The following is a 288,358-nucleotide window of genomic DNA, read 5'->3' as shown; positions in this document are numbered from 1 at the left end:
GAGTGAGCAAAGGTGGGTCTATTTATGTAATCTCAGACCAAGGCTTCAAAATGAATCCTGATCAGGTTGCTGCAGTCCTTAATTGGTTAGTATCTTCAGGCCTTAAGATTCTCCAGTACTTCATGGATTTTACCAACTACTATTGGGACTTTATTCATGATTTATCAAGAGTGATTCCACTTATGGCTTTGACCTGTAAGAGTCCTAAGGAATGCCTGAAACTCCAAAGCCCAGCAAGCCTTCGAGACTTTGAAACAGCTCTGTGCAATAGCTCTGATTTTATATCACCTGATCCAACTTTGCATTTAATTCTGGAGGTTGACACCTTTTGAAAATGGAGCAGGAGCAATATTGTCTCAAAGAACAGATCCAGATTCCCAACTCTATCTTGTGGTTACTTCTCTATGAAATTTTCTCCAGCAGAATGTAATTATGATATTGGAAAGTGAGAACTCCTTGCTTTGGAAGAGTGGAAATATCTATTAGAAGGAGTTACCTTACGGGTCATAAGAACCTACTTTACATTGAGGCTATTAGATGAGTGAAGCCTTGGCAGGCTTCATGGGCTATATAAGTTGCCTGATTCAGGTTTATTATTTATTTTTGTCCTGGTTCAAATAATGTCAAGACTGATGCCTTTTTTTAACAGTTCTTCTCAGAGGAAGCCCCCACATTTCAGGATAAGGGCCTTATAATAGTTTCACAAATTGTTGTAAATACTATAAAGAATGAGCTCTTTGAAATGAATATTAGAGATCGATTTCGGCTGGGAGGGGGAGGGAATCGTATTGTTGCCGTTTGGGTGTGTAAACTATCGTGAAAAATCGTTAAAATCGTGAGCCGGCACACTAAACCCCCCTAAAACCCACCCCGACCCTTTAAATTAAATCCCCCACCCTCCCGAACCCCCCCCCCAAATGCTTTAAATTACCTGGGGATCCGGCGGTGGTCCAGAACGGCGGCGGTCCGGAACGGCCCCCTCAATAGAATCGTGTTGTCTTCAGCCGGCGCCATTTTTCAAAATGGCCGCCGCAAAATGGCGGCGGCCATAGACAAAAACGATTCGCCGGAGGAGGTCGTTCCGGACCCCCGCTGGACTTTTGGCAAGTCTTGTGGGGGTCAGGAGGCCCCCCCAAGCTGGCCAAAAGTTTCCTGGGAGTCCAGCGGGGTTCCGGGAGCGATTTCTCGCTGCGAATCGTTTTCGTACGGAAAATGGCGCCGGCAGGAGATCGAGTGCAGGAGGTCGTTCAGCGGCGGTCCGGAACCCCCGCTGAATGACCTCCTGCAGTCGATCTCCTGCCGGCGCCATTTTCCGTACGAAAACGATTCGCGGCGAGAAATCGCTCCCGGAACCCCGCTGGACTCCCAGGAAACTTTTGGCCAGCTTGGGGGGGCCTCCTGACCCCCACAAGACTTGCCAAAAGTCCAGCGGGGGTCCGGAACGACCTCCTCCATCGAATCGTTTTTGTCTATGGCCGCCGCCATTTTGCGGCGGCCATTTTGAAAAATGGCGCCGGCTGAAGACAACACGATTCTATTGAGGGGGCCGTTCCGGACCGCCGCCGTTCTGGACCACCGCCGGATCCCCAGGTAATTTAAAGCATTGGGGGGGGGGGTTCTGGAGGGTGGGGGATTTAATTTAAAGGGTCGGGGGTGGGTTTTAGGGGGTTTTAGTGTGCCGGTTTTCCTGCCCTCCCCCTTCCCCCGATTTACGATTTTTTAACGATAAATCGGGGGAATTGGTATTGTATCGTGGCCCTAACGATTTTTTGACGATTTAAAATATATCGGACGATATTTTAAATCGTCAAAAAACGATTCACATCCCTAATGATTATTAAAGATTCTGCAGTTCAGGAACCTCCATTATCAAGTCTCTCTAGCTGTAACTTCATGCTGGATAACTGTCGCCTGGATATTTCAAATAGGGACATAACTCTAAGATCTTGGGACATTCATGGCTTAAGAAAACCACTGAATTTTTTACAACCTTTTGGTGGCCATCACTACATAAGGATTGTAAGACTTACATCTTGGCCTGCCCAGGGTGTGCCAGAACCAACATTCCCCAGAAAGCCTTTCTGATGAATTATGACCATTCCCAGTTCCTTCAATACTTTGAATTAATCTTTCCATGGATTTTGTTACTGATCTTCTGATCACATCAAATGTATGATGATCCCAATGGCAGTGGATAATTTTTCAAGGATGGCACATTTCATTTCCATGCCCAAGATCCCACTAGTATCTCAACTTGCTAAGTATCTCAACAGGCTAAGAGAGAATTTGAAAAGAAGTTGGCTGTAGAGGCAAAAACTCACAGTAAAAACTTTTTAAAATATATCCAAAGCAGAAAGCCTGTGAGGGAGTCAGTTGGACTGTTAGATGATTGAGGGGTTAAAGGGGCAATTAGAGAAGATAAGGCCATCACGGAAAGATTAAATTATTTTTTTGCTTCAGTGTTTACTGAAGAGGATGTTGGGGATACCCATATCAGAGAAGGTTTTCATGGGTAATGATTCAGATGGACTGAACCAAATCACGATGAACCTAGAAGATGTGGTAGGCCTGATTGACAAACTGAAGAGTAGTAAGTCACCTGGACTGGATGGTATACACTCCAGAGTTCTGAAGGAACTAAAAAATGAAATTTCAGACCTATTAGTAAAAATTTGTAACCTATCATTAAAATCATCCATTGTACCTGAAGACTGGAGGATAGCAAATGTAACCACAATATTTAAAAAGGGCTCCAGGGGCGATCCGGGAAATTCAGACCGGTTAGCCTGACTTCAGTGCCAGGAAAAATAGTGGAAAGTGTTCTAAACATCAAAATCACAGAACATATAGAAAGCCATGGTTTAATGGAACAAAGTCAGCATGGCTTTACCCAGGGCAAGTCTTGCCTCACAAATCTGCTTCACTTTTTTGAAGGAGTTAATAAACACATGGATAAAGGTGAACCGGTAGATGTAGTATACTTGGATTTTCAGAAGGTGTTTGACAAAGTTCCTCATGAGAGGCTTCTAGGAAAAGTAAAAAGTCATGGGATAGGTGGCGATGTCCTTTCGTGGATTGCAAACTGGCTAAAAGACAGGAAACAGAGAGTAGGATTAAATGGACAATTTTCTCAGTGGAAGGGAGTGGACAGTGGAGTGCCTCAGGGATCTGTATTGAGACCCTTACTTTTCTATATATTTATAAATGATCTGGAAAGAAATACGACGAGTAAGATAATCAAATTTGCAGATGACACAAAATTGTTCAGAGTAGTTAAATCACAAGCAGATTGTGATAAATTGCAGGAAGACCTTGTGAGACTGGAAAATTGGGCATCCAAATGGCAGATGAAATTTAATGTGGATAAGTGTAAGGTGATGCATATAGGGAAAAATAACTCATGCTATAATTACACAATGCTGGGTTCCATATTAGGTGCTACAACCCAAGAAAGAGATCTAGGTGTCATAGTGGATAACACATTGAAATCAATGGTTCAGTGTGCTGCGGCAGTCAAAAAAGCAAACAGAATGTTGGGAGTTATTAGAAAGGGAATGGTGAATAAAACAGAAAATGTCATAATGCCTCTGTATCGCTCCATGGTGAGACCGCACCTTGAATACTGTGTACAATTCTGGTCGCCGCATCTCAAAAAAGATATAATTGCGATGGAGAAGGTACAGAGAAGGGCTACCAAAATGATAAGGGGAATGGAACAGCTCCCCTATGAGGAAAGACTAAAGAGGTTAGGACTTTTCAGCTTGGAGAAGAGGCAGCTGAAGGGGGATATGATAGAGATGTTTAAAATCATGAGAGCCCTAGAACGGGTAGATGTGAATCAGTTATTTACTCTTTTGGATAGTAGAAAGACTAGGGGGCACTCCATGAAGTTAGCATGGGGCACATTAAAAACTAATCGGAGAAAGTTCTTTTTTACTCAATGCACAATTAAACTCTGGAATTTGTTGCCAGAGGATGTGGTTAGTGCATTTAGTATAGCTGTGTTTAAAAAAGTATTGGATAAGTTCTTGGAGGAGAAGTCCATTACCTGCTATAAAGTTCACTTAGGGGCAGATTTTCAGAGCCCTGCTCGCCTAAATCCGCCCAAATCCGGGCGGATTTAGGCGAGCAGGGCCCTGCGCGCGGGTGAGCCTATTTTACATAGGCCTACCGGCGCGCGCAGAGCCCCGGGACTCGCGTAAGTCCCGGGGTTTTCGGAGGGGGGCGTGTCGGGGGCGTGTCGGGCGGGACCAAGCGCAGCGGCGTTTTCGGGGCGTGTCGGCAGCGTTTTGGGGGCGGGTACGGGGGCGTGGCTACGGCCCGGGCGGTCCGAGGGCGTGGACGCACCCTCCGTACCCGCCCCCAGGTCGCGTCCCGGCGCGCAAGAGGCCCGCTGGCGCGCGGGTATTTACGCCTCCCTCTGGGAGGCGTAAATCCCCCGACAAAGGTAAGGGGGAGGCTTAGACAGGGCTGGGTGGGTGGGTTAGGTAGGGGAAGGGAGGGGAAGGTGAGGGGAGGGCAAAAGGAAGTTCCCTCCGAGGCCGCTCCGATTTCGGAGCGGCCTCGGAGGGAACGGGGGTAGGCTGCGCGGCTCGGCGCGCGCCGGCTATACAAAATCAATAGCCTAGCGCGCGCCGATCCAGGTTTTTAGCAGATACGCGCGGCTCCGCGCGTATCTACCAAAATCCAGCTTACTTTTGCTTGCGCCTGATGCGCCAGCAAAAGTAGGCCAATTCGCGCTATTTGAAAATCTACCCCTTAGAGAATAGCCACTATTAGCAATGGTAACATGGAATAGACTTAGTTTTTGGGTACTTGCCAGGTTCTTATGGCCTGGATTGGCCACTGTTGGAAACAGGATGCTGGGCTTGATGGTCTGGGCTTGATAGTCTGACCCAGTATGGCATGTTCTTATGATGCTGCCAAGGGGAGCCAACTGCAGATGGATTCCAATGGACATATAGGATCTCTCGAGTTTAGTTTTCTTGTTGACAGTTTAAAATAAAATATAAATATTTCGTTGGTGTATTGCTTGCTCTGTTTTCATTCTATTGCCTTTTGATACTTGATAATGTAGTCACCAAGAATTTCAATAGTTCCTCATCCTCAGAATGAATAATCTTAAGCAAGTTGCCCTGAACTTGCAGAGAACCATTGTTGATAATGTGATATTTAGTTGGAGAAGAGAATCCATTTTTTCTTATGCAAACAATTTTTGTTTGTTCATAGACCATGTGAATTAACTGAAATCCTATTATGCAGATATTCAATAGATTTCTTTTTCTTAGATTATGTGATCCCAGAAATTATCAGGTAGAATTTTCATTCTAAAAACCCCCCCACTAGAATAATTGTTGTAATTCAGCCCTTAATTGGTGACTGACCAATGAAATTGGATGTTTTGAGTGGTTAATATTACCTCCACTTAAAACTGATATGTATAATGCTTTAAAGTGAGTAGCTGGGGCATGAGTTCATTTACGGAGAACTATGTCTATATGGTAGGTTTCTGAGATGTTTCTGTCCATTTTTATCCTAATTTCTGAAAGGAAACTTATGTGATCACTATATTTGTGTATCTATGTGTGTGCATGTCTCCCTACTACATTTTGTTTTTGGAGTCTTAGCCACATCAAAATTTCAGGAAGTGTGTGAAGGACTTGTGTGGGATATGTGTGTGTGGGAGGGGGAAGGTGCAGGTAGAATTAGATGGTAGAGAGAGGTGTGTGACTGGCAATATGGGAATGTGTTGAGGGGTGTGCGGGTGTGTTTTTGGGTATGGGGGTATGTGTGGGGGGGTATAGGGCTGTGAAAGTGTGTATAGGTGTGGGGCTTATGTATAGGAACATTTATGTAGGGGGATGGACATGTATAGGGGTGAGTGTGTGTTTGGATGGGTAGAGAGTTGTGTGTGTGGATGGTTTGTGTGTATAGGGAGGATGAGGGTTGATTTTGGGGGTTATAGCTTGGTGTGTTTAGATAGGTGGAATTGTTTTGGTCTGTGGGGGTGGATGGGGGTTGTACATGTATGGGGGAAGAGTGTGCATGTGGGGTGTGTGTGGTAGGGTTTTGTGTGCAAAGGGTGTGTGGGCAGTTTGGCAGGTCGAGCAGCCTTTTGGTTAGGCACCATTTCAGGTTTGTCTTGTTCACTGCATGGTAGGCCATAGCATCATTTTCGCGCATTTCCTGCACTTAAAACTGCCCTCTTCAGTTGCATCTGTTGATGCGTGTGTGTCCAGGTTGGGTCTCTAGCTGGGCGCATAGAAGTGCCTACCAGGCTGCTCAGTTGTGTGCGCACAAATGCACACACTTATTTACATACACAATCTGAAGCATCCTGATGGGAGCTCAGTTTGTGTGCTTATCAAGGCACAGTGTTGAGTGCCTAATTTTTGGTTTCCTAAATTTTGGGCATCTAGCTTTTGCAGCGTAAACACAGCTGGGCACATTCTTGTCAGACGCCTGTTAGGGCATATTGATGGCGCTCATAGCAAAGAAGCCTAAGTACCTTGCCCTTTGTGTTGCTTGTCATATTTGAGCATCCCAGCCTGGGGTTCCCTCTAATTTGTGTCAGTGCTGTTTGGAGGCTCAGGGAGAATTGCTTCAGTCTGATTTTACTAAGCCCAGGTCTTCCTAACCTGGTGCGGAAGTGGAAAAAGAGCTGCCCGAGGTATTGCCTGATTTAGGGGCTCCCTTAACTGGGAGAAAGTAGTTCAGTGGGCACTGGTCTGATGCCCTATGGTTTTGGCATGGATCCCTCTGCCTTTTCTTGGGTAGAATTTTTTCAAGGACTGCAGTCTTTTCTTCAGGCACAGTCCTCGGCCCCAGTCAAATTTCACAGTTTAGGATCGAGGGCTATGGATTCCCGCATGCCTGGTGCTACGGGTAAGTGTCAGAGTACACTGAGATCTGCTGCAGGTCTTCCCGATAGGGACCCAGGTGGCATGGATGATGAAGCTGATCCTTACTCCATGGAGAATGGGGAAATTCCTCTGGATTAGAGCCATATAGAACTATTTTACGTTTCATTCATAGAGATGAATTACCGGCTCTGATTTCCCAGACATTGAAGATGCTGGGAATACCAGGGGCTGAATCCATATCTGAGCCAAAGAATGATCCTATGTTGATTTCTTTACATAAAGCCTTTTGTTTCTTCCCTATTAGGCCATTCAAGAATTGATTGATCTTGAATAGGGTGCCCCGGAAGATAATTTTAAAGGAGGATGAGCCTTGGAAGGACTGTACCCGCTGGATGTAGCTGCAAGAGAGCAATTGCACTTTCTGAAAGTGGATGCACTTTTGTGTGCCATTACCAAGAGGGCAACTATCCCTGTAGAAGGGGGAGCGGCCTTGAAGGATGCTCAGGATAGGAGAACTGAGGCTATCCTTAAGCAGGCATTTGAAGCAATGGCAATGAATTTGCAGATAACTTCTTGATGTTCCCTGGTGGCTCACTCTTGTTTACCTTTCTCTCAGGAGGTCAATGAATCTAGTGCAAATCCCAGGGCTGTAATGGAACCAGCAGCCGCCTTTTTGGCAGATGTGGGCTGTGATTTGGTCCGCACTTCGGTCAGAGGGGTGGCTTTGGTAATAGCAGCCAGGCATCAGCTATGGCAGAGAAATTGGTCAGCTGATACAACCTCAAAGTCTAACCTTAGGAAGTTGCCCTTTAAAGGCCCTCTCTTGTTTGGGAGGAACCTGGAGAAAATGGTCAATAAGTGGGATGAGTCCCAGGTTCTTCTGTTACCAGAGGATAAGGAACAGATGCCACGCTCCTCCAGCATGAAAAGTTGTACTAGGGGGTTCAGACATTTTTGACCTTACAGAGGAGCAGCCTTTCAGAGGGCTCAATCTTTGGGTAAGTCTCAGTCCTTTCATCCCAGGCAGCCCAGACGGGGTACAGGCTTAGGTAGTGGAGCCCTCCGAGCCTCCCAATGAAGGTGTGCCGATCCACCTCCAAGATCAGGAGATAGGAGGTCGCCTCTCTCTTTTATATCGGAGGTGGGTCGAGATTACGTCAGATAAGTGGGTTCTGGAGATAAGAGATAGCTATGTGCTAGAGTTTTGCAGTGTTCCTCAGGATGTTTTCATGGTGTCTTCCTGCAACTCTCTGCAGAAGAGACAGGCAGGGGAGTGTAGTTTGTCGAGACTCCTCAGCTTGCGGGCTGTGGCTCCAGTGCCTACATCTCAAGAAGATGTGGGTTGATATTCCATTTATTTCATTGTGCCCAAGTAGAAGGGCTCTTTTCGCCCCATCCTGGATCTCAAGGGGGGAGGGGGGGTCAACTGTCATTTACGGGTAACTCGTTTTCTGCATGGAAACCTTACATTCAGTGATAATGGCAGTACAGTTGGGAGTTTCTGACATCTCTGGACTTGTCCAAGGTGTAACTTCTCATTCCCATCTGGCTAGAACACCAACATTTTCTGTGTTTTGTGGTTTTGGGGCATCAGTTTTGAGCACTACCTTTTGGTTTGGCCACCGTGCCCAGAACGTTTTCCAAGGTTATGGTTGTGGAGGCAGCAGAGCTGAGAGAGGATTGGATTCTGGTACACCCATATTTAAAATGACTGGCTGACTGAGGCCAAGAATCTGGAAGAGAGTCTTCAGGTCTTGCGCAAGGTGATCTTGTTGTGGCTAGCATCAGTCTTAAGCAAGCACTCGAGGCTTAGCATATCAAGGCTCTCTAGGTGGAAGAGAAGTGAGGAGTGCCCTTGCAGTGGTGAAGACGGTCCAAGTCCCGGCCACTCCGCCGACCTACACGCCCCGGGAGACCACACTATTATGGTGGTCTCTGAACAGTCCTCCGACCGTTCCCAGCCCTTTCGGACCTGCCGCAGGGAGGTCAGGTTGGCATGGAGGTCAGATTGGCACAGGACTGAAGTGGAGAAAGTAAGGCCTTGGAACTTGGAGCAAAGCATTGAGGAATTCAGGACGAAGACAGGAACAAGAGGGATGAGCAGGACCCTCAGGCGCCCTACCATTCCATTTCCAACTGGCGGCCCCAATGGACGGTCGCAGACCACACTGTCTCCTATGCGCCCTACACAGCCCAGAGGCTGGTCACGGACCACGAGAAGAGCGGGAGAAGCTCGGGAAGTCACTCAGCCCAGGGTAGTGGAAACCCCTCGGGTCCTCCAGAGCTGGAACTAGGAATCAGAAGCAAGAGTCTAGGAACTCAGAACAGAAGCAGGAACTCTCGGAGGCATGGGTCCCACATCCTGGAGCATCAGGACTGGAACATCAGGAGCAAGCAGGAACATTAGGAAGTCCAAGAGAGACACAGCCTAGGTAGACTAGCGCCATTGCCGAAGCAAGGACTGAGAGCAGAGGAAGTCCTTTTATAGGACAAGAAACAAGCAATTCCCTGGGAGGAGTTCAGATAGGCCACACCTGGCTGGCCCTATAATTACAGAGAAGAGCTGCGGGCCGACCCCTAGGGAGAAGGGCGTGGCCCAAACCAGTAAGTCCAGGCGAAGACTGAAACAGGCCTCAGGCAGGCCCCGAGGACGTCGAAGGCCTCCCAGGCCATGGAGCAAAGCTGGGCAACCAGATCAGGTGAGAACCCGGCTTCAGAGCGGCCTCCAGAGAAAGGTGAAAGGCCTCCCGTAGCTCCAGCTATGGGAGGAATCGTAACAGATCTCCTTGTTGCAAGAGTTAGGTTGGGTGGTGAACCTGGCCAAGAGCAATCTTTAGCCATCACAGTTACTGGAGTATCTCTGTTCAGTTTGACATGAAGCAGGGCAGAGTGTTCCTGCCAGAGGGTAGTATTCAGAAGTTGACGGCACAGGTGCATCTATTGACAAACACGATACATCCGACAGTCGGGCTTAACTACAGGTACTCAGATTGATGGTGGAAACTCTAGAGGTGGTGCCATGGGCGAGGGTGCATATGTGTCCACTTCAGCGCACTCTGTCTCATTTGGAGCCCATAGTCTCAGGACTATTCAATTCGGCTCCACTGTTGATAGAGATCTGCATATATCTGCAGTGGTCATTGCAAGCCGATCATCTAAGAAAGGAGGTTTCCCTAAGGCCACTGGACTGGCTAGTACTCACGACAGATGTGAGCCTACAGGGTTGGGGAGCTCACTGTCAAGAGTGACAGCGCAAGGGTGCTGGAATACAAAAGAATCTCTCTGGAGCATCAATCGGCTGGAAGCCATTGCCATCCAGTTGAAATGCGTGCAATTTGGCGACTGATCATAGGGTCGAGTGGTCCAGATAATGTCAGACAATGTGACAACAGTGGCTTACATCAATTGCCATGGAGGAACCAAGAGCCAGCCAGTGTCACAGGAAATAGCCTAACTTATGGAATGCGTGGAAGTGCATCTTCAGGAGATCTTAGCCTCGCACATTGTGGGAAAAGACAATGTAAGAGATGATTTTTCTCAGCAGACAAAGCCAGGATCCAGGAGAATGGGAATGGTCAAACATGTTCCAGCTCATAGTGGATTGCTGGGGCCTCCCTTTTCTGGACCTGCTGGTGACTTCTCGCAATGCAAAGGTTCCTCACTTCTTCAGTCACAGGAAAGATCAAAGTCCTTGGGCATAGATGCCCTCGTGCAGGAGTGGCCCTTGTTGGGCAGAATGATTCGGAGGATCGAGAGTCACATGGGGATGATGCTTCTGGTGACACCAAATTGGCCCAGAAGACCATGGTGTGCAGATCTGAGAAGGCTCCTGGTAGACTGTCCTCTCTGACTTCTGGCTCACAGGTATCTGTTTGGAAGGGGCCTGCTCTTCATGAAGATCTGACTTGATTTTGTCTTATGGTATGGCCCTTGAGAGGGCTCAGTTGCTGAAACATGGATATTCTGCTGTGGTGATTGTCACTTTGCTAGAGTAAGAAAGTTCTCCACTTCCTTAGCCTATGTGTGGGTTTGGCAGTGTTTGAGGCTTAGTATGAAGATTAAAATCCACCTCATTTTGGAATTTTTACAGGATGGATTGACTAAAGGGTTGGCCCTTAATTCATTAAAGGTACAACTGCTGGCTCTTGCTTGTTTTCGAGATCAGGTGAATGGTGGACCCTTGTCGGCTCATCCAGATATGGCCCACTTCAAGAGTGAAGCAACTTCGTCCTTCCTTGCAGATGCTGGTGCCTTTGTGGAGTCTTAATCTAGTTTTGGATTTTTTGGCAACTGATGCATAGCCTTTCCTTGAGGTTATTGATCTTGAAAACTGTGTTTCTTGTGGCAATTTGTTCAGCGCATAGAATTTCCAAACTGCAGGCCTTGTCTTGTCAGGAGCTCTTTCTACAGCTGCGTAATGTTCCTTCATTTTTGCCAAAAGTGGTCTTGGATTTTCACTTGAATCAATCAATTTCCTTGCCGTTGCTGGACAGGGAAAGAGATGCAGAGGACTGTCGCCTGTTATGGCCCTTGAATGTCAAGAGGCATATCTTGAGGTATTTGGAGGTTTCTAAACCTCTCAGGAAGACGGATTGCCTGTTTGTTCTCCACGGGGGGAGTAAACAAGGCTAGCTGGCATTGTGGGCTACGATAGCCTGCTGGATTAAGGAGGTAGTCCCTGCCGTGTAAGTGGTTGCTGAGCAGCCATTGCCTGAGGGCTCATTCCATTAGGGCTCAGGCAATGTCATGGGTGAAGGTTAGATTGTTGTCTCCCATTGACATTTGCCGAGCTGCGACATGGTCCTCCTTACATACCTTTTCCAGGCATTTCTGCTTAGATGTACAGGCCTGGAGGACCCAACCTTTGCACGTGCGGTGTTGATCAGACCGCGGGCATCCTCTCGCCATGTTTTGGAATAGCTTTGGTATATCTCACTGGTTCTGGATCCACCTGTCCATATGCTAAGAAAGGAGAAATTATTACTTATCTAATAATTTCTTTTACTTTAATAAGAACAGGTGGATCCATCTTCCTGCCCTTCCCTGCCAGATGATTATACTATTGTCCTCCGTCATGGCTGCATGTTCCAGGGGTTACTGGTAAGTGTTACTCCAGTTCCTAGACTACGGTTATTATACTCTTTGTCTGAGCTCAGTGTTTTTCCTGTTGGCTGGGTGCTGGATTATCTGTTAATCTGGTTATCTGTTATCTGTTAATCAAGATTTGTTAGTTTGTCCACAGTTGGCTTTTACAGAGAATACTGGCGGGCTGATATCACTGCAGGGGTATATATACAGTGATATTAGCTCTGCTCTTTCTCCTTCTGCTAGTAGAGATGCATATCCCTACTGGTTCTAGATCCACCTGTCCTTATTAAAGAAAAGGAAATTATCAGGTAAGTAGTAATTTCTCCATCTGTGTGAAAGTGTCTGAGAAAGAGAGTGTGTGTCTTTGTGTGTGTCAGTGTGTATGTGCCAATAACATTTCTGCAATGTAAAAATCTGTGTGACAGAGTGTGTGTGTCTAACACTGGCTGACAGTGTGGTTGTCTCATTACTTGCAATTGATTCAAGAGCCAGGAATCCAGGGTATATCTCGATAAGACAGAGAAACTGATTTGTGGGGGGCCCAACTGATTTGCATGGATGGAAGGGGGAATGGGAGCTGCAGCTCTGCTCATCCCTAGTCTAGAATGTGCTCTACTTTTTAGTTATTTAGGAAAGATGAAGATATTGGAGATATTTTGGCTCAATTCTGTCTGGTTCCAGAGTCAACTTGGTGTGCTGTTGAGAGCTGTTGACACATGTACTGCAGGGAAGTGCATAAAGGAGTCAGATACCCTGGTTTTTAAAAAATTTCCTGAACTGATATTTTCCTGCAATCTGCCCCTGCTTGCATCTAAAAACAAATGGAAGTAATGAGCACTGGAGATACATGATCCCAAGGTCATAAGAGCAGCATTAGTTTTGCTGCAGAATTTTCCAGATTGAATGTGAATATTTTCACATTTATAATTATATTTGAAGATGGCGAAGATTTGCATTTTCTATAAATATTTGATGAGGCGCCTAATTTTGCCCCTTACTAGTAGTGGTTATACCTTAGTAGCATAACAGAAGTGGCTTCTACAGGTCAGTTTGCCAGCAGTGTGTGTCAGAGGTCTCCCTCCAGACCCTGCCCCTATGTGTGGGGACAGTGTAATGAGGTATGTTAGTATTCTGTGTCACTCTCCATTGGCAGTGGTTTGAGAGTTAATAAAACTTCTGTGCCCATATGACATAGGGAGAGTTAAGAATCAGCCTTAGAAAAGGGTTAAGAGGACAGCTGACATCACCTCGTTAGAGTTTGCTTGAGCGCAAAATCCAGAACTTTTCTTCTCATTGGATTTCCTCACTGTCCTGATGCCTGAGGGAGGAGCCAAGGGAGATGCCTACAAAACCGGCATCTTTGCAGCCCCTCATTGCAGCTGACATCACCTCTTTGGAGTTTGCCTGAGTGCAAAAACCGGAACTTTTCTTCTCATTGGATTTCCTCACTGTCCTGATGTCTGAGGGAGGAGCCGAGGGAGACGCCTACAAAACCGGCGTCTTTGTGGCCCCTCTTTGCAGCTGACATCACCTCGTTGGAGTTTGCCTGAGTGCAAAAACCGGAACTTTTCTTCTCATTGGATTTCCTCACTGCCCTGACGTCTGAGGGAGAAGCCGAAGGAGACGCCTACAAAACCAGCGTCTTTGTGGCGCACCACAGCCGCTGGCGTGCCACCAAATCTGCACGTGCCTAAGGGGTGCGCGGCTTTGCTCGGCTTAGGTTGGATTTGATTGGGTTTGAGAGGATATTGATTATCTTTTCAGAAGCAGCTGCCACGAGATTCTTGGAGGAAGATAAAAGGAATAACTGTGCCAAGTAAGCAAGAAGTCAGTGGTAATATCTTTCTTTTCTTTACAAAATTTTTTGCTTCTTTAAAGTGTGGCTATAATCCTTCCTCTTTGTAATGCCGCACACAAAGAGGAAGGCAAAGTTGCGTGATTTGTCTTCAACACCGAATGCGATAGATAATCAGCCAACTATTGCTGACTGTTTTGCAAAAACCCCCACAATAACTTCAGGAAGTGAGGTCGCAGAGGGAAAGGTCCGGGAGCAGGGGATCTTCCCTCAGACCATCAAAACATCCTTAACCCCTGGAGCACCAGCAACACCAGAGCCACCTACTGGAAAGAGAGACGGGAGGAGTTTCTTCCTCGGAGAGCACTTGTCAAGGCTCCAGGGATCAAAATAGTGTGTTCTCTTCTCATTTTGATGTGTCTGGTAAAGCTCCAATGGAGGGAGGAGTGGAGTTTATCAAGTGAAATCTTTAACAGATATGCCTTTAATAACACCGAAGACTTTTACTCTTGAAGAAATTGGGACAATGTTGCTCTCAATGAGAAATCCCTTAATAATTTAGCTTCTATGGGTTCATGATGTTTTAAATAAGAGTGTACTTTTACAGTCTAAAGTAGAAAAACTGGATGATTCAGTAAATTCAGTTGAGAATAAAATAAAAGAACTAGAGTTGATATAGGTAAATTTAATTAAATCAGATAAAACTCATTTGGATAAGTTAGAAGTATTGGAGAACCAAATTAGAGCAATTTAAGATTATTAAATTTCCCTAAAACTTCTTTGGCTTCTCCGTTAGACTTATTTAAAAGTTACTTGATTAATATTCTGAAGTGTACAAATGATACTATGCCAGCCATCTCTAGAATATATTATATACCTCAATCCAGGGTTCCCTATTCCCTGGGCTTGGTTCAAAATCCCAAATATTAGTCCCAGAACAGCCACTCTGCACTTCGTGGGGAGAATATAGCAGTGGAGCCCCTTTCACCTATCCTGGAGGAGTCTTGGAGACCCCAGGTAGGCCCAAAATCCAACTTAGGAAAATACAACCTCTCTCTCTGATTTTCTAATAATACTGCCACCAGATCCTATTGCAGAGCTCTACTATAAAACCTCCGGACCAAGGGTATACATTATAGCTCCACCAGTGGGCAGTGGGAGGGCTGTCTATGAATGGGTACTCCCCTAATTATTTCCCTAATTGCACTAGGCTGTTGCAAGACCTATTCGTAATCCAAAAAGTGGTCTGGTTTATACACATACAAATTTAGTTCTACATTTTTACACCTGCTAATTGACTCATGTAAGTTGTGTAATTTAAGATTTTTAAATAAATAAATTGGACTTGCCAGTTGTCTGCAATTTTTGGGTGGAAAGTCTGGATGAACTGGTGGGGGGTTCAGGGTAAAGTGCTAGAGGGTCTGAAGATGGACTAGGTGAACTGGCGGAGGTATCAGCAAACTTGTGATTTCAATTCTGCACACAAGTAGGTGTTTTCAAAATGGTATATGCACATACTTTATAAAATACCTGCCTTCACATATAAATCAGGGTTATTACACATGTTACTTTTTTTTACGCACCTTAAATATACTCACTTACTGTATGTTTATAAAATAGAGAAAGTATGTGTTTTCTTGCATTGGAAATATTCATGCGTACTGAAACATACGCACATATTTTCGAAGCAGCAATACTCAATATTTTATAAACTGGGCTGTTCCCGCCACACAGTTTATAAAATATTAGCATAAATCTCCATATATCTACTTGCACATGTAAATGCCGTATCATGGATAGGTTTGAAAGCTAAGGTGCCTCTGAGTGGGTATGAGTCAAATACTCAGAAGTCCGAATCTGGATTTGGAATGATTTTGTAAGAGGTTTGTCCACCTCTCTTGGATTCTCTTTCTATCTGACTGCGAGGCACCTGACACTGGAGGGTTCTTTTCTTATTGTATAGAGAATCTTTCAACATACCTTTTTGATCTTCTGACACAATTTCAAAATCCGTGTTTATTCTCTTTTCTGCCTTTCCTCGAAACTCTGAGTCATGGTTACAGACGTACAAGCTGGTGGTGTTGCTCACTTTATTCATGATGCTTTCCAGTGCATCAATTTCACGTTTAATTACCGTCTTGCTGTTGTAACCTCTTTCCAACTTTAGGAAAGCAATTTAGTTTGGAAGTTTTCTTTTATCAGGGTGTCACGGGTAATGGCAGAAGCCGCAGCAGAGTGATTAATGGCATGCATAAAGAAAACACACAGGTTGCTTTGAATATTCTCTTTAACTGCAATAAAGAAAAAGTCAGATTTTCTTCCTCTGATTTAAGATTCTTCAACTGTCTCAGGAGTGACCCCCCTCCTTTCACATATCTATAATGATGGGTTGGCTCTTTAAAAGATTTCCCATGTTTGTACTTTGATTAATCTTGTAAACACCCTGGGCACCAAACTATCTCGAGCACTGTCACATGTGTAGCCAGATGGTAAGGCTATTGGGGTTTCTGCTTTTAAAGATGGTATGGAGATAGTTTGCACACCCAGAGTGTCTTCACCATAAAATAAATCAAAAGAGAGAAATGATTTCAGAGGCACTTTAATTTAATTACAAAAGGATTTTATTTTACTGGCAAATGGATAATTTTCTAGTTCTTCACTTCTAGAAACAAGTGTAATTATTGAACAAACAAACCTTTCAATAATGTCAATTTTAAAGAGAAATAATTTATTTCCCATCGTCAGTCAAGAACGCGGTGGCAACATTAGAAAGAGGCATGAGGGTGCATTGCTTGCCTAAACAAGATCGACAGGAGCCGGTAACCCAACCGAGACTGGTAGGAGGTAAGGAGAGGTGGCAGGACAGACACTGGAGGAGCGCTTCCCTACCCCCCCCCCCCCCCCCACCAGAAGAAGAAAAACAATGCCGGCGCTTGTGGGACTGAACCCACTCACTGCCGGACAAGAACATGGTGGCAACACCAGAGGCGCTTGACAAAGGAGCTTGCCCCTTTGTGCGCCCCTGAAGTAACGCCTGAAGTAAATACTTAAATACTGCCCATTAGGGATGTGAATCGTTTTAGGACGATTAAAATTATCGTCCGATAATTTTAATATCGTCTTAAACCGTTATGGAACACAATACAATACAGATTCTAACGATTTATCGTTATAAATCGTTAGAATCGTGAGCCGGCACACTAAAACCCCCTAAAACCCACCCCCGACCCTTTAAATTAAATCCCCCACCCTCCCGAACCCCCCCCAAATAACTTAAATAACCTGCGGGTCCAGCGGCGGTCCGGAACGGCAGCGGTCCGGAACGGGCTCCTGCTCTGAATCTTGTCGTCTTCAGCCGGCGCCATTTTCCAAAATGGCGCCGAAAAATGGCGGCGGCCATAGACGAAAAAGATTGGACGGCAGGAGGTCCTTCCGGACCCCCGCTGGACTTTTGGCAAGTCTCGTGGGGGTCAGGAGGCCCCCCACAAGCTGGCCAAAAGTTCCTGGAGGTCCAGCGGGGGTCAGGGAGCGATTTCCCGCCGCGAATCGTTTTCGTACGGAAAATGGCGCCGGCAGGAGATCGACTGCAGGAGGTCGTTCAGCGAGGGTTCCGGCGCCTCGCTGAACGACCTCCTGCAGTCGATCTCCTGCCGGCGCCATTTTCCGTACGAAAACGATTCGCGGCGGGAAATCGCTCCCTGACCCCCGCTGGACCTCCAGGAACTTTTGGCCAGCTTGTGGGGGGCCTCCTGACCCCCACGAGACTTGCCAAAAGTCCAGCGGGGGTCCGGAAGGACCTCCTGCCGTCCAATCTTTTTCGTCTATGGCCGCCGCCATTTTTCGGCGCCATTTTGGAAAATGGCGCCGGCTGAAGACGACAAGATTCAGAGCAGGAGCCCGTTCCGGACCGCTGCCGTTCCGGACCGCCGCTGGACCCGCAGGTTATTTAAGTTATTTGGGGGGGTTCGGGAGGGTGGGGGATTTAATTTAAAGGGTCGGGGGTGGGTTTTAGGGGGTTTTAATGTGCCGGTTTTTCGATTTTTCGATTTTTCGATTTTTAACGATTTTTCACGATTTTTCACGATTTTTCACGATATTTTACCCCCCCAAACGGCAACAATACGATTCCCTCCCCCTCCCAGCCGAAATCGATCGTTAAGACGATCGAGGACACGATTCACATCCCTACTGCCCATACTAAACTACCATTATAATGGAGCCAACAAACTTTATTGAAACCATCACAGGGCAAGGAATATATTGAAATCCACATAGAACTTCAAAACACAAGGAACGAAAGAGAACAAAACTGATCTACCCCACGATAAGTAGCAACTTTACTGTAATCTCTTGCTGCCTAATGTTTACTCTCCTATTAGTAAATGTTCAATCACTGTCAAAGAAAATCCCACTAGTAAAAGATCTGCTAGAAGAACTAAAACTAGAAGCAATGGGTTGGTACAGTTCGTAACCAACCCCACTCATAAAGTAGTACACATCCTTGACTTAATATTCATCAATCACAATAACTGCAAAATCAATTCATCTCACTACATACTACCTGGTAGAGATGTGCATTCGTTTATCACGAATTAGGCAATTTCAACGAAATTTCCTTATTCTTAGTTGTTTGGGGGACCTGAACCCTGAAATAGATTTTCCCCGAGCTTCTGGGAAAATTCGTTTTTCAGGTTTGTGCGGGGGGAGGGCACATTTATTTAAAAAAAAACAAAAACACCCCAACCCTTCAATTTTACTTTCTTACAATGAAGGGTTGGGGTAGGTTTTTTTTCCACTCCCGGTTTTTTTTTTTATTCGTTTTTCTGGTTTCGGGTTCGGGTTCCAGCTTCGTTTTTGCAGAAAAATGACCCATGGGAAAACGAGTTTTCCCACGAAGCGCCCAAACTGAAACCCAACCCGAGCCAGAAAACAAAGCTCATCTCTACTACCTGGTCTGATTACCAATTAATAAAAGCAGAAACTACCCTCCTCAAAATACAGCAAACAATATCATATATTAACCAATCATTCACATACAGAAAAATAAGACATAAAAATAACTTAATGGAATTTAAACCTGATAATGCCTCCTTAGCTTTAGACTCCTGGGATAAATTCATCAATGAAATAGCCGATAACCTATGCCCAATCCAGAAAAAAATGTTCAAAAAAGAATGCAATAACACTAAACAAAAGAAACCTTGGTAATGTATAGTGAAGAGATAGGACACACTAAACAAACCCTGAGAAAATCTGAAAAGCAATGATGGAAATGCCAATCTCTGAAATCCCTAGAAAAATACAAATTCCTATTAACAAAATACCGTGAACAAATCAATAAAGCAAAAAAAAAAGACTATTACATTAAACAGATTCATGGTGTAATATTTAATTCCAAATTACTCTTCAAAGTAGTTAAAATCTTAATGAAGGATCCATCTTCCTCCACCTCGAATAACTATGACATTTCAAAGAACTCCTGCAATGAATATGCCACTTCTTTATTAGATAAAATCAATAGGTTAAAAACACAATTCTCCACCTGCTTACCAACTAAAGAACCTGAAGAAAAACATGGGCAAGCAAAATGGAACTCATTCGACACAGTATCTAAACTTGAAATTAACCAAATTATTACAAAAATTAAGCCTACCATGCACCCACTGAACCCAATCCTCGCAAGTTCCCTGAAAACAGTACATAGCATAATCACTCCAACAATTACAACCATGATCAACCACTCGCTACCTGAAGGAATGGTCCCCGATAAGGCAAAGCAAGCTGTGATTAATTCAATCCTAAAAAATAAAACTGGCAGAATTGATGTTGGGACAATTATCGACCAATATCCAACATGCCTTTCATCGCTAAAGTCCTAGAAAAAGCAGTATTATCACAATTAGAAAGCTACCTAGAAGATAATAATACTATATACTAGGGATGTGCAGAGGGACCGCATATGTTACATACGGAATTCGTATTCGTTGGGGGGGGGGGCCAGATACGTTGCATTTGGCAAGGGGGGCCCCCAATCCATTCATGCGTTTCATTCTTATTCCTTTCCCGGCTAAAATTTAATTAACTACAACCCTCCACCCTCCTGACCCCCCCAAGACTTGCCAAAACTCCCTGGTGGTCCAGCGGGGGTCCGGGAGCCATCTACTGCACTCACGCCATCGTCCCCTGTCACATGGTAGGAGCAATGGATGGCCGGCGCCATCTTGTGTTCCTACCATGTGATAGGAGCCGACCAATGGCAAGGGTAGCCCCTGTGACATAGTAAGGGCAAAGGCTATCGGCGCCATTTTGATTACTGGCAGCCTGATCCTGTTTGCCTTCGTTCCTGTTTCCTTGTTCCGGTGTTCCTGTTTCTTCATCTCTCCTTCGGATTTCTAACCTGGATTGACCCTGCATTGCCTGACGACGCTGTTGCCTCTCTCCAGCCCCGGACCTCTGCATTGCCTGACTACTCCGTTGCCTCTCTCCAGGCCCGGATCTCTGCATTGCCTGACTACTCCATTGCCTCTCTCCAGCCCTGGACCTCTGCATTGCCTGATTACTCCATTGTCTCTCTCCAGCCCCGGACCTCTGCATTGCCTGAACATGCCATTGCTTCTCTCCAGCCCTGGTCTTCCACTTCGTCTGACCATCCTTTGACTCTCTCCTCGTCTAGACCTCAGCCTTGCTTGCCACTGCTTCCAGACTGCTGCCAGCCCAGAACCCAGCTTGCTTTAAGACGCCTCTTCAGCCTTTGTCCTGGACGTGGTTCATTCAGGCTTCGGCCTGCTCTTGCTCAGGCGCCCTCTGTCAGACTGTGTTCCTATTGGTGCCCAGGTCTCCGGGACTCAGCCTCATCCAGTACAGACTGATACCTACATTAGTTGCTGCCTCTGGGCTGACCTCGATCCACCAATCGATGACCACTGACGGAGGCCACCTAAGTCCAGCCAGCCCTGGCACCCAAAGGCTCAACCCACAGGGAACGAGGGCTGTTATTGATGAAGCGTCAGCTGGCCTCCGTCTGTCAGCTCTCTCTGCCTACTGATGGTAGGGACCTGTAGGATCCGTCCTACGGGTAGCGTCAACCCCACCTTGGCCCAAGGGTCCACCTCCGGCGCAACACTTCCCTCCTTGACACGTGCCCCTGGAGACCTATCCTCAATTGGGAGGATACTACATCATCTTGAGGGTAAGTCTTAGCTACAGAGTTGCTTCCTGCCTCATCAAGCTGATGTTGTCCTTCGAGATGACCTTTCTCCTCCAAAGCAGCACAGGTGCTACCAGACTGGAGGTGGGACTTCTCTACTATATCCATGAAGGTCTCCTCTGTTATATCTCTCTGTCTCTTAGCTCTTCCAGGACTGCATTCTTGCCCCTGAGAATGCTCCCCAAAGGTCTGCATAGACCTCCAGTCCCACTCCTCTCCCCCACCATTGCACTTGAAGGCAGCCCAATATAGTAAAAATTTAAAAAATAAACTTTCTATGAATGAACAAAACCTTCCCCATCCCCTAACTCTGGTCTTCACTCAAAAATCCAGAGGCCAGGACACCCACACCACATTCTAGCCCACCCCTAGGTCCCCTCTTTATTGAAAAAATATTGACCTGGTGGTCCAGTGGACCGCTTCACCCCTATCCATGGATTCCTTACAAAAAAAAAAGATCCCTAGTGGTCTAGTGGACAAGTGACTCCCCCCCCCCCCCCCCCACTCCTTAAATCCTCTTCCTTAGCTAAAAAAGCTACTTTGGTGGTCAAATAGGGGTCCGGAGCACCCCCTAGGCTCCAAGCTCAGGTGATGGCCATTTTCCAAAATGGTGCTGCCCACCTTTTTCCCTTATATGAGTGAGACGCAGGAGTTTTCAGAACCTTTGTAACAAGAATGATTTCCTCTGTTAAAACCACAAACTAAAAATATCTATCATATATAAAATAATTTATGCTGCTACCCTGAAACTCTTATCTTATTGAGACACATGCTATCTGATTTAAATAAATCAGATAATCTATAACTGTGAGAAAGCTCTTACAAGGGGGCAGGGGTGAGATAAAAGTGTAGGGAGGGTGGATGGCAGAGAAGAAGAATCTGAGATGAGGGAAATGGAAGTGAGAGAAGGTTTCAGGTTCCAGGAGACAGCCTGATTAGGGGAAAAGAGGAATGTGTTCCTACCTTTACACTGGTCCTGTTCCATTCCTACTTCCTCTCTTTCTCTCTCAACCCCAATCCTACAAGCACTCTCTTTCTCCCATATACACACGCACACACACACACACACACAAACACACAGGGTCAAATACTCTGGAATGTACTACTGGGGTGATTAAAAAAGAACTGTCCTTACTGAAGTTTCAAAAATTAATGAAAGCACACTTATTTCAACAAACCTTTTATGCCTAATTAGATTTTTTTTAACAATAAATGATGTGCTGTAATGAAAAAACTTGAAGGTTTGATCAAGTTTCAGTCAGTGTCTAAGTGTTTTTTATTTTGTTTCTTTTACTTTTATTGTTTTTAAATTATTTTTATAACCAAATGGAGAAACAAGGTACTTTCGAGACAGTTTATTCTTTGTGAAGTTTATCTGGAGCATTTTTGGTGTGAATTGGACTTTAAGTATTTTTGGTTGCAGTAAATTTTTATTGAACATTGAGTATCCCGCATGTTCATTCCAGTTCAGCAAGGACATCGCAAGCATGAGTATTGAGACCCATGAGAGATCAAACCAAGTGAGACACTGTGTGTGAGCTTTAGGCCCTGGAGGTTTATCCTCCTTTCTGCCAGAACGAACCCTGGCAACCTGATGGCCTGCTGTGAATTGTGTTGTTAGCTGAGGAGAGACAGGGAGTTGGGAGCAAAAGTGGTCCTAGGGACTACAGTGAGACCCTGCAATCTGGGAACTCCCCCGAGAGGGGAGGGGCAGTGTTACAAAAGTATGAGACTGTTCACGTTTAAGCTTTGTTTGTAAACATTTCACTTTTAGGACTACTAAAAAGGAGATTTTCATCTAGAAAATATATACAGATATTAATGAAAAAAAGCCTCCAAGTTCAAAGGTTTAAAATGTAAATAATATATTAATTTCCAGATCTTAACAAAATGACAATCCATGGTACTGAGCAAAATACTCAATGAAGAGAATTGTGATTTCCTGTGCAGAAGCAGCAAGGCCATCAAAAGAAAAACTGATAAGGTCAATAGTTTAATACCTACTATAATACATTTGTAAACTTCAAAATCTAATAACCTTTTTCTTATACCATTCCCATTCTGCATTGGCACCCTTAATGGATTATTATTTTGAAGCAAATATCAGTTTGTGCAGAGATACCTCTGCTGCAGTCTAGGAAGGAGGGATAAAAAAATCCCTACTGTGAGACCTTATCTCTATTAATCTTTCCTGTTCTTCTTTCTCCCTTGTCATAATGCAGAACGAAGACAGAATACTGAAAAAAAAAACAACTGACAGGCATATGGTGAGAAATAAAAGGCATAAACCAAATCGTAGGCAGAATAATGGACTTGGTTGGCCAATGGCAGTCAGACATGGAGCTCTAACATAATTACAGTCTTAAGTGTAAGAATTCTGAAGTGCTGTAATACATTTCTTATTGTCACTCTCTCAGCAGTATCATTAAGTGCTCTGTCCTCCAGAGGTTGCATTATCTAGATATTGATGTCTGGCAGCCTCATCCTCATCCTCCATCTGTATTCCTTTCATCACATCTATGTTTTGCAAAATTCAACTGAATAGAAAGCTCACACACTTTAAAGAGTTTGTATTTTAATGGGCTGGCAGTACAGCAGTGATTAGAAAGTAGAGCGCTGAGCCTGAAGACCCCAGTTTAGTTACATTATGCATAACTCACTGTGGTGCTATCTTCATCCAGTCACTTAGCCCTCTAGCATTCAGCCTTACATTATAAGCTTTCTAGGGACGAGGCACTGTAACCATATGAATTATCTTGCATATTACTGAGGGCACGGGTAGCATTATATGAACAACACGTGTTATTATAGATGGGCTGAGTTCTGGATCATGATACATTGGCACAATCTAGTTATTTTACAATGGGGACAATATTCAGCAAACTGCTGAGTGAGCAAGTTATCCGGCTAAAGTTATCCAGATAACTTGTTCCGGGTATGCAACGGGATAAATGTGCCACTGAATGTACACAATTAAAGTTATCCGGCTACATGTACGGGATAATTTTAAAAAACCTAACTGGCTATGTTTGAATATAACTGGTTAGATTTTAAAGTTATCTAGCTGTGTGTGGCCAGAAACTTTGCCACTCAACCAGAAATATTCAAAAGATATCCAGTTAAGCTGTAGCAAAGGGGAGCAAAAAAAAACAAAAAACAAATAAACCCAACTCCGGGTCCTTCAGGCCTGATCCTCCAACCTTGCCAGCTCCACAAACAATAAAAGATACGTATGGGCCTAGTATCTGATTCCCCTCCTCCCACCCATGACAACCCAACAAACATAAAATGTCAGAAGCTCCTACTGCTCTGAGGCCGGCTCTCCCCTCCTTCCCTGTTTTTTAATCATATTCTGGCTCCCTCCTGCTCCCCTCCCCATCCTCCACCTACCCATAACCTCTTGGTCACGCTCCCTCCCCACCCTGGATCTGCAAAACCCCAGCCAGGAATGAGGTATTGCCTTTCCCATTCCCAGAGTATTCAGCGTTGCTCTGGGATCGAGTAAGGAAATTCCTCGCTCCCGGAAGGGTCTTTGCAGATTCAGAGGGAGGGGAGGAAGGGAGGGTGAACATGAGGTTGCAGGTGGGTAGAGAGTGGGGAGGAAGGCGAGAGGGAGTCATATTTTGATTTACAAAAATGGGGAAGGGGGAGGCAACCTCGGGGAGGTAAGAATTTCTCAAGTTTTGTATTTGCTGAGTTGCAAGGAGTTGGAAGGGGGGGGGGAATCGAGTGCTAAGCCCTCGTGTATCTTTTATTATTTGCAGAGCTGGGGGGGGGGGGAGGGGTTCTGATTGAGGCTCTCCTTCCCTTGCAGCACTTGCTGGAACTTGGTCTTGCCCTGGCAATCCAATGCTTTATACAAACCTTATCCAGCTTCTTTTAACAGTTTCATGTCCTCTTGCATTTTTTCTTCAAGCTCCCTTCTCTTTCAATTCTTACTGACTATTGGTCTCATCCAGTATTTGGCCTTCGACAGATTATACTGAAGCAGAAGTGCAGCACCCAAAACCAGGACTGCACGCCTCCATCATTACTGCTTCTCGTGTCCTGGATTCCCTGAAACACAGGATATTGAACAGCTAGTGGCCTCTAGTCAGTAGCATCTTAGTCTCCAGTGAGGAGGAAGAGGAGGCAGATGATACTGACAGGCCTGAGATTATACTGCAGCAAAGGGGAAGACCAAATCTGAACAGCCAGCTCCTTCCCCTAATGATGGTGTACAGAAATGACATCAGGCCTCCTTCAGGGATTTCCTGTGGCTGCTCCATGTCCAGGGCATTGTACCAATTTGGAGCCTTGGGGTGTTCTTGCCACCAGGAGCCTTCTGCCTTGTGTCTGCTCCCCACGTTGCACCACCCCCATCTTGCCCGGGTTCACGCATTCTCTCCCAGTCCTCCACACGGAGAAAGCAAAGCAAGATGGCGGGAGGTGCGAGCTGGGGTCCAGCCTGAGGGAGCCGCCGCAGGTGAGATGAGGGGGAAGGGGGGACCAGGTTACCGCACAGCTGGCAAGCTGTCAGTGCCTGCGAGGGAGAGAGAAGCCCTGGGTCGGGTGAGGACGGATGGGTCATTGGTCGGTCGTTGCTGCAACGTGGGGAGCAAAACAGTACCAGCAGTGCACCATGAGAGGAGCAAAGCAGCAGCAAGAGTGACCAGAATACCCCAAGGGCCAAAGGGCACCAAAAACAGTGGCATGAACCATCCAAGGCAGCATGAGAGGAGCAAAGCTGCCCCAGGTGTGGCATGAACAGCTCAAGGCACCATGAAGAGGGAATGAAGCATCAAAAGTGACAGGGAAAAACTCCAAGGCACAAACAGAGAGTCAAAGCAGCAGCAAGAGTGGCATGAAGACCCCAATGCACTAAGAGGAGCAAAGCAGGTGCAAGCAGGGCCGGAGGAAACACTAGGTGAACAAGGTGGTGCACTGCTGGTACTGTTTTGCCCCCTTGGGCTACTCATGCCAATTTTGGTGCCATATTAACATAGTCTTGATGTGTTGGAGTGCCCTTCAGCCTTCTCATAATGTCTGCCCACAAATTTCATTGGAAATGATTAGAAAGCCCCAGTTTGGGAGCCCAAAATAGGCTGCATTGCTTCCCACATCGAATTTAATGGGAAATGAACGGATAAAACAAATAAACAAACATCTGTTATGTCTGAAAAGAGCCAAACAAATGATTGCTACCTATGAAACAAATAAATGAACCGGAACAACATTTTTGCCTCTGCACATCCCTATTCCATATCATGTGGAGGGCAATTTTCAAAGCCGTTTACCCCAGATAAATAACTAATTACCTAGGTAAAATGGCCTGGCTGAAAGTTTCCTTCTTCTATTCTGCTGAAAGTGCACGTAGACATCCGCAGCATGCATATTGTTCCCTGGGTTAAAAAGAGGCGTTCCTGGGATTATGCTTAGGTGGAGGAGGAAGACAGAATGTGTACATTTATTTGGGCATTCCTGGATATATGCGTGGCCCCTGTGCCACATACTATGAGACCCTGTGGGTTGAGCCCTCCCAGTAGAGCCCAAGGACGCTTGTGAGCACGCCCCAGAGGGAGATTTTCAGTCCTGCAGTAGTGGTTTGTTTAGTATTGATTGTGTGAAGAGCAGCGGTGAGCTGTGGGCAGACAGAGGCTCCTGAACTCACTGCAGAGCGAGTAGTCACGTACTTTAGCTCCTGTGAGGACTATGAGATTATTATTGTAGAGCATCTTCATTCCCGAAGGAGACAAACTTACCTTCCTTCACAACTTCTGTAAAAGTGGAACTTATTTTCTACCAAATGCTTCCTCCCCCCTCACACACACACACACACACACACACACACACGTAAGAGTGGGGGAGGATTTGCTAGAAAATGAGTCAGAAGATCATTTCCTTGATAAAGCTTGGGAAAAGAAACTGTGCTTTAAAATCCCAGAGTTTTATGCTGAGTAGTTTATCTGAAGCTGGAGTAAGATTATCAACAATTTGGCTACTGAATTGTGAAACCAGAATCCCAAAATGCTCCAGCTTAATTATACTAGATGGAAGGCTTAAATGGAAAGGGAAAAGGCATCTGCCATCTCTGGAAGGCTGGGAGTAGCACTGCTGTTTACCCTTTACAGTAACAATTATAATTATATTATAGTAATTATATTTTATCGTAGTCCGCTCTGTGAAGCAATCAAGAAGGTGGAAAATCAAACTGAAATAAATAAGTTTGTCCACAAGCTGATTGTTGGGAGGAAAATAATCAAAAGCCTACGATCTCTATGGGACGTGTAAAACTGACAATCTGATTTGCTCTGCACATGAACTGATAATCATGCCACTCGCTGTTCCTGTGAATAACACTTGTAACTATCTTCCAGTGTTAATAAAGTAGACCTGTTTTGGAACCACAGCTTTTGAAAGTATATATAGCCTTATTCCTGGATCTTGGCATAGGAGAAACCTGCTTTTACAGAGGGAACTAGTTGCCTTTACTTTGAGCAGCAGTCCACCTACAGGTCCACTACACCATCTGTGCCATCACTTTGGAAAATGACCCTCACGCTAATAGGGAGGACCCCAGATACAAGGGTGAAATTTGTTCAAGTTGTTGGAATAAACAGCACACATATGTTTCATTTTTTAAATATATACATACTACTTGGCACCTGATTGGCCTCCCACACAAATAGAATTGCAAAGTATCTTGCATACTTTGTAATAATTAATTTTCAAATAAGACTACCTAGGTATTTTTTCTTTAAAAACTACCTGCAAAGTATGTATGTATAATAGCCCACTTATAACTTAGTGCCATTCAGAATTGCCCCCATAAGGGAGGGATAGTGAGATTCATGCATAGTGCAATGCGTTATCAGTCTCTTTTCACTATTTACAGCAGGGCTGTCCTAAAAAGCTGCAGAAAGGATGATAATGCACCTTTTCTGAGTTACAAGGGCCTCCAAGTCATTCTCAAATTTGAGCAAACGGAACCTTGAGTTTCCTAGAAAAAGTAAAAAAACAGACCAGGAACAGGAAGAATATCATGGAATACATTGTCTGTGCAGGCCAGAGAAGAGCATTAGCCCCACTTACCTGACTGAGAAGAGAGTATCATCCCCCCAAAAATCCCCCACGGTGAAGCCAAAAATAACTGCTGGCCATTCCATCTCTTAAAACACTCAGATTGAGGAAAAAAAATCTAGAGCCTTCAAAAGTGTGGTGCCTGTACTATGCAACTCACTGCCCCCATCCCTAAACCATTAATGATTACTTGGATTTCTGTAGCCAACTAAAAATATGGTTCTTCGGTCAGCAGCTTTGAACTGACTGGAAATATGATCCTGAACATAGGAGATCAAGTAATTAAGAGCTTGCTTACTCTGTGAACTAATACCCAGGGGGTAACTAAATGAGAAGTTAGATTTTTTATAGAATATGACAGTGGTGTAGCTATGGATGGACTTAGGTGGGCTATAGCCCACCCACCTTTCATTCAGGACCACCAAAGTGTTTTGCAGGGTGCTGGGACCAATAGGAAGCAGTCAGCTAGCAGTAGTTTGGCCCTCAGCAGGATTAGCAGCAGCAGCATCTGAAAGATCAGTAGCAGGGAGGGAAGAAGGCTCTTGAGGCATGGTGCTGGTGGACCACCCAAGAGGAGCCAGTGGGAGGAGCATCGGAGCATTCCAAGCAGCAGAGCCTGAGGGCATGGCCTGACCTGAGAGCCACAGAGCAGTCAGGTGAGGCATAGCATTCTGGCCTGTAAGAGCGGAGGCCCTTATTCAATACAGTAGGACTGGAACTCGAGAGGGAACTGAGGATCAGCATCGGCAGCAGTGGAGGATGGTGGACAAACAAAACCGAGATAAAGGCGAGCATATTAAAGCAGGGTAAGCAAGAGGCTGCTGCTCATTTGAGTTTTTAGCACTACTACTCTCTACTATACCAGATAAACTAGTCTATATTTGGTATTGTAGACTTTAGTTTGCCCAATTGGTGTGAGGAGACTAAACTTTTATAGGGGGGGAGGGAGATGAGGGGTTGAGGGGAAATGAATGGGGCTGGAGGAATGAGGAGCTTGGGAAGGTGATTAGTGTGAGGGGGCTGGGGTCAGGCTTGGGGGAGGGGATGAGTGTGAGGAGATTGGAGCTTGGGGAAGGGGAGGCATGTGAGAGGCCTATTGACCAAGCTTGTTGGGGGGGGGGGGGGGGAGGAAGACGAGTGAAAGGAGATTGGGGCTTGAGGGAGGGGTTGATGAGTGTGAAGAGACTGTGCTGGCTTTGGGGAGCGGGGATGATTGTGAGACTATTTGGGACAGGTAGGTGGTATAGGGTAGGGGATGAAACTCTAATCCCCATGCTCCTCCCTGTAGCAAGCAGTCTTTCAAGTCTTAACTTTTGTCCTCCTGAGTCCCCACTAAGCTCTCTCTTTCTCTCATCGTGGGATGGGGGGGGGGGGGGGGGGGAGGAGGAACACTGAGAGAAAGAGACTCCTGGGGTCAGGGGTTATGATTTGAGAGAGATTATGATTCAGGAAATTTGACTGGCATGACAATTTACATATGCATTGCCAAAGTAAAACTCAAATGTTTAAAATAAAAGGAGTCTTCATGAAAAATATATGTATATGTGATAACAGTATAATAAAATTACAAGTTAAAGAAAGGGTAGTAATGAGAACAATTTCCAAGTTCTGGTGCTGGTCCATATTGCATCTAATCAGATCACATTTACGGCCTAGCATATTTTGTTATAATTGCTGTGTTTCTTGTTTTTGTAAAACTGGATGGATGACTTTTGGAAAAGGCAGTATATAAAAGTAAATGTTCTGTTCTCCCAGGAGATTTTTCTCCTCATTCTTTGGTAGGAGGTGTTTCTGTTTCATTTTCTCTGCCAGTTTTGGAAAATGTACATCGCTGATAGCTTTGTATTTCGGACAGTACAGGAAGAAATTCATTTCTCTTTCTCTGGTGTTGCACCGCTGGCAGATTCTGGCTTTTTGGAATTTCCAGTTCAGCTTCTGTCTTCATATTTCTATTTCTAATTTGTAGTAATTCTGTATTTTGTTAGGGTCTGTCTGTGTTTTGTATGTGCAACCAACATCAGGCAATCTGCTAGCATGTTGTTTCTGTGTAGGGATCTGTAGCAGTCCAGTTTGTTCTGTTTTCCAATCTGCATCTCTACATGGTAGAGTGTACTATGTTCTAGGACAGTAGCTCTCAATGTTTCATGACTCCTTTTATAAGAACATAAGAAAATGCCATACTGGGTCAGACCAAGGGTCCATCAAGTCCAGCATCCTGTTTCCAACAGTGGCCAATCCAGGCCACAAGAACCTGGCAAGTACCCAAAACCCAAGTCTATTCTATGTTACCATTGCTAATGGCAATGGCTATTCTCTAAGTGAACTTAATAGCAGGTAATGGACTTCTCCTCCAAGAACTTATCCAATCCTTTTTTAAACACAGCTATACTAACTGCACTAACCACATCCTCTGGCAACAAATTCCAGAGTTTAATTGTGCGTTGAGTGAAAAAGAACTTTCTCTGATTAGTTTTAAATGTGCCCCCATGCTAACTTCATGGAGTGCCCCCTAGTCTTTCTACTATCCGAAAGAGTAAATAACCGATTCACATCTACCCGTTCTAGACCTCTCATGATTTTAAACATCTCTATCATATCCCCCCTCAGCCGTCTCTTCTCCAAGCTGAAAAGTCCTAACCTCTTTAGTCTTTCCTCATAGGGGAGCTGTTCCATTCCCCCTATCATTTTGGTAGTCCTTCTCTATACCTTCTCCATCGCAATTATATCTTTTTTGAGATGCAGCGACCAGAATTGTACACAGTATTCAAGGTGCGGTCTCACCATGGAGCGATACAGAGGCATTGACATTTTCCGTTTTATTCACCATTCCCTTTCTAAAATTCCCAACATTCTGTTTGCTTTTTTGACTGCCGCAGAACACTGAACCGACGATTTCAATGTGTTATCCACTATGACACCTAGATCTCTTTCTTGGGTTGTAGCACCTAATATGGAACCCAACATTGTGTAATTATAGCATGGGTTATTTTTCCCTATATGCATCACCTTGCACTTATCCACATTAAATTTCATCTGCCATTTGGATGCCCAATTTTCCAGTCTCACAAGGTCTTCCTGCAATTTATCACAATCTGCTTGTGATTTAACTACTCTGAACAATTTTGTGTCATCTGCAAATTTGATTATCTTACTCGTCGTATTTCTTTCCAGATCATTTATAAATATATTGAAAAGTAAGGGGTCCCAATACAGATCCCTGAGGCACTCCACTGTCACTCCCTTCCACTGAGAAAATTGTCCATTTAATCCTACTCTCTGTTTCCTGTCTTTTAGCCAGTTTGCAATCCACGAAAGGACATCGCCACCTATCCCATGACTTTTTACTTTTCCTAGAAGCCTCTCATGAGCAACTTTGTCAAACGCCTTCTGAAAATCCAAGTACACTACATCTACCGGTTCACCTTTATCCACATGTTTATTAACTCCTTCAAAAAAGTGAAGCAGATTTGTGAGGCAAGACTTGCCCTGGGTAAAGCCATGCTGACTTTGTTCCATTAAACCATGTCTTTCTATATGTTCTGTGATTTTGATGTTTAGAACACTTTCCACTATTTTTCCTGGCACTGCCTCCATAACATGCAAATTTTCTCTCATGCATATTCATTGTGGATATCCTGAAAACCCGATTGGCTGGTGGGCCCCCAGGACAGGGTTGGGGACCACTGATCTACACCACAATCTAAGGGCCTGATTTTCAAAAGTAAGTGGGCTTTAAAAAATTGCTATAATACATTGAATTGTCCATAGGATATACTTGCGTACGTGCACTTTACTCGAGTAAATGGCTTTTGAAAATTGCTGATAGTATTTTATATTTACATACACAAACTCCTTTGAAAATTCACTTGTTACTGAGCAAAATCCTTCATGTTGCGCATCCCAGCCGCTCTAGTGCCGCAGCCAGGCCTGCTCACCTCGCCCTGGCAGGTTCTGATCCGTCCTCCCTTGCAGCCGCAGCCAACTCCTCTTGCCCGCAGCACTCCATGGTATCTCCAGGCCCATCGGGGACTTCAGATTCGCAGTGCTCCTCACACCAGGGCTCAGCGTCCTCCTCGACGTTGGCCCTGTCCCTAGGCACTCACGCGCGGACCGCTTAGCCATTTAAAGGGCCCAGCACAGGAAACCAGTCCGCGGCACCCGATGATGACATCATTTAGACCTTGTAAATAAGGTGAGGTTCTGGGGACGACACCTTCGGTGTAGCTAGTTTGCTGTTCCACGTTCCTGTGTTCTCCTGCTTCCTTGATCCAGTCTTGTTCCAGTGTTCCTGCGTTGCTGTTTGTTTCGGTGTTCCTGTGTTCTTGTCTTGTTTTAGTGCTCCTGTGTTCCAGTGTTCCCGTGGTCCTCTCTGTGTTCCAATGTCTCTCCTGCTTCCTGCTCCTCGTTCCTCCTATTGTCGTACCTCCTCGGACTGACTCACGGTACTGATCTCTGCTTGCCTGACTTCGTTGACCGCTGCCTGGAACTGACCAATGCCTGCCTTCTGACCACGTTGACCACCACCTGGAACTGACCCCTGCTTGCCTTGACTTCATATGGACTGATCTTGGAACTGACCCTTGCTTTGGCTGACCATCTTCAGACTGATACCCTGGCTTTGACCCTTGCGCTACACTCGGATACTCTGTTTACTCCTGTGACAACCAGACCAGCCTGCTCGGACGCTGACTGCGGCCTACCTCCGACTAGACCAAAAGGCGCTGCCTATCTTGCCTGGAGGATCTTCACTTCCTGAATCCTTCCGGAGGTCTCCGGTGATCCTGGTCCCAGTCTAGCCCATCCTATCTTCACCAGCCACGCACCTTTACTCATGGTGGGCACACCTCTTCACTATCTCTCTGGGAGACCCTCGGAGGCCCACCTAAGTCCAGGCAGTCCGGTACCCAAGGGCTCAACCTGTGAAAACCCTGGATTACTATTGGCAAAGCTCCAGCTAGCCTCTGTCTCCTTGTGTGCTCCGCTTCCTGGTGGCAGGTGCTCTCTGGGTCCGACCAGAGGGCCATACCAATCTTGCACGAGGCCAAGGGTCCACCTCCAGCAAAACACTTCACATACAATATCAATTCAAAAACAACTGATGAATAAAAATTATACAAAACAAATTTTCAAATCACATTGAACCTATCAAGACTGATACTGCTCTTGTTGATAGGTTTAATGCAATTTAAATATTTTGTCATAGCATCCCACAGGGTTTTAAAACAGCTTGCAGGATATTGTAATGTGTTGAAATATTTTTCCTTACGGTAGACTAATATCTGGTTATGCTTAAGTTTTAGAATACTGCCTCTTGAGACATCATTAAAAATAACTGAAATGTTAACTATATCCATGGTTAAGCACTGGTAAGTACTAAATTCACTGAGTTACAAATATTAAAGGTATGAAAGCTGAACAGATTATTTAGAAATATATTGTCAGATACATGTTAAAGAATCAATAAAAGTATAACTACCATGATTCAGACCTGTATGCTAGTGCCCACACACATTAACCTTGGGCCCAGCCAAAAAAAATCAGTTCTTGGCTATGCCACTGGACTATGATCTTTTGAATAATGTTCCATCCTATTAACAATATTGATGTAACCTTGCCACGTTAAGTAGCAACCTGCTATGTTCTCTTTATGCTGTTGTAACCAGAGGTTAGAATACGAAAATAAGGGGTAAAGATTTTTTTTTTATTATTGACCTGAGTCCTGGGGCTATAAGAAAGCATTGCTGGGATGTGGCATGCTTTTCCATTTCTCTCACTGAGTATGCTACTGCATGGGGGAGATGTGCAGGCAACTGGGAGAACTCTTCCCCCTTCCCTGGGCTGGGAGGGAGGAACAGAGCTGCCAAGATTTTATTTTCATTTTGCAAAGGCAGCACAGCTAATGCTAGGGCTGATGGGAATTCCATGCTGAATGATATGTAAATGAGCAGCCCTGCCATTTTGAGAGAGGAGAGCATGTGAAGAGAAAGAGGTGGGGCACAGCTCAGAGAAGGAGCTCAGAGCAGCTACTTTTTCACAGAGTATCTCTGAGTGCCAATTTTACTAGAAAAAGGATACTGAGGGAAGGTATAAGCACAGTTAACACTGCATGGGATGTGTATACCTGTGTGTGTGTAACCTACAGTGGTTAAATGCAAATTTGAAGAGCTTTGTCCAGGTAAGAGACATAACAGGAGCAGATAATAAATTGTAGCCAAGAGCGTGGAATATTTTCTTGGCATTTGTTAGAAAAAGTGTGAAAGGCTAAGGAATTCTGGAAATGTGAGAGGTATCACTTTTGAAAAATATTAGTCTTTAACCTATGAGCTACGGTGGTACCCTAGCCCATAACCATTATTTAAGGTTAAAATACTTTGTAACTTCCTTGAAGGAACAGCATGATATTGTTATCACCATTTGAATCTCGGATAATATAAAGGTGCTGTATGAGAAGGCAGGGGAAGATCCCACTTCTTTAAATAAGCCTCTTAATCTTAAAACTGGCTTAGTACTAAAAATTATAAAGTTAAGTAAACCTGATATTCTAAATTCAGGAAAGGAGGATTTATGTGGAAACTATTTTTTTTTTTTTTTACCATAACAGTGAATAGAAACAGAAAACACTGAGAGGGAGAAAATACTGATCCCTGTCTTTTGTTTAGCTTCAGTATAAAAAGATCAAAGGTGTTCTAGAGTTAAACCCTTGTGTGTCTGGAGAATAAAGCAGTGCAGGATAATTTACAGAGGGAGGACATAAAAGTCACCTTGCAATCCAAAGCTGCACCTGTAATACCTGAATAGGTTACAACTTTAAAATCTTGTGACAACCTTGAACTGAGACAGCCTAAGCATACAGAGTGAGAGGAAATGTTCTGTGTGGCTGAGATAGCACTACCAATACGTGCCAAAACCTCCCTCTTTGTCCTGTTAGACATAGGCATACTTAATCATCATTTATTTTCTTGAAGCCATAGCTAGTATTAAGTGACACCAAGCCAGCAAGACAATACTTAGTATGCACGTTAGTTTCCCTGACCGGAAGACTTTATCATGTTAGCATAGTCAGGAATCCTGTTTTTCATGTATTTAAAGTACAGCATTGGAGAAGATCAGCACATTTTAATAGAGTTCCTGAGATAGAATCTACCAGTGCCTCTCAGCTAATCAAGCAGTGAATGCAAACAATGCCCCATATCACTGAACCCCAGACTTGGTGAGAGGACGAAGAACCAGCGTAACTTAACACCAGTGCGTCACACTCAAATTACTTAAATAAGGACATAGATAAGTGTACACTGACACTTCTGCCACCAGAAAGTCTAGCTAAACCAACAGCCATTTATACTTTCAGAGAGTTTTAAAGAAAAAGAAAGGACACTCAAATAGAAAAGGCAACAGTGAACATTACTAATAGAGAAAGAGAGCGAGAGAGTGTTTGGGTACTGTTGCTGCAGGAGTGTAGTGGACACCACCTCCGGAGTGGCTCAGGATGGCATGAAAAGACTAAGACTAGACTTGGGTGGTCTAGTGAAGCTGGAGCAAGGCAGACTGTGCAGATTAGGCTGAAGATCAGGTACAAGTACAGACTGGACTGGAACTCAGGAACTGATTGGAATTCAGGAAACAGACTGGAGCTGCTTGGAGGTAAAGGTGAACTGGAACACAGAAATAGACTGGAGCTGCATGGAGGTAAGGGTGAACTAGAACATAGGAACTGACTGCGGGTAAGTGTGGAACTGGAACAAAGGCAAGGGCATAAACAAAGACAAGACAAAACAGGAAAAGGACATCACATAACGTGGAAAAGGTAAGCCCTAAGGGGCAAGGCAGAAAAAGACCTAGAATCAGGAAGAGACCTAGGCAGGCCTTAGGGTTAGGCCAGAGGTCAAGAGACAGAGAGACCTAGTGTCAGGAAGAGGCTTAGGGAAGCCTAAGGGCTAGACTTGAAGGCTGAGAGGCCACAGTACAGAGACAAGAATCAGAAGGCCCAGGGGCCAAATGACAAGACAAGGCAAAGCAGGAATCAGTAGGCCCAGAGGCCACAAGGTGAGACAAGGAATGGCTTGGAAAGGCCACAAGACATAAATGGCTAGAGGAAGGAGCTGATTAGAACGCTATGCTGAAGCATTGAGGGAGAGACTAGTCAGGATTAAATAGGACTGGGGTCTAGACGTGGTGCAGGCAGTCAAGAGAGGCTTTGCCAGCCAGGGGAGTGAACTCATGGAGGTCCCTGGTAGCACAGAGGCTGTAGGACTAGCTGAGGCAAGGAATTAGGGACATGTCAGAGAGTACATTTTAGAGCTGGGCACACCAGTCTTCTGATGGAGGAGAGGCAGCACAGCGGCTAAAAAGGCAACAGTACCACCTGTCTTTAAAATCCCCTCCTCTTGAGTCCCACTTTCCTTGGGAGTTCAAGCTGTGAGGGGGAGACAAGGTTTAGTGGATACCACTTGCTCAGTGAACTGGTTGACTGATGCCCTCTTTTGGGCAGATTGACTGTGATGAAGTGCCCCTGCTGGGCGGAATGACTGTGGCCCCTCCTGGGATGGCAGGGATGGACTGGGCCTCTCTTAGGGTAGCAGGGCAGGACTGCCTACAGATAAATTAGAGCTATCCTCAGAGTCAGTTTCATAAGAACATAAGAAATTGCCATGCTGGGTCAGAGCAAGGGTCCATCAAGCCCAGCATCCTGTTTCCAACAGAGGCCAAATCCAGGCCACAAGAACCTGGCAATTATCCAAACACTAAGAAGATCCCACGCCACTGATGCAATTAATAGCAGTGGCCATTCCCTAAGTAAAATTGATCAATAGCCATTAATGGACTTCTCCTCCAAGAAGTCATCCAAACCTTTTTTGAACCCAGCCACACTAACTCCACTAACCACATCCTCTGGCAACAAATTCCAGTGCTTTATTGTGCATTGAGTGAAAAAGAATTTTCTCTGATTAGTCTTAAATGTGCCTCTTGCTAACTTCATGGAATGCCCCCTAGTCCTTCTATTATTCGAAAGTGTAAATATCCGAGTCACATCTACTCGTTCAAGACCTCTCATGATCTTAAAGACCTCTATCATATCCCCCCTCAGCCGTCTCTTCTCCAAGCTGAACAGCCCTAACCTCTTCAGCCTTTCCTCATAGGGGAGCTGTTCCATCCCCTTTATCATTTTGGTTGCCCTTCTCTGTACCTTCTCCATCACAACTATATCTTTTTTGAGATGCGGCGACCAGAATTGTGCACAGTATTCAAGGTGCGGTCTCACCATGGAGCGATACAGAGGCATTATGACATTTTCCGTTCTATTAACCATTCCCTCCCTAATAATTCTTAACATTCTATTTGCTTTTTTGACTGCTGCAGCACACTGAGCCGACGATTTTAAAGTATTATCCACTATGATGCCTAGATCTTTTTCCTGGGTGGTAGCTCCTAATATGGACCCTAACATCGTGTAACTACAGCAAGGGTTATTTTTCCCTATATGCAACACCTTGCACTTGTCCACATTAAATTTCATCTGCCATTTGGATGCCCAATCTTCCAGTCTTGCAAGGTCCTCCTGTAATGTATCACAGTCTGCTTGTGATTTAACTACTCTGAATAGTTTTGTATCATCTGCAAATTTGATAACCTCACTTGTCGTATTCCTTTCCAGATCATTTATATATATATTGAAAAGCACCGGTCCAAGTACAGATCCCTGAGGCACTCCACTATTTACCCTTTTCCACTGAGAAAATTGACCATTTAATCCTACTCTCTGTTTCCTGTCTTTTAACCAGTTTGTAATCCATGAAAGGACATCGTCTCCTATCCCATGACTTTTTAGTTTTCGTAGAAGCCTTTCATGAGGGACTTTGTCAGACGCCTTCTGAAAATCCAAATACACTACATCTACGGTTCACCTTTATCCAAATGTTTATTAACCCCTTCAAAAAAATGAAGCAGATTTGTTAAGCAAGACTTCTCTTGGGTAAATCCATGTTGACTGTGTCCCATTAAATCATGTCTTTCTATATGCTCTACGATTTTGATCTTGAAAATAGTTTCCACTATTTTTCCCAGCACTGAATTCAGGCTCACTGGTCTATAGTTACCGGATCGCCCCTGGAGCCTTTTTTAAATATTGGGGTTACATTGGCCACCCTCCAGTCTTCAGGTATAATGGATGATTTTAATGATAGGTTACAAATTTTAACTATTAGATCAGAAATTTCATTTTTGAGTTCCTTCAGAACCCTAGGATGCATACCATCTGGTCCAGGTGATTTGCTACTCTTTAGTTTGTCAATCTGGCCTACTACATCTTCCAGGTTCACAGTGATTTTGTTCAGTTCGTCTGACTCATCACCCCTGAAAACCATCTCCGGAACTGGTATCTCCCCAACATCCTCATTAGTAAACACGGAGGCAAAGAATTCATTTAGTCTTTCTGCAATGGCCTTATCTTCCCTAAGAGCCCCTTTAACCCCTCTGTCATCTAATGGTCCAACCGACTCCCTCACAGGTTTCTTGCTTTGGATATATTTAAATGAGTTTTTATTATGAGTTTTTGCCTCTATGGCCAACTTCATTTCAAATTCTCTCTTCGCCTGTCTTATCAATGTTGTACACTTATCTTGACAATGCTTATGTTTTATCCTATTTTCTTCAGATGGATCCTTCTTCCAATTTTTGAAGGATTTTTTTTGGCTAAAATAGCTTCTTTCACCTCACCTTTTAAGCATGACGGTAATCGTTTTGCCTTCCTTCCACCTTTCTTAATGCGCGGAATACATATGGACTGCGCCTGTTGAACACTTTTAACCTTTGCAGCTTCTCCATTCAGTTTTTTTCTATTTTCCTCATTTTATCAAAGTTTCTCTTTTTAAAATTTAGTGTTAGAGCTGCAGATTTACTTATTGACCCCCTTCCAGTTATTAGTTTAAATTTGATCATGTTATGATCACTGTTACCAAGCGACCCCACCACAGTTACTTTTCTCACCAAATCTTGCGTTCCACTAAGAATTAAATCTAAAATAGCTCCCGCTCTTGTTGGTTCCTGAACCAATTGCTCCATGAAGCAATCATTTATTACATCCAGGAACTTTATGTCTCTAGCAAGTCCTGATGTTACATTTACCCAGTCAATATTGGGGTAATTGAAATCTCCCATTATTATTGCACTGCCAAATTGGTTTGCTTCCCTGATTTCTCTTAGCATTTCATCATCTGTCTGACCATTTTGTCCAGGTGGACGGTAGTAAACTCCTATCATACTCTTACCCAACACACATGGGATTTCTACCCATATAGATTCTACTGAGCATTTAGTCTCTTGTATGATCTTTATCCTGTTGGACCCTATACCCTCCTGGACATAAAGTGCCACACCCCCACCAAGTTGATCCTCCCTATCATTGCAATATAATTTGTACCCTGATATAGCACTGTCCCATTGGTTATCCTCCTTCCACCAAATCTCTGTGATGCCAATTATGTCAATCTCATCATTTGCTGCTATACACTCTAACTCTCCCATCTTACTTCTTAGACTTCTGGCATTGGCATACAGACATTTCAAAGTGTGTTTCTTGCTTGTTTTAACAACCTGCTTTTCAGTTGTTTGGGATAATTCGGAAATCATTAGCTTTGGTGATTTTTTTACATATAGGCATATGAACTATGTTTGCTTTTAATGGAACCTCTCTGTTGGGATGCCCTAACTCTCCTGATTCATTAGTATCCTTCAAGGATACATTTCTCCGAACCATGCACTGCTGAGTGACTGTCGACTTTCCCCCTTGTTCTAGTTTAAAAGCTGCTCTATCTCCTTTTTGAAAGTTAGTGCCAGCAGCTTGGTTCCACTCTGGTTAAGGTGGAGCCCATCCTTTCGGAAAAGTCTCCCCTTTCCCCAAAAGTTTCCCCAGTTCCTTACAAAGCTGAATCCCTCTTCCCTGCACCATCGTCTCATCCAGGTATTGAAACTCTGGAGCTCTGCCAGCCTCTGGGGACCTGCACGTGGAACAGGAAGCATTTCAGAGAATGCCACCCTGGAGGTTCTAGATTTCAGCTTCCTACCTAAAATCCTAAATTTGGCTTCCAGAACCTCTCTCCCACATTTTCCTATGTCGTTGGTGCCCACATGTACCACGACAGCCGGCTCCTCCCCAGCACTGTCTATAATCCTATCTAGGTGACGCTTGAGGTCTGCCACCTTCGCACCAGGCAGGCAAGTTACCAGGTGGTCCTCACGTCCAGCAGCCGCCCTGCTATCTACATTTCTAATAATCGAATCACCAACTATGATGGCCGGCCTAACCCTTCTCTCCTGGGCCGTAGCCCTGGGAGATTTGTCCTCAGTGCGAGAGGACAATACATCACCTGGAGAGCAGGTCCTTGCTACGGGATCACTTCCTGCTACACCAAGGTGATGTTCTCCTACTGGGAGTCCTTTCTGATCCAAGGCAGCACTGGGCTGCCAGAATGGATTTGGGACTTGGCTACTATGTCTCTGAAGGTCTCGTCGATGTACCTCTCTGTCTCCCTCAGCTCCTCCAAGTCTGCTACTCTAGCCTCCAGAGATTGAACTTGTTCCCTGAGAGCCAGAAGCTCTTTGCACCGAGTGCACACATACAATCTCTCACCGGTGGGTAAAAAAATTATACATGTGACACTCAATGCAAAAGACTGGAAAGCCCCCCTCCTGCTGCTGGACTGCTGCCTTCATCTTAGTTTTATTGAGTTCCCAGCCAAGTCTAGGATACCAAGGGAGTTGGAATGAGAGTACTCCAAATTTACAAGTGAATTTAGTAATTAATCAGCTAGTGTCCTACAAGGGGATGATTAAACTTTCAATAAGGGCTGGCACAGTATCATGTCTTAGATAAGACCCTGATCTTCAATGAGAAAATGTCTTGTGCCTAAAAATCAGGGGCTGAGTGGGTGGGAAAGACAGACACTAGAACTAACTATCTCTGGCTTGCCCATTACCTCAGACAGACACAAACTCTAAAGAATATATCCCTTAATTTCACCTCTCACCAAACTTTTATAAGCCCAAATATTTCTGAAAACTATACTTACCAATCCTCTTAAACCACGGTTAAATTAATCTTCACTCAGTCAATGGAAGGATTTGAGATTCGCGCACCGTTAGGCGCGCGCTTCCGGTCCTCCTCTACTGCAAACCGTGCAGGCCTCTGGAAGCTAGGGCTGTGGAAGTCAATCCCTGGATCGCTTGCGGTGACCTCTGGACTCCTCTGCCGGGGGATGCTGGGAGCAGTATGCAGATGAGCCTTCCGGTCCTCCTCTACTGCAAACCGTGCGGGCCTCTGGAAGCTAGGGCTGTGGAAGTCAATCCCTGGATCGCTTGCAGTGACCTCTGGACTCCTCTGCCGGGAGCAGTATGCAGATGAGCCTTCCGGTCCTCCTCTACTGCAAACCGTGCGGGCCTCTGGAAGCTAGGGCTGTGGAAGTCAATCTCTGGATCGCTTGCGGTGACCTCTGGACTCCTCTCCCGGGGGATGCTGGGAGCAGTATGCAGATGAGCCTTCCGGTCCTCCTCTACTGCCCTTCTGGTCCTCCTCTACTTATTTGGATCCTGTTCATACCACTTTGCCTTCTGCAAACATAAACTTTATTTAAAGCTCAGATTATGGAACTAGAAGTTGCCAAAGTATTCTGTTTACAAAAAACATCTTCGCATCTTCTTTTAGCACACACAGTTTCACCATCAGGTTTTCCTGTCCCTAATAGACTGTTCAGTGTTCACTTTAATGATCAAATACAGTTTTTTTGTGTCAATATTGTGTAAGGAACCCCTGGTTTCTTTACCAAAGGAATATACTTTCTAGCTGGGAAGGTTCAGAGAGATTTAATGAAGAGAGATTTGGGTTTGACTCCCCACCAAAGGGAGATGCAGATGGTGTGCTCAGCAACTTATAAACCCCTACCACCATCTTATGGCATGGATTTTTAGTTAGATTTCCTGGATGTCTGTCTTCTGTAAGTTATTTTTCCTAACTTATTGGAGATGGTTTTGCTGTTTTGTCCCAAGAGGGTGCTATGCATCTCAGATGTCAGTTCACAGCATCAGAGTCAGCGAGCCTATTGGAAGTGGCCTAGGAGAAGTGCAATGTCATCACATTGGTTATGCTAGTGATGTGGTACCATGAACATGTGAAAAGCATGATGAGCAGTTCGTGGTACAGACACAGGAGAAGGGAGAGCATTCAAGTTGTGCTGAGTACTCTGCTACCAAAATAAATTTTCTTCAAAAACGGACTTTGCCTTTACCACTGGAGAGTCTGCAGGATCGCTCTAGATTGCTAATCACAGTTTTGCAACCCAACGAGCAGGATCACAGTGAAGCAACTACCAACCACAATCCCAGGAATGGGCCAGTGTGTACTGTGACAGCTTACTGCAGGCAGCCAAAGCTCATCGAGACCATCGGTGTATGGTGTCAGCAGATACCACATCTGGATAGCTTCATTGCCATCCTCTGAGCTGCTATGGCTGAGTCTAGACAGGAGGTGCCATTGGGTTCCATGTCAAGAAAATCTAATTTCAATGCATATTCCCTGCAAATCATGTATCTGTAGGCCTGGAATGGTGTTAAAGGATGTGAAAGGGACTGTGCCCATCGTCAATGATCCCACCAACCCAATAAAGGGTATTAGCTGAGAATTGGAGTCCTCTGAACAAATATCAGGATATTATGTGATAAAAAGATCGGAAATTGTGCTGTAGGAGTCTGTAAAACATATCGCAGGTTCAGGCCACCAATGTCTTTTCAGACAAAATATTAACAAAGTGGGTGCTGCCCAAAAGCCATTCCCGAATAATATGTAGGTTAACCGCTAAATTTAATTTGCTAGGTCGGGGACTCCCAATCCTCCCAAGCCCCATTGTGCTTTCAACCAAACTAGAGGAATGCGTGACTTTTTGCCGTGCCAGACAAAAAAGCATAGGGCCTGATCAAGATGTAAGAAGTCCTGACGTTTAACATGGAGTGGCAAATTCTAAAAAACATAAAGCCACTTAGAAAGAATAATCATTTTAAATACATTATTTCAGTCCCCAAAAGAAAACGGCAAACCCTGCCATGCTTGCATCTTATCCTGGGAAGATTTTAACAGACCAGGTATATTGAGACCATAGACTGTAGTGAAATCACTGGAAAGACAGACACCAAGGTATCAGTTAGAGTCACCAGCCCATTGTAGTGGAAAGGGTTCCCCCCATCACTCTTTGAGAACCTCCGGGAAGGCCAAAGCCTCTGATTTATCCTGATTCAGGCAAAGACCCGAGAAGACTCCAAACGTTCCGAAAATCAGCAGCAAAGAATTCAATGACCATTTGGGGACTGTAAGAAAGACTAAGATATCATCAGCAAAAGCTACATATTTAAATAGCTTGGATTGCTGCCTGGAGTGCAGCCATATTCCTTTCACTTCTGCAGTTGATTGGATAGATAAGAGCAGAGGTTTGAAATTCAAGAGGAAGAGAAGAGGGGAAAGCGGGCAACTTTGTCGGGTAGCCTTAGTGATGGAGAAAGTGTTCAACTGAGAACAATTCACCAGTATAGAGGCCATTGTAGTCTGATAAAGCAGTTGGATTGCATTGAAAAAAAACAAACCCATCCCCGTACGATGCAAAACATTGAACAAATATCCCCATTCTACTCTATCGAATGCTTTTTCAGCATCGAAACTCACTACTAAGTAGGGTTCCTCCATTTGACTACAGAGCACCATAGCAGTCATCACCATCCTAATGTTGGTAAGGGCATACCACTTCCTAACAAAGCCCACTTGACCCGGTCTGATAAGGGATGGTAAGAAGTTCACTAGACACTCCGCCAAGATTTTGTCCAATAGTTTTTTTTATCAAAGTTCAGTAGGGAGATAGGTCAATAAGAGTCAGGAAGGAGAGGTTCTTTTCCTGGTTTAGGAATGAGAGTTATGTGAGTGGTATTCACATGCTCAGGGTAGGCACCTGCTTGGACCAAAGCATTAAAAACTTGCCATAAGGGCACCCCAAGGAAGTCAATTAGGTATTTATAGAATTCTGCACTGTACCCATCCAGGCCTGGGGTCTTAAATCATTTAGCCTGACAGATAACTAATTTGACCTCATCCTCGGTGATCGGCCTGTTCAACCAGGTACACTGATCAGAGGTAAGGTGGGGGAGATTAAGTTGAGTCCTTGATTCCAACCTTCAGAAGTGTAAAGGTCTGAGTAGTATTTCTGAAAACATCTTAAAATTGAGGGATTGTCATTAATAATCCGGCTTGAGGAGGAGCACAAAGCAGGAATATAGCGGGGACCCCAGGAGGAACTTATCAGGTTAGTCAATAGTTTCCCGGACTTATTACTGAATTGATATAATTTGAACTGATAATACAAAATACTTTTTTTTGCTCTCTGGTGGAGTAACGAATTAATCACTGTTTGTAAGGAAAGGTAAGACTCCTTATTGATACGGGTATTGGAGTGTAAAAGAGTATGCTTGGCTTGTTGAAGTTGATTGCTCAGATAGAGCTAGCGTTTGTCTAGTATCTTCCTCCTGTGGCCAGATACAAAATGATATCCCCTCGAAGAACAGACTTCGCAGTATACCAGAACACTATAGGATCATTCTTATGTTGATAATTCAAATTTGAGTAATCAGACCGTTTTTCAATGAGGTATTCCTGAAAAGGTATATCATCAGCCAAAAAACAGGGAAAGCACCAGACAAAGGATGATGAAGCTAAGGAAGACCCTGATAGTTCAATCCATACCGTGGCATGGTCAGAGATGAGAATATCATCAATCCCTGCAACTTTAGAAAAAAGGCGACTGCTTACCAAAATCTAATCTAATCTAGAATACATGGCATGAGCTCTGGATAAGAACATAAGAACATGCCATACTGGGTCAGACCAAGGGTCCATCAAGCCCAGCATCCTGTTTCCAACAGTGGTCAATCCAGGCCATAAGAACCTGGCAAGTACCCAAAACCTAAGTCTATTCCATGTTACCATTGCTAGTAATAGCAGTGGCTATTTTCTAAGTCAACTTAATTAATAGCAGTTAATGGACTTCTCCAAGAACTTATCCAATCCTTTTTTAAACACAGCTATACTAACTGCACTAACCACATCCTCTGGCAACAAATTCCAGAGTTTAATTGTGTGTTAAGTAACAAAGAACTTTGTCCGATTAGTTTTAAATGTGCCACATGCTAACTGGATAAGTGGGTAAAATCCTTATCCAAGGGATGCAGTGCTCGCCAGGCATCCACCAAATGTAGAGTGTTCCAAAAATGAGATTCCTTTACTGGACCCGCCATCCCTCTGGCTGATATAAGACTTATCCAGTTGAGGGTCCCGAACAGCATTAAAGTTGCCCCCAATAACAATGGCGTACCCCATATAGGGGAGGAGAGTCTGATAAATTTTCCTGAAAAAAGCAGGACTGTAGGTGTTAGGGGAGTAAAGATTACATAAAACAAGGGGAGTGTGGTTTAGGTCTGCAACAAGAATGATATATCAGCCATGAGGATCTTTAATTTCAGCCTGATTGGTGATAGGCAAATATTTATGAATCAGGATAGCCACTCCAGCGGATTTAATGGAGGCGGATGCATAGTGTACCGAACCCATCAAATTTTGACGCAGCTTTGTATGTTCTAAATCACTCAGATGTGTTTCTTGTAAAAATACCAGGTCTGCCGATTTTCTTTTTAAGGTAACAAGAATCTTAGACCTCTTGATAGGGGAATTAATGCCACAGACATTTCAGGAGAGTATGTGGGTCCCTCGACTAGGCATCTACAATTACCTGTAAAAATGGAATGAAGGAACTCACTAAGAAGTTGTGAGAAGGGAACCCTCCCAGCATAGGCTCCCCCCTTAGCCTGAGTTCACAGGACATGCTATAACATGGCTTCAAACATATGAAATATATAGTGACACAGCACAAAAATAGCCAACATGGTGCAACCCACAGTTCCTCTTCCCAATGTTCGCCCTTCCCCCACCCTGCCCACTCTCTTACACTCCAGATCTCATAACCCCTGAATCAACATCATTAAAGTGAGATCAATATTTATTTATTTATTTTATTTATTTAAAACTTTTTTTATACCGGCATTCGTAGGACACATCATGTCGGTTTACAATTAACTGAGAAAGGAAAGGAAATTACAATGAACAGGGGAGGGGGTTAACTGGAGGATATGCAAAAGTACAGGAGAGGAGAGTCATCAGGCGGCGTTGCAGCTATTTACATTCAATTAGCATTAGATATACAAAAGGAACTAATATACAAATTAAGGGGCATGTGCACTTGAGACACTTAACATATGAAACTTATTTACAGTAAGAGAGGGGGCAGGTGCACGTAAGTACGGTTAGCATTTGGTGTAGGGGGGTAGGGAGGGAGGGAAGGGGGTAAGGAGAGGAGGGGGTGGAGGGAACCGGGTACATAGGGTGAATGTATTTTCAGTGAGAAATTGATAGAGGGGTGAGGGGGCGAGGTAGGGGGAGGCTAGGGGCACTAGGAGAGGGAGCAGGGGGGGGAGGAGGGATGGTCGGAGGGGGGTGCGGAGGAGGGGAAAGAAAGGGAGGGAGCGGGGGGTACTGGGATGGTAAAATGAGGTCGGGGAGAAAGGAAATAGGCTAGGTTGGGACTGAAGCGGTTCAAGGAGGACCTTAGTTAGGATTGGGTGGAGTTGAGGTATGCTTGTTTAAAGAGCCATATTTTGATTCCTTTTTTGAAATGGCTCAGGGACGGTTCTAAGCGGAGTTTGACGGGTAGGGAATTCCAGAGGGTAGGGCCCGCAATGGAGAAGGCTCTGTCCCTAGTAGCGGTGAGGTGCCCAATTTTAAGTGAGGGGGTTTGGAGAGTGCCAGCAAGGGAGTTTCTAGTGGGGCGATTAGCTTGACGGAATTGTGGCATGTCTTCAAGCCAGGGTGAATTGTTGTATAATGTATTGTGGAGGATGGTAAGTGTTTTATATTGGGAACGGAAGGTGATGGAGAGCCAATGGAGATCTTGGAGTATGGGAGTGATGTGGTCAGTTATCATACAAATGGGTCCCATATCCCCAATCCAACCCCAACCACTCAGAATATTGTAGAGCAAAAGAAGGGAATGAATCTCAAGTCAAACAAACATTAGAGTGCGCACCAGAGACCCACAAATATTCAAGCTAATAAAACAGATAATTATGTCAGGGCCTCAACCAGGAAGAAGGCACTATGTCAAAAAAGTACTGAACATAGTGTCCCCAGTGAAACATAGTCCACCAAATAGAGTCAATAACAGTGAAAAATGCTGTTAAATCGCAAACAGTTGCAAGACGGCAAGAGTGGTCATAGGGCACTAGTTAACCTCTGAAGAAAAAAAAAAACTAAAAGCCCATATATCCTAATGAGTCTCACTTGCCTCCATTGCCAGGGATCCCCGGGGAGGCTGCCGACGGCGCATCCAGGGTGTTGATATATTTCTGGATCTTGTCTGCCTCCGTGAACCAGCGCAGGCCCCTAGGTACTATCACACAGATCCGGGTGGGATATACCAAAACCGCCCACACTCCCAAAGCATGCTATTTGGCACAGAAGGGAGAGAGAATGCGTCGCTGCAAGGCAAGGGAAGCAGAGAAATCTTGAAAGTCGATCTTCTTATTGTTGTAAGTAAGGGACTTCCCAGAGTGAATCACCCGTAAAATTTAGTTTTTGTGCTCAAAATTGAAAATTTATGCCATCACCACTGGGGGCCTTTCTACCTGGATCCATTTAGGGCCTAACCAATGAGCATGAGACAGACCAAGCTCCTCAAAGGGCCATGAGCATGAGACAGTCCAAGTTCCTGCGAAAGCCAGGCCCACAAACCTGAGATTAGACTGCTGCAAGCGGTTTTCTAGGTCCTCCAGGCGTTTCACGTGCTTGCCAGCAAGGATTTCAACATGGAGATCTCTGACTGAGAGGAGTGGAGGTCATTTTGAACATCTGACACCCTTTGTTCCAAGTCGGTGAAGCGTCGCTCAAAGCCCACTATAGAGGCTGAAAGTTCGGTCAGTTTAGTGGAATTATTTTTTTAATTCAGGCTCTAAGGCCTTCACAACAGCCATTTTCATGTCAGCTAAGGATGCAATAGGAGTCGGCTCAGAGGTGTCGACATCTTCTTCTGGCAGTAGCTCCAGAGGCCTAGGCTTATCCTTTACCTTTTCTTTATTCTTCTTGGTTGTTTGAGATGACATATTAGCAGCCCTGTCGAAAGTTAGGTGGCTCGCACAATCAGACAGGGGTCAAGCAGGCAAGAATGATGAAATTTACAGCCATGGATGGGATTAGATGCAGGAATAGGGATCTGAGAAGGGGGATCACATCCGCTCCCTTCACTGCATCACATAATCTCCCATTCTTTATTTTTAAGAGTGCATCATCCTCCCACATGTGCATGTAAGTATTTATAAATACCCACTGACCCATAAGAGTAGGCATTGGACTAAGTGTGTTGTCCCACTTCTGCACCAGTGACCCTGGAGGTGTAAACCTCTTCCTTGCCGGATGGACCCTGGCACCTTAGCAGATGTGTACTTTTCTTGTGTATGTTAAAGATAGGATTCTGCTACATTCTGTTTTTGAGCAGTTTCTGACACAAGGGCCAGTTTTTCTTCTTGTTGGAATGGATGGAGGTTTATAGTGCTTGCCTTTCCCAAGGCCAGTCAATAGTGGGCTGAAACTGCTGGAAAATACTATTTTGGAAAAGTTTTGTACCAGCTGAGGAGCGAGGGATTTTTAAATTTATTCCTTTCTAGCACATGCTAGAGGAAGAAGAAAATGTTCCCACCTTTTTTGTGCAGAGTTTTTTTTGCCTGGACACTGGTTCAAAGGAAGATAGATGAGCTATCAAACCATGCACCATGGATAAAAAAAAACTATGGCCTTTGGAGTGATTATTATATGTGTTGCTGTTTCTGATTTTTGCTATACTAGTCTGGATTTTATTTTTCAAACTTTAGTAAATGTTTTGAATTGAACACCACAGCTGATTGCTTGCCATGTTTTGGGGTGCTTGCTACATCTACTAGTGGGTACAAACTGATCAGTGACTATGAATTGGGTGAAAGTGAATGACTGTGATACAGATCTCCACCACTGCACCAAGGACCCCTGAGGTATATACCAGGAGCTACCAAGTGAAATGGCAGAGAGATGAAGAGGTCCTGGAAGTTAGTGTGCAGCCCTAGAAACTCTGTGGCTCTATTTTCACCCACCCAGTGAAGAGAGGGTTTACACATGTAACCTGTAGCTGCAGAATGCATAGACAGCCCTCAAAGTGTTACCATGGATACTTATACAAGTATGAATGAACTCTGACCCTTCAGCTACATCAACACCTATAGGTCAAATATGTGCAGGTGAGTCTTGTAAGTAGAAATTGCATTGGGTTAAAAAATTAACATAGGCTTTGAGTAAATTGTTGCCCTATATGGAAAACCTCATTTTCAAATGGGAGTAATGTAACCATGGTTAGTTTTTCATTCACAAGGGACAAACTGTTCATGATAACTGGCTGTTCTTTGGGGATATTATATTCTAGATGCCACACCTCATGTAATTTTGAAACTTAAATGGAATGCATTTCAAACTCATCTGAGTGGAGCTGAAATGGAAAAAAAGCAATACTGCCTATACATGCTGTAATGATGCATCCTTTTACTGAACATAGATCACAATCCCGATTCCATTACATGCTGCAACATTTATAATACTGATGTCTTGACAAATAATGATTTCCAAATTCATCCTTCAATTAGACAGAACTAAATGCTACAAAAAGAAAAATCAACAGTCAATTTTTTTCCATGCCAATAAGCCTAAAGTAGGTTAAGATGTATCGATGAGTACGCCAGGGATAATAGGATATATTAGAAAAGTGCTTTCCAAGCAGGAGAAAAGTTTGTCTTCAATTATTGCTCATTCAACTACAAGTGATGCCTCTAATGCTCTTTTTTTGGAACTGATTATAACTTCTGTCTCAGATATTTCTGTCAACCAATGTAAAATTTGCTTTTACTTCACCTGTCCTTTATACCAAAACAGAGAGAGACTCCATGACCTGCAAACATAATGTAAGGAGCTGCATTATAAATTAGTCTCTGCTAGAACTCCTCAGCATTGGACAGCAGCATCTAATATTCCAGTCATGGACATCTCTTTGAGGCTTTCCAAGAGCACAAATTGTATGGTGGTTATGTCATGTGGACAGATGTTTGCTAAGGACTGGAGAGAGACCATGAAGCTCATTTCACTACTAACTAATTTGATGCCACATTTTTAAGGTGAGCAATGCATTTTTAATGTTTTTTTACTTATTTTGAAAGTTAATGTTCACAGAATGAGGTTGACTGATAATAGTGAAATCCTCTATTTATCAGTAGACCAGGAATAACACAGGCAACCACATACAATATGGAGCCATAAATGTCTAAATTGTGAATGAATAGTTACAATTCTTTGGATAACAGTAAACAAGCTGCAGAGAAAACAGATAGAGCAGTGCATGTTAGGTTACTTGGCTCTGCAGCATGGTATAAGTGGCTACGTAATAGGACAGATTAATCAACGGATGTAAAAATTGTTCCAGTTTGCTAGATTTTTGCAATTAAAAAGACTGGGATAGTTTCACTAATAAAACTGAAGGTTTTTTGTTTTTTTTACACTGGAGCAGCCTTTTAATAATTCCACACAAATGTGTTTATCAAAATCTGTATTGCAATTGACTGGGATGGAGTGCATACTGATTATATTGTTTGCTGTTACAGTGCAAAGCCAAGTGTTCTTCATATAATACACTGACCAATCTCAGTATTTTGGTTATTTTTTAAATTATATCAAGATAATGTATTTATTTAGAAACATTTGATATTCTGCCTTTTTGTAAAAATGGCCTCAAGGCAGATTGCAAATACATTTAAAACAATAAGTTATAGTAGCATTAATAATGGGATCACACAAGGGATTTCTACCCATAAAGATTCAATTATGCATTTAGCCTCATGCTGGATGTTTATCCTGTTGGACTCTATGCCAACCCGGACATAAAGCGCTACACCGCCTCCTGGGTGCTCTTCTCTGTCTTTGCGATATAATTTGTACCCCGATATAGCACTGTCCCATCGGTTGTCCTCCTTCCACCATATCTCTGAGATGCCAATTAAGACTATGTCATCATTCACTGCTATACATTCTAATTGTCCCATCTTACTTCTTAGACTTCTGGCATTAGCATAGAAACATTTCAAAGTTTGTTTTTTGTTTGTAATTTCATTCTGCTTTTTAATTGATAGGGATAAATTAGAATTTTTTAGCTCAGGTGAGCTTTTAGTTACAGGCACTTGGACTACTTTTCTTATTATTGGAACCTCACTGTCGGGATGCCCTAATTCTAATGCATCATTAGTATCCTTTGAAGATACCTCCCTCCGAAACATGTGCTGCTGAGTGACTGTCGGCTTTCCCCCTTGTTCTAGTTTAAAAGCTGCTCTATCTCCTTTTTAAAGGTTAGCGCCAGCAGTTTGGTTCCACACTGGTTAAGATGGAGCCCATCCCTTCGGAAGATACTCCCCCTTCCCCAAAAAGTTCCCCAGCTCTCCAAAACTTTTGCTTTGAAATGCTTGAGATCCTGGGGAAATCTCCAGCGCTCCAATCTTACAATCTCTCTCACTCTCTAACCCAATTGCTTGAGATCCTGGAGGAATCTGTAGCTCTTCAATCTTCCTACTCCCCAGCTCCTAACCCACTAAAGAGTGAGCATGCTCATGGGGATATTTATTAGAGATGTATTTAGTTTTTACATGTTGGCTCAGGTTTCATCTCGGGCGACCCGTGGAAAACTTCGTTTTCCAATGGGTCGGGTTTTTTTTTTCGGCGATTTGTCACTAAAAAAAAAAAAAACCAACCCACCCCAGCCCTTAAAATTTAGATTATTACAACCTCCCCACCCTCCGGACCCCTCTCCAAAACTTGCCTAAAATCCATGGTGGTCCAGCGGGGGTCCCGGGAGCAATCTTCTGCTCTCGGGCCATCAGCTGCCAGTAAACAAAATGGTGCCGGTGGCCCTTTGCCCTTACCATGTGACAGGGGCTACCGGTGCCATTGGTCGGCCCCCTGTCACATGGAAGGAGCAATGGATGGCCCACGCCATTAGAGCGGGAGATCACTCCCAGGACCCCTGCTGGACCACTATGAACTTTAGGTAAGTTTTTTGGGGGTGTTCCGGAGGGTGGGGGGGGTTGTAATAAACTAAATTTTAAGGGTTGGGGTGGGTTTGGGGGTTTTTTTTGTTTTTTTTTATAAAGGTGCCCCTCCCCCCCCCCCCACGCTAACCTGAACAACGAATTTTCCCCGAAGTTTGGGGAAAATCCGTCTCGGGATTCGGTCCTCCTATCCTTGCTGAATTGGACAATTTCTTTGAAATTTTCCAATTCCGCAAAACCTAATGCACATCTCTAATATTTATACTTTTAGCTCCGCCAGCTGCGGCAAGCCGCGACCGGGGCCAGATGTCATGGCCGCCGGCCGCAGCAGGACGCAGTCAGGGTTGGGCCGGCGGCCGCAATTAAAGTAAGTACCTGAGGCATCGGGCTCGTTGAGGGCTCCTGTGGTGACAGGCAGCCCTCTTTGAGTTCCTTCCCGCGGCCGCTGCCAGGCCCGGCCGCATGGCTCCTCTCAGCCAGGCCGACTCCTCCCCCTTTTGCCTCTACTAGAGCCGCGCGCGCGGCCGATGAGAGTTCTTAAAGGAGCCATGACAGAAAATTCTCATGGCTCCCCCTGAGACTGCTTCCTGGACTTCCTGTATTTAAGGCAAGGTCTGACTCTCAGACCTTGCCTTGGTATCAAGGTTCCTGGCTGGATTTGGTTCTGAGCTTGTGTTCCTGGTTCTTCGTCCCGCTCTGCTTCCCTGCTCCGTGGATTGACTCTTGGTTTCTGACTTCTGGACTGGCATTCGTGTCTTCCTGGCTTGACTCTGGTACGGCTTCAGACCCTTCTCCTGTTGTGATCTTGGACTGGCATTGGACCCTTCTCCTGTTGTGACCTTGGACTGGCATTGGACCCTTCTCCTGTTGTGATCTTGGACTGGACTTCGACCCTTCTTGTGTACTGAATCCTTGGACTGGCTTTGGACTACTCTGTGACTCCGTCCCCTAGACTACTACGACCTGCTGGAGGCGCCAGCCATCTGGAGACCACGACCCGCAGGAGGCGCCTGCATCCAGACTTTTCTTCAGTCTTCAAGGGAGTCTCCTAAGTCCCAGCGGCCAGATCCCTATGGGCTCCTCCTGGGGGATCTTGAGCTTCCAGGGTGAAGTCCTCATTCAACAGCTACAGTATTTGGCCTCGCCCTTTGACGGTAGAGACCTAAGGGGATCATCTCCTTTTAGGTAGCGCTGACTCTACCTCGGAACAGGGGTCCACATTCTAAACCATAACATATACCCCACACAAGACTCCCATAAAAGGTAGGGTTATAGCAATAGAAGGAATAAAAAATGTCAAAAACCCCTCCTACTGCCCCTTACTAGAAAGTACATGCTGATAACCTTAGTGACTGGCATAGCAAGACAACTCCCTAAACATGCTCAAAAAGTATGCAGGCATATAAAGACAACAGAGAGAAGAGCAGAGGGATTTTTGATAGAAGCCATAGAGGGCTGTATCAGACCACTACTTCCCGTACTCTTAGAGTGTAACCAGAGTAACAACAGGAGAGAAATTCCAATGCTAGAAGTAGAATGGTATCATCTCCACTGAGGCCTATAGCTAAACATCTCCCGTCTTTGAATCCTGATGCTCAAATCCTACTTTTCCTTGGCACAGATGTCCTGGGGCTACACCATTTTCATCAGCTGTGCAATGGTCCATACAACACTCCCTATGCTTTTTGTTTCGATCTAAAATGGGTGATAGTAAGTGACATCTGTACTGATAACATGTACAAACTGGACAGTGTTAATACCTTCACCACTAATGTACTGGAGGATGGATTCATTTAGTCATTTAAGCCAAGTCTATAAAGGGCAACGAACATCATCTTCAGACCTACATAGAAGCCTTTCACTAAAAGATTGGGATGACCATCTGGGTAATGCAGTGTTTCAAACTGCAAAGGATGATGACAAACCTGCCCTCTCTTGGAAGGACATGGAATTCCTGGACAAAGAATTCTTCAAGGATGAGTCAAAACCTGGGTGGCTCCCCTTTCATTCTGAATACCCTGACCCCAGCTCCCCAACAATAAAGATCAGGCTCTCTCATGGCTTACTTTACTGCATCCAAGCCTGGCAAGGAAACCAGAGACAAGGGACCACTTTGTGGCCTTTATAAAGGACATATTAAATAATGGCTGCACAGAGAGAGCCCCGCTTCTGAAGGAAGATAAAGTATGCTGGTATCTCCCTACCGTCCTCATATGCCATCCTCAGAAACCACATCAAATTAGAGTTGCATTTGTTTCCATTGCTCAATTTCAAGGAGTCTTTTTGAATAATTTGCTCCTCACTGGGCCCAACTTAACAACAATCTCTTGGGAGTCTTAATTTGTTTCAGGAGAATGCCCACTGCAATCATGGCTGATATTCAACAAATGTTCTTCTGTTTCATTGTTCACAAGGACTATGGAAACTATCTAGGTTTCCTGAGGTACCTTGACAACAACTTCAGCAACAAAATTGTTGAGTAGAGGATGCATGTCCATGTCTTTGGCAACAGTCCATCATCTGCAGTGGCTACTTATGGACTCAGGAGGACAGCACGAGAAGGAGGGTGGTACAAATGCCAGGTAATTCATAGAAAAAGACTTCTATGTGGATGATGGACTGAAGCCTGTACTTACAGAAGAAGCTGTTATCAACTTGCTAAAGAAGACAAATATGCATTTTTTGCCAAACTTCAAGATTTTGATTATAAGCATGTAATAAATAATCTGATGACTGGTAAGGGAAAAAAGATTAGTATTTGACAGGTACAAGGAATCTCATAAGGCAAGGACAGGGAAAATTATTTGGGAAAGCCAGGGAAATAGAAAAGTTCGTTAGGACATTTAGAAGACAATTTTTCAAAGGTACTTACTCAGGTAAATAAATATTTATTCTGGTAAAATGGCCTGACTTAAAATTGCCTTCCTCAAATGTGCTTAAAATTATTAGCAGGTTCCATTGCATACGTATGTTTAGCTTTATTAAAAGGAAGCATTCCTGGGGGGAGTATTTAAGTTGGGGGAAGAAAAGAACACATGCACATGGGGTTTCCAAAAGTATGTGCGCGATTCTGCCTCTGCTTGGCCATCCACGGAAAGAAGAGATGTAAAGTATACAGATGTATTTAATGTGTATACTTTGCACCTGCTCATTTTCAATGGGAAGCAACATAGATAGTTTCCCTTTTGAGACCTGGGGCAATGTGTGTGGGCTGAAATATCCCATTCGCTTTGCACACATCATAGGCTATTGAAAACCACTCCCTAAAGATGCATGCAGAGGCAAAAATAGCAAAGGTAGTAAGACAAGGTGGCAAGTCTTTTTCCGATATGCAAATAAAAACAGAAAGTGCAGAGGTGTCGGTTGTAGGATTCAGAGGAGAAAAGAAGGAAATGCATGAAGGATGATTAATAAAAGGCAGAAACACTGAACAAATACTTCTGTTCAGTGCTCACCAAGGCATGGATTGGAGAAGGACCATTGATAGTTGGCAGGAGTATTTATGGTAGTAGGGTAGATGTTACTCCAGAGGAGAGGGTTTCCAAGGAACTAAAGACTGAAGGTGAACAAGGCAATGGGGCTAGATGGGCTACATCTCAAAATATAAAGGGAACTCTGAGAGATTCTAGCAGCTCCACTGGCCGTTCAATTAATATTTGAAGACAGGAGTAGTTATGAAAGACTAGAGAAGGGCAGATGCCATCCCTGTCCATAAAAATGGTAATAAGAAGGAGAATAGTAATTACAGTTAGTCTGACCTCAGTGGCGGGTAAATTAATAGAGTCACTCCTAAAGGAAAGGATATAGTAAAGTAATTTGTAGATCATCCAGTCATTTTGAAACAGCAAGAAAAATGCAATAAAACACTCTGTTTTGTTACGTGTGGTTTCAAAATGAAATAAAAAGGAAAACCCAAATGAAATTCATTGGCTTTTTCTTATTTCAGAATGCAGGCCACAGCCTGCCACTGCTGCCTCAATTGCCGCCAAAGCTGCCCATCCCCAAATGCTGTTGTACAACAGAATGGAGCCAACCTTGGGTTTGACTAGCACCATTTTGAAAGTGGAATCCAGCTGGGCAAGAGCAATGCGGGATCACTCCCCCTCCCATTTCTACTTCTGTGACCCAACAGATGGGAGTAAGAAGGATATGGGAAGGGTGGATGGATAGGGAATGCTCAAGTTAATTTTTTGTATTACAGAAGTGTTGCGAGGGTAGTTTTTCATGAATGGAGAGTAACCCAACCCCTTCTTTTCCTTTCCTTTTTCCTTTTATTCTTTGAATTGATTTTTTTTCTTTGGTATTTATTGTATTAATTAATTTATTTGATTTATATTACGCTTTTCAGGGACTTCAAAGCAGATTATATTCAGGTACTATAGATTTTTTTTAAATTTAATAAAATGAACTGAAATAAACATTCAAAATAAATAAATGAAACAAAAAATGTTTTCTATGCACATTCTTAACAATTTGAATCTAGCAGGTTATAGGATGCAAGGCAGCATGGTTTTACAAGAGGAAAATTATTTCAAACAAATGTGTTCAACTTCTTTGCATGACTGAAGGATTAGGTCAGGGATATTTATTTATTTATTTATTTTTTATTTTTATATACCGATGTTCCTGTAAAGTATACATATCACACCGGTTTACAAGGAAGAAACTGTCACCTCGATGGCGGTTTACATTGAAACATTTAACAATTAACAATTAACAGCAACATGAAGGCGCAAAGAGGAATTTAGTGGAGCTTACAGTGAACATTCATGATTATATAAATATCAATGCACTGGACTTGGTATATCTGGATTTCAGCAAAACATTTGGCATCATCCCACATAGGAGATGCATCAAGTAAATACTGAGCAGGTTAGAAATATAATTGACTGAGTTAGAAATTGGTTGAGTGATAGGAAACAGAGGGTAGGAGTTTATGGTGTTCACTCAAAGGAAAGAGGGAATATCCATAGAGTGCCTCAGCTTATGAGCCTTGAGGCCACTCTATGATCTTGATTTGTATGGGCAAAAGATCATCAAAAGAGTCTATGCGTTCTTGAAAGCAGAAGTACTACAATATCAATTGATTATTTTTAAATGGCCACTTGGAGCAACCATTTTTCCCTTTTTTTTAACCCTAATCATTTGAGGAAGTTTGTAGAGCAGAGTGAAGTTAATATCAGCAATCTGTCTTAGTGCCTGATTCACTAAGGGTTTTTCCCACAGACACAAAATGGAAGAAAAGCCTTAAGGAATCTGGCCCTTAGCTTAATTTTATGGAGGATATGCATGAGTGACATGCTTGCAAGATAAATGGGAAATATTGTCACATCTGCCATGATATATTTATTTCCTTAAAATTCTGACATTTCCTTGACTTTGTCCCCCAAAATGGTGGACTTTAATTTCTGGGGTGTTAAAAATGATTTGTTGCCTTCATCATTTATATTTTTATTCTACCAAGTTGTTGGGAATCTGCCTGCGGCTTGCGGGCAGACTCCCCACCTTCCTCCACGGATGGCTGCCACTGCACGGACTGTAGTCGTCACTGCTGACTCCTCCTCTAGTGGCAGGAAAGCCACGCACCTCGCTCGTCCATGTGGCCTAGTGCCACTGCTGCTGACACCGGACCCTCCCGCGGTAGGGAGTCACCATCGAGGTCCTTCCTGAGTGGCAGCGGGAGGCCGCTGCCACTCCGACGTCATTTTGCAGCCTGGAGGCCGCCCCAAAGCCTTCCTGTGCCTCCATGTCGAAGTGCAGAAGAGTGCCACTGTCCGTGGTGCTGCTCCTCTCTGTTTCTGGTCTTCCTTAGGCGCCAGCGTGCACTTCTTCAGTGTAATTAATGGGCCAGTAGCAAGAAGTGCTCCTAGCCCCACCGGAACCCAGTTGGTCTTTGTTTCCTGCTTCAGCCCTATATATGGGCCTCTCTTCAGTCACTCCTGGCCTTCAGATCGGGTTCCACAGTCATCTGTGTCTTCTCTTCGGTCCAGGTCCTCCGTGGTCTTCTCCTGCTTTGACGACTTCATCTTCATGTTCCTGATGTCCTTTGTTCGTGCCTCCAGTTGTCTTCATGTTCCTGATGTTCTTTGTCCATGTCTCCAGATGTCTTCATGTTCCTGATGTTCTTTGTTCGTACCTCCTGATGTCTGATACTTTTGCTTCACCTCTGCCTCCATGCCTTGGTTTCTTGATGTCCACTTTCCTGGCGTGCTGTTGTCATGGTCTGTGACCAGTCCATGGGCGGGCTGTGTAGGGCGCCTCATGGTACAAAGGCCATCTTCATCTCCGCAGTGCTAGCCTCCGGAAGACTTCTGCTTCAGTCCTAAGCCTTGAATCCTGAGTTGTCTTTGAATCCTAGAGAATCTTGAATCCTGTGCTTGAATCTTGTCCCGGCCTTTGGAGTTTCCTTGCATCTGTGCCCGTCCATGCCAAAGACTCTGTTCGTACTTGCTCCGCTCCAGCGTGGTCCCGCGGGTGGACTGTGTAGCAGGCATCTTCAGTATTTTCGCCATGTTCCAATATTAGCTTCCATTATCTCTCCTAGAGTCTGCTTCGAGACCAATATGGTCTGTAACCAGTCCCGCGGGTGGACTGTGTAGGGCATGCTGCGTCGCAGTCTCGGCCCAGCGCATTGATCCTTGATCCTACGTCTACAGTGCCTTGATCCTTTGCCTTCATCTACAGTGTCCTCGCCTGAGTCTTCGTTTACAGTGTCCTCGCCTGAGTCTTCGTCCAAAGTCTCCTGTGTTCTAAGGACTCCGTCTGCCTTCGTCCTCTGTCCGGCCTGCCGCCTATTGCCATTACCCAGCGGCAGGTCCGAAAGGGCTTGGAACAGTCGGAGGACTGTTCATTGATCAACATTGCTTTGTTGGTCATCCTGGGGCGTGTAGGTCCGGTAGAGAGTCAGACCTCCATCTCCTTATCTTCGCTCCAGCTTTGTCCTGCTCCTCGTTACCCGTGCTCGCACCAGCTCACCTCCTGCGGTGTGTCTTGGGGCTCCTCCCTGAGTCATGCTGTGGCCCAAGGGCTCACAACACCCGTTTCAGAAATGACCACGCCTCCGCACCCGTAACAGTAGTTAAAGGCCTCCAAGCCCTCGGTTTGTAACAGCAGCCGAAGGCCACGCTTGTAACACAAGTGCTTGTGATAAACACTCTTCTTTTATTTCCTTATCAACATTTATGTTTGATATCATTTGGTAACAACTGTATAAATAAAAATAAAATCCAATGAAAGTTATCACAATCTAGAAAGAATTAAATTCTAAAATATGAATCTCTTCTAGCCTCCTTTTTTTTCAGATAATTATGAAAAGGATGTCATTGAAATTTAATTTGTGTAATTGCTAATCAGTAAGAAAAGAGACTAATTACCCAAAGCATGAGGACTTTGGATAATTAGGGACTTGGTTGTTTTCCAAAAGAGTTTAAGTTTGCAGGGGGAAATTTTGAGTGCCCCTGTAGGACTGCAAGCTCATTTTCAAAAGAAAACTCCTTGCAGAAAATACCTGTCAAAATGCAACTGGTGTGCACATTGTGTTATGGTTGTGGATTCTTGGACCGGGACGAGGGTTGGCACTACCACAGAGGGACAGCCCTCAATGGTTCTCGTCGCCGGTTGGTGGTGCAGGTGAGGTCAACCCAGCTGGAGCTTCTCCTATACCAACCCTCATTCCCCGCAGGTTGAGCCCTTGGGTACCGGGGCCAGCAGGTCATAGGCGCGAGTTGCCTTGACACAATGGAAGTAGCGATGAAGAAGATATGGTCAGGAGTCCGGGTCGAGGTTGGCAGCAGCAGTGCAGAATGAGAGTCCAGTCTGAAGATCCGAGGCAGGCAGCAAGCAGATGAAGATGAGAGAACCAGGCAGAGGTTGAGACAGGCAGCACACAAGCGTGAATGAGGGACGAGCCGAAGTCAGAACCAGGATATCAAGCTGAGAAGGAACACAGGAACTGGAGGACGAGGAGAGGAATGGAGACAGAAACACCAGGTGCGGGCAGGAAAGCAGGAACTGGAACTCCAGGACAGGACCTCAGGAACAAAGGACTGGAACAGAGCTGAGCAGGATCAGGACCAGGAACGGAATCAGGAACTTCAGGCTGGAACCAGAAGACGTCAGGAAGCAGCAACTACCACTCCGAGGAGACGACCTGTTGCTAAGGCAAAGAACTGGGGACTGAGGCAGGGTTTAAATACCCCTCAGTCCTGACGTCACAGCCCTTTAAGAGGCGGAGCCTCCTGAGCGTGCACACCTAGGGAGAGCTCTGTAGGAAGCAGGACGGTGGCATTTAGCGCCGCATGGGAGGCCGCGGTCAGCCTGCCCCGGAGCAGGATACGCCACGCCGACCGGGGAAAGCGCCGGCTTGCGTCGGAGGAGGTAGGGGGGACTGGCCATGGCCTGCCGCAGTCGGGCCCCACAACACATTGTGGATACGTTTTTACTTGCATTCTTAGCATCTGCATGGAAGTAGGTGCAAAGTATGCACATGAAAGAATGTGCAGAAATTTTAAAATGAAGGGAAGGGAAAGCATGGTGGTGATTCTAGGGGCCTGGGAGCAGGCAGGAGGAAAGGGAAGATAAAAGTGTGCTGTGACAATGACAAAGAAAGTAAACTCAGTGGCTCCCTCCCAACTCTCTCTCTCTTTCTTTCTTTCCCCGTGCTCTTCATCTCTTTTTATCCTCACCCTCGCCCCCACCCCTCTCCTCTTGCCTCTACCCTACAATTTCTCTCCCTCTCTTTGTCCCCCATTCCTATCTCTCTCCCTCTTTCCCCAAATTCCCCTTTCTTGCTCTATCCTCCCCTTGATTGCAAGAAAGGGGATCTCCCACTCTCTTGCCCCTCACACCTCTCCTTTCTCTTTCTCGCTCCTCATCCCCCCTCCTCCAGTCCTCATTCTTTGCACAGAATTCCTCTTGATGTAGCAACAACAGGCGACACATCCTAAGTGACAATCCTAATAATGATATACACAGATTATACATTCCAGTTTTACCAATATTCAAGGTTCCCTTCAAGCCCATTTCCCCACCTAAAAAAATACAATGAGCCATACCAGGTGGGAAGTCCACGTTGCCTCCAATAGACAAAAGGGTGGAAACCGCTGGTGACAAGCCATACTTAATTCATATACATCTCCATGCCTTACAGACCAGCATATAGAAATGGCTACCTCTGACCAATAAGGGTACTTCTGAGGCTTTTGCATAAAGGAGATAGGACAGCTGTAGAAGTTGTACTAGACTGCTATCTACTGCAATATCAGTCACTGTCCACCATCTCTGAGATGAAGTTGGAGTCATGAAATCTGCAATCGAGACTTCTTCCCATTCCATATAAATTTGGACACCAACCTATTTCACAAATTGACATCCAGAATGGGTAAATGTGAATTGGTTATTTACTCTTTCGGACAATAGAAGGACTAGGGGGCACTCCATGAAGTTAGCATGTAGCATATTTAAAACTAATTAAAGAAAATTCTTTTTCACTCAATGCACAATTAAACTGTGGAATTTGTTCCCAGAGGATGTGGTTAGTGCAGTTATTGTAGCTGGGTTTAAAAAAGGTTTGGATAAGTTCTTGGCGGAGAAATCCATTACCTGATATTAATCAAGTTGACTTAGAAAATAGCCACTGCTATTACTAGCATCAGTAGCATGAGATATACTTAGTTTTTGGGTTCTTGCAGGTACTTGTAGCCTGGATTGGTCACTGTTGGAAACAGGATGCTGGGCTTGATGAACCCTTGATCTGACCCAGTATGGCAATTTCTTATGTTCTTATATGTTCTTCTATGTTTGTAAGACATAGAGCCACTTAGGCAATATTATCATCTTCACTAACTGAATCCTGCTATACTAGGATACCGATAAATATTGCCAGCTTTCTAGCAAAGCTTTGTCACTGTGACCAATGGTCCTACAATAGCCTGATAAATCTGAGATGTATCTTGAAGGATTTGAAGACCTAAGTATGTATTTAATTTTCTGCCCATCTTAGGGGGAATTCTCCCCTCCAGGTTAATTTTAGTCTCCCTGATATATGCAATGCCAGTAATTCCCCATATTAATTTTCAGACCTGATATCTGAACAAAATCCTGCAAAATATGGCAGAGTCCATTGGATGAGCTAGGACTACAAGAAGATCATCAGCAAATAGAGGTACTTTAACTTCTACTGTCCCACATTGAATCCCAGCAACATTTGCATTGGCCACCAGAAACCTGGCTAGTGGCTCCATACATAAAATAAACAAAAATGACAAGAGCGAACAGGCTTGCCTTGTGCTATATTCAAGCTGGAAAAAGTCTGATACTACTGTAACTACTGCTAAGGGAGATATACTGTATATAATACTTGCAACATTTCCAAAAATTGTCCTGAAAACATAAGCCCACAAGATGGTAAACAATTAGTCCCAAGATAAGTGATCAAAAGCTTTTTCTATATCAAAGCTTACCAAAAGGGGGTTAAGATCAGTTTGTTGGCCATGTATCCAGAGACAAAGCCCACCTGCTCAGGAGAGACAAGATCTGGCGATAATTTCTGTAACCTGTTTGCTAGAATGTTTTGTAGAGACCCACTGGGTAAAAATCCACTGCTTGAGCTTCCCCCAAGATCCTCTGTGAGATCCTAAGACCAACCTAGCTGGAATATGGGCTAAAAGCACATCTGAGTCTAGAATAGCTCTGGGTCTTTCCTCCAGTACCATCACTTGTAGACAGCAGTTCACTGCTGGCTGTTTTGTCCCCAGCACAAGGACTTATATGTAAGGCAGCTCAAAGCTAGCTGCCCTGCCCCCAGCCCGGTTATGTCTCCGTAGCTGGGGAGGATTGGCCCAAGGAAACCGAGTGGCTTAAACAACCATGACTAAAATATACTGATGGCCATGTGCATTTTTCTCTAAGGGACCCACTATATCTACTGCTAACTGATTCAAGGGCTCAGATATTATTGGTAAGGAAATCAGGGGCTCCTTGTTGGCATGCTTGTGGCCATCTTCTGGCATACCAGACAAGGCAGCAAAAATCCTTTACTGCCCGGGCTATACCCGGCCAATAGAAATGCTTGGTTAAGCGGACGAGGCTTGCCTTGCTACTCAAGTGTCCGGCCATTGAAGTATCAAGAGCAAGGGACAACATTGTGCTCTGAAAAACTTTGGGGATTATCAATTGTTTTCTTCCTGCCTGCGGGCCTGATTCAGGGATTATTTAATAGATATTAGATAATATCATCAATAATTTCACAAAATGGAATCACTTCCTCTCCCCTTTTATTGTTTTCTCTTCTTCCTTTCTTTGTTTTAATTCATAGATCACTCTATCCATTTCTTCTTCCTCCCTGAAATGTTGTAATTTCTGCAGTATCTCTGGCCCATGCCCTGCTGACTCCCTGTGATCCCAGTAGGGCATACTCTTCTACTCTTTCTGGGAGCCTTCCCTGGGTTTTGGGACTTTGTTCGGGTACGGGCTTGGGACTCCCCTACTATATCCGTATTCAAAAAAAAGAAAAATTTCCCCGGGTTTCTCGAACCTTCCTCTTCGGTTCACCCCTTGCTATAGCTGGGGTTGGCCCTGGTGGCTACCCAGGCATCTTGTCCTTATAACTGCTCCCTCAACCCTTCCCAGTCTCTACCCAAGATCAATGGGAAAGGCAGCTTCTCAATTACAGCCAGTTTTAACTTAGTTTCCTTTCTTCCCCAAACTAGTGAGGCCTCCAGGAAAGTGAGGCCTCCAGGAATGTTTGGCTGCCCTCATGCAGACACCTGGCTCGGATCATCAGGGTCCTATCCCTTACTTTTCAGCCAGAGTTGATGAGCCTCAAGTTCCTTGCCATGGGGCCTGAAATCAGTGACTGGTTACTCCCAATATCTAAAATAGCTTCTACCTTAGTGCCATTACCCATACTTCCTTCACATATCCTGTTCCCTGCAACTCCTCTCATCTCTCTTTCACTTTCCCCCAGCCTGTGAAGGAGCAGTTCATATATGGTAATCCCACAGGTAAAGTTACATAGTGGACCCCATCCCGCTTGCATGGAAGCCTTCCTCATCCTTTTCAGGGGTGTCTTCCCCTCACTTCTCCCCAACCCCTAGCCCCAATTCATCTCCCCTGAGCCCATTTCCCTGGGAAGGGATTCCCCTCTGGTTCCCCTCCATGCCTGGAGCTCCCTCTCTCAGGGTTCCCCAAGTCCTGCCTTCAATAGTGGGACCACCTGTCTGTTACAGTCCCTTCCTCAGTATCCAGAAACCATTCACTGTAATTTATGACCTCCCCTAAATGTCGGGGTCCTTGGCAGCCCACCCAGGTTCTCATAGGAGGTGGTAGTATATTCAGACATTGCTCCAACACCACCATATCCACCATCTCCTCACTGGTCCATACCGCCAAGTGAAGCCATCAGTTAGCTCACTGTCACCCAGGTCCTTTCCCCTTTTCCCATCCTGAAATTCCTAAAGCGCTTCCAGTTGCCTTCAGGGGTTAAACCCAACTGGTCCACAGTGGTTGCTTTAATGGCCTCATAGTCCAGTGCTTGGTCCTTATCCAAAGCCATATAGGTGGCTTGGGCCTCCCTGGTCAACTCTAGGGCTAACCTTACCACCCATTGTTCCCTTGGCCACCCAGTAATCTCGGCAACTTTTCAAAAGTTACCAGGAAGGCTTCAGTATCATCTTCTGGCCCAAACTTAGAGAGGCCTAAGCCTCTAGGCAGGCCCAATAGTCCCTTCTCAATATCTCTTAGTGCGCCTAGCATGTCTCCCACCTCATCCTGAAGGAAAAATCGTTGTTGTTGCTGTATCAGTGTCCGAGTCTCTTTTGTCTGTTCCTTTTATAGCCTCAGGAGTAGTTGCTGTTGTTCATTCTGCCATTGCAGGGTCATCTGAAGGAGCTGGCGTGCAGTTTCCTGTTGCTTTTGCATCTGCTCAATTATCCACTTCAGCATATTCTCCATCTCTATCTTGCTAGAACCTTCCTTTCTCTTCAGAGGAGGTGTTGCCAGTGTCAAGGAGGTTCTGGCCATCTGCTTCTGAGCCCTTGGAGTGGTCCTGTCAAAATCCCACTGCTGACACCTTCCCCAAGTCAGTTCCCTCTGCAGGTTCCTATGACAACACAGATGGCATATGGGTAAAAGCACATCTGAGTCTGGAATAGCTCTGGTTCTCTCCTCCAGTACCATCATTTATAGACAGCAGTTCACTGCTGGCTTTTTTGTCCCTAGCACAAGTACTTCACTGTATGGCAGTTCAGTGCTGGCTGTTTTGTCCCCAGCATAAGGACTTATATATACGGCAGCTCAAAGCTAGCTGCTGTCCTCCAAACCCATTTACTTCTCTGTAGCTGGGAAGGATTGCCACTTCCCCCTTTGTAGGAAACCCACAAGCTGAATTATTCACTTTTCAATGACAAGGATTTCAGCTCTTCCTACTTCTCCTGCTGCAATCCAGTTGGAGATGTTTTTTCTGTTAGATTCCAGCAGCTTTCCCTCCTTCTTTCCCCATGCTATCCTCCTTTGTTTGGTTTCCCCACCAGCCTTGTATGTCTGGTTGCTCTTTCTTAATCAGATTACCACCTGGTTCCTGGTCTTGCACAATCTCCTTTTCCATTAGCCCTATGGCTCTCTGGGAGGTGTAGTTATCCACTCCCCCACCCCTAGTTCTGCCTACATCAGCTTCCTCTTTCCCTTCACTCCCCTTTAATCTGAGTAATGGGATGTACCTCCCATTACAGTTTGCATAGATTTTAACATTTGTATTTAATAGGGACATTGGTCTATAAGAGGCTGGCATCTCCAAGTCTTTGCCCCTTCTTAGGAATGTAATGAAGGCCTCCTTTATTGAATGAGTTATGTCTCCACTGTGCACTATCTCAAAGGAAGATCAATGTAGCACTTCAGGATTTTAAAAAATTCATTGGTAAAGCCATCTGGGCCAGGTGTTTTATGATTTTCACGGTCCTTTATGACCACCAAACTTTCTGCCTGTATCATAGGCTGATTGAGGTGATCCATGCAGCCCTTGTCTACCCGAGATATATTCACAAAAAGATGTTTAAGTAATGGAACTCGGGTCCCCTTTAGAATAAAGCTAGGTACAGCCTGTCTGAATTGCCACTGTTACCCCTTCTATTTCATCTGACCTGTGGAGGTCAGCTTTCATCTGGGTTCCTTGCTGACACTTTATAGACAGATGCCCCGGCAAGAGAAATGAACCTGTCTGAATTGCGCTGTTACTCCCTGCTATTTCATCTGGCTCGAGGAGGACAGCTTTCTTTTGGGGTCCTTGCCGATGCTTCATAGGCAGCGCGCCCCTTAGAGCATATTTTTTCTGTGCAAGGAATAATGGGGAGAAAAAGAAAAGTCTTTTGGTTCCCCAACTGTCCCCACATCTGGAAGAGGGCAAGTGGATGATCATCTACTCTGACCTGGAGAGCAGATAAGTGGTGGGGAACTTTATAGCTCCTTCCCCACCACTCTGACCTACCTCTTCTCCTATGAGAAGGGGAACCACAAACTTGGGAATTATGAATATTTCTGGAATTTGTGGTGCACCCCGGGATACTTTTTTGGATCTGCTGCTTTCTGTGGTAGTAGATGAAGGTGGAAGTGTGGCTACTTATACAGCCCCAGCCCAGTTGGAAGGTACTCTCAGTTCTGGAGGGAGGCTGGTTAGTCCACCCCCCTTAAGAGAGCAACTGGCAGCAGTTGAACCTATCTCTGCCTCAGTAATAGTGAACCTGTCATTTGGTGCAATTGAGGAGGGGACAAAAGGAGGTAAAACAACTGAATCAGCTGAAATAACATTCAGAGCTGTTTGGAAGATCATGACTTGAACTGAAACGAACCTTAGCCATTCTATTCCTAATTGATTTTCTTTACAGTGGGGGCAGTCTTTAAATTTTCTGAGCTGGACAATCAAGCCACTAATATTGAGAAACATAATGCCTCACTATCTGAGTCTATATTGAGTTTACAGGCTTTATTAGTAGTTAATATGAAAGAATATTTGTATGTTCACTCTAAAATGTAATCCTTAAAAAAATATTATGAGGGCAAACATTTTTGAATGCTTAATTTTCCAAAAACTAGGTTAATGTCTCCAGTGGAATTGTTTAGGAAATAATCTAAAGCTTTATTACAAATAGCTCAGGAGAAAGAAGTTGTTCTTTCTAGATGTTTTTATGCACCTGAGAATAAGAAACAATTTATGGTAGAAGAAAATATAGATGTATTTATGTCGTTTAATAGCTTTAATGTGTCAGTGTTTTTAACTAACTCCCAGGATACAAGAGCTATCTGGATTATTTCTTTTGAGCCGAAGTAGATAGAGAATTAATTTTGTGTCAATATTTTAAATACAAGGAGGAAAAATTCTGTGGAACAGTTATGAAGATATTTCCTGATGTTGCATGTGAGATGCAGTTACATAGGAGAGCGATCCTCTCTTTGAAATTGAAGATTCTATCTTTGGGGGGGGGGGGGGGGTGTATTTTTCTTAAAATTTCCTTGTAAGTGCGTAATTACCCTCCACTGGAGTAAGTATAACTTCATTGATCCCTCGTACTTGGAACTATTTAATAGGGATAAGTCTAATATTGCTTCAATTGCTGCAGAAGTATGATTGTTAATTGATGACACATTGCTTTAGGGATGTCTAACTGAAGTGATTTGTATTTACTTATTTACTTTCTTATAAAGGCTCCATGATGTGAACTTGTAACATTTAAATTATTGTATTCTTAATTTATTTATTTTTCTTATGAAATGAATGTAAATTCAAATCCTTGTTCAAATTCTATAATATGTTGGCATATATAAAAATACTAATAAAGATTAAACTGAAGAAAAAAGGATAATGCTGAGCATAAAACCTCTTCAAAACTTCACTGATTAGCTTACTAGATTGATGACCTACTCCATGTTCATCTTAGAGCACTGGGATGAATCGGGAACCTTCTGATGATCCAACTAAACTCACCAAATCCTTTCAGTTTTTTACCAAATCTGAAAAATCTGTGTTTCATGGTCCGATTATGTTTTAAAATATTAACTTGACCTTGTAGGGCTAAGAAGTTTAGCCTATTAATCTCAGGCAAGTCTCTAACTAATTTTTTCCTGGCTTGGTCTAATAGATTTTCCAAGTGGAGTAATTCCCGATTCATCTGTTTCTTTTTATATAGTGAATAAGAGAGAATATTCCCTCTTAAAACAGCCTTTGCTGTTTCCCAGTATAACTGTGGTGTGTCAGATTGTTGAGCATTATTTATTTATTTTTATTTCAGGCTTTTTTTTTTTTTTTAATTAGAATGGGCAAAGTCCTCCCACCTTGTAGACAAACACTTTTTAAAACCCGTCCTCTTGTACAACATAGGAGGGCATATGCCAGATACACATTTGGTCACATTTTCCAAAAATGTAATCTAAAACTACCAGATTGTGATCAGAAATGGTAAACAGTCCAATATCTACAGATTGGACCTGGGATAATTTGGCTTCTGAAATCAAAAGATAGTCCAGCCTACTCTGACAGCGAAGGGCTTTAGATACATGTGTGAACTGTTTGGCCCCTAGATGCAAAGCATAGTAAGCATCAACAAATCCCAAAATACTATAGAGGAAAGATATCCCTTTATTGGCCCCCAAATCCACTCCCTTACCTGTGCTATTTCTAATGAGAATTTTATAACATGCGCACGCATGTTATAAAATCGGGCGTACATGTGTGCGCGCCGGGTAGTGTGTGCACATGTATGCCCGTGCGCAGGTTTGAAAATTCACCCCTATGCATTTGGGTATCACCACCTTCCAACATCATCTTGCTTCATCTCTCAGCCAGTTCACTCACTCGATCTCCAAGTTCCAGTATCCTGTAAACTTTCACCCTTGTACATAAGTTTGCTAAATACTGAAAAAGGAAAACCTGTGTAACTGTTAACCAATAGAAATATTCTACAAACAAATAGAAAGTCTTTTTAGAAGCTTTATGCAAACTGTAGGCAAGATCACCAAGGCCTTATACCCAGCTTAAATATTTGCATTATGGTTGTCTCTACAAATACAGGCCCGAATCTTGTTAATGAGTTGTCACCCACAATAAATTCATGCTGTAAGTAGAAATTTGATGTCGCAAAAGCTACACTGAAACTGCATTGTAACTTTAAAGGTCCACAGCAATCATGTCTGGTCTTATAAAGAATAGAGCTCTCCCCCCCCCCCCCCCCCCCCATCAGCTCCAGTGTACAGTAGTGGGACTAATTGGAGCATTAACACATTGCAGAACTGCAGCACTAGTGTGCCAAACCAAACCATGAAAATAGAAAAACAAATGAGAAACTGTCAGTAAATTGTGAACGTCAAGTTATAAGCCACATTTATAGGCAAACTGCCAATCCTCACTCAGAACATCGTGACTTACTATCCCATCACTGGCCAGTTAGGTCTATGGCATCCAAGAATGTTTTCGCCTCCACTGCTAAATCAAACTTATGTATTGTCCATACCAATGAAAATGTAGCGTGACCGGAAAAGATAACATAAATTTTACCTTTTTCTTAGCCAGATAGGAATGAGATGGCATCATTTTGTGGTTCTTTGTCACCACCCTTGCCAAATAATCACTGAATATGGCACCTTCATAGTGCAACTCCTCCAGAGCTCTCTAAGCATTTAAAATGTGTTGCTTATCCGCAAAATCCAGCACATGTACCATTATCGGTCAGGGATTATCATTCACATCTTCCCTCAAACTGATACGATGGACCTTTCAAACCCAATTTCTGGTGTGACATTTTTCAGGCCCAACCTTTCTTGCAGTCATGTAGTAAAAAATTCCATCAATTTGGAGTCATGAATATTTTCAGTGATGTCCAAAACGTTTTAAGTTATTTCAGCTGCTGCAGTTCTCTAAATCATCAATTTTCATGTGTGCAACTTGCATCGAGCATTCCAGGCCCACTACCTGCCCCTCTAAAGTTTTCTCGTTTACATTTGTATCAATTGGCCTCAATTTCATTAAAGCAGCATGCAAAGTCTGAGAGTTTCACATTGATTACAATGACTGTGGAGTTCAGTTTCTCAAGTTTACTGTCCATCGCTGCTAGAGCACCCACTGTGACCTCACAATCACCTCCACACTTATTGTGACTTGTTCCATACTTCTTGATGCCATTTTAGAATCAAATGGCTTACTTTTATCTTTGTTTTTCTTTTTTCATACCTCTAGTGGGCATAATAATTTTAAAAACTAAGTCCTCGCTGGTTCTCTCGCCACAAAAAAGTCTTTTAAGCAGACAAAGACTGGCTTAGTTTGGCTCTTAATGGTGTTGAGAAAGGGGTGGCACCTGGAGCTGCCAAGAAGCACGTCCACACCGCTCACTGCATCACGTGATCTCCTTTTAATTTTTTTAAATCAAAAAAATGTATAGGCTGCTCTATCCCATGACCTAGGTGGACTAAAATTAGCATCACTGTCCTAGTTACATGGAGGTCAATATTTAAAATGGTTTGAACTTAGCCAGACCAACCCAGGATTTAAAAATCCCACCAGTTTGACCACCCCTGACAACAGTTCAGAGGCATTCTGTGGTGGAGCAGCGTTACCTGGCTAAGTTAGCATGAGAACACTGATTTCAGCATTATCCAGTTAACACAGCCAGATAACTTTAGAACTGCCAGAGAGCAGTCCTAAAGTTAGATAAATTTATCCATCAACTTTTTAGATATGCGGGTGTATTCAATGGCCAAAGAGCGGTATTAAAGTTAGCTAGATATATTTATCCATCTAGAGATCGATATTAAAAAGCCATTTAGATGGACAACTAAAAGGTTAAAAGAAACAGATCGGAAATTGATCCATATCGAAATTAATCATCAAACATAATGTATAAAATTTTACAATTATGGTTGAATGACGCATGTCTTTCATAAGTTTGTCTTTATTGGTTTTTATGTATTTTTAATGTATATTATTTCATATAATTTATTTATGTATGGTGTATATGTTTTAATTGTTTTTCTATGTATTTATATGTTTTCACAAATGTTTTATTTCTGTCAGCCCCTGAAGCAGCTCAACGAGCGAAACTCGGCCTGAGTCGGGCTTTTATTCCGTTCTGTGCTCAATAAAGATTTCCTGGTGTCTATTGCAACTAAAAGGTTATCCATCTAAATGGCTACCCAGCTATGTTGAGAGCACATAAGTTATGTGGCTAACTCTGGTTGGGCCATAGGTCTGTCCCAAAGTTAGCCAGCTAGACATAATTTTAAGATAGCCAGGTATATATATATATATATTTATTCGGCTAACTAGCTAAGCTGCATAGCAGCTGAAAATGGACCTCCACATTTCTGGATATATGAGAATACTCAGCAGTTCATCCGTGTCGAGCTACGTTAGCCAGGTACGTATATGTGGTTAACTTTGCCAGCTCCTGCTGAAAATGGACCCATAAGTTAATAAGATAGAGAGCATGCTGGCTGAAAGTGTGGGCTCCTCCTAGCCTTTGGGCACTCTCTGCAATTTAGCTTCTGGTCTCTCTGTGAGGTTTTCTAGTTTTCTTTTCCAGATTGTTTTCTTGAGAACTGGCTTCCAGATGTCCTGTGTTGCATTTCTCCTATTTTGTTATGGACTGTAAACAAGTACAAGTGATACTGAGCCTTTCAACTGCATTATGTTTGCTTTTTTATTGATCTGCTTTGACATTTGTACTTGATTTCCTATGCTAAGATGACCTTGATATTTGTAACATTGTAAACTGCATAAATACAAAGTTTATAAAAAAATGCAATCAGATTCTCTTGCAAACGTTTTCCTGGGGCTTTACCTGGAGATTTATGATCTGGGTTTCCTCTTTGGCTTGTATGTTTTACTACTTCCCTGCTGATGGGTTGGCACACCTCACTACACATCCCCATTAAACATTTCTTGATAAAAGAAGAGGCATCTTGCAGCCTGCTTAATTCAATTTTAAAGGCAATGAAATGCAACTTTTATTTGTAATCTATACTAAAACAGCTTTGATGCTAAAAAGGTTCTTGTTTGGGTTTATATCTTGCTTTACAAATAATAATGATCCCTCTTAGTTAGGGGCTGCTCTCTTTGTGCTTGTAGCTCCGCTTCCAAGTGCAATGGGTAGCTGGGGGACACACTCAATACCAGGGCTAATTCTCCACTCAATGTGGATCCTTTGAAGGGGAGCAAGGAGGATTAAGCTCTAAAGCCCAAGGCATTTGTTGGTGAATACCCAAGGAGTCACTTTATTTTTCTCTTTCTCTTTATTAGCATTTATATATTGCTGTTCGCCGGGGTTCAGAGTGGTTCACATCTTTAAAACATTCATAATTATAAAAACAAACTAAACATTCTTAAAAGAAACTAAAATATAGATACTCATAAAATATTCAGCTGATTGACAAGAAGGGACATCATCTAAATGCAGTTTCAGATAAATAAGTCTTTAGCATTTTCTTAAAGGTCTTCCAACAGGAAACAAAGTGCAGTTCCTATAGAAGAGAATTCCATAGAGATGATGCCGCTATAGAAAAGGAGCATTCCCGAGTTTCAACGAGCTGAACAGAAGGCATTGATGGAATGTGAAGCAGTCCTTGCTCGTGAGACCGCAAGTCATGGGTGGGTTTGTATACTCACAGAAGGGCATTGACCCATGGGAAAGAGTGCAGACTCAAAAGACTGTGAACCAGAACGGCTGCCTTCTAAAGGATTCTTTCATGCACTGGGAGCCAGTGTAAATTAATCAGTACTGGAGAAATTTGCTCATGCATAGAATGCCCAGACATTAATCTGGCTGTAGAAATCTGCAGTAGCTGCAGTGCCTTTATCGATGATGCTGTGAGACCAATATAAAGTGAGTTACAATAATCCAGTGATGGTAAATCAGTGCTTGGACAATGGACAACACATCTAAATTCAGCTGGTGGTAAAAGGGATTTAAGGTTACACAATGTGCACAGCTTAAAGAACCCAGTGCATATGACTGATTTAATTTGACTATTGAAAGTCAAAGCAGTGTCAATCTCAAAACCTAGACTTTTCATACAAAGTAGAATTGGCAATATGATGTTTTCAATTCGAATCAATGGATATACACAGTCGGGAGTACCACAATATAAAGCTAACAAGTTTATTATATGTCAGCCATTAACGTACAGCAGATACACAGCATGAAACCAACTGGGACATTTCCACCCAAGAGGGTGCCATTTCGATATAGAATTGTATGTCATCAGCATACAGTCAGTAACTGGAGCATAGCCTGGCTAAAATTCTGCAAACTGGAGACATGCTGTATATACATTAAACAAAAGAGCCAAGAGGGCTAAGCCCTGTGGAACGCTGGTTATTGCTGTATGCAACTAGATAATACAGATCAAAGTTTAGCTTGCTGTTTTTGACCTGACAAATAACATTTAAACCACTTTCATATGGTCCCAATTATTCCACACTTGTGCAACCTATACAATAAAATCTGGTGATTAATTGTTTCAAATATAGCTGAGATGGCTAGAGTTACCAGGGCATATCTTTTATCTGCATCTAGCACCTCATCTTAGAGCATCTATTAAAGACACTAATAGGATTTCAGTACTAAGACCTGCCCTAAAACCAAACTGAAAATGGTCCAACAATTGATGGTCATTTATAAAAGTGACATGTTGTTTCAAAACAAGAGATTCCATAAATTTTACAGGCAATGGAAGGGGTGAAGCAGGCCTATAATTTAGTAGATCTAATGGATCGAGATTTTGCATTTTTCATTAGTGCTCTAACTGAGGCTTGCTTCAGAGAATTAGGAACTGAGGCTTCATGCAATGAGTGAGGGAATGATGATTTCTTTAATTGCTTTTGGAACTTCCACTGTACATGGATTCAATGGACAGAGAGATGGGTTCATCACAGAGAATAGTGTTCATCACTTCAAAATATGGGGTCATTTCAAAAACTGATTATTTGGCTTTGACACCATCTGGTAATGATAAAAACCAAGTTGGAACTTGGGAAAATTGTGTTGCAATCTCAGAAACTTTATCTATTGTCACATTCATGTATTGCTCTTAATCTATTTTCTCCACTTCATGATATTTCTGAATTGTTAAATTGTGAGCTAAGGCAAACAGGACTCGAAAATGATTTCCAGCTGTTTGAAATTTCTTGGAGTTATGATGTTCCAAAAATAACTGTGTTGACAAAGTTGACAATTTATACTCTTTAGCATGATAAATCCAAAACTAGAAACAAGAGATATGAAGAGGCTTACTGATCCTTGCTTGTTAGAGCTGATGCAAGAGTTTTCAGCACTCTAGGCGAGCCTTTGGTCATGCACCCCCGTCCCCCAACTTAAATATTGGTGGAAGCTCCAGCACAGCGCTCCCTCCTACTCTGGCACAGCACCTCTCTGGGTCTAGTGCTGGCAGGATTTTGGCACCCCCTTAATTTTGGCACTCTAGGCGACCACCTAATTTGCCTAGTGGAGGCACCAGACCTGTTTCTAGTGCACCCTCCTTGGATCCCATTACTCCTTTGTCTGGTGTTTAAGGACAACCTTGGACAGATACGGTGCTCCTTGACTGCTATGGACACTGATGTACCTGAATATCCAATGCTTAAATCTTTCCTGTATACCTTTCTCCTCCTTCGTTGAACTTCTGGATATCTTGAAATGAAGCACCAGATGGATGTCTCTCCTTTTCCCACATATCTGGTCACCTCTGGACAGGCACCTAACATTTGTCTTTTCACTGGGTCCCACAGAGATCTTTGTTCTTCATAAACTCAGAACAAGGTCTACTTTCCCCCACAAAAAGGCAAGCCAAGTGAGAGGTATTTACTCCTCAGAATGAGGATACTCTTCACAGCACTGGTGAAACAATGACATCTACTAATAGTTGTTCTGTTCTGTGTGTCTAGAGTTAGACAGTGGGCCCCTGGGTTGTGGTAAGGGTAGACTCCATCCACAGGGAGGAGCCCTGTGGTGACTCACCACAACAGGTGGAGTCTCAGTGATGATGGATAACAGAGAAATAACTTTATTATACTGCAATGGTACCCGAGGAACAGGTAATGAACTTAGTCCAAGATGTAGGACCTGCAAGCAGGTCTTTTCCGATGATAGCCTGCAGCGCGGGATGGTCCTGGAAATACTTCCTCTCAGTGGTTCTTGGGTAGAATATCTCTGGTAGAGACCCGTAGTGCAGAATAGGCGGAGATAATAGATGGATGTACACAAGGTAATAGAAAGCCGGTGGTAACCCACAGCGCGGGGTGCCCTGAAGAATACCTTCTCTTGCTGATATCTGTGCAGGCGATATCCGGTAGTGGTCCACAACGCGGGGTAGGTTGGATGCCGGTGGCAAGTTGCACAAAATGGTATGGATCCGGTAGTGGTCCACAGAGTGGGGTAACCCAAGAATCCACACAGTGAAGGTAGAGGCAGGTGGAGAGCACGCACTGTACTCACTTGGCACTGAAGAAGTAGATTGAAGCATAGGCACCGAGAAGATCTGGAACAGAGCAGGGCCAGGTCATCCAAGGAACGATGCAGGACTCACTGAAAGAGAGAAGAGGCAGTGAGAGAGGCCCTCCGAGGAACGGATAGTCCTGAGTGTGAGCGAGGCCCCCAAGGAGCGGGTACCGAGAACACTCAGACAGGAACAGCAACCAGAGTTGCAGGAAGGCAGAATAAGCAGGACTGGAATCCTTGCTAATTCGTTGTACTGAAGGTCAGCTGAGTTTAAGTAGTAGAAGCGGGTGACATCATGTGGTGGGGACGCCCCCGAGGTTCCCGCCAAGATGCGCTCAAGAAGAGGCTAGGCGCGTGCACACGTGCCCTATGTTACCCTGGAAGTAAGATGGTGCCAGGAGCACCCACGCCGTTCCGGGAACGCCATGAGGGTCGGCGTGGAGAAGCAGAGAAGGCTTTCTTCCCCAGACTAGAAGTAGAGGAGAGAAAAGAGGTGAGCCATAGAGGTCGCAGCCGCCTGCGACCGATGGGTGCAACAATAGTGAAGCATCACCTCAGAAGATAGACTATGTGGCCCTCTTCACTCACTATAACCTATAGAGCACAAGGAAGAAAAGGCAGGTTTTACCTCTTCTCAAATGCCACACTGTTACATAATGATGAGAGACTAAACTTCCCTTTCCTTTTCCTCCAAAACTCTGACTAGAAATTCCTTGGGCTGCTCTAATCCAACACAGGACTGCACCACTGTGACTATTCATAGAGGGGAGTGAATATCAAATAGAATAGTCCAACACACTACTCTGACATCCTCAATGTGTCTTCTACTGTGAGGAGCATATACTTAGTGAAGGGACAATTTGCCTCTTTACACTTCTCCCTCTGCTAAACAAAAAAATTTGGAATAGACATATTATACATTTTTGATACAATACACAATATAAATATATAAGTAGGATAAAAAAATATTGGAATGGATGTCATTTTGTGTGTAACACATATCATTTTGAACTCACTACTGGGATGAGCTCATACCCTAATACTATCTATGTCCAGCACAGAACAAGAAACAAAATACATCCCATAATAAAATCACATAATCACAATATATTACATTGCATTAAAAAATTGAGGTAGATCTACACAAACATTTTAAAGTAGCATATCAAAAGACATATATGCATTTCATTTAATTTCCTATTCTCCAAGATGGATAGAATAGACAAATTACTTTACAACAAACATTTAAAAAAACAGAAGTTCTGATCATCACCAAATATTCCCTGGATACTTGCAAGATCCACAGCATCTCACAAGATAGAGCATGAGTTGACAAAGTAAATAAGCACACCTTTAAATGTCCATCCACATGACTGTAATGTACACCAGAATGTCTCATCAGTCATACACAGGTCTATGAACCAAAAGACACAAACCCACACACAATAATACACAAATGAGCTTTAGACAGTAACACCATTGCCTGCAGTGTTCTTTCCTTCCAGGGAGCATATATTTTCATACTTCAGATGTCAAGCAGGATTGTAACACCAAAGACAAAAATACACTTCCACCCAGAAAAACACTTTTACAGCGCTTCTCCACACTTTGACATTCAGGAGTTTCTTAGAACAATGAAACCTGCATTCTCCTTCTCCCTTAGAAGGCAATCCACAAGACCTGTGAAAAGCAAAATTCAGACTAAATAGGATCAGGTACAGCATTGGAATGGATCTCCACTGTGACTGTAAAGAATTTATCAAAATGTACAAAATATCACCTGCGATAGAAAAAGGGGTGTGTTTTAAACCACTGGGGGTGGGGGGAGAGAGAAAGTGCGAGTGCAAGAGTGAGCACCTAGTCATAATGCCCTCACACTAGATAGGTATTTATATCCCTATGGGAGGCCCACCTAGGGCCTCATTTTCCAAGCACTTTACCGCGTGCGATAAATTCACAAATCGCATTAACACGATGCAAAACAAAGAGAGAGAGAGAGAGAGAGAGAGAGAGAGAGAGAGAGAGGTATTTGAATCCCTATGGGAGGGCTACCTACTAACTCGGGGTGGGGGTTAGGTATGAGCGTCGGGGGTTGGGGGCCACTTTCGCATTCCACATGAGACCTACGGACAGAACAGTGGTCTCTAGTGCAGATTTGCTGGCCGTCGGAGTGAGGACGCTCACTCCAAGAAGTGGTTTGGGCAACGTTCTCTCTACCTAGCTTGATGGACACTCTACCTGGGCAACAACATGCTAGGTGGAGAGAATGTTGGCCAAATCTCCGCTTGGAGTGAGCGTCCTCACTCCGACGGCCAGCAAATCTGCACTAGAGACCACTGTTCTGTCCGTAGGTCTCATGTGGAATGCGAAAGTGGCCCCCAACCCCCGACGCTCATACCTAACCCCCACCCCGAGTTAGTAGGTAGCCTTCCCATAGGGATTCAAATACCTATGTAGGGCATAGGCACTATAGTAAGTCTCTCTCTCTCTCTCTCTCTCTCTCTCTCTCTCTCTCTCTCTCTCTCTCTCTCTCTCTCTCTCTCTCTCTCTCTCTCTCTCTCTCTCTCTCTCTCTCTCTCTCTCTCTCTGGAGCCGATGTTTCCCCACTGCACGAAAGAAGCCTCATTTGCATTGGTAATGCCCCCTAATGCGTTACCAATGCGATATTGGAAAATAAGGCCCCTAGTCACTCAAGGTGAGGTTTAGGTATTAGTGTAGGGGTTAGGGGCCACTTTTACATTCAAAGTGAGATGTACGAACAGCACAGTGCTCTCTAGTGAAGATTTGATGACTCTCGGAATGAGGACACTCACCCAAAGATGAGATTTGTGCAATGTTCTCTCAAACTAGCTTGATAGGGTCATCAAATCTTCACTAGAGAGCACTGTTCTGTAACGCAACCTATCGCACGGCTTAACGCTACTGAAAAAGATATAGCTAAAATCGGTGTTAAAGCCGTGTGATAGGGCTTCGCAAAACGGTAAACCCAGCCCACTCCTGCCCCTAACTCCTCCTCTTTTTTGGATTTGCATCGCACCATACGATATGGTGCTATCGCATGCGTTAAAGGCGTTTTCGCATGCGTTTAGGGCTTATCGCATGCGTTAACGGCGCTTTTCACATGCGATAAGCCCTTAACATATGCGAAAACGCCTTATAGCATTTTGATAAATGAGGGGGTTTGTTAATAGCAGTTATTTTTGGCTATAATGGCAAATTCATTCAATTATATATTTAGATACTCTGATGGGACTTTGACTTCCTTATTAGATTAGATTTAAAATAATTTTGTTTTTTCTACTTTTTATTTCTTAACAATACAAACATTACTGTACATGGTCAGATAATTGAAATGTAATGAACATACAATGTACAATAAAAAAAATTACAAAATGAAATATTTGACGTTTTAACCTCCTTACATCTTAGTTGGTGATGAAAGGAATCTGCTAACATTAAAAATGTGTATTATTATGATGAAATCACCAAACAGAAGCTCTCTATCCTCACACAACAATTAAATCAATCCAAACAGAGAGGATATGTTAAATTCGTTAATTATTATTGTTTCAATAACGAAGTATTAACAAATTATTAGGAACATACACCATCAGTAATAGTGCAAATATGATTTAATCCATCGCCTCTCGCCACGCAATGGGCCGCAGGCAATTTCAGAGATTAGTCAAGCACTAGATGTATAATCATTTGGTGTAGTTCCTTGTCTACTCAAATTTTATTCAATTATATTTAATTAAAACCATTATTTTATTTTTATTTTACCCCAAAACCAAAATTATTTAATAAATCCTAAGATTTGCAAATTTGTATATTATTACCACTACCACCATAGGTTTTACTTTTATTCAAAATTGTCCCTATCACCATTATTCTAGTTTTATTGTACCATTAAATCCTAAGATTAATTATACTTAGCTCCACTATAGATATTTGTTTCAAAACTGTCCCGACATGGGCCATGTTTCGACTGTTTCCAGTCTTCTTCAGGGGATGCTTTGTATTATGGCATTTAGTGCTCATGTCCCTTTGAAGTTGAAAATAAGATACAAGGCATCCCCTGAAGAAGACTGGAAACAGTCAAAACATGGCCCATGTCGGGACAGTTTTGGGACAGTTTTGAAACAAATATCTACAGTGGGGCTAAGTATAATTAATCTTAGGATTTAATGGTACAATAAAGCTAGAATAATGGTGATAGCGACAATTTTGAAATAAAAGTAAAACCTATGGTGGTAGTGGTAATAATATACAAATTTGCAAATCTTAGGATTTATTAAATAATTTTGGTTTTGGGGTAAAATAAAAATAAAATAATGGTTTTAAATATAATTGAATAAAATTTGAGTAGACAAGGAACTACACCAAATGATTATACATCTAGTGCTTGACTAATCTCTGAAATTGCCTGCGGCCCATTGCGTGGCGAGAGGCGATGGATTAAATCATATTTGCACTATTACTGATGGTGTATGTTCCTAATAATTTGTTAGTACTTCGTTATTGAAACAATAATAATTAACGAATTTAACATATCCTCTCTGTTTTGATATTATTATGATGAGACACAAAAATCCCAAAATGTACCCCAAATGTTAGTGTATACTCTAAGCGACCTTTCAAGAGAGTACATCAGACTTTCAATGCTGGTAATTTCAAATTAGTGGGTCCTCCATTTTTCTAAAGGGGTCATTTTTCAAAGCGATCGCCTGCGAAAAGTCCATTTTCGCGTGCAATCACTAAAAAGGGGCAGTGTCAAGACCGGAACAGGAGGAGTTGGGGTGGCACCAGGGCAGACGCCACGAAGACATGGCGGACAGCGAAAAGGGTTCGCTGTCGATTTCGCACCCAATAGCACCACCTTTTATGATGGCGCTATTGGGTGCGAAAGCCACTTCCCCCCACCCCCCTGTACCGCGCGATTCAGGAAGCCGCGGTAGCTTAGAAAATCTAGGCCTAAGTTAGGTGCCTGTTTCCAAAACTGGGCAATGGTGAATCTGGTTGCCAAGAACATCTGGGAAATAAGCTTCTTAATTTTCACAAAATCCAGACAAGAGACCCAATAGCCCAATAATGCAAGCTCAGAAGATGAAGCAAACGTGAAGCTCATTATCTTAAAGATTTCTGTGAGCACATCAGACCAAAAGTCCTAAACAATTAGGCAAATCCAGCATGCATGTAAAAAGATGAACTGTGGCTTGAGGGAGACTCCCTCAAGTCACAATTCATCTAACACAAGGGACTAATGTGTGATTAAAAATGTGATAGAAAAGCAGGAATCTATATATGTGGTGCAAAAGCCTGATCATTAAATCAGCTCTTTTGCGATATGGAAACATGATTAGCCTTTTCTCATAAAAAAATCTTCAGTCATCTTCATCTAGGTTAATTAGTAAGTCCGTATTGCATTTTGACATTTACAGATTGCATGCAAGAATCTTCTGTCATAGAGTTCAGAAAACCTTGATATAGCACCACACTTCCTCTCATTTTAGGATCATTTTTGCACAGTACTAATTCTTTTATGAATATCAATTGAAATCAGTTCTGTCAACTGGGTATTTTAAACTTAAGTTACTCTGGAACGTAAGAGATTTGCTAGATCAATCACATTTTCAGACCATTATGCAAGCATTTATTTTGATAACAACCAATTATAGTAACTCCCTCTCTATGAGACTTCCAAAAATTTAGTTAAGGGCATTACAACTTTTACAAAATGTGGCAGCCCATTTAGCCTTAAAGAAGATTCCTATGAAAAATCATGTTACTTTATTGATGCAAAACTTGCATTGGCTTGCCAATACAGTTTTGGATAAAATTTAAAATTATTGTCCTAGTCTACAAATCTCTACAAGAAAATGTGCCCTTTTATTTACAAAGTTGTTTAAGGAATACAGTATGTTCCATGCCCTATGTTACCAGAAGAATTTAGGTTAACATTAGATTTAAAATTATTTAGAAAAAATTTGAAAACTAATCTTTTTCAGGAAGCTTTTTCCACTGTTTCTCAATAATGCTTGAATATGTACATATAAGCCAAAAACCTATTGCGCTTTTAGAGATTGTAATGTCTGTTGAATTTTAACTTATTTGTTTATAGTTAACTGTAATCTGCTTAGCATGATTTATCACTATAAGTGGAATATAAATAAATGATAAATGTCATATACATCTGTTTAGGATTCCATCTATTTGCTTTTATTTTGGTATGAAACTCTCCTAGTATTGTATAAATGTTCTTTGTAGACTCAGAAATTTTAAATTGATGAACTCATTGTTCAAATGGAATGATATGTTCCATTATTCATAATAGACTCACATATCTTAAACCATTATTTTCCCAGTTTTTAAGATAAAGGAGGAGCAAAGTAACAGTGTCATTCATCAAATTGCTTTAAGGCCCTATGGCATGATAAATGGGGTTTAACATGCAATAATTGTGCAATATTTATTGTGTCATGCGTTAGTATGCAAATATGATGAGTATGCTAAAGCTAGAAATTATGCAAATTCGGGGTTCCTACCACAGTTTGTGGTGAAATAACGTGCATTAACATGTTTTTTAACGTGGGAAATAACACCTTTTTGTAGTGGTTGAGGGCAAAAGAAAATGTATATTGCGCGACAGCAGCTGTTATCACTGATCACGGCTATTACTACGGCTATTATCACACATGATAAAATGAGGCCTTCTATCAGGTCCACGACACACAGTCTTGACAATTTTGAAAACATTTTCAAAATTGTCAAGACTGTGTGTCTTTAAGAAACAAGAATGTTGTATTTGCAATGTGACTCCTGAAGAAGCAATCATCAGGTTGCGAAACACCGGCCGCTGTTGGATCTTTAGCGGGTACAGACGGACTATTTAAAACAGCTATATTTAACTTGCTTTAAAGCATCGTAAGGTGCTTCTATGAACTTTTGACGCATATGAGGATAAGACCGGACGGCTTTGCTATATTCATCGTCGTTGTCAGGCTTGCTGATGCGGTTTCTCTCCAAAAATGTAAGTATTTTCTTTGTGAATAATATTGACGGCGTTGGCAAATTACTATTCCATACATAAGAGTCCTTTTGTTTGTTGTGTTGTGTTTACATATTATAGGACTATTTTTTTGGCTCTTTGGTGTTCTCTGGGCAGTGTATGCCATATCTGTCCCTTGGCGGCCCTGGATGTCTTTGCGGCACAGTTCCCAAAGAGCAGACTCTAGCTCTCGAGGACCCTGGCAATCAGCATCTTATTGTCTTTGATGTTGAACTTTAAGGCCTTTAGACAAGTCTGCCCTGCTGCCTGGCTGCCAGATGATTGGGTTGCCACTTCTGGAGAGGTGTGACTATCCTCACTATCGCTCCCAATCCCAATCTCTGCTCCCCTCCCTTCTCCTCCTCCTGCACCTGTCCTGCCAACTCCCCTCTGCCCACTCTGTCTATCCCTAGCCTGCCATCCTCCTTCTACCACACTCACCTACCTATTCCCTTCCCCCTCCCACCTCATCTTATCCCTTCCCTCCTCCCTATCTCTACACCTGTCCCTGTTCCTACTCCTCCTCCTACTCCTCTTCCTATCACTCCTGCCCACTTCCTCCCTCCTCCTCTCTCTGCATCTCCTCTCCTCTCTCCCCACACCTCTCATGCTCCATCCTCACCATCACCCAGCACCACCACTACCACTCATCACCACAACTACCACTCCTCTAACATACAAAGACAAACAAATTTGAAAATCTACAAAAACTTTCATGCCCAAATAAACACAAGAGCCAAAGGTAAATAGAAACAGATGACAACAGAAGTCAAGACCCTGCACTCAGAAATCGCTAAACAACTTCTGCACCAACCACTAAACTCCAAGAACTCACCTCCTCTCCTTTTTCTCCTACACCTGACACACCCTAAAAGAGGCAGCTGCAGAAAGCCTGGATATATATTCAAAAAATTTAACGCGAGACATAAAATAATGTGTGAAGCAATACCATATTGGGAACTGTGCAACTTAGCTATGTGATGTGGGAAATATGATATTTTTCTAACCACGCCCCTTTTTTATTGTAGATGCTGATGTAGCCATTACTACCCTTAACTAACAAGCTTGATACTTTGATGAAACTCCAACATTGCTCTCTGCTTCAATGGCAAGGGAGAATTAGATTCAGACAGGAACCAACGAGGGCCTTGGGAAACTGATAAGTATGGGGGTAACCTGCATGGCAGATATTACTGTAAGCTTGCTGGGTAGACCAGATAGACCATTTGGTCCTTTTCTGCTGTCATTTTTATGTTTCTATGTATCAAAAACAACTTATTTATCACATTTTCCATTTTTGGGTCATCCAAAAAAAATAGAAACTAGGCATGTAGTTTCCGTTTAGAAATTGCCCCAGGTATAAAGAACTTAAAGACTTTGCATCAGCAGAATTTTGTTGGAAAACAACGTACATAAATTTGAAAATCTTGTCTATGTCTGTTGTTTTCCAACCTTACTCTAAATATTCCCCTGGAGTCCTCCCCTCAATCTGGCTAAAAAGTATGGAAGCCTTTTGCATACTTTTAACCAGTTTGAAAGAAGGAGGACAATTTTCTGGCATTAGCTGCCTCACTAAGGGCTTCATTTACTAAGCATTTTTCCCATGGGAATAGAATGGGAGAAAAGCCTTAGTAAATCAGGCCCTAAATTTGTTTCCACTGCATTTTTATTTTTTCTGGTTGAATTTTTGTCATAATCTTTCATAAAATGGTATCAAACAGACTTGAACATCCCCAGTAATTTCAACAAAACATCTCTCACTGTATGGGATCCTCAAGTGCTGCATTTCTTAAATGGCTTTTGATCAGCTAGAATTGAAAATACTGTCCAGCTGTGCTGCTGACCATACTTGTTTAACACTTTCTGCAACAGCTGGCAGATTATTTTGTAGTGTGCACTGTTTGGAATTAAAGATTTGGACTTCCCTAGGGCTCTATTCAGCAGTACTTTGCTGTTCCATGCTGTTCGTCTATACAAAGCACTTTGGGCCACTCAGCTAATGACATGCATGGTGGGAGCTACCGATGATCTTAGAAGACACAGTTTATGGATAAAGCATGAAGGAGGTACTTTGCTGATTCACTTAGAGGTGAAATCAATGGCAGAGATGTGCTTATGAGTTTATTTATTGACTGACATCTGTTTTTTAGATGGAAACAGAAATCTTGTTGCAATCTATTATAGACCATAGAACATAGGTAAGAAGGAAGAAATGGAGGTTGGTAATAATATTATGTAAAAGAGTCTATGGACTCTTTACTAAAGTCAATGCTCCTCCCACTGGAGGACATATTAGAGATGACTAGAGTAGTGAGTGGACTGAACCATTTACTTTGGCCTTCCTTCTAAGAGTGGCCACAATGGTACAATCCAGAACTTTAGTATAATGACTCACAGAAGATTCCAGGGAGTTGTTGAAATAGGAAGAATTTGGAGAGGAAATCAGCCTCTTGTCTCTGAGCAGCTGTGAATGGCAGGGGATCACATAATCAGTCTCGATGGTGGTACTTCTAGCTGTTTACTGTGCTGTCTGTTGCTGTGCATAACAGGTAGAGAGGAAATGTTCCCTACACTAGGGATGTGAATCGTTTTTGAACGATTAAAATTATCGTCAGATAATTTTAAAATCGTCCTAAATCATTAGAGTGCACGATACAATACAAATGCCCCCGATTTATCGTCAGGGGCATTTGTATTGTATCGTTAAATAGGGCACGGGAATTATTTGGGGGAGGGCGGGAAAACCAGCACACCAAAACAACCCCTAAACCCACCCCGACCCTTTAAAACCAATTCCTTACCCTCCCCCACCCTCCCGAACCCCCCAAAACCTTTTAAAATTACCTGGTGGTCCAGGGGGGCCTCGGGGAGAGGAGAGATCCAGGGGGGCCTTGGGGAGGGATTTCCCGTTCCCAGGCATCAGCTGTTCTAAAAAAAAATGGCGCCGATGCCCCTTTGCCCTTACCATGTGACAGGGTATCCGTGCCATTGGCCAGCCCCTGTCACATGGTAGGAGCACTGGATGGCCGGCGCCATCTTTAAAGATGACGCCGGCCATCTTTACTCATCAGCTCCTATTATAGAGTATAGTATAATCTCAGGAGATTGCTCCTATTATAGAGTATAGTATAATCTCGGGAGATTGCCCCGCTGATGGCTTGGGCAGAGGTGAATCTTCAGGACATCTCCGCCGTCCACATTGCCGGGAAGGACAATATCAGGGCGGACTTCCTCAGCAGAGAAAGCCTAAATCCGGGAGAGTGGCAGCTCTCACCCACGGCCTTCCAGATGATTGTGGATCATTGGGGGATTCCGGACATGGATTTACTGGCGGACAAGTCCAACGCTCAAGTACCCAGATACTTCAGCCGCAAGCGCGACCCGTTCTCACACGGAATCGATGCCCTGGTTCAGCCATGGCCCCCAGGGACTCTTCTGTATGCCTTTCCTCCGTGGCCTCTGCTAGGCGCTGTCGTCCGCAAGATTCAGAGACGCCGGGGCCTAGTTCTTCTAGTGGCGCCAGATTGGCCAAGACAACCTTGGTACACGGACACGATAAGACTACTGGCAGGGGAGCCTCTTCCCCTGCCTCCTCTCCGGGACCTTCTACATCAAGGTCCCATTCTTCACGATTCTCTCTTACGGTATGGCCATTGAGAGGGCTCGATTAAAGAAGAGGGGTTACTCGGAGCCCGTGATTGATACCCTCCTCCGAGCACGCAAATTTCCACATCCCTCACATACATCCGGATCTGGAGAGTATTTGAAGCATGGTGCGACACTCACGGCACCAATCCACATGCAACCACAATCCCTATTGTGTTGGATTTCCTGCAGGATGGACTTCAGAAGGGTCTCTCCCTCAGCTCCATCAAGGTTCAGGTGGCTGCGCTGTCTTGCTATGGTCCCAGGAGGGATGGCAAGACCATCACCAAGCACCCGGATGTTTCTCGCTTCCTTCAGGGAGTCAAGCATATTCGTCCGCCACTGAAGTGGCCTGTGCCTTTGTGGAACCTCAACCTTGTTTTGGATTTCCTCGCGGGATCCACCTTCAGACCCCTTCGGGGCCTGTCTCTTCGTTCTCTAACCTTGAAGATGGTGTTCTTGCTGGCTGCATGTTCAGCCCGCCGCATCTCAGAGCTACAAGCATTGTCCTGCCGTGATCCCTTTCTCAGAATCACTCCGGAGGCTATCCATCTTCGTACGGTTCCCTCCTTTCTACCTAAAGTGGTTTCACAGTTTCATCTTAATCAAACCATATCCTTGCCTACCACGGCGGGTCTGAAGAAATCTGAAGAAGGGTGTTTATTACGCCATCTTGACATTGGCAGATTGCTGCCCAGGTATTTGGAACTTACACAAGACCTACGGAAGACGGACCATCTGTTCGTCCTGTACAGCGGGAAGAAGCTAGGTGAAGCGGCCTCGCGGCCCACCATCGCCCACTGGATTAAAGAAGTTGTCAGAGCAGCGTACGTAGAGGCTGGGAAGTCTCCGCCTCTACAAGTCAAGGCTCATTCTACCAGAGCACCAGCAGCATCTTGGGCAGAATCCAGGATGCTATCGCCTGCGGAAATCTGTAAAGTGGCGACGTGGTCCTCCCTCCATACCTTCTCCAGGTTCTATTGTCTGGATGTCCAGGCCAGGGAGGACTCGGCATTTGCAAGGGCGGTACTACATGGGCCTCAGGCAGCCTCCCGCCCAGGCTGGGAGTAAAGCTTTTGTACATCCCATTTGTTCTGAGTCCATCTGGCTACACGCCAGGAATTGTTGGGATTACTACCTGATAATCCCCTTTTCTTTAGTGTAGACAGATGGACTCAGCATCCCGCCCAGCTGCCTGCGTACATGGGTATCACCGATTCAAGGTAAGCCATGTCATCTGTTTCCATAAGAGCGTACACTCTACCAGGTGTCCCCGCCTTCCGGTTGGGAATGCTGGCGGTCTCCAGCTACTATCAATCGGTCAGGGGAATCCTGTTTCACTTTTTAACTGAGCGTCAGTACACACATCTCTAACAGCTTTTGCATGGAAGATTACTGAATCGCTACGCTTCCTGTGGGGATATATACGCCCCCGTGCTGACATCAGATCCGTCTCCAACTGCTAGCACGCGGATACTATCCCATTTGTTCTGAGTCCATCTGTCTACACTAAGGAAAAGGGAATTATCAGGTAGTAATCCCAACAATATTGTATTCTGATATTCCACATTGAAATTAAGCTCAGAGTATTATTGATTGAATTTATTGTTCCAGGTTGCAATCTATAAAGTAATGATGGTGCCTCCACTAGGAGGCGCTATGCTATTCTACCAGTTATATTATATTATTATTTTAATAATTCTGTTGTATACTAATTTTTATTTTTCCGGTCTACAGTCCTCCTGTCTTAAGGAAACTTCAGTTTTATTTTCTTTTTCTAAATTTTATACAGAATTCTGAACCTTAAAATTTTTACTGACAGAGATTGCTACATCTAAAGCAATCCCTCCCAAGCCTTTTCTTGCAAATCCAAATTGATTTTATTAAATTGAATAATAGAATTGATTCTCCAAGGTTAAAAAAGTGAAAATTTCACATTAATCATTACCTTAATAATTTTTTGCTGTGTGCCAGATTTTAATATTTTCCAGATTGACAGCCTTCCTGCCATGAGAGATGTGAAGATGAATACTTTGCAGCTTATTTTAACATTTTTCAAACATTTTTCTGACACCTTTTGATTTTTGATCTTTGATCTAAATTTGTTTTTGATACCTTTTTGATACGAATTTTGAACTCAAATTATGTGTTATGTGTTATCTGTTGTCTGGCTTGATGTCAAGAAGACTATGAATGAATATTTGCAGGATGAATGAATATGTGTCAGTCTTGTGTAACATATGTTTAATGTAATGTCTGAAATACTTGTTGTTTGTGGTTCAGCCTACTGCAAATGACTTTTCCTTTAAATGATTAGTTTTCATTTGGTAAAATTGCATAAATGCAGCCATGAAACAGGCAGTGCTTACTGTCACTCCCTGGAATAGTCATTCCATGTTTCATCAGAATGCTAAGTCTATTGTTAAAACATTAAACACGTATTTGGCATTCCCTACAACTCCACAGGTCAAGCCATTGTGGAGCGAGCCAACCACACCCTAAAGAATGCCCTTGACAAACACAAATAAAAAGCAGGGATTGCCCCTGGACTTCCTACTAAACAGGACTGGCTGAACAAAGTATTGTTCATTTTGAATCATCTAAACATATCAAATTCAAATAAGACCACAGCCATGGATAATCATTATGGGACTAGGGTTAGTCACCCACAGCCATCAGTCTTGTATAGAATGCTACTTAACCCTGTCTGGTATGGTCCCATTCCCTTAACATGGGGACGTGGATATGCTGCTGTGCTTGCTCCCACAGGGCCACTTTGGGTTCCGAGCTGCTTTGTGAAGCCGTGTAAGGATGGCGTGGCATCCAGGTCTACAGAACCCGATCCCCAACTTCTCCCTGAGCCTCCACAGCCCTCAGAAGGACAGAGACCGGACTCCCCGCAAAAAGCAGCACCAAATGACCTGGGGACAGATCAAAGCCCTATCCAACCAATCTGCACAACTCTTGGAACAACAAGGCCTTGAGAAAACTCCAGAGAACTTCTTATTAGCCGCCTTTTCTTGCCTGAATGCCAACTCATTAACAATTGTGTTCTGCATCCTCCTCCTTTGCCTTATTTCTCCAGCTATGGCGATTTCCGAACAAGGACTCTGGCAGGACAACATGTACATCCTCGATGCACAGAACTTTTCACACCTGTTGAATCGAACAAACTGTTGGATCTGCACACACACACCAACACATACCTGTGGAGGACTAATGATGCATGCCGTGCCATTTAATCTTACAGGATGGATGAGTTTCCCGTGGCCGGGAGGTTATCCCCTTAATTCTCCAGTTGGTAATACCATAATACCCATCGGCAGCCGTATTCAAGAGACTGCCACTCTTTGTTGGGACTATGATCCAGGGGATGGGAAGGGGCTTCAGGTGGGAAAATATCCGTATTGTAGCCGAACCATTGTATTAGAAGAAGTCATGATCAGGTCGTACTCTAATGTAACAGCATACCCTGAATTCCCACAAAATATCACATAATACTTGCATAGCTTTACCCACTATATGTGCAATTGGCTGATCTCAGGATGTTCAGTGGGGGAAACAAAAAGGTGTGAAAGAGGAGAAACATTCTCAGACGGGCAATTTAGCTTGTGTGAATATGTATCCGCAATGGTACAAGTCAAACAGCCCCGTAACTGGTACACTAACCAGATAGGGAACATTTGGATGTTATGTGGGCGTAGAGCATATATGCACATTCCCCCCAGATGGAGAGGCAGATGCACTCTAGGCTACATCCTCCCCTCATACTATGCAGTCAACAATTTACCCAAAGCAAGACTCCGTAACAAAAGGGAGGCGATCAAGAGTCCCATAGATAAGTATACAGAAACCCAGGTAGCTAGAAGCCTGTTTCTCCCAATGGGAACAGCTATGAATTACAGGGACTTACACATCCTAGCTAACTGGACGACTGCCCTATTTAATCAGACAGTCCATGCATTAAAACTACTCACAACAGAAGTTTCTCAGATTAGAGAGGTAGCATTACAGAACCGCTATGCTTTAGACATCATTTTAGCTTCAAAGGGTGGTGTTTGTGCATTAATTGGATCTCATTGCTGTGTGTACATATCAGATTATAAAGCAAACCTCACACATACCATAGAGCAGGTAGAAACCATGGTTGCTGATGCACCACTTTCTGACAGAATACCAACTTCTCCATGGGACTGGCTATGGTCCTGGCTCCCTGATATTTCTGGTCTCAAAAGGGTGATTTCTATTATAATGACTGTAATTGTCTTAATTATTTGCCTGTGCCGCTGTATTCAGTGCATACCCAACCTCATATCAATACTAAAACCTTGCTTTCAGCCTGGATACAAAGATGTCTTGTATGCTGCTTAATAGGGAATCCTGAGCCCTGCAGCAGTTGGCACACCACGCTGCACCAGCTCTGGGTGATGTGGAGATTCAGGAGCTCTGCAGCAGCTGGCACACCATGCCGAATCAGCTTTTCTCTCCATATCCCCCTTCCCCTACCTCCAGCCCATAGCAAGACATAACAGATTTTAGTAGGGGTCTAAAGCATGGATTCAGAGATATTCTTATGCTGCTTAAATAAAAACAGAAAAGGTGAGATGTGGGGAATTATGAGCTTTGCCAGCAGGCCATGTCAGGGTTTAACTCTAACTTCCCTTCTCTCTGACCTTTGCACTGAATACAGCAACACTAGTGCATCTAAATCTCTAGCTTATAATTAAACCTCTCTGCCTAAGGAGAGGATACCTGGCTGTCACATATTTCTCTAGCTTATAATTAACCCTGACTGCCTGAAAGGATAGCTAGTTGCCACGTAGTCAGATGCAAGAAAAAGACAGACACATATATGGTATAGGATTCCGCAGCCAATGAAATGATCTGTACATACCCCCTGAGCCAATGGTCCAATGACACGTCTGTATGCTATGGCTAGGAGAGCCAATGATATAATGACACGTCTGTATGCTATGGAGAGGGGAGCCAATGATGTGATGGCACATTGTATGCTATGGATGTATGTACAATAAAAAGGGACCTACGGGAGTGGTCAGCCCTTCTCTTCACCTTTTCCTTCCTGCCATGAATCCTGCCTGATGTGTCTTCATTGCCGCAATACAGATCGACACCAAATATAGAATAAAATATAAACAGAAATGAGTAGACAAAAACTGAACTGGAAATTGCATGAAGCCACACCTGTATGCAGTGCAACAATGGAAAAATAGAAACACCATCATTCTTCATAAAACAATAATAAAATCAAGAAATAGAGCATTAATCATAATAGTAAAACTATACTAATAGAATACATATTTCAAAATGGCTCATGAAAAGAACATCAACATTTTTTTTAATGTTCTCAAAAAAAAATTTCAAAACAAATCACATCAAATAACATTCATCAGTTAAATCTAATAAAAAACAATTCCCCACTCTCCATATTTGATATCTTTTGATTTCCTGTCACCTTAAAATTGTGGATTGGTGGGTGCACAAACTTTATCCTCTCTCTCTCACACATTCTCATATGTCCATTCTCTCTACTATATACACTGTCACATACACACACATACATACTCTTCTACACACCCACAACCTCTCTCACAGACACTGACACACTCTCAGGCTCTAAGCCCCTCTCTCTCCACCCACCTCCACACACAAGCTCTTACAACCCCAGATTCTCTCATACACACACATGCTCTCACTTTCACTGGCTCCCTCACAAACTCACACATATACACACCCAGGCAAGCTCCCAGTCATTCTCACACCGCTCCCCTCCATCCCACCAGACATGCACACATTCATTCTCTCTCACAGACACACAGACCCCAGGCAGTAGCCAATTCATTCTCACACACACACATACAGACACAAACACACAACCAGGCAGGTACCCATTCTCACACAGACAGATACCAGGAAGGCACTCATTCATTCACCCACCCACAACCAAGCAGTTATACATACACACCCACACACAGTCTCTCACCCCCACCCCCACTGACACACACAGGCTCTCACCCTCCCACCGACACACACACACACACATACACAAGGTCTCCCATACCAACACAACCTCTCACCAACACACATAGACTCTCACCCCCCTCCAACACACACACAAGCAGTCACTCATCTACCCAGGTGGGTAATCACATATCCGCACACACATACAGGCACACACACACACACACACAGGCATACACACACACACATACAAAGGCAGTCACCCACACATGCCCAAAGGGCAATATGTCAATCAGAACTAGAACTCCATTTATTTATTGGCCTTTCTTACCTGCTTCTTTAATTCAGTCTGGGGCAGGGAGAAAGAAAACATGCACAAAAAGAAAATTAACAGGAAAATGACTAAAAACAAATACAAGAACATTTAAAATAATACAAGATGGTGAAATTAGTTCATACTGACAAAGTCATTGGAATGCCTCTGAGAAAAGGTGAGCTGGCAAGCCTAACCCTATCCCCCATGCAATACAATCCTTACAATGAATCCGGAGCTCCCCCAAATCCCTGGTGGTCACCAATTCCCCTCCCCCCCCCCGGAGCTCCCAACTAGAATAAAGAATTAGAAGCCGGTTGTATTTTCCTTTCCACTTCTAGACTCCCTGACCCAGCTCCAGGGCAGGCGTAAAAGTTCATGGGTTAAAAAGTGTGCCTTGGGCACACGGGGATTTTTTGCATTGCAGGATAATAGCTAATAGCCTCATCTGCATTGCATTTACATGTGATGAGCACTATTAGCTATGCCTTTGTTTGGACGTGTGTTTTGGACGCACTAATCCCCTTATTCCATCGGGGGTTGTGGACGCGCATCCAAAATGCGTGTCCAACTGCTCGTTAAGCTGGGCGCTAGGCTGGGCGCACTTTATTGCATTGGCCCCTTTGAATCAAAGAATGCAGTTTTTGATTTTAGAAGCAAAGTGCATTATTTGTTTTATTTGTTTTTAGATAGTAAAGAGCTGTTTAGCACGCATTTGCATACTCAGTGTCGGGAGGGGGGTAATGTGCAATTTTTTAAATACCATGTGTTACTGCCAGCCACGTTAGGCGTTTACTGCATGATAAATGGCCCAATGCAACTTAGTAAATGCCCCCCAAAATCACAACAGGATGTGTCAGAGCCTTCCCCTTCCTTTAGGAGTACATCAAGATCCATATTTCTTCTCCCAACATCCATTCAGGCAGATGCAATATTGACGCGTGTAGAACAGGTGCTTATGATTGAGCGCCTGCTTTCCAAACGCGTGCCAATTCACTTCTCCTGGGCACCCAATTTAATATTTAAATGGGCTGCCATGGTAAAAAAAAAGACATTAGGAGAAATTGTGCATCCCTAGCGCCTCCTTGGCATCGAGCGCCCAGGAGAGGTGTCTGTCAGTGCGGGTTAGGAAAACGGATGCTGGCAACATATTTTTTTTTCCTGTTCTATTCTCCTAAATTTGATTTTTGTTTTTCTCATTCTCCTAAAATTAACAGAAAAGCAGTATTTCTTCTTTTCAAGCAGGCCTTATTTTTTGAGTAAAAATGTGGGCATCGGGTACACATTTTTTTTTTTTTTTTGCATCGAGGCTAATAGCCTCATCAATATGAATGTACATGTGATGAGTGCTGTTAGCTATGTGCTGGTTTGGATGCACGTTTTGGACGCATTAATCCCCTTATTGCATGAGTGATTTTGGACGCACATCCAAGCCCATGTAAAGCCATGTGCTTGGCTACGTGCACTATATTGCATTGGGTTGCATGTGCATTAGCTATTCTTCAATCATATTTTCATCAGTACTCTCACAGATTCATGGAATTCTTTAGAGAAGGAAATTTGCAGATAAGGAATCTCCCATAATGTAGTTGGGGGTAGATTTTTAAACAGCGCGATTTGGCCTACTTTTGCTTGCGCATCAGACTCAAGCAAAAGTACGCTGGATTTTAGTAGATACGCGCGGAGCCGCGCGTATCTGCTAAAAACCTGGATCGGCGCGCGCAAGGCTATTGATTTTGTATAGCCGGCGCGCGCCGAGCCGCGCAGCCTACCCCCGTTCCCTCCAAGGCCGCTCTGAAATCGGAGCGGCCTCGGAGGGAATCCTCTAACGCCCTCCCCTCACCATCCCCTCCCTTCCTCTACCTAACCCACCCGCCCGGCCCTGTCTACACCCCCCCCCCTTACCTTTCTCCGGGGATTTACGCCTCCCAGAGGGAGAAGTAAATCCCCGCGCGCCAGCGGGCCTGCTGCGTGCCGGGACGCGACCTGGGGGCGGGTACGGAGGGCGCGGCCATGCCCCCGGACCGCCCCGGGCCGTAGCCACGCCCCCATACCCGCCCCCCAAACGCTGCCGACACGCCCCCGAAACGCCGCAACGACCGGGCCCGCCCCCGACACGCCCCTGACACGCCCCCCTCCGAAAACCCCGGGACTTACGCGAGTCCCGGGGTCTGCGCGCGCCGGTAGGCCTCTTTGAATGTAGGCATACCGGCGAGCAGGGCTCTGAAAATCCGCCCCTTAGTGTCTATGCTTCCTTTCAGGTGCCTCTTGGCAAAAGCGGCAATATCAAGAAAGTAATAAGGGAAAGTTAAAGTGATTACAAGTCATGTATACATGGGGAAACTATCACACAAATAGCAATTAATGATTCAACATGTTTGCCGCAGAGAAAATAAGGAGGATATATGAAAGAAAATAGCAGGCTTCCATCAGGTCCAACATTAATTATAAAGAACTCCCCGACAATAGTAATCAAGTCAGAAATTGCTTTAATTCAAAAGACCCAGCCCCCTGTGGCCATAAGGATGAAATCAAACACAGTGGGTAACCCACACATAGGCAAAATCCGGTGCAATATGGCTATAAAATATCAGAAAAACAGCAGCAAGAAAGCAGTTCTCTATCAAGTCCGCTACACAGAAGAAAAAGGTTAATACCGGAAGAAAGAGGTCCTCCATCAGGTCCGATAAAAGAAAATTTCCTCCGACCGGAACGGCTAGGCAATTTTTTATTAAAATCAGTGAATATAATGGATTTAATAATCGAAGTAAGGTTGCAAATGCAAATAGGAGTAAAAGATGAAATACAAAAGAAAAATAAAACAAAATCAGGTGAAGGTATGAGATCACATGACCAAGGGGCACCCAAGGGTGCTAGCACCCTAGTCTCAAAAGAGACAAATGGGATTGGTCCAAAAGTGGGGGAAGAGGGGTATATAAGTGGTGGAATAGGGAGAGACGCCAGATTAACACATGAAGGCGCCGCTCACAATAAAAGGTTCTACAGGCGGAAAAAGTAAGTACTATAAACCTGGGCAGTGGGTTATAGGTTTTGCTTTAGATTAGATAAGAATTGTTTTTAAAAATGTTTTAAAAGAAGTTATGTGCTTTTTCAATGGTGAACCCATAATTTGGACACAATAGAAGACATTTCCCCAAGGCCCCTGAAGCAGGCAGAGTGCTGCCGAAACATGGCCATTGTCGGGCAAGCGGCACTGAACCCATCAATAGCGGCAGCAATCTGCATCTAAAAGATAAGATAAGTACCTGATAAAGAACTTGCACAAGTGAATGGTGGGTCAGACCGCATATCGGGAAATGAGAGCACAAACAAACTAAAAATTAAAAATTGCTAATTGTGAGTTAAAGTTTGAAAAAGGGAATAAAACAATAAAATATGGGAGCTATTGAGACAGGCCAGCCACAGAGTGGTTGGTCTATCAATAGCAATCGCACAAAAAAACCACGTACCAAGGTGTTTCCTTGTTACTTGGAGGTTGAAGATTGGACTGGAAAAACCAGCAGACCTAAAAAGATTTCTTAGATTCATATCAAGTGTTTCCCTCTGATTCCCACTGCAGAAAGTCCAAGAATCACACTTCCCACTCAAAACTCAGGCTTAAACAATTTCCATTCTTCCTAGAGGTCACCTCTCCACATACTTGCAAAAAGAGATAGATAAAAATAATGCCACCATAATTCCAACACAACCAAAAGTAGAGGTTACATGAGAAATTTGGACAAAGTTTAAAGATACATTATTAATGGCATAGGGATCGGAATTTAGGGTCTGGGCCACACTACTGTAATACTTCCAAGATTGTGTTCCACATATTTCTCATTCTTGTCACATTTTCAACATAGCAATGCTTAAGTTTCTGAAAGTTCATTCTGCATAATTTCCAGAAAGCAAGGTGAAAAGACAATTGATTTGAGTTCAAAATGCTGTATGAAATGAAAAAGTCATACAGGATATGCTCCTATTGTGTTTTTTTTATAAAGAGGCATTCAAAGTGATTTATAATTAGGACAAATTGTGAAAAAGAGATGCGATTACAAATTGATTCCAGCCTTGTCAGAAGCTGACAGGTATTCTTTAACTCTTGATTCTGAAAATCTGCAGCAAGTGAATGATCATGCCTAGTAAGGGGGAGGAAGGAGGAAAGATCTGTCAGGAAGCTAGACTCAGAGATTCTTGTTCATGCGTTCCATTTGTATGTCCCACATTTCAAATTTCCACTTTTTTTTCCCCACCTTTGGAATATCAGCAATTTTCTCTATTCTCCCTTTTCTTACTTCATGTCCTCCCATTTTTGCCCTCTCTTATTTTACCTTTTTAATAGGAGAAAAGTTCAAAAACATTGTCTTAATAAATTTTTCCTGCAATACCTAAAATGTTGCAAGCACGGATGGAAGCTTGAGAACGTAAGCCCCTTGCTGCGGCGTGACTTACACAACCCCGGGGCTGGCCACAGTCCATGCCGCTAACAGGTGAAGCATCTGGGCACAGGTTGTCTGGACCGGGAACACTCTTGGCTTAGAACAGGAATACTTGGATGTCCAACATGCACCAGGAAGGGAGAACCAGCAACGCAATTCTGGTCTCTGGGGTAGCCCTCCAGCCACTCTGAAAGCCCTTTTGGACTTGCCCCTTGGGAACGGCTTGACTCTGAAGACTCTGGACAGAATGAAGTCTTGGAACAAGGAACAAGGCATAAAATGCAGGAGAAAAGACTTGGACTCAGGAACGAAGACACTGAAGACAGGAACCAGGAACTGATGAGAGTCGGACAGTGAAATGCTAAGAGAAATTAGGGAAGCTAACCAAATTGGTAGTGCAGTAATAATGGGAGACTTCAATTACCCCAATATTGACTGGGTAAATGTATCATCGGGTCACGCTAGAGAGATAACGTTCCTGGATGGAATAAATGATAGCTTTATGGAGCAATTGGTTCAGGAACCGACGAGAGAGGGAACAATTTTAGATCTAATTCTCAGTGGAGCACAGGATTTGGTGAGAGAGGTAACGGTGGTGGGGCCGCTTGGCAATAGTGATCATAATATGATCAAATTTGATTTAATGACTGGAAGAGGAACAGTGTGCAAATCCAAGGCTCTCGTGCTAAACTTTCAAAAGGGAAACTTTGATAAAATGAGAAAAATTGTTAGAAAAAAACTGAAAGGAGCAGCTACAAAAGTAAAAAATGTCCAAAAGGCGTGGTCATTGTTAAAAAATACCATTCTAGAAGCACAGTCCAGATGTATTCCACACATTAAGAAAGGTGGAAAGAAGGCAAAACGATTACCAGCATGGTTAAAAGGGGAGGTGAAAGAAGCTATTTAGCCAAAAGATCTTCATTCAAAAATTGGAAGAAGGATCCAACAGAAGAAAATAGGATAAAGCATAAACATTGGCAAGTTAAATGTAAGACATTGATAAGACAGGCTAAGAGAGAATTTGAAAAGAAGTTGGCTGTAGAAGCAAAAACTCACAGTAAAACCTTTTAAAAATATATCCGAAGCAGAAAGCCTGTGAGGGAGTCAGTTGGACCGTTAGATGATCGAGGGGTTAAAGGGGCACTTAGAGAATATAAGGCCATCGCGGAAAGATTAAATGATTTCTTTGCTTCGGTGTTTACTGAAGAGGATGTTGGGGAGGTACCCGTAATGGAGAAGGTTTTCATGGGTAATGATTCAGATGGACTGAATCAAATCACGGTGAACCTAGAAGATGTGGTAGGCCTGATTGACAAACTGAAGAGTAGTAAATCACCCGGACCGGATGGTATACACCCCAGAGTTCTGAAGGAACTAAAAAATGAAATTTCAGACCTATTAGTAAAAATTTGTAACTTATCATTAAAATCATCCATTGTACCTGAAGACTGGAGGATAGCAAATGTAACCCCAATATTTAAAAAGGGCTCCAGGGGCGATCCGGGAAACTACAGACCGGTTAGCCTGACTTCAGTACCAGGAAAAATAGTGGAAAGTGTTCTAAACATCAAAATCACAGAACATATAGAAAGACATGGCTTAATGGAACAAAGTCAGCATGGCTTTACCCAGGGCAAGTCTTGCCTCACAAATCTGCTTCACTTTTTTGAAGGAGTTAATAAACATGTGGATAAAGGTGAACCGGTAGATATAGTATACTTGGATTTTCAGAAGGCGTTTGACAAAGTTCCTCATGAGAGGCTTCTAGGAAAAGTAAAAAGTCATGGGATAGGTGGCGATGTCCTTTCATGGATTGCAAACTGGCTAAAAGACAGGAAACAGAGAGTAGGATTAAATGGACAATTTTCTCAGTGGAAGGGAGTGGACAGTGGAGTGCCTCAGGGATCTGTATTGGGACCCTTACTTTTCAATATATTTATAAATGATCTGGAAAGAAATACGACAACAAGTGAGATAATCAAATTTGCAGATGACACAAAATTGTTCAGAGTAGTTAAATCACAAGCAGATTGTGATAAATTGCAGGAAGACCTTGTGAGACTGGAAAATTGGGCATCCAAATGGCAGATGAAATTTAATGTGGATAAGTGCAAGGTGATGCATATAGGGAAAAATAACCCATGCTATAATTACACAATGTTGGGTTCCATATTAGGTGCTACAACCCAAGAAAGAGATCTAGGTGTCATAGTGGATAACACATTGAAATCGTCGGTTCAGTGTGCTGCGGCAGTCAAAAAAGCAAACAGAATGTTGGGAATTATTAGAAAGGGAATGGTGAATAAAACGGAAAATGTCATAATGCCTCTGTATCGCTCCATGGTGAGACCGCACCTTGAATACTGTGTACAATTCTGGTCGCCGCATCTCAAAAAAGATATAATTGCGATGGAGAAGGTACAGAAAAGGGCTACCAAAATGATAAGGGGAATGGAACAACTCCCCTATGAGGAAAGACTAAAGAGGTTAGGACTTTTCAGCTTGGAGAAGAGACAACTGAGGGGGGATATGATAGAGGTGTTTAAAATCATGAGAGGTCTAGAACGGGTAGATGTGAATCGGTTATTTACTCTTTCGGATAGTAGAAAGACTAGGGGGCACTCCATGAAGTTAGCATGGGGCACATTTAAAATTAATCGGAGAAAGTTCTTTTTTACTCAACGCACAATTAAACTCTGGAATTTGTTGCCAGAGGATGTAGTTAGTGCAGTTAGTGTAGCTGTGTTTAAAAAAGGATTGGATAAGTTCTTGGAGGAGAAGTCCATTACCTGCTATTAAGTTCACCTAGAGAATAGCCACTGCCATTAGCAATGGTAACATGGAATAGACTTAGTTTTTGGGTACTTGCCAGGTTCTTATGGCCTGGATTGGTCACTGTTGGAAGCAGGATGCTGGGCTTGATGGACCCTTGCTCTGACCCAGTATGGCATTTTCTTATGTTCTTATGTTCTTATCTAACAAGGAAAGAGGAACAAGGAAGACCTTGAAGGTGCTAGCAAACCATTACAAAAGCCAGGAGCAAAGACTGAAGAGCCCTTTTATAGGGCTGGCAGGAGATGACATCATCGGGAGGCACTGCAGCATTTTCCGCCACGGGCCCTTTAAATTAGCAGCAGAGGTGCGTGTGCACCTAGGGAGAACGCCGGGGCAGGATCGATGGTGAGGCAGAAGTCAGCGCCCTCAGGCCATGAAGAAAGCAGAGTTGGCATCAGGTGGTGCAACAGCTGTTCTCCTGCCATGGAGCAGCTGCGACGGCTATGCTGGCAGTGGCTCAAAGCTGCACAGGACAGAAGTGGCACCTGTCAGCATCGGAGGTGGCCGGCGTCTATGGAGTCAGGAGGTGAGTGAGTCGCTCGCAGGCCTGTCCTGCGAGTGGAATCTCAATAGCTACACAGTTTAGTATGATGGGCAGATTAGGTAGGTAGTATAGTCTTTTTCTGCCATCATGTTTCTATGTCTTTCAGGTTAAAGCACTGTTTTTCAGGTTAAAGCACTGTTTTAAGCTTTTAATTCATACGCTCTATGGTAACACCACTTATTTATTACCGGCCTTTCTTCCTTCCAGCTTGTTGTAAGCTTCCAAGTTCTCTTTCCCTGTTGATTGTAACTTTGACTTATTCCTGCCTATTGTTATCTCTCGTTTACTTGAATTGTTACTCCAGTTATTCCCCTTGTTAAATTGTAAACCGATCCGATATAGTTATTTACTATGAAGGTCGGTATAAAAAACTGTTAAATAAATAAATAAATAAATAAATGTCTCTGTGAAACAGTATAATATTTAAGAAAGTAGGTAAATCGGTCGATAATAGGCTTCTGATATTTTTCAAATAAAATGTCTCTATTCAAAAAAAGAGCTGTTTTTTATGCCACCCTGACACATGTATGGATATCCCATCTGTAAAGATCGGTGCTTATCTTTTATATTTTTTTTACATTCATGTACAAATGCATAGACATGTGAATTAACTATAGGGAAGACTTAATTTCAAACTCCCAGTTGACATCTTTGAATATGAAGATAAGCATTGCAACTTTAGAGTTTCCTGTTCAAAACCATAGAAAATCCAATATGGCATTTGTCAATCAATATGTCATGTTATGTTATATTTATTTAATGCTTTTCTTAAACCATATTCAACCCAAAGTGATTTACGGCAAAAATCAAGGGCCCTAAGGAGTCTCAAATTGAAATCACAACTGTTGAACCATTCAGAAAATTGTAACAATATATTATCTCCATATAATTCTATCAATGTGGAGATTGGTCTAACAATGTAATTCAAAATGGGTCAATATGTATAAACAGTAGGTGAAATAGTTTTCCTATGCTGGATTGTTGGTAATCGCTAATAATCATATACTAAACCAACATTCATCCACCAAATATCACTTATCTTATGAGACGCTCCCAATATCTTGTCATCAAAATGTTGCTTTTAAACACATGACCATCATAATAGGCTTCATCATTTTAGCTGTCGCTTTAAGACTCGGCCTTATGCTTTATGATGGTCATGTTTTTAAAAGCAACATTTTGATGGCAAGATATTGGGAACGCCTCATAAGATAAGTGATATTTGGTGGATGAATGTTGGTTTAGTATATAATTCAAAATAGGTAACATACAATTTAGCTTCATTGTAGGCCATGGCAGCCCACTGTAGCTATTCCTTTCATTTGTTGGTAAAAACATTTACCAAAATCAAAAGATTTCTATTGAAAAATAAAGGGCATCAATTCATGTATTAATTCAGTCAGAACACAATAAGGGCAAGAATGTAAATTAAAAACTTGCAGTATTATGTCCAGAGTAGTTTCCTGGAGGTATGTTAGTATACAATGATGAAATGTAAAAAATCACCAAACCATAGATTTAGAAACAAATTTGGGGAGAATACGCAACCTACGAGCCAAGTCATACATGCAAGATGGAATTACAGGATCACAAGGTTTAAAGTAGTGATCTATAAAGATGGGTAAGGGCTCCAGAAGGGAGAGTCATTAGCTGATACAATAACATTTCCCAGTGAAACATTCCAAGATTTATGTATCTTAGGGAGTGTATATAGCACCAGAACCCTAGGATGATCAACAACTAGAAAGGCACATTCTTTATCATCAGAAAGCTACTGATTTACCCACATTGACAAGTTGCACATCTTGCATTTCAAGAATCACATGAAAGTCACAAATAAAAAGTAGATTTCATCTTAGTGAAGTAACCATCTCGAGATTGAATCAAAATACCCCTTTCTTATCTTCTGGTTTTATGTATACAATCTTGTGATAAATCAAAAAAGTGCATCATTTTTCTATTTGTTTAAGTTGAAAAAAAAAACCCCAACTCAAATTGAAATGCCTCCAGGATAACCAGATTGCTGAAAACCAGTTAATAAAAGTGTAAATGTGTGGATCCAGAGGTCCACGACAAGACCACAAGGATGTAGTATGGACGATCAATATATCAGGAACAGAAGCAGGCTGTTTCCAAAAGAAAAGTTTAAGAATAAAGACAATATAAACCTAGGAAATTCACACTGAATTGTAAAGGATCATGAAGATGAGTAGGGATAAATTGCAAACACTTCCCTAAACAGAACAATTATGTATAGGAAACTGAACAAATTCATATATTAAACTCCGCTCCTTCAGAATCGATTGGGACCTGGTGCACTGCTAATTGCAAGCTCCTCAATGAGCTACAAAATTCTTGATTCTGCTCTTGTTGAATAGTTGATCCCTCTCCTGTTCATGATCAAGAGCTAAAAACAGGAGAAAAAAGAAGAATATCTATTATCATTTGTTCCTCGTGGGCCTCCAACTGAATTATCTTTCTGTATTGCAATCTATTCAAAATTAGGGTTGTGCATCATTTGGTCCATTCATTTCATTTGTTCCAGCTGTATGCGCATTAGGGATGTGAATCGTTTTTTAACGATTTAAATTATCGTCCGATAATTTTAAATCGTCATTAATCAGCAAGGGACTCGATACAATAGGAATTCCCTTGATTTATCGTGAAAAATCATTAAATGGAGTACGGGAATAATTTGGGGGGAGGGCGGGAAAACCGGCACACCAAAACAACCCCTAAACCCACCCCGACCCTTTAAAACCAATCCTTTACCCTCCCCCACCCTCCCGAACCCCCCCAAAATGTTAAATTACCTGGTGGTCTAGTGGGGGGGGGGGGTCCCCGGCGCGATCTCCCGCTCTCGGGCCATCGGCGCCATTTTGGCTACCACTGATAAAAATGGCACCGATGGCCCGATAAAAAAAAAACCACCCCGACCCTTTACAAATTAACCCTTTGCTTCTCCCACCCTCCCGACCCCCCCAAAACCTTTTACATGTACCTGGTGGTCTAGCGGGGGGTCCGGGAGCCATCCCTTCAATCATACCCTCGGTGCCGGTGCTGGTGCTGGACTGGTTTCAAAATGGCGCCGATCGCCTTTGCCCTCACTATGTCACAGGGAGCGACGGTCGCTCCCTGTGACATAGTGAGGGCAAAGGCGATCGGCACCATTTTGGCTACCACTGATAAAATGGGTTCGGGAGGGTGGGAGAGCAAAGGGGTCATTTGTAAAGGGTCGGGGTGGGGTTTTTTTTATCTGCTCAGGCCTCACTAAAAAATTAACGATGTGAATTGGAATTGGAACTGATTCCAATTTACATCTCTAACGATCCGATTTTTTTCTCCCTCCATCCGAACCTGATCGTTAAAATGATCGGGCACACGATTCACATCTCTAATGCGCATGTCTCGTGATCGGCATGTATGCGCACAAAACTGGTGCTATACGCGCATGTGGGCATGGACCTGAATATGCACATACCATCAGTTTTGTGCGTATATGTTCCGCATGCAAGATACGTGCACATAGCCGAAATGAATGAAACAAATGGACCAATGAATGCACATCCCTATTCAAAATTCGGCTGCACAAGTCATCTTCCTTCAACATTGCTATTACCATGTAACATGCAGGCCAGAATTGGCCCATCACCACCTTTATTATGGCCCACCTACCTGTTTCCTGAGTTCAATAGTTCCAGCCCACTGACACCCACATCGGACATTATCATCATCATCATCATCATCATCAATGGCCTGACATCATACGTCAGCTCATCATATTGGTCCTTTGATGATGATGTGAGGTTGACAGAAAGAGAGGCAGTTGCACATAAGAAGAATGGGGAGCCAGCCGCTGTTGCTATGTGGCAGATGAAGGAAGAGCTTGTTGCCACCTTGTGAAGGAAAAGGCATGGCTGGAGGAGGGAGGGAAGTAGGAGAGGATATCCTGGAGTCTAGCTGAGGAGAGTACTGTGGGTCAGGGAGGAAGAGGAGCCTAATGTCTGATTGGATTCAGAGTGCTACAATTCTACTGACCAGTGCTCTGAGGAATCACCTCTACCCCCCTGCTCCCTGACTGGAGCTTCAAAGGGGACCTCCCCTAGCCTATGGTGCAGGTGGCAGCCACAATATGGCTCCACATTAAAAAAAAGTTGCTCAACCCTAACGTAACCTCTTTTTTCAAGTTGCTGCATTGGTTCCCTGTCACTTCCATATACAGCTCAAGCTTAGTCGCCTATTAATGCATTCAGTCTGCAGCTCCTCATTACCTATCTTCTCTTCTCTTTCCCTTCACCCTTTCGCATGAGCTCCATTCATCAGGCAATTAATTGTTATCTATGCCCTCCTCCTCCACTTCCAGCTCCCAATCCCACACTTTCCATCTTGCTGCGCCATATAACTAGAATAGGCTTCCTGAGTCAGTGCATCATGTTCCCTCTCTGGTAAGGATGTGCATTCATTCAAAACGAATGGCCTATCTGTTACAAATATACTGTATTTGATTAATTTGCCCCCGAAAATATATGAGCAAGTCCCACGAATGAAACATATGCATTGACTGCATTAAAACAATAGACTATGAGGTTGGGCAGGTCATGTGGGAGTTTCCATAGCAACTAGTCCTCGTGCCTATGACTCATGTGTGAGGTCAGAGGAGAACCAGGATCTGTTGTCAAGGAAACCAAACTGACAAAGCAAGGGAACATATCAGAGGGAAGCATTTTTCTAAATCAGCGAATCACTGAACTTTCCATCCTTTGTATTGTGTTTCAATTTGCAGTTGGATTCTATCTCTCACTAATGGAGGATACATCCTGCTTTGCTGTTGTCTTAGAATTCTGTATTACTAGAGTCTTCTGTATCAATAGTGCTTTGGTTCAATATTAGAAACATTCCATCTGTTCTAATCCTGTTAGCTGATAGCTGCTGTCACTCTGTGTTAATTTGCACAGGTTTATAATATATTTTTTAACATCTCACTGTTGTCACTGCTACTGACTTAGAGGAAGATTAGTGTTCTCCAGCATTACCTTCTTTTGAGGGGGAAGTCATGCCAGGCTGCCTGCTGGCACTGGATATTTTTGCATTGATTTATTAAATTTTGAACCTGTTGCTACCAGTATAGTACCAGCGCTGTAGCTGAACTCTGCCACAGTATCCCACATAGAAAAGCTATTTTAACTCTCTTTTTGTGGGCCTGTGTCTGTTAGATATGTCAGTGCGTTCACAAAGAGTGCAGCAGATCTGTGCCAGTTACCACCACAGGTTTAGCCAGCCACTTTGTGGATGATTTTATTTTGCTATTGCATTTAAATTACTAGTGCAATCACTTTTATTTCTGTTTTACCAGTAGGGAACACACACATAGTATATATAGCATTATATCATTATTTGCTTTTTCTGTGTGTTGTGTGCATCAGCGTGCATTGTAGTCACTAGCAGAGCAAAATACTAAAATTGTTCATCTACTGTACTGTATTCTCTCTGTGTGTTGTTCAACCTCACACACAGAAGAATCACTGTAGTAGTTTGTCATTCTAGTATCATCAGTGTGTCTAACCACCAAATTTTCAGAAATAAAGATTAATTGACAACACCATTTTTCCAGCACCGCAACAGAAAAGATAATCCATCATGTTTGTCAGGCAAAGGACAAAGGAAGCCCACATTTGTTGGCAGGGGATTTGCTAGACACACAACTAAGATAAAGAAGGATTTTTTCAAATCTCAAACGCAGCAGGAGAGACAGGCATGTCTATTGTGAACCCTCCTGTAGCGGTGCTACGGGAGGCTCCTTACCTCTTCCTGGAGGCCGCTCCAAAGTCGGGGTCTCGCCTACGAACTATCCAGGATTTGCTCCAGGGACTGGGAGGCCTTCGATGCCCTTGGGGCCTGCCTGAGGCTTGCTTGTGTCTGCATGGACTTCCTGGTTTGAGCCACGCCCTTCTCCCTAGGGGCCGGCCCACAGCACTCCTCCTTAGTTATAGGGCCAGCTAGGTGTGGGCCATCCAAACTCCTCCCAGGGAGTCGCCGGTCTGCAGCCCTATAAAAGGACTTCAACTTCCAGTCAGCCTTGCCTTATATTGGAGTTACTTTGTCTCTGGAAGCTCCTGCTGTCCAGACCTCCGACAGGCCCTTGTCTTCTTCGTGGAGCTCCTCGTCTCGTCTGTGTCTAGAACCATGTCTTCATTGCCAGAGGTCTCTGTTCCTGCAATGTTCCAGCTCTCCTAGTCCTCCAGGTGACCTCCATGAGGGTAAATCCATTCCGTCTAGTTCCTGTTCCGGTGACTGGAGCCTCTGCCAGCTGGATTCCTTTCCTGCACTTGTCCCGCTCTCCGCATGGTCTGTGACCAGTCTTCTTAGGCTGTGTAGGGCGTGCAGTGGGACAGGGTGGTCCGCGACCAGCCCATTGGGTCTGCCCGTGAAGGTGGGCTGTGTAGGGTGCCCTGAGAGACAGTGCCAATGTCTTCCTTCCCAGCTTCTCGTCTCGTCTAGACTTCGTCAAGTTCCCCACCTCTGATGCCGTTGCATCCGCCCTGGTGTCATGTCTTCGCTTCAACCTTCGTCTGTGATGCCGTCGCATCAACCTTGGTGTCATGTCTTTGTGTCAAGGCCTCCATCTGCCCTCATCCTCAGGCCGGCCTGCTGCTCCATGCCAACTCAAGCGGCAGGTCCAAAAGGGCTCGGAACAATCGGAGGACCGTTCCCCTACCAACATCATCTGTTGTTGGCTCTGGGAGCTTGCAGGCCTGGCAGAGGGTAAGACCGTGTTCTGCCATGCTGGGACACGTCGCCAACCCTCGGTTCAGTCCTGGATCCGTCTGGGGTCGGGATGAGGCCCAAGGGCACACTAAACACCCCCTGTCTTATAACAATGTCAAGCCGTAAGAAGTTGAGATTTGGAGAGGATATGCCAGTTGTTCCATCAGTGTCTCAGCCAGATCCTGCTATCTCAGAAGAGAGGGAAAGGGAAGGTACTGCTAGTAGTAGCAGAGTACAAATCCCAATACCTATAGAAGTACAAGTGGTGAAACCAAAACCAGCACCGCAAACTCTTAGCGCAGCAGAGGTTATATGATCAGTTTTGTCATCCTCTTCTGATTCAGAGCTTGATGAATCTCCCTTCAAAGGATTTCCTTAAGCAGAGATAGGAGAAGCATTAGCTGAAGACCCTGTATTAGGAGGTTTAGTCAGTACTGTGTTAGCTTCCACTTTTCTGACAGAGGAGAAAGAGGCAGGAGGACAAGTTAGTGAGGGGAGAGCAGGCCACACTAACAGTATACATAAGAACATAAAAAATTGCCATGCTGGGTCAGACCAAGGGTCTATCAAGCCCAGCATCCTGTTTCCAACAGAGGCCAAACCAGGCCACAAGAACCTGGCAATTACCCAACACTAAGAAGATCCCATGCTACTGATGCAATTAATAGCAGTGGCTATTCCCTAAGTAAACTTGATTAATAGCCGTTAATGGACTTCTCCACCAAGAACTTATCCAAACCTTTTTTGAACCCATCTACACTAACTGCACTAACCACATCCTCTGACAACAAATTCCAGAGCTTTATTGTGCATTGAGTGAAAATTAATTTCCTCCGATTAGTCTTACATGTGCTACTTGCTAACTTCATGGAATGCCCCCTAGTCCTTCTATTATTCGAAAGTGTAGGAACAGAGGATGAGTGAATCCTTTGCTGCAGTTCCTCAGGCTCCATATGTAACCACCCCCACTTCACTACCAGCAGCACCATCTACCCCAGAGGATGCAGACAGAAGCAAGGGATCATGAAAGAAATCTGTGATCTAGAGCCATTTTCAAATGAGGAAGGACCCGTGTGTTTTAACTATTGCACAAAGGACATCAACCAAGGGAAGTAATTAGGCCACTTACACAATTGAGGAAACAGGGAGGTGTCAGTGGCATTGTCATGGGGAAAGAGGCAGGCAGATCCAAAGTGGTGACAAGGACTATCAGTGAGATGATCGCTTTAGATGATTAACTCCTCCAGGTATTGAGAACATGGGTCTCAGGCATTGCTGCAGCTTCTAGTGTCAAACTTTAAAGTGCCCTGCAGGACCACTTTCAGCATAAAGGTCCTACCCAATTTGTACAAACATTGTTGTAGCCTTGTGCAGGCGCTACTGGTGAAGGCACAAGGGAGCAGGGTGCATTTTACAAGTGACATATGGACATCCACAAATGCCTCACACTCCTTCCTCTCTCTGGTGGGTCCTGGCTGAGGTATAGGCAGGCAGCAGCTGCACAGGGGCCGGAGTAACAGGATGCAGGTGGGCTTTGTTACACACTCTCCTGGTGGAAGGTGCCAATATTTTAGCAGTGATTCAAGAAATGCTGGAGGGCTGGCAGCTGGATGAGAGAACCAGAAGTTTGCAATGCAGGTTTCTTTATCTCCGGCAGTGGCTATCAGGATGTACGATGCTTCACTCACACCCTGCACCTATCAGTGAAGGAGGCTCTGGGGCTGGGGTCCAGGTTTACTAAAGAAATGTAGAAAAATAGCTGGACACTTCCACCAAAACATGAATGTGGGTGACCTTCTCAGTAAAAAGCAAGAGGAATTAGAGATGCCTCTCAAGCGTCTCATCATAGATGTGAGTACCCACTGGAATTCAACCTACATGATGCTGCAGAGGCTAGTGGAGCAGCAGGCACCCCTGCATGATCTGTCTCGGGAAATGGAGATAGGTGTGCAGGCTCCCCTAGGGCACCATGACTGGTCAGTCATGAGACAGCTTGTGAAAATCCTGAAGCCCTTTAAGGTTTCCACACAGGAGCTGAGTGCTCAAGCGTCACCTTGGGAGATGTCATCCCAATACTAAACATCCTGTTAGAAAAGTTGGATGGCTTTCAACAGGAAGGGGGAATGAGAACTGAGGTGCTGTGCTGTTTGGTGTCCTTGGAAAAGCAGATGACAGAGAGACTAGGACCTCTGACCAGAAACCCCACATACATGCTCGTTACATTGTGTGATCCACGTGTGAAAAGGAGACTTTATTTATTTATTTAATAATCTTATATACCGTCGTTTGAGGACCATATAAATTTTATAAAAACAGAGAGAATAAAAACATAAGTACATTACATTTAGTAATAAAAAGCTAAACTAGCAAAACATAAAAACAAATATCATCATCCTAAAAGTTAAAACAATATATTGTCAAACAAAACTATAAGTGAAACAGGGTGATTATGTAAAATAAAAGAGCATGAGGCAAGCGGAGTTGATCAAAAAGCATGATCAAAGCAGACTGGAGAGTAAAAGGAGAGCGTTACAAGATTATGTTGCATCCTGATAGGCCTTCATAAATAACCATTGGAGATGAACAATCTGACACATATGAAGAGCATGCTGACAGAGGAGGTCTGTCAACGAGAGTGCCACAGGTTGAGGCAGAGGAGGGATGTAGCACAGGAAGAAACACCTTCACTGGCCAGGTCAGACAATAGTGCAAGTCAGATCAGCATCCCATCATTGCCACCTAGCACACCCGCCACAGGAAATGGAAACAATCCTCACTTTTGTCCCATGCAATCGTTAAAGCAGCTGGGAAGAAAGATTCATGTCCAATACCACCAAAGGAGATGGCAGCTCAAATCTGACACGCTATCTCACTGAGACCATCAAGGACACGGAGACAGATGTGTTGGCATATGGGTCTCACAAGTCTAACATCTGGCTAGACATAGCGAGAGTGGCTCAGTGCTATCTCTCTTGTCCATCAAGTGTCCCTGGCGAAAGAGTATTTTCCATGACAGGAGACACCATAAGCCCTCATTGCTCCAGGCTGTCACCACATTTGATGGATAAGCTAATGTTCCTTAAAATTAATCTGCCTTTGCTTGGCTATTCAGATTTGCCATGCAAGTGGCGAGATGAATGAATGGAACATGAAGGTCCTGTAGCTGCTGGCTACTCTGCTTTTCTGCACGCTGTGCCTCAATAACAGCAATGGGGCCTATAACCAGCATCCAGCAACATCCACCGACTGTGACTGACTAACTGCATCTGCCTGCTTTGTCCGCAACACCATCAATTGGGCCACACTTCACCAACCATATTGATGCTGCTGTCCAGGCCCAAGATGCCAGATCGAGGGCTGGAAAGGTTTGCAATGCTGAGTCCTGCAGTGTCCCCAACACCGCCAGTTGGGCTACAACCACCACACTGCTGCTGCTTCCACGGTCTGAAAAACCAATCCATGGGCCACAACACCAAAATGACGAGTCCTGCTGTGTCCCCAACACCGCCAGTTGGGCCACACTTCAAGTACCACTCTGCTGTTCCTCTCCAGGCCTGAGATGCTAAATTGAGGACTGGAAGAGATGCAATGCTGTGTCCTGCTGTATCCCCAACACTGCCAGTTGGACCACACTACAAATACCACCCTGCTGCTCCTGTGTAGGCCCAAGATGCAAGGTCGAGGGCTGGAAGAGATGCGATGCTGAGTCCTGCTGTGGTCCCAGCACCACCCGTTGGGCCACACTTCCACAACCAACTGCTGCTGGTTTATGTGTTTGATAATATTCTAAATGCCTCAAAAACATAAGCATTCATATTCCTCCTTGTGATAGAGCAACCATCAGAAATGTACTAGGGCCAAGGGTCTGTCCCTTCAGCAGAAGAAATAAAGGAAACAAACGTCAAGTACAAAACATTTATAACTCAAAACTGTTAAAGTGCCAACTAAAGACAATGAAGTAGAATTTGTGGTGCCACTGGAGAGAGGAGAGCCAGGGTCAGGGGTTTCTGATTTGCATGGTGGGAGGAAGGAGAGCATTAGCATGCTTTCAGCTGCTCAACCGGTAACATTTAGTAAGATGCAGGCTTATCCAGCGCTTATTTTAAGAAAAAGTAGATTATGTGCATCAGTCACTGCTGGTATAGGAAGAAAAGTCCCGCTAGTCTTCCCGGTCTATACAGGAGCTTTTGTTTGCCCTCCCTCTATCCAGACAAGCCTGGGTCTGCTCATAAAGTGCAGAAAACAATTCAGATCTTCCCGCTTCAATGGGTATTATTGTGCCAGCCTCAGCATTCACTTTGTGCCCCTTCATGGAGGCCCAAACTCAGGAAGCATTCCCCTGCTCCAACCCACAGACAGAAGCACTAATTCCCTTAGTAACAGCAGCACTTGGGAGTTTCTGGCCTAACTGATTCCATCACTCCAGCAGCTCACAGCTAATAAATTTTATGATTCCACCTTTTAGCACTATAACATCCGTAATTGCGGTTTTCACCAGTTGTGCATACCGCTCACCATCTCCACTTTCTATTTGATGATTCAAAAATAAACATCTTAGAAGTACATCAAACTTCATTAAAAAACAAAGGGGTAGATTTTCAAAGGGGTACGCGCGTACCCCCCGAAAACCTACCCCAAACCCCCCTGCGCGCGCCGAGCCTATTTTGCATAGGCTCGGCGGCGCGCGCAAGCCCTGGGACATGCATAAGTCCTGGGGGGCATGCCGCGAGTGACGTGGCGTTTCGGGGGCGGGCCGCGAGTGATGCGGCGTTTCGGGGGCGGGCCCGGGGGCGTGGCACCGGCCCGGGGGCATGGTCGAGGCCTCCGGACCAGCCCCCGGGTCGGGTGATGGCGCACCAGCAGCCCGCTGGTGCGCGCAGATTTACGCCTGCTTTCCGCAGGCGTAAATCTGCCAACAAAGGTGGGGGGGGGGGTTTAGATAGGGCCGGGGGGTGGGTTAGGTAGGGGAAGGGAGGGGAAGGTGAGGGGAGGAAGAAGGAAAGTTCCCTCTGAGGCCGCTCCGATTTCGGAGCAGCCTCGGAGGGAACAGGCAGCGCGTGCTGGGCTCGGCGCATGCAGGTTGCACAAATGTGCACCCCCTTGCGCGCGCCGACCCCGGATTTTATAAGATACGCGCGGCTACGCGCGTATCTTATAAAATCCAGCATACTTTTGTTCGCGCCTGGTGCACGAACAAAAGTACGCCCGTGCGTACATTTATAAAATCTACCCCAAAATAGGAACAGAAACTGCTTCCGGACCGCTCTAGCCTGGGCAGCTGCATTAGAGAGTGGGGATAGCCAGGACAGAGATGCGCTGGATGCAGTCAGTCAGGCTCTGAAGTGCTGGTGGTAGCCCCCATTCCGGCTCACCCACTGCTTTACGTTCCCCTTATTTGGCAAACCTTGGATAGCTCCTCATGGCATGACTCTGCTGTGCTCCTCTGCTTCTTTTAGCCTAAATGCAACCATCAAGACATGACTCCACTGTCTCCTTTTCCCCAAATGCAATCTTCAAGGCATGACTCCGCTGAGCTCCTCTGCTTCTTTTTGCCCAAATGCAACCTTCAAGGCATGACTCCTTTGTGTTCCTCTGCCTTCTTTCTCCAAATGCAATCTTCGAGGCATGACTCTGCTGAGCTCCTCTGTCTCCTATTAACAAATACAACCTCCGAGACATGACTCTGCTGAGCTCCTCTGCCTCCTTTTAACAAATGCAACCTCTAAGACATGACTCTGTTGAGTTCCTCGGCCTCCTTTCCCCAAATGCCACCACAGCTGTTGAGAGAAGCAGGCAAGGGAGGTCACGGGATCATGCCTCAGTGCTGGTGTTTGGTAAACAACACTGAGGCATGACTCCCCTGTCTTCCCCTGCCTGCTTCACTCCAAAGAGGTATTGAGGTGAAGCAAGCAGGCAGGTCAGTGGGATCATACCCAGTGGTGGTGTTTGGTAAACATCACTGGGGCATGATTCCACTGAGTACCTCTTCTATAAAAACCACCACTTTATCCCAGTGGCGTAGCCAGAATTGATTTTTTGGGTGGGCACAAGGTTAACATGGGTGGGCTGTAGGCATGCAGGTCTACTAGTTGTTTTTTTACTGATAAATAATGCCAAATTATGCAGCATAGCATTCACATCTACGCCTAAATATGAGGTTTACTTAATGATACAAACATAATTCACGGTGATTTGTGGTACTTTAGCCTTCTTATTATTACGATTTTATACACGGCTCCTACCTGTCCATAAATTTTGAGAGAGCGGTTGTGTTGCTTATATTTAAATTGCTAACATCTCAAAATATAGATATATATTTTTACCTTTGTTGTCTGATCTTTGTATTTTTCTAATCAGTTGGTCCTGGTCTCTTTTTCCCATTTTTTTCCCTTATAGCTCATTTCCTAATTCCTTTTCAGTGTCTTTCTTCTATTACTGTCTTCTTCCCTTCCACACACACCCACCCACACACACACACACACACGCGCTTTCTCTCACAGACTCCCTCTCACACACTCAAGCTCTCACTCTCATATGCTCTCCCCCCCCCCCCCCCCCCCCCCAAGCTCACATTCAAGTTCTCACTTTCTCACCCCTTCCCAGGCTTATATTCTTATGCACACACAGACGCACATCCAGGCACCCATTCTCACCCACACACATAAACCCAGACTCCCATTCTCACCCACAAACCCATGCTCCCAGTCTCACCCACACATATACACATTTAAGGTACTATTCTCACCCACACATACACACATTCAAGCACCCATTCTTATCCACATATTCAAGCTTCCATTCTCACCCACCCACACAAACCCAGGCTCTCATTCTCACCCATATATACACACATTCAAGCTCCCATTCTCACCCACCCACAAACCCAGGCTCCCATTCTCAACCACACATACACACATTCGAGCTCCCATTCACCCACATATTCAAGCTTCCATTCTCACCCACATACAAACCCAGGCTCCAGTTTTCACCCACACACACACACTCCCATTCTCATCCACACATACACATTCAAGCACGTGCACAGCTTCCGCTTTCTCCCCCAAAGCAGGAAGATCAGCTGCCTCTCCTGCTGCCACCGGCCTCCTGCTATCTTCGGGCGTCGGGCCGTACAGCCCGCCGAACTTCCTGTCGGGGGGGGGAGCGGAAGCGCAGCGCACAACGTCCGCTTCCTCCCTCCCCCCCCCCCCAAGCAGGAAGATCGGCGGGCAGTACGGCCCGACGCCCGAAGATAGCAGGAGGCCGGTGGCAGCAGGAGAGGCAGCGGGACTTCCTGCTTTGGGGGAGAAAGTGGAAGCTGTGCGCGGCGCTTCCGCTCCCCCAAACAGGAAATTTGGCGGGCCGTTTGGTCCGAAGATAGCAGGAGAACGGGTGGCAGCAGGAGAGGCAGCTGATCTTCCTGCATTGGGGGGAGGAAGCGGAAGCTGCGCGCGGCGCTTCCCGAACAGGAAGACCGGTTGGCCATGCGGCCGCAGCAGCGCTTCCCCACGTGTGCCGTGATGGCGCGCGAGGCGAGGGTTCTCTTGTTCGCTGTCGCGGGGATGGGATCCCGCGACAGCCTTGCAGTTCCGGTGCCAGTTGGGTGGGCCTGGGTCTAAGTTGGGTGGGCACCTGCCCACCCAGGCCCACCCGTGGCTACGCCACTGCTTTATCCTTTATCAGCCTGGCTTACTCCAACCCTATCTACTGAGGCCTGTCACTGACAGCTACAGCATGCCATGTTCCAACCATTGCCAATGAGGCCTGTCCATTACAGATATGGCATGCCATGTTCCATTAAGAATGAGGCCTGTCACAGTTACGACATGTCCTGTTCCAAACATTAACAATGAGGCCTGTCACATCTATGGCATGTCATTTTCTAATCCTAACCACTGAAGCCTATCACTTACAGCTATGCATGCTATGTTCAAATCATTACCACTGAGGCCCTAGCCATAGATTGCATTACAAACTTACTGAAACACTCCTCAGGATTTTAAGACCATTCTTCATCTATGGTATTTACCTTCTTGTCATTTCTTGCTCTTGCCATGGTTATTCATTCTTTTGCATACTTGTGGCACTGCTCCATAAGAAAATCCAAAATGGTTAAGTGGAGAGAGATTTCACACTCGACAAACAGTAGACGTAACAATCAGAGCATGGAGCAAGTGGTGGTCCTTACACAGTTCTGATAAAATTAATTTCTTTATTTCCAATGACAACTCCTCTGTTTAAATACATCCAAATGATATCTTTACAGTAATCCTCTGACACAGACCCCATGTTCCACCCAAAGGCTGCGTTGGGAAGGACAGCAAGATAAACACTAAAAATAAAAATAAAGATCATTATGAGATAAGGACCAAATATAGGTAGGCATATTATACAGATCACGATGAACACATACCTTATTGCTTAATCATCTTCAATATACAGGGAGTGCAAACGCACAATCCCGATTCTAAAGCATTTAAAGACACCAAGTAAAGGCGCCAAAAGGCAAACCAATCAGTCAACTCCGGCAGGTACCTCAGGCCACCAATCAGGAAGAGGGATGACAACTGAGACCGAGACAGGGTGGACCTGAACAGGAACAAACTATGCTAGAAGATTTACAAACCTATTACAGAGAGGATGATAGAGAGACCCATAGATGAAAAATAATAAAAACACAGCAATACATGAATAAATATTTTTCACTCAACATATGGTCAATGATTATAAAAAAAAGAATAGTGTCATTATTTTTGTGAACACTATACAATATATGATTGACTAATAAGAGAGACACCTTATTACAATCAATTTGTATTGAATTTCAATTCAGTGAGCATATACCATATATATATCCAAATATGCCAGTAGTGTCAAAACTGATTAAGAATACATTAGCTTCATTGAAATTAGGTAAAATAAACCCATTCAATCTCTCTATTCAATCCATAAGGAGACAATCTCTGAAGGGTGTAATCCATCTCTGTTCTCACCAGATCAACATTTCAGAAAAATTCCCACCCCTTGACAGCGGAGTTAGAACATCAGTGACAAACAACTTTAAATCCTCTCCAGAATGTGCAGCCGACAACCAGTGTGAAACCAGTGGAGCATCATCACGGTGTGTTCGGATACTAGAGCGGTGTTCAATATGAGCATCTTAATTGGCTGTATGGTCTTTCCAATGTAAACTTTCTGATAGGGGCAGAGAATTATATAAATCACACCTGCCAAGAGACACGTAGTGGAAAATTTTAAAGTGTATAAGTTATCAGGGGTTGTGTGTCAGAACAATGATAATGATAAAGAATGTGGATTCTTTATCATTATCTGTATAATATGCCCACCTATGGACGCGCGTATGTCCTGGGGCTTTCCCGAATGGGTGGGATGGGGCAGAGTGGGGGCGTGGCAGACGGTCCAGGGGCATGGTGGAGTGGTCCGGGGGCATGGCAGGGCAGTCCAAGGGCGGTCTGGGAGGCATGGCCGAGGACTCGGCCAGTGCGTGCAAGTTACGCCTGCCTCTGGCAGGCATAACTTCCACAACAAAGGTACTGGGGGGTTTCAGGCTGGGGGGGCGGAACAGGTAGGAGAAGGGAGGGGAAGGTGGGGGGTGGCGCCGGCCATCCAGTTCTCCCTCCATGAGACAGGGGCCGGCCAATGGCACGGATACCCTGTCACATTGTAAGGGCAAAGGGCCATCGGCGCCATTTTGATTAGTGGCAGCCGACGGCCCAGGAGCGGGAGATCACTCCCGGGACCCCCACTGGACCACCAGGTACCTGTAAAAAGTTTTTGGGGGGGTCGGGAGGGTGGGGGAAGCTAAGGGATTAGTTTTAAAGGGTCGGGGTGGGTTTAGGGGTTATTTTTGTGTGCCATTTTTCCCACCCTCCCCCAAAACAATAAGAGAACCCCCACGAACAATTTCGTGGGGTTTTCCTATCGTTTTTGGGGAGCCCCCGATTTCTGACGATTTTGAAAATATCGTACGATATTTTCAATCGTCTGAAGCTCGATTCACATCCCTACTATCTACTACCTAGCTATGACGTGTGTGGCTTACTCCATGACACAAACATATCCTAGTGGACTGCTGGATTGTCCTGGTGCAGCCATACTTTGACAGGAAGAGTCATTCGCCCTCTCTATGGTTGTCTGTGTGCTCCAATGGAATGACTGGTATCTTCCATGCCACTCTGCCTCAATGCAATGCCCCTCATCCTACACCTTTTTCTAGATCCTTGTCCTGCTCAGCCTTGCTGCCATGTGCAGATTTTGCATCTTTATATTTGTTTGTACTCCTGTAAACTGCCTAGACGGACATATATATGCCTTATTGTGTGGTATATAAAAACTTTTAAATACATAAATAAAATAAATAAACATATTTCTGCCTGAATCTTCCTGGCATACTCCAGCTCTTACACTTCTTGCCAATCTGGGGTGCTGCTGTGCACCTCTCCCATGCTTTTGATTCTTTATCTTGATACCACTCTTTCTGATACCACTCTTTCTGATATTTGTACCTTGGGTTTTTTGGGGGTTTTTTTGCTACATTTTCTGCTTCATTCCTCCTTCATGCTGTCTTAGGGTCCTGATGCCACTTTTGGTGCCACTTTGCCTCTCATGCTGCCATCAACTGTTCATGACACTATTGCTGGGCAGCCATCCTCTTTCTAAACCTTGAGGTGTTCTTCCTCCTCTTACTACTTCTTTACTTCATTTACATTGCATTAGAGAGCTCCTGCCAATCCTATAAATCTTGTACCCCTTTGCAGAGTCTTAGGCTACTTTATGCCATTTTTGTGATGCCACTTTGCTATTTTCTAAAGTGCAGCGCAACTCTTTCCCCCTTTTGATGATTTCTTCTCCCAAGTTTCATTGCAATTAATATCAAATTCACTTTTCTAGAGCTTATTATAGACTGTAATAATTCTCCCATATATTTTAATGGAAAACAAATGAAACTAATGAAATGAATAAACAAACTTTTTTTTTTTCCATTTTGAAACTAATAAAATGAATATGGGTCCCAATGAAATGAATGAACGAACTGAACATTTTTTTTTTGATTTGCACAATCCTACTTTCTGGCTGTACTCATATCCACTTTAAAAACTCACCCTTTTGAAGTTACTTTTAAATTCTAGCCATGTCTACAATAAATACACTTCCCATAGGCTTGGTAGTTATCGCTGTTTGTTTTGACTAAATTGTAAGCTCTGTGGAGCAGGGACTGTCTATTCTGTGTGTCTGTACAGCATTGCAAATGTCTAGTAGCACTTTAGAAATGATAAATAGTAGAAGATTTATCATCATTCTAATCACACATGAAGCCATTAGAAGACACATCAAAGCTGACAAGTTTTCCCAATGTGTGCTCTGGGGATCCAGGATTAGACATCCCTGCAGCTATTTAGTCTTTGTTCATACCGTATACACACAATACTGTGTGAGCTCCTACCTTTTGATTTTTGTGATGCCACAGTGTTTGCTCTTTTGTACATGGCTTGATGACAGCAAAAAGCATACAGGGTCCCTATGCTTTGTAGTCAGGATCAGAGAAAAATCATTTTTTAATAGAGGCTGCAATACCATCAAGAACAGGAGGAAAAGGCTCAAAAAGAAGGAGAACAGAAAAGTGCAAGTCCTTAAAGCAACATTTTAATATAACTGATTTCAAATTTAGCTGCATTGAAACATTTCCCCAAGAATATATACATATATATATATTTATTTTATTTATTTATGCATTTCTTATATACTGTGAGTCAGAACACATGATTCTATCTTTACGGTTTACAATTGGTTAAAAAACAAATAAGAAACATGAAATACATTAAAATTAATAAAACAATAAGAATAATTAATTAAGTTAAACATAGTACTAAAAGGCATAAAATAGAAAGGAACACACTAGAAAGCATAAGAAAAGTTTTGTGTGGAGTCTAGCTGTCAGTGATCTGTTAACTCTCGGCTCCATAGGCTTCTTGGAAACACCAGGTTTTCAGGTCTTTCTTAAATAGTTTCAAATCCTCCTGCATTCTCAACTTTGGAGGTAAACTGTTCCAAAGTTTTGGTCCTGCGACCGAAATTGCTCGGTCTCTGACCTCACTCAGGCATGCTGAGAGAGAGAGAGAGAGAGAGATAAAAGAAGTTGGACAGCGATGGTAAAAGATCACTAATATCAGAAATGTTTGCTTTTCTCAATTTCTGGAAGGTACTCACAGTAGAAAACAATAAACTCAGAATGAAATGGAAGGCAGAGTCATACTAAGGGGGGAGGGGGGTCCGCCCCCAGTGCTAACAGGGGAGGTGTGCCATTGCCGCAGTCTCACGGTGATGCACAGAAGTAATGTGCTGGCGGGGTTCCTACTATCTGCCAGCAAACGTGAGGCCCTCCAGTGCCACCAGCCTTTTCCTGGAGCCGGTGGCAGAAAAAGAGGCCCTGCCATGCCACTGGCATTTCCTGGAGCTGGTGGCAGATGAAGAAGCCCTGCCGTGCTGCCGGCCTTTCCCAAGAGCCATGGCAGATGAAGAAGCTCTGCCCTGTAGCCAGCCACTGAAGAAGAGGTCTAAAATGTGTGTGAGAGAGCAAGAGATTGGCCCTGTGAAAATGAGTACTTGTGTATGAGAGGATGGGTGTGTGTATATGACAGAGTGTGTGTGTGTGTGTGTGTGTGTGTATGAGAGGGTGTGAGGCTGTGAGTGTGTGTGTATGAGAGTGTGTGTGTGTTTGTATATGTGTGTATGTGTGTATGAGAGTGTGTGTGTGTATATGAGAGAGTGTGTGTATGTGTGTATGAGAGAGTGTGTGTATGAATGTATGAGAGAATATGTGTATGAGTGTATGAGAGGTTGTGAGTGTGTGTGAGTGTGTGTATGAGAGTGTGTCTATGTATGAGAGGGTGTGAGTGTGTGTATGAGAGAGTGTCTATGTGTGTATGAGTGTATGAGTGTATGAGAGGTTGTGTGTATGTCTGAGAGAGTGTGTGTATGTGTGTATGAGAGGGTATCTATGTATATGTGTGTGTGTGTATGAGAAGGTGCCTGTGTCTGTGTGTGTATAAGTGGGCGTGTGTGTGTGTGTGTGTAGCTGTATGGGTTTCTTTGAGAGACTGCGGCTGTGTATGAGTGCCTGTATTTATGTGTATGAGAGGGGTTAAAGTTTTTGCACTCTCCACCAATTCACAACAATCTCAGGATGACTAGAAATCTAAAGTTTGCAGGTAGGGAGAGCGAGAGATTTTTTTTAATCCTTGTTAGTTTTAATTATTAGATGTCATGTGACTTAATTTGAAATATTTTATTAGTGTTTGGTGATTCTGTTCATCATCTGTTTTGATATGTATAATTTTTTAGTATGGTTTTACTATTCTGATTAATTTATATTTCTTGATTGTACTGTTTTGAGGAATAGTGATGATCTGTTTTTCCATTATTGCACTGCAAACAGAAACTGGCTTGTTGTGGTTTCCATTCAGTTTTTGTCTGCATATGTGTGTGTGTAAGTGTGTATATGTTAGCAGGGGTGGATTGCAAGAAAATATCGGCCCGAGGAATTTTTTCAAAGCCAGCCCATGGGGTAACTGATGCACTCATGCACTTTCCCTGCAGCACATGTGTCAACAGCTCCCGAAAGCACGGCAAGTTAACATGGAACCTGACTGAATTGAGCCAAAATAGCCCCAAAATAAATGTGTTGTGAGATAAAAATATTAATTTCAACATGTATATTATACTTGTATGGGTGCTGTAAAACCCTGCAAAAAAGTAAAAAAGACCCCCGGAATTGGTTTAGATCTATTGTAATGTGCGTTGGGTATGAGCTTGGCCCCCAGAAAGCCACATGTAAACTGGATTACAATTTTAATATAGTAAATCTCCATATCAAAACTGCACTCAAACACTAACAACCCTCCTTTTGAAAAGGCAACACCTCGATTATTACACCAGACCCTAAAAAGCCAATACACCTACTATTAGGAAAACAGAAAAAGCCAAGCTGCTACAGATCCCTACACAGAACCTATACACTAGCAGAATACGTCAACTCAGTCACACACGCAAAATACAAAGAGACCCTCACAAAAATGCAGAATAAAGTAACTGTAAAGTATTATTACAAACATGCAGAGAAAAAACGAACTGTTAACCACAACAGGTCAGACTATTATGAAGTGCAACAATGGAAAAACAGAAATATTACAATTCCTCAGAAAACATCAAAATTAGTAAATATAAATGATCAATAGAAGTAAAACCATACTAATAAAAATAATCTTTCAAAATAGCTGACAAATAGAACATGTAATAATTGAAAACTCATATACGTTTTCCAAAGACCAATAAAATATTTCAAACACTATGCAATACTTAAAACTTCAAAAGGATAAAAAATCCCTGGTTGTTCATACCTGGAATCTTTTGATTTCCAGATGCCCTGAGATTGTCGTGGATTAGCAGGGAAGAGGTGAGGGGTTGTTCCTCACAATCTCTCTCTCTCTCTCTCATATATATATATACACACATTCTCAATCATAGAGCATGCTCTCACACACTCAGACACAGACATGCTCTCAGACACAGCAACACACAAGACACACACACACATGCTCTCACATATAAATACACACAGATATGCCCTCACAGACACACATGCACACACACACACACACAGACATGCTGTCTCAGACATGCTCTCAGTCATGCTCTCTCTCACACACACACACATGCTCTCACATACACATACACACAGACATGCCCTCACAGACAGTCACACTCTTTCACCCACACATGCCCTCACAGACACACATGCACACACACACACACACACACACACACACACACAGACATGCTGTCTCAGACATGCTCTCAGTCATGCTCTCTCTCACACACACACACATGCTCTCACATATAAATACACACAGATATGCCCTCACAGACACACACACACACACACACACACAGACATGCTGTCTCAGACATGCTCTCGGTCATGCTCTCTCTCACACACACACACATGCTCTCACATACACATACACACAGACATGCCCTCACAGACACGTTCTTTCACCCACACATGCCCTCACAGACACACATGCACACACACACACACACACACACAGACATGCTGTCTCAGAAATGCTCTCAGTCATGCTCTCTCTCACACACACACACATGCTCTCACATACACATACACACAGACATGCCCTCACAGACACACAAACACACACACATGCCCTCACAGACACACAAACACACACACATGCATGCTCTAACTCATTTACTTCCTCCCCCTTCCCCAGTAGAAGTACAGCGGCAGCCTCCTCTTTCAGCCCCCACAGCAGAAGGACTCTTCATTTTTCTTGAGGCCGCAAGGGCTGATGCTGCTGTGTTTCCTGCAGGGGGGAGAGGTGGCACTGTTGCTTTTTCTCCAGCGCTTGATGCCTCTTCCTGCGACGGCCCAGGGAATGAGCAGGTGGAGGCCAAGGCGAAAGCACGGTTGCTGCTGCTTCTTGGATGTTGCACAACCTGGGGCCAATGCTGCCTCTTCTTTCAACGGCCGACGCTTTTCTTTTTCCGCCTCTTCTTCTTCCCACCTGCGCGGACCCACCACTTCCTCTTCCAGGCCGTGCGGACAGGAGGAAGAAGACATGCCATCACCGCCCCCAGACCGTTGGCGCACCAGCCCTGCGTGCAGGTCCTCTTCAGCAGCCCCACAGATCTCTCTTCACACCACAGCAAGACGGGCTCTGCTGCGGCTCACAGGTCCTCTTCAGGCACAGTGGAATGAGCTGTGATGCAGCCCACAAGCCTCACTTCAAGCGTGGCTTCTTCGGCTCTGCCACGACTTTGTAGATCTTTTTTTGGGCCGCAGAGGCCCTTCTAATTTTCATTAGTGGGAATCCTTATTTAAAAAAACAAAAAAAAACCAAAAAGAAACATGTGATGGGAGCGACCGGCCCACCGGGGAAAGCCCGATCGACCGATAGGCCAATCTGCCCCTTTATGTTAGTGTGAGAGAGAGAGAGAGAGAGGAAGCATGTATGAGAGAGACACACAGGAAGTGTGTGTGTGTGTGTGTGTGTTTCACATATACACACACACACACACTTCCTCTCTCTTTCTCACACACACACATGCTCCCTGTCTCTCGCCAAGCATGTATGTGTGTGTGTGTGTGTGTGTGTGAGAGAGGGCACATTGTTGTGTGTGTGCATGAGTGCCCCCAGTCTACAACAATCTTAGGATGACAGATATGGAGAGCAGGAGATTTTTTAAATCCTTATTTTAATTATTTGATGTATCTGCTGTTTTTAAATATTTTAGCGATGTTTAGGAAATTTTAAAATTATATATTTGGGGGGGGGGGGGGGGGGCGCGGGGGAGCCAAAGGAGGTATCCACCCCAGGTGCCACATACTTTAGGTACGCCTCTGATGGGAGGATGTGTGACTTTGTTATGACAACGGTATTTTTATCTGTTTTTAAATTGTGCATATTGTACAGGTGCTTGGAGGTGGGAATGGTGTAGGGAAGCTGGAGAGAGAGCAGCGGTGAGGAGCTTAATTAAACAGGGCACATTTACCATCTGAGGACAGACAGAGCAGTTGGCAGTGTTTGCCCCAGGAGAGAAGGAGGGAATATTTTAGCTGTTTACAAGTACTTGAAAGATCAATACATGGATCAGCCAGACAATATGTTTATATAAGCCAAAAAAAAAAGACATATCCATGGAAGCTGATAACAGGGGAATTAAAATTGATTCAAAGGAAACTATTTTGATGATAGGGGAACCAGGCTGTCAGGTTTTGAGCTTCTACTATTGCAAGCTACAAAGTTATAGAGCTCAAGCTTGGCTTTATTCGGATGCACTCACCCCATTATTTGCCTGCATAAAGAAGAGATGTACTTTTGGAAGAGTCTCTTCCTGTTCCTTTTATTGTTCTTCCTTTTTCTTCTTCTTTGCTGCATCTGGACCTCCAGTTTGTAACTAGAGGTTGTTTGTCCTCAGTGCACCACAAATGATTGTGATTATAATTGTTATTTTATTATTGTATGCCAGAAAAATTCTTTAAATAAAGAGTTAAAAAACAAACAAACAGAAAAAAAAGCAATACTATCCTGGCTGATAAATAGCTGGTTTAACATAACACTGCACTTTTACTTCCAAGGATATTGACATCACAAGGGTTTCCAGTTCTTTTTTTAAATTTTATTTATGCATTTTCCATTCCAATGCATTTTCAAGAAAACAATTTTGAACAGAAAAAAGAAGAAGAAAAAAGAAATTTTACAAAAATCGACAAGAAAATAAATGCAATCTTTCTTCAGTTCCATACTTCCACAATAGGGGATCCAATAACATAATTTCAAAGAAACCCCTAAAAAACGGGAATAAGGAAAAGCCGTATTAATATAGTGGGTTATACAATTTAAGGGTACTCAACCTTCTAAAGGAGGGACAGGCTGAGCTAACTCATTCCCCACAAATTGCAAATCGGTTTATTGCTAAGGAAAAAAGCTAATTGAGGAGCAAGATAAACATATGAAAGACCCTTATATTTTACAAGGCATTTGCATGGAAATTTGAAGACAAAAAAAGCCCCAATCTGTAAAACTCTGGGTCGCACCACTAGAAATTGATGCTTCCTCTTCTATGTTTGTCTGGAAACATAGAAGTTAGTTTCTTTCCTCCGCTTAGTAAAATGCTTAAATTCAGTGGGTCGCCACGTCTGATCTGAGCGGTTTCAGAGCAGTGCGTAAAGAATAATCTCAGGACCCAATCACGATCAAGTTCAAACGCAAAAGTGACCATCATTGTGGCTGCTTCCACAAGGGCACTGTCTGAAGTTTCCAGAAGTTGGGCTATATCCATATTTGGTGTTAAAGAATCCATACCTTGAGAACCTACTTGATTTTCTTGCCTCTTGAAGGGAGGTAAATAATATGATTTGGATAGTAGAGGTAACACCATCTCATGAACTTTGAGAATTTCCATAAGATATTTCCTAAACATATCTTTTGTTGATGTGTGGAATTTTAGGAAAATTTATGAAATGAAGACTTTTCCCACATATTACATTTTCCAAATTCTCAAGTTTGTTCTGCAGAAGTTAGTTGATTTTCTTTTATCAATAGGTCCTATGTAGGCTTCAAACCTTGTACCTCCTGTTTAACTTCATCAGTTTCCTTTTCAACATAGTCATTTGACTTTTCCTACAGGTTAACTCTATTTTCATTTGTATTAATTCTATCCACAACAGGATTAAGTTGCAAAGAGACTGAGGTTCCATGATTTTCTATAGCCTCCCATATAGAATCAAGAGTTATCAAATCGGGTCTTACCAGGGTAGGTTGAGAAAATTATGCAAAGGTCTTATAGTGGGGGTAGAGACATATTCAGCCTGGATCTGAATACTTCCCTCCATTGATGAGCCAGCACAGCCCACATCGGGACTTTCTCCAACATCTCCTCCATTGCTCTCTGAACAGCCTGACCCTGCAAGGGGTCGCAGGTCATCCGCATCATCAGCACATACCCCTCCCCTGAAACACATCTGGGTCTCTGGGAAGCAGCCGGGTTCGCCGGAGGAACCCTCACAATCGGGGAAAGAGAGGTTGATAAGTCCGAAGGGAAAGCCAGCACAACCTCCCCAGCCTGCACCTCCAAGGATCAAGTCCTGTGTAAAACGTGAGCGTCCATTGAGCCTGAGATAGAAGGGTCCGAAGAGACTGCAGGGGAAGCTCCCTCCTTTGTCCTGCGTTTGCGAGCAGTGTGCGGCATTGCTAAAAAAGCAAAACCTGCTTGATAACAGCAAAGAAAAAGACGGAGCTCATGCAGTCTGCTCTGCCACTGCCATCTTTGATCAGGGTTTCCAGTTCTAAACAGCTATATATAAGCCTGGTATGCAGTACCTACATCAAGTTCAATCCAGGATCATGATTTATCTCTAGAGAATCAATCCGAAACGCAACTTAACCAACAAGAGTTTATGATGCTCTCTCTTCCAGGTTTTTCTTGTGCTCAATTCAACAGATTTTGAATTATGAGGAGCAAAATATCATTCCTAGCAATCCTTTCTATAATCCCTGAGGACTTTCTGGATCCTCGTGAGCAGGGTTACAGGTTAGGGATGTTAATGTCCACATACATTCTTTTCACTTCATTTTGCTTTTCTTTTAATTTTCTTTTTTTCCTCATTTTGCTTTCTTTTGTGTCTTTTCATTTATTTAAAATTATAAAAACAAAATAAATGAACAAAAGACATTTAAAAAATGTAGAAAAACCCCTCAAAAGGAAAATGAAACAAAAAACAAAAATTCAGGCCCTCACTGGAGAAGAAAAAAATAAACTCTCCCAGGCCTCCCCTTCCCCTTGACGCCTCTTACCATATTTTGCTTTTTTCTCAGGGCAGGATGGATCCCTGGTGAGCCCCTGCCCCCTCGGTTGCATGCTTAGAAATGGCGCCGACAGACTGACGCTTGCGCCATTCTTCATTTCTGCTGTACAAAATGGTGCCAGCCTGGGCCTGGCTGGTGCCATTTTAATATGGAAGAAATTAACCAGGGAGTCGGCCTCAGTCTGTCGGCGCCATTTCTAAGCCCACCATCAAGGGGACAGGAGTAACCAGGGATCGCTCCTGCACTTTGAAGAAATAAAAATAAGGTAAGAGAGTGTTGGGGGGGGGGGGGGGGCAGTTGTTAGGGATGAAAAAAAAATTCAAACAAGCAGAATTTCATGAGTTTTTCTTTCAGTTTGTTTTAAAAGCAAATAGAAACAAAATGGGAAATTTTGTTAAAATTTCTCGTTTTTGTTTCCAATGAATACACATCCTTATTGCAAGTCTTATCTCAGTCCTATACAAACCCTTTTTGCTTTGTTCAGCTTCAGTTTGTCAGAGCCACCAAGTGGCTCAAGGGCAGTACTCCAGCCTGATGTCCCAGCCATCCATCAGTTTAGGGGCAGCCGGAGCATTTTTGCCCTTGCCCATGTTGACCTAGAACATTGGAGTGCACAATATTCTTAGCTAGGAGTAAAAATGGATGCAAAAGGTCTTAATGCATAAGGAATATATTACGTCATCGAGAAGGTTAGCTGCTATAGCTAGTATGAAGACCGTTAAACCTGAAGGATACAATCCTTTCTTCGGGCTACGACTTATACTCCTGTGGGAATTCTGCACTAAAAAATAAAAAAAATCTGCACCAAATATTTTTAAGATCTGTAGATTTTATTTGTCAAAGTAATGCAATATAATTACTACAATACAAAATAAGGTTCATACTCACCGAAGTTTTAGTTGATTGACATAGAATTCCCACAAGAATACTTTAATAGTCTATCATAAGACAGTGGACTGCTCTCTCCCTCCATCCCTGCCAGTTCATCCCTGCCAGTCTTTCTCAATGTCACTCACCCATACTTACCACTCCCTCTCTCTCACACCTGCCCAGCCCATGCGAACCAGTTTATTTCCCCTTTCCCCCCAGTTTATCTTCCAGTCTCTCTCACGGTCCCCTGGAAGCCCTTTCCTGCTGACCGAATGCTGTGCAGTGCCACCGGGTGCCTGATGCAGCTTTAAATAAAACAGTTGCTGATTGAGTAAGGGAGAGGGGCAAGCCCAACATTAGGGATGTGAATCGTTTTTCAACGATTAAAATTATCGTCCGATAATGTTTATATCGTCTTAAATCGTTATAGAACACGATACAATAGAAATTCTAACGATTTATCGTTAAAAATCGTTAAATCGTGTTAGTGCGCACTAACTCGAGTTAGTGCGCACTAACTCCCCGTTAGTGCGCACTAACTCGATTTAGTGCGCACTAACTGAAAATGATACAAATAAACACTTTCCAGGTCACTGAAGGTCAGTTAGGAATGAATATGTGTTCCTATTGGCTGGCTGCCCTCTTATCTATTGATGTTACCAAGGTTACAACTGAGGTGATGGTTGGGGGGATGGGAAATGGAACTGGAAACTAACGAACACCAACAGAAAATGAAACAGAGTGTTCACACTTCCCAGGTCAGTAAAGGTCACTTAGGAATGAATATGTATGTATGTATTCCTATTGGCTGGCTGTGCTCTTATCTATTGATGTTACCAATATGGTTGGGGGGATGTGAAATGGAAACAGTTGGAAGCTTGACAAAAAAAGTAATGTAATGATCAGCACTCACGTGACTAGAACTTGTTTGTTTATTATTTTTGTTAGCAGGCACCTGAAATGCTAGTGCATGTTGAATTTGCCAATCACTGTGCATTTTAGAAAGGTGGTCCTGGCTGGAACTGTACACAGTTCAAATATATGTAATTGATTGTTGGTAAGTGTATTTTTTAAGTAGCCACACTGGCACCAGTATGTTTACTTTTCCTCCTACTTAACTCACTAGCTCAGCTTTGTAAGAAGGGCTTCTCTGCTTGTGTGTTGTTTTGTTTGGTGTGAGGAGAGCAGAAACATCAGATCTTTATTCAATCTACTACAGTCATCTCTTACAGTGCCCTATCCCTATTAATACCAGGAGTGTTGTGATCTTCCTGCACACAGTGCCCTAACCCTGATACCAGTCTGAGACAGCTCCCTCCCTGCATTACTAGTGAGAGGCTGGCTTCACAGACAGGGGGGAGCTGCCTGACCCTCACTCCTGACTTCCCCCATGTCCCAGCTAGTGAATGGTGTGTGGGTGGGGGGGGGGGGAGGATGGTGAAGTCTGAGACAGCTCCCTCCCTGCATTACTAGTGAGAGGCTGGCTTCACAGACAGGGGGGAGCTGCCTGACCCTCACTCCTGACTTCCCCCATGTCCCAGCTAGTGAATGGTGTGTGGGTGAGGGGGGGGGGGGGGGAGGATGGTGAAGTCTGAGACAGCTCCCTCCCTGCATTACTAGTGAGAGGCTGGCTTCACAGACAGGGGGGAGCTGCCTGACCCTCACTCCTGACTTCCCCCATGTCCCAGCTAGTGAATGGTGTGTGGGTGAGGGGGGGGGGGAGGATGGTGAAGTCTGAGACAGCTCCCTCCCTGCATTACTAGTGAGAGGCTGGCTTCACAGACAGGGGGGAGCTGCCTGACCCTCACTCCTGACTTCCCCCATGTCCCAGCTAGTGAATGGTGTGTGGGTGAGGGGGGGGGGGGGGGGAGGATGGTGAAGTCTGAGACAGCTCCCTCCCTGCATTACTAGTGAGAGGCTGGCTTCACAGACAGGGGGGAGCTGCCTGACCCTCACTCCTGACTTCCCCCATGTCCCAGCTAGTGAATGGTGTGTGGGTGAAGGGGGGGGGGGGGAGGATGGTGAAGTCTGAGACAGCTCCCTCCCTGCATTACTAGTGAGAGGCTGGCTTCACAGACAGGGGGGAGCTGCCTGACCCTCACTCCTGACTTCCCCCATGTCCCAGCTAGTGAATGGTGTGTGGGTGAGGGGGGGGGGGAGGATGGTGAAGTCTGAGACAGCTCCCTCCCTGCATTACTAGTGAGAGGCTGGCTTCACAGACAGGGGGGAGCTGCCTGACCCTCACTCCTGACTTCCCCCATGTCCCAGCTAGTGAATGGTGTGTGGGTGAGGGGGGGGGGGGGGGGAGGATGGTGAAGTCTGAGACAGCTCCCTCCCTGCATTACTAGTGAGAGGCTGGCTTCACAGACAGGGGGGAGCTGCCTGACCCTCACTCCTGACTTCCCCCATGTCCCAGCTAGTGAATGGTGTGTGGGTGAGGGGGGGGGGGGTGGATCGTGAAGTCTGAGACAGCTCCCTCCCTGGGCCTGCATTACTAGTGAGAGGCTGGCTTCACAGACAGGGGGGAGCTGCCTGACCCTCACTCCTGACTTCCCCCATGTCCCAGCTAGTGAATGGTGTGTGGGTGAGGGGGGGGGGAGGATGGTGAAGTCTGAGACAGCTCCCTCCCTGCATTACTAGTGAGAGGCTGGCTTCACAGACAGGGGGGAGCTGCCTGACCCTCACTCCTGACTTCCCCCATGTCCCAGCTAGTGAATGGTGTGTGGGTGAGGGGGGGGGGGGGGAGGATGGTGAAGTCTGAGACAGCTCCCTCCCTGCATTACTAGTGAGAGGCTGGCTTCACAGACAGGGGGGAGCTGCCTGACCCTCACTCCTGACTTCCCCCATGTCCCAGCTAGTGAATGGTGTGTGGGTGAGGGGGGGGGGGGATGGTGAAGTCTGAGACAGCTCCCTCCCTGCATTACTAGTGAGAGGCTGGCTTCGCAGACAGGGGGGAGCTGCCTGACCCTCACTCCTGACTTCCCCCATGTCCCAGCTAGTGAATGGTGTGTGGGTGAGGGGGGGGGGGGAGGATGGTGAAGTCTGAGACAGCTCCCTCCCTGCATTACTAGTGAGAGGCTGGCTTCACAGACAGGGGGAGCTGCCTGACCCTCACTCCTGACTTCCCCCATGTCCCAGCTAGTGAATGGTGTGTGGGTGAGGGGGGGGGAGGATGGTGAAGTCTGAGACAGCTCCCTCCCTGCATTACTAGTGAGAGGCTGGCTTCACAGACAGGGGGGAGCTGCCTGTCCCTCACTCCTGACTTCCCCCATGTCCCAGCTAGTGAATGGTGTGTGGGTGAGGGGGGGGGGGGTGGATGGTGAAGTCTGAGACAGCTCCCTCCCTGCATTACTAGTGAGAGGCTGGCTTCACAGACAGGGGGGAGCTGCCTGACCCTCACTCCTCCGGGGTATTGTGATCTTCCTGCACACAGTGCCCTATCCCTGATACCAGGGGTGTTGTGATCTTCCTGCATGCAGTGCCCTATCCCTATTAATACCAGGAGTGTTGTGATCTTCCTGCATGCAGTGCCCTATCCCTATTAATACCAGGAGTGTTGTGATCTTCCTGCATGCAGTGCCCTATCCCTGATATCGGGATGTGTGCAAGAAGATCACAACACCCCCGGTATCAGGAATAGGGCACTGTGTGCAGGAAGATCACAACACCCCCAGTATCAGGAATAGGGCACTGTGTGCAGGAAGATCACAACACCCCTGGTATTAGGGATAGGGCACTGTGTGCAGGAAGATCACAACACTCCTGGTATTAATAGGGATAGGGCACTGTGTGCAGGAAGATCACAATACCCCTGGTATCAGGGTTAGGGCACAAGTTCTAGTCACATTGACTGATCACATTACTTGTTTTGTCAAGCTACCAACTGTTTCCATTTCCCATCCCCATATACTGTCAGTAGGAAACTTGGTAACATGAATAAATAAGAGGGCAGCCAATAGGAATACATATTCATTCCTAAACTGACCTTAACTGACCTGAAAAGTGTCAAATTGTATCATTTTCAGTTAGTGCGCACTAACTCCCAGTTAGTGCGCACTAACTCCCGTTAGTGCGCACTAACTCGAGTTAGTGCGCACTAATCGGAAAAAACGATTTTTAACGATTTTTTAACTAAAAAATCGTGCCTAAGACGATTTTCTTGCCCTGCCACACGATTTCTATCGTTAAGACGATATGGAAAACGATTCACATCCCTACCCAACATTAGACATACTGGGGCCCAAGGCATAAACTAAAAAATTGGCCCAGTCAGTGCCAGGTACCTTCAGTGATATCACTCAGCTTTGCCAAGAGAGAGGGCTAGATGCATGTGAGTGAGAGGTTGGAAAGGAGTTAAGGGCCACAAGATGAGTGGAGAGGAAAGCAGAATAAAAGTATTCAATTTTGAAGCCACCAATGGTGGCAGAAAATCTTGTGTCATCCCTGTTCTCCGACTAAATGATATGTGGCTCTTCAATATCTGTACCCCAAATAAAAAAATTGACAGTTTTTGGATTACAGCACAGGAACCAAACCCTTGACTATTCTTCCAATTTTTTAAAGTCAGGTTTCATCTCGTCAGTCTCCTCTTACATGTCTACTTGTTTTGCAGATATTTATATCCTCCTACAAACAGACACTATTTTCTTTCCTGTTGGCTTTATCCTTTCCACAGCATCAGCTATAAAGACAATGGAGAGGATCAGGTCAATTATTAAATCCTGTGACATTCCACTGGTCACCTTCCCTTCAGCAGAAAAGGTATCTTTGACCACTACTCTACGAGTTGGTGCTTAACCAACTTCTCACTCTTGTTTCTAAGTTTTCTATCCACTTGCAGACTAGACAGATTGCTCACCTGGTCCCCTTTAAAGAACAGTGTCAAATGCATCACGAAATCCAAATATATCAAATCTATCCCCTCCCTGCCACCCAATCACCAGTCCCTTCTTTCTACAAAAGCATGTTTGATCTTGCTTTACAGTTATTTAATGTGATGGTCAAAACTACTTCTTTGGAACCCTGTTCTATATTTTCACCAAGTTAGTGTATCTTAGGAACCTTATCAAGGGTGAAATCTGTCTAAGATGACCACTAGCTCATCACCAGATTACAGAACATCCCCTTAGTAAGTGCCATATCAAACATTACAATGTTTAAAAGGCTGACCTTTCTTCACGTTTCCTCCTTGCTCAGTGGCAATGATGGGGACACTATACACTTCCAGAATCTGTAGCTGTTCCTTCTCCTCCTCATCCAATGCTTTTGCTTTCTGATTACAAAGGAAGCATCATTGAGGAGGCGCAGCTGAGGAGACATGTTCACTATATCTCTGCCTTGCTGGCCTGCCACTTCACTGCCCATAGTAAGAAACTTTTGGTTTTCCTTGTCAGGAGTGTACTGAAAACTCAGGGCTCTGCTGCAGAAGCAGGCCTGGATGAAATTGCATATGGCTGGGCCCCGCATGGAAGGAAGACTGAAAAGTGCTGTGCTTAAGGCGGAGCAGAGGCATCCTTTTGCAGCAGCGAAGAAGTGGTCAGCTGGGCTGCTGACGCTCCCAACTCACCAGCACAGAAGAGGATTGGTCTGTCGAGCTGCCGGCGCACCCTAATCCAAGATAAAAGGTCAAGATACATTGACCTTTTTCAGTGTTTGAATGTTTGCTGAGTTACTATATGTGCCCTATGTGTGAGTATGTTGAGGTTTGGGTGAGCGGTTCTTTCATTGTTTTAATGAGGGTGGGCTATTGCCATTTAAATGGTATTACAGGTTGTAAAAAACTGTAAAATAATGTTTGCATATTTTTATGTATTTGTACATGTTTATTGTCACTGTTGTAATTAAAATTAGAAATTGATGTAAATTTTGGAATTGCTGAATATTCTTGGAAATGAAATAAATTCTCTGTTTGATTTATTAAATACTTACCTCTTGTTTGTATTAGATGATTTTGTTTTGGGGTGGTGGTACTTGGTTTAGCCAGATTTATTATACCATTTATGTTCCTAAACTGCAAAATTGTAAGACTGAGATTCTGGTTTAATAAACATTGTGCTTAAATAATAATTTGGATTTATGTAGCGCCTCTCATCTAAAGAAGATCCCAGCACAGTTTACAATCTAATACATCAAAAGCATCTGTGGGATGGAAAATCTTGCTATCAGTGCTGGAGTTTCCAAAGATGAGAAGAAAGCATTATTATTATTAGCCTCACATACTAATCAGTTTGGAGAGACCCTGATAATGATGTCATCACAAACCACATTACTGTGATGTTTGGTGAGCAACAGGGATGTAATGACAATTTTACTTCCAAATGCAGCAGTAGGCTCCAGTACCTTTGCAACCCACACACTGAAGCCTGTTGATTTTCCCTGACTTCAAATCAGCACCAGTGGGCAGACTGGATGAGTCATTAAGGTCTTTGCCACCAGGAATAGCACAGTAACATAGTGAATGCCGGTGACAGATAAAACAGGGGGAATCACAAGGTAGAGTTTTATTAGTTGACAGTGATCCTAACCAGTTACAGCTGGTTAACCCAGCTAACCAAATTCAGATCATCAGTCCTGGAGCAGGACTTGAACTGACACGAAGCTCATGGGCAATTTCCATCTTACTGCTCTAATCAACAGACGACACCACCCTCCCTTGTATAGATCCAAATTCTGTAATCATTATTAGAACTATAATGGTTGATAATGATGACATCCCTATTATTTGAGGTTTAAACTTTTACTTTGTCAACTGAATGGATGACAATCTCTTTTGCGGCCCCCCCCCCCTGCGCTGTCACTGTTAAGGGGGGAGAGGGGATTCAGGGATTGCACGTGCGTGTTGAGCATGAGAGCTCCCCAGCGGGGAAACACAGAGGAGCTGGGTTGCGAGCAGCCTCCCCGGACTGCAGGTTGTGTTGCGCGCCACTGGGTGTCGACTGCCATGCAGAAGCGTCCCTTCGCAGTCTCCTGCTGAGTTGTCGAGCAGAGGGGGGAAAAAGAAAGCAAGCCCTGCAACTTTTCTGAAGTGTGGAGCACTGCCGCAGTGCATTGCAGGACAGGAAGAAGTTAGCGTGACTGGCACCAAGGATCCTGGTTTATGTTGCAAGGACTGAGAGATTTATAGGGGCTTTTGATTTTTGCCTTGTTTGCCTGCAGTGCACTGCGAGCAAACACAAAAACGCTGGTCTCCCAAGCCCCAGCTTCTTTAACCTGCCACAGAACAGCAGCAGCACCCAGGGCGGATGCGAAGCAGTCGCCCTTCTGGTTAGATGGAGAAAAACAGCCCTGGGTGACACAAAAGAAGGTGTAACCCCAGTTCCACTGGGGGTCACCTTCCCAGCCTTAGGAAGCATTGGGACCAGTCTCCCAGGGTGGGGAGAAAATCTGCTGGGCCATGGGCTGGAGGCAGAATAGGCTGCAGGCCAGAAATGGGCCATGGCCACCGCCATGAAATAAATAAATGTCCATTCAATATGTGCGCTCCAACATGAAAATAGTTTACTGCGGTACATTCAGAGTGAAACACGGTGAAACAGCACAAGGAATTACAATAGTCAAAAGAGATCACAGTTCCTAATCAGGTCTTCTCTCCTCACAACACAAAAATGCTTCTTTCTCTTTATAAAGTCTCTTCTTCGGCCTATCCTGACTCTCTTTTTCTTTCCATTCCCAAACTTAATAATTACTCGCAATGTCCTAACCAGCTCAAGGAAGAAATCACCCTGTTTTGTAGACAGAAATCCTCCGAGCCCTGTAGCAAGTTCTTGTTGGCGCAGCTCGCCTCCTGGTGCAAACAGGTTCCTGCCATAGTTAAAGTGCACTTTTCTTTCACTCTTATGATTTCCTTCAGGCTTCCTGAGACTCTGGGAGAGAATCTCTGCCTGACCTCCTGCTTCTCCACCCCTGTAACCCTGGGAGAGGGTCACACCCACAATCCTCTTCAGCTCTCTGACTCTGGAGAATAGGGATGTGAATCGTTTTAGGACGATTAAAATTATCGTCCGATAATGTTAATATCGTCTTAAACCGTTATGGAACACAATACAATAGAGATTCTAACGATTTATCGTTATAAATCGTTAGAATCGTGAGCCGGCACACTAAAACCCCCTAAAACCCACCCCCGACCCTTTAAATTAAATCCCCCACCCTCCCGAACCCCCCCCAAATGAGTTAAATAACCTGCGGGTCCAGCGGCGGTCCGGAACGGCAGCGGTCCGGAACGGGCTCCTGCTCCTGAATCTTGTTGTCTTCAGCCGGCGCCATTTTCCAAAATGGCGCCGAAAAATGGCGGCGGCCATAGACGAACACGATTGGATGGCAGGAGGTCCTTCCGGACCCCCGCTGGACTTTTGGCAAGTCTCGTGGGGGTCAGGAGGCCCCCCACAAGCTGGCCAAAAGTTCCTGGAGGTCCAGCGGGGGTCAGGGAGCGATTTCCCGCCGCGAATCGTTTTCGTACGGAAAATGGCACCGGCAGGAGATCGACTGCAGGAGGTCGTTCAGCGAGGGTTCCGGTCGTTCAGCGAGGGTTCTGGCGCCTCGCTGAACGACCTCCTGCAGTCGATCTCCTGCCGGCGCCATTTTCCGTACGAAAACGATTCGCGGCGGGAAATCGCTCCCTGACCCCCGCTGGACCTCCAGGAACTTTTGGCCAGCTTGTGGGGGGCCTCCTGACCCCCACGAGACTTGCCAAAAGTCCAGCGGGGGTCCGGAAGGACCTCCTGCCGTCCAATCGTGTTCGTCTATGGCCGCCGCCATTTTTCGGCGCCATTTTGGAAAATGGCGCCGGCTGAAGACAACAAGATTCAGGAGCAGGAGCCCGTTCCGGACCGCTGCCGTTCCGGACCGCCGCTGGACCCGCAGGTTATTTAACTCATTTGGGGGGGGTTCGGGAGGGGGGGGGATTTAATTTAAAGGGTCGGGGGTGGGTTTTAGGGGGTTTTAATGTGCCGGTTTTGCGATTTTTAGATTTTTCACGATTTTTCACGATATTTTACCCCCCCAAACGGCAACAATACGATTCCCTCCCCCTCCCAGCCGAAATCGATCGTTAAGACGATCGAGGACACGATTCACATCCCTACTGGAGAAGCCCCAGACCAAGGCCAGTCAAGGCTTTCATAACTTTCTCTTAAACCAAGCCCAAAGGGGCTGAAACAAGCTGTCTGTGAGAAAGTGTGTGTGTGTAACAACCTCTGACCAGAAGATGACCTTTAGTCACCGGAACCTTCTCACATTACTTCACTGCACCACTGCAGACCTCCCAAAGGGGAAAATCTCCACCTTAACATAGCACATCCTTAAAAAGGCAACATTTACACTTCTGTGGCACACAGGGAAATGGGCCAACGGTTTGAGAGCAACATCTCTGCCGGGATTTGGCCCAGATCTTGGACTATGGTAAGGAAGGGAGGTGGGCAGTAAGCATTTCTGGAAGGGGAATGAAGCAGAGAAAAATGTGGCAAGAGTTGCGCAGCTCCCCAGGGCTCCCTGCTCCCCACCTTCCCCTCCCCTGGCAGGGAAAGATGGACTCTGGATTGTTTTCCAGCCTGTCCCTGAAACACTCTCTAACAACACAATACATTTAAGTCTGGGATTTCTCTCATTGGAGATGGAGGAAGGGGGATCCCTATGGTCTTGCCGCCTTGGGATGGCAGGGCTGGGGGTACTTTGCTATTGGAATGGAGTTGGGGGGGGGGGAGGGGTTCCTGTGGTCTTGTCCTCTCAGGATAAGGAGGAGTTGGTGGCCTCTATTGCTTTCTGTTTGTAAGCTATTCTTTTGTATTTGGGATGCATTCTGTTAACACATCTGGCCAGCTGTGGTTGTTAATATTAAGTTGCTCTGGGGTCACCCCGATTATATCATTCCTTGGAGGTTTGTTAGTTTGCTGAGATCCTTCACACCTCCCTTTATTTTTTAATATACCTGTGTGGCAGGGTCTCCAAACTTGAGTCTCTGCACTCTATGGGGCAGATTTTAAAACCTGCGCGCGGGCGCAGATTTGCTCGCACAACCCGGCGCGAACAAATCTACGCCCGATTTTATAACGTGTGCGCGCAAGGGGGTGCAAAGGGGTGCACGATTGTGCAACTTGCGCGCGCCGAGCCGCGCAGGCTGCCTCCATTCCCTCCACCCCCCCGCACCTTCCCCTCCCTAACCTGCCCCCCAGCCCTACCTAGAACCCCCCCTTACCTTTGTTGAAGAAGTTATGCGTGCCAGCCAACGGCCGGCCCGCGATCCCGGGCACAGCGGCAATGGGTAGGGATTTCTGAGGGAGAAATGTAAGATCACAAAGTCTACGGTGGTATGATATGTAAAAGAATACATTATGCATCATATGTCGCTCTTTGTGTGTTGTTCGTTTCTGTTCCAAAATAAAAAAAAACAGATTTACCATAAAATCACCATAGGCTCTACCCAGATGTCTGGATTCAGGAAACCTACCTACAGAGGAGAAACAGTAATGTACCATCAGTGAGATGTAACCTCACACTTCTGGACAATGGACTTTAATTTATTATTACTAATCAGTAAACTATTATTTTACACCCAGACCTGGTCCTGTCTGAGTTACTACAGCCTCTCACCTCATGGGAAGCACAAAATGACTGACACACACTGGTGACCTTTTCTCATCATCTGGGCCATTAGATAGAGCTTCCCCCATAAAAAGAGTCTCCTCCAGGGTTTAAGAGTCAGCGTGGGATGGAATGGTTAGCCGGAGCAGCCCCAGAAGAAATAAATTAGTTGTATGCCCTTAGGAGGGACAATCCTCCAAAAAAGGGGTTACACATGCAATAGCTGCTTCCTGGACACCCAGAAAATTTACTGCTAGTCTCTTGTCGAGCCCATCCTGGAGGAATTGCAAAATCATGGCTATTTCTGCTTTGCATGATAGCATCTTCCTCTGACTACACCACCTTTCGAAGTTCCTTCAAATTCTGATATAAGTATCCAGTGGGAACATTGAGAGGAGAGGATCATCTTGCTTGTGGCTGAACAGGACCGGCAAGTATTGCTTTGGGGAATTTTAGAACTTAAAATGTTTTGGGGAGAGGTAAACTATTGGAGTATATTCTTTTGTGTGTGTGTGCGTATGTGTGAGTCTGTGTGTTTGTTAAAAAAGCTAGCCAAAAGGTTGGAGAAAGCTTAAAGTTTGAGTGTTATAAAAAGCTAGCCAACATGTAGGAAAAAGCTTAGAGTATGTATGTTTGTTATTAAAAGCTAGCCTAAAGGTAGGAAAAAACGTAGAGTTTGTGTGTGTTTGTCTTTCCCTCGATCCCACTCCTCTGCGAACCACCTCATCCTTTGACTTATAGGCAGGAGACACTTTCACATAAAAAAATCAATCAGCCTTTTATCTGAAACACAAGATTGCCCCTGGCCTTATCAAGAGTTTAATTATCCCATTGCAGGTCACTATCAGATTAATAGGGATCCGGACCTCTCTCCCCCTACTATAATTTACTGACCCAGGGATAAGTCCCAGATTTAAGACTGGCTTTCCACCTTTTTGACCAGGCATTTGTCCCAAGAAGGTTCTTCCTCCTTCCCAGTCACTGTAATAATGGCTTGCAGTTTGGCTGGTAGTTGCAGGAAGAGAGGTTGGAGGGAAAGTACTTGGGCTTTCTAGTTGGGGTGGGTCTGAAGAACGAAAAGCCTTGAAGTTTAGGATGGAGGGGATCTGTTCTTCACACTTAGTGGAGAATTTGGTATACTCCACTCCATATTCTCCATTCCTGCTGATGACATGTTAGGGGTTTCGAGAGCAGCAATAGCAACCTGGCTTCCCTATTCCCTGTCATCCTTCCAAGCACAATTGTCCCTCCAAGCTCTTACTTGATTACTGCTCTTTTTAGGGAGTTTGTTAATCTTTGTCACCTTCTCATTCCTTCTCTTTTTCCTAGGTCTACTTTCAATGTAATAGATGAGTTAGAGTTGGAAGGCTCTGAAGGTATACTGCTCATTAGTTGGGGATGTTCTATGAGCAGGATTCCTGTCTATTCCTTCACCCTTTTTTTTGTTTGGTTTTCTTTTTCTTTTTTGCAGGGGTCCCACTCACTGTTCTGATTTCTTTTTCCTCTCCTTCTTTCCAGGCCATATCCCCTTGCTCTATAAGGGCACTTGAGTCTTTTTCAAGCAGTGTCGCTTTTTCGGTTGCTGGAGACCCAGGTTCTCATGGGGGAGCTGAAACGTCTTCCATCTGAGCTTGCCTTCAGGGATGTTCAAGCCTCACTCTTTGAGTCCTGGTTGGGGAGAGGTTGTTCAGAATTGGTATATAATACAGAAGATCTCTGATTTTTCACTATTTCTTTTTCTTTCCTGTGCTTGGGTCATGCGGCTCCTGTTCTCCAGGATCCATATCACTGATGACGGCATTTGAGGAAGTGGATTTTGCAGCTTGGGAAGGGTGGACATCTGAGGTCATTACCTTCTTGGTGATGCCACAGATAGCATTGGAATTCTTTTGCGAGTTGGGGCGCTCGTCATTTCTATTGGGGCTGGTGCTTCCTTGGTGGAAGATGGGCTGGGTTTCTTCCTTCCAGTCTCTGCTGTCTTTGAGGCAGTGCTCTCAGATGGACCACACCTGGTGGATTCTGAGGTCTTGGCTTGAGAGGCCAAGGTGGTGTTATGGCTGCTAGGTGAGTTGCTGTCCTGGTGTTCTGGGGGTGCTTCGGCCTGGGCCACCCCTTGCAAGAATGCCCCACTCCCCTGCATAAGACGCATTTTGTCTTCCCCGCTGAACAGAAAATTATGTACATATGCCCATTATGGTGGTTGGCAAATCACCCCTCCATCTCCTCTGTGCTTCGAGACAGTTTAACCAGAACTTCTCTGAGGTACAACTAGATGTGCTTCAGGACACAGTCCCTATGTCCCATAGGGATTACCGAGATGGGCGACCTCAGTTCCCCCAGAGCACTCAGATGCAACTTGAGCACTCCAACCAGAAGAAAGGGTTGGACATTGGACAGGATGACTTGTATCCCTAGGCCACGAAGGGGTTCCAAAGACACCTCCTGCCACCCTTCTGTGAGCACCCAGTGGGTCATGGCCAGGGTTGCTGAAAAGAGTACAGCTTTGCCATACATTTTTCCATCCACAACTGTGTTTTTGGACTCTACTAGATCTGCCATCACCAATGTGTAAATCTTGTATGTCTTCTTCTGGAAGCATTAGGCAGCAGATCCCAGCTTCCAGCACAGGTTTGCTCCTAGGCCATTGGCTATTGAGAGAATACCTCCAGCTACTGCCGCCACATAAGATGTTCTCTGAGAGGCTGGAGTCTAAGGTGCTACACTGGTGCATGGGGAGGGGAGGGGGCATCTCCCAAGGCAATATTAGTGTAGGGCTCTAGGTTTTTCTTTTTCATCCTCTTTGGGGAATATCAGCAGCAATGCAGCATGTCATATTAGGGATGATGGTGGGGTTGTGGGCATGCCCTGAAGGTCTCTCCTGGAGGAAGCAGTATTAGGTAAGACTCTCTTTGTGGTGCTTGGGTGGGTTTGGGTCTCTCTTAGTGTTGCAGTCCCTCCCAGGGTTATCGGGGCAGCTGTGTACCCTCCCTGTGTGACACAACCTTTGGGGATTGTTAACAGTCTCTCCTGGGGCCATTGGGATAGATATCTGATCTCCCTGAGCAATAGGATCCTTGATGTTTATGACTGTCCCTGCCAGAGCTATCAGTGCTGCTTGATTCTCCCCAGGATGACACAACTCTCGGCAAGCATGGCAATCCCTCCTGAGGCTACTGGGGCAACTGATTTCCTGCCTTGTCAAGTGCGGCACAACACTCGGAAAGCATGACAGTCCCTCCCAGGGCCATTGGGGTGTCTAGCATCCTTCCTGGTATAAGGACAGCACTCCCTTGTGAGAAAAAGTCAGATCCTCCCAGGGCTTGTGAAGTAATTAAGGTAGGTGCAACAGTTCCCTGGATGTTTCTATCAGTGCCCTCCAGTCCTGCTGCTGCAAGTGAGGCTTGGACCAGCGTGGCACTTGGAGATTTAGCAGTAGACTGTCAAGGTCATGATTGGTTGGGCTCCCCCCTGGCATAGGAGTAATGTATTCTTGAAGGTCTTCAGCAGTCCTCCCTATCGATATTATGGTGTACCGGGTTCCTTCGAACATAGGTAAACTGTTTTCTTGGGGCCTCGAGATTTTGAGGGTAATTGGGGTGCCTCCTGGAGCGGATACAGCATGGACAAGGTCGGCAGCTGAAGTTTCACTAAAGGAGAAAGGGCCTATGAGTGTTGCAACTGATGGAGGGAGGAGGTGGCAGCATACTGGCTTCCCCTTTCAGCTGGGGGTGCTGGAAGCAGCTGTGTTGGTATGATATGGGAGGTGTTGACCTGCACCCCTGCGATTAGGCGTGTGCAGGTCGAAGCCTGTGGATTGATGATATATGCGCAGGTTTTCAACACCTTCTATGCAGGGGGAATTTAGATTTATCAACTGCCTTCCTTTTGCTCTTGTGTGCCATGCTTTTCCTGGTGCGCAATAATGCTCCTTTATGAGAAGTGAGTTGTGACTGAGGAGCTTTGCGTACCATGGATTGATATTATGAAAGTGTATTCAGAGGGAATAAAAAATAAAAGGGAGGGGGAGGGGGAGGGGTTAGAGAAGAGGCTGGTCCTCACTTTCTTGGCAGTCAGGGAACACTTGGGAGACAAAACAAACTGAGCATATCTTAACTGTAGACAGTTTTAATGAGGGAATAGAAGCAGGTGTAGAGAAAAAGGAAAAAAAAACTATTCCTGTCTAGAAATTGTAGGCAGGCAGCACATACAGGGAAGGGGGAAAGGGACAAATAATGAAAAATGGTTTTAAAAGGAGTAAAAAAAATAGACTATTGCTATCCTGTCATATTTCAGCCAGTAGTGGGGAAGGGGAGGTACATACTGTACACACACAAAACCCCTCTGGATAAGGAGAGCCCTCTCTGAGTCTGAGCAAGGTTAACATGAGAGGTAAGATAAAAGTTTGTGTTGGTATCTAAGCAAGGGGAGGGGGGGGGGGGAGGTAAGGCTTAATTAGGAGCAAAAAAAAAAAAAGAAGGAATGAAAGAATTGAAACGAAAATGGCATGGCTTTTCCTGCTTCAAGAGGAGGGAAGAGGTAAGAAAGCACTTTTCCTGAGGGAAAGAAAAATCCTCAGCTGTCACTCTGTCTCCTCCCAGGTGAAGAAAAGGCTCTTCCAGCAGTCACTGCTACTCTCAGAAAGGCATCCTTAGTAAGGGGGGGGGGGGGGGGGGGGGGTGATGGAAAATGTTTACCTTTCTAGAACAGCGGGGATCCAGCTGCTGAGCCCAAACCGTCCTGAGCAGCAAGAGCCCAAGAGGGAAGGAGCGAACCAAAGAGTTTTGCCAGCAGCAGCAGCAGGGAAAACCTGGGGAAGCAGCAAGGAAGTTAGAAAGCCAGCTGGCGGCTAGGAAACCCACCCTCCCTCCAAGGGCTTCCGCAGCAGCTGGAAAGCCGTGTTTCCGCAGCACCAAGAACTGAAGGGTAAACAAGTTAGCACGATTTTATTTTAAGGCAGGCTCCGGGGCGGAGCGGCCGAAGGCAGTTTAGCCCTGCTCCTCCAGCCAATGAGCTAAGTCAGACCACAACTGTCGTCCCACCTCCCATGGGGTACCACACTGAGAGAAACATATCCGTCCAAAAACGAATTGTGCGCCAACACCTCATGCAGTTGTTATGCAGAGCTTGAAAATTCCACGCTGGGGAGGCGCAAAGAGAAAAACTAAAAATAAAATGCATAAAAATAGGAAAAGGGGAAAAGGGGATTGGTGAAACTATAGCCCTGGCAAGGGACGGCCGGGGCTGCTCACACACTTCCCTGTGCCGTGAAGTAATCTGAAGAGAGAGGTGGAAAGCATCTGACATGGGGAGCCAATGGGGACGGAGAAGCCACCCGGGATGAGCTGGAGACCGACGGACCAACCAGGAGGGAGACAGGGGAAAAAAGAAGCGCGATTTTTTTTTTTTTTTTTTTTTTTTGCTCATGAGTTGCCTGAGCTGTGTGGAATCCCCTAGTTCTGATGTGGAGCTAAGCCGAGGGCAAGGAGAGACGCGGTTGCTGTAGAAAGCCGGGAAGAGCGGTGCACGCCTGTTTCCAGGCGTCCAGAGACCGAGACTGTGAGTGGCCTGAAGCCACAAGCAGCCCCTGACGGGAATGTGAAGCTGAATCCTGGCATCTGCCTCTGTGGGAAACTGAGATAAGTGAACTGAGACTTCTGAGGAGCGCACTGAGAGAAGAAAGATTTGAGTGCGTGCGTGGGTTTTTTAAATGTTTTTTTCTCTCTCCCATTCCTGCTTGAGTTAAAGGCACAGCTCGGAGAAGGAAAGTTAGGACCCCCTGGTACAGAAGGTGTAAACCTGGCTAACGGTCTTGCGCTGTGAAAGGCCGCTCCATTGGTTTCCAGATCTGCAGAAAAGGAGTCCAGAGTGTATGCTCGCTAGGAGGGACTGTAAACCAGAGGGTAGGGAAGTGGGAGGATTTTGTAAGGAGACGGAAAGTTGCTCACAGCCTGTATCGAGCAGTTTGTTTACTGTCTCTGTAGAGATCAGTACGGGCTCCATTGGGTTTGTGTGCGTGTTATGTGTACATTCAGAGATTTCAGACTACATTTCTGGGTACCCAGCATGTGCTACATAGATATAACTGCTGCCTAATTGTTTAAAAAATTGTTTAAGTATATATATAATTTTTTTTAGGAAACTTAAGTATATTGTAATAGTTTATATACCGTGTTTGCCATATCTTTACCAATTTCCCTGCGCTATTACCTTCCTTTTTCCTCCTAAATACCTGCCTTATTTATGTCTTGCCCAGTGTAGTCAGTGTGATTTGATCTCCTTTGAGGAGTGGGGTACTTTGCTGCCCATGAAACCCAGGAGTCGTGTCCAGGGTGTGGTACTGGGTGTGCTTTGGGAAACTGTCCCCCGTCCCTCTTTTTCAGATTTGCAACCCTGCAGGATTAATAGAATTGTTTCTTCTAGGATGACCTGCCTTCCCTGGATCCTGGTGAAGTTAAATACCTCAGAGGGGGATCACACCTGTCTGATAGAAGCCTAGCTAGAAGTACATTTTGACAAAAGGAAGAATTATGATTTTTCGATATTTTTCTATTTCTGGATTGGTCGAGATGAAAGAAATCCAGACACAATAGCCTTCTGTTTTGTTTTTTCTTCTCTTTTTTTTTTATTACCGTCCTCCTTACATCCAGAGCTGATCCACTTTTTAGTATTGTAGGAAGAGGGGGACCTTTTGCACTCTCAGCTAAATGGGTGTCAGTTCCAGCTGGTCCTGCAAGGCTCTTGGCTTTCCCGAAGTTATCGTCAGCGGGTTCGAATCTTTGCCCGGCCTTTTCCAGTCCGAAGTTTCCCTTCCATCCTTCTTGTGCCCCAGCCTGTGGTATTTCCTGAATCCGAGTCCCGGGCGCAGAGAAAGAAAGGGGGATCGGAAAGGTTTCTTTTAGCGTGGCGAGGCCACTTCCCCTCCAGACCTAAGCAGGCTGCGTGCGTCGAATATTTGTATTTATTTATTTATATATATACATTTTTTTTTATGGGTGGGATTTCCTCTGCTCTTCGGGTGACAGAGCTCTTTTCTCTCTCTCTCCCCAGATCGGGCAGCAGGGCTTTCCTCCCCCCCCCCCCCCCCTCCCCGCCAAGGACTCTCCCTGCCTGCCGTTCGCCCCGGTGGCTTCCTCCGCTCGCCCTCGGGGGCCCCCCTCCCCGACCTCGCTCGAGGCGATGACGGCGGCAGCGCTCCCCAAGGGGCTGAAGAGCGAGAAAGTGGACGAGGCTCAGGCGCTGGCTCGCAGCTGTGCGGGCAGACCGGATTTCCAGCCTTGCGACGGCCTCTCCATTTGCGCCACTCACAGCCACGGCAAGTGCTTCAGGCTTCACTGGTGCTGTCATCTAGGGTGGTGTCACTGTAAGTTCCCCTTCTCTTTTCACTTCCCCCCTCCCCTGTTTTCTTTTTTTTTTTTTTTTTTGGTAAATGGAGTTCTGATTTGAATAACTGGACATTAGTGGACGCAGATATTTGACTTCGTTTTATTGTTCGATGAGTAAAACTTGCTGCGAGCGTCTTCATAAAAAAAAAATGATTTAACTTTTCAGCTTAAATGACAGTACTTTTGGCTCTTAATTGCAATGTGCTACTACGGCTTAAAAAACCTCCGAAGCTTTTTTGTTGGGCTTTCACTACGGTGAGTGGCACTAAACGGGGGAATAAGGAATAGATAGGAGGCTTTTCCAAAGAGTGCCAGCTATAAAAGAAAGCAGTCAGCGGTGCTGTGAATTTCTGAGCTGCCAGAAGCAACTGCATCGTTAAACTGAGCCTGCTCATTTGCTTGTTTAGCATTTGATCACCAAACTGAATGCAAAAATATCGAAGGGTCCTGTAAAAAAAAAAGGAAAAGTAAATTGTTCAAGGAGCTGAAATGCAGAGAAGATTATTATTTAAAAGAACATCCCTTACAAGCACGAATCTACTTAAACTATTCAGCCAATGAACTAAAAGCACAATTTGCTTAATGTGTGTACTAACCTTCATTAGTATGTGTGTTCAGTAGTACAGTTTACTAAGCCCCTAATGCAGGGCAAATCTGTTTATATTTAGCATGGATGGGAACAAATCTTAATGCCTGCATGCAAAACATAAAAATAGCATGCTATTTATTAAGGCCCCAGTTTCATGCACTGTTAGTCAATGAAATTTAGCTCCTGGTCTGGGGTGCTGGTCAACTGCTAACGCCCTGACCCTGCTTGCATATTAGCAGTTTTGAAATGGGGGAAGCCATGTTCTGGGCCTGCCCCCCACTTGCTATGTTCTCCCATTTAAACCCTGCTCTGTTCAGATCTCACCCCTAGGGCATCCATTCTCCAGCCACCCCAAAGACACCCTCCCCCTTCCCCCTCCAACTTCCCTTACACACTTCTAAGTACTTTTGTTGTGCTGGCAATGCCCTAGGTTGAGCCAGCAGGAGAGCCTCTTACTTCCTACTGGCTTGATTTCATGTTGATCTAGCACCACCTAGTGGTGCCACAAGAGGCAGCCCCAGATCAACACTTGAGGCTCAGCCAGAAGGAGGTAAGACTCTCCTTCAGTATTGCCCAGGGTAGGCAGTTGTTTTGGAAGTGGGGGGAAAGGGGGGAGGGGGAGAAGGGGAATGATCAGAACTTGGAGGGGTTTGGTTGGAAGCAGTTGTTTCTGAATAATCGGCCCCTTTAATTTTTGAGCCGAGTAGCTCCAGGGGCTGCATTCCTTTTAAACATGGCCCATAGAGCACAAATGCATTCTGTACATCATCATTTTGGAACATTGAGGGTTAAAACCTAATGTGCTGAACACCGGGGGGGGGGGGGGGGGGGGGGGGGGAGAAAAACACGCCAATTTTCATACGCTTGTTTAGTACATAGACTCAATTCTTTCACGCAGCAGCAAAGGAAAAAAACCCCCAAAAACCTGTATGCACATAAACGAGTGAATGCCCTTTTAAATAAGTCCTAAATCTGCAAGCAGATGGGCAGTTCAGCAAAAGATAAAGAATATATAGTAACATAATAGATCATGGCAGAAACAGCTCAATTGACTGGCATGCCTGCCCAGTTATTTCTGTACACATTGCTAAGAATATATCCCAGCTGCCCACCCTAGAAATTCGAAAGCTTGTAGACAGGTTTCTCTTGTCTTCCTCTGTGGTTCTCAGCCATCCTGATTTGCTAAAAGAGTTATTTGTGTGTCACAGGTAAAGTTGTTATATAACATCTAAATGAATTTCAGCTGTCTGGTGTGTATATTTAGAGACGCTATTAAAATACTTCAATCACAGATGGCAGTTGGTAGAAGAAATTGAATTTGCTTCTGTCTAATCACTCAATATTCATATTTCATGGATTAAAATAATTCCCCCCCCTACACACACACACACAGGCATTATTTTTATCCTCTTTGAACACGTATTTTCCGTTGGCATAACTGAAATCTCAGAATTACTCATCCTTTGCTTCAGAAGAGGAAGCAGCAGGAGACGGTGTGGTTTGTTCTTCACATGGTCAGCACCAAAGGGAGTGCGGCTTTGGGTGAAGCAGCTGGCTGCTAAAGAGATGCGATGGGTATAATTTAAGGAGTTTAATTAACAGCAGTAGTGGAAAGTGATACATTTTAAAACAAAATATTCATGGCTGTAGAGCGCTTATGCATCAGTTGTTGAACAGTTGTAGCAGATTCTTGGGGCATGCTGACATCTTGCTAGAGCCTGTTGTTTTTGGATGAAGTACATGAGGCTGGTATTCTATTAGCAGCATTTCTTCTCAGTTGACCGAAAACTATGGGGCCCGATATTCAACGAGATCTGGTTATCTCAAGTTATCCGGATATGACTTAGAATAGATATTCAGCAGCGCGGCTATGCTGCTGAATATAACTGGAGAAGTTCTAGTTAGCCGGATAAGTTATGACTGGATAACTTTAGACTTGCTATTGAACAGGTCTAATTTATTCGGTTAATTTAACCGGATAAGTCTGAATATAGGTACTGATCCAGTTAAGATAACCAGATAAAGTTGCCCCACCTTGATCCTCCCATTGCCTGCCCCCAAGATATCCAGCTATCTACTAGCAAGATAAGTGGTAGCTGCTGAACATAGCCAGCTATTCAGTGGCTGCCGCTTAGTTGAATAAGTCCCTAGTTATCAGCCTCTATGCAGCCTAATGAAGGAAACGTAAGTTACTGACCTCCATATTAGTACTCCTTCTGAGAACTGTTTCCCTGGCTACTCTCTAACTTCCTTCTATGGCCTGTTAGGAGGCTCTGGCCCTTTTGACAAGATTCGGCAGGTAGCCGAAGCACTGCCAGGTCTGTCCCACAAACATGAAGAAAAACACAGAGGGCTCAATTTACCCATGGTATATTTATCTGAAAGGGATGAATAGCAGGCGATTGGGTGGTAAAATGGGCTGTTCGCCTCGGAAAGAGAGAGATTTGTCCAGCACCTTATAATGGGGGAGGGTCCCGGAAGGTACTCCTGTAACGCCCTGTTCTCCGCCCCCAGACCAGCCTCTGATTTTAAAACTGACTCAAACAAATTTCAGTATACCTTTTACATGTCTGCTGGTGACCTCGTACAGGAATATACTTGGGCAGGAATGACTGTTACTCGGACAGCTGTCATTGCAGTGCAACTCCAGTCTTTTCAGTGGGAGTGTTTTAACTTTCAAAATCTTTTGTCTGAATTTCCTCAACTAACTTTCTCTCGCGCTTAAGGAGGGGTGCGTAACTCCGGCCCTCAAGGGCCACAAACAAATCGGGTTTTCAGGGTAACCAAGTGATGAAAATTAATCTGGCTCTTAAACAGAATGTATGCAGATTATGTCATAGTTCATTGTGGATATTCTGAAAATCGGACCCACTTATGACTCCAGTCCTTCCTCTTCTCATACTCGAGATCCGGGGTTGGCAACTGCGGTCCTTGAGAGCTGGAAATAGGTCTGGTTTTCTGGATATTCAGAGTGATTATTCATGAGATATATTTGGTATAAGAATCCAATTAAATTGCTAATCATGATTCTCTGAAAGCCAGGCCCGTTTGTGGCCCTCAAGGGATTAAGTTGCCTACTCCTCTTTTTAATTTACGTACACACCCTGATATTTTAAAATGTCCCTTTTTGGGCACGCTTTAGAAAGCTGTTGCTACATTTAGACTTGTTTAGAGAAGCTCTTTCCTTTAATTACTCCCTTCCTTCTTTTCCTTCAATCTCCTCATTAACATTATGCTAGATATCCCAGAGCTATCACATTTGAATATTGGCTACATTCTTTCAGCCATCACAAAATCACTCCTTTTATCCCACAAATCTTATGCTCATTTTCTCTGTACACTTCCTTTTCCCTCCTCCCTGCTCCTCCGCCTTCTCCTCTGCTTTGACTCTTCTCACATCTGCTTCAGCTCAGTCATACCCTACCTTCATCTCTTCAGGCTGTACTCACACTAACGTTTGTTACAGTTTCATGTTCCACTCATTGCACAAGCACTGATGATAATGCTTTTGAAGGGTGATTTTTGACTACTAATCTTGCTATTTCAGTCAATACATTTTCCAGACACCTACATGTATCCATTCCTGCGCTGCCTTTGCAACAATACCTTGTACTATCTTATGCTTCAACACCTTACTGTCCTCGTGCACCACAGTCAACACCCCTCACACTAAAGTACACACACACACGATGTTTATCTTCCATTTTCTGTCATCCATTCACTTTGAGCACACATTTAATTCTACACTGATCATGCTCTTTTATGTATTGTTTTCATGATTATACACAACAGTGCATATTTCAAAATAATTTCAGCTCACGATATTATTGAATTTTTCTATATTTTTTTTTCCTAAGGCAGGGTGCCGTGTTATTTTCTTGCTAGATTATCAGATACTCCCCCCCCCCCCACCTCCTTTGAAATAACGTGTTCTGTCACAGTACAAAGAAGGATTCTGCCCATTCTGTCTGAGAAGATAAGGTGTGTAAAGGGCAGCCCAGGCGTTGTGATGCAATTATTTATTGTCTTTGTTTTGCTACCATTTGTATTTTCTTTATTTATTTTGCTGCTGTGGCTTGGTGTTTCAAATCTTCTGTGTAGTTTGTGTGTTTGTGAGCATACAAAAGGCAGCAAGCTGTATTTGTCACCTTGATTTTTTTTTAACTGACATTTTATCAAACCTGTGATCTCCAAAGTACACTGCGGAGATGTGTCATCCATTTTTACACTGTTGCATAATTTCTTTTAGGAAATGTAACTTTTTTTTTTTTTATAAGGCAGAAAACCCCATTGCCCTATTCCTAAGGAGTAACATGGCAGAAACAGTTTTAGAAAAAAAAAAAAAAGATGTTTACTTTTGAAGCGTGGGCATCCATTCTTGGCTTTGTGCTTTTTCTCTGTATGGACATCAGTCTGAACGTGCTCTTTGTGCTTTTCCACCGCTCCTGTTCTAGATGTGCTTGATGTCATTTGGAGGAAAGCCCACATTTAGGTAAATGAAGCCCAGAGATAGCATAAAATGTATGTGTATGTAGATTATAAATATAACATTCTAAGAATATGTACATCTTTTACATTGAAACATATGTATACAAATAGGTAGCTTCAGCCCAGAAATTAATTTACACAGCACTCATTGTGAATGCGCCTGAGATGACTGGTTCAAAGCTGACTACTTTGACATATGAATGTATATTCAGAGGTAATATAACAAGCTCCCTGTGCCTATAATCTTCATTAATGTGATCTAGTTGAGCCAATGTCTATATAGTTATGAGGCAAATTAAAAACTGAAAGGTAAATTTTCGAAGGGTTTAGGTGCCTAATTTTGGGAGTAAGGCTCTTAAATTAGCCCTTTTGAAAATTTACCGGGACTGAATGCCTAAATTTAGGTTCCTAGTTTCATTAGGTGCCTAAATGTAGGGGCCTAAAATTGGGTGGTTGCAGGGGCATAGTTAAGGTGAGGAAAAATTAGGGTTTAGATTCCTAGAGTTCCATATTCAAAAGTATTTAGCCAGCTAATTGAATATTTGGCACATACCCAGCTAAAATCTAGCCGGATAATAAGTTAAGTGGCTAGAATTTAGTTGGATAAGTTAGATACATTCCATGGGCGTAAACGGGAGAAGTTGACTTAGCCGACTAAGGGCCTGATTCACTAAGCTGTTTTCTCATAGACATAGAATGGGAAAAAAGCCTTAGTGAATCAGGCCCTAAGTCTGGTCGGGCAAAAGAGCTGACCTAAAGTTAGCCATGTTTAACACGGATGTCCTAACTTTTGAAGCTAGGCTCCTAGATTGGCCCTTTTGAAAATGTACTAAGGTTGACTGCCAAAATTTAGGCCTCTAGTTTAATTAAGAACTTAAATTTAGGAGCACAAAATGTGAGTGGCTTCAGGGGAGGAATTAGTTGGGGAAACACAATTAGGAGCTTAGCACTGAATTTAGAACCAGGAACCTCATTTAAGACCCTAAATCTAGTCAAATGAATAGCAGGCCTAAATTTAGGCGCTCAGCCTTTTGTGAATATCAGAACTTAGGTATTTAGCACTTTATTTCAGCACTAGGTACCTAACTTAGGCCTGGATTTATCAAAATGCACTAAATATCGCCTGCGATAGAAAAAGGGGCATGTTTTATGGTAATAGGCACTGTATCTCAATTTGTGATAATCTTTTCACACTTTGAGATATGTGCCAGAATGTGGTATTTCCTACATATAACCACTGGGGGGACCATGTTTACTGAGAGAGAGAGAGATCCCTATGGGAGGCCCTGTTGCGGCTCTGGGTCAGCCCCGGCCGCTCTGCCTACCTCCGCGGGCTTCCGGGTCTCCTCGGCCCTCCCCGGGCCTCCGGGGGCTCTTGCCGCCGCACTCCTGGCGTTCCCACGCGGCGCCCGGGCCTGCCCCTGCTTCTACCACGCTGCCTCTGCGCCGCCGGAGCAGCCGGCGTCTCGCCGCGGCTGGCTCCGCCCCCTAGGGGCACGCGCGCGTCTCGGCCCGAGATTTAAAGGGCCAGGCGCGGGAAACTTGCCTTCTCCCTCCGGTGACGTCAGACGCTGCAGGGCTACTTAAGCCCTGCAGCTGCGCTCCTCCAGTGCCTTGCAACGAGGTTCCCAGGTTCTCCTGACTCCAGTTGCTGCATCCTGAGCTCCCGTGCGCTTCCTGATCCTTGATCCTGGTTCGGCTGATGGTGATTCCTGGCTCTTGACCCCTGGACTGGCTTACGACGTTTCCCTGGCTTCTGACCCCGGTTCGGCTTACGGTGATCCTCTGGCTTCTGACCCCGGACCGGCTTACGTTGACGCTTTGGCTCCTGACCTCGCACTGGCTTACGGTAATCCCTTGGTTCCTGACTCTGGACTGGCGAGCGACGACCCTTCGGCAATTGACCTTGGACTTCATCCGTCTCGGCCCTCGCGGGTCCGCCTAAGTCCCAGCGGCCGGGTCCCTACAGGCTCCTCCTGGGGGGACTCCGGCTTCCAGGGTGAATCTCCTAAGTCCCAGCGGCTGAACTCCTACGAGCTCCTCTCGGGGGAGGATCAGCTTCCAGGGCGAAGATTCTCCCACTACTGGACTGGCTCCGTCGTCTCCACCTTCCTCGCCAAAGCCCTTGGTCGCATAGGGCTTCCAGAGCTCCTCCTTCGGCCAGTTCCGAGCCTGTCTTTGCCGCCTCCCGGTCGGGGCCACTGCTGCCACCATCTACAGCAACTTCTCCTCTGGTTCCGATCGGCCCAAGGGTCCACGAATCCAACAGGCCCACCTAGTAACTCAAGGTGAGGTTTAGGTATTAGTGTAGGGGTTAGGGGCCACTTTGACATTCAAAGTGAGACGTACGAACAGAACAGGTTGAGAGAACATTGCACAAATCTCATATTTGGGTGAGTGTCCTCACTCCGAGGGTCATCAAATCTTCACTGTTCTGTTTGTATGTCCCACTTTGAATGTCAAAGTGGCCCCTAACCCTACACTAATACCTAAATCTCACCTCGAGTTACTAGGTGGGCTTCCTATAGGGATATAAATACCTATTTATTTTTTATTTATTTATTTTATTTAAACATTTTTCTATACCGTCGTTTAGTGATACACCATCACAACGGTTTACAAATAGGCACATAAATAAATTCGAGATGGATTGTATTTTAACTAGGGGGGGTGCCGCAGTTGTTCAGATACATGATTCAATATTATAAGCTATATGTAAAGTGTATTAAAATTCCCTTTATGGGCTAACCGTAGATGCGGTATACTGTAATTCTTTAACTTAATACTTAAGTGTGATAAAATAAAAATAAAAACACACATGTTCTCAGGTGACTTTTGCTTGTGCGTATAAGTCCTTTTCTTGTTTCTTAGTACTACCTATTTCCCATTCTCACTTTGAAAGGCCTTTTTGAAAAGCCATGTTTTTAAGCTTTTTTTGAAGAGTTTTGGATCCATTATTAGTCTTATTTCGGGTGGCATTGAGTTCCATAATTTCGGGTGGCATTGAGTTCCATAATATAGGGCCGGCTAATGACAGTGCTCTCTCCCTTACTTGTGCCAGTTTAGCTGTCTTTACAGAGGGTATTGTTAGTAAGGGCATTATGGCTAGGTTTGTTCTCTCTCTCTCTCTCTCTCTCTCAGTAAATACCACATTCTGGCACTTATCTCAAAGTGCAAAAAATTTATCACAATTTGCAGTAACTTAGCTCTTCACATAGGTATTAGTGCAAATTGCAATAAACTGCCTATTACCATAAAACATGCCCCTTTTTCTATTGAAGGCAATATTTAGTGCGTTTTGATAAATCCAGGCCTTAGGGGGTCATTTTTCAAAGCGATCGCACGCGAAAAGGGATTTTTTGCGTGCGAAATCCGGCAGTGATCGCACCGCAGAGGTGCGATCACTGCCGGCTATCGCAGGCCCGCCCGCCCCCCCCTGCTTCGCCCCCCTACTGCATGATTCACGACACCGCTGTAGGTTAGAAAATCTAGGCCTTAGTCAAAAAAAAGCTGAGATCCTAAATTTAGGAACCTATTGACCCCTGAGTCTTTGTCCACAATTAGCTCTGAATTGAACAAAGCTGCTTTCAGATTTATAATTACTTGTGCCTTGCATATGCCTATATATAGTGTAAAGTCACAGAGGAAATGAAATCACTGGTCAAGACCATGAAATCTTCAAGAATATGGTCAGGAAAGCTTTCTCATCATTCATTGACTTTTTTTTTACAGCATCAGATGTCACTGCTTCTTTCTATATAGGGAAAAGAAAGTGAGCTCTGAATATATAGTCGAAGTACAGTCTTTCCATTAAGCAGTGCATAGGAAGCTGAATTATAAATTGTTTCTGAAATATATTGTTACTAGGTGATACAATTCAGAATGACTCCATTGAGTCCAGATTAAGTTAGTGAGCAATCTCAAGAGCATGCCAGTTTGATCTGAATTTTAGCAAAGTCTTTCATGGTGGCTTATCGTAAAATATTTATAACACCTGAAAACATTAACAAAACAGTATGTAAGTGACTGAAGGTCATGGAAACATATCTTTTCAAGAAGTGCTATGAGGACAAGAAATCTCATGAGAGTGATAAAATGATATCAGGGTGCAGCTCTGGCCAGGCTTAAACTGGTGCCTTAATATTCCTGGGGATCATCTCTTTCCAGGAGAGCTAGCCCAGAGCTAATGCTTTGGGCATTTCAGCCAGCTCAGTGCTATCTGGGTTCCTAGTTTTATGTAACTACACCTATATTCTATTATGCTCCAGTTTTGAAATTCCCAATAAGGGAGGGTTTCCTTTCATTACCATACAAGCCAAACAAGAGACACTGGACAGACTGATCCAGTTACAAGCGATTACACCACTACTGTGGCAAGAAAGAGGAACAGGAACATATTCAATTTATTTTATGTTCCAAAGAAGGAAGGAATCTATCTGTCAGTGCTAGATTTGAAGAAAGTGAACCGTGGTTTCACATGGAATCATTAGCAAATGGTCAGAGCAGTGGTAGGGAGAAACAAATTCCTGTCCTCTCTAGATGTTTCGGAGGTGTATCCACATTACAGTCAAGGAGGAGTTTCAGCGCTTCCAGCGTTTCGAGATAGGGCAGTATTTTCAGTTCAAGGCCTTGCCCTTCAGTCTGGCGACAGAACTAAAGACATTCACGAAAGTAATGGTGGAAGTCGCAGCTTTCCTGCGCAAAGAGGATATCGGTGTACATCCGTATCTGGATGATTGGCTAAAAAGGGCCAATTCTTTCCAAGAGGGTCGCCAAGTGACAGAGAGAGCAATTCAAGTACTTGAGAATTTGGGCTGGATTGTAAACAGGGCCAAGAGTTATGCTCTCCTGTCTGAACATTAGTGTACTTCAGGGCACAGTTCAATAAATATCTAACCGAAGACAGGATAAACAAGCTGCTTCACTAAATATGAGCACGGATGGGCACACTCTTCCCCATAGGCATAGTCATATCTGCAAGTACTGGAATCGATGGTAGCATCGATCGAACAGCTACCATGGGCAAAAGGCTTTACTACCCAAGTTGTCTCTACAAAGCTAGAATTTCGACAAGAATTTATGTTTGACAGTACAGGCCAGGAGGATCCTTCAGTGATGGCTTTCCGAAGTCAGCTTTGTCATAGGTTCCAGGCTGGTACCCCTACAATGGATAACAGTGAAAACAGATGCAAATTGTCAGGGGTGGGGGGCGGACTGAGAAGGACAGATTTTTAAAATGTATTTAAAAATATTTATTACCTGCCCTTCCATAGCTCAGGACGTGTGGTACAATAAAAACATACATAGGTATTAGTCACATAAAAACATAAAAATCACAAACAATGTTGTCTATGAAATGTTAAATACCAACTTAAAAAGATGGGTCTTGAGGGATTTTTTTAAAGGACTTTGGGCCTTTGAGGTGTCTCAAATCTGAAGGGAGGGAGTTCAAGAGGGTAGGGGCAGCAGTCACAGAGGGAAGTATTATACTCAATTAATCATCTCAAGACCAGGGCGATCAGGCTGGCCTTGGAGTGCTTTCTGCTAAGGCTAAAGGGAAAGGCCATCAAGGTGCTGACAGATAATGCCACAGCAGTGGCATATGTGAACAGGCAAGTGGGGACAAGAAGCCCATAGCTAGCATGGGAAGCAGCCAAGGTAGTGATCATGGAAGAGGAATATCTACAGGATATTTCAGCAGCCCATATAGCAGGAGCAGTCCATACTCAGGCCAACTTTCTCAGCTGCCAGATACTGGATCCAAGACAGTGGGAACTGTCAGAAGAGGTCTTCAACTAGATAGCCCGCACTTGGGATGCACCCTAATGGCTATACAGAGGAACACCAAGGCAAAACAGTTCTACAGTCCTACAGTTGAAGAAGGGTATCGGAATCCAGAGGGATAGAGGCACTGACCCAAAGGTGACCTGCAGACATTGGTAGAAGAATAGCACAGCATCCTTGCCCAGTGATACTAATAGCCTCAGACTATTGGAGAAAGCCATGTTATGCGGATCTAGTCAGACTGAAGGTGACTAGCCCCATCAGTCTCAAAGGGATAAAGACTCACTTGAAGCAGGAACCAATAGTCATTGAAAATCCAGAGAGGTTCTCTCTTATGGCCTAGCTATTGAGAGTAGCAGGTTCAGAAAGTAAGAATATTCAGTCCAAATGATCACAACCCTATTAAAAGCCAGGAAAATTCTCCCGTCCTTGACATACAGCAGAATCTTGAGATTATCTGAGAGGCAGTATCTGAGAGATAGTTGGAACCCCAAAAGATAGAGATGGCTTTGGTGCTACAGTTGTTACAAGAGGGGCTGGAGAAGGGCCTGACAGCGAACTCACTTGCTTACTAAGAGACCTATTGAAAGTTGGGTCTATAGCGGCACATCCTGATGTCCTCCGCTTTCTTAGAGGTGCAAAGCATTTACGGCCACTGCTCAAACCATTAGTGCCACTATGGGATTTAAATCTGGTCCTGAAGGCTCTAATGAGAACCCCCATTTGAACCCCTCAGGGGGATATCAGTAACGGACCTGATGCTGAAGACAGTTTTGTTAGTAGCAATCTGTTTGACTAGAAGAATTTCAGAATTATAGGCTCTCTCATGCAGGGACCAATATTGGTTATTTTCAAGTGAAAAGGTGACTATCAGACCAGTGCAGTCATTCCTGCCAAAAGTAGTGTTGGCATTTGACCTCAATCAGGTGATCATGCTGCCAGGGTTTAGAAAGCCAGAATATGTAGGTAAAAGAAGAAAATTAAAATTTTTGGACATCTGCAGAGATACTTGAAGGTAATGAATGACTTCTGAAGATCAGACAGGCTGTTTATTTTATTCGCAGGTGAAAGGAGAGGAGAAACAGCATCCAAAGCATCAATTATTAGATGGAACAAGGATGCCATAGCATTAGCATATATGCTGGAAATAGGCCTATGCCAGAGGGCTTGAGAGCGCACTCTACAAGGGTGCAGGCAGCATCCTGGGTGGAATATAGAGCTACCATGGACATCTGCAAGGCAACCACATGGGGCTCAGTGCACACATTGACAAGACATTATAGATTAAGCCTCCATGAGTGTAGGGAGATGAAATTCCCTATAGGAGTCCTGGAAGCAGTTCTGGACATCTCCCATCCGAGATAAGTACAGCTCTGGTACATCCTACTGGTATGGACTGGGCTGGCAGGACAGTATAATTAGGCCTTACCTGCTAATTTTCTTTTCTGTAGGGCATCCCAACAGAAAGGTTCCAATAATAAGAAAAGTAGTCCATATGCTTATAAGTAAAGAATCACCTGAGCTAAAAGATTTCATATTATCCTTGAGAACTGGAAAGCAGAATGTTAGTACAAACAAAAAACACACTTTGAAATGTTTGATTGCTAATGCCAGAAATCTAAGAATTAAGATGGGAGAGTTAGAGTGTATAGCAGTGAATGATGGCATAGACTTAATTGGCATCTCAGAGACATGGTGGAAGGAGGATAACCAATGGGATAGTGCTATAACGGGGAACAAATTAGATCGCAATGATAGAGAGGAACAACTTGGTGGTGGGGTAGTGCTTTATATCTGGGATGGCATAGAGTCCCAACAGGATAAAGATCCTGCAAGAGACTAACTGCACAATCAAATCTTTATGGGTAGAAATCCCTTGTGTATTGGGGAAGACTATAGTAATAGGTGTATACTACTATCCACCTGGCCAAGATGGTGAGACGGACAGTGAAATGCTAAGAGAAATTAGGGAAGCTAACCAAATTGGTAGTGCAATAATAATCGGAGATTTCAATTATCCCAGTATTGAGTGAAACATCAGGACATGCTAAAGAGATAAAGTTCCTATATGGAATAAATGACAGTTTTATGGAGCAATTGATTCAGGAATGGACAAGAGAGGGAGTAATTTTAGATCTAATTCTCAGTGGAGACCAGGATCTGGTGAGAGAAGTAATGGTGTGGGGCCATTTGGCAATACTGATCATAACATGATCAAATTTGAACTAATGACTGGAAGGGGGACAATATATCTATAGCTCTAACACTAAATTTTCAAAAAGGAAACTTTGTTAAAATGAGGAAAATAGTTAGAAAAGAACTGAAAGGTGCAGCTCCAAAGGTTAAAAGTGTACAACAGGTGTGGACATTGTTTAAAAATACAATCTTAGAAGCACAGTCCACATGTATTCCATGCATTAAGAAAGGTGGAAGGAAGGAAAAACGATTACTGGCATGGTTAAAAGGTGAGGTAAAAGAGGCTATTTTAACCCAGAGAAATCCTTCAAAAATTGAAAGAAGGTTCCATCTGAAGAAAATAGGAAAAAGCATAAGTATTGCCAAGTTAAGGGTAAAACATTGCTAAGGCAGACTAAGAGAGAATTTGAAATGAAGTTGGCCGTAGAGGCAAAAACTCATAATAAAAACTTTTGAAAATATATCCAAAGCAAGGAACCTGTGAGGGAGTTGGTTGGACCGTTAGATGACTGAGGGGTTAAAGGGGCTCTTAGGGAAGATAAGGCCATTGCAGAAAGACTAAATTAATTCTTTGCTTCTGTATTTACTAATAAGGATGTTGGGGAGATACCAGTTCCATTGATGGTTTTCAAGAGTGATGAGTCAGGTGAACTGAACCAAATCACTGTGAATCTGGAAGATGTAGTAGGTCAGATTGACAAACTAAAGAGTAGCAAATCACCTGGACCAGATGGTATACATCCCAGGGTTCTGAAGGAACTAAAAAATGAAATTTCAGACCTATTAGTTAAAATTTGTAACCTATCATTAAAATCATCCATTGTTCCTGAAGACTACAGGGTGGCCAATGTAACCCTAATATTTAAAAAGTACTCCAGGGTAATCCAGGAAACTATAGACCAGTGAGCCTGCCTTCAGAACCAGGAAAAATAGTGGAAACTATTCTAAAGATCAAAATCGCAGAGCATATAGAAAGACATGGTTTAATGGAACAAAGTCAGTATAGATTTATCCAAGGGAAGTCTTGCCTCACAAATCTGCTTCATTTTTTGAAGGGGTTAATAAACATATGGATAAAGGTGATATAGTGTATTTGGATTTTCAGAAGGTGCTTGACAAAGTCCCTCATGAGAGGCTTCTAAGAAAACTAAAAAGTCATAGGATAGGAGGCAATGTCCTTTCGTGGATTACAAACTGGTTAAAAGACAGGAAACAGAGAGTAGGATTAAATGGTCAATTTTCTCACTGGAAAATTATTTATTGTATTTATTTAGAAGAATTTATATACCACCTTCTTAATATATAATTGTTTGATGCAGTTAACAGAGGCAATTCCAGATTACATAGAAACATGATGGTAGAAAAAGACCATTTGGCCTATCTAGTCTGCCCATCCACACCAACCATTCATCTTTATAACCCCTCCCATTCTCTCAGAGATCCTCTGCATTAATCCCATTCTTTCATGAATTCAGATACTGTCCTCATCTCCACCACCTCCATGGGGATGCTGTTCCATATATCCACTACGCTCTCTGTGAACCAGAGAAAGAAGACATAATTATTGTAAAGATTAAATGTGATACTACTGCTCAACTCCCCAGAAATTTACTTAATTTGTTCTGTTTGAAGATGACAAAACACTTTAACTTAAATTACTTGCTATCCTAATCTATTATCTTAACCTGTTAATTTGTGATCTCTAATATACCTATTTCTATTAAGTTTGGTCAGGGTTAATTTTGTACTTGAGTGGCAGAGAAACATAGATAAATTTAGTCATTTGTGAAAACAGAAAACTTAAGTAAAGTTCAGGGCTAGCTACATTAGTAATATCATAGTAAATCCTTCAGGTAATTACTTTTAGTTGGTCTGATCTATAGTAGCTAGGCAACAAGATTCTTTATAAGGTATATATATGGTAGATACAAAAACATATTTTCTAAACTTAAAGGGGTGGGGGGGGTGGGCTAATAGTGTATATAATAGTATCTGTTAGTGACCTTAGACAAATAATGTCAAGTTGTTTTGTGTAGTCCAATCCCCCAATTAGTCTGCATAGTTAGAATGGAAGGAAGGGGTGGGTAGGAGTTGGGGTGGGGAAGGGAGGAGAACTAAAGGCAGAAGTAATAAAAATTTAACAGCAAAGCAGTTTTTCCCTTCTAGAATTCCTTTCTAAAATCCTAAGCAACTTATGCAATAAAAATATCCAGCAAACAAAAGCAATGCAAGCAATATCTCCTTTTCAAACATAATTAAAACAAAAGCAAAAACAAAATACATAAATAATCATCCTTCAAAATAAGGTCTTGAATTAATCCTAAAAAATTACCTTTGTTTGTATTTAAGCTCCTCCAAGAAGGGCAGATCTTTCTTAGAATTGGCTGACATATACAGAATTCAGGCCTTGATGCAGTTAATGAGTTCCTTTCAACTCCCAAGACTTCAGGCAAACATTTCCTTTAAACTACTAAAGCTAAAAGCAGAAGAAAAAAGAACCTAACAGTAAAGCCACATTTCTCTTCTAGAATTCCTCTCTAAATACCTAAGCAAACAGAAAAGAAATGCAAACAATATTCCCTTTTCAAATATAATCAAAACAAACAATAAAGAATAAGAAAAAGTCCCCTTTCAAAATAGAGTATTAATCAGACATAAAAACATAAAAAACAACACAAACAAGAAAAAGCAAACTAATTCTGACCAAATCCCCTTATGCCAGCCAGCAGACCCAACCAAGAAAACAATGCAACTACATAAATGCATCCTACCTCTCATCAATAATTATAGCACAAAGGAACACCAAATGCTGCCCTCCAGGGCTCATAAAGCGTCCTATAACTGAGAAGGTTTTTGTTTTCACTCAACTATATATAAACCACCAAAATTGCACATAATATATAAAAAAAGACTCAGAAAACCATATGGTCATATTACTCCAGGTTCATTCTAGATTTCTTCTCTATCTGCTTTCTCTGTTGACTATTACTTTTCACTTTCCAAGTAAGTACTGATGGACACTGAATATTGCTCTGTACTGATAAAATATCAGATATTTGTTTCTTTGTTACCTAATCCTAGTTATGCTTTTGTGATCAGTCTATAAAATTGTTATAGTTTGTCTTTTTAGCAGCTTTCCGTTTGAACACTTAATAGGTTTGTTGTGTCACTATGGAACCAGCTGATGGAATTTTAGGGACTTTTTTCTTACATTATCATTGGTCTTAACCATTTGTATGCTCCAAATTATATACCTGCATTTACAGCACATTAATATCAGCTGGAAGCTCTTTGAGCATTGACCTATGCTTGCATTTCCCTCCCTTGTTTCCCATGAAGCCTGATTTTGTCCTTTCTAAAGTATTTACGCGTTTACAAGTTTGAGTGCTTATATGTGCTTTTGAAAATTTCTTCTGTATATGCTATTGAATTCTCAATAGGTTTTATATGCTTAAGTGCTCTTAGGGAGGACAACTTTTAAGACATGCATGCACCTATATGTTGTGGACAGAACGGTGGACCCTTGGGCTGGCCTGACGGAGTGTACTGATTGGAAGAGAGAGCTCTGAAGATGGATCAGGCTGGGAGGCGGAACCACGACAGAGGCAGAAATGGAGTCTTCACCCTGGAAGTCCGAGATCCCCCCAAGAGGAGCCCGTGAGGATCCGGACCGCTGGGACTTAGGTGATGGCAGCGAGAAGAGAAGACAGGCCAGAAGTTGAGGCAGGCGGCAGACACTGGGTATCGGAAGCGGAGCCGGAGTCAGAAACCAGAGAAGCAAACCAAGGAGAATCCGAAAGCGGAGCGGGATCAGGGACAGCAGGATCAGGATCAGGAACAGCAGAATCCAGGATCAGGAACAGCGAGACCAGAATCAGGAACAGCAACTCGACACTCAGAGAACTGAGGAACCTCGTTGCAAGGCAGTTCTCCTGGACAGACGCCGGCCTTAAGTACTCCGCCGGCGTCTGACGTCATCTAGGGGCTGGCTGAAGCTTCCTGTGGCTGGACCTTTAAAAGGTCCTCCCTCGCGCGCAGTGGAGTCCAGATCTGGGCTCGGCGGCGTCTCCCTCGTGGAGACACCGCCGTGGAGAGGCCTGGTAGGCCTGAGAAACGCCAAGCCTCATCGTGGCCTGCAGCGAGGGAAGAAAGGTAAGGACGGTTGCTAGTCTAGCGACCGGGACCGCAACACCTATATACACGTATATATGGGTGCGCACAAATTAACTTCTATATTTTATAACCTGTGCATATGATATGTGCAGGTTAAACATGCGCACTTGTAAAAAGCATGCGCTGGAGAAATTCCGAATTATCCAGATAAGTAGTGGCATTTATCCGGATAAGTTCTGAGGATAAGTCTTAAAACGTGATATATCCAGCTAAGTCAGATAGCCGGTTAGGTCTAAAAAGCACTACTTATCTGGCTAGCTGATTTAGCTGATTTTTAGATTTTTAGATTTATCCGGCTCTCTGACTTAGCTGGATATGTTGCATTTAAGACTTATCTAGCTAAGTAGAGGTTTTGCTATTTAGCTGGATAAGTCAAATTTTAGCCAGATAAGTGTACACAAATAATATACCTGTGTAATTTTACCTAAAATTTTAAAGTGACATCAGTAGATTTTACATACGTAAATCGGGAGATTTTCTACCATGCGCAAGACAATGAAATTACCAGTTTTACCAATTAGTCTACCAGTTTGCCCAGTCCATCTGCAGGACATCAAGACCCTCCTGGCTCTTTAACCTGAAGTCCTCCATTTCACCCAGACCCCCCACCCAGTTAGTATTTCATTTTTAAACATTTATGATAACGTTCTCCAGCTATTAGAACATAAGAAACATAAGAACATATGAAATTACTATACTGGGTCAGACCAAGGGTCCATCAAGCCCAGCATCCTGTTTCCAACTGTGGCCAATCCAGGCCATAAGAACCTGGCAATTACCCAAAAACTAAGTCTATTCCATGTTACCACTGCTAATGGCAGTGGCTACTCTCTAAGGGGCGGATTTTCAGAGCACTGCTCGCCTAAATCCGCCCAAATCCGGGCGGATTTAGGCGAGCAGGGCCCTGCGCGCCGGTGAGCCTATTTTACATAGGCCTACCGGCGCGCGCCCTCCGTACCCGCCCCCAGGTCGCGTCCCGGCGCGCAAGAGGCCCGCTGGCGCACGGGGATTTACGCCTCCCTCCGGGAGGCGTAAATCCCCCGACAAAGGTAAGGGGGGGCTTAGACAGGGCCGGGTGGGTGGGTTAGGTAGGGGAAGGGAGGGGAGGGCAAAAGGAAGTTCCCTCCGAGGCCGCTCCGATTTCGGAGCGGCCTCGGAGGGAACGGGGGTAGGCTGCGCGGCTCGGCGCGCGCCGGCTATACAAAATCAATAGCCTTGCGCGCGCCGATCCAGGTTTTTAGCAGATACGCGCGGCTCCGCGCGTATCTACTAAAATCCAGCGTACTTTTGCTTGCGCCTGATGCGCCAGCAAAAGTACGTCTATTCGCGTTTTTTGAAAATCTACCCCTAAGTGAACTTAATAGCAGGTAATGGACTTCTCCTCCAAGAACTTATCCAATCCTTTTTTAAACCCAGCTATACTAACTGCACTAACCACATCCTCTGGCAACAAATTCCAGAGTTTAATTGTGCGTTGAGTGAAGAAGAACTTTCTCCGATTAGTTTTAAATGTGCTACATGCTAACTTCATGGAGTGCCCCCTAGTCTTTCTACTATCTGAAAGAGTAAATAACTGATTCACATTAACCCGTTTTAGACCTCTCATGATTTTAAACATCTCTATCATATCCCCCCTCAGTCGTCTCTTCTCCAAGCTGAAAAGTCCTAACCTCTTTAGTCTTTCCTCATAGGGGAGTTGTTCCATTCCCCTTATCATTTTGGGAGCAGGAGTAAATGTGCGTGAGTAAGCTGCCAAATTTACATGCAAAAATTGCTTATAAATAGCAACTTATATGTGTAAATATTGGCCCCTGCCCGGAACTGCCCTGGCCCGCCCCTTTCTACACATGTAAATTTACTTGTAGACCCAGATTTATGAATGTATGTTTGAGGTTTCTAAAATAGCATATACACAAGTATATGCTTTTTTACACAGGAACTGCTTATTTTTACATGCATAACTTTTGAAAATTCACCTTTACGCACATAAATTGGCTTTTGAAAATTGCTACAATATATGTAATTTTTACGTGCCTAAATCCTTTTGAAAATTACCTTCATTTTTCATCTTTTAACAGTTTAGAGAATGTTTTTTCTGAAGTAGCTTCTGTAGCATTCCCTTATTTGGCAGGTTAGATTGTAAACAACTGTTGTTTATCAGTAAATTTGACAGATAAATACTATACAGGAGGTGATGATTCCATGGGGATCTAGCAGCTCTTTGCCTTAATGATTTCATGTGAGAGCGGTAGTTTCAGCTGTCTCATTAGCTTTTGCAAAGGTTGCTTTGTTTGACATGCTGACTGACTTGTATTTTTAAAAAGCACTTTAACACAGCTGTCATCAAAATTGACTGTGGTGAAATGTCCCACCGATTTACAATGCTGTATTATAATATTATAGCCCTTTCAAAGCAGTAAACATCTTTAAAATACTAAATACTCTTCAGTTTTCAGCACAAGTTTCTGGATTTTTGCCTTTCCGGTTGCAAGGGGTTAAAGCGTCAATGGCAAGAAATCAAGGATCACCAAACTGAGGTGTTCAGGAAATATCAAACCCAAAAGGAAGTGTGAGCATTATGATACAGACAGCATATTTTATTATGACAGTCACAAGTACCTGGCTGCTAAAATGATATCCACAAGTTCCTGAATGTGCTGGATTCGCTAAGGGACTTGAAATAAGTTGTTCCATGTTCATTTCATCACTGGAAAAATGTGCTGTCCATGGATTTTTCCACTGACACATTGGTGTTTGATCACGATTCCAAATGCGCTGCTAGCACAAAGCTGCTATTGCCTGGCCATCTTCCACATGGTGCTTGCTTATAAATTGGCTGTCCAATGGATTCGAGATTTCACCAGGCTTCATTTAATTTGCTGAAACACAGCATGAACCTATAAATTAAGAATGGCACCCTTAACTTCCTAGAACACCGAGCTCAGAAACGATAGGAATATTGGAAATATGGACTGGAAGACATTATGAAGTTTAGCAGTGGCTGTTCAGGTGAAATTGTGGATTTTGGAATTTGAGAAAATTTGGAGGCCAGGAGTCTGAATCATCATGGTCTTTTCCCATAGACATAGGATAGAAAAAAAAAAAAAGCCTTTCGGCCCTGTTTTTAATGGCCCGATCGCATGTAAAACACAGGGCTTACACGTACGGCCTGGCCTTGCACGCGCTGCTCGCATTTTAAAAGGGGCCCGGCCTCGCGTGTAAACCCTGTTACGCGCACAAGAGCTGGGCCTCGGCAGAGGGGCGGGCGGGGCGGGGCTAGAGGCAACCGGTACAGCGGCCATTTGTTGCTGTGCTGGGGGATCACGCGCCAGCACTGTGCCGGCGCGCAATACTTGCTACAGCTCCTCTGCAGGAGCAAAAGGTTAAAAAAAAAAAATTGGGGGTACCTAGGGTATGGATAGGGGGCGGGTAGGATAGGGGAAGGGGAAGGGAGGTTAGGGTAGGGGGTTGGGAAGTTCCCTCCCAGTCCGCTCCTTAATTGGAATAAACTGGGAGGGAACTGGGGAAGCCGGATGATGCGTTGCCGCGTGATTTTGGCCTATGTCTGCCCCCATTTGCTCACCACCCGCGATTTTATAAAATGTGCGCACTAGCGCATGCATGTTATAAAATCGAACATCCATGTGCGCGCGCCGTGTAGCGTGCGCACATGGACGCACGTGCTTTCTTTTTTAAAATCTACCCCCTTAGTGAATTAGGCTATAAGAGGTCCATATTCAAAAGAGTTTTTAACAGGGTAACTTTTGAGTACCTGGTCAAATCCTGAGGTTTCAATATCCAGCCTCTGTAACCTGATACATTTTATCTGGGTAAGTCATTACCTGGATATCCGGCTAACTCCCATATTCAGAGTTAGCTAGATACATTATCCAGCCAAGTGTGGACATGCTTCAGGGCAGAGTTAAAGTTACCTGGGTATGTATGTACCCAGGTAACTTTACCTTCACTGACTATATTCAAAATATAGCCGATTAAATAACAGAAAAAAAATAATCTTAACAGGCCTGTCAGCCTGAGCCCCCGCCCCAGTAAATCAGTGAAACTAATATCGGGCATTGTGCCTGATTTCCCCCTCCCCCCCCAAAGCTGCAAAAGATTGCTAAATTTTGCAGGCTTATTGGCCTGAGCAGCCACCCCCAAATCCCTCCTCACAATATCTTAAAAAAATCAAAAAAATCTCCTTCTGGGCCCCTGCTCCCCAGCCTCTCCCCTCCTGTCACCGGGAGCATGGAACAATCATACAGTCCTGGTGGCCTTATCAGGTATTACTGACACAATAGCACCAAGACAGCAGTGCTGGTAGCTTATGTTTCCAGCGTTATGGTGAAAGCAGTGCTTGATGCTGCCGAGAGCAGCACACTTATACCGTGATCCCGGAGCCCATGGGGATTTTCGTGGGTGCCATATGGAAAGAGAGGGTTTGGGTTGAGGTGTTAGGGGGGAGGGTGAGTATGGGATTGGGTTCTGGAGACCGATAGTTTCTGAGAAATCAGAGAGGGGGAGGCGGGAAGAAGGGAAGATGTTTGGGTGGAACTTTTTTTGCTATCTTTTGAGGGGGGTGGGATTTGGGTATGATGCCTGATACTGGTTTCATTCATTTAATGGGATGGGGCGGGGGGGGGGGGGATCAGGCTGGCAGGTCTGCTAGAATGTTTTCTTTTTTTTTTGTCTTTTAACCAACCCTTTTTGAATAGAGCCATTTAAGGTAAAGTTACCTGGGTGCATGTATCCAGATAACTTTTAAACCTAATCGGTTATATTTAAACATAGCCCATTAGGTTTAAAGTTAGCCGGGTAAAGTTAGTCAAGTATTTTCAGCGGCAGATGATGCCCACTGAATATTCAGTTACGGTTTTCCGGATAACTTATCTGCTCACTGACGTAATGAATATGGAATTCTCAATGTCTTTTCTGAGTCATGCTCTACAGTATACCAGCCAAAATAACATAGTGCAAGCCAAGCTTCTTACAACTTACCTGATCTTAGTAAGGAACAAGAAAACAGATGCTCCCTAAGGACAGAAACATGTTGATTGAACAGCTGTATCTGTCTATTTCAGTAAAATGTTTGAGTGGATGGTACATTAATAAATACCACAACTGAGTGCTGAGGTCTGCTATAATAGTCAGGGAACCATTAAATAAAAGCTCTCTTCTCTCACTTTCCTTAACCTAAGTTACAGCTTTATTGTCTGATTTTCTCTTCTTCAGTGTCTGAAAGGAATGTAGATTTCCCATAGCAGGGTTAATTGCAGCTACCTGGGAGATTTTCATATCTTACTGAGGCTTGTAATAAGATTATCTAAATTGATTTTTCTTGCCTCTCAAAGCTCCCTTAAGCCAGGATTTTTCATCTTTGTGGACTCTGGCCCTGTGCTTCTACCTCCTTCTCTGTCCCCACATCTTCCCAGCTGTTCTAAAGTATGCCATCTTCTTTGTACTAACAATCATAGCAAAGAAATCCTTTTTCCACTTAAGTCATCTTATTCGGTAAACTGTTTATCATTTTTTTCCTTTTCCACTTTTAGGTTTTTCAGTAATGTGTTGATCTTCTGTCAGTTTATTTGTTCTTTTGTGGTCATATCCAGCTGGGGGAAATGTTTCTCTCACACTGCATTTCTCACATTTCTTGAAACTGTTCTGTCTCTGTTGTACCGTATATTTCTTCAGCAGTTCTGGATTTTGTATTTTTCTTATTTTATACATTGCTATGTTGGTTGTTATAGAACCCGCAATGCATGCTAGCGTGCACTCTAAAAAATGTACATTTTGTCTTGAGTGCAGTAAAATTTTAGGATGCAGCATGTGGGTGAGGGCATATTATGCAATTTCGGTTTACCTGCATGTGGCAAATTTGATTTACACATATTTACATGCTGATGTCTTCTGAAACCAGTCTAGCAGACATGCTAGGACCATAGGAGGTAATTATCAAACAGTTGTGCAGGGGTCCATGCACAAAAATAGCATATAAAATTATGATCATAAGTTTACATTCCTCTGGCAGAATTTGTAAGATGTTTAGCATTTTAAGAAAACATGAATAATCAGACAAAACACATCTGTTACTTTTAATGTGTTCCAAATTAAACTGCTATGCATCACAAAATAGCACAATCATTAAACAAACCATAGCAATAAAGGAAATAATAAAATGGTCCTGTTCAAAAGTTTGCATACCCTTGAATGTTTGAGCTGTTAATATACACTCGAGTTGACATACAAGGGTTGAGATGGCAGTGAAGGGTAGGTATCCATACCTGTGCCTTGTTAGATTGTGATTAGTGTCTGTATATAATTAGTCAATGAGTTTCTTAGCTCTTGAGAAACCCTTGTGCATTTCATCCAAGGCTGTACTGACTTTGGTGAATACTGATACATGGGGAAAGGAAAAGAACTGTCAAAGGATCTGCGAGCAAAAGTAGTTCAACTTTATAAATCAGGAAAAGGATATAAAAAGATATTCAAAGATTTGAAAATGCCAATCAGTACTGTTCAAACTTTGATCAAGAAGTGGAAAATTAGAAGACCAAAAATATTTCTGATACAACTGCCAGGAAAATTTGTGGGAATGAAAAGAAAAACCCACAAGCAACGTCTACTGTAATACAAGCTTCTCTCAAACAAAGTAGTGTGGGTGTATCAGTATGCACAATAAGGAGATACTTGAACAAAAATGGAATGCATGGTATATTTCCCAGAAAAAGCCATTGCTGCACCAAAGCCACAAAACAGCCTGCTTACAATTTACCTCAAAACCTCTTGAACCAAATAATTTGGAGTGATGAGACCAAAATTGAACTTTATAGTCACAATCATAAACGCTATGAGGTAGATTTTAAAAGCCTTACTCGAGCAAAAACAGCCACATACATACGTAAGTGGGCCACGCGGGAACTATGCGAATTTTAAATAGCTGGAAAGGACATGCATCCATAAATAGTAGGCGAAAAAGGGCATGGGCATTCCAGAGGCAGGGCCAGCACCGATGCATGTAACCCCTTATTTTCCTCAGCCAGCATGCTTACCCTACAGCTCCTCAATAGGAATATGAGTCGGGGGAGAGAGAGAGAGAGACTCTATATAGGCCTCAGCCTGACACTCAATATATGCACCATTGTAAGAGGGCACTTTGATTCAGCATGAGTTTTTGGGAGTTGGGTTGGGGTTTGGGGGGTGATGAAACGGAGATGATTTGTTCAATGTAGCTAGCAGAGACTGCAGTGTACAAATCAACTCCTCTTGTTAGAATTTTCATCACTTCTAAGATCTAAAGGTTTTTACTGATGTCAATTTTGTAATGAACACCTCTGAATGTTTCTGTAACACCATCCTGAATAAACTCTGCTAGTTAGCTGCATAAGTTTACCCGGCTAACTCCACTCAGCAGTTAAATATTGCACGTAGGTGAATTGGTGAAGTCCAGATGAACTAGTGGAGGTATTGGTGAACTGGGGGGTTCCAAGTATCTGTGCAAGAAAGTACTTTCAGATGTGGAATATGTGCAAACTTTCTAAAATACCTGCCTCTGTCTTTAATACTAGGTTATTTTGTGTGCATTGTTATAATCATTATACTCATAAAATATGTGCACACTCTTGTCATTGCTTCTTGGCCTGATTCTATTGCCCTACGTCTTTTTTGGTTATACAAGGACTTCTCTTAAGAGCATAAGAACATAAGATTTGCCATACAGGTCAGACCAAAGGTCTATCAAGCTCAGTATCCTGTTTCCAACAGCAGCCAATCTAGGTCACAAGTACCTGGCAGGATCTCAGAAAGTAAATGGATTCCATGCTACTTATCCCAGGGATAAGCAGTGAATTTTCCTAAGTCCACCTTAATAATGGTTTATGGACTTTTCTTCCAGGAACTTATCCAAGCTTTTTTTAAATCCAGCTATCCTAATAGCTTTCACCATGTCCTCTGGCAACAAATTATGCGCTGAGTAAAAAAATATTTCCTCCTATTTGTTTTCATTGTTCTGCTTAATAACTTCTTTACGTGTCTCCCAGTCTTTGTACTTTTTGAAAGAGTAAAAAAGTGATTTGCGTTTACCTGTTATGTTCTGTTCATTATTTTATAGACCTCTTATCATATCTCCCCTTGGCTATCTCTTCTCCATGCTGAGGAGCCCTAACCTCTTTAGCCTATCCTCATAGGGGAATTGTTCCATCCCTTTTATAATTTTAGTTGCCCTTCTCTAATTCTGCTATATCGTTTTTGAGATACTGTGACCAGAATTGCACACAGTGCTCAAGATGCGATCGCACTATGGAGCGATACAGAAGCAATATGATATTCTCCTTTTTAATCTCCATTCCTTTCCTAATAATTCCTAGCATTCTGTTTGCTTTCTTGGCTGCCACCACACAATGAGCAGAGGATTTCATCATATTATCCACCTTGACACTTAGATCCTTTTCGTGAGTGGTGATTCCTAATGTGGAACTTTGCATTGTGTAGCTATAGTTTAGATTGCTCTTCCCTGTATGCATCATTTTGCTCTTGTCCACATTAAATATCATACACTATTTGTGTGCCCAGTCTCCCAGTCTTGCGAGGTCCTCTTGCAATTTCTCACAATCCTCTTGTGAATTAACAGCCTTGAATAATTTTGTGTCATCTTGGTGCCTCATTCTGCACGCTGTGCTTTGGAGTGCTGATGACACGATGCTTGCTGCCATACTCCTCACTTGCTGGTTGATTTTGAAAGCCCTACGAGCACTAAATCCAGTATATATGCGCGTGACTTGGCCCAGCATGCACCGTGCACAAAAATGTTTTGCACAAAAAAGACCAGGGCGTTGTCTGGGCGGGGCATGGGCAGGACATAAGTGGGCCGGGTCTGTACCATGATGTCTGCATGTAAGTCTTTATGCCCACAAGTGTGCCCGGGGGTGTGCCCATAACGTTACTTCCGCTATGGACGGTGTGTAAGTTGTGAAAAAAAATAATAGGGTAGTCAGCGGGGTTTTAAGGGTCGGGGCTAAGGGGGGTTAGGAAGTCCTCTCCTATACTGGGGTGAACTGGGAATGATATGGGAAAAGAGGTTATTACGTCGGCGCATGTGTCTAGTAAAATCCCCCCCACTTATACGATCGAGGTAGCATTTGCATGCACGTACGTCAGTATGAAATTGTGCACACATTTACGCACAAATAGCCGATTTTAAAATGCACACGTATGTGCACATATATGCATGTATGTTTTAAAATCGCTGCATCTATGTGCGCAAGCTGACAAACGTGCTCACATGAGCGCTCACACACTGGTCATAAAGTTTACCTCTTTGGAGATAATTTTCAAAAGAGTTATGAGTGTCAATGTTACATACTTTCAAAGCAATTTTCAAAATTTATTTACATGCATAAACTGCACTTACACGAATAATCGTATGGACAATTCAATGGCTTATATTGTAGCAATTTTCAAAAGCCCACTTATACTGGTAAAGTGCATTTTCATGTGTGTAACCCCCTTTTTCTCTGGGTCACCTTCAGAGGCTGCAGAAAGGGGTTAGGTGCACTACTGCAACTCTGGGAACAGCCAAGATCCTTCAGGGACTGCCAGTGGGGACCAGAGCAGTCTCTGGGAGGCCCAAGGGAAGGCTTACCAAAAATAACAAAGTCCAATGTCCACACCAATTGATGGTGCCAAATAAAAATGTATTGAAAATCCAAATATAAACCCTTCTTCACAGGTGAAAATCTTCAGTCAGGTTGCAGGATACAGTCCCAAAATTCAAACAAGATCAACAGAAACCTCCTTCTGCAGTAGCTTTCTTTGAAGAGGGAATTACACAAAATCCAAGTTAGCCCCAAGGTCAGAAAAAAAGACTTCTTTCCTCGAGCTTACCCAGCAAGGACACTACTCTTTGACTGTAGGGTTCCTCCTTCTGGATGGCTGTAGGAATCCTTTTTAGATTTAATAGCTTAAGTTACCCTTCTACTACAGGAGCCCTTATACTCCCCAAATTTCTCTGCTTCTCTGTTACAACAACTTCCCAAGATGCCTGGAAAAGCATCTTAAATAACCTTTATTTTACTGATTACCTCACTCACAGGCTGATGCAATCCCCTGTGCTCAGGCTAGCGCACAGGTTGATGTGCGGTCCATAGCCCCTTATGCAGTAAGGGGATTAGCGCATCCAAAATGCAGGTCCAAACCAGCACATAGCTAATAGCGCTCATCACAAGAAAATGCCATGCTGATGAGGCTATTAGCTATTCTCCCCTTATGTAAAAAATAAATATGCGCTTGGCGTGCACATTTTTACTCTCAAAAATTAACACCAGCCCCAGAGCTAGCGTTAAGTCTTGAGGAGCTGTGAAAAGTTAACAGAAAAGCAGAAAATACTGATTTTTCTGTAGTTCCTCTGACCTAATATTGTGGTGATATTAAGTCGGAGGAACCGAAAAAAGGAGTAACATAAAAAACAAATTTTTTAAATGGCTTGCTGCCGTTCAGGTTAGGAAAATGGACGCTGAATTAATGAACATCCATTTTCCTAACCTGTGTCTGTGTACAGGTTAGGAAAATGGACACTTGTAAAATTGAGCCTCCGTGTTCATAACCTGTGTACAGCCACTTCTTCTGGGTGCCCAATGCTGAGGAGGTTCTAGGGTTGCACAATTTCCCCTATTACCGCCTTTTAAATGCAGCAGCTCATTTACCTACTGCATCGCGTGCCCAGGAGCGGTGGATGGGCGCCCGTTTTTCATGTGCTGATATTGTATCGGACTGTCAGTTTGTAGCACAACTTTCAAATACCTCTTTTTTTTCTTTCCTTAACCGGAAGGACCTTTGCAAAGTGCACAAACCGTGTAACCTACATGAGCTCTGCAGTACCAATACTCTATGTTCGTTAGATAACATTTGAGAGAGCAGAACCCCTCTATACACACTCCTTACTGATCTGGAAAGCTAGAATCCTCCAGAATTTTCCAACACATTACTTATTATTACTTAATTGATTTAATCTTTTGCCGGACACAATCCCTGACGAAGCAGTGAAACACGACTCATGTCAGGTTGGCGTCTACATGAATGTCTTTTCAACCAACTGGGTTGGCGTCTACATGAGCATTTTCTCAATTGTCTTTGCATGAGATAAGAGTCACTGTTCTAAATACTTTTATATGCATTTAAAAAGTAAGATAACATTCTTTTTTCGCAATTAAGCAATATATTGTTGAGACCTATGATTAAAGATTGGGAACATCAGTACATTTTAGTGGTCAATACATACGTAGTTACCACTTTTAAATGACAGCTCTGTACTCCTGTTGGTTTATGAAGGGCTCTTTAATGAAATTTTGACTTCCGACTCTGTGCTTTTTTACCTAGTCAGGGCTACATATGTAAAACCCAGTTTTACGTTTGTAAAATGCTTTTGAAAATTACCTCCTTACAAGATAACTTTCAAAACTTCTCATGTGCCCATTTACACGGGTAATTTACTACTGCATTTTATAACCTGCTTGCTATTGATATGTGCAGCTTATAAAATATGAGTACATATGCACTCAGAAATGTTCACGTATCTAAAAACCATGAGCCGCTCACATTCGGACTTATCCTGATAAATACAATTTATTCAGCTAAGTAGCGGCACATAGTTGGATAAGTCCAAAAAGTGCTACTTGGACAAGTGGTGCTTTTCAGACTTATCCAGCTAAGTAGGCCTCCTGCTACATGGCTAGATAAATCGGCATATAATTGGATGTGTGTCGCTACTTATCTGGATAAGTTCAAATTTGTCCGTCTAAATTTCAGGAAAGGCACTACTTAGCTGGAAAAATCGTGATTTAGCTATATAAGTATGGGTAAGTGATAGAGTCACATATTTGAAATTCAAATTTTAAATGGGTATGCAACTAGATTGTACACGCATTATTTAGTCTTATTTCCCCGCAAATCAGCTTTTCCATGAGTTAAGTCAGGGGATATTATAACATTCGTGTGGTAATGAAATAACCAGTTTTACCAATTAATCTACTAGTTCTCCCAGTCCAACTGCAGCTTTTAAAGATCCTCTTGGCTCTTCAGCCTGAAGTCCCTCCATTTCACCCAGCACCCCCACCCAGTCATTTTTTTCACTTTTGAGATGTTTACAATCACTTACACCAGATATTGAGCAGGAATAAAAATTCGCAAATAAGACTCACATGCGTCACTTTGGCAGGTTTTAAAATAGCAATTTATGCACTTAAATTTTGGCCCTACCGTGCCCTTGGCACACCCCTTTTTTACAAGCACATAAATCAGGGTCAGCTAGTTAATGTGTGCATTTTTCAGTTTTGAAAATACCATATACTTATGTATGTGCCTTTTTATGCGGCCATGTGCTATTTTTTACTCATGTATCTTTTGAAAATTCACCTCTTAGTGTATTGGGGTGTTGATGCCATTGTTGTTGGTGCCCTTTATCCCTCCTATAGCGGTCTGGGGTCATGTGATACTTTTGCCCTTTTTCTTGTGCCTTGGGGTCTTCATGTCATTGTTGTTGGTGATCTTTGCTGTTCTCTTGATGCATTAGGGTGGTCATGGCTCTGTTGATGCTGCTTTTAGTGCCTTGGGGGTTTTCAGGACTCTCTTGTTGGTGCCCTTTGCCCCACTCTTGGTGCCTTGTGGGCCTTGGTGATTTGTGACCCTCTTGTAATGCTTTGGGCTGTTCATACATCCGGTGCTGCTTTACTCCTCAGGGTGCCTTTGGGTCTTCATGCTATTGTTGTTGGTGCTGCCCTTTGCCCCACATCTGATGCCTTGAAGTGTTCATGTGCTGCTCTTGCTCCTTTTTTTTTTGTGCCTTGGAGTCTTCATGCTACAGTTTTTTTCTTCTTTGCCCTTCTCTTGGTTCCATGAGGTGTTAATGCCATTGCTGTTGGTGCTGTTTGCCCCTCTCATGGTGCCTTAGCATGTTCATGCTATTGTTTCTGGCATGCTTTGCCCTTCTCACAGAGCCTTGGGCTGTTTATGCCACTTTTGGCTCTGCTTTGCCCTTCTCATGGTGCCTTGGACTATTCATATTATTGTTGGAGCCACTTTGCCCCATTCATGGTGTCTTGGAGTGCTCTTTTCTCTGCTGTTGATGTGTGCCTGCAAGTATAGTAAACCCCAAAGTTAGAGACCAAAACAGGATGCATTTCCCCCCTTCTTGACTTTAATGAAATAAACTAAATAACCGAAGAAAAGGAATCGCCAAGCCAATCGAACCAAATTAACAAACCGAACCAAAGATTTTTTATACTCAGCTCCCTGCTGATTAACTCTAATACTTTGTTTGATAGTTCCAAATAAAGTAGAGCATTCCCTAGTCAGTCTTTAGGTTATTATGTTTCTTTATTAAAATTCATGAATCGCCTGTGTGCAAGGCTCTGGGCAATTTACAAGCAAACAGACATAATGATAAAATTAATGCAAACATTACAACAATTCCAGGAAAAGACAGGCAACGCAGACAACAATATCAATGCATCACAGTGCTTAAGTAGCCTAGATGTTGCTGGAAAACAGTATCTGAATACATTATAAAAAAGCCTCAACAAATTTGTTCTCAACAATCATTTGAAGGATTTTGGAGATGAAGTGAGCCTTAACTCGAGATGTAATGAATTCTAGAGTTTCTGTGCAAGAACAGAGTAAACCCTTTGCCTTGTTTCATCCAGATGAGCCACTTTGGGTGAGTGCACACCTTACAGACCTCTTCCAGCTAACCACAGAGCACAAGTCAGTATATAAATTCTCAGCAAAGCAGAAGCCCAAGGGAAGGAATTGAGTTGAACACTATCACAGCTATTTCATAATGATTCTGCCAGTAGATGGATAACCAGTGTAGGTTTAATAGTATAGGAGTGATGATTCTCTGATACCTTTTCTGGTGATCAGGCATACTGCAGAATTTTATAGCAGCTGAAGCGCTGTTGCGACCGTTGCTGCCCGACGTCTCCACTCCTCCCTCCTTACCTCTTTGGCGACTCCCTCCTGGGTTGATGGAAGTTTGGCTGCTGCGGCGTCATCTTGCCGACCTCCTCCGGTGCTCCCAGACCGGCTAGTCGTTGCCTTCCGCCATGTTCTCCTGAGGCCTAAGGGCGCGCTCGCTGCGCGGCCCCCGACTCAAGTACCAGCAGTGGCGCGAACCTCAGGGGCGTCCCCCTGAGATGACATCATCATCTTCGGATATTTAAAGGTCTTTCATTTCGCTAACTATTCGAGTTAGCAAAGGGTTTCCTATCGAGCTGCCTCCAGGTATTGCTGCGGATGGGATTCGCTCTCCGCATACCTTGCTATTCTGCCTCCTCGGATTTTACCAGGGGTACCTGCTCCTCGGGGGCCTCGCTCTTTCTTTTACTTTTCAGGTTGCAGTCTGGAACCGGTACTCGCTCCTTGAGGGCCCACGTTCCCGGACCTGCTACGGAATATAACTTCTGCCAGGAAGTCACTGCTGCCTATAACACCAGTGAGTTACCATCTCTCTCTCAGAGCTTTCCCTGGAACCAGGTACTCGCTCCTCGAGGGCCTACTTCATTCCAGCTCCTAGGCTATTCTAAGAGACTACAGTGTGAGTGTTACCATCAAGGTTCTGTTCCTGAACTCTGCATACTCTGCCTACTCACTATCTCAGTTTCTCTACAGCTCAGCCTTCCTGGGATTGCTGTTCCAGTACCTGAGGGACTACAGCCCAGCCGGGCTATTCCAGCTCACTACTGCCACCTCTGGTGGTTCTCAAAAACTGTTTAATAAAAGAACTTTTGTGTATCTGTCTCCCAACTCTGAGCCTGACCAGTGGTCCCTCTTGGGATCTTCCCCCGAGGGCGAGGTCATCTGCCACCGGCCCAAGGATCCACCCACAACTATCACAAATAATAAGCGCTCCTACAGAGGAAGCTGGAAAACCTAACAGAACAGCAATGCAGTAATCCAAGAAAGGAAGAATGAGTGCCTGCATGACAGATCGAAAATCTGAATGATTGAGCAGTGGCTTTAGGCCTCAAGGCACTCTAAGTTTAAAAAACTCCAGACTGCTTTGATTTGTTGGGTAAATATGAACCCAGAATCAATTCATACCCCAAGACTCTTCATTCACTTGGTGGACAATTGGCAACGTCACATTATTAATTAATAACCATGATGGTGGCAAATCCAAAGAAGGGCACTGAAATAGAAGCAGATCTGTCTTTTGTAAATTGAGAGAGAACTAGTTATGAGATAGCCAATACTTGATTGTAGAAATACTGCTGCTTTATTGGCTCTTTGTATCAGACCAGGTGGGTTGCAGATGAATAAAAAATTGTATATCATCAGCATAAATACGGTAATCCATACTGAGTCCTGCAAGGATTCTGCCAATATGTACCAGATAGATATTAAATAGCAAGGTAGTCAATGCTGAGCCCTGGTGAACTCCAGTGGGTACCTCTTGCCATAGAAATTGCTTATTACCTAAGTGAATCTAATGTGAACAATTCAAGAGATATGCATGAAACCACTTAAGAGCAGTTCCTGCAATAACATATTCACATAACCAGTAAACCCAAATTTGGTGATCAGAGCTGATGAGTTGTCTAGAAATACAAGAAGAAAGCCCTTCCCACTGTCTATGCTGCTTCTAAGAGAGTCAATAGTAGATGTCAACAAAGAATTTCTGTACCTAATGCTTTCCGAAAATCAAATTGTAAAGGATCAAGGATGTCATGGATCTCGAAAGTAAGTCAGTTGATGGAAAAACAAATATTCCATAACTTTGGCAGAGAAAGGAAGAGAACAGATTGGTTTATAATTAGATAAATCCAAATGGTTAAGGCCCTGCTTCTTTGGAAGGGGTCTCACAACTGATTTCTTCAAAGATAAAGGAACTAACTCTTTGCACAGTGAAAGATTAACAATCTTGGCCAAGTGAGAAGCCACTAAATTCTTGAGCACCTTGACGATAGAAACGTCACAAATATTCAAGGGGCAAAAAGAGTCATTGATTGAAGCAGTGGCACTGGTGACTTCAGTGGATGATAGAGAATCAAAAGAGGAACAATGGATGTCGAGATGTTCAGGCAAAAGAGAATACTATAGAGATACATTATAAAAGTTAGCAGAAAGATTAGCTAGCTATCTTTGAGAAGAAATTCAGAAAACAATCTCATGTGAGACCATAATATTCCATCCAACTTCAGATGCCAGACAGTACTATCAAATTTAGGGCCTCATTTTCTAAAGTATCGCAGGCCTGCGATACTTTAGGGAATGAGGGGCAGGGGGGCCGAAACAGGGGGCGGGCCTGCGCTAGCCGGCAGCGATCGCACCGTCGTGGTGCGATCGCTGCCAGTTTCGCACCCAATAGCGCCACCATAGAAGGTGTAGCTATTGGGCGTGAACTCGGACGCGAAAAGGGCCTTACCTTTTCGTTGTCCACAGCGTCTTTGTGGAGTCGGCCCCGGAGACACCCCGACTCCTCCTCTTCCGGAGCCGACTCCGCCCCCATTTTGGTATCGCACGCGATCCCTATGGAAAATGAGGCACTTAAATTTATTTATTTATTTATTTATTTATTTATTTATTTATGTATAGATTTTTATATACCGTCGTTTGGGGGTACCATCACAATGGTTTACATAATTAATAGAAATACAATAAAATAACAATAATAAAAGTATAAAAGCTAAAATAGAACTCAATCAAAGAGTGCAAAATTAAACGAGAGATTAAGTAAATAAATATACAATTAAAATAGAGTAAAATCAAATCGATATCACATAAAAATTCTATAAAAAATTAAATAGGAAATTAAATAGGAAATTAAATAAAGAAAAACAATAAAGGAAATGAATTGCTGAATCTTATATCAGTCATGGTCTTGAAAAGCTTTGGCAAATAGCCTGGTCTTTAGGTCTCTTTTAAATGTTTTTATATTTGGTTGCAGTCTTAATTCCGCTGGTAAGGAATTCCAGAGTTTAAGACCTGTGAGTGAAATGGCTCTCTCTCTAACTTGACTTAAATGTGCTGAGTGCACAGAAGGGATGGTTAGTAGGCCTTTATTTGCAGATCTTAAATTTCTTTGTGGTGTATTAAGGTGAATGGCAGCATTCATCCACTCTGTTTGTTCCTCGTAAATAATTTTGTGTAAGACGCATATCGTTTTGTATTCAATACGATACTTAATTGGGAGCCAGTGCAATGATATCAATGTTGGGGTTACATGATCTTATTTCTTGGTTCCTGTCAGTATCCTAGCTGCTACATTTTGTAAGACTTGCAATGGGCAGATTGTAGATAATGGGAGACCCGTGTTAATAGTGGTTTTAATCATCTGAGGGTTAGAAGTTTGTTATACCCTTCTCTTAATTTGTTGGAGATATGTTTTTTGAAGTTCAGTTCACCACCGAGGATGATTCCTAGATCTCGGGCATTGTCCACTAGGTTTATGTTTGTGTTATCTTCTATTGAAAGGACTGGCAAACTGGACGGTGATGGTCTTCTTTCCAATAGAATAAGTTCCGTTTTGTCAATGTTCAGTATAAGTTTCATGTGCATTAGAAGTTGTTTGATGATTGAGAGATACATTGCTGTCATTTTGAGTGTGGTTTCGATTGTGTCTTTAACTGGAATTAATATTTGTATGTCGTCTGCATGATTGTAATGATTAAGACCTAGATCAGCAAGTAAATGGCAGAGTGGGAGCATGTATATGTTGAACAAGGTAGCTGACAGTGAGGAGCCTTGAGGGACTCCAATACTGAAATTTATCTTGTCTGAAGCAGAATTGTTAATTTTAACTTGGTAAGAGCAATTAGTGAGATAGGAAGAAAACCATTGGAGTGTAGTGTCTGTTAATCCAATTTCAGATAATCTGTCAAGAAGAATTGTATGGTTTACAGTATCGAATGCTGCATATAAGTCTAACAGAACTAGTAGATAGCTTTGTCCGCTGTCAAATCCCCTAAGAACGGTGTCGGATAACACTAGCAGTAATGTTTCAGTGTTGAAGTGCTTTCTGAAGCCAAACTGAGATGATTATAAAATGTTATTGTTTTCAAGGTATTCAGTTAATTGTTTCTGGACTACTTTTTCTAGTAATTTGGATAGAAATAAGAGATTAGATATAGGCCTATAATTATTAAAAACAGTTGGATCCAGTGTTTGTTTTTTCAAAATAGGTCTAATTATTGCACATTTAAGTATTTCTGGGAATTGGCCTTCCTTTAGAGAAAGATTAATTAATGACACCATAGGGGTTGAGATCAAGTGAACTATTGATTTTAAGGCTAAAATAGGTATTGTATCCAATGGATGGGTCGCAGGGTTCATTTTTTTTCTGAGACTTTCTATCTCAGGTGTAGTTTCATCAAAATTCAGCCATGTTGTGACCTCTTTTGGATTCATGTTGATTGCCTGGTTTTAAGTGGAATTAGTACTAGTCACTAAATTCAGGATTTTTTTTTAAATGTGCGATATCATTCCATTTGATTTCAGGAAGAGCAGCACTTTCTTCAGTGGAAGTTTTGGTAAGGTTTTTTACTATGGAAAAAAGTGTTCTTGGATTATGACAGAAATTCTGGCTCTTATTGCTGAAATATTCTTTGTTTGCATTGTTAATAAGCTTTTTATAAACTGCAAGGCAGGATCTATAGGTGCTCAAAGTAGATGTGGTTTGATTTTTTCTCCAAGCTATCTCCTTTTTTCTTAGGGCATGTTTTGTGGATCTGATTTGTTTGTTATACCAAGGATTGTGTTCTTTTGGATATTTCAGAGTTTTTGTTATTACTGGATTTAATTTATCAGCAATAGAGTTAGAGGTATTAAGCCAGGAATGAATGGCGTTTGCACTGTTTGATAGGTCAGTTCAATCTCCAGTTTGATAGGTCAGTTCAATGTTCTGTTCAATCTCCAGTTGAAGATCATCAACCTTAAATGGAGGGCGATATAAAAAGGAGATAGGTTGGGAGGTAGTTAAAGTCCGTTTTAGGTTAAATGAAATAGTTGAATGAATTAAGAAATGATCTGACTATGGAACCGGAATGTGTTTAGTTGGTGAAAAGATAGCTTCTTTTGTATTAATGAAGATTAAATCTAGAGTGCGGCTGGCCTTATATGTTGGACCAAATGTAATTAATTCGTAACTGAGGGCTGACAGTATTTCTATGAGCGTGCAACAAGCAGTGGAATGTGGACTGATATCTATATGCAAATTAAAATCCCCTAAAATAATTGAAGGCTTGTCAGGATTTAGGTTTGTATCAAAAAACTCGATAACTGGTGAAATATTATATTCTAAAAGACCTGGAGGACAATAAAGCCAGCAAATTTGCAAATTATTTGAATCAAACAAAGCAACTTCATATGGTTGTTCTATATTATTAGGTAACAATTTCAAACCGTAATCTTTTTTGGCAACGAGCATTAGACTGCCTCCTTTACGTTGCTGTCTTGGTACTGAGAAAGTTACATAATCTTGGTTTGTTTTTGATTAATTAAAACTGTATCAGATTTTTTGAGCTGAATATGTTGTCAGCTAACATAGGAAGACAAGTTCACATATAAAATGGCATCAGTAGCACACACCATGTGCACCATATCCTAGTGGCGACTTCAGAAAACCTCTTATTTCACCACCAGTTTCCTTAGAAGAGGCCAGGTCAGCTGCCACCAGATCTCTGAGCCATCAAAATGCTGCAGACCAGTTGGTGGAAACTTGTCTTTCATACATGGAACTGCCTGTTTAGAAGTAGCAAATAAAAAGAGTGTTCTAGTTTTCTTTTTTGTTTTGCTTCTCCACAGGATGCTAAAGGACTATAGGATGCAAGTCCTTTTATTTAAAATATATTTACTCATTTGGAGGATTTATAGAAAGCATTCATATCAGCTTACTTTTTGAGTCAACTAGATTCAAATGCCTTTTCAAATCTGGCAAGTTAAATAAAATACATTTTTTAAGGAGACTTGGCTTGTTTTAAAAAGACAGAAAGTTGCATATGTGCTCTTGTAATTTATTCAGGACACAAAATGTCATTAGAACTTTCCTATCAACCATACTTAATCCTACTTTGAACAAGATAAGAAAGTTCATCTGTGATCTATGGAATTTTGCAAAAGGCTTGGGAAGTGAACCTGGTCACTCACTGTTCTGGTAGGAAGTTAAATGCTTCCTTTGAAGCATAATCAGTTACAGATTATTTGCTCGCAAAACTAATCAGTGATTACTGATTCTTGACCTAGAAAGTAATCTATTACAGTATATTGCCTGTTTCCATATTGCTAGCCCCTCTTTTACATGGACGCTTAACTTGTTGTGGCATAGAGAATAGGTACTTGGTGCTGAAGATAAGACCCAAAAGTTAAACCCAAGTTGCCATGAGGGTAAAATCTTATGGCTTCTATTAAGCTTATTCAAATAGTCCACAATTGAAAAACCTGTAGTGAAATGTCTAGTGCACGTGCTGGGGAAGGAGAAATGTAACCTCATGCCCAAGGCATTAAATGTAACACAGCAGCACCTCTTACATCCCTTTGAATGTAGAGTCCCCTGAGTACAATCTGTTGTATATATTTGTAAGCATAATGGCATGAAGTTCTAACTGTACCAGTTTCTTTTTAAGTTTTAAAAGCTGTTCCCATGATGCTATCTCACTTGTGTCATCAAAAAGCAATACTTGTTTGAGAAATTCTGAAATATGTGTTTTGAAATAGATAAAGGCATGATTCCATTGTGTTTGTTGAGTTTTATCTGAGGGCATGTTCATAAACTATAACAAATGTTAATCTAGCCACAGAAAACTCACTTCATGACATTAACACCTGATAGGATTTTTCTAATACAATTTTTGACTCTGTGCAGCTTAATTATTAATGAGGCCAATATTCAGCGCTACTTAGCCAGATAAGTATCAGGTCTCTTTTCAGCAGCTGCCACTTAGCCGGATAAGTGGTAGGCAGGTTATGGGCATTCTGGGGAAAAACAACTTATCTGGCTAACTACCAATTTCATTGGGAATATTTAGTGGCATATACACTGGAGATTTATGAAGGTTCTTATACACAACAATTAAGCTGCACAGAGTCAAAAAATGTCTTAGAAAAATCTTATCGGGTGTGGTTTTTGACATAATTCTTGCAGAGTTTGGTGTGCCTTGGAGGAGAAAGGTTACCTGGAAGGAGAGTATCACCTTAATGAGGCAGGAAGAAATCCTGTAGCTAGGACCTGCCCTCAAGGTGATGTAGCATCCTCTCGCACCGAGGATAAGTCTCCAGGAGCACGTGCACAGGAGGGAAGGGTTAGGATGGCCATTATAGCTGGTGATTCGATTATTAGGAAGGTTGATAGCTCGGTAGCTGGTGGAGTTGAGGATCACTTGGTAACTTGTCTACCTGGTGCGAAGGTGGCGGACCTCATACATTACATAGATGGGATTTTAGATAGTGCTGGGGAGGTGTTGGCTGTCTTGGTACATGTGGGTACCAATGTCATAGGAAAGTGCAAGAGGGAGGTTCTGGAAGCCAAATTTAGGTCTTATATATATATACCTCTCTATCTGCTTTAGCTCTTCCATGTCTGCCACTCTAGCCTCCAAATATCAGACTTGTTCTCTGAGAGCTAGGAGCTCATTGCACCGGGTGCACACATACAACCTCTCACCAGCAGGTAAAAAGATCATACATGTGATATTTGATGCAGAAGATTGGAAGGCCCTTTTCTTGCTGCTGGATTGCTGCATTCATCTTAATTTTGTTGAGTTCTTAGTTAAGTTTAAGGTGCTAAGGGAGTAGGAATATTTAAATAAGAGACTTTAAATTTTTATTGGTATATTCACTATTAATCTGGTAGTGACTTGCAACTGGATAATTAAACTCTTGATAGGGCCTTAGGCAATCCTATGTTTTAGATAACAGGCTGATTTAGATAACAGGCTGATTTATTTTTAATGTGAATGTTTCTCCTACCTATAAATCAAAGGATGAGCTAGGGGTGGGTGGGAGAGGATTGGGAGGGAGAGAAAGACAAACACACACAAGATGTTTCCTACCTTTTGGCATGCTTTTAATAACAACACACAGACTCTAAGCTATTTCCTAGCTTTTGGCTTGTTTTTGATAACAAACACACAAACTCTAAGCTATTTCTTACCTTTTGGCTTGCTTTTGATAACATACACACATACATTCACTAACTAAAGGATATACCCCAATACTTTACCTCTCCCCAAAACGTTTTAAGTTGTAAAATTTCCCATAGCAATATTTATTTACTGATCCTCTTCAGCCACCAAGAAGATGGTGGCTGAAGAGGCTTTTCTCAGAGTTCCCAAGGGATTGTGCTCTCACTGAATATGCACGTACGATTCTAAAATAGGTAGAGGCAGTAAGCATTTTTCTGGCATTTACTGCAACATACATGCAAACTTTCAGGGCAGACATACTTTATTTAATGAACTCTGTGGCACCCACCACACAGTTTATAAAATACTTGCATAAATCTCTGCACGACCACTTATGCACCGAAATTGGTTACAGTAGACCGGTTTGAAAGTTGTGCTCTTTATAAATATTTTAATGTTGTACTTTTAATTGACTGCAACATTACTGTTATAGTGGAAACTTGCCTTCTGATGTCACTGCAGGAATGTAGTTCCATATCTGGTGCTGCAGTGCAGCAACTCCATTCATTCAGTAACATGAGATGCAGTACCATATTGAAAATGATAAGGAAAGTCTGATTTTTAAAACAGATACTGTTTCCAAAATTGCAACCTTCTCTGGTGAGTAAGTGCAGTATTTATCTGCAGTTATACTCTTAAAAAGATGTGTATGTTTAAGGTATAAATGAATACAGTATGAACCTAAGAGTGATTTTAAGAGAGCAGATATTAGAGACAAAAGCCATGATTTTACCCAAGCCTTTGGAAGCAGAAAAAGACTTGTTTTTCATTGATTTCAGTTTTATCAATTTTAGTTTATGATTTATGTTCTAGTTTGTTATGTCAGAAATGTTTATATTTTATGTGTCTTAAATGTAATCCACCCTGAACTACTTGTTTGGGTAGGACGGAATAAAAATGATTTTAAATTTATAAAATCAATAAAATAAATTATAATCAAATATGTATTTATTTGGCCTGCAATTTCTGCCTGTTCCATGAGCTTCCAGCTCAATTGGAGCTGGCCTACACTGGACTACAGCACCATGGACTTTTATTTGCAAACATCTAGAATTCCCTTCCCTGTTCCCCTTTTCCAAGTTTTATATCCCCTTCAAACTCAATCAAGCTATTCAATGACAGTGGTAGGTCAGAGATCACAACCTCAGTCCCCTCTGGAAAATGGCTAACATGGACCCTAAGTCTGGCCTAGAGCTGTGTGTGACCTCTTCTTCGGCAGCATGACCCCAGAATCAAAGCTTGGACTTTTGCTTGAGAATGTAAAGCATTCGCTCCTGAGTCATTGGTCTGGCACATGTCTCCTTTTAAACAAAAATGTTTGTTTATAGAAAATTAATTCTACAATAAAAGCTAACCTAGAAATAAAATCAAATGCAAGCCCCTAAATTGTGCGTTTTGATTTTTTAAAATATTTGGGTAATATAATTGTGTTAAACTAAAAAAAATAATTGCTTTGCAAAAAAAAGCTGATAAAACCACACTTCTCATAAAGTTCATTACTGCACAGTAAAATGGATTATGAAAATCAGTACAATGTTCTTTTCTGAGAGGGTGATTTTCCAATAAAGTAAGCCAATTGTCGAATGGCATCAGCTCAAGAGACAAAGTAGCCTGATGTCTGTATTTAATGTGCAACACAGTGTGTAAAGCAAATAAGCCAAAACAAAAAGCCAACTGAAAACTTGTATACTGACAAAAATGAGGACCTGGAAGTAGCCAGAAAGTCTCAGATATACAAAGTGGTTTTAATTATGATAGGGACTCTTTGGAGTAGTTAATATACTCTATAAACCTCTCATCCAAAAACATATTTGCAACTTGAGAGAGTTTTTGTTTCCAGTTTTTCAGTTATCAGAGTTGCATTGGGATAAAATTCATTACAAGCTTACTTATCTATAACACAAGGAGTCAAGACCTGCACTCGGCTCAATCTCCCCTTTCCCCCAAATAACACATGACACCGTTTTTTCCTTTTGGCATTGTAAAGGGCCGCAGTTTATTAACCTAACCCGAGCCCGAACAGTCAACATCAAAACCTTAACAATAACAACAAACCCACCCCGCCCCCCCCTTTGCTTCCCCCACCTCCCTCCGAATCCTTTATCACCTCGCCCCAGTGGTAAAGTCCCCCCCCCTCTGTTTGCCCCATCTCGCTACCAGCATGGGCAAACCTGGCCTCGAGCTTTAGCCCCTCAGCTCACTGGCCAGCCCTTGTAGCAGCCCCCCCCCCCCGCTACACGAGCTGCCCCCCCCCCTTCCCCCTTTTAACCCCACATTCCTCCAATAATCCCTTGGGCTCGGGTTTCCGCCTCCGACTGCGACAACATATCAAACCAACGAGAACACCCGCGCCTAATATAGGGAGGAAGGGAGGGACATCGAGCCAAGCGACCCCTCTCCACACGCTAACCCGCACAATGCTGAGGCGGCTGCGTGAACCCTTCTGCCTCGCAACCAATCCTGTGCCTGCAATTTGAAATTCCCTAACCGCCCTGACCCACTCTCCCTACTCTATCCCCCCCCCGCCTCCCTCTAACCTCTCGCATTCGCTCGCTTTCCCCGTGTTATAATTGGCAGTGCAGGACAAGCCTGCACCACCTTTCCTTTAAGATCAACAAAAGTGAGGGAAGTACCTGGCGTTGGCAGGAAATACCTCAGAAACCACACCAAAAAGAAAGCCTCCTCCCCGCGCCCTGCCGTGTACAGAACTCACTCCAAAGCTGGAAAAAAGCGTAATGCCTTCATTGGAGGAATACAAAAATAGCAACAAAAACACAAGGATCTCTAAAATCTGAGTGGTGCCAAAAGCCTGAAACACATTTTGTATCAACTTTAGGGCTGAACAATGTATAAACCTTTTATCGAAAAGTAGTGGTGGTGGCTGGTGGCAGTCACTTGGCGTTACTGTTTAATTATTGTGCTGCCTTGCAAGCAAATCAAGGCAGACTGGCCCAGCAATTGTTTTGCTTATCTGCTGTTTTAGGAGTGAAGCCAGGGATCAGGCAAAATGCTGTTTCCTTCCTTTTCCCAAAACAAACCCAAATTCAGTAAGTGTTAGCCAATAGGCTGTAGTGCCAGCCGTTTGATACTTGATGTTTTGCAAAGTCTGATGATACCCATTCCTTCTCAGACATTTGGAAAGTCTGCCAATTAAAAACTCCAGTAGAGTGGATGTGTTAACGGACGTCTGCCACCAACTTGGACCTTAATTGCGTGCTATGGATGAAGACAGCAGGATAACTGCAGCAATGTCAGCATTGTTCCACTTCATTATAGGGCCCTCGAAATAGCATTTCGTTTCTATGCTTGTTGCTTCCTCTAAAATGTAAATCTACAACAGGCATACACAAGGGCGAAAAGCTATTTTGCTGAGCTTATATTGACCAGAGGCACAGTTTATGTTGCCAGTAACCTCACTAGTAAACACATTGATTGTCTCTTTTAGATGGATTGGATATTGAGGTCTTTATCACAGCTTTAATACAAGGAATAAATGATAGTGTTGAGTAATTTATTCCTCATTAAACTCAGGATTCTACAAAAGTAAAGTCTTTAACTGTATCTTGAAAACTTTAGTGCATTACATAGATCACATTTCATCTGGAAAGCAGTTCCAAAATTCAGGAGCACCACGATGTGCCGGTATTACGTGCCAGTATCGAGCGATACAATGCAAATTAGGGGAAGGGAGGAGTGTGGGTGGGGTTTGGGCGGAGTTATGTCCCGGCAGCGCTGCGGGCGACAATGTTTTCTACATTATCGCTGGCAGTTCAGTGGAAAATAAGGACACCTTTTCCCGTGGCGCTATGGGTGCGAAACTGCCGCAGCCGTGGTGGGCGAAAACGCACTGCCTCGATGTGGCCAGCTGCACAGTTTCGTCCCCTGCCCCCTTTTTTTTTCGTGCGGCTCTTTTGTTACTCCCACTTAAAGCTCTGTTACAAACAAGTGACTTTCAAACAGTTGTTCGGTTAATGATAATGCCTATCATTGACTATTGCAGTTTGCTGTATTTGAGTCTTCCCTGGACTGTAATAAAACCAATACAGCTGTTACAGAGTGCTACTGCATGTTTAATATCTGGCTTTTCTATTTGGGAGCATATTACCCTTGTCCTAATGGATCTTCATTGGCTCCCTGTCCAGTCCAGGATGAGTTATAAAACTGCTTGCCTGGTTCAAAATTTACTTAATCGTCCCGCCACCTCTATGGATTACAGCTATGCTGAAGCCCTGCTGTCTTGCAAGAATTTTGCTCTTTTCGCAAATGTCCCCTGTTGGAGGTATCTTCTGTATGCCAGGTGCGTTTGTCTGACACCCGTAGATATGTTTTTTTCAGAGACTGCTCCTGAATTTTGGAACTGCTTTCCAGATGAAATGTGATCTATGTAATGCACTAAAGTTTTCAAGATACAGTTAAAGACTTTACTTTTTGAGCAAACCTTTTCATAATTCATGGAGTTTAGTTTTATTTGATACCATACAGTTAGGTGCATTCTGCTCTGATTGCGATTGTCTTTATTTTTATATTTATGTTTTATTGCTATGTCTTTACTCTTGTTTCTTTTTATTGTAAGTATGTTTTAATATTTTATGTACGTACCATTGTGAGTTGCCTAGGGCTTTTTGCATAGGCGACATAAATAAATGATAATCATAATCACTGCTGGATGTGGTCTTGACAACAGAATAATTTTAGTTCGATTGCACAGTTATGTTGCTGTTGTTTTACACAACGCACAGTTATAGACAGAGCTGGTAGCCTTTCACTGTTAAAATTCAGACTTAGACCATAATGTCTGGCATCCAGTAGAAAATGGCTGATATAGTTCCTAGTTCTATTTTCCTGTAGGTTTCGCATGGGGGGGGGGGGGGGTAGGGAATTATTTTTTTTTCTTTTTTATGACATATGGCAAATTAAAAAAAAAAAAAGATTTTTCATAATGTCAGGCTATGGACTAAGACCCATCAAGACAACATCCCTCCTAATCAATTTTGGGCTGATCCCCTGACCATTCCAGAGCATCTTGAGCTTCTTTAACAGGAGGAATGGGAGAACCTTTGTGCTAGCGCTGCCGCACTCTGCCAAACAGTCAGAACATTAGTGGGTACATGCTAAAATTGGCACTACATGCATATAAATCAGAGCATATTCTATGCCAAGCAGTGTTTTCCATCAGGAAGGATAGCATGCAGAGGGGTAACTTGCTGATGCAGCAGTTACTACCCTTAAGAGATGTTCCTCACTTAGATGGCAGGGAGAAAAAAGAAATTGGTTTCAGACAACAAGCAAGGACCCCAACTTCTACAGTCTGGGATACTGATACACAGACATAAGGAAAAAAGCACAGGACTGCTTCTACGGCCATGTCCTAAAGGAAATGAAGAAAGTGTGCATGGGGGTAACTTGCTGATGCGGCGGTTACTACTCTTAGCAGATTACTACCCTTAACCAATAAGCCCTGATGTTTTAAATGCATCTGAAACATTACTCCCTGCTTCAATGGCAGGAAGAAAAAGGAAATTTGATTCAGACGACAACCAAGAAGGCCCTGAAGTCTGTGGATTGGGGTGCTGATACGCAGACTTAAGAGAAAAAACAAAGGACTGCTTCTACAGCCAAGTCCATAAACAAAGTATGTCAAGCAACACTATGAATTTTCAAGAAAGGTCATCACCCAGTAAAAAATGTTACTAGCTGAAATTTTTATGGGTATCATAAGATTTGAGGATAACTACACAGAGCAACAGTTACTACCGTTAAGAGAAATATGGGAGTAACCTGCACAGAGTTGCAGTTACTACCTTAAGCTTGCTGGGCAGACTGGATGGACCATTTGGTCCTTTTATTCTGTCACTACTATGCTACTATGCAAGGATCTGTTCGTGGACATATCTTCGGGTTCCACTGGACAACACATACATTGCATAAAATTCAAAAGAAGTAAAATAAGATGAGTAAAATAAGAGAAGATGAGTTTCCCTTTCTTCCATCTAACCCAGACCTTGTCCTTAAATCCCAAGGATTCTCCCCTCCAAATAAAACCAGGAGCAGGAAAAACTCCATCCTGTTTCATCAAAGGTCAACTAAAAAATCCACACTACAAAATAGTGTCCTGGTTTTTATAATCTGTAATAAGCAAATTGGCCTCTCTTGTGTACTCCCGAATCCCTAAAACAAAAAAAAAATCCAGGGTATTTATAACTTAATTGCCTAATTCTAGTGTCCGGTACCTCTTTTTATGGATAATAACCATAATCTAGGTTATGACCAGGAACTATAAAAAGTACCGTTTTGCTTTTGTTTAAGTAGCAAAAAGCTAACGGGGTCATTCATCAAATCGCGTTAGGGCACGTTATAATGCTGGAAATAACCACACCTTTTTTCCTGGTGTTATCTGTGCGATATGCCCAAAACGGGATTTGCATTAAAAATCACAAATCCCACAAATCTTTACTTCTCTTAAATTTTCAGAGTAGAGGCCCAAGGCTGAGGATTCTTAACAACTAAGGATTTGGTGATTCATCTCTAATGATTTTTGTAGTTATTTACCAAGTGTGATTTTTGTCGGAAGGAATTTTTTATCCACCCTTCCTACCCAAAGGGAGGAGTAAGAAAAGAAGTTTCTTTGATTGTCTTGGTATCCCTTAGTCTAATGGATTTCCATGCCCATCTGGCAAAACTGGGGGAGGAGTGGCTACAGAACTGGTATCATCACTAGGAGGACAGAGGTGAATCTGGGCTACCCTTCTGGATGCTCACCAACAGCAACCAGCTGAAGAGATGCCCTCAGGGTGTCCAGGAGCTGGAAAGGAAAAAAATTGGATAGTTGAAGATCAGCATGTGGATGACAGGTATTTTGATGAGAACAAAACTGGGAGAGGAAGACCCCATGTTTCCCAGCTTACCCAGGGAGGCATCACATTATATTTGAGGAAAGAAAAGGGACCTTGAAGTATAGATTACAGGTTCACAGATTTATTTTAAATTTCTTTATGGATTTTACCAAAGAGACTTCTACCAAGTGCCATATTTTCATGTTTGAATTATTTCATCAGTAAAGTTTATGTTGGAACACCATCACAATATCCAGCTTGATTGTTGGCACTCACTAAAGATCTATACATTTAATGCTCAGGGGCTAGAAGGATAATCCACCCCCCTAATGGAGAACTCTCCAAAGGAGGAAAAGAAGTAAAAAAGACAAATAGTTATAGCCCTCATTATACAATAAAACTTGTTCTAAGCAAAAAAGTATTGGCGGAGACATAAGCCATGTGACTATCTAAACAGTTCCTAAGTCAAGGATTATAAGCATTATAAGACATCAGGAAATTGATTATTGCCCAACATGTGGGCTTATGCCTGCAAACAGCAGAGGTAAGCCCAGGGGTAGGCCCATTATGCAACATGCATAGTTTTGTGTAATCAAACATTTTCACATTGCTTACAAGGGGGAAATTATGTGCAGAGAAAGCAGCACAATATTGGTGTATAATTTTTCACTAGGGGGCAATAAGCAAAGCAGCAATCCTTGCTGCTCTTGCTTTGATTATTGGTGACATCCCAGCAGGTATAAGAACCTGCAGAGGCTGTACCAACACCAGCAGTTTTGATTTTTGCCTCCATAACTTGTAGATGCCATTTCTGTGGAATGTTATTTATTTATTTATTTTTATTTATTTATTAACTTTTATTTACCGACATTCGTGCAGCACATCATGCAGAGTCATGCAGAGTCATGCACATCATGCAGAGTCATCCAGTGCAAAGGAAAACGAACGTTTTCCTTTGCACTGGATGACTCTGGACAATTGACACAGGGTTACAAAGCGTTTCACATCTGTTCACTGCTTTATGTCTGGATCAGGATTAGGTCAGTGACTGATTGTTATTGCTATCTGAAAGCTGTCTGGTGGCGTATATGGTGGTCTCGGGCGAGTTGCTGGTGGATAAGTGTCCACATTGTAAAAGCCACCACTTGAATTGCTTTCTTACTTTTAGAGGTGATCTCCCAGAGAGTAGCATTGAGGCGTGCTGACAGGGCTGTATGGGGAAGCTTACTCTTCTGCTAATGGCTCTATGCCTTTTCTGTGGATAATGAAGATTTTGTTGTCTAGTCCTGTCAATCTGTCAGCTTTCATGAGCACTGAATTCACTAGCCATACTTTAAAAAAAAGTCACATTTTCTGTAAATGAAGGAAACATTCATATAACTCTATATTTCTCATTTTCCATTATGCACAGTGTGCCCCCATTACAATTGTGAAACATTAGTACACTCAAGATTGCATTAGACTGATAGGTTAAAACAGTGTAAGCTTCTAGGCAGTGAAACACATCTCAGCTTAAGGCAAAAACAGTTCCCTCACCACGTTTTCCCTCTTTTTGAACCTTACTACCCTGGGTAACACCAGGAATCCTCATTAGCCCTGAGGACTGGAGGATCATTTCCTCCGAGATGATCCCTCGGTGCTGCTCTTTCTGAAGAGTGGGTAATGCCATAGGAGCAGCCGGCATCTTCCCTCCCACCCTGTGATTGTTTGGGTATTGTCACTTCCTCAGCGCACCTGACCCTAGCTGGCCCGCAGAACTACAGCCTGAACCAAGGGGCTATCTCAGCAGAAACAGTTTTAACATGTGTCTTAGACACATTGGATATTTGGTTTCTTTGCTTTTTGAGAAATGACATCCAAATTCTATTTGGGAGCATTGTATCTTTTCAGGTTTGGGCATGATCTTCACATTCGAGATGTTGGCGAAATGAGTGAAGGCCTGTATCTGTGTAGTTCTGAGATCAAAAATGATGGTTGTTCTCCCAGGAGACTTCATTATTTTTAATGTGCATCTTTTTTATTTAATTTAATCTTTTTTGACTGTTGTTATAAGCATGTAATATTTGTGATTGCTTCTCTGTGAAGGAGTTGGGGGTGTTTTGCATGAACTTCTTGAGCTTTGTTTCTGCTTCTGGACTTGACTTTCCTGTAGAACAAACTATTTCCTCGTGCTTTGTTCTGTTCCTTGTCCCTATCCCTTTGTCTTTGTCTTTCCCTAATAAAGTCTCAAGTTACCTATTGCAGCTGTACTTTCTTTAGAGTAAACATTGTGGTATGTTCATACAGGGCTGAATTCACCCAAATTCACTGGTGGGAAATATGTGGGTTTTGTCAAATAGCAACTGTTGGTAAAAGATGACATTTATAAGATATTCAGTAGAACTGAAAAAAGCTATTTGGAGTGCCCAGAAGTATGAGATTCTGTTATGCCCTCCATTCTACCCTCTGACCTTCCCTCAAACACCTATTCATCCAAATACTAGGCAGCTTTTTTCACTTTCAGCAGATATTGAATCCAAATGTATTGGCAGCAATTCTGGCATACTGGTTTAAAAACCTCTTTTACTTGGGGGTTAAAATAGGATAGCTAGTTTAAATAAGGCTTCTTATTTTACTCTACCATATAGCCACCTTTCCCTGTTTTAAACACTGGCTAAAGTTTCCCATACAAAAGTTGTTTTTAAAGGTCCAGCACCATGTTTCCCAATGGGGAATATAGTACTCACCCTTTAGAAAATGATTTGGCCTTCTGTGATAGCTAAATTGGCTTATATACTGTGGGACCAATTTTTAAAGGGTTTAGGGGTCAGCAACTAAAAGTTAAGTACCTAAGGCCTGGATTTATCAAAATGCAATAAGTATCGCATGTGATAGCAAAAGGGGTGTGTTTTATGCTAATATACAGTTTATCGCAATTTGCACTAATTACCTATGCGAAGAGCTAAGTTAGCGCAAATGGCGATAACATTTGCAGACTTTGCGATAAGTGTGAGACCTGTTGTATTTCCTGCATTCAACCACTGGGGGACCATTGTTAATGAAGAGAGAGAGAGAAAGAGAGAGAGAGACTAGCCCTAGTGCCCTCTCCCTAGATTTGTTCAATGTTCTCTCCACCTAGCTTGATGAACTCTCTACCTGGGTAACATCAAGCTAGGTGGAGAGAACATTGCCCAAATCTCATCTTGGAGTGAGTTTCCTCTCTCCGTCGGTCCTCAGATCTTCACAAGAGACCACTGTTCTGTTCGTACGTCTCACATTGAATGTCAAAGTGGCCCCTAACCCCCTACTCTCTCTCTCTCTCTCTCTCTCTCTCTCCCTCTCCTCAAACTAGCCTTTCAGGAGACACCACAATAAAACCTTACCACCCAGTAAGGGAAGCTATCACACAGCTTAAATTGAGGCAAGTTTCGAAAGCCATTTACCCAGATAAACTTTGATTTCTCCAAGTAAAAGGGCAGTAAAAATTTCCCAGCCTTACCTAGCTAAACATGTTTGGAATTCCACAACATGCATACAATTTACAATTAGCCTCGTTAAGGGGAGATGTTCCTAGGGATGTGTTTTGGGCTACATTAGGAAACAATACACATATAAGGGTAGATTTTAAAAGGAGCGCGCGGCCTATATCTGCCAGCGCACGCACATATATGCCCAATTTTATAACATGTGCGCGCATGTTATAAAATCCAGGGTTGGCGCACGCAAGGGGGTGCACAATTGTGCACCCTGCACGCACTGAATTGCGCTGGCTTCCTCCGTTCCCTTCCCCCTAGTCTGACCTTCCCACCCCCTTCCCCTAACCTTTCCCCCCAGCCCTACTCTAACTCCTCCTGATCTTTATTTTACCTTCTGCGCACGCTGGCTGATTGCCGGCACACTATCTCTGACACAGCGGCAAATGGCCGCTGTGCCAGGAGCCGCTGACCCCGCCCCTTTTTCAAGCCCCGGGACTTACATGCGTCCCAGGGCTTTATGTCCGCCACCAGGCCTTTTGAAAATAGGCCCAGCGCGCGTAAATCCCGGAGGATTTACGCGTGCAAGGTGCACAATTGTGCACCCCCTTGCGTGCGCCAACCCTGGATTTTATAACATGCGCGACCTGCGCGCGCATGTTATAAAATTGGGCCTATATGTGCGTGCGCTGGGTAGCGCACGCACATATAGGCCACGCGCGCTCCTTTTAAAATCTACCCTTATATGTGTACTGTTTCCTAATGTAGCCCAAAACACATCCCTAGGAACACCTCCCCTTAACGTGGCTAATTGTAAAAAAATCTGCCCCATATTGCATTTTCAAATGTATGTAGCCAAATTTAGCTTGTACAAAGTCTGCATCCCAGTTGTACCTGTGGGAATTTTTGAAAGGAAAAAATTCATAGATATTTTCTTTGAAAGCTTATATAATACCCGTGCACTTTGCACTTGGGTGGAAATATTGCCCCCATTTGTTTAGATTTAGATGCCTAAGATAGATGCCTACTTCTAAAAATCAGGGATATGTGCCTAACTTTTTTTTTCCTGCATTTCCACCCCTGTAATAGTACACTTTTTAGGCATCTAAATATAGATACCTACTAAAGAGACTCCTAAATTAAGGAGCCTATAGTCAGTTTTCAAAGGGTAAAACTTAGGTGCCTAAGCCATTTGTAATTTGATCTTTAGACACCTAACTTAGGAACCTAGTATGCAGCTGCTAGGTTGATTACAGGGGCACATCATAATGAGAGGATCTCTCCAAAATTAAGGGAGCTTCATTGGCTACCAGTCTCCCAAAGAATTCAGTTTAAGATATTGATGTTGATTCTGTTCATGTTGAGGGACCTCGTATAGCTGAAAGATTGTCACCATCTTTCTGTATAGCAATTGCACTTGGCAAGTTAAAACTTACTTTTAGTACCCTCTTTTCATGGATTTAGACTGCAGGAAGTACATTTAAGAGCAGGACCCAATATATGGAATTCTTTGCCAGTTGGATTTCCTGAGAATCAAGATTACAGACTTTCAGGAAAATGGAAAAACTTTACAGGCAGATAGCTGATTTTAATTTTCTTTTACCTTGTTCTGTTGAATTTAAGTTCTCCTATTCTATTAATGTGATTTTATTTATGCCTTGCTGATTTAATGTTTTGTATTGTATATACATATTTTTATGTATTAGCGTATATATTGTGATCTGCATAGATTGTTATATTGGATATGAGGAATAAATACAATAACAATAAATATATAACTCATATCCTTCCTAATAAGAGAAAATATTTTTTTTACTCAACACATAAGTTCTGGAATTCATTGTGAGAGGATGTGGTGAAAGCTATTAGTATAGCTGCTTTTAAAAAAAGGTTTGGACAAGTGCCTGGAGGAAAAATCCATTAACAATTATTAAGGTAGAGTTGCAGAAATCCACTGCTTGTTCTTGGGATAAGCAGCTTGGAATCTATCTACACCTTGGGATCCTGCCAGGCACTTGTAACCTGGATTGGCCACTGTTGGAAACAGGATACCGGGCTTGATGAACCCTTTGGTCTGACCCAGTATGACATGTTCTTTATGTTCTTATCTGATGACATATATGGTGGCCGGGTTTTCAGGATCTTGCCACAGTGCTAATTATATTAAGGCAGAGAACTCTGGGTGAGTACCTGTGTGGTCAGGATCTTCAGGACAGAGTTCTGCTTCCTAGCTGTGAAAGAAGTAGTCTTTGTGTGGAATGCCGTGAGTGAAGTACGACCAAATTATGGAATGCGTTGAGTGTTGGCAGGTGATATTGGCTCTTCCCTCTTGCCCTGCTTGTTGAACATTGTTCCTGCATTTAGTTCATGCAGTAAAACAATGCCTATCAGTCTACCAGAGCAGTTACTGAGCTCATGATTAGCCCCCCCCCCCCCCTTAGAACCAGCTTTTGCTATGAAGCTGGGATGCAAAAGTGTTTTTGAACATTTGTAACTGAGTCCGCATGGCCAAGTGTTTTTAACTTCTTGATTTTAATTTGAGTTGACATCACAATCTAAAAGGTGGATTTTAAAAGCCCGGTGCGCACAAGTTGGGCAAAATGGTACCTTTCGAACCGGCATGCAGGTGCACTTTGGCGCATGTATGGCAGTGCACGCCCAGATACACGGCCATCCTATAACTTGTGTTTACCTGTGCATACACGTTATAAAATAGCCTGGGCGCGTGCACATTTGCGCCTAGTTTTCAGCTTATGTGCACCCAGCCATGCATCTGGGATTTCTGCCACTTAATTTGGGGAATTTTAAAACAGGAGCATGTCACCAGTTCATTCACCATTTCCCCCAGGGTAGAGCTAGCTTCTGCAAACCCCCCCTGGTTTAATAGCTTACACTCCCTGCCAGACCCTTTAAACCCCTCAGGGATGGCTAGTTGTAAAAAAAAAATGTTAACTTACATCTCTTCCATAGAAATTGTATGCGGCAGTAGGCCTGGGCATGTGCTAGGGCCTGTAAATATTCATGCGCACTTCTCTTGGCCACACCCTGAAATGCCCAGACTGTGCTTACAATGCCCCTTTTTGAAATCAAGCGAGATGTGTGCACTGCAGGAGATGCGCGTGCATCTGAGCAGCTTTTAAAATTAATTTGGGGCATGTAAACCCGACTTGTGCGCGCATCCCCAATTCATGCTCGTGCCGGGCTTTTAAAATCTACCTTTAAGCATGTCTAGAGCACTTCCTCTGCCCAATTTCAGATGTTGATATGGTTGGGAAAGCCATTTTTATATTGAGAAAGGGATGGTGAGCAACGTAATTAAACTGATAATGCATCATGTGATGCAGAACAGGGGGATCATTAGCAAAGCAGTAGAGGTTTATTCAGTTTTTCTAAGAGACACAGGAAGGCCAAACAGTTTTGTTTTTAACATGGGATTTAAAAGATTTTATTCACTAAAGGGCCAGATTCATTAAGACTTTTCTCCCATTTTGTGTCTGTAGGAAAAACCCTTAATGAATCAGGTACTAAGGTTGAGAAGTTTTTTTATGCCCTAAATTTGGATGAATTAAACCCAAAGTGCTTATTTTATGCTCTGTTATATTGCCTGTAGCATCAGAGGGAGGGGAAGACAATTTTAGAGATAAGGAATATTGTCTTGCTTTAGGGATTTGAGCAAGGGGGTTATTAAGAAATAAACTTGCATGCTTTTGGCAAGACCATGGAAAATAAAGGCTGTGAAAAGCTATTAAAAATAATAAAACTGTTGCTCTTCATCCCTGATCATGCTAAATTCAGTTTGATTGCTTTACTTCCCAGAACTGCATCAACAGTAATAAAATTGCTTTGGAAGATATTTCTTTTATAAGTGGACATTAGACAATAATATTTGAAACTTGCTCCCTAGAGGATTTTTTTAATGCCATTTGCAAAACTGTGTTTCCCCTAATTTATATGCCTAATCTGGAGGCAATGTGTAGGACTTGGTGCATATCCTCTTAGATCAGAAAACCCTGTGTCCTTTCCACAGTGTTCTACATCCCATGCCTGGTCCTGCTAGACATATTTGACCTTGTGGCAGCTGAAAAATGTTCAGACTAATAATCCTCTGTTAATGGAAAATCCCAGTGTGTTCTTCTACCCTGAAATTAGTGCCAGCATGGGAGCTTTCACAGAGAAATTCACATGCCTAATTACACCATTTCCATCAGCATAACAAATAGCAGCCACTTTCAATAACTGAAAAACACAAACAATTTTCTTATTTTCCTTTATTCAGATTCAGAAGCAGTCTTTTGAGACTGTCATATTCAGCTTGCATGAAGTCTCAGTGATTGATGATAGAAATCTTTATTACCATGAGTGAGTATATATAGTGTATGGTGCCATTATAATAATTTAATATTGTTCTTTACATGCAAGTAGTTCTCAAAGCTCCTTCCCAGTTTAGCAGTCACGGTATTATTATTGCACATTTGTAGGGGCAATTTTCACTAAGCTATCTGACAGCAAAGAACATGGGTACTTTTGTATCTATATAACTGTAGTGGATCTCTTTGAAAATTTGCTAACACTCGGGAACAAAAATACATGCAAACTTTGTCCCTGCTATATCTGCAAATGGGATTAGGCAGGGAAAGCTACATGTGTATATTTGAATATCCAATGTCACTTCCTTCACCCTAAAAGCCTACCAACTACATCTACCAATTCGACCATCTTGTAAAAAATCTTGTACATAGTCTGCTATGTTACTTTATTTAGGTATTTAAATGTTTCTCCCCACCCCTCCTTTTTCTACCCCCAATTTTTATTTTACTCACCCAGTCTCCTAATCCTTTTTGTTTATTTTTAATTTATAGCTCCATACATTACTGTTCACTGTAAAAGCCCCCATGCCTAATTGTTACCCTTGATTTCTTTGTTCTGAAGTTATTTGTAAGTTATACGTTTTTAAGTTATCTGTAAACCGATACGATGTGCAAACGGTTGTCGGTATATAAAATCTTTAAAATAAATAAATAAATATTCTATATGTGTGTAGTTTTCTCCCCCCACCCCTTCACTAAGTTATGCTGACCCCTCACCCAGGAATACCGCATTTAGAGCAACTATATAACCACCTAGTGAAACTGGTTGGTTATATTTTGCCGCTCAGCAGTGGGACTGTTTTCAGATGAGGAATCTAGACACCTAACTTCATGCTTAGGCAGCTAGATTCCTTATGGAAATTGCCCTCAGTGACTTTTGGTATACAAATCCAGTAGTTCTTGTGTTTAGTGCTACAGCACTACTGTTTCCTAAGACTGATATTTTTCTCCATTTTTTGTAATAAGGGACTAGGCATCAGAACAATTCCTCACCCACCACGTTTTTCTTTTTTTCATTTTTTATTATGCAGGCACGAAAAAGCATACAGAAATAGACATTGTGCATTCAAATGAAACACATACTTATTATAGTTGGCATTATGATGATCATTTAAACCATAAACAGCCACTGTAGTAACTATTTTGAAATTATAACACAATTAGGTAGGACAAACCCTGATTGTCTCTGTTGCAAGATACCGATATTGCCTCTTGGGAGAAGGTTAACTAACATTATTACAATATTAGTGCATCCTAGATAGTATTCTGAATTCAATAATGTAGGAGAATGTTCAGTAAAACCTTAATAACAGGGAAGGTGATAATTAAAAACCCTAGGCTAACTGGTCTATGCTACGGAATCTTTCTCTGAGACCACAAAATCTCCAAGTCACATACAAATTCAAACAATATAGTGGTTAAAATGCAATTAAGTGACTCTATTGCTTGTGATCACTCTCATACATGATGATAGTATGATAAGTACAAGTATTCTGGGGATAATTGTTTCTGCAATGATTAGCATGCAAGATGGTAGTATAACAGAGGTGGGCAAACTTTTTTGTGCGGGGGCCACATTACAAGTTATCGAACGCAGTGAGAGCCAGTGAGGTGGGGGATGGGGTATCTCCCTTGAAGCTCCTCAACACAACAATCAAACCCCCAGCACTTGCTGCAGCCATTTCAGCATCCATAAGGCTTATACATCAGCATGTTTAGCACCAAAGGAGCCCCTTCAACCAAGGATCACAGCCTCTACCACAAATCTGCAAAACCTTCAACCCAAGAGGTATAAGGCATTTTCCCAACTAGTAGACTCCCTGATCTCGGTCACAAATGCAGAACACAGACAGACCCTCTTCAAATAAGAATAAAAAGGCCTTAAAGTATAAATTGAAATATGCAGACAAAAAGCTAAACTGGAAACCACTATAAGCCAGATTCATATGCAGTGAAATAATGCAAAAACAGAAGTATAACCATTCCTCATAAGACAAAATCAAGAAATATAAAATCAATCATAACAGTAAACAAAACTAATAAAAATATTTCAAAACAGATGAAGAATAGAACATATAATTAAGAAGAATAAGAATTAAAAAAGTTACATTCCCAAAAATCAATTAAATATTTTAAAACAGCAGGCATATCAAATACCCAATTATTAAAACTACTAAGAACATCTCCCTCTCCATACCTATGAACCTATGATTTCCATTCACCCTGAGAATGCAGTGGATTAGTGGAGCGGAGGATGGGGGAGCACACAAACTTTATCCTCTCTCTCATATACACACAGGCACAAACTCATCTACCCTCTCTTCTTATTCCCCTCTTCCACTTCCCTCTGATTCACTCACCCCCTCCTTCCCGCTTACTCTCTTTCCTCTCATTCATTCACCCTCTCCTTTCCAATCACTCTTTTCCCATCAGTTATAAACCATCCCCCTCCCCCTTCATTCTCTCCTCTCCATCACTCACCCCCCTTTCCTTCCCAATCCAACTCACTGATTCTGCTCTCCTGCCAACTTCGTGTCGTCTTCCTGCTAGCTGAGTGTTGGAAGCCCGCTGGCAGTTGAACTTCAAGCCCACCGCCGTGCAGAGCCTCTTTCCTAGCGTGTAGACAGATCGACTCAGGACCAGTGGGTTATGCTCCCCTGCCAGCAGATGGAGATGGAGCAAGCTGACGTCACAGTATATATACTCCTGCAGTGACCACAGCCTGCCAGTATTCTCTGTCTCCAGCAGATGGTGGACGTGCATCTCCCTATGGGAATTGCTTCAGATTTTGGAAGAAGAATTTCAAAGTAGAAAAAAAAGCCCCACTGTTCTGCGGTGATACCAGATGGTCCCTCCCCCAGTTGAGAATTCCTGAGGTGATTTCCGTGGTCCCTCAGATGTCTGCCTTGGTCCAGCAGCTGGGTTTCCCAGCGTGGACTTAGCTGATTATACGTCTTAAAGGCAATGGGTGCAGGAGGCCGAGCATGGCAGTGACGGCAAATGCCCTCTCCCCACACTGCCAGAGACCGTCTCTGTACTCAGCCGATAAGGGCTGAGCTCAGGTACGTTTTGAAAAAAATATATAATAATAAAGAATTTAGTGAAGGCAGAGACATTGTAGAGGGGTTTGCAGGACTTCCTCCGGTCTCCATGCTCGATGTGCCATTCCGACGTTTGTTCCCGCTACCATTGGGGTTAGGTGAACTGGGCAGCCTGGCAGTTTGAGAGAACACAATGGTCTAAGCCCTGCAGTAAGGCTTTTTTCTTGCATTCCGCGTGATAGGCCACTGCGGCATTTTCGCGCAATTCTGTGTGTGCTTTATTGCCCTCTAGCGGAACATTGGTGTGCGCAGTGCGTCCGGCTCTGCTCCTGTGCTGAGCGCCCGGTTTTAGGTGCGACTTTTGTTCGCACAAGTTTTTAAGCTTGGTGGGGCATCCAGGTTTTGGCGCCCAGTTTGTGCGTGTATTTGTGGCACTTACTATTGGTGACCTAAATTTTGTGCACATACATTTTGGGCACTTGCAATTTTTCAGTGCGAGCTGGCTGGACGCACATTCTCCATCAGCAGTGCACTGATGGCGCCAGTGGGCAAGAAACCTAAGCACCTTTCTCTCTGTGTTGCCTGTCATTTTTGGGCATCTCAGCCTGACGTGTCCTCTAACATGTGTCTGCACTGTTTAGAGGCTCAGGGAGAGTTGTCTTCCTCTGATTTTGCTAAGCCTGGATCCTCCCAGCCTGATGATGGTCTGGTTAAGGATCTATCTGGAGGAATGCCGGATCTTGGACCTCCTTTGACTGGTTCCTCTGCAGGGAATGGCAGTTCAGTGGGTCACGTTCCCGTTCCTTCTGGGTTTGGCCTGGATCTGGCTGCTTTTTCTTGGGTGGAGTTTTTTCAGGGTTTGCAATCCTTTCTTCAGGTGCAGTCCTCAGCTTAGCCCAATCCTGTCAGGTCAGAACCTCAGCCAGTGGCCTCTCCCTCTTCCAGTCATATGTTTAAGCGCCGGAGCATGACTCGGTTTGCTGCGGGTATTCCCGAGAGGAACCCGGATGGCACTGATGATGCGGCAGATCCTGATTCCCTGGAAAATAGGGAAATTCCTCCAGGACTGGAACTGTATCGAACCATGTTGTGGGGTTTTTTTTTAATAGAGATGAACTGCTGGCCCTGATTTCCCAGACATTAAAGATGCTGGGTGTTCCTGATGCAGATTTCATGTCTGAGCTGAAGAAGAATCCTATTTTGGTTTCCTTGCGTAAAGCCTCTTGTTTTTTCCCTGTTATGGACACCATTCAGGAATTGATTGATCTTGAATGGGGCTCCCCCAGAAGCAAATTTCAAAGGGGGTCTGATATTGGAAGGCCTGTACCCCCTGAATCCAGTGGTGAGAGAGCGTTTGCATTTTCCCAAAATGGATGAGCTGGTCTGTGCCGTCTCTAAGCAGACGATTATCCCTGTGGAGGGAGGAGCTGCCTTGAGGATATGCATGATAGGAGGATTGAGGCTATCCTTAAGCAAGCCTTTGAAGAAGTGGCAATAACTTTACAGATCATTTCCTGTTGTGCCCTAGTGGCACGATCTTGTCTGCTTCTCTCTCAGGAAGTTGATGCTTTTGGAGTGAATTCTAGAGCGGTTATGGAACCCGCTGCTGCCTTTTTAGCAGATGCAAGCTACGATTTGGTCCGTACCTCAGCCAGAGGAGTGGTTTCCATGGTGGCGGCCAGGCATCAACTATGATTGCAAAATTGGTCAGTAGTCACAGCCTCTAAAGCTAACCTTATGAAAATGCCTTTTATAGGCTTGCTCTGGTTTGGGAGCGAGTTGGAGAAATTGGCCAGTAAGTGGGGCGAATCTCTAGTCCCTCAGTTTCCGGAGGATAAGAAGCAGTTGCAATGCCTCTCTGGTATGAGGAGTCATCTCTGGGGATCCAAGCATTTTCATCCCTACAGAGGGTCAACCTTTCAGAGGACTCGGCCTTTCAGTAGATCTCAGTCCTTTTGACCCAGATAGCCCAAGAGAGGGACGGGCTGGGGTGGCGGATCCTCCCAAGCTTCCCAATGAAGGTTTACCGACCCACCTCTGGGAACAAGAGATAAGGGGACACCTCTCTCTTTTATCAGAGGTGGGTCGAGATCACATCGGATCAGTGGGTTCTGGAGATGATACAAGAAGGATATGCGCTGACATTTTGCAGTATTCCTCAGGACGTGCTCATGGTGTCTCTTTGCCACTCCCTGCAAAAGAAGCAGGCAATGGAATCTATGCTTCTAATGCTCCTCCGGCTGAAGGCTTTGGTTCCAATGCCTACATCTCAAGAAAGTATGGGGTGATATTCCATTTATTTTGTTGTGCCCAAGAAGGAGGGCTTCTTTTGTCCCATACTGGATCTCAAAAGTGTCAAACGTCATTTGAGGATGACTCATTTTCGCATGGAAACTTTACACTCAGTGATAATGGCCATGCAGTCATGGGAATTTCTGACCTCCCTGGATCTCTCTGAGGCCTGCTTTCATATTCCCATCCATTTGGAGCACCAGCATTTTATGCGTTTTGCATTGTTAGGACTCCATTATCAGTTTCGGATGCTGCCTTTTGGTCTCTCTTCCACCCCTGAATGTTTTCCAAGGTTATGGTGGTAGTAGCAGTGGTGTTGAAAAGATGGGATCCTGGTACACCCGAATTTGGATGACTGGCTGATTCGAGTCAAGTTTCAGGAAGAGAATCACCTGGTGACTGCAAGGTGATCCCCTTGTTGCAGCAGCTCGGTTGGTTGGTAAACCTGGCCAAGAGCAGTCTTTAGCCATCTCAGATGTTGGAGTATCTGGATGTTCGGTTCAATACGAGGTAGGACATAGTTTTCCTGCCAGAGGTTTAGATTCAGAAATTGATGTCACAGATGCATCAGTTGGTGAGCACTATTACGCCTGACAGTGTAGACCTATCTACAGGTGTTCGGATTGATGGCAACCCTGGAATTGGTGCCGTGGGCGAGGGCTCACTGCTTTCTCATTGGAACCTGCAGTCTCAGGACTATTTGGTTCAGTTCCATTTGCCAATGGAAATCTGCTCTGACCTCCAATGATGGTTGCAAGAAGCTCATCTGAGAAAGGGTGTTTCCTTGACCTCCCCGAACTGGTTGATACTCACGACAGATGCGCGTCTCCAGGGTTGGAGAGCTCACTGTGAGGAACTGATGGCCCAAGGATATTGGCATGCTGAAGAGTCCCTCTGGAACATCAATCGTCTGGAAGCCCGGGCGATCTGGGCGGTTGGCATGCTTGCAGTTCAGCCATAGACTGCAGGATCAAGCAGTCCGAGTGTTGTTGGACAACTCAACGATAGTGGTCTACATCAATAGACAGGGTGGAACCAAGAGCCAGCAAGTGTCGCAGGAAATAGACCAACTTATGGAATGGGCGGAAGGACATCTATCCTCTCACATTGCAGGAAAAGCAATGTAAGAGCATAATTTCTCAGCAAGGAGAGTCTGGACCCAAGAGAATGGGTGTTGTTGGACGAGGCATTTCAGCTGACAGTGGATCGCTGGGGCCTTCCATTCTTAGACCTGCTGGTGACTTTTCAAAATGTGAAGATTCCTCGATTCTTCAGTTGCAGGAGAGGTCTGTGGTCCCTGAGCATAGATGCCCTCATACAGGTCTGGCCAAAATACAATTTGCTTTATGCCTTTCCTCCATGGCCCTTGATGGGCAGGATAGTTTGCAGGATCGAAGGCCACAGGGGGATGGTACTCTTGGTGGCACTGGATTGTCCCTGATGACTGTGGTATGCAGATCTGTGAAAACTCCTGGTGGAGACCCCCCTTCATCTTCCGCCGCACAAGAATCTGTTGCAGCAGGGACCTGTCCTTCATGAATATCCGACTTGGTTTTGTCTTATGGTTTGGCCCTTGAGAAGGCTTGCTTGTTGAAGTGTGGATATTCTTCTCCGGTGATTGCTACCTTGTTCCGCGATCGGAAGTTCTCCACTTCCTTGGCCTATGTTCGGGTTTGGAGTGTTGGAGGCCTGGTGTGAGGATCAAGGTGTTATTCCTTGTTCGTTTAAGATCCCGCTCATTCTGAAATTTTTGTAGAATGGATTAGATAAAGATTTGGCCCTTAATTCCTTGAAGGTATAGGTTGCAACTATTGCCTGTTTCAGAGGCCCAGTGAATTGTGATTCCTTATCGTCTCATCCTGATGTGACCCGTTTTTTGAAGGGAATGAAGCATCTTTGGCCTCCCTTGAGATTACCAGTTCCATTGTGGAGTCTTAATTTGGTGTTGGAATTCTTGGCGGGCCCTACCTTCCAACCACTGTGTAACCTTTCCTTGAGGGAATTGACTTTGAAGACAGTGTTCCTGGTGGCTATATGTTCTGTGCGTCGAATTTCTGAGCTTTAGGCCTTTTCTTGCCTGAAGCCGTTCCTTCGGGTGTCTCCAGGGATGCTACAGTTACCTACTGTTCCATCTTTCTTGCCTAAGGTGGTCTCAGAATTTCATTTGAATCAATCCATTTCCTTGCTGTCCCTGGATAAGGTCAGGGACGTGGAGGAGTATCGCCTTCTGTATCCCTTGGATGTCAAGAGACTTGTCGTACAGCATCTGGAGGTTTCTGAAGCTTTCCGAAAGACGGATTGCCTGTTTGTCCTTCAAGTGGAAGGAAGCAGGGCAAACTAGCTTCACAGGCTACTCGCTGGATTAAGGAGGTAGTCATGGCCACATATGTGGATGCTGAAAGCTGTTGCCTACTCAGATTAAGGCTCATTCCACTAGGGCTCAGGCAGTGTCATGGGCGGAGGTTAGATTGTTGTCTCCTGTCAACATTTGCTGAGCTACAACGTGGTCCTCCTTACATACTTTTTCCAGGTTTTACCATCTGGATGTGCAGGCCCAGGAGGACACAGCTTTGCACGAATGGTGTTGACTGGACCGCAAGCAGCCTCCCACCCTGTTTGGGAGTAGCTTTGGTACATCCCACTGGTCCTGAGACCATCTGTCTACACGCTAGGAAAGGAGAAATTACTATGTAGCTGATAATTTCATTTTCCTTAGTGTAGACAGATGGACTCAACTTCCCACCCTTTACTGCAGAATGATTTTGTCAATATTCCTTCTGTGGGGCTATGTGATCTGGGAGATTACTGGTAAGTGTTCATCCAGTCGTTAGATTGTTGTATATACATTCCTTACTTGAGTTCAGTGTTCTTGTTGGTTGAGTACAGTAATGGTAGACTGTTTTTAATCAGGTTTTTTGCTAGTCTGTCCACAGTTGCTTTTGAAGAGAATATTGGCAGGCTTGGGTCACTGCAAGAGTATATATACTGTGACTTCAGCTTGTTCCATCTCCATCTGCTGGCAGGGGAGCATAACCCACTGGTCCTGAGTTCATCTGTTTATACTAAGAAAAACAAAATTATCAGGTAAGTAGTAATTTCTCCTTGCTGGCGGGGGGGGGGGGGGGGGGGTGGGGTGGGAACCCTGCCAGTGTGTCACTAGTGTGCCATGGTTCCGGCCTTCTTCTTGCTGGCAGAGGTGGGAACCCCGCCAGCGCGTCACTCCTGCGCCGTCATTTTGGACTTCTTGCTGGCAGGGGGTGAGAACCTTGCCAGTGCCTCACTCCAGCTGTGCAGTTCTAAGCTTTTTGCTGTCAAGGGTGGAAACCCTGCCAGCCTGTCACTCCTGCGCCACAGTTCTGGTCTTCTTCTTCCTGGCAGGGTTGTGAGAAACCTGTCAGCGCATCACTCCTGCACCATGGGCCGCACATAATATAAATTTTAGAAAAACAGGCAGGCCAGAATAAAAATGGTGTCAGGCAGGAATTGGCCTGCAGGCTGTAGTTTGCCCATAGCTGGTATAACACATTCTCACAGGACAAGCAGGATAGTAGTCCTCACATATGGGTGACATCACAGGATGGAGCCCAATCACGGAACACTTTTGTCAAAGTTTCCAGAACTTTGACTGGCCCCTACTGGGCATGCCCAGCATGGCACTAACCCTGCAGCCAGCAGGGGTCCCCCTTCAGTCTTCTTTTTTCCACGCAGCAGTAGCCACACGGTTAAGGAGCTCTGCAGAGATTCCTGACAGGAATTTTCCTCACGGAATTACTATAAATAAATTTGCCCCACAGGGGTCCCTTCTTTAACTTTTGCAAGCCGCGGTACACCAGTAAGTTTTTTACCCGTTTTCCGTCGATTACCGTCGGCTCAATTTTTTCATGGCCATGGCGTCGGGGTTCTGTTGGTGCCCGGACTTTAATTGCACCATGTCCATCATAGACCCCCACAAAGTCTGTGTAATGTGTCTCGGACGTGAGCACCATGTCCTGACCTGCACCAAATGTGCCCTAATGACACCAAAAGGTCGCAAGGCCAGAATGGAGGAGATGGAACTTCTCTTCTGCACTCAAACCCTGACTCTGTCCATTGCATCGACGTCGTCAGAACCGGCACCGTCAACTTCGCGCCAGTATCGACCACCGGCCGGTGACCGTCCAGCATCGACAACATTTTGGCCTTCGACACCCTCTACTCCCCCCCTCAGGACGAGGGGATCGTAGAGAGAAACATTGCCATCGAAAGTCTCGGACCATCGAGGGAGCGAAATCATCGATCTCGCCATCGTCCGAGCCGCCGTCGAAGAAACCCCGTCCAGAAAAGGCACCGACCTTTTCGGCGACCGGGTCACAGAGGCAACCCTCACCCGATAGGGTATCGGGAGCCACGACTCCGCCTTTAACGGTGGTCCCTCTGGCTATGCCTCTGCCTCCTTCTTCTGTTCCGGAGCCGGGGTTGCTTGCTCCAGGTCTCCGAAAAGAACTGGACCGGATGGTTCAGGAGGCCATCGACAGGGCGATGCAACAACTCCAGGTTCCTCCGGCACCGACACCGGTACCGATTGTGGAACCGACCACCGACCCGATTCCGGCAGCGTTGGCACTGCTGCTCTCCAGGATGGAAGCGCTCATTGCCACTTTTCCACTGATGGATCCCGGGTCACCGATGGCTCCGGTGCCCTCCCCGCTTACTCTGTCATCTTGAGGAGAAACACCGTTCCGCATCCCTCCATCGGGAGTTCTGCTTCAGCCATCGATGCCGATACGTACATCGCCACTGGTCCAACCATCGGTGCCGACGCCCGTCGGCGCCACGGAGCCATCCATCGATGCCTGTGCCAGTGCCTTCGATGCCTTCATCGGTACCTCCAATTATTCCTTCGATTCCTTCAAAGCCTAGACCAGGACCTTCAGGTATCTCACCACCCTGTCCCCCTCTAGTTCCTAGAGGGGCAGGTGCTGATCCCTATGATACCTGGACTGATGATTCCTCGCCAGACACCGATGATTTGCCTTCACCACCTTCACCTTCTGAAAGTAGAAAGCGTTGTCCTCCAGAAGACTTTTCCTTTATAAATTTTGTGAAGGAGATGTCTGAATTGTTTCCCTTCCAATTACAGACTGAACAGGACGATAGGCATCAAATGATGGAGTTGCTACAATTCAAGGATGCTTCCAAGGAAATAACCTCCATCCCTATCCACCAGGTTCTTCTAGATCTCCTCAAAAAGAACTGGGAACATCCTGGCTCCATTGCTCCAGTCCACAGGAAAGCTGACACTACCTATTTGGTGCAGTCAGCTCCGGGTTTTCAGAAACCTCAATTGGATCACCAATCTGTAGTGGTAGAATCTGCACAGAAAAGAGCAAGGAGATCAAAACCTCATACTTCTTTTCCCCACGGCAAGTAACAGAAGTTTCTAGATGCCATTAGTCACCGTGTCTTCCAGGGATCAATGCTCATCTCCCGAATTGCCGCTTATCAGCTCTATATGACCCAATATAATAGGGTCATATTTAAGCAGATACAAGACTTGACAGACTCCCTGCCTCAGCAATTTCAAGATCAGCTCCAAACCCTAGTAAACAAGGGTTTTGAGGCAGGCAAGCATGAGAACAGATCATCTTATGATATCTTTAACACTGCTACTAGGGTATCTGCTGCTGCTATTTCGGCAAGAAGATGGGCCTGGCTCAAGTCTTCCGACCTTCGCCCTGAGGTACAAGACAGGTTATCTGACCTGCCCTGTGTAGGAGATAATCTGTTTGGCGAACAGATTAAACGGACGGTGGCGGAACTCAAGGACCATCATGAGACCCTACAACAGCTCTTTGATGCCTTCTGAGAACTCCTCGAAACAGTCCTTCTGCAAGGACTCTAAGAAGTCATTCTTCCGCCCGAAGAAATCCTATCCACCACCAGCTAGAACTCGTTCTACGAGACCATTTCAAAAAGCCCAGTCTCGTCAAATACGAAAACAAAAACCGCAAGCAGCTCCTCAAACAAGTCCTGCTTCCGGTTTTTGACTTCTGCATAGAGAGCAGCAGCCAGCTTCCATTGCCTCACATACCTGTGGGAGGTCGATTGTGCCATTTCAACAACAGGTGGCACTCAATCACCTCAGACCAGTGGGTCCTGGCAATCATCACTCAGGGTTATCATCTGAACTTCCTCTCCATTCCACCGGACTCCCCACCTCTACCGACGTGGAGAACTTCCGATCATTCCATCATTCTGGAGATCTCCCTCCTCTTCCAGTCCAAGGCAATAGAACCAGTACCCTGCTCTCAGCACGGACTAGGGTTCTATTCCCGGTACTTTCTAATCCCAAAAACTCGGGAGGCATCCATCCAATTCTGGACCTACATGCCCTCAACAAGTACCTCCAGTGAGAGAAGTTCAAGATGGTAACCTTGGGCTCGCTTCATCCTCTTCTGCAAAGAGGAGACTGGCTCTGCTCTCTCGACCTCCAGGACGCATACACTCATATTGCGATAACCCCATCTCTTCGCAAATACCTGAGGTTCCTAGTAGGCCCCAAGCACTACCAGTACCGAGTGCTTCCCTTCGGCCTCGCGTCTGCACCATGAGTCTTCACAAAATGTCTCGTAGTGGTTGCAGCCTTCCTCACAACCCAAGGTATTCACGTCTACCCCTATCTAGACGATTGGTTAATCAGGACCCCCACTCAGCAAGCTACCCTGTCGTCTCTGCACCTTACCTTGCATACTCTAATTTCACTAGGATTTCTTGTCAACTACGACAAATCCTACTTAGTCCCATATCAAACCTTATCGTTCAATGGGGCAGACTTGGACACCTTGCAGGCAAAGGCCTTTCTCCCTCAACAGCGTGCTCTCACTCTCGTGTCTCTCGCACGCCAGCTGCAGTCTCAGCACTTCACGACTGCATGCCACTTTCTCATCCTCCTGGGACACATGGCGTCCTCAGTCCAGGTCACACCAATGGCCCGCTTGGCCATGAGAATCATGCAATGGAATCTAAGGTCACAATGGTCTCAAAGCATTCAGCCCCTGTCGACCATTGTCCACATAACCAACTCACTCTGTCAGTCTCTTGCCTGGTGGACAAATCAGATCAATCTCCTCCAAGGTTTGCCCTTCAGGCTCCAGACCCTCAAATAACTCTCACCACCGATGCTTCCAACCTCGGATGGGGAGCCCATGTGGCAGATCTGCAGACACAAGGATCTTGGTCTGCAGAGGAAGCCTAACACCAAATAAATTTCTTGGAGCTTCGAGCAATCAGATATGCTCTCAGGCTCTTTCAGGATCGCCTTTCCAATCAAGTCATCCTGATCCAGACGGACAACCAGGTGGCCATGTGGTAATCAACAAGCAGGGAGGGAAGGGCTCCTACCTTCAGTGTCAGGAAGCTGCTCAGATATGGGCGGAAACCCTCTCCCACTCGATGTACCTCAGGGCCACCTACTTGCCAGGAGTGGACAATGTGTTGGCAGACAAGCTGAGTCGCACCTTTCAACCGCACGAGTGGTCTCTCAACCCCTTGGTAGCAAACTCCATCTTCCAACAATGGGGTTAGCCTCAAATAGACAAAGTAGAGAATTTCTGCTCTCTCATTCGCAGCAAACACTTTCACCCAGAGACACATTCTACCTCTCGTGGACAACCGGTCTGCTTTATGCATTCCCTCCACTTCCTCTTCTCTCGAAGACTCTCGTGAAGTTACGTCAGGACAAGGGAACCATGATCCTGATAGCACCTCACTGGGCACACCAAGTGTGGTTTCCAATACTTCAGGATCTCTCCATCCACAGGCACATTCCTTTAGGAAAGGACCCGCTTCTGATCACTCAAAACGACGGGTGCCTGCGCCACCCCAATCTTCAAGCCTTGTCCCTGATGGCATGGATGTTGAAAGGTTAATCCTTCAGCCACTTAACCTTTCTGAACCATTTTCCCGTGTCCTGATTGCTTCATGGAAGCCTTCCACGAGACAATCTTACTCTTACAAATGGAACAGGTTTACGTCATGGTGCTCTTCTCAGTCCCTTGACCCCTTTACCTGTCCAATCCCGAAGTTTCTGGACTATCTCTGAACTTGTCAGAGTCAGGTCTAAAAACTTCTTCCATCAGAATGCATGTCAGTGCGGTAGCCGCCTTCCATAAAGGTGTCGGGAATGTTCCTATATCAGTACAACCCCTTGTAACACGTTTTCTGAAAGGCTTGCTTCACCTCAAGCCTCCTCTGCGTCCTCCGGCCCCTTCTTGGGACCTCAACCTGGTTTGGGTCGGCTCATGAAACCACTATTCAAGCCTCTTCACTCCTGTGATCTTCGCTATTTCACATGGAAAGTGATTTTCCTTCTAGCAATCACTTCAGCTCGCAAAGTTAGTGAATTACAGGCCCTAGTTACCTATCCACCTTACACTAAACTTCTTCAGGACTGGGCAGTACTCCGCACTCACCCTAAATTCTTACCTAAGGTAGTTTAGGATTTTCATCTAGATCAATCCATCATACTACCTACCTTTTTTCCCAAGCCCCATTCCAGTCCAGGAGAGCAGGGTCTGCATACTCTTGACTGTAAACGGGCTCTATCGTTCTACCTAGACCGTACAGCTGCCCACAGGAAAAGCACTCAATTATTTGTCTCTTTCCATTCCACCAAATTGGGGCAGCCTGTGGGTAAGAAGACTCTCTCCTCCTGGTTAGCGGACTGCATATCCTTTTGCTATCAGCAAGCAGGTATTCCACTTCAAGACCATGTTAAGGCACACTCTGTGAGGGCCATGGCAACTTCAGTAGCACACCTCCAGTCGGTGCCACTTCCTGACATTTGCAGGGCTGCCACCTGGAGTTCTCTCCATACCTTTACAGCCCACTATTGCTTAGACAAAGCCGGAAGACAAGATTCCATCTTCGGCCAGTCTGTCTTGCGCAACCTATTTACAACATGATGTACCAAATTCCACCCCAGTTGTTGTGTTGTTCTCACAGAACAACAGGATGTTAGTCCTCACGAAACCCGCCCGCCGCCCCGCGGTGTTGGGTTCGTAATGTTTTCTTATTTTATTTTCGGCACTACCTGTAGCTTTTTAACAAGACTGAAGAGGGACCCCTGCTGGCTGCAGGGTTAGTGCCATGCTGGACATGCCCAGTAGGGGCCAGTCAAAGTTCTGGAAACTTTGACAAAAGTGTTCCGTGATTGGGCTCCATCCTGTGATGTCACCCATATGTGAGGACTAACATCCTGCTGTCCTGTGAGAACACCTGTTACAGATAAGCAACTTTTTTTTTTTTGACATTGGCCAAACCACTAACTTAGTCCTTGTTTTTATGTATTGGAAAAATCTGGTGTATTGGGCAGACGTTCTTAGGAACCTAATGGTACGTGTGATACTGCCGATGATATGGAGGTGGAAAACATACTGATTTTTTTCCTGCTTAAAGTCCAGGGTGTAATATTTCATCTTTCTAAAGCACCATGTGAAAGCTGTAATGTAAATGCATGATTCTGCTTCATCATTATTGAGCTGAAGTGGGGCACAGGTGTACAGCAATTTTATGGGTTGTAATTTTCATCAGGCGTTACTTCAGCAAATTGATTAAAAAAATAAAGTCAGTAAAAGACTTTTTTTTTAGCAATGCTTCAGACATAAATGTAATCAAGCAGAAGATTATGAAGCCTTTCAATTTCAGAAACAGCTAAGTGTTCACCCCTGTTGCCATAATGCTTCATAATTGGAAATGTCAAACTGGTTATCAAGCTCGTGTCTCCTCAGGGCTTTCTTTATAGCCATACATATTGGCATGTGGTGGTTAACTTTTTGTTTTTTATCAACTTAAAATCCAGCATTTTGTAAACTTTTTATTTGGTGCTAGTGGATTAGAGCTTCTTGTTCTTTAGCGAACAACATTAAGATGCAATTTCTAGCTAAGGGAGGTAAGAATAAATTAAAGCAGCACACTCTGTGTAAATTACCCCAGAGAGTACAGTTTGCATAAGAGGCATTTTGCAGCCACATTGTCTTTTCAAAGTTTAGATATATTTGCAAAAATAATCATGTATTCTAAGTAGTTGGTCTACTGAACAACATAGTAGCAGTGTGTTCTCCACACATATCCTATTTTTTCCTCCTGCTGCTGATCAACAGTTACAAAATGCTTTTCCTAGCTGTTGTTTATATAATAATAATCTACAAGACAAGCTTTTCTAAGCATTTAATACCCTGGTGGGAAGAGCTAAGACCTTCAGATAAAGTTGAAAGCCCTTAAGCCACCAGAGCATTAACAGTGGTAAACTGGTAAACCTGGAAGTAAGTATAAATGACTCACTTGAAATTTTAATAGCAAAGTTACTTTCTTTAATTTAAAAACTGTTTTAAGCATTGCCACAATGAATATTCATTCTCTGCATGTTAGAGCTTCTTATTAGACAAATACTTGCTTATAAGTAAACAAATACTTACAAGAAAACAAAATGTTGAGCATTAGAGAAGCAAAATGAAAAAGTTCTCATTATTCTAGCTATTCTCATATTGGTTAATGAATGGCAAAATATTTTACTTTATTCTTATTTAACATATTAAGCAAATGCTGCTTCTCCTAGGACAAGCAGGATGGTAGTCCTCACATGTGGGTGACATCATCAGATGGCGACCGTCACGGAAAACTTTTGTCAAAGTTTCTAGAAATTTTGACTGGCAGACTGAGCATGCCCAGCCTGCTGCTATCCGCGCATCCACATGAGGTCCCCCTTCAGTCTCTTCTTTTCCGCAGTGCAGTAACCTTGAACTTGTGGCGCTCCAAACCCTTGAAAGCATCTTCGCATATTTTCGGAGTTTTCTTTTTTCTGCATCAGGTCCCCCTTCACGGCCGGTTCCTCCGGTCGGTGCCCTTGGCTTTTACTATCATTCTCACGGTCGATTCCTGACTCTCGCTTCTGGGTTCCTGTCGGTCAGCGACCGCGCACTGGCCCCTTTTTTCAATGGCATCGCTGAGTTTTCAACAATGCCCCCAGTGCCCGCAGACCATGACCATCACGGATCCGTACAAGGTCTGTATCTTCTGCCTGGGGGCCTCGCATAACGTCGGAGGGTGTCGTTTGTGCGATCAGATGACCCCCGAAGAGCATTGTGCTCGCCTGGATAAAATGGAGAAGCTTATTGGCTCCTGAAACCCTCCGCTTTGGCATCAGTGTCCTCTGCGCCAAAGGACGGCAGGGAATTGTCCCTATCCCTTCCCCTGGCGGATCATGGAGAGGGAGATCGATCCTTGGTGGTCACTCCCCTCCCCCCAACCTCGGGGTCATCATTGTTCTTGGCGCCGGGGAAAGACCAGGCCAAGCAAAGGAAACCCAGGAAGCATCGACACCGGTCACCATCCCGACACGGTTCTGGAGCGGCGTCGGTGGCTGCCGAGCCGCCATCAAAGAGGCACTGGCCACCAAAGTCCCCATCCTCCAGTGCCCCAGAAGCCCGAGGTGTTTCCCAACGACAACGGTGCTGGGCGGCGTGCCCTTTCAGGCTCCCTCCAAGGGTGTGCCGGCGATGCCTTGATCCCCTCCTTCAGTCCTTACTTCACAGGACTTCCAGGAGGAGCTGGACCACAGGGTGCAATCGGTGGTGCTCAAAGCGCTTCAGAGTGTTGAGCTGCCAGCACCACTGGCTCCCATACAGGTGCACCTCAGGCTTCTGGGGGCACTGGAGGATGGGGCTTTTGGTGGCCGGTGCCTCTTCGATGGCGCCTTCAATATTCACGTCCCTGCTGGAGCGTCTGGACGTCCTTTTTGGCGCCCTACCAATGCAACCGGGGCCCGAGAGGTCCTCGATGCCTCCTTGGCCACCGATGCCTTCCACCAGAGTGATCCCGATTCCTGGGTCCTCTGAGGAGGATGAGGCCACGGTGTCCAGGCGCCCATGCCCACGGTTCCCTGGGCCCCCTCCGGTGTACCATGGCCGATGCCCCCCTTGATGGCCGAGGGCCCATCGATGCCTTCAGTGCTCCCATGGCTCTCGGTGCCTTTGGGGCCCGGGCCTAGTGCCCCTCCCAATCCCCGCCCTCGGCATCCAGACCCTAGTGAGGAGGAGGAACCCTATGACCCGTGGGTCGATGACTCCTCGGACCCATCATCCGAGTTCTCTGACGACATCCTCTCGGAGCCTTCCCCTCCGGAGGAGCGGCGCCGCTCCCTGCCTGAGGACCTGTCGTTTGCCAGTTTTGTAAGAGCCATGGCTGAAGCCATCCCCTTACAGCTCCTGTCGAAGGAGAACTCCCGTCATAAGATGCTGGAGGTCCTCCAGTTCATCGACGCTCCAAAAGAGATCGTGATGGTCCTATCCACGACATCTTTAAGGCACTCCTCCTCCATATGTGGGAACACCCAGTATCGATGGCGTTGCTGATGCGACTTACCTGGTTCAACAGGCAGTCGGCTTTGAATGCGGCACTTACCCCATCAGTCTGCAGTGGTGGAGTCCGCTCTCAAAAAGGGCAGACGCTCCCGGACACATGCTTCTGCCCTCCCAGCAGCTCGATGGCATTGGGAGAAAAATGTTCCAAGGGGTTATGCTGGTGGCCCATATTGCGGCCTTCCAGCTGTACATGACCCAATATGACCGCAACCTGTGGAAGCAGGTCCCAGAGTTTGCGGAGAGCCTCCCCCAGCAACAGCAGAAGTTCCTTGCAGCCATTGCCATGCTGGGCCTTGAAGCAGGTAGACACAAGGTCAAGTCGACCTACAATGTTTTTGAAACCGCAGCCCGCCTAGCCACTGGGGGCATTGGCGCCAGACGGCTGGCTTGGCTTAGAGCCTCCAACCTCCAACCAGAGTTGCAGGACAGACTTGCGGACCTCCCCTGCACAGGAAAGAACCTGTTTGGGGACAAGGTGAAAGAGGTCATGGCGCAACTGAAAAATCAAAGGTGATCTCTGAGGACAGCAGAATATTACCATAATTGATGCAAGTTGCAGGTACAAAAAAATAAAAGGAAGTTTCTAAGTCAACAAAAAACCTAAGTGGCGGATTTTAAATGCCCTGCGCATGTAAATCCGGCCGGATTTACGCACGCAGGGCCCTCGTGCGCCGGCGCGCCTATTTTGCATAGGCCGCCGGTGCGCGCAGAGCCCCGGGACGCGCGTAAGTCCCGGGGCTTCGTAAAAGGGGCGTGTTGGGGGGCGTTGTAGAATGACGCGGCGTTTCGGGGGCGTGACGCAGCGTTTCGGGGGCAGGCCCGGGGGCGTGGCGCCGGCCCGGGAGCATGGTCGAGGCCCCCGGATCAGCCCCCGGGTCGAGTGATACCTGACATTAATGCTATTGTCTGGCATTTACTTGTATTTATTTTATTTATTTTTTTATTTTATTTATGAACTTTTAATATACAGACATTCATAGGACATATCACGCCGGTTTACAAAAAACTGAAGCAGGCAGAAAATACAAAAAACAGGGAGGGGGTAAGGGGAGCAGGCAAGAAAAGGGTGAGAGAGGGGCAGGGCAAGGACAGCGAGGATGGATAGGGCAGATGGAGTGGAAAAAAACCCAATAACTGAGCAATATAAGGAAAAAAACATAACTGTAACTGAGTTCTAAATTATACAATAAGGCGAGGTACTTATTTACATTAAATCCTTAGATGATTACTTGTTTGTGATATATCTTTAGGAAGACTATATGTCTGAGAGAGGGGGACGGGGGAGCAGGGGGGGAGAAGGAGGGAGTAGAAGGGAGGTGAGAGCTTCCAGAGGTAGGGGGGGAGTGGGCTGGGGGGGAGAGGGAGGGCGGGAGAGGGGAAAAAGGAAGGAAGGCGGTAGCAGAAATAGAAGGGGAGTGGGCTAAGTTTGATTGGTATCTGGATAGGCTTGACAGTTTTAAATATTGTAGTTATATAATTTATAGGGTTCATGAGGAGAAAATTGTTTAGAGACATCTTCAATCTTGAGGCTAGAGAAAAAATGAAATACAACTAATATATGATAACGTATTTTCCTTTTCTTTTCTTGCTGCAGTTTCATATCAGATTCATATACTGTGTAGAATGAAATGCTGTGGAAATGGGTGAAGGAAGAAATTTCTATTACAGATGGTAACCAGTGAACCATTTATGAGATCTATATAGTATTAGTATTTGCATAAAAACAGTTTTTTTTACCTCTTAAGTTTGATTGTGTTACATATTACTAAAAGTAGCTAGTCTGTACTTGGAGACATCACAATCACTGATGGGGGAAAAAAACCTATCATGTTGTGACTTCAGATGAGTATAAGCGAACAGACATAGGAGTCATTTTGAGGTAAGAAAGGAGGTTGAAGTGAATAATATAGGAACTCCCTGGGCTACCCACTAAATTTACTATTCTTATTATAGAGATTACAGTGGTATTTTTCTTGCCTAAAACCACCTTTCTTGGATAAGCAAGGATTGAAATGGTCTTAGAAGGGGAACAGAGACCTCTAATGAGAGAGGAAGGAGAGGATGGAATCTTTGGAAGGAGGTCTGAGCTGTAGCTCAGTTCCCTAAATGGGGACATTTCGGGTTCTAGAGGAGGAATGAAAAGGGAGAACCTTCTCATGTAATGAGAGGAAGAGACTACAAAGTATTCAGAGGTATCCTGAAAGCCTGAAGCAGCAACCAGCTGAGTGTAAAGGAGTGGAGGAGAAAGAAAATGTGGCTAATCTGAGTCCTTCTTTCAGTGTATTCATTTGCTAAAAAGAGGTGCACAGGAGAGAAGGCTTACCTGCAAACTGTGGTGTAAGAACAATTTTAGGAGCAAGAACCTCCAGGTCTTGGAGCCTCATGTAAGGAGGTGTCCTAGAGGAAATCCTTAGGGAGCTGTCCACATATGAGCCAGCTGGTTAGGGTTAGATGTAAGTACAGAGATCCCTCTCAGCAGCATCCCTAGCAAAACCAATGCTACTAGGTCAAGATGCCCTAAGTGCAGTGTCGGTGCCATGCTTGCAGGGAGATAAAATCAGTAAATCATCCTTAGAGCTGCAGTGGACAACAAGTGGAATGTTTGGCTTTGTCTTCAGCCAAATGTACTGTATGGAAGATTATTCATAATGAACTTTTTCTGTTGAAATAGTCCTTTGCTATAGCAGTTTTGTATGCAGTGTGGACACTGATTATCTAAATTCCTGAGAGATACAATAGTAGGGCCCAGTAGTTTATCTTCACTCTCAATGGGAAAGAATCCTCTGACTAGCCCATTCCTAGGAAGGACAGAGGAAGGAAGGGGCTACACTTAACTTGGGTAGGTTGGCAAATAAAAATGTGTGCTATTCAAAATGTCACGATCCTGGCTGCTAAGCAGTCTCCTCGCCAGCAGAGATCCTCATGCAACCACGCTCGCTCCCATCCTAGCCACCTCTTTGATGCTCCCATGACTCAGCAGGGCCAGCCCCATTTAGCCCTGCCTCTCTCAACCCGGTGCCTTGTCATTAAGTCTCTTCAGCTCCTTGCTTGGCCCAGCTCTACCTGTGCTTTCCTTGCCCTTGTGCCTCATTGGTCTTCTGTCCTTGTCCCCTGGGCCTTCTAGCCTTGCACTGTCTTGCCTCGCAGCCTTTGGGCCTTTCTACCTTTCTACCTTGTGGCCTTCGGGCTTTCATGCTCTGCCTTGCTTGCTCTGTGGCTCTCAGGCCTCCTGTACTGCCTCGAGTTTGGCCTTCAGGCCTTCTGTATTTCTTGTCTTGTCTAGTCCATTTCTAGATCTTTTATGCCCCTGTCTCTAGACCTAGGCCTTGTCTTTGTCTCTGGCTCCTTCCCAGGGCCGAAGAGAGCAGGAATTAGGCCCGTGCCAGCTAAGAAAAGTAGGCCCCTATGTAAAGTTCTGATGTGATACTTAATAAGAGAAATCGTTTTCTAAATGTCCCAAATAATTTTTATTTATTTAAGAAGGCTTTACTAGCTTTTTTGTTAGCAAATTCTTCAATTACAATTGAAATTTTTATTTATACATGTTAGAAATAGATATATTTAGCTTTTTTTTAAATTTTGCCCAACAAAAGTAGGCCCCTTGAACATTGCAGACCTAGCCAAATGGCCATGCTGGCACCCCCTCTCTCCTGGAGTGCTCCTTCCTGTGCCTTCAGTACCAGCCAGTTCCTCTGGTTCCTGCATGTGCCTCTGATTAAAGCCTAAGTCCTGCTGGCCACCAAAACCCAAGGGCTTAACCTGCAGGGGAGGTGGCTGGTCCAGGTGGAAGATCCAATCCAGCTTTGCCCTTGAGTCTGGCCCTACTCATTCGGTTCCCCAGCTCTGCGAGATGTGATACAAAGCTGGAGCAGAAGTTACATGGAAGATCATAACAGTGGCAAAAAGAGTGAAAATGGCTATGGGAAGGGCAAAATTAGCCTGTTTGAAAATTGCCCTCCTCTGCTCGGCTAGAAGTTTTTATGGACTTCCACAGCACACTTAATTTTAACCACCGAAAAAGAGGTGTTCTTGTGAGCGTGTTTAGATTAGGAGAGTAAAACAGCATCTTTACATTTGATTTTCAAATGCACACATGCTATTTGATCTCCCACTCGGCTGCCTGCACAAAACAGTAGGTGCAAAGCACGTATGCACATTACGCTAGCTAATTTTCAAAGAGAAACAAGGATTGTTCTTCATTGAAAATTTGCATACAGTACATACGTTAATGGTGCCTGCGTAATTTGAAAATTCCCTTCTTAATGAGGTATTTTGGGGTCACCCTGCTTTGAGCTGTGGAATGCATGAAGTACCTCCTTGCCCTATGCATGAACCATGTTATCCCCTTGCTCTGGTGATGTTAGTTCCTTATAGAAAAGGTGGGGAAACCACACTGAGCATGTTCATATCATAGTGCCAGCTTGCTGTAAGAGCAAGAAGCCAAAAATGGCTGCCTGTACTGCAGTCTCCACATCAACTCATTTTCGTGCCCCCAGCTCTACAGGAATTAGCGGGCAAATCCCCTCCATTAATATACTGAGAAAAAAAACACTTACTACAGTTTACTACAGTCAGAAAACAAACCAATACCAATACCTTAGTAAGCTGTAGGTCATGAGGAACTGCTGGCCTGCAAGGCCAGTATGTGTTAAAATTAAAAACTTTTTTCCATCTCTACAAAATTTAGTCTGCATTCTTCATTAAGAGAAGTCCTCTACAGGAAAGCGCAGCATTCATGGGGCTTTCATATCTTATATACTATGCAATCTTCAGCCCCTGCATTGCTGTTAATGTCTCATCTGTCTTGCAATCTCCTTCCATGCCAGCCAGCAAGATTCGGGGGCGTGGCTACTGAAGTAACATCTGCCACACACAAGGGTTCCATCACTGCACCACCTTCCTACATGTACAACAGCCCTGCTATAATAGAAGGAGTTATTTATCTATTCCACTTCTGCAAGCACCCTGACATATTCTACAATACAGCCATCATACATATTGTCTAAAATAGTATCTTTTTTTTCCCATTTTTACTTTCATTGAGCAACAAAACCTTCAATACAACCAAATGGCTCAAAATTCATGAAATATAATAGTTCATGCAATAACACCACAACACCTTAATAATGTACCCAGTACACTTTTTTTTATCATTTTTCCTCCTCCCCCACCCCCTACCCATCCCCAACCAGGAATATAACATTAAGAAACTCATAGGAAAAAAGAGAACTACACAAATAAAAACTAAAAAAAAGGGGAAAAGATAAAATGAAAAGATAAAAGACAAGTCAAGAATTTTACCCGGACCCAGAAAATAAACTAATTACAGGACCCAAAGATTTTTGAACTGCTCCCTCCTTCCCTCTGGTTTTAGCAGAGAGCAATTCCAGCTCCATCCACCCAGAAGCTCCCACTACACAATCATCAAACAGGGGTGAGCTAGGTTTCCCGCATCTTCTCAATACCACTTTCCTTCCCAAAGCAAACAATTTAATAGCTAAAGAAGTATTTTTCCCATCCCACTTTTCCAATGGTCAGAACAATAAGATAAAAATTTACAGGTCCTCAGGGATCTCCAGAGATAACATTGATTGGACTGCCTGTATGATCTGAGCCTAATAACTCTCAATCACCGGGCAAAAATACAAAATATGTGAGAGTGTGCCAACTAACCTACATGCCCTCCAACACAGCTTAGCTGTTGTTGAGTGAATTTTGTGCTTTTGAACAAGGACCAGATAAGAGAGCATGACTATCCGATATTGTTGATCAATAACATCTAAGACCATGAACATTTCCAGATATCTTCCCAAACACCATCCCATTCTTCTTCCTAAGAAACACATCCCAATTCCTTCTCCCAGGCTGCAATAACTTTGAGGGGCTCCCGCTCATGCTCCTTCCTCCATTGCGTCACCTTATAAATTCTATTTAGATGACCCTCCTTCTTCACACAAACAGCAGCCTCAACCATACTAGGAGTTCTAACCACAGACTCTCTTATTTCACCCCTACACATCATATCCCGCAATTGCAAAAAGGCAAACATTGGAAAGGATGCCATCTGAAACCGATCCCTTGTTAAAAATTTATATTATTATAAAGCTTGTTGCTAGGTTATGTTACATTGTGAACCGAGGTGATGTTTTGCAAACGTGCCTCGGTATATAAAAAAACCCTTAAATAAATAAATAAATAATAAATAAAGTCATCCCACCAACAGAAATGACCCTGTATAAACAGCTGAGAAAAAGATTTTAGTGGAGAAAGACTAACCATCCTCCATATTCAGCTTGGCCACAATTGAACCAATTTCCCATACCCTAAAATAGGGGTCACCCCCAATATGTGTGGCCACTCACCTCCTCCCATACAATCCCACCATTCTTGAGAGGCAATTTCTGGACCAAAGATCCTTTTAATGGGATTCAATACCCAAGGGTACCACCCACCCCATGGTCCCAGTTCTCTCAAACCCACCTCTAGCCACTGTTGATCTAGATTGGGATTATGCCATCGTGATAAAACACTGAATAGCACCAATCTATGATGATCAAAGAAATTTGGAAAATTAAGCCCACCTTCTCCCTTCTCCTGCTGCAAGGTGACTAACCTAATACGCACCAGCTTCCCTGCCCATATGAACTGTCCTACTACCTTAGTCAGCTTTTGAAAGAAACTCTTTGAGATGGCAATGGATAACATCACTAACATATACAACAGCTAGGGCAGCCACATTAGCCCTCCCTAACCAACTTAAGGGCAATCTCCGCCATGTACCCCCTTCCTCTTTGATGCCCAAATTTTCAAAGGCCCGCGCGCATAAAATACAGGGTTCTTACCACCCCACCTCCATAATTCTTTGTAGCATAAATTGAGTTAACTCCCCCTCCCCACATCAAGAACACTCCCTACCATACTAACAGACACATGAGCAAAATATAAAGCCTCATATAAAACCTAACAAGTCCCCCTTCAAACTCTATCAGCAAAAAGGATAGACAGAAAGACACAGAAGAAATAACCATAACCTATGACATCCCATACAATTCTTCTCCTGTGCAGAGACCCTGGAGCTCTTCCAAACTCCAGCGTGCCACAGGTGCTCTTGTCACAGTACATTTTATGGAATTAATCCAGGCTCGATAAGGTATCCTCCTTGGCAACTATTTCCTGCTCGACCAGCTGCCCACTCTCCTCTCCACACTGCCAGGCCTCGAGTCTCTGATCTTTCAGACCTTCGCCGATTCCCCTATTCCTGTTGCCGCTCGAATTCCTGAATGAGAAGAATGCCAACTACAGCCGCATCACCCTACCCACTTTTGAGCATCATGTGGGGCCTTCCTTCTGAGAAAAAGTTCCACTTCAGCTGGTGAAGAAAATAGCTTCCAGCCCCATCAACTTTAACAGATAGTTTTGTAGGGTACAGCAAGTGGAACTGCAACTTTTTATCTTGCAGCACCCATTTAACTTCATTGAAAGCAGCCCTTTTTTTCTCTGTATCCACCCTAAAGTCTGGGAACAGGTACACACGTTTATTTTTCTCCTGCAACTGATTTAATTCTTGAGCCTTCTGGAATACCCATTCTTTAGTTTGGAAGGCATGGAACTTTATTAAGATCATGCAAGCCCTTTCCAGCTAATTTAGCCCATATATTCAGTGGCTAACTTTAGGACAGCCCTATAGTCTACCAGACTTAGCAGGATAAGTTATCTGGCAAACTCTGAATATCTGAGTTAGCTGAATAACTTATCTGACTACCGGGTCATTCATCAAAATGCGTTATGGCGTTAACGCACGCGATAACGCGTTAATGCCATAACACATGCAAAAAGAATTGTAACGCACGGCACGAATGCAAATTTTTGGGAGGGGCAGAATTTAGTTAAATGAGTGGCAATATTGCACCATGTGATAGCATAAGACATGCTATCACATGGTTTTAACACCAGAAATAACGACCCCTTTTTTCCTGGCGTTAGGCTGTGCAATATGCCTGAACTGGCCATAATGCAATTTGCGATAAATATTTGGAATTGCATTTTGGCCATTTCTGGGGGGGCAGGGAGAGGGGGAGGGGGGGAGAGAGAGAGACGCACTGTGTGCACCTATTTATATCTCTATAGTACGGCCATCTAATAGGTTGAGATGAGGTGGTGGTGATGGTTTAGGGGCCAGTTTCGCATGTAGAGTGAGACGTACAAACAGCACAGTACACCTTGGTGAAGATTTCATGTCATTTGGAGTGAGGAAAGTCTCACAAAGATGACATTTTGTACTATGTTCTCTCACCCTACTTTGATGGTACCCTGTTATAGAGACCATCAAGCTAGGGTGAGAGAAAATAGTAGAAATGTCATCTTTGTGAGACTTTCCTCACTCCAAATGACATCAAATCTTCACCAAGATATACTGTGCTGTCATACATCTCACTCTACATGTGAAACTGGCCCCTAAACCATCACCAACAACTCACCTAGACCTATTAGATGGCCCTCCTCTAGAGATATAAATACTTAACTACTTTGAGGGTACTATAGATAGTCTCTCTTTCTCAGTCACCACAGTACTGCTGATGCAAAGTAGTAAGTTATTGCATGATATGGTAAGTTAAATTTCCATAAACACACCCCTTTTTCTTAACACAGGCATTATTTACACATTTTGATGCTTCTAGGGGTAAGTCAGCTCTTCCCCAGAATGTTCTCACCCCACCTGCCACTTAGCCAGCTGTTTAGCTGGATAACTAGTTATCCAGGTAAATGACAGCTGTTCAACAGGACCAGATATTCACTCTCCGCTACTTAGCCGGATAAGTCCTAACTTATCCGGCTAAGTAGCACTGAATATCACCCTCACTATTTTCACGTTACATGGAATCACTATCATCCTCACTATTTTCACGTTACATGGAATCTTCTTTCTGAGTCATAAAGGCTTTGAATATTGATTTCTTAGTGCTGAAAGATAGGAGTCTATGTTTTAAGATAGAAAATGCTGTCAAAAAGAGGAATTTAACTTTAACTTTCCAAAGATTCCAGGTGTTCCAGCTACAGATATGTTTGAAAGATACCTGACAGAGATTTTGAAAATATCATCTAATGCTCTTCCTCTCCCCGTCTGCAAGATCAGTTGTGTGCATTAGGCCAAGAAAAGAAGTGGGGTTGGAAGGATTAATCAGTTATTACAGAGTAGGCAACTCCAGTCCTCGATTGCCACAGGCCAGTCAGATTCAAGATATCCACAATGAATATTCATGAGATAAATTTGCATGCATCGCCTCCTATCGCATGCAAATGCATTCATGAATATTCATTATGGATATCCTAAAATCCTGACCTGCTTACAGTATGCAAGGACTGGAGTTACGTACGGCTGAGCTATCATTTGACAGTCTTAACATATATCTGCTTTGCTGGAAAAATCCAAGAGTTAGATGGCCATATATTCCACTCAGATAGTGAACTTCATCCTTGAGCCACATCGTGACTAGATTCTTAAGATATTTTTCCACTATAAAATCTTATTTTTGAATCATCGTCTTCAAGTTTTCTTAGATGTGGCTAATGCTTCACAGAAGAAAAGGCATTCCTTTTTATTTCTGAGGTCAAAAATGGAACAAAAAAGTGCTGAGTTCTTTTTGAAATATCCCTGTAATTATGTTATTCTTTTTCAGTGGGCTCAATATATTTTCTATGATGTTAACCATCTTTCTTCTTTTTCTGAGAGATAAAACTGTACCTCTGTCATCCCCTTTGGCCTTTTCTGTGGTTCCTGTAATTTCCACTTAATTCACTTTGTTATAAGAAAGATCTTTGGTTCATTTATGATGTTTTTGGCCTGCAGCAACTACTAATATGCTATTGTGCTATTAGTAATGAATTACATTTCCTCTTTTATTTTGATTGCTTTCTTCATGTGTTATGAATTAGCCCCCAGTTTAATTTGTAGACTGGATAGGACATCAGAATAGAAGTGTGAATACTATTTTTTTTTTTGTGATTTATTTTCTTGCTTTACCTTTTAGCTTCTGTATTAATGTCATTCCTTTACCAAGGATTTTTTTTTTTTTGGCATATGCACATTTAATAGTTTTAATAAATGCAAAATAAATAAGTGGGCACACACAGGGGAAAACGTTTTACATCCTGTGTAAGAAAATTGGCAAAAACGCACATAGGTTATACCAGTTTTCAAAGCAAACTTACATGCATATGATTGACTTGAAAATTACCCCACCAAAACTATCCACACACAGCTCACCTACTAAAATGCACACAGAAATTTTGTGGGAAAATTTACGTGTACTTTTGAAAAACCAAAAATATCTGCATAAAGTGAGCTCCTCTCTAATCCTGCCCCTAGGAACACCAGTGCTCAGTCTGGGTAAACTGACTAGCAAAAGTACAGGTTCATAACAAACCATTTCCATAGGTAAAGCACTGTTTTATGTGTGAAAATTCTTTTGAAAATTACTCCCTGATGGCTAAAGAGTGATTTGCCACTTGATTTTCTTGCCCCGTCTCGGCTGCACTATGCCTAATTAGCTTAGGTGGTGCACAGGCCCCACGCGACTGGGTGTGCATACCGTGCATTTGCATGGGGCAGCACACCCAGAGGGGTATTGGGTCGGTGGCAGCAGGAGAGGCTACAAGGTCGCCAGCAGAGCCTAACCCACCGGCAGCCAAAGAAGGTGATTGGTCACCGGCGGAACTCAACCTGCTGGAGACTGAAAATGAGAGGCCCAGTGCTGCCTTGTGTATTTGCACGTGCGCCCATGCAAAACTTTACCTGCGGGCATACACAGCTTCCACTCCCTCCTCTCCCTCAAGCAGGAAGGCTGGTGGGCAGTGGTGGAGCTCATCCCACAATGGCCCGATGACAACAGGAGGCCCGCAGGGCTCTGCCGGTGCTCATCCCACCACGGTGTATTTAAAACAGGAGGCCATGTATGTGAGCTTGTATGTGTGTGTGAGTGAGAGCCTGTATGTGTCTGTGAAAGCTTGTGTGTGTGTGTGTGTATTTATGTGTCTTTGAAAGAGCCTGTGTGCCCGAGAATGTGTCTGCATGAGAGCCTGTGTGCTTGTATGTATTTGTGTATGTTTGTGTGCCTAAGAGAGCCTATGTGTCATGTATAGACTCACACAGGCATGCACAAACACATACATAATATATCTGTGAGGGAGAGGGAGTCTGTGTATGTGTGAGAGAGGTAGTGTGTAAGAGAATGAATGTACAATTGTGCGTGTGTGTGAGAGAGAAGATAAAATTTGTGTGGCCCTACCTCCCCCAATCTCAGGGTGACTTGAAATCAAAAGATCCCAGGTATGGAGAGCAGGAGATGTTTTAATCCTTATTAGTTTTATTTATTGGGTGTAATTTGATGTTTCTATTTTTTTTAAATTTTTAATTTTTTTGGGGGGCGGAATAGAACATTTTTTAATTATTGGAATTTTTATTCATCAGATGTTTTGAAATATTTAATTGGTGTTTGGTAAATTTTTTATATTAACTGGTTTGAAATATTCTTTTTATAATATAATTTTAATATTATGATTCATGTTTTATATTTTTTAATTTTATTATTTAATGTTTTATGAAGAATGGTGCCGGTGGTCAGGTTCGGAGAATGGACGCTGAATTAACCAGCGTCCATTTTCCAAACCCCTGCCAGCACTTTTAAAAAAAAATTTTTATAATTATTTTTTTAAAGAGTTGTTTCTCCCACTTAATATCCCAAGGATATCCCAAGGATATTAAGTAGGAGGCAGTACAGAAAAGCAGTTTTTTCTGCTGTTTTGTACTAGTTTTAGTAGCGCTCAGCAATTAATGCCTGCTCCAGGCAGGCGATAATTTCTGATCACTAAAATGTGCATCCTAGATGCACTTTTTTTTTTTTTTGCATAGGGAGTGAATAGCTAATAGCCTCATTCACATGAATTTGCATATGATGAGCGCTATTAGTTTCACTCCGCATTGGATGTGCATTGTAGAGGCGCTAATCCCCTTATTGGATAAGGGGATTAGTTAGCGCCTCCACAACCGGCTTCCAACTGCGGGTTATACAGTGCGCTGGGCTCAGCACACTGTATTGCATCGGCCCCTAAGACTTGAATAAAAAATGACATTCAGAATACACACCTGAGGACTAAATGTAATAACACTCCATCTAACACTGATTGTACAGGGAACAATTTATTCACCCACAGAACATGGAACTTAGATGGGCTCAGTTTTGTTAGCTAGCAGCTATTCTGATATATTAGGTAAACATTGGTTTAATTTAATTAACACCTTTGTTTTATTTTTAGCAAATGCTGTGTACAACTGTATATGGTCAGCCTAGATGTGAAACCTACAGATTCCTAAATGAGATTTCCCAATGGTTGCATGCAGATGTTGAATAAGATAGGAGATAGGTTAGACCCTTGGGGAACCCCAAAATGTAGCGCCATGAAAATGACAAGTGATCACCTATCATAATCTTCTATTATCTCCCATACAGAAAAGATGCAAGCCAATTAAAAACATTGACTTTAATATCTAGTGCCCATTACTGATTTAACATAATCTTATGGTCCATTGTATGAAAGGCAGTTGTTATTAAATCTAGTAGAGCTAAAAGTGAATAATTTCTCTTATTAATATTGCAGTGAAGGTTGTCAAGTAAAGAAAATAGTATGGTTCAGTACTATGTCCTGCTCTGAAACCTGACTGCCTAGGATCTAAAAAATTGCGTTCTCCAAGGACAGGCAGGATGGCAGTCCTCACACATGGGTGACGACATCCGACGGAGCCCTGCACAGAACTTTGATCCCAAAGATTCTAGAGCTTTCAGCATGCCCAACTGAGCATGTGCAGCTCTAGTTCCCTCCCTGTCTCTCAGGCAGAGTCCCTCAGTCTTTCCACAAAGCTATGTAGTTACAGATTTAGCTTTGCTTTCTTAACAGCTAAGACTGTGACAGTTCTGGAGCCGCACGCAGTTGAGGCAGAGCCTTGGTGTTTTTTATTTTCCCTCACTTCCCTTGCAGTTGTTTAGTTTTAAATTGCTTTTTCTCTCTCTTTCTAGCACCTCTCTGTTGGCCGCATGGCAGGCCTTGTGCGCTATGCAGCCGACAGAGATTTTTCCCCTTAATAAATAATGCTGCATCTGCAGCTTATTCCCTGTCCTCTCCTTAACATGTGTGTTTTTTGCCTTTGTCAGCTGCCTCTTCGGGCTGGCAGGGTCCAGTCCATTGTGGTCCGAGTAGGACTCTGGCCTGGGACTTGCCTGAGTTTCTATCCAATATGTAACAAAGGCCCTAATACCAAATCTCCACTAGTGGTAAGGTAAAAATTGATGCTCAATCCAACAAACCATAAGCCCCCGCTCTCAATATTGAAAAATTGTTAAACGGGATAGGGTAGGTTTCATACAGATCTGCTACTGGCCTCCACGGCTCTACTCACAGATATCTCGTGTATGTAATCATCAACCTTCCCCCTTCCCGTCCTCCTAATTTTATTCAATTAAATATATCTTAAAATCAGTGAATGTTTATTTTTTATTTTTGCACTCTTTTTGTTTATATTTTATTATACCAGTTTCCCAAGTGTTTATTATTTCATACCGTCCCGGTGTTTCATGCAATATCAAAATCTTTATTTGTTAAATTCAATTTAGTCTCTTACTGACTAGATTCAAACTTTTTTCTTTTTTTCCTTGCAAGGATAAGCTAAGAGTATGGGGACATTTGTATGATATAAGAAAACATGATGGGTGTTTGATAAAAAGAAAAAAAGAAAAAATTTTGAATCTAGTCAGTAAGAGACTAAATTGAATTTAACAAATAAAGATTTTGATATTGCATGAAACACCGGGACGGTATGAAATAATAAAAAAAACTTGGGAAACTGGTATAATAAAATATAAACAAAAAGAGTGCAAAAATAAAAAATAAACATTCATTGATTTTAAGATATATTTAATTGAATAAAAATAGGAGGATGGGAAGGAGGAAGGTTGATGATTACATACACGAGATATCTGTGAGTAGAGCCGTGGAGGCCAGTAGCAGATCTGTATGAAACCTACCCTATCCCGTTTATTGAGAGTGAGGTTTATGGTTTGTTGGATTGAGTTTCTATCCAGGCAGGAATTCCAGAAAATTCTGACCAACTGCTGGGCATGGACGGAGGCTCAGACAGTGGAGAAATTCAGGACCACATATTCCCATGGGAAGGAGAGCTCATCCTCCCCTCACTCCAGGGAACTAATCTCCTTGGTTGGTGCCCAAGATAATGTGGCCTCCCCTCCTACATGTCTTAATGATCTGGCAATACATCTCCTTCAGAGAGAGGGTGAGCAGCAGCCTGGGCATTCAGCTTCATTGATACACCATCGGTGCCATGCCCGGGATTGGTTGCCTGTGCCAGTTGCCTGTACCAATGGCCCCAGGAGTGCGTCGAGCTTCAGGGGCGCTACAGTTTCCATTCAGTGCCAGGGTGCCATTGAGGGCTATAGCTGCCATCGAGCGCCATGGACACCCTCAAGCACTGGCAATGCCCTCCAACGTCATGAACACCATAAAACCATCGGACGCCATGGACACCAGTCAGCATCCTGGAACGAGTGCCATGGACACCATTGTACAGCGGTGAACCACCAATGCCATTAAACATCACTGAGGCCATCATGCGCCGGGAGCATCATCAATGTCATTGAGTGTCATGGAGGCTATTGTGCACCTTGGGTGCATTGAGGGCCAGCGAGCGCCACAGGCACTATCGGACTCTATGGGTGCCATTGACAGCCTCTGCCTTGATGGCTATTGAGTGCCATCGATGCCATTGAGTGGCATGGATGCCATCGAGCACTGTGGCATGGTGGCTGTTGAATGCCAAGTGCACCATTGATGCTATTGAGCGCCATGTGTATCTTCAGGTGCTGCTGGCAACATCGATACCAGTGAGCACCATGGGCACTATAAAGTATTATGGGCGCCACTGAAGCCATCAATGCTATTGAGCGGCATTGGTGCCTTTGAACACCATGACAATGCAGCCATCGATGCCATGAATGCCATCAAGCACTACCGGAGCAATCAAGCACTGGGGGCGTCATCGATGGATATTATCAAGCTCCGTGGCCACCGTCAATACCTTTGGGTCGAGTACCATGGGCACCAGCAAGTGCTGTGGGTACTGTCGGCACTGTGCAAGGGGTACCACTGAGCATTGAAGGCACCATCAAAAGGCATCACTGCTGCCATCGTCATCTTTAGCACTGTGAAGCACTATGGATGCTATTGACCATCTATACAGCAGTTCTCTGAAACTTTGCATTTCTGACCACGTATATTAAGGTATTTTGCATTTACTGCTTGCTACATTTTGTTCTTTTTTCTGTTTACAAGCAAAGCTCTTTTAAATATATGGTGTTCACTTCCTCCACTTTCTTTTACCATAGTTGGGTTATTATTGCACTCGAGCTTTACCACCATTGTTTACCGTTGCTCGTGGCTGTACATGTTTGTCACCCCAATTTTCTTTCCCGGAGACTTTCTCCTTGCTAGTAACTTTAATTGTTTTTCACTGTAGTTATTGCATTTTGAGATCTCTCACCGTTGTTTCTGGTGCATTTTCACAGTTTCTCTTAAGAGATGTAACCTATTTAATTATTTTCTTCACCTTGGAGCACTGTTTTCTTACAACCAAACATTTTTATATATTTTTTAAAATATATATTTTATATACATATTTTTATTTTTTCCACTATTCTTTCCATTATCATTTTTGTCTTGAGTATTTTTGCAGGTGTTTATCTCTTATCATCTACTTTTATATTTGATAGATATGTCTGTTTCCATATCAGTGAAGATCTGTTTGATTTCCTGCTCTGTCCCTCCCAATACAGCCAGTGCAAAACATGGCTGTGTTGGCGGACCAACAATGTCATCCCAATTAATTGTTCCACTGCTTTCAAATGCAAGATATGTCTGCCTGATAATTATACTGAGTGAATAAACATTTCTTCTACTCCAGTACGGTTTCTGTGCCTGTAGATGGTTCATCTGACCTGACACACCTCTGTATTTTTTGGATGTATCCGTTGGTGTGTCACTTGTTCTCCCCTTGTTTGGTGATTGAGCACTATGTACCATCGAGCCCCATGGATACCACAGAGCACCATGGAGGCCCTCAACATCATTGTCCGCCTATCATGTGCATAGAGTGCCATGTTCACCACAAGCCCCTGGGCACCATCGAGCACAAGGGTTGTTGTCATGTGCCATGGTCACCATCGAGTACCATGATAGCTATCACATACCGTGGATGCTATCAAGCTGTATCTGCATCAGCGGCAGCCTCCTGCTGGGATTGGTAGGGAGTTTGTATAGTTGGGAAGTGTTCCATCTGTATTTTCTACTGCCTAGAGGCTGTCTGCTTAGTCCAGCAGCTCAGGGGTCTGCTTCCTTGTGTTGCTCACCTCTTCTGACTTTTAGTCAGACAATCCAGGAGGAAGCCAAGGGGCACATGGGAGTGGTTGTTGCATATTCCTTCACGGAAGGATATGTGATCCTTTCCCTGCTTTGCCCAGATCACTGGTTGAGGTGCTTCCCTTTCACCTGGCTTCCCCTGATGCTGAAGTACATTGTTCAGCTGATTTTGAGCAGCAGCTCACTGCCCTGCTCAGCATCATGGCATGGTGTTCCCTGGGGAGGAATAGCCCTTCATGCCTTGACACTCAGGGTTTTTATCCCATCTGACCTTGGAGGTCAGATCTTGTACTTGTAGTAGCTCGGTGGGTGGGGTCTCCTGCAGGCCCAGATACTTCTTGCCGTTACTTTTCTAGGTGGACATGTGAATTCCATACCCACGTTTCCTTTTGGACATACTTTGGGCATCGATCTGCATGCCCAATCTGTCTTGTTACTTGGTTGATAATAAACCACAGTTTTCTTTCTGCTGGGCTCTCCAGCCCTAGCTGATTTTTAGTTGTCTTGTGACACAAAAAAAAACAACTTTGTGGTCTCGATCCAAGTACTTTTTTCTCTCGTACTTGGCAATTTGTGCCTTTGTCTGGTGCTAGTCAGAGTTCACAGTTAGGAAGTTCTTGTAGCGGGGCTTTTCGACCTTGCTCACATTACACCCCTGTCTTCGGTTGCCTGGTTGCATATCAGAGTTTCTGTCTCTCTGTCATCTAGTCTCTTTGAAGTAAAAAACGCAAATCTTTTCCCTCCTAGAGCCCTTATGGTCGACTGCTTCACCAAAAAAAAAAAAAGGGGGGGGGGGATGGTGATGTTTTTTAGCAGCCTCTAGCTTGGGAATCACCCATGTGTGAGGACTACCATCCTGCTTGTCTGCGGAAAAAATAGAGTTACTTATATGTAAAAAGTGTTTTCCGAGGACAGCAGGATGTTGGTCCTCACAAAACTCACCCCCCTCCCTTGGGAGTTGATTTTTCCCATGTATTTGCTGTACCATGGACTGAGGGACTGTACCTGAGAGACAGGGAGGGGGCTACAGCTGCACATGCTCAGGAGAGCATGCAGAAAGCTCTAGAATCTTTGAGATCAAAGTTCTGTCTTGGGCTCCATTGAATGATATCACTCATGTGTGAGGACTGACATCACGTTGTCCTTGGAGAACACCTGTTACAGGTAAGTAATTCTGCTTTATCCAAAACACATTGTAGTTGGTGAACCACATGTTTAATAATTTTGCCTAGAGTCAAAGTGGGTTTTTTGTTTTGACTTTTTTTTTTGACCCAGCAGTTTCTTCATGCTTCTTTGAATCTCCAGCTCAATCAGAATCAAGATTGGGATCCTGATACCAGGAGCCTTCATTTGCATCTATCTGGAGATTTTTTCCCTATTTTATATCCGTTCCCAACATGCCTAGTCTGGTCATTGCAGCAATGTTCTTGGACTGAGGGCCAATCCCCCAGGGCTCCTTCTGGAATGTTGCAATCATGAGTCCTGAATCCAGCCACAAGGGATCATCCTTGAGCGATGACTCTGCATTTCCTCCCCTGTGGGGGCTGTGAGTCTATCATTAAATTTAATATGAAAAGGTGCAAGGTGATGCATATAGGGAACAATAATCCACGCTTAAGTTACATAATGTTAGGTTCTGTCTTAGAAGTTACCACCCAGGAAAGAGATCTAGGCGTCATAGTGGTTAATACATTGAAATCGTCAGCTCAGTGTTCTGCAGCAGTCAAAAAAGCAAACAGAATGTTAGGAATTATTAGGAAGGGAATAGTGAATAAAACAGAAAATGTCATAATGCCTCTCTATCGCTCCATGGTGAGACCACATCTTGAGTACTGTGTACAATTCTAGTCACCACATCTCAAAAAAGGTATAGTTGCGATTGAGAAGGTATACAGAAGGGCAACCAAAATGATAAAGAGGATGGAACAGCTCCTCTATGAGGAAAGGCTAAAAAGGTTAGGGCTGCTAAGCTTGGAGAAGAGACGGCTGAGGGGGGATATGATAGAGGTCTTTAAAATCACGAGAGGTCTAGAACGGGTAAATGTGAATCGGTTATTTACTCTTTTGGATAATAGAAGGACTAGGGGGCACTTCATGAAGTTAGCAAATAGCACATTTAAAACTAATCAGAGACAATTTTCTTTTCACTCAATGCACAATAAGCTCTGGAATTTGTTGCTAGAGGATGTGGTTACTGCAGTTAGTGTGGCTGAGTTCTAAAAAAGGTTTGGATAAGTTCATGGCAGAGAATTCCATTAACTGTTATTAATTAAGTTGTCTTAGAGAATAGCCACTGCTATTACTGGCATCAGCAGCATGGGATCTACTTAGTGTGTGGGTACTTGCCAGGTACTTGTAGCCTGGATTGGCCACTGTTGGAAACAGGATGCTGGGCGTGATGGACCCTTGGTCTGACCCAGTATGGAAATTTCTTATGTTCTTATTGTAGGACTGTGTTAACATTAGTCATTATTGCATGTTTAACATGCATATTAGCAGCTAGTGGTAATGAGATGCAAACGAGGCACATTTTAACACAGAAAGTAATGTGGATGGTAATATGAAAACTTAACTATACCTCCCTGTCTGTGCTACTTTGTGCATGTTTTTACATGCATTATTTTTCACTGCACTAAGAAATAATGAGCTATTTAGCATATTTTCCATCTCATTCCTTCATTAGCATAGATTTTTCATTAACACTTGCTAATTTATATGCATTAATTGCTTCTGTTAGGTAATGCAGATATTTAACACTTGTGTTGCCATTAACGCAGTTTAGTAAATTGGTCTCTCTGTCCATATCTACACTCTGTATAATATTTAGCTTAATTGCACTCTTATCCATAAAGGTGGAAGTCAAATAGCAAAATACAATATTCTCTTATTCTGAATCCATGTTCTTTTATCTATTAATAAGCTGGCCTATTAGCTCTTAAAAACTTAAAGCAGTCAAATACATCCTAAAAATAGTGTGGAAAAAGTGCCCTGTCTGCCCAAACCTGGCATGTCATGGGACGTCTTTAACAGAAGAGCATTGAAAAGGATGAAAAGAAAGCATATTCGCTTCAGATCAGAAGCACAGACACATACAATATCTGACATCTTCACCACCTTGATGTGACACCATTTACACTTCACACATCTAGCATATAGGAAGTGCTAGCAAAACATGCATTGGGGCTTTTCATTTCACTTTCTCTTGCATAGCAATATACTTTCATTTAACCTCACAATATGGATGTTATCAATTATATAGAATTGCACATGTGCAGGGATAAATTTAGGTTTTTGCTGCCCCTAGGCACTGTTGATGCCGTCGTCTCTCTCTCCCTTCTCCCCCGAAAGGTTAGAGAACAAGAAGTGAAACTAAAGCACAACCCCACGGTTTCCTGCAGCACCTGAGGGGTAGATTCTGTGACAAGAATTTCTAAATTCAGAATGGCACTGGCAAACATTTCCATTTTTTACATTACATTATAAAAATAAAATTGCTTTCCAACCTTGCTTGTGCCTGTAAAATGTGTTTGTTTTTACTAGATGAGGAAAGCGATCTCAAGTTATCAGCACAGGGAGGATACCTTCGGGATGGGATGAGGAGAGAGGGTGAGAGGGCTAGGGATATGAGAGGAAAGAGGACCAGGAATGGGCATGAGAAGAAGGGGAGGACTGGGGATGAGCCAGGACTGCCCACCTTCTGAAAGAGAAAAATCTGCCCCTCCCTCACACTGCCCTCTTCCCTCTCCCTTCCTTTGTCATACCTGCAACCAATAACTGTTCCCCCCAAACATAGGAATGGTCCAAGGAAACAAACCGGTAACCAATCCAAGATGGCTGACAGCAAACACACAACAAGGTGGAATCGGTAAAATGGACTTTATTGACTCTTGCCTGCCCACAAGAGTTAATAAAGTCCATTTTACCGATTCCACCTTGTTGTGTGTTTGCTGTCAGCCCCAAACATAGGAGCCATGTTCCCCAGAGTACCACGGGCCCCAAAGAGAAACAGTGTAACAAGGCATTGGCTAGAGCCAGAGGGATGCTAGGGTGCATAGGGAGAGACGTAACAGGGATCATTAGTCTCTTGTGTTTCCATGGCCACGGGAAGGGCCTCGAAATATTCCCCTTTCTGTGGAGTTTGCAGGTTCCTGCAGAATTGCCACAGGAGACCAGGGAGCTGGGTCCTGTCTGGTCAGGATGGTAATGCTGCTGACGCCCCCGCTATACCTCTTCCTTATGTGACACAAATGTTGAACATCTTCCAGGTGTGATGCCAGAGGCAATTTCATGTTTCTCCACGCCCCCTTCCCCCGCCCCCCAGATTATTTGATCTTGTGGAAGGAGGATAATAAGTGGCAGCACTTTGGACCGTGTGTTCCTCCTTATTTGCTGGCCATGCCTTACTGACTATTTAAAAAATACAAAGTGTAACTTCTGTTTATTCGCTGCCTTACTATTAAAAGCACAACCACACTAAATAATATTCCCAAATAGTTAACATCGTCCCAGTACTTTTAACAAAGAAAATTTCCCAAGCAAAAATTTACTAATTCCTTTCAACCACCAACAAGGTGATCCTCTCCTCTCAGTGCTCCCAGTGCATCGTTAGCAGTATGACTGTTTTGTTGTATCCTGTGTTTTCAGATTATTTTATGTATGTTTTATTGTAAGTCGCCTAGACCTATTTTGTGACAGGCGACTAATACATTTTAATAAATGAAATGAAATGGATTGTCTCCTCTTAGTGCTCCCAGTGCAGCAGCTTTTGTTACAGGGCCAAGCTGGATCATTCTGCCCTGTATTCCTCTGCTCTGGAAGGGACCCACTGCCGCAGGGCAAAATGACATGTGTGGCTGCTCTCTCCTGTAAGCCACCCAGAACTCAGGAGGGTGGGTGGCCTGGATACTAGCTCAGCCTGGGCATCTGTATATTCTCTCCTATGGCCTGGAAATGGGAATGGGTGGGCCCTTTTCTGGTGGGATCCATGATATGAGTGCTGAATTGACTGAAGCTGCCCATGGTATTGCCATCATGTCTGGCTAGCGTGCAAAGTGCACACACCTTTGGATTTGCTGGGAAGTATCCTTTTTCTGCTGCTCCTGTGTTAATCACAGTCTGTAGCTGAATCGAGAAGAGGCCGGGCATGTGCTTGCTATTCACAGCCTTCTTGCCTCCTGTGGGACCTAGATGCTGCAGCTGCCACCTGGTATTGGAGCAGAGCCTCACAGCCATGTGTGCCATACTACATGGGGGAGGAGCTGTTCTGAAGGGTGCACTCCTCCCTTTACTACCTTTCCTATCCTAGTTCACAAATGGGTTTAAGACTAGGGCCATATCATGATGATCCCAAAGGGTCATCACGACAGTTTCCTGTTTAGCTGTTCTACCCCACTCGTGACTTCTATCCTGTTGCCACTCAGTCATCCTTTCCCCAGGTTGAAGAACCCTAACCTGTTTAGCCTTTCTTTATAAGGGAGCCGTTCAATTCCATTTATCATTTTTGTTGCCCTTCTCCCATTCTTCAATCCCAGAACCTTTTTCCTTCTCCCATCCTCCCCATCCTCAGTTCTCCTTCTCGCTCTCCTCTGCCCTTACTAGAGTTACCAAGCGGCTGGTATTTGGCGGGCCTGGCTGTTTGTTTTTTTAAGGGAGCTCAGCATCTGTCAGACCAGAAAACCAGCTAATGTAAGTACTGGTTTTCTGCCAACCACTTGCCTCCAGACTGGCTAGGACTCTCCTGCTCTTCCTTCTCCTCTCCTTAGCAGCCTGAGGCACCTGACAGAGACCTTTAATCAGCAGGGTCAGGTCCTCACTTTCCAGACTCCAGGGGGTGTTTGTGTCAGCGGCTATAAAATCAGTTCTTCTGAAGGTGCTGGAAGCAGGCATGCAGGGACAGGGTAGCCTCGCCCCCTGTTAGTGGGAGGCTTAGTAAGAAAAAGGAATGTGCACTGACTCCTTCTCTGGCCCCTCCGGAAGAGTTGATTTTTCTGTGTGCATTGCAGCTAGCCAGGTCTGCACTTAGTCCCCCATCAGCCAATCTGGCAATGCACAACTCTTTTCAACAGCCCCCTGTTGTGTATAAAAGTAGGCTGCAGCATTGCTAGGTGTGGCATTATGGTTAGGAGTTAGCGAGAGTAGGAATGTTTTTCTTGAGTTGTTGCCTTGCTTCGGTACTGAGTTTCACCACCTGGGACAATACCCTAGTGGGAAGGGGACCAGTGCCTGCCATGGGGCTGGTTCTACATTTTGATTGAAACTTTTGGATGCTTTTGCCTTTATGAGACTTCCTGTTTGTAGGTCTCAAGGATCAGAGTTGGCCACCCCTATACTAGCATTTAAGCAAAAGAGTTAATTGGTTTTACATCATTATTTATCAATATACACATGTGTATATTGTATGTCTTTAGCAAAGCCTCCTATGCCCAAACAGGTATTTTAGGAGGGCTATCTCCTGTAGTTCTTGTTGGACTTTATGATTTTAAGTCCAAACCACAGCAAAATAATTTAGCTCCCTGTATGGAAACAGAAGGGAGATACTCCTGTGGAAGTATCAGAGAATGTCATTTCCCTTTGTGTTAATATAATATTTAAGTTACATTTTAGTGGTAAAACAAAAAGTATTATTTTTCATTATCAAGACTGGTTAAAAATTCAACATCACTAAATTCAATATACCAATAATATATATGGATAAGGCAGCATTTAATTGTTAATGGCACTCCTTTTTGTTTTGTTTTGGGGTTTTTTAAGTGACATACAAATTCCAGTTGGCTGAAATCTTATTTTATTTGCCATAGAAATCTTGGGAAGTGAACAAATATATTGAATTTTGCATAATCCTGATTTTATTTTTCTGTTTACAATTAGTTGGAGCACTGGACATTTCTGTTTTAATTTGATATCACAGTATTTTATTTAATACTTACAGTTTTTCTGAATTCTATTATTTCTTTTGGACCGTTTTGTTACCTGCTTTAGTTGGTATTATTAAATGTGCTGTCCAGAGAAACAGATATGCTAACTCAAACACTTTCACATACATTACCATTTTTACTATATAAGATGTTATTAGCCTACAAGAGATAATTGTAACTGTGTTCTGATAATGTATAAGTCACCCATTACCACCCTAATCTCTTTTGTCTTTTTATGAAATGGTGCATGTGGCCAAAGGAATAAATGCTTTTCTTAAGTTTTGGGCCAGTGACAGTGAAATTTGTTAAAATTGTATTATGTGTGCCCAACATAATATTTCCTCAGCTGCCAAAATTCCTCATCAGACTGGAGCCCCATTTGTACAATTGCAAATGGACTCTCTACATATGCAAAAAATTCAAGACTACCAATATTGTTTGGTAATAATGGACAGAGGCCTATCTAAAACTGCTGCCAAATGACAAAAGTTTAATGTCCAAGGAATACATTATTCACTTAGATGTACCTGTACACACCACAGGGTTCTGAAAGAACTAAAAAATGAAATTTCAGACCTATTAGTAAACATTTGTAACTGTCATTAAAATCGGCCATTGTACCTGAAGACTAGAGGGTGGCCAATGTAACCCCAATATTTAAAAAGGGATCCGGGGAAATTCAGGAAACTATAGACTGGTGAGCCTGACTTCAGTGCCGGGAAGAATTGAGAAAACTGTTATAAAGAATAAAATCAGAGAATATTTAGGTAGACATGGTTTAATGGGACAAAGCCAGCATAGATTTACCCAAGGAAAGACTTGCCTCACAAATTTCCTACATTTTTCTGAAGGGGTGAATAGACTTGTGGACAAAGATGAACCGGTAGATGTGGTGTATTTGGATTTTCAGAAGGCGTTCGACAAAGTCCATCAGGCTTCTAAGAAAACTAAAAAGTAATGGGATAGGAGGCAATATTCTTTTGTGGATTGAAAACTGGTTAAAAGATAGGAAACAGAGAGTAGAATTAAATGGTCTGTTTTCACAGTGGAAAAAGGTAAAAAGTGGAGTACCTCAGGAATCTGTACTAGGACTGGTGCTTTTTAATATATTTATAAATGTTATGAAAAGGGGCACAATGAGTGAGGGGCTTAAATTTGCGGATAACACAAAATTATGCAGAGTGGTTAAATCTCAAGCGGATTGTGATAAATTGCAGGAGGACCTTGTGAGACTGGAAGATTGGATTTCCAAATGGCAGATGAAATTTAATATGGACAAGTGCAAGGTGATGCATATAGGGAAAAATAACCCTTGCTGTAGTTACATAATGTTAGGTCTATCTTAGGAGTTACCACCCAGGAAAGAGTTCTAGGCGTCATAGTACGTAATACATTGTACATAGGCATAATACATTGAAATTGTTGGCTAAGTGTCCTGTGGTGGTCAAAAAAGCAAACAGAATGTTAGCAATTATTAGAAAGGGAATGGCAAATGCTTCTGTCTCTCTCCATGGTGAGACCGCACCTTGAATACTGAATGCAGTTCTGGTCACCACATCTCAAGAAAGATATAGTTGCACTGGAGAAAATACAGAGAAGGGTGACCAAAATGGTAAAGCAGATGGAACGGCTCCCCTATGAGGAAAGGCTAAAGAGGTTAGGGCTGTTAAGCTTGGAGAAGAGACAGCTGAGGGGGGATATGATAAAGGTCTACAAAATCCTGAAAGGACTTGAAAGGGTAAATATGAATTGGTTATTTATTCTTTCTGTTAGTACAAGGACTAGATGGCACTCCATGAAGTTAGCAAATAGCTCATTTAAAACAAATTGGAGAAAATTATTTTTCACTCAACGCATAATTAAGCTCTGGAATTCATTGCCAGAGGATATGGTTACAGCAGTTAGTGTAGCTGGGTTTAAAAATGATTTGGATATGTTCCTATCAATAAGGATTGTAGCTTGGGATCTATTCATTTAATGTTTGGGTACTTGCCAGGTACTTGTGACTTGGATTGGCCACTGTTGGAAACAGGATACTAGGCTTGATGGACCCTTGGTCTGACCCAGTATTGCATATCTTATATTCTTATGACAGTGATCCAAGAATTCCATAAGGTAATTGAATAAGTGACTAAAGTGGTAAAATAAAAAAACTGAGATACCCTGGCCAAAAGTGCTAGAAATGGTCTTGTTTGGTATTAAGAACACTGCTGCCAGAACTGCCAATCTGCTGAGTGCCCCATGCCAATATCGCCAGCTTCTGCAGTGATCCTGACTGAATGTGACTTGCTTGATTGACAGTTTCCATGAGTTCATATTGCAAAGTATTAACTAAAGCTATTTTTAAGACATCCCAACAGGCCGATACATCACTGCCGAATCTTTGAATCAATGTTGCACATGGAATACAGCAGGATGACGTTTTTTCACTCTGAGAAAATTCTCTCCAGGCTCACGCTTGTGAACCATGCTGGGTGAGATCCTACTAAGTCTTGCTCACCATACTAACAGCAGTGAAAGTTAAAGCTTGGATCCACGTGTCACATATGAAAACCTGCAGTCCTGTACTAGGCTAAGAAGTAAATGACGATGGACCTGGAAAAGAAGTAGATGATGGCAAATGACCCAGAAGAGAAGCAGATGACAGCATAGATGAGGCCAAAAGCAGACAAATAATTGAGGCGAGGAGTGGCACTGGGAGAAGGCCCCAGAATTTGTGTTTGGACATGATAATCCCCTTCCTCGGCCTGTTGCCTTATATGGTAGTTTAGAGCCCCACCATGGCATTCCTATATTTTGTTTATATGATTTATGGATTAATACCAGAAACATATCCATCCTTTACGAAAACTTTACGAATTACTTTGATTATGAACTGGGCCAACTCAGCTAACTTGCATGCAATATGGACAGAGAGCTGTTGGCCATTTCATTTGTCTTCTTGAGATACAAATGCCACCCAGTGCCAGTATTTTCCATTGCAACCCTCTGCTTCTGATGTGATGCTGTATATGCAATGGAGGGGGTGGGGGGCAGAAACACAGGCCTTCCTTGGACTCAAATGTAATAAAACTATTATGATATATCCTAATGATATGAAATGCATACCCAAAATATGAATTGTTCAGACTGTTTCCGTAATGATGTTATACCCACATATATGTGCTCCATTAATCAAACTCATTACAGGAGGCTTATCCACTTCCTACAAACACGTTAATCTATCTGCACACTTCTTTGAACTTTACTAATTTCATGCAGGGTGGACAAAAGACAATTAGCTATTTCCTGCACCCTTTCCACAGAATTCAGAACTACAAATGATTCATAATGTCAATATTTTCCTTTTACAACTCCCTATGTCAGGTGCTGACATATGTGTGTGAAGGGCCTAAGGACAGGCCCGCCTGCAATAAGACTATCAATTTTGTATTCTGATGGCCCAAGGCTTGAAACTGCTTTGACTGCCTTAGCCCCAATGGACCTACTTATATTTGATATTTGATATTTCCTAGGTATTGGCGCCCAAACTGGTTTATGAAAGAAAATGATGTGCATAATTGTTATTATAATTTTCTTTATTGTTTTATGCGTTGTTGATCAGTGTGTGGTAAATCCCTACGTAACGTCCACCAACAGATTATGGTTTTTGCAATATTTCCTACTTCCTATTCCTACTGAATTTTCTGATCTCCACTCAAAAAAGAAACTATTAGACTGTTCTTATTATCCTCCTATTCCCCCTGCCCCTCACCCCCCCTGGACAGCATCATTTTTCAAAATGGCGCTGACCTGTCCTTGACCCAGTCATGTGATTGGGGCAAGGTCCAAGGTTCAGACCTAGGCCACTATACCCTCAACATTTTGGGTTCCTTATTGGGGTGGGAGGAGGGGGGTAATGAAAGTCTTGAAATATCTGGAAAGGGGTGGGCCACATTTTATTTTTGGATGACAGGATTGGGAGGGGGCCATCACCGCCTATGGAAATAAATCTATTTTTTATGCTTTTCGGTGTCAGGGTGACCTTACATGTGCTGTGTTTGGTGAACCATGGCCCATTCCGCAGCCTGCCGCTCTTACCTCCAGCCCGAGCCTATCTGCGCCGCATCCTGACACTGTGCCCCCTATGAGGCGCGGACATGCACCGCATCTGCCGCTATGTTCTCATGGGCTCCCCTGAGCATGGCAAGGGGCTGCACCGCAATCACTCTTGATGTGGCAGGATACCACAGGATCCCTGGAACAGCCCCCCCCCCCCCCCCCACAGGTTGCACACGCACACACTGTTTTCCCTAAACTTAAATAGCCAGTGGCAGGAAACCTCTAGAGGTGCTCCGTGATGACATCACCCTGCCAGCCCCATAAAAGGTTGAGTCTGACTCCCATCCAGTGCCTCAGCAATGGGTCATCTCTCTTCGAGAAGTGCTTTGCAACTGCGTTCCTCTTCCTGATTTTTGTTCCTGCTTTCTGGTTCCTGTTCCTGCTGTGTGTTCCTGAGTTTCTGTATCTCGTTCTTGATCCTGTTTGGCAGTCCGGTTTGTATTGAGTTCTTGTCTTCCTGGTCAGTCTTCCCTTGACTGTCTTCAACATCTCCTGCTCTTGTGTTCCTCTGTCTCCTCTTCTTTCTCCATCCCTTGGACTAGACTTCTGGCTTTGTCCTTGAACCGGCTCTGACTCAGTCTTGGATTGGATTTCTGGCTTGACCCTTGGACTGGAACTTGACACTGCTTGACCATCGCTTGCCACTGACCACTGCCTTCTCACTGCTCTGATTGAACCACTGCCTGAACTTGACCTTGTCTGATGGCTGTCTGCCCTGATCTCTGCTTGCCCAGACTTCACTTCTTTCTCCATGCTGGCCTGCAATGTCTTCATCGCGACAGATCATCACCTTCACAGAGGCCCGCACCTAAGACCAGCCGGTCCCAGCACCCGATGACTCAACCTAAGAGGAATGTGGGCTGGTATTGACAAAGCTCCAGTAGGGCCTGTGCTCCAGCCAATTCTGCCTGTCGATGGTGGAGACCTGCAGGGCTCCTTCCTGCAGGTTGTATCAACTTTGCCTCAGCCCAAGGGTCCACATCCACAACAGCGTGACAGCTCTGGGTTGAGTTGGGGATCATCCCTGACCCCTAATGAATTTCGCCGTTTTTGGCGGCAGTTTTGTTTTATGCGGTCAGCCCTTTAAGGCAATGATGGTCCCTTGAGGTTGGAGCTACCATCATACCTAAAAGGCCGCAAGCCACTTTGGTTTATCCTGCGGTGTTTGGCCATGAGACAAAACAAAGTGCCATACAGCCATGATGTTTTTTAGGAGGGATAGTAGGAGCCCTCCCACAATAAAACATCATGGCTCAGCAGCTCTAGGCCTAAGACAGTTATTAAGATTGACATTGGAAAAGGGTTGATCAGATTCTATTTTGACATGAAGTTGAATGTCATCCACAAATAGATAGCCATTTGATGTTGAAAGACTCTATGAGGTTGCAGATCAGATGAATATAAATATTGAAAAGAATTGGGGAGAGAACAGAACCTTGTAGTACTCTACAAGTAAGGTTTTTTTTTTAAGACAAATTGTTGTCCCTTGAGATGGATTGTGTTCTGTTTGGATAGAAAAGAGTCAAACCATTTGAGGGCAGTGCCTTTGATGCTAATGCTTCCTAATCACTGAAGCAGAAGATTGTGATAGACCATGTCAAAGGCTGCAGAAAAGATCTAATAAGACTAGGATGGAGTCACCCCCTTGATCTGCATTTAGATGAATGCTGTTGGTGATGGCTAAAAGAATGAATTTTGTTTCATAGCCTTTCCTGAAGCTGGATTGGCAGGCCCAGATTAAGGCATAGGCAGCTGCCTAGGGTGCCACACTTCAAAGGCATCAAGTATCCAGGACAAAGAAGGTCCTGCATCTGGTTGCCTTAGGAACATGCACTGACACTGCATCAAAGGAGTACCACCGTGGCATTCTCCCTATGGGTGCCAAAGTCTTAAATTCAGCCCTGCGGATTGGCAAGCCTGCAAAATGTTGCCCTCTTTGAGGTAGTCGAAGAGTTGGAAGTAGAGCACTTTTTCTATAGTATGGATAGAAATGGGAGGCTAATTGGGTGATAGTGATCTACCAGAATCTCTCTAAGCTCTCTTAGTATCCTAGAGATGTACTTCATCAAGCCCAACGGCTTTGGCCACTTTCAATTTTGCCAGTTGCACATAAGCATTCTCTTCCATAAATGATGTAGTCTTTCTCCAAGGTAGTCTTTAGTAAACACTGAACAAAAGTATTTAGTATTTCTGATTTTTTCTCATCTTTCCACATATTGCTCCTTGTCTCTTTTTGAATCTTACAGTTCTACCTCTGGCCTGCCTCTTTTTTTGGACATACCTGAAAAATATTTTGTCACCTCGCATTAGAAATCTTTTCTTTGCTTGCTCTTTAGCCATGCTGATTTCCTTCCTTGTCTCTTTCAGTTTTGCCAGATATTCTTCCCTATGTTCATCATTTGGAGATCCTTTGTATGAATGTTGATCCTTTTGCCTTAATGTTGATCCTTTTGCCTTAATTTTTTCAGTCACCTTTTTGGAGAACCATAACTGCTTCCTTTTCTTCCCACTTTTATTTAATTTTCTTATAAAAAGATTCATTACCATTATTATAGCTCTTTTTAGTTTAGCCTACTGTTTTTTTCACTTCATCTGTTCTCCCAGCCTGCCAGCTCCTCCTCAAGGTATTTCCCCAAAGGTTTACCTCCTCAAGGTATACCAAAGACAGTATTTTTGAAATCCAGAACTTAGAGCTTTGTGTGATTTCCCTTTTCTTTGGCCATTATATCAAACTATGCCATCTGATGATCACTGGTGCTGAAATGGATACTTGCCTGAACTTTAGAGACACTGTTTCTATTTATGAGCACTTGGTCCAGTTGTACTCCTCTCCTCTTGAGTTCCATCACAATTTGTTTGAGCAGAACTCCTTGCATGGCATCCACCATCTCTCTACTTCTTACCAATTCTGCAAATGGGATTCTATAATCCACATCATAGTAATATAGCCTGGCAGTTTAAACTCACTAAACAAAAGCACCCTATCCCAATTTCCCTCATTCCCTGTTGCGTTGGAGGTGGACCCTTGGCCTGGTGCAGGATTGGTATGGCTCTCCGGTCGGACCCGGAGAGTGCATGCCACCAGGAGGCGGAGCACAGGAGGAGACAGAGGCTAGCTGGAGCTTCACCAGTAGCAACCCGGGGTTCCCTCAGGTTGAGCCCTTGGTTACCCGGGCCACTTGGTCTTAGGTGGGCCTCACAGGATCTCCTAGAGAGGAAGTGCAGACGAGTGCCCACCACGAACAAGGGTGCACGGTCAATGTCTAAACAAGAATGTCCAGATGTCACAGGAGGCCAGAACAGAGAGTCCAGGTGGATAGCGAGGATCAAGGCCAGAATAACAGTTCAGGATGGTCAGCCGAAGCAGGGGTCAGTACCTGTAGTCAATCCGGAAGTAGTCAGGTCAGGCAGAGGTCACGTTCCAGGCAGCGATCAGGAGTAGTCCGTGGTCAGGCAGAGGTCGGTTCCAGGCAGCGATCAGGAGTAGTCAAAGAACAGGCAGAGATCAAGTCCAGGCAGCAATCAAGAGTAGTAAGGAGCAAGCAATGGTCAGTACCGTGAGATCAGTCCAAAGGGTACTACCAGAGATGGAGAGACGCTGGAACAGGAGACGCTGGAACAGGAGACGCTGGAACAGAAGACGCTGGAACAAGAGACACTGGAACAGGAGATGCTGGAAGGCAAACTAGAGACACCGGCTTGTACGACCCGATTGCCAAGGCGAGGAAGTGGGGTCAGACTACTTCCTTTAATGCAGCCGTCAATCAGGGTGCGCTGCGGAGCTGGGATCCTCCCCTGGCCCTTTAAGAGGCCGGGCAGTCCGCGCGCACGCGCCTAGGGGCAGGGCTGATGCCACAGAAGACGCTGAGCCCCGCCATGAGGCCTGGACGGGAGACTGAGCTCAGGGGAGCCGGGGACACCGCGAACTGGCTGCGGCTGCGGAATGGGAGAGCCCGGAGCTCGTGGACGGATGAGAAAGGTGAGCAGGCCCGGCCGCGGAACACACGTGGCTGGGAAGCGCAACATTCCCGCCCTTTTGGATGTCTTCAGCCAGATCTCTGTCTAGTTTCTCTATCTGAATTGGAGGTATGTAGACCTCACTGGTATATATGGAAGTGCCATCACCTCTTAGGGCCTCTTTTCTCTATGATCCCTGCAATTTCAATTTCTGTAATATTACTTTTGACATAAGAGCTATTTCTCCCCATTTTCCATCTAAACAGATTATAGCCCAGCATAGCCATACCCCATTCATGAGACTCACTGAACCATGTTTCTGTAATAGCAACAGTCTTCAAAGTCTCCTCTGCCATTAGAGTTTGAAGATCTAGAACCTTATTACCTAAACTGTCTTGCTGATTCTACTGGTTTCTTTTTCTACCCTATTGCTGAAGAGTGGACTATTGAGCTAATTTCTTTTATTATTTTCCCCACTGTCTTTGTGTGTTTGTTGGGGTTGATATTCCAAATCCATTGGCTTCCATACGCCATCCCCATCCTTTGGTTTAAACACCTGTCGATATATAATCTGAATTTACGTATTACTTAGGATCCTGCCACAAAAAGATGTAGCTACATGATATGTTACAACAAAAAAATATATAAATTTATAAAATTGTATTTTAATCAAAAATCACAATATAAAATCAGCATTTTAAGTATAATATCCCACAGAAAACAGATGTATCACTCACAGAACCCAAACAGACACAAATCATACAAAGACAACAAACAAAAACAAAAATTCACAACATAAAATAACATATAAAATCCTCCCAACATGTTTTGCTATATAGCTTCTTTAGGGGAAAGAAACCCAATCACAATAGCTCATTCACTTCAATATATCCAATAAAGAGTGACATGATTTGTTAATATGTAGAACTGTGAATGGACCTAGCACAACAAATCTTTCCAAACAAAAGTTCAAAAACTTGAAATACATGGAAAGCACCATGTCATACAACTCTATGGTAAGTCACATATCCACCGTGGAAATTCATCCATAGTAAGAAAATCCCATGATATATCTTCTTCTGTGACAATTCTATCCATCAGTGTGAAATATCATATTCCAAACAGATGCCAGCCATGGTCACACCAAGTATTCCTAACAACGTAACTGAATGACGGTATGATGTTCCATATGTAAAAGGCTGTCCACGTCACAATATCAATAATCCTTCAAATTAGCAATTAAAGTGTGATCATCTCATGAAAAAACTCTATCTTTCAAATAACAAAGATCTAGGCCATCTTTGCCTATAGCCTTTTACTTTTCCATCTAAGGCACCAACCCCCTATATATCAAAAATGTTTTCCTTCATACCAGTTTTAAATCACGTATTGAAGTTGTCTATGCATCGTAATCTTGCCTCTCCCTTTATATGAACAGGGGCTATTCTCTTGAATAGACCCTTTTATAACAGTTGCTGTTTCCCAAAATCCAATTATATGGAGATATTTGTTCTGTTGAGTCCAAAAAGACCCAGGTGAATCGACCTCCATGATGCTTGACTATGGAAGTGCAAACAAGTTTCAGTGTTAGTACTTCCAAGTCTATACTTGGAAAAACAACATGCTTATCAGAGCCCTAGCTCTAAAGTTAAAGAAGACGTGTTTCAGAGCTATTGTCAGTGATAGCCTAGGATGCCAGAATATGTTCAGCAACAGTAGATAAAACATCAAGCATCTTAAAGAAAGAAATAGTATTCTAATGAGAAAAGAGGGAGAATGGAGGAAGCAATTTGACACTTTAAAACATAGTCAGGATTTTATCATGTTGGTTTGTGACATTTGAATAAGTAAAGGTGATTTTATTTTGCAGCAAGTAGATGCACAGGGTTCTACTTCTAATAAAGTATCAAAAACACTGGGGAAATGCTGCCTTGTTATGCTATCTGCTGCAAAAGATCTTTCTCTCTTTAACTTCATGCTGCCAGCCACCAAAATGACTGTAACAGCCTTCTGTCTAGCCTTTCTTTCTCAAGGTGGTCATTGATGTTGCTAGAAACTGTTTACCACTAGCGTGGTGACATGTTCGATGGTTGGTTTCATAAAAAGAGTGAAGTCCTAGAGAAAACTGGAGTCCTTGATGGTTGTGACACCTTTTAACAGACCAACAAAAGATGTGCTGTATGGTGTGAGCTTAGAAACCGCATATACTACATCTTTTCTGGTGGTCCGTTAAATGGTGTTACAACCTAGAAAGCCTATCAGGAATGTAATCTGTTGTTGTAACTGAGAAACTCTCGGTTCCTGTAGCGGGTACAACTGTGAAGATTTCTAATAGCACTGATGAATCTTTGTGCAGTAAAATTATTGCAATTTTCTATTTTCTGTTCATTTTGTATGTGACAGCCTCCATGAAGCATTTAAATCAACTTTTCAGTGGTGATCAATTTAATATGCTCTGGCCATCATCTTAATAACTTTGTCATTATAGTAACATGAATGTTTCATTTTAATGTTTATTCATGAGTATGAAATTACCCAGCATACAGTTCTGAATCTGAGCTTGAGCCCGTTGACAAAGTAATAGAATAAAATAAACACAGTTATTTTTAATAATGTTTTTAGCTGAAGCTCTGCATGTTGCTGAAGTGATGAGTAATTTCACTGCTGGGAGAACTATGCAGGGGTATTAGTTGCCTTCCAAGTAATGAATGGCTTTGAGAATAACATAGAAAATGCGCTGTCAATCACTCTGTGATTCTGAGAACTGAACTATGTTCTCTGTTAGCTAAACTTTTATCACTTATTTGTGTCAGAGGATTTTTAATCGTATTTCATGGACTTCCTGTTGAGTTCAAGCAGATAGTGATGTTTTGATGTGGTGGATTTGCTATATAGATGCTGAGTGACTTTTTATAAAGGATTTTGTATTACCCACAAAGGGGCCAATGCAATATTGTGTGCAAAAAAACGTGCAACCAATAGGCGCCCCTTTTTTCAATGCATGCCTATTTCACCTCTCCTGGGCGCCCGGTGCAGTATTCAAATGAAACCAAAATGAAATGGGCGCCAAACAAAGTTCGCGGTGTTAAAAAAAAACACATCCATAGCACTACCCATTTTTTTGCATTGGACGTCCATACTGCATCATGCATGTGCCATGTGAACGTGCATACATTCTTTCAAAAGGGCATACATTCTGTCAAATGGAATCGGAGAACGTTAATGTGAAAAATTATATTTTGAAACTGAATTGTGCAACCCAATGTAACGTTATGATGTGAGGTCCTAGTCCTGCCAGCAGGGAATATAAATCACTGCTTTGAGTCAAACTGTCCTTTTGTACTCAGTTCAAATTGGATCTGTCCTCTGTACAGACTGTTGTGAGCTGGTGCCTGGCATTCGGATTATTCAGCATTGCAGGAAGATCGACATTGCTTCATTTTCAACAGTTAAGACGTATTTGCTTTGTCCTTGTTTGTTTTTCCTAAGTGCATAACTTGTCAGTTGTGTTTGTTTTATCTTGCCTATGTTTCTTCCATTTATAAATTGTTCAGATTCCACAACTTTCAATTGCCTTTTCTTCCACAATATGGACTGATGGCTATGGGTGTACGGATGCCCAAGTCCTGGATGCTGATGAAAGGAGCTGGACTTGGGGTTCTGTTCTGGGCCAGTTTCCTAATGCCCAAGCCCTGGACGTCACCGAAAGGAGCCGGACTTGGGCGTCCGCTATGAGCATCGCCAGGGGCCTGTAAATGGAAGCACAAATTATGGACGTCCTTCCATAAAATGTTGGTTTTTTCCATTTGTTCATGCTATCCTCGTGACCTTTTCCTTTGTACTTCCATTAACTAATTTTTGCCTGTCTGTCATAACTATCCATGTAGCCTGTTCCTTTTTGTCCCTCCATTAACTGCATGTTTACTCATCATCTGTTCATGCTATGCATGTGGCCTGTTCCTTTGGCCTTCCATTAACTGCATCTTTTCCAGTCCTTTCATACTATGCATGCAGCCTGTTCCTTTGTCCTTCCATTAACTGCATCTTTTCCTAATGTATGCATCTTTTCCTATTTTTTCCTAATGTATAGCATCTGTCAATGCTATATATTAGTCAAGTTAGTATGAATTGTTTGTTGGAAGTTATATTAACATTGATTAGTGGACAGTAAGTATTCCTACATTTTATCTGGAATCACAATGCTGTTTTACAAACATCTTTCTTATAGGTATGCTATGGGTTTATTTGTATTCACAGTTCCGATGAGCAGAGACTGTCATTGTCATGGCCAACATTGGAGACAATGAAAATAGCACTGGGAAGGAACTAGAGAAAAGAACAGCAGACAAGCAAACGTTGGCTAGGTGGAGAGGGAGGCCAGAGGGCAGGAAGAGCAGGCAGGCCCCAGTGCTAGCCAAGTGCCACCAAAGCGAGCACATGATGTGTGCTTCTCAAACGCAGAGAAGGAACTCCTGTGCTGGTGCATGTGTGAGAACTATTAAGTACTCTTCAGATTGAAGGCTTTCTCAGTCCCAAAGAAAAGAATTTGGGAAAGGATCACACTTGATGTCAGCTCCCTGACTGTTAAGACAAGAAATGTTTAACAAATCCAACACCACTGGCGTGACACACACAGGGCAGTTAAAGAGAAGGCTGCTAAAATCGAGGCATCACGCTATAGGACTTGGGGTAGTCCAGCATGCAATCTTCTTTTGACCCCCATAGTTGAGCTCATCATGTCACTCTGCATCCTGAAGTAGTGGATTGGGTACATATACCCTATTGGTGCAACACAGGCCAGAGAGAAGGTATGGTTTTTGAAAAGGCTACCATGCTTGCATTTGATGTTTCTCTTTTGGGCACATGGATGGTTAACAGTTGAAAACTAAGTAATGACCTGCAACTTGTATTTCTCTATCCTTTTCCACCGATCAAGCAATCAACAACATAGACTCGCAAAATATGGAAACCGACATGGAAGGAGAGACACAGTCTTCTCCCACCCTGGAATTCACTTTTATGATGACAACTCAAGTGTCCACCCACCCAGAAAGCCAGCTTGTAGAGAATAGCCAGCCCGAGTACCCATTATTGCTGACAGTGGCAGAGGTAGTACCAGAAACACAGGTATTGGGGACTACAGCAGCCCCAGAGGAAGTGGAAGAGGAGGTGGTTTGCATGCCACCCACCATTAGCCTTGATGGGCTGGGTGAAGAGTTGGTGGTCAACCTGCTGTCACATCAGGTGCAGTACAAGTCTGTTGCCCAGGGTTGGCATTCAGTACACTCTGCCACGTTGGGAGAACACTGTAGCAGTGTCTCTATGGTCGGCCTTATGGGTCAACTTATCAGCACCGTCCTGGATGTAGCCAGTGCCTTGAGGTTGGGTCCTTGGGGGACAAAGAGGAACATCACACCAGGGAGATGGTGGCCAGCTTGGTCGTTGCTGGGACATGGCCACAAGCAATTGAGCTTCAGACATAGCTGAGAGCAGCTCAATCATCTGCCCATGGTTATGCACCAGCTCCGCCAAGTTGGCCACCATATGTCCAAGTAGCCCTTCCACTGAATCCATACTGCAATTCAACCACACCAGCAGAGCAAGCACAGCATCCAAGTGTGCCCTGATGGAAGCAGGAATTCCTTCCTCCTGGGGCCCTTCCTCAGATGCTGCACCTTGCTCCCGTAAATGGTGAGCTGCTGATGGCACGTCAATGAAGGGCACTTCTCGTCGGCAATGATGACAACCTCCTCGGCCTCCATGGACATGGGGGAGATTGGGGGGGCACAGGCAGTGCTGCTGGCGGTAGAGGTGGTGATGATGGCGGTGAATCATTTCCACCTAGCCCCTGAGGTTCCCCCACAGGTGGAGCTGGTGGTGGCAGTAGTAGTGGTGGGGGCGCTCCTCCTCATCCGAGCTGGATGAGTCTGAAATGAGAAATCCCAAAGCATTAATAACATATCTGGAGGGGCAGGGTAACAGAGTGAGGGGTAGATGGAGATAGTTTTCAAGATTTAGCAATTGTACAAAACAGATAGACACAAAATTGGTTGTAAACCAATAATCACTGCACTGTGATGCTCCTACCTTCACCTGCCCACACAGTTCATTTTTAATCAGAAACCAGCGATAAACAGCCTGTTCATTTCCTGCATTCCTGCCTTCATGACCATCTTCTTTAGGTCATCATTCCTGCCACGATCAAGTTTTTTGACCACAGCGACAATCACCATCCTGCTGCCCATGCCGGATGCGGAGGGTCTGGAGCCATTCCCTCTCTGCTCTCTCCTCTCTCTTCAGCATCTGAGCAAACAAATGATGCTTAACCTGCAGCTCCTACCACCCTACTGATAAGAACATAAGCTATGCCATACTTGGTCAGACCAAGGGTCCATCAAGCCTAGCATCCTGTTTCCAACATTGGCCAATCCAAGTCACAAGTACCTGCAAAAACCCAAAGATTAAACAGATCTCAAGCTACTATTGCTTATTAATTAATAGCAGTTTATGGATTTTTCCTCTAGGAACTTATCCAAACCTTTTTTAAACCAGTTACGCTAATTGCCGTAACCACATTCTCTGGCAATGAATTCCAGAGCTTAACTAAGCACTGAGTGAAAAAGAATTTCTTCAATTTGTTTTAAATGAGCTACTTGCTAACTTCATGGAGTGCCCCCTAGTCCTTGTATTATCCGAAAGAGTAAATAACTGATTCATATTTACCCATTCAAGTTCTTTCATGGTATAGTAGACCGCTATCATATCCCCGCTCAGCCATCTCTTCTCCAAGTTGAACAGCCCTCATCTCTTTAGCGTTTTCTCATAGAGGAGCCATTCCATCCCTTTTATCATTTTGGTCGCCCTTCTCTGTACTTTCTCCAGTGCAACTAAATCTTTTTTGAAATGCGGTGACCAGAACACACAATTTCAAGGTGCAGTCTCTCCATGGATTCATATAGAGGCAATATGACATCCACCGTTTTATTTGCCATTCCCTTCCTAATAATTCTTAACATTCTGTTTGCTTTTTTGACCGCCACAGTACACTGAGCTGACAATTTCAATGTACTATCCACTATGATGCCTAGATCACTTTCTTGGGTGGTAACTCCTAAGATAGAACCTAACATTATGTAACTACAGCAAGGGTTATTTTTCCCTATATGCATCACCTTGCACTTGTCCACATTAAATTTCATCTGTTATTTGGATGCCCAATCTTCCAGACTCACAAGGTCCTCCTGCAATTTATCACAATCTGCTTGAGATTTAACTACTCTGCTTAATTTTGTGTCAACTGCAAATTTGATCACCTCACTTGTCATACTCCTTTCCAGATCATTTATAAATATATTAAAAAGCATCAGTCCAAGTACAGATCCCTGAGGCACTCCACCGTTTACTTTTTTCCACTGTGAAAACAGATCATTTAATCCTACTCTCTGTTTCCTGTCTTTTAACCAGTTTGTAATCCACAAAAGGACATCACCTCTTATCCCATGACATTTTGTTTTCTTCGAAGTCTCTCATGAGGGCCTTTGTTGAATGCCTTCTGAAAATCCAAATACACCACATCTACTGGTTCACTTTTGTCCACATGTCTATTCACCCCTTCAAAAAAATGTAGGACATTGAAAAGTCCCTGTACATTTTCAAATCCAGACACATTTGCATGTAATGAGCTATTGGTATCTGGAGTGAAAAGAATTGTACAAAGGCGCTAACAAATGTCAATGCTAACACCCTTGCTTTTATACCCCATTGTAACAATCCCCCCAACTTACTTCCCGCGGAAAGGAGGCATGGGCATTAAGTCACCCTGACCACCATACAAGCAGCATCAGCCCAGTCTTGATTCCACTGGCACCCAAGGCGAAAATAAAGATGGCGCTCATCTGCTATAATTAGAGTAGCCAGAAGGTGGGCATCAGCATCCGAGAAATTTGGCATCAGTACTTGTGGCATTTTGCCAAGCTACAAGGCTCCTCCCAAAATGGCCGTCTGGGTGTGGCCACACAGGTCAGATGTGAAAGATCATGTGCACAAAGGAACACCAAACTCTCGACTACTTGGTTGTCCATATGATGTGCATCAGGGACTCAATGTGCACCCAATATCTGAGCATCCATCACAAGGGCCTTGACTGGTCACAGGGCCTAGGTGTTCTTTGAAAGACACCAAACTTGGGCATCTATTGGGTGCATCACAAGGGCCCTTAATGAACACACAACTCCGAGACGTCTTAGAAAGGCACTGGACTTGGGCATCCATTGGGTGCATCAAAAGGGCCTGTAACGGACGGATGTCTTGGAAAGGCGCCGGACTTGGGCATCTCTTGGGTGCATCACAAGGTCCCTTAATGGATACACGAGCCCAGGATGTCTTTCAAAGAGATCCCACCCAATGCACGCCAGTGATGGGAGTTGGGGAGAAGGAGAGGGAGAGGGAATGCATGACAGTGATGGCAGTTTGTTAGAGGGCGAGGGGGCGCACGCTAGTGATGGGGGTTGGTCAGAGGGCAAGGGGTGCACACCAAAGATGGCAGTTGGTGAGAGGGAGATGGGGAGCACACCAGCAGTGCCTGTTGGTGAAAGGGTGAGAGGGTGCATGCCAGTGATGGCAGTTGGTGAGACTGAGGGGGCACATGCCAATGATGGGAGTTGGTGAGAGGATGAGAGGGTGAGGGGATGGATGCCAGAGAGCAAGAGAGTGTGCGCCAACAATAGCAGTTTGTGAGAGGGTGAAGGGGCATATGCCAGTGATGGGTGTTGGTGAGAGGGCGAGGGGGCACACACCAGCAATGGGATTTGGTGGGAGCTGGTGTGAGGGATGCTTATGCCTGCGAGGATGTTAAGGGCATAGGGATCAAAGATACATTAATGTACAGATTTCATTAAATAAATAATAGTATTTTATTAATAAAATAAGAAAAAAAGGCAAGAAAACAAAAATTATAAATTTCTGGTGCCAGGTCCATCCCTCCATTGTCCACTGATTGAAACTCCTGAAATAAAGTAGAAAACAATTAGATTTTTGCACAGAAGCAGTTTGTTTATTCCAGGAAACATCAATATCTGTCAGATAAAAAGAACTTACATGAGAAATAATCAGCAATGACCCTTCGGTGATCCGCAGAGCCTCGCACTGTGGTGTCCACCTCTGCCTCTGATTGTAGCGGTGGATCTGGTGGCAAATCATCGGCTACCTCCTCTTCCAGCCCGAAGCGCAACACAATGTTATGTAGCATGCACCAGGCCATAACAGTGCATGCAATCTTTTTGGCACTGTACTGCAGGGCACCACCAGACCAGTCCAAGCATTTGATTCAACTTTTCAGCACGCTGATTGTCCACTTGATGACCGACCTCGTGCTGGTATGTGCCTCATTGTACCGTCTTTCAGCCGCAGAGCATGGGGCCAGGAGCAGAGAAAGCAACCATGGCTTACAGCCATAGCCTCTGTTACCTATAAAAGTAGTGTATGTGTTTGCTGGTGTCGTGCCATTGTTTTTGATGCTATAACCAGCAAACACATACACTACTCTAATTGGTTTATACATATACATAGCCGGCTCATTTTAAACTCCACTCCCATACCAATACAGTACTACCAAAATACTTTCAGAAATAACAGTACGCAATGAAATTCATCATTTTGTAAGTGAGACAATGATCTTGTACTGGACACTGCATCCCTCCATCCCACCTGTCTGTCTATAACCCCTCCCCATATCCACATTACTGGCCCATAGCAACTGTTACTTACCGAGCAGCCAGCTATCATCGTATTTCCCCTTGGGAAAATCGGTTCCAAGTGACAAACGGCAAGGATGAAGGAATCATGGCAGCTCCCAGGAAATCTTGACACTATTTTCAGTATTTGAAGATATGCATCACACACAACCTGCATGTTTATGGATTGGAAGTGCGGTGTGAAATGCACTCTCCTGTTCTGACTTCAAGGTCAGTGCGATGTGGATGCAGCCTATCATGCCCAACATATTAGGCATCCCAGCTATTTTGTAGAACCCACACCAGATCTCCTGGATTTGCACTGGATCCTGTGGATAGTAGATATACTTCCTCATGCGCTTCATCATTGCCCTTAAGACTTATCCCAAGTGCCGCAAGAATGAAGACTGATCCACCCCGCCAATGAGTCCAACTGTATTCTGGAAAGTTCCCATTGCGAAAAAATGCAAAATACACAGAACTTTCACCAACCCAGGGACGGCATGATTGCAAGAGCCGAGGGAGTCAATGTCATTTCGCAGGTCCTCATAAAGGGCTAAAATTGTCTGAATGCTGAGATGGTATCTTCACACCACTTCTACCTCGGGCAATCCAAGGAGGGCTATCCTTTGTTGAATGATACGCTGCCTGCAGGTTCTACTGATGACTCTGGGCTGAACCTAGGAGAACATAACATAACAAAAGACATGGCACACAGAGTCATACCAAGGGTCCATTGCGCCCACCATCCTGTTTCCAAAAGTGGCCTATCCAGGTCACAAGTACCTGGCAAATACACGAACATTAAATAGATCACAAGCTAGTTTTCCATATTGATTAATAGCAGTTTATGGACGTCTCCTGTAGGAACATATCCAAACCTTTGGAAAACCCTGTTACACTAAACACTTATGCTCTGGGGATGAATTCCAGAGGTTAATTACGCATTGAGTGAAAAAAAATATTTCTCCAACTTATTTTCCTAACCTGTGCCTGTGTAGCTGCATGGTCAGCATGGCCCTCTTCTCTTCGCTCATTATTGTTTGCATGAACAATCACCCTCTGTTGTCTGGCAGTCCTTAATTTGGTTGCACATGCAAGAGAAAAGTCAGCAGTACAAAGAAGTGTAAGGATTCCATGGTTTAAATGACAGCAAAGCCTTCATGAACCATCAGCTATTGCTAGCCCTAGTACAATAACACCAGGGACAGGCCTGGTGCTAAATTTCAAATGTAAAAAACTCATTATGGATGCACAAGTTTTGGACACACATTACTGCATCGGGAGTAATAGCTAATGGAATCATTTAAATGGAATTTGAATATGATCGGTGCTATTTGGGATGCGCTGGTTTGCATGCACGTTATGGACATGCTAATATCTTTATTGCATGGTGCACTCATTTTGCGCGTCCAAAACACACGACCAAGTGCAGTTTAACCAGTGTGCTAGCCTGAGCACATGATTTTGTATCAGCCTGGAAATGCCTTGTTTGTAGAGTTGGTGTCGCTATTATTGAGGTGACTCAAGAATTAGAATATTTTGTTGTATGGTGAGTAGTAAGGTATTTCTTGATTTTTTTTTTGCAATCTACCCCCCCCTCCCCCCAAAATCAAAGATGATCCATTCATCACACACTGTGACATAATTTATAAAACATATTTGTGTTATGTATCAAAATACAAAACAAAGTTTAATATTTAAAAGTAGGATGTCCAATCTATCTCATGCATCTTCATTCTGTATATCCTGAAAACCTGACTGGCTAGGGGTTCTTCCGTATAGATTTGAGAACCACTGACCTAGGGTGCCCAATACCCTTACATAGGCCCTGCCCCTTAACGCTATGCCTATGCCAGCCAGCCCAGGTAGGAAGAAGAAAGATGCTTCATGTCACTTTGCATGGGCCCACGTGGTCTGGGAGAAGATAGAAGCATGCTTTCATCAGTCTTCACAGGCCAGGAGGAGGAGACAGCATGCAGCGCTTACAGAAGAGGGAGAGATGGTCTGCAGTGGCAGGAGAAAGAAGAGAAGAACATGGCTGCAGTGGGAGGAAGAGAAGGACAAGGTCTTCAATAATGGAGGAAGGAGAGATGGTCTGCAATGGCAGCAGAAGAAGAAAAGGGAACATCTGCAATGGAAGAGAGAAGGACGAAGTCTTTAGTAGGAAAAGAAGGTCAGCGGTGGCAGGGGGAAGCGAGTAGGTTGGTGTTGAAAGAAAAGAAGAGAAGGTTTGCAATGTAAGGGGGCAGAGCATAAGAGATCATGTCTGTAGTGAGAGGGGGAAAGAAAGCACTATCCAACACAGAGCTTTCTGATTTTTACAGAGAAAGTATTCCAGTGAAGAATTCTGTGGAACTCGCAGATCACGCTTTGAGTCACCTGGTTAATTACAATTCTGACAAGATGTAAAACAAAAAAATACAGCTGCTTCTACAAGGGTAGCTATTCTGCTGAATATCCTGTTCTTAAAAGATCGCGCAAGAGAAATTACTTTATATTTTGTTCAGTTTGCTGCACAGATATTTCAATTAAGTACAAAGGTCTTGGTGATTGTAAAGGTCACATAAAAAGTACATCACATAAGCAGAGAGTAACTGCACTGGATGATAAATCGCAGACCCGATTAAATTTTGCAATTATAAAAAGTGATCTTTCTCAGAAAACAGTTGCAACAGAGACAATTTTTACTGGGTTTTTAATTGAGCACAGCCTTCCATTGGCAGCAGCAGATCATGCAAGCCCACTGTTTAAAAGGACATTCAGTGATTCTAGCATTGCCAATTAATATGCTTGCAAATGTCGCAAGACTACAGCTATAATTAACGACACCTTTGCACCATGCTGTATCGATGCTGTGCTTCTTCTTGTAAAGACAAAACTCTTTACATTATGCCTTGATGGAGGCATCTAACATAGTAACATAGTGAAAGATGGTAGATAAAGACTAAAATGGTCCATACAGTCTGCCCAGCAAGTTTTATTTTTTTAATAGGGTAGTAGCTGCTGCCGCTCCATGCAGACTACCCCCAAGCAGCAATAAAACTTTAGATGTAGTAGAAAAATTACCCCATTTCTTCATTTCCATTCTCTAGCCAGCAGGGATCCTCTGTGTTTGTCCTATGCTCTTTTGAATTCCATTAACATTCTCATCTCACCACCTCTTCCGAGAGGGCATTCCATGCATCCACTATCCTTTCTGTGGAGAAATATTTCATGACAATGTTTCCGAATCTTCCTCCTTGGAGTTTCATATTGTGACCCCTAGTTTTACAGCTTACTTTCCATCAGAAAAGATTTGATTTTTGTGCATCATTAATTCCTTTCACATATTTGAAAGTCTGTACCATATCTCCCCTGTCTCTTCTCTCTTCCACAGTATACATATAGAAGTGAATTTTAAAAGAGGTGCATGCACAAAAATGAACATATGCGTGTGCAAGTAGTGCATATGTGCATAAGTGCTTTTTACAAACCTCATGTATGAGCAAGTAATGGTGCATGAATAAATTTGCTCAGATAAAAAGGGGAGGGTCAGGAGCTCTCCAGGATGGGTCCTACATTTACACATGTAAGGAGCTATTTTAAAACCTGTGAACACAACATGGGTATGGTTGTTACCTGCGCATATTTACACTTGGTAATTATTCAGGTGTAAGTCAGAATATAATTCTTTATAGGCAAATAGTGACTGGGTGAGGGGTCTGGGTAACCTGGGGGAAGTGCAAGGTCAAGAACCAGGAGGGTCTTGATGACCTAGAGATAGATTGGGAAAACTGGTGGACTAATTGGTTTATCTGGTAATTTCTTTCATGATAGTTTATACGTGTAAAAAGCTGACAGTGCTAAGGAAAATTTGTGAGTGTCATTTCCTCAAGTAAATGATTAAAATTAGGAATACGAATAGCAGATATCTGCCAGTTATCCAAATAATTTTTTACTTATCTGGATAAGTCTTCAAAAGCTAGCTATTCAGTCTGTCATACTTAACCATTTATGTAGCACTTTTCTTTTACTTATCTGGCTATCTTATCAGTCTTGAACAGCTCTGTTTAGCCAGATAAGTCGCCATGGTGCTACTTAGATGGATATTTGTCACACTTAGCCGGATAAGTCAAAACTTATGCGACTATGTTTAAAATACATGCCGCATATTTTTTTTATACACAAACTGCTGTTGGGTAGGCTTATATGTATTTATGTAGTTTGCACGCCCGGTATAAAATGCATGAGCGAGCGCGCCCGGTATAAAATGCATGAGCGAGTGTATCTATATAGCTCTATATATGGCCACGCTCGGGCATGTTTTAAAGTTACCTTCAATAGGGAGGATACATTTCAAAACTGCTTGCGCATGCCCATATATATATATATATGTATATGGGTATACGCAAAGTTGCTATAGTATTTTATAACCTACGTGGAAAGGATATGTGTAGGTTATAAAATACGAGTACATACGTGCATACAAATGCTCATGTATATAAAATCCTCAAGCTGCAGAAATTCGGACTTATCCAGATAAATGCTGACTTATCCAGCTAAGTAGCAGCGCGAAAAGTGCTACTTAGATGGACAAGTAACGCTTTTCAAATTTATCTGGCTATGTATGCCTGCTGCTACTTAGCCAAATAAATTAGAATATGGCTGGATAAATGCCGCAGTTTATTCAAATAAGTTCAAATGTGCCCATCTAAGTAGCAAGAAAGATGATACTTAGCCAAATAATTTGGAAATTAAACAAATAAGTGTGCACAAATCATATATCCGGTATTTTAAAAGGATACATGTGTAGATTTTAATCATGTAAATTTGATGCTTTTACTCCCGTAATCAGCTTTTACATGCGTAAGTCAGGGTATTTTATAACATAAGTGCAGCAGTGAATTGACAGTTTTACCAATTAGACCACCAGTTCACCGATTCTATCTGCAGCTCATGAAGATCCGCCTGGCTCTTTGGCCTGAAGTCCCCCCATTGCATGCAGACCCTCTAACCAGTCTTTTTTTTTAAATTATTTTTAATGATGCTTACGATCACTTATACCAGATATTGAGCAGAAGTAAATATATGTAAGTAAAAGATATATGCGATTCACTTTGGCAGGTTTTAAAATACCAACTTATTTGCATAAATGTTGACACCCCACTCTGAAACGCTGCTATCATGCTCCTTTAATTTCACACGCAAGGATATTCACGGACCTCGATTTACACATGTAAATTGCAGTTTTGAAACTAGCATGTATTCACCCATGTGCTATTTTATGCGCACAAATGCAAATTTTTACACACGCGACATTTGAACATTTACCCCTTAGGTTCTATATGGAGATAAACTGTATTCTCTATTGGGTCAGTTTTTTGACCCATCTTTAGGACAAATTAGACCGAGATGCAGCAGATGATGGTTTGCAATGACAATTCTACTGCAAATGGAATATTTAATATGGTGAAAGAATGGTCTTGAATAAAAGAATCCCTTGGGCAAACTGTGTTGGATTATCCAGAGATAATGCTAGTGTGAACATGAGAAGAATAAATGATCTGAAGAAACTGATTTCCTTTTTTTTTTTTCTTTATGCTATTAGCAATAATATGCAAGCTTTCCATGGACCATAACTGCGGGACCAAACTGGGCCAAGGACACACACTCGCAATCACTCACAAGAAATCCAACCGCAAAAAGTGTTCCCCAAACCAAAAGACAATTTATTTTTAAAAAAATCTTCAATCAGTTCCAGAATGAAAGCAGCAAAAAAGGAAAAATATTAGAAGTTCTAACATTGTCCATAATCAGCTCAGGAAAATCTCAATCACAGTTTACGTAGTATTTCCCTCTTCAGCCTGCACCAGGCCCTAAACTTCACTCTCTGCTCACAGATCCTGAAAGTTCAGATTATTATTCACAACACTTGTTTGGATGGCTGCAAGACAATTCAGGCCCTTTTGTGTAGATGGAAAACAGTTTCCAGCCTTGCGGAGACTCCATAGTGGCACAGGTGCCTTTCTGGTCCTGCTGGCTCTCCTCACGGCTCTTTACACTCTGTAAGCTCCACAATTGAGCCCTGATTTTCAAAGGCCCGTGCGCGTATTAAGCGGGGTTTACGCGCTTGGCCGGGCCTTGCGTGTGCCGCGCGCATTTTAAAATGGGCCAGGTCACATGTGTAAACCCCGCTAGGTGCACAAGTGCCCGGCCATCTCCAAGGGGGTGGGCCGGGAGGCGGGGTCTGGTTGGGGAGGGGCTGGATGGAGGCCGGCCGGCCGCGACAGCAGCCATTAGCCATTGTCCCGGGGAAGCACGCGTCGGCAGCCGGCCTGCACACGGAAACTACTTCTGCTCGGGAGAAGCAGTAAAAAAATTTCGGGTAGCTAGGTAGGGGTTAGAGGTCAGGGTGGAAAGGGAAGAAATGTTAGGCAGGGGAGTAGGGAACTGGGGGAGGCCCAATTGCTTCGCCGCACGTATTAGTTGAAAATTCGACACACCCCCCCCCCTGTGCCCGCACAGCCATCCGATTTTATAACGCGCACAGCGGCGCACATGTTACAAAATCAGCGCAGCCATGTGCGCATGCCGGGAACCGTGTGCACATGGACAGCCACGCGCTTCTTTGAAAACTGACCCCTCTTAGGCTTTCCAGTTTGTCACTTTACATTGCTCAGGCTTCCTGAGATACTGTAGGAGTATCTCTGCCTAGCTTCTTCTTCATCCCTCCTCCCTCTAACGCCGGGAGAGGGTAACAGCTACAACCTCCTGCTTGCTTGGTGACTCTGGAGAAGCCTCAGACCAAAAATAGGGTTTTTATAAGCTTCCTCTAAACCATGCTCACAGGTGCTGTACCAAACTGCCTGTCAAAGAATTGTTTGCAAGCTCCTCAGACCAAAAGATGACCTTTGATTCACTGGAACCTTCCAAATTCAATCCTTACTGGATTTCCCTTAGAAGGAAACCACCACCTTACACAGCACATCCTTAGGGCTGGATTTTACAAGCCCTGCGCGCCGGCGGCCTATTTTGCATAGGCCGCCGGCGCGCACACAGCCCCGGGACACGCGTAAGTCCCGGGGCTTCGTAAAAGAGGCGGGGAGGGGGCGTGTCTGGGTCAGGGAGCGGTTCGGGGCAGGACTGGGGGCGTGGCGCTGGCCCAGGGGCGTGGTCGAGGCCTCCGGACCATCCCCCGGGTCGGGTGATGGCGCGCCAGCATCCATCTCCCGACCCGGGGGATGGCTGCTGGAGGCCAGATTTACGCCTGCTGAAAGCAGGCGTAAATCTGCCAATAAAGGTAGGGGGGGGGTGGTTAGGGAGGGGAAGGGAGGGGAAGGTGCAGTGGGGTGGAAAGAAAGTTCCCTCTGAGGCCGCTCCGATTTCGGAGCGGCCTCGGAAGGAACAGGCAGCGCGCGCTGGGCTTGGCGCGCGCAGGTTGCACAAATATGCACCCCCTTGCGCTGACCCCGGATTTTATAAGATACACGCGGCTACGTACTGATGTGGGCAGTTAGAAAAGTATCCCCGTAGTTAGGATTATTTTTTCCCTTTGTGCATCACTTTGCTCTTGGCTAGGTTAAATGCCATCTGCCCTTTTAGATGCCTGGCTTCTTGACCTCACAAGGTCCTCCTGCAATTCCTTAGTCTGCTCATGTTTTAGCTACTTTGTATCATTATTTTTTTTTGTTTGTGGTCTGCGAATTTGATCAGCTCACTTATTGCTCCCTTTTCCAGTTCATTAAAGAATAAGTTAAACACTGGTTTCAGTACAAGGGGCACAAACTGTTTACCTCTCTCTATTGAGAATACTGAGCCTTTAGTCCTACTCTTTGTTTCCTATCTTTCAACCAGTTACTAGGCTACAATAGGCCATTGCCACCTATCCCATCACTTTTAAATTTTCTTATGATGAGTCTGTCAGGAGAGACTTAGTGTATTTGACTTTTCAGAAGCTATTTGACAATGTTGACTAGCTCACCTTTACCCACATGTTTATTAAAACTCCATCAAAGAATTCTAATAGATTAGTAAGGCATGATTTCCTTTTGATGAATTAATAATGTCTCTCCCCCTTTAAGCCATGTTTATCCATACGACCAGTAATTTTGCTCTTAACAATAGCTTCCACCATTTTACATGACTCTGACATCAGGCTCACTGATCTGCAGTTTCCTAGATCATCATCGCTGGAACCCATTTTAAAAATTGGCATTACATTGGCTAACCTACAGTCATCAGGAAAAGGAGCAGATTTGAATGATAGGTTACAGATTATCAGTAGCAGTTCTGCAGTTTCATATTTGAACTCCTTCAGAACTGTACGGCGACTACCGCCAGGTCCTGCTGATTTCATGTTATTCACCCCACAGTTATAAAGGAACTAAAATATGAAATTGCAGAACTGCCATTAGTAATCGGTGGTGTATAATTCAAATCTGCCTCTGTTCTTGAAGCCTGGAGGGTAGCTAATACAGTATATTGCCAGTTTACAAGAAGGGCTCCAGATGTGAGCCAAATAACTACAAACCGGTGAGCCAGATGTTGGTTCCAGGTAAAATGGCAAAAGCTATTGTTGAGATCTCTATTAACATTTCATAGTCTGTTTTATCATCCTGGTCAAGTAGATAGTAGTAAACCCCCACTTCTGCGTTCTTCCCATCATGCATGGAATTCCAGGATCCCCGTTGTTTCCTGCAGAACTGGTATTCTACTTGATTCTGTGGCAGAGGTGGCCAACTCTAGTCCAAGAGAGTCACAAACAGGTCTGGTTTTCAGAATATCCCCAATGAATATGCATGACATAAATTTGCATACCATGGAGGCAGTGCATGAAAACTCTATCTCATGCATATTCATTGTGGATATTCTGGAAACTTGGCCTGTTTGTGGCTCTGAAGGACTGGAGTTGGCCACCCCTGTTCTATAGCATCTTTAACGTATAGTGTTACCCTACTGCAACTTCTCTCATTCTGTCATTTCACTATATCTTGTGCCCTGAGATCACAATGTCCCATTGGTTGTCTTTTTTTCACCAAGGGCTGGATTTTAATATCTCTGCCCGATTTTATAACATGTGCGCGGCTGCGCGCACATGTTATAAAATCCGGGGTCGGCGCGCGCATGGGGGTGCACACTTGTGCACCTTGCGCGCGCCGAGCCCTAGGGGAGCCCCGAAGGCTTTCCCTGTTCCCTCCAAGGCCGCTCCGAAATCGGAGCGGCCTCGGAAGGAACTTTTCTTCCGCCCCCGCCCCCCCACCTTCCCCCCCATCCCTACCTAACCCCCCCCCCAACCTTTATTTAGCAAGTTGCGCCTGCCTCTGGGCAGGCATAGGTTGCGCAATCCCTCGGCCTAGCAGCCCTAGGGAGACCTTTGGCCACACCCCTGCCCCGCCCCACTCCTTTTTTCAAGCCCCGGGACATACGCACGTCCCAGGGCTTGCGCGCGTCGCCGGGCCTATGCAAAATAGGCTCGGCGCACATAACCCCCCTGCACGCGTAAATCTTTTAAAATTTGCCCCCAAGTCTTTAAGTACAATAAACATGAACTCCCTGATCTTATTTTTTAGATTTCTGGCATTTGCATGTGGACACATACTGTGAATGTACTTCTTTTATTCTTTTCACAACCCACTTAGTAGTAGTCGATTGAGGTAATTTGGAATGATTCACATTTGTCTGTTCTGTATTTAAATCCACTTGAACTAGCATGACTTTTTTATACATTCTCTCTGCCTCTGTTTTAACAGTATCCTTTGAAGATATCCCATGCCGTACCATTTACATCTGGGCTGACTCTGGTCTTTCCCCAGTGATCATCTTTAAAAGCTGTTCTGTCTTGTTTTTAATTGTTTGCTCCAACAACTGGGCTCCATTCTGTCTCATATATGTTTATGGACCCCCTGTAGCGCTATATAAGTGTTGAATAATTAAATAGTAGTAATAGTAAACAAGTGTTTCTTTGATGTGTTACTCTTAAAAACTGGTATGTGCAGATGCACCTGTTTTTCATTCAGTCAGTTTATTACATTTTCAGTTTTTCTTTTATATTTCATAGTGTTAAAACTGTAATAAAAATATTGTCTATTGAGTTGCACAGGCTGATGTCTCAAGGGTCTCTTAACTGTATACTCTGATGTTATCTTACATATACCAGTGAAAAAAATAATTTAATTAAAGCACCAACAAAGCAGAATAAAGCATATATGTGTACAGTCTCAATGTCATCACACCCAAGCAGTCCTAATATTCTATAAAATATGGAAGAAAAATTCATTTTGCTAATGAATCTAATATATTTCATTTAACCATCTGTGAAATGCATGCTATGTTATAACACTTTCTGTCTAGTTGTAAAATTGTGTCATAGTAACAGTAAAGATAAACTGGGAGACATTATATTGGTTTTAGAATCAAATTTAATTGCAGTAAAAGCCAAAGAGATGGGGAGGAGGAACTAAGGTGCTGAGAAATGAGGATGGTCATTCCCAAATTCATTGTTAATCTGATACTATACTTTGTGTCTTTTGCCACAAAAATGAGAAATATTGCCTACTTAATGTTATACACTTCAGTGAGCCTGTAGTGATGGGACAGAAATGTTTTTGTAGAATTCTATATTTACAGCACAGTAAAGATTAAATATACGGAAAAGTCTTATTTTTTTCAGAATGCTCAACTACAGTTTCCCAGAAATTTTATATCAACACCAATGAGTCTTCTATAGATTCACTCTTTTCTAGCACTTGAAGACATACTGAGGCCAATATTTAGTGCTGCTTAGCCAGATAAATAGGGACTTATCCAGCTATATGACAGCTGCTGAAATCCGGCTATGTTCAGCGACCGCCACTTAACCGAATAAGTATTTATCCAGCTAAGTAGATAGCCACATATCTTAGGGGTGAGCAATGATTGAGGCAGGGCTACTTATCCAGCTACCTTAACCGGATAAGTGCCGATAGCAGGTCTAAAGTTAGCCGGATATAACTTATCTGGCTAACTAGAACTTATCTGGATATATTCAGTGGCATAGCCATGTCACCGAATATCCCTTCCAAGTTAGCTAAATAAGTTATATCTGGTTAACTTAGCTGGATATCTTTGAATATTGGGCCGTTGGTGGTTTTGCAATGCATTCTGGTTACTGTGTTAATCCATTTGAACTTCTAAAAATAAGGGTCAGCAAACAAGTTGTAAGGGATACCTGTGTACTAAATGAACTCAGTCCATCCGTGACTAGTTTTTGAGAGCTATATTCCCTTCATTGGGTCCATCTGATACTGAAGAAATGTACAGGTACAAACTTATAGGTAGATTTATCAAACTGCGATAGGGTTATAACACACGTTAAATAGCGTATATCACGCGATAATGCTGTTTATCACATGATATAACCCTGTTTTGGCGTTATCGAGCCTGAAACCCACCCCTATTACAATAAGCTGCTTTTCATGGCATTTGCAATTTAGCATACCTAGTCCTATGTAAGTAAAATAATGCAGTTAACTTAGACATTTTTCAGCCATGCTATTTTATCTGCTCCTTTTTTAGAAATGCTATTCTACCACAGGAGCACAAAAACTCTAACACGGATTCTTGATGTTCCCGTGGTAGAATTAAAGGGCCATGCGGTCCAACATATGCCCCCCCCCTTCAAAACTTAAATAAAAAGTCATTGGGGATCTTATCAGAACCCCACCCTAACCCCAGGACCGCCATTTGAGGCGGCCCTGCAAAAAAAATTTAACAGAAAGAAAAAAACTGCCACCCAGTGATGACCCAACCCCCTGCCCAGTCCAATTCAGCAACACTCCCCTCTGTCTTCTAGAGGTCCCCCACCCATGGCCCTCCCTTTCCATATTAAAGACTAGACCGGTAAAATGTGATGCTGTCATAGAGACCCCCCACCCTGGTATCTCCCCAACACCCTCTGACACCCCTGTACCTATGAAAAAAACATTGGTTGCCAGCAGGAGGGTCTGGGGAGCTCAGCCAGCCTTTGCCCCTGTCATGGGGAAAGTGGCACCACATGGTAGGGGCAAAGGCTGGTAGGTGCCTTTTTAGAGAATGGCATCCTGGATCCTCCTGCTGGCCACCAATTAATTTTTTACAGATACAGGGGTGTCAGAGGTTGTTGGGGGAGGGCCAGGTTGGGGGCCTCTATGGCAGTTTCTAATTTTGGGCTAGGGGGTCCCTACCAACCTATTTTTAATATGACAAGGGGGATTGGGACATAGGAGGCCTGCTATTGGGGTGGGATTGGGGAAGACATTTGGGCAGGGGACTGCGTTGTCACTGAGCAGTAGCTTTGTTCTATTTTTTAACATTTTTTTTTTGTTGCAGGGCTGCCTAAAACGGCGGCCCCCGGGGTGGGGGTGGGGTCTAATAAGACCACTAGTGACTTTTTTTTTTTCACTTTTGCGGGGGAATGTGTTGGCCCCATGCATTGGGGGCTGCCATCGTGTGTTTTAAAGCACCCTGCTGACTTATGCTGTGAGAAAACAGAATGCCGCGATCCTGCTGCAACATTTTGTCAGGGAAAGGCTACCTTCCCCCTCTGCAATATTAGGTCCCTCCCACAATAATAAATCATGGCTTTAGAGAACCTAGCTATTTGATTGTAAGCCCCTCTGGGTATAGGGAAATACCTACAGTAGCTGAAGTGCCTGAAAAGCAGAATATAAATCAAATAAATCAAATAAATAATTAAATAGATGCATTTCTCTGACACACCCAAAAATTAATACACTGATACCCCTCCTCACTGATGCTCTGATGTTGCTGCAGTTAACAATTGCTGTCTGCAATTGCTAAGGTTTTTCCTTTTAGAGTGACTTAGTAAGTCATAAAGGAAACCCATTATTTTAATTGTATTCTTTTGATTAAATTGTTACCTTTTAAAGGAATTGTTTTAGTATTTTGTCGTCCATGAGCCCCCCAAGTTTAGAAGCCATGTAAGTCATATTCACATGCATATAGCCCTTTTATTCCGTGTGAAAGGCCAAATTGGTGCAGGGGACATACTCGATCCCAGTGCTAAATCCCAGTTCAAACTAGCATCAGTCCTTTCATCCTAGGGTGTGGATTTTTCGAAAGGGGAGAACACAGAACCTCCAGGACCCAAGGCATGCAGGGGGAAAACCAAGTCTCTTTCTCTGGTTCACGCTCTCTTTCACTCTCAGGTGTACTCACTGTTTGCTAGATTCTTCTCACACTGAATCTCAGTTCCCGGCACCAAAAGGACTCATAGGACACTCATGAGAGGTGTTCCAAAAAAACTTTACTGCAACCACCTCTTCAGAACAAGTGAAAAGCAGACTCAGTCCAGGTCCTTTATATGAGTGCCCCTTCCAGGATGGCAAGACACTAGCATGCCCTTATACTTCCTGGGGTTGTAAATCAGGTCCCTAGTGGGGCTATTGACTCTCCTGTCTCTCTTCTGACTCTAGGGATTCTGAGTCCTAAAATTCACAAACACTGCTCTCCACTGTTCTTTCTCCCATGCAGGAATAGCAGGTAAAAATTCCTCCCAAACAAAAGGAACAAAATTCTTCTCCAAAAATATACTCTAACCAACTGCTCTGATGGCAAGACACTGCTGTCCCTCCTTGTAGTGCAGGCAGGAAAACGCAGCTCCTTTCCCTGACTTTCTCCAGGCATGGGAATAAAATCCTCCCAGAGGCAGGACCAGCATCCACACAAAAATAAGAACTCAAAAAAACACCTCTCTATCTCTTCTAAGACAATCCCTTCCAGACCCATTGGGTCCTAGAAAGGAATCTCCATCATCCCCTTCTGCTAGGTACCGGGCTCTAGGGCTTAATTTTAGAAACAGGGGAAACTCCAAACTGTACACTTTTCACTCTACAAAACCTAACTGAAACTCTCCATGCTGATTTCTCACTCTGCCTGCTTTATATACAGGCTGGCCGGCCAGTCCAAGCATCCTCACTGGAAGTGCTTGTCAGGGTGATCTGCCTCTCCTCCTTCCTAAATCCCAACCCATGGCCTGAGCAATGGACAAACAATAGTGGAGATCGGGGGGGGGGGGGGGGGGGGTCTCTGCTGGGGCTGGAACTACTCCTGGCTAACTATTACATATTTCTCTTTACCCAGGGTCGGGATCCTTTTTTGGTGGAGGGAAAGATTTACTTTCATGGCCCTGAGTGCTAAGAGTGACCATTTGTACCTTTGTTCCCATCCCTGGGAGAGGGGTACTTTTCTTTCAGTATGTATGCTGTAGGTGCCAAATAAAACATTGGAGCCACTGGGTTGGTGTCCAAAATTAAAGTCCTTACCGTTGAAAACTCTGTTGAAGTGTGGCACAATAAACTTAATCCTCAGCACCTCAAATTTCTCTTTCCCTCTTTCTGTGCAAGGGTTTCATTTACCAGGGCAAGGGAAAAATCCATCCTTCAGGTCTTGGATAAGTGGGGGTCCCCAGGTGGGTAGGGTATACTTTGGATGGGCAGGAAAACCCCTTCCAAACTGGTAAGAAGATAAAATATTTGTCTCGCTCCCCAGGGGTAAAGACTCCAGTTGGGGGTCCTCAATGCTCTCAATTGTTTCTTTACTCACAGTGGGTAGATTCTTTCCTTTCTCTCTTTTCTCAGTCTCTTTCAAATACCTGATGGAAGGGATCTTAGCTGGAAATAAGCAGCTTCAAGCATCCTTCAGATGGGTAGGAAGAGGGGCAGCCAAACTACCTCCCAGATCTTTTAACAAAAATCTTCCCAAAAATAAAATAAACACTGGAAGGTCCTGGCCTCAGGTCACCCCCTTCCTCTGTCCTCATTGAGGGTGTAGAGGGACAGGTCTTCCATAACCTGGACAGCCTCAGACACAAGGTTTCCCGTGCCTTGAGCCCAGGAGGTGCATAGGATTCCACCAGGCTTCCTACAACCAAAAGTCTCTTAAAAGCCCAAAAAAAGCAACCCGAGATCAGTCCTTACCCATCAGGGAGGGGTAAGGACTTCCAGCAGGGGATTTCTGGAGTCCTTTGAGCAGGCCCAAAATCCAAATTTAGGAAAAGCTCCTATATACCTCCTATAACTCCAAAAACAAGCTACACTGCCCCCATCCCCAGCTCTCTTTAAGAAGCTGCTCTAAAACCTTTCAAAGGGGATGGCCATTCCAGCTCCCTCAAAGGGAGGAGTTGCATATGAATGGTCCCTCCCCTCATTCACTAACTTGCACTGCACAAGCTAACCTATGAAGTACCCAGGGCTTACTGGTAATGTGACCGTAGTGTCCATTACATGTATTCACCCCTGAATTTGATTTATAAACAAAACAGACACAGATGCTTGGCAGACCCCAAGCCATTCGTGCCCAGTGGCTGGATTCGAGTAAGGTCCTTTCTGGCCTTATTCCAATACCGTCTAAAAACCCCACTTCTTTGAGGCTGCTTTTAAATTTAATCCCGGTTTCTCCTGATCACAGCCCTGTTGATTTTAACCATTTTCTTAATAAGTTAAATTCCCCAAATCTCTTTTTTTCTTGTATGTTTGTCTTAGCTAGATTGTAAGCTCTGCAGAGAAGGGACTGTCTCTTATATGTATTTTTACAGTGTTGCATACGTCTAGGGATATGGAAATAAATAGTACTTGTTTTACTCCCCTTTATATATCCCCCCCCCTCGATTACTCTCTTGTTAACATGTTATATTTGTTCGACGTTATATTTGTTCGATGTAAAGTGCCACCCCAGGCGTCTGTTTGCGTTACACTGTGAACCGATGTGATATCATTGATGAATGTCGGTATATAAAAACTTTAAATAAATAAATAAATAAAATACTAAGCAATAGAGATGTGTGAAGCCCGGGCTTTGGTTTCGGCCCGCCGTGGGAAATTTTGTTTTTCCCACGGTTTTGGCTTTTTTTTTTTTCGGGGAACCCGAAATTTTGGGTTAGTGTGCATTTAAACGTTAGCGCGCACTAAAGGGGAGTTAGTGCGCTCTAACCCGAAAACCAAACTTTTCCGAAATTTTTGAAAAATTACGTTCGTTTTTCGGGTTTCCCGAAACAAGACAAATTAGGCAATTACTAAGCAACACATTTTTTAAAATTAAATGGAATTGGTAAATAAGGGAAATAGGGTACAGCTGTATTGCCAAATGAACTGAATAACATTGAGCATTTGGTTTCTCAAAGAGCTGTTTTTAATAGTTCTGTCTTTGCTTCTTACAGGCAAATATGTATATCAGCCCATGACACCAGTGGAACAGCTTCCAAGCACTGAAATTCCTGCTAGACCCAAGGAGCCAACAAACAGCATCCAAATTTCGGTCTCACTGACCGAACACTTTTTGAAGTTTGCCTCGGTCTTCCAACCCCCCGTCCTCCCAGAGTCGCCCAGGTACTGCACCATTTCAGACCTGTTTATCGACAACTATCAGGTTAAATGCATTAACGGGAAGATGTGCTATGTACAGCGGCAGCCATCATCACTGCCAGCACAACCGCAGCCGCAGCAGGCAAAGCACGAAGACGTTGCCACCCCTGAAGCCTTAATGTCAAAAGAGAGCCATATGCCTAAACTAGACCACTGTGCTTCCCCTTCCAGCTCTGAGGACTCGGGTATAAATGCAGTTGGGGTCCCCTATCTGGAATCTTGTGACGAGGATACGGAAGAAGGAGCAGAGTTAAGCTCTGAAGAAGACTACACTCCAGACAGCAGTTGGGAAACCGATGACTGTACCGTCCTTTCTCCATCAAAATCTGATCTGGAGGTGATTGAGACAATAGAAACTACTGTTTGAGCTGAAGCACTTGAGAAACGTTTTACACCGACTGGCGAATATGATCTGAGCAGCATTTCGTTCTGCTTTTAAACTGATGTAAAGTCACTCTTAGTTTTGCGTGAGACTTCTAAAATCACTCTGAACAAACACAGCTACATACCAGTGAATCGGCATTTGAATTAATGGATTGGCGGCTTGAATTCAAAGTTCTGCAAGTTCTGTATAATCCACTATGATGTTTCTTCATACTTTTTAATTACCAGAGTTATCTGCTGTATTGAGATATTTCTTTCTGCATTTATACCAAATAGAAAAAAAAATGACAATTCTTCTAAAACAAAAGACAGTTTGCCAGCGATGTACAGGAGGAGGTTAAGTGATCCCAGGAACACTGGTTAAATTATTGTATAAAAGCAGACTGTCTAGCAAAGTGGAGTGGAGTAGAGCAGAGCCCCATGATTTAAAAAAAATGGCGTCAGTAAGAGTCCCTTGATAAAAATAAATTTGCAGCACATCCTGGCATTGTGCTCACTCATTTAGCAATTACTGGAAATATGAAAGCAGCAGGAGTCAAGTGTGACACAAGTTACAGAAACCCATTATGAACCAGAAGAATGGTCATAAAAAATGATAACATTTGAGTTAAAAAATGTCTTGAGTGTGGTGCACACACACACAATCCATTCCCTGTCAAGACTGGAAAGGTGTATTTCAAGGAGTGCACAGCATTTTCACAGGCGGTTTTTTTATATATTGTGTGTGTGTGTCTATGTTTATGTACGTCTTGCTCAATCTTCAGTCCTATTCCTCCTGCTCCCCTCCCAACCTACTCCTCAGTCCTCGTTCCTTTCCCTCCCCTGCCCTATTTGATCCACCTTTCCTCCCGTGCCCCCTATCCCTCTGGCAGGCCTCAGTTTTTGCCGTCCAGTTTCAGTCTCCATCCTTATTAGCACAGCTCATTCCATTCTCCTAGCAGAATGGGTCAGCAGCCCCTCCCTTCCCTCAGGAGCCCCCACCCCGACCAGCCTTAATCTACTTCTCTGCCTCACCAGTTCTCGCCCCCCACCCAGACAAACTCTTCCTCAGCACCCTCCAGCCTTAATTCCCTTGTTTGCGTGTGTGAGGAAACTCCTTTTAGTAACTCAAAAAGAAACAAAACTGGGACTGTGAGCTGTTGCCTGCCAATGTAGTTACCTAGTTGCTTGGCAACCAGTTCAAAAGCTGATTGGCCAGAGACTTTTTGATGTCAAACTCCTTTTATGGGAGTGTGACCGATGGGGACTATCTTGTATTATATAGGATTGCACAACTTAATGGCAAAGAAATTCACTTTCCAAAAGGTACACTGGATGCTTAGAGGTGCAGAAGGGATGATAACGACAGAAATCAATCAGGATCTGCAGTATTGTATGGAAAATGGGCAGACTAAAGAGCAGTAACATAATAACATGTTAAATGCCACGTTTTGCACTTGGGCCGGATTTTCAAAGGGTTATGCGCGTCGCCGGGCCTATTTTCAAAAGGCCCGGCGACGCGCATAAAGCCCCGTGACACGTGTAAGTCCCGAGGCTTTACTAAAGGGGCGGGAAAGGGATGGGGGCAGGGTCAGAGGCTCTCGGCATATCGGCCATTTGCCGCTGTGCACCGGCAGTCGGCCAGTGCACGCAACTTCAGCCCCAGGGCTGAAGTAAGTTTTAAAACAAGAAAAAAAAGGGCGGGAAGGGAAGGGAAGGTGGGGTGGGGGGGTAGGGAACGTGGGAAGGCAGCACGGCTTGGCGCGCGCAAGGTGCACCCCCTTTGCGCGCGCCGACCCCCGATTTTATAACTTGCGCGCGCAAGTTATAACATCGGGCATACATGTGTGCGCGCCAGGTAACGCGCGCACCTTTTAAAATCTACCCCTTAATGTGCATTAATATCACGTTAATGCATGTTATTCTGCGTTTCCAATAACATGGAAAATGTTTGTCCACTGTGCAGAAAATATGAATGAGTTGTATCGCATGCAAGCAATGCAAAGCAGTTCATCAGTATTAAAATGGCTGCACACAGATCACAATAAATATCTCAGTCTGCATTAGATAGGCCTTGGAAAGAACTATACCTCGGCAGGTATAACTAACTTTCCCCGAAATCCTTGGCACACTAACTTACCCACTGATGTTTTTGGCTCCCCTCCTCCCCCGACAGGGATCTAAAGTAGGGCAGCTACTGAATGAAGTGACACCCTCCCCCCACACTGTGGGGGGAGGGTGTCACCCTCCCTCCATCTGTAAACCTCACCTATCTCCTTTTCTCTCTGAGCCCCTCATGCCCTATTGGAGCTCCATGATTCACCTGCTCTCCACTATAGGTGAAGCGATGCCCTGTTGCTTATGTTCCACTGGCAACACAATTCAAAATTGGTGCCAGCTGATTTGAGGCTCCCCTTTGTCCCATATGCTGATAATATTCATGAATATTAGTCACTGGATCAGGGATTTACTAGACTGCAGTACTTCCTTACTGTAGTTTAATCAATGACCAGGGGTACTAAGGTGCTGTGTGGCTTTAGTAACTAGGGCCTTTTATTGGCTGTTAATATTTCATTTTCAAAGAGTCTTGGAAAGTAATGATAAGAACAGAAAGTAATGATAAGAACAGAAAAAAACATCATACATGTTTATTTAAAAATTATATGCCTCAAATTTCAAAAATATTCATGGCAATTATATTATTTAAACATAAATATCAGGGTATATATTACATATAAGAAATGCCATAACAAACTGGTTTGGGAATATCTGAGAGGCATACCAGAGACTGATTAGTAGAATGTCTTAAATATGGTACATTCATATTAAATTTAGCTAAAAATGAAATCAAAATAGCAGAATGTGCTCAGTTAAATTTTTCTCTATATTTCCTATTTTCCAGTAAGAGCAATTGGATTCATGGAGAGCAGCAAATTGTCATGTAATAAGTTTTATGAGACATATCAGATTACAAGAAGCAATTATGTGCTGAAAACTAAATCAGTGTCACCTAACGACGTGGTGAGCTTTTTTTTTGCACTGCATAATTTTTATATAATATAGAAGAGAACAGAGCTATAGCCCAAACATACGGGATAAATAAACCTGAATATAGATGTGAGATAGCTTCTTATTTCCACAAAGGATAAATAATTCCCAGTTCTTCTCCCTAACTCTGAGATTGAACTGGGATGACGTTTCCTCTTGCAGCTATATTATTCTTTTTTCTTTTTCCCTAGATGGCTTGTTTTTGTCAGTTAAAATCAGTGAATTCTTTGGGCTGCCTCATGTTATGTGTTCAGGGCCCCATTGCTGTGCTGAGAATAAGCACTAAAACTACTACATTTTAGATTTAGAAAAAAAAACAAACTACAAATTAGTGCATTTTTAGAACTATGATTGCGTTCAGGTTTAATTGCATTTGGATATGTGGTAGTGAAGAAAAGTTATTTTTTTATAGTCTGAATCTTACTAATTAAGGCAGTGGTTCTCAACCTTTTATCTGTCAGGAGACACCTGCAGGATGGTTCTTACATGCGTGACACACTGAACACATGACTGTCACGGGGCTAAATGTAAACATACACTCTGCATCCACTGGAACCCCCCTGACCCCCAACAATCAGGCAAATTTTAAAAGCCCTGCGCATGCCACAGCCAGGAGGTACGCGCACAAGCTGGGCTGGCACGCACCGAGTGGATTTTATAAGCCACCTGACTACGCACTTATCTCCCGCTGTGCGCACAAGTCAAAATGTTTGAAAAAGGAGCGGGGCGTGGTTGTTTCAGGGGAAGGCCAAGAGATATGCATGTAAATATGTGCACAGTTGCACACCAGGGTCTCCTGCCGTGTAACTTACTACTTCAATGGATGATGTGTAAGTAATAAAATAAAAATTCTAAGCTATTCAGTGGAGTTTTAAGAGTCAGGGATAACATGCGAAAAGGAAGGCTATTAAACCTGGGGTGGTTGGAAGTCCTATCCCTTGCTGGGTGAACTGGGAATGAACTGAGAAAACCGGTAATTGCATCCGGGTGCATTCTACAAAAATCTCCCCACTTACATGGTAGAAGCAGCTTTTGCGCGCACATGGACGTACCCACTTAAAATTGCATGCATATGGGTGCATGTTCCGCCTATTTTGAACCATGCACACATATATGTGCGTATGTGATAAAATGACTGTGTCTCTGGCAGCGAGCAAATGCGCGTACATGTGGGCCCGTGCAACTCTTTCACAGTCACCGTCAATGGGTGCAGAGCAGAGGTAGGATATTCATCGTACAAAAAATATACTCTGGTGTCATCTCGGTAACAGCAACACAAACTATCCCTACTACAAGGCTAAATAGGACCAATGCATATCCTATTGAGAAAACAACAAATAAGACTGATACAAGTGCCTACATGCTAGTAAAATACCTCTCCTCGGTCATACAAAAAAAGCCACTTTGCATGCAGTACAAAGCTGGAGAAATGGAAACAGAAACATAGCACATGGAACAACGGTATATAAAATGTCTAAATAAATAAATAAATAGCACCTAACATACTACCAGGATCTGCAATAACAAACTAGTCTGTACAAAGTTACACCTGTATTATGGAACACACTCAAACAGTAATAACTCTATCTATGAAAAGGCAATGCTATAAATATTAAACCAGGCCCTAAACACCAATACACCTCTTATTAGGAAAACAGAACAAGCCAAGCTGCTATAGATCCCTACACAGAAACCACAAGCTTGCAAAATACCCTTACCTGGGTCACACATGCAGAAGACAGACAGACCCTCACCAAATACAGAATAAAGAAACCTTAAAGCTAATGTTCTTGTTTTGCCATTGTTGCATTGCATACAGAGTATGGATTCTTACTGTTTCCAGTTCAGTTTTTGTCTTCACATTTCTATTTATACATTCTTCAAGAAATATAAAATAATTGTAAAATTATACTAGTAAAGAGAATACATGTTTTTAAAAAATTGATGAATAGAATAATCTATATAAATAAAAATATAAACGTTCGTTTGTTCAAAATCTTAAATCTCCGAAAGTTCTTCACCGATTGCTTTGAAATTTTGACACAACGTTGCATTCGAATACGCGCGTGTTTTTATATACCTGTATTATATAGATGTCACACCTGTGACAGGTAAAAATATGCTTTTTGGGAAAAACAGCGCCATCTGTTGGACATAAAAGCAATACACGCTATCTACAATATAAATGGGCTCTGACCGACGGGCCGCAAATGCGCAGTAGAGAGCAGCTCTACCGCGCATGTGCTGACCATAGAGCTCTGCGCTACATGCTGGGTGTCACAGAGGGGAGGAGGAAAGGGCAGACGAGTCGCCGCTCCAAGAAGCGGCTCAGCCTGTTCCTCCGCCGCTGGGGAAGGGGGAAGGGAGTAGGGTCTGCCAGACAGTTACACACAGGAGGAGGAAAGGGTAGAAGAGTCGCCGAGCCAGTCTGTCGACTGCCAGGGAAGGGGGGGGGAGGAAGTTGGGACGGCCAGAGCAGAGCAAATGTGCATTGTGAAATTAAACCAGACTGAGCCACGGCAACGCGTGGCTGGGTACAGCTAGTATCCAATAATTACAAACTCCTAAAAATTTATTAAATTCTCCAAACACCAATAAAATATTTCCAAACAGCAGACACATCACATAAAACACAACAATTAAAATGGCAGTCAATCAAGAAAAATTAACTTAAAAAGCAACCTTTACTCACCCTCTCCATGAACTCTCCTACTCCTTTCCCTTGCAGGCCAGTAGCACACAAAAGAAGCATCAGAGGCTGCTGAAGCTCTGTCCTCATGGTCCTCTTCCTTAGGGCCCAAGACCAGTCTCTCTGTCTCTTACATACGCATACCAATCACACCTCCATGACCAGTTTCTGTCTCTCACACACCAGTCATCTCCCTGACCAGTCTCTCTGATTCTCACACGTTAATCACCTTCTTGACCAGTCTCTTACTCTCACACACAATCACTTCCCTCACCATTCTCTCTCTCTCTCTGTCTCTCATACAACAGTCACCTCCATGACCAGTCTCTCACATACACATCACCTCCCTGACCAGTATCTCTGTCTGTCACACATCAGTTTCCTCCTAACCATTCTCTTTCTTTCTCTCACACTTCATGCACCTCCCTTACCAGTTTCTCTCTCTCACACACAGTCATCTTCTGACCAATCTCTCTCTCACACACATGCACATCAGTCACCTCCTTGACCAGTCTTTTTCTCTTACATGCACACATCACCTCCTTGACCAGTCTTTCACTCACACATACAACAGTCACCCTCCTGACCAGTCTCTCTCTCAATCACACACATATTCTCTCTCTCTTACTTATTCACACATGATCTCTCTCACTTAAACACAAGCTCTCAGTCACACACATTCTCTCTCTCACTTATACACAAATTGGCTCGCTCTAAATTTCACTCACTCCTCCCCTTGCCTGAGCACAAATGGGAGGTGCAGCAGCCTCCTCTTCCAGCCCCCATGGCCCAAGAAATAATCACATCAGTCGTGGGGACAAACACTGCTGTCTCTCATTGCGGATCATCAGCTGTTTCTCTCCCTCTGAGCATCAGTTCCTCTTCCAGGCTACAGGGAGTGGGAAGAAGAAAAGGCCATGCTGCAGTTGCCAACCTCCACTGACACTGGTGCCATTCTCATCTGGGCTTGAGAGTGCTGACAGCCCAGGTGGCAATGGCAGCAGTGCAAAGATGTCTGCAGTCTTTCGCTAGGGTGAAAGGAGGGGAAGAAAAGAGCAGCCGGGCCAGCAGGAGTATGCAACACACCTGTCGGTGCTTGGCGACACACTGGTCTGTCGTGAAACACCTGTTGAGAATTGCTGAATCAGGGTATAAAGGAATTTAAAAACAAAAATTTGCATTTAGTTCACCCTCCTGCTTGAAGAAGGTGTAACTTGGTGAATGTACAATTCAACACAAACCCGCACATGATTTCATTTTAAAAATCCTTGGTAAAGTTTGCCCACATAATGTTGTTCACACAATCATAAAATCACCCTACTAGGAGTGATTCACTGACATCTTTTCCATTCTGTATCTGTGTGGTAAGACCTTGATGAATCAGGACCTTCGTGGCTTCAGCACAATTCATACTTTGAACCATTTTGGAAAGAGGGTCAGATAAATAATTTTTTCATTGTATTTTCCTTCCTGTCCTGTTGTGTGAGTCCTTTGAGGGTAATTTTATAATCACCCACTTAGGGCTAAAGTCTGTGGGCATTTTTTGCCTACAGACTCTAGCCTGCATTTTCAAAGCTGAAATAAGGAATCCTTATTTCAGGGATTCCTTATTTCAGCAAAGCTGAAATAAGGAATCCCTCTGCTTCTTACCACCCATCCTCACCTGATATGGTTTGTAGGCACATTTTGCAGAACACGAGAGCACCTGGTGTTGAGGGTATGTCCATCTTTCTAGTTGTCCATCTGTCTGTAGGCAAATATCAGTGCACATGTGCATGGCAGCGCTCCCTTAAAGGTGCATTTTAAAAGGCCGGCGCGCCAAAACCAGGAGCTAAGTGAATATGTCGGACCAGCATGCACCGAGCGGATTTTAAAAGGTGTCCACATACGTGCATATCTCCCGCTACACGCACAAATGAAAAGTCCAGGAAAAGGGGTGGGGTGTGGGGCATGGATGTTCCTGGATTGCATCTTCAGATTTGCTCATAAATACTTGTGCGCACAGGCGCACACCAGAGTCCCCTGCTGCACAACTTTACTTCTGCTATGGAGGACGCGTAAGTAATAAAGAAAACTAGATAGATCAGCAGGGTTTTAAAGGTCGGGGCTAATGGGAAATGGAAGGCCATTGAACTAGGCGGGTTTTGGAAGTCCTGTTCCTTACCTGTGTGAACTAGGAATGAACTGGGAAAACTGGAAATGGCATCGGCGCACGTGTCCACTAAAATCCCCCCACTTATGTGGTAGAAGTAGCATTTGCGCGCCTAGGTACGTTGCCACTTAAAATTATGCACATATGTGCGCGCGGTCATCTATTTTATAACGTGCGCATATATACGAATGTGTGTTATACATTAGCCGTGTCCCTGGACGAGGGCTGACGGACGTGCGCCCATGCGCCTGTTAAAAAGTTACCATCCCTGTGAAGAGGCCATGCACGCCACATGTCAGGGAAAGGAGGGACTGGGAGGAGCAGTGGGAATCCGTACGGTCGCTCCCGCTCCCGCTGCTGCCGTCAGATATTAGGGAGTAGTTGGCGCAACTCTCACCAATGTGCTCAGAGAACTGGAAGAGCAAGGAAAGGTTTTGCTGCTGTTGCTGCTGAAACATTTATGCCAACGATGCCGAGATTGTGGTGGCGGTGGCAGCGGAGATGGAGGTCCCAGGCAAATGAGCTGAAACGTGACTCCAAGCAGTGCATGCGCTATGTGCATAATATCAACTAATTTATTTATCATTAAAGATCCAATGCCTATAACATTTTTTGCTAGGTCTCCGGGAAAATTATGCTTTGTGCCTCTAAATTGCCCATGTGCTAATTCCCAAATTACATGTACCTTTTCTTATTAGACATTTAAGGCCCTCAGGATCCTCAGCTTCCCCTCTATAGTTTTGTCATCATTCTACATTTTGAGCACGAAGTTTCCCATAGGGATGTAAAAGTGGGGTTTTAAAGAAAAACATATTTAGTGTCATTTTAAAATGCAAAAAGGCATGAAAACAAAGGCGTGTGTTAGGTAAAACCTGTGAAACCGTGAACATGTTTACTTTGTTTAACTCTGTTTTCACTGTTTCTGGTTAGTATAAACATTTTACAGACATTTTGTTGCCCACTGTAAAGGGCAGCTTATTAACACTTTAAGTTAATTTTACAGTGCTTTCACAACAGACTGAGCAAATGACGATGGTAGATAAAGACCACAGTGGCCCATCCAGTCTATCCAGTCGACATTTATCTTCTTTTGGTAGATGTACATATAAAATTTGCAAATGTAACCTAACACCAATTCCCCACCATGGTATATTGGTCTGATTTTATAAAAACAATTAATATTTTCCTGGGCATTACTGCAGAAGACAAAATAGTGCTATTTTCCTGACAAGTTCTATGACAGCGCCAGTCTAGGCCTGTGACTTTCATGTTACCTAAGCACAATCGATGCTGTAGCTTATCCTTTTAGATATATATTTTTTAAATTTTTTTGCTATTGGTTTAACTAACCATTAATAAAGAACCCTTATTTTGCTTTACAGTTCCAATTAAATTTTTTTTTAACTATATCCCTAAAGCGCTATTACAAAACTTTAGAACCTGTAGCTTTTTGTATGTAGGCTTATTTTCATGTTGTAAACACAAGCACACAATGAGAAATCAAACCTTTTTTCGGTAGCTAAACATAGACTGCAGAGGTCTTGGAACAAATGCTAGATTTTATAATTCATGTGTCCTAAAGGGATAGTGTAGACTGCAAGTCATAGCTAGTACAGTATGTGAATTGTCAGCATTCCTTGTCTGCTCTTGTAATATTTTGTCAGGCTATGGCATACATGTTTAATGGAAGATTCTGGTATGTATTTTTAGGTGTGAGGGGTGTAAATTATTAGAGCTTAGCATCATCGTGAAAGAGGCTTTTATCTCTCAGCAGGGACCTGCGACCTACACTTATGTGACTTTATATGCAAAGCCAAGCAAATATATATGGCAAATGTAGCCCTGTAGATAATTTAATATTGCCCACTAAAGAATTAGAAAATCAAGATGCCTTTTTCTGCCCCACTGATTTCTTGTGGATGAATGAGAGAACATGCTAGGATCTGTACCCCTCTCTTCTGTCACTCCCTGAGGGAGAGGAATTCTGCTGCTGGCAAGACTAATTCAATGTGTTTTGGTGTGTAGGAGAATAGAAGCTGTTACAAGTAATAATGACCAACAAGAAGGACATATCTTTGCAGCTAATATCTTTTGTAGGAACAGTTTCAGCTTGAAGGGTTTCATTTTTAGGAAATGAGCAATGGGAAATGACCTTCTGTGGAAGCTGTTATTATAGTGTTCCATGGAATGATTTATTCCAATAAAGCTTAACCCAATATTTACATTTATTTTTTTTGTTTGTAAATCTGACATGGCAAGTATTGTTTACTTCAGAGGTCTCTGTCATTGAGGTAAGGGACCTCTGAAATGGTTGTTGGGCATGAGGTAGTTGGAATATGCAGTTTTCATCCCAGTGTTCTTGTGCCCAGTTATAAATTTATCTTAAAAAAATGTCCATGAAAGCATATGGTGCCTTAACTGCAGATCTCTATGGCATATCAAAAGGGCATTTTTAATTTTACTCGCTTGCCTAGCAGCTTCCTCTTTCACCTATGGGCGTCCAGTCTAATTGGAATCAGCCCAGCTCCGGCTGTTCATTGATAGCCACCTTGCATTTCCCCCGTCCCACCATTACAGCAGTGGTCCTGTGTGATGGAGAGGCATGAAGCGTACTTCCCCTCCAGAAGCCAGCCAGTATATGTTGCTGTCGCGCTATGACTGTGACTCCTGCTCCTCCATCGCCCACCAGCATCAGGAATGTCCCACCTCACAGGCTCCTCGGCCCCAGCCAGGCTAGTAGAAGCAGGGCGTGGGACTCAAATGCAGGTCTCCCCCCACAGCACATGCCTTGAAAGGGTTACCCATTCTCCTGCTAGCACCACCTACAAAACACAACAGAACCACTGAAGTAGGTGCTTTTTACGATTGTTATACAAGATGTACATTATTTTTGTTTTATATAATTATCAAGTGGTTTAAAAAGTGTTAAGCACAATGTAAATTGTATCCTGTAATACATTTTACTAGTAACTAGTTTACTGACTAGCCCTTTCAGCGACTGTCTGTGTGTGTTTCTTTAATAAAATAAAATCTGAGTTGTATTCCTTCTCTGCTAGCATGGACCGGCCGTTGCATTTTTATGATAAAACGTCTTAATGATTTGAAAGCTTTTCATTTCGACTTCAGTGCCCAGGCGGTATCATCACATCACAGGTGTGCATCTGTTTTCCCCTCAATAAAATTCTAAACTGACGGAGCGGAGCGTGTTATAAACCTACTGCCTATATATATACAGACACACAGGCACAGTGTCAATAGTTTCATATTTTTATTCATTAAACTCAAACTGTTCATCCATGAACGGGAGCATTGACTGAGAGACACAGTTGTGTTCTGACTGGAAATCAAATGAGATTTGCAGAAATGCCTGACCTGCAGATTGCTCTCTGCTTCAGGTTGAATTGCTAACTGGTTACATGAAGGTGATATTGTTGGGCAACTAAATGCATTCATGAAAGCGGTGGCCTCCCAAAATGCTGGGATGAAATATGCACCCTGATTTGGTTAAGCACATAGGAGCCAACTTTTAGAAATTATTACAGTCCCCCTGCCTTCCCCTCAGCAAAAAAGAAGAAAAAAATACAGCGGGTCATGAGTATGACCAATCAATCCAGAGAGGATCAGGTAATGTGTGACATGGTGAACACTCATGGCGAAAACTAAATCTGGGAAGCAGTCAAAGGTCCCACTACCCATTCATCTCCCCAACCCCAATTCATCACCTCTAGCTCCCCAATCTCACAGCCCATTCACACCACAGTCTCTCTGCCCCTCCCCCACCACTCTCAACCCCCTCTTTACCATTTTCCTAATCTCTTCTCCCTCCTTACCCCACAACATTGAAGAATTCACAGGAGCATCAATAGATCACTTTTCCACCTGCCTGCTTGCTCCCTCTGCACATTTTTAGTTCTCCAACTCCTGCATGAACATACTTTAATACTTTTAGGGGCAGATTTTAAAAGGTATGCCTGATTTTATAACGCGCGCACAGCAGCACGCATGTTACAAAATCAGGGGTCGATGCGCGCAAGGGGGTGCAAACTAGTGCACCTTGTGTGCGCTGAGCCCTCGGGGAGACCAGCTGGCTTTCCCTGTTTCCTTCCCCTACCTGTCCCGCCCCCCAGCCCGAACCCCCCCCCCCCCCCCCATACCTTTATCTCACAAGTTACGCCTGCCAGAAGGCACACAATCCCCAGGCCCATTGGCCTTGCAGAGGCCTCTGGCCACACCCCCGGACCGCCCCACCCTCGGACCACCCATTTTTTCAAGCCCTGGGACTTATACACGTCCCGGGGCTTTACGTGCTCTGCCTGGCCTTTTGAAAATAGGCCCGAGGTGCATATAACCCTTTGAAAATCTGCCCCTTAACTTTTATATTTGGGGCAGGGAGGTTTAATAGCCTTCTACCCTCTTTAGTCCCCTACATCTTTTTAACCTACTCTGCTCCCCATTTTTCCTTGATCATTCTGCTCTGTTCCCCTCCCAGTTCTTCCCACTCCTCAGCAGATTCTTCTTCATCCCTCCTTAGCCAGCTCCTCCACTCTGTAGGCTTGGTTCACCCATCCCTTCACCCCTCCTCACCCTTCACCCTGCCTCAGTATATTAGGCTTGCTTTTATAATAACAACAACTTGGCATGAATTCGACTCCGCCTCCTCACTAGAAATCAAAAAAATGAAACCAGCCAACCATCCCATCGTCAGCATCCCCATACAAACTATTAAACTGCTCGACAACCCAATAACTAAAACAATAATGGACATAGTTAACCTCTTCCTCACCGATGGGAAATACCCTGACCTCTTAAAATCAGTAATCATTAAACCATTAATAAAAAAGAACAACCTAGACCAGGAGAACATCCAAAACTACAGACCCATATCAAACTTACCTTTCATCGCAAAAATCATAGAAAAAATCGTCCACTCCCAACTCTCTGACTACATAGAAATGAACAACATACTTCACCCCGCCCAATTTGGATTCAGGAAAAATTTAAGCATGGAAGCATTACTCCTGTCACTAAATGACACAGTACTTCGAGGATTCGACAAAGGACTAAGTGACATTTTATTACTCCTGGATTTATCAGCCACCTTTGACACAGTCAACCATTCCATCTTACTCAACAGACTATCCGAAATAGGGGCAAAGGGCACTATACTAAAATGGTTCACCTATTTATCACAAAGAAGCTTCCAAGTAATATTCAACAACAATCTATTGAATAAAGTAAACCTAAA

General features: G+C 43.7%; 1 protein-coding gene across 1 annotated transcript; it reads left to right on the top strand.

Annotated features, from left to right (window-relative positions):
- The first annotated feature begins 143,239 nt into the window (after window positions 1-143,239).
- On the top strand, window positions 143,240-275,724 carry C6H3orf70 (chromosome 6 C3orf70 homolog). The gene is made up of 3 exons (XM_029606201.1): window positions 143,240-143,825; window positions 145,187-145,499; window positions 274,657-275,724. Exons 2-3 carry the CDS (start codon window positions 145,316-145,318, stop codon window positions 275,226-275,228), a joined length of 756 nt encoding a protein of 251 aa, XP_029462061.1. The 5' UTR covers window positions 143,240-143,825; window positions 145,187-145,315; the 3' UTR covers window positions 275,229-275,724.
- The last annotated feature ends 12,634 nt before the right edge of the window (window positions 275,725-288,358 follow it).

The sequence above is a fragment of the Rhinatrema bivittatum genome, chromosome 6 (assembly GCF_901001135.1).
Source record: "Rhinatrema bivittatum chromosome 6, aRhiBiv1.1, whole genome shotgun sequence".
In the NCBI taxonomy this organism is placed as follows: Eukaryota; Metazoa; Chordata; class Amphibia; order Gymnophiona; family Rhinatrematidae; genus Rhinatrema; species Rhinatrema bivittatum.
The sequence above is the reverse complement of the archived record's forward strand: the minus strand, read 5'-3'. Positions and strand labels throughout refer to the sequence as shown.

Bases quoted from the DNA above. Each gene is read 5' to 3' on its own strand.
- C6H3orf70 (XM_029606201.1), top strand. From the start codon at position 145,316: ATGACGGCGGCAGCGCTCCCCAAGGGGCTGAAGAGCGAGAAAGTGGAC. The intron at 145,500-274,656 runs GTAAGTTCCCCT...TGCTTCTTACAG, and splicing joins TCATCTAGGGTGGTGTCACT to GCAAATATGTATATCAGCCC.